The 288,358-nt window shown below is 36.0% G+C and overlaps 2 protein-coding genes across 3 annotated transcripts; one reads left to right on the forward strand and one right to left on the reverse strand.

The window, feature by feature from the left end:
* Window positions 1–69,062: 69,062 nt before the first annotated feature.
* CHODL (chondrolectin) lies at window positions 69,063–93,552 on the forward strand. Of its 2 annotated transcripts, XM_058731781.1 has the most exons (7): window positions 69,063–69,611; window positions 81,374–81,683; window positions 82,567–82,724; window positions 86,609–86,695; window positions 88,574–88,676; window positions 90,747–90,825; window positions 92,140–93,552. In XM_058731781.1, exons 1-7 carry the CDS (start codon window positions 69,533–69,535, stop codon window positions 92,140–92,142), a joined length of 819 nt encoding a protein of 272 aa, XP_058587764.1. In that variant the 5' UTR covers window positions 69,063–69,532; the 3' UTR covers window positions 92,143–93,552. The 2 variants fall into 2 exon arrangements, with proteins under 2 accessions (XP_058587764.1, XP_058587763.1); XM_058731780.1 differs by lacking the exon at window positions 90,747–90,825 and having other exon boundaries at window positions 69,075–69,611.
* Window positions 93,553–95,321: 1,769 nt separating this feature from the next.
* On the reverse strand, window positions 95,322–215,372 carry TMPRSS15 (transmembrane serine protease 15). The gene is made up of 26 exons (XM_058731782.1): window positions 215,081–215,372; window positions 212,406–212,536; window positions 212,027–212,094; window positions 200,804–200,955; window positions 197,064–197,112; window positions 195,253–195,284; window positions 187,914–188,045; window positions 181,615–181,723; window positions 176,310–176,416; window positions 175,101–175,241; window positions 174,337–174,486; window positions 160,617–160,722; window positions 160,172–160,322; window positions 157,622–157,757; window positions 149,847–149,936; window positions 148,303–148,428; window positions 145,711–145,851; window positions 133,509–133,619; window positions 131,610–131,742; window positions 119,719–119,814; window positions 115,454–115,503; window positions 115,088–115,262; window positions 106,449–106,630; window positions 104,831–104,926; window positions 101,174–101,313; window positions 95,322–96,114 (listed from the first exon to the last, which is right to left on the reverse strand). The coding sequence occupies exons 1-26, from the start codon at window positions 215,223–215,225 to the stop codon at window positions 95,962–95,964; spliced, it is 3,102 nt and encodes a 1,033-aa protein (XP_058587765.1). The 5' UTR covers window positions 215,226–215,372; the 3' UTR covers window positions 95,322–95,961.
* Window positions 215,373–288,358: the final 72,986 nt, after the last annotated feature.

The following is a 288,358-nucleotide window of genomic DNA, read 5'->3' on the forward strand; positions in this document are numbered from 1 at the left end:
TGTTCTAGTTTCGAGAAGAATGCTGGTGCAATTTTGATTGGGATTGCATTGAATGTGTAGATAGCTTTGGGTAGTATTGACATTTTGACAATATTTATTCTTCCAATCCATGAGCAGGGAATGTCTTTCCATTTCTTTATATCTTCTTCAATTACCTGCATAAGCTTTCTATAGTTTTCAGCATACAGATCTTTTACATCTTTGGTTAGATTTATTCCTAGGTATTTTATGCTTCTTGGTGCAATTGTGAATGGGATCAGTTTCTTTATTTGTCTTTCTGTTGCTTCATTGTTAGTGTATAAGAATGCAACTGATTTCTGTACATTGATTTTGTATCCGGCAACTTTGCTGAATTCATGTATCAGTTCTAGCAGACTTTTGGTGGAGTCTATCGGATTTTCCATGTATAATATCATGTCATCTGCAAAAAGCGAAAGCTTGACTTCATCTTTGCCAATTTGGATGCCTTTGATTTCCTTTTGTTGTCTGATTGCTGATGCTAGAACTTCCAGCACTATATTAAACAGCAGCGGTGAGAGTGGGCATCCCTGTCGTGTTCCTGATCTCAGGGAAAAAGCTCTCAGTTTTTCCCCATTGAGGATGATGTTAGCTGTGGGCTTTTCATAAATGGCTTTTATGATCTTTAAGTATGTTCCTTCTATCCCGACTTTCTCAAGGGTTTTTATTAAGAAAGGGTGCTGGATTTTGTCAAAGGCCTTTTCTGCATCGATTGACAGGATCATATGGTTCTTCTCTTTTTTTTTGTTAATGTGATGTATCACGTTGATCGATTTGCGAATGTTGAACCAGCCCTGCATCCCAGGAATGAATCCCACTTGATCATGGTGAATAATTCTTTTTATATGCTGTTGAATTCGATTTGCTAGTATCTTATTGAGAATTTTTGCATCCATATTCATCAGGGATATTGGCCTGTAGTTCTCTTTTTTTACTGGGTCTCTGTCTGGTTTAGGAATCAAAGTAATACTGGCTTCATAGAATGAGTCTGGAAGTTTTCCTTCCCTTTCTATTTCTTGGAATAGCTTGAGAAGGATAGGTATTATCTCTGCTTTAAACGTCTGGTAGAACTCCCCTGGGAAGCCATCTGGTCCTGGACTCTTATTTGTTGGGAGATTTTTGATAACCGATTCAATTTCTTCGCTGGTTATGGGTCTGTTCAAGCTTTCTATTTCCTCCTGATTGAGTTTTGGAAGAGTGTGGGTGTTTAGGAATTTGTCCATTTCTTCCAGGTTGTCCAATTTGTTGGCATATAATTTTTCATAGTATTCCCTGATAATTGTTTGTATCTCTGAGGGATTGGTTGTAATAATTCCATTTTCATTCATGATTTTATCTATTTGGGTCATCTCCCTTTTCTTTTTGAGAAGCCTGGCTAGAGGTTTGTCAATTTTGTTTATTTTTTCAAAAAACCAACTCTTGGTTTCGTTGATCTGCTCTACAGTTTTTTTAGATTCTATATTGTTTATTTCTGCTCTGATCTTTATGATTTCTCTTCTTCTGCTGGGTTTAGGCTGCCTTTGCTGTTCTGCCTCTATTTCCTTTAGGTGTGCTGTTAGATTTTGTATTTGGGATTTTTCTTGTTTCTTGAGATAGGCCTGGATTGCAATGTATTTTCCTCTCAGGACTGCCTTTGCTGCGTCCCAAAGCATTTGGATTGTTGTATTTTCATTTTCGTTTGTTTCCATATATTTTTTAATTTCTTCTCTAATTGCCTGGTTGACCCACTCATTCGTTAGTAGGGTGTTCTTTAACCTCCATGCTTTTGGAGGTTTTCCAGACTTTTTCCTGTGGTTGATTTCAAGCTTCATAGCATTGTGGTCTGAAAGTATGCATGGTATAATTTCAATTCTTGTAAACTTATGAAGGGCTGTTTTGTGACCCAGTATATGATCTATCTTGGAGAATGTTCCATGTGCACTCGAGAAGAAAGTATATTCTGTTGCTTTGGGATGCAGAGTTCTAAATATATCTGTCAAGTCCATCTGATCCAATGTATCATTCAGGGCCCTTGTTTCTTTATTGACTGTGTGTCTAGATGATCTATCCATTTCTGTAAGTGGTGTGTTAAAGTCCCCTGCAATGACCACATTCTTATCAATAAGGTTGCTTATGTTTATGAGTAACTGTTTTATATATCTGGGGGCTCCGGTATTTGGCGCATAGACATTTATAATTGTTAGCTCTTCCTGATGGATAGACCCTGTAATTATTATATAATGCCCTTCTTCATCTCTTGTTACAGCCTTTAATTTAAAGTCTAGTTTGTCTGATATAAGTATGGCTACTCCAGCTTTCTTTTGGCTTCCAGTAGCATGATAAATAGTTCTCCATCCCCTCACTCTCAATCTAAAGGTGTCCTCAGATCTAAAATGAGTCTCTTGTAGACAGCAAATAGATGGGTCTTGTTTTTTTATCCATTCTGATACCCTATGTCTTTTGGTTGGCGCATTTAATCCATTTACATTCAGTGTTATTATAGAAAGATACAGGTTTAGAGTCATTGTGATGTCTGTATGTTTTATGCTTGTAGTGATGTCTCTGGTACTTTGTCTCACAGGATCCCCCTTAGGATCTCTTGTAGGGCTGGTTTCGTGGTGACAAATTCCTTCAGTTTTTGTTTGTTTGGGAAGACCTTTATCTCTCCTTCTATTCTAAATGACAGACTTGCTGGATAAAGGATTCTCGGCTGCATATTTTTTCTGTTTAGCACACTGAAGATATCGTGCCAAGCCTTTCTGGCCTGCCAAGTTTCAAAGGAGAGATCAGTCACGAGTCTTATAGGTCTCCCTTTATATGTGAGGGCACGTTTATCCCTTGCTGCTTTCAGAATTTTCTCTTTATCCTTGTATTTTGCCAGTTTCACTATGATATGTCGTGCAGAAGATCGATTCAAGTTACGTCTGAAGGGAGTTCTCTGTGCCTCTTGGATTTCAATGCCTTTTTCCTTCCCCAGTTCAGGGAAGTTCTCAGCTATAATTTCTTCAAGTACCCCTTCAGCACCTTTCCCTCTCTCTTCCTCCTCTGGGATACCAATTATGCGTATATTATTTCTTTTTAGTGTATCACTTAGTTCTCTAATTTTCCCCTCATACTCCTGGATGTTTTTATCTCTCTTTCTTTCAGCTTCCTCTTTCTCCATAACTTTATCTTCTAGTTCACCTATTCTCTCCTCTGCCTCTTCAATCCGAGCCGTCGTGGTTTCCATTTTGTTTTGCATTTCGTTTAAAGCGTTTTTCAGCTCCTTGTGACTGTTCCTTAGTCCCTTGATCTCTGTAGCAAGAGATTCTCTGCTGTCCTGTATACTGTTTTCAAGCCCAGCGATTAATTTTATGACTATTATTCTAAATTCACTTTCTGTTATATTATTTAAATCCTTTTTGATCAGTTCATTAGCTGTTGTTATTTCCTGGAGATTCTTCTGAGGGGAATTCTTCCGTTTGGTCATTTTGGACAGTCCCTGGAGTGGTGAGGACCCGCAGGGCACTTCCCCCGTGCTGTGGTGTATAACTGGAGTTGGTGGGCGGGGCCGCAGTCCGACCTGATGTCTGCCCCCAGCCCACCGCTGGGGCCACAGTCAGACTGGTGTGTGCCTTCTCTTCCCCTCTCCTAGGGGCGGGATTCACTGTGGGGTGGCGTGGCCCGTCTGGTCTACTTGCACACTGCCAGGCTTGTGGTGCTGGGGAGCTGGCGTATTAGCTGGGGTGGGTAGGCAAGGTGCACGGGGGTGGGAGGGGCAGGCTTAGCTCGCTTCTCCTTAGGTGATCCACTTCAGGAGGGGCCCTGTGGCAGCGGGAGGGAGTCAGATCCGCTGCCGGAGGTTTGGCTCCGCAGAAGCACAGAGTTGGGTGTTTGCGCGGAGCGAGCAAGTTCCCTGGCAGGAACTGGTTCTCTTTGGGATTTTGGCTGGGGGATGGGCGGGGGAGATGGCGCTGGTGAGCGCCTTTGTTCCCCGCCAAGCTGAGCTCTGCCGTCCTGGGGCTCAGCAGCTCTCCCTCCCTTTGTCCTCCAGCCTTCCCGCTTTCTGAGCAGAGCTGTTAACTTCTGACCTCCCAGACGCTAAGTCGCGCTTGCTGTCGGAACACAGTCCGTCCGGCCCCTCCGCTTTTGCCAGCCCGACTCGGGGGCTCTGCTTGGCCGGCGAGCCGCCCCTCCGCCCCGGCTCCCTCCCGCCAGTCCGTGGAGCGCGCACCGCCTCGCCGCCCTTCCTACCCTCTTCCGTGGGCCTCTCGTCTGCGCTTGGCTCCGGAGACTCCGTTCTGCTAATCCTCTGGCGGTTTTCTGGGTTCTTTAGGCAGGTGTAGGTGGAATCTAAGTGATCAGCAGGACGCGCGGTGAGCCCAGCGTCCTCCTACGCCGCCATCTTCCGGAACTCTCTATATTCCACATCTTAATAGAGCCTAATTAAAAATACACTTATGGAAAGACATAAAATCTTATTTCAATCTTATATCTAAGGTGGAAAAAGAAAATTCACACCCTTTCAGTCATTTTATATGAACTGATTCCAAAATAAAAGCAAGGGCATTAGTCCTTTATAGTGATGGATTATTCCTTTATTTTTTTCTTTTTCTCTTTTTTTAATACGAGGCAAAAATCCCTGGCCACACTCTTATTATTCTATGGATTTTGTATAAGAGGAAGTATTCTGGGTGCTTCCCTGCCTCCTACTCACTGTCTCCACATTTGTACTAAAAGGCTTTGTTTCAACTAAAGCATATGGAGGTAGGCCAAGAGGGTAGCTTCCTGAAACTATAATTCTGAGATCACAAAACCTCTATCATACATCGTCTACAGTACAGAAAAGAAAATATTATGTCCTATTGATTAAATACAAAAGCTGTTCTCCAAAATATTTTGAAAATAGGGCAGCCATTAAAACTTTCTCATCTTGCCTTCTAAATACACTTTTTAAAGGTATTAGAATAGATAAATTTTGGGGTTGCTTTCTCACAGAATACACTCTACTTTTCACCACATCGGTCCATAAGTTTTTTTTTTAGGGTGGAGGAAGGGTCCTAAAACACATATTTATATTATATCTATGTTGTCCCAGTTCCTTGTGATAATAGGAGATTGAACCAGGAGTTGGCCCATCCCGTGCCAAATCATGCCCCTTCCCTGGAATTTAAAACTGGATCCAAGGGATTACAGCTGTAATTTGTGATAAATTATACTTGTTAGGGATTGTGGCATAATAATTTTCTGTTATACTAAGTGCAGAAAGAAAGTAATAAAAAGATATATAAAAGACTGGTAAGGTAGGAGGGAGGGAGATTGAGATATTAGTCCTTCTTGAGAAGCCTGCTCTGATATCTGCCTTTGTTCACTAGACACTCATAATTTTTCTTAATTTCCTCCCTCTTCTCCCCCTCTTACCCCCCCCGTAAGCTGCTTGAGTTTCTACCACTTGCAGTCAAAAAGCACTGATGATTCAAGCTCCCTAGAGCCACAAAAGGAAGGAAACAATGCTTTTCCCCTTCTTCCTTGCATTTGCTGATAGTATTTATATATCTAAGATGTCCTAATTCTATGCACACAAATGGAACAAAGAGAAATCCTTTAGTCAGAGAGTATTTGTGATAGCTTATGTATTATGCTGATGGGGAAAGTGGTTACAGAATAAGCAAGGGACCCTATATTCAACATTAGAAATTAAAAAAAAATAATAATTTGGCTGTTGTGGTGATTTGTCATCTGAAGTGAATTCTTTTGCAACAAAGTCCTAACTTTTTGAAAGTCTGTTACTTTTTTTACCCAGAAACACCTTTCTCATGACTTAAAAAAAAATCTCATTAAAAGCATAATAGTAAAGGTTTACTTTTCCAAAGCTATTATTCTTGCATTGGACTCATGAGATTTAGGTATGTAAATTATTCATATTTGGAATTCATACTTTCTAATAATGCACTCTATATTATCTTACATAATTTTATAATTTTTTTTGCCAAAAATATCACAAAAGGAAATTTCAACTTTATTTGATTTTAAGGGTAAAAAAGGTTTAGAGTTAAAAAGCAACTAGAAGAGTGATTTTTCCAGACGTAACTCATTTTAGTAATTGAAAGGCCTTAGGTATATATTTATCTGGTAACATTGGAATCTGGATGATTTGCCTCTTATTTTTGAAACAGAATATATGTAAAGACAGTATAATAAGTAAAATTCAGACTAAGAAATTTAACTGAGAAAAATCAAGTTACAGTGCTTACTAAAAGCACATCTTTGAAGAATTAAATGAAAATATTAGGAATAAACACATTTACCTTTTGCAAAGTCTCAAGCAAGCATTGGTTTAATAAATATGTATTTGTTATGAATTTTCTCTTTAATACCAAGTGTATAAACTCATGACACTATTTAGGTTGCACTGAATCTGACTTCAAGTTTGTGCACTGCCCCATATCAAATACTATGGGAATGGAGAAATGTTTGCAAAGTTTTTGTAAGTCCCTGTATTTGAAGGACTCTGATTCTTCAATACAATAGGGGCAGGGGTGAGCCACCCTCCTTCTGAACCAACTGGGGACAGGGACTTTCACCATGATTTTTAATGCCCAGTAGCTAGTATCCAGACTTCCTAGGTGTATCTTTCAAACCATTTCTGTCTGGAGAGCCGTGGACAAATCTTCATCACTTACAAAAACTTTCAAATCTCCATGTTCCCCCTGGCCCCCTGGCACCCCTGACTTAGAAATAAATACTCACACGCGCTCTCAATTTTTGAGTTACTTTTCAAGGAACTGCCAGCAATTGCTTCTCTCTTTTCTCAATGGACCTCCAACTTCCAGATATTCTTGGTAGTGGCTTACATGTTTCAGGCTCATTCATTTGTAACCAAACTCCTTTAAAAACATAAAAGGAGTTTATTGGCTTAAGGAAATGGGAACTCCTGGGGTGCCTGGGTGGCCTAGTTGGTTAAGCGTCCAACTCTTGATTTCAACTCAGGTCATGATCTGACAGTTTGGGAGATCAAGCCCTGTGTCTGGCTCTGTGTTGACAGTGCAGAGCTTGCTTGGGATTTTCTCTCTCCTCCTCCTCCTCCTCCTCCTCCTCCTCCTCCTCCTCCTCCTCTTCCTCCTCCTCCTCCTCTTCCTTCATTTTGCTCTCTCTCCCTTTCTCTCTCTCTCTCTTTCAAAAATAAATAAACATTAAAAATAATAATAAATGGGAACTCCCTAGGCACCATTGACTTCAGATGTGGCTGGCCTAGAGGTTGAAACAGTTTCCCTCTCTATTCCTTGCTCTGATCTTCTTGTTGGCTTCTTCTTCTTCTTCTTCTTCTTCTTCTTCTTCTTCTTCTTCTTCTTCTTTTCAAGAGGTTTATCTCTACTAGTAGATCACCTCTAGAACAACTTAGCCACTAATAACAGGTAATTTCTTATTAGATTTTGCAAAAGTCTCAGAATGCTGAGTATAAGCTCATAGCTAAAGTGATCATTGTGGCCAGGGAACATACTTGTTCAGACCAGGAAATAGGGAGTATGATAAATTCCATCTGAATTATGGGATTGAGAAAGAATGTGGCTCCTTGGAGAGTAACAATAGGGGGTGGGGGCATTTTCACTAAGCGTTTTTTTAGTAGGGCCCTGAAATATAAAGAATCTATTTTTCTTTGCCTCTACAGAACACAAATGTTTGCCTACTCACTTAGAATATGGAAGGGCAAAATAGCTCTCATTTTTATCTTAGTAGTAAAATAAAAATACATATTACATCTCAATTGGTTATCCTATCATATTTTTAAGTGGATTGCATACTTGAAGACTCTCACTGCTAAACATTAAAAGGTTCTATTTGTTAGCATTTTGCTTAGTCATAGTAAATACACACAATATATCTGGTTAGGTTAGACCTCAATCTCCCTGGGACTCAGGAAGTCCCCTGCTAAATGGTGGCTTTTCCCTCAATCACCCTTTCAAATACTTTCAACAGATTGCTGCTAGATAAGTCCTCACAATGTCCAGGCTTTGACTATTTGTTTATAAAATAAAATTCATGCATTTATTTTCCAGAAGGCATGCAAGGCTCTAGGGCTCTGGGGATGTGACATGATGCCTTTGGAGAGCTTTCAATCTGTTGAAAACAGATTTATGATCAGATAACTAACAGTGAAAGTGGCAAGGACTGTAATCAAGTCATAAATGCAAAGTTTGGGCAGAATGGAGTGAGGATAATTCGTTTCTCATTTTCATGGAAATAAGGTCAAAATCATTAAAGTGATATTTGGAGACTTCAGTGTTGTAGCTCCGTTCTTCCTTTTGAGTCAGCTTCTCCTTCCTACATGCCCTGCACTCCAGTCGGATGGGGTGGGATGGGGTGGCTTGCTGCTGGACTGTCACCATTGTTACCCTCTCCTGCCTTCACTCTTTCTCATTCTGTTCCTTTGGCCAGACTGTACTTCCCGTGTTATGCCTGCCACTGACAATCCTACTTCCTTTAATACCCAGCTCAAAATGCTTTCCCCTCCTTCAAAGTCTTTCACTTTCCTTTTTTTACATTTGCTCTATCTCTTGGTGAAACTGTAGCATTTGATGTTAGAGAGGCATTTACCATGTCATTTTGTGTCACAACTGTTGTGCTGGTTCCAGTTTACCACTTTCCCTTATTCTCCCCACCCACTCAGACCTCCTGCAGGGATCCTTCTCTTAACTCACAGTCTGAATTTTCAATGAGGAAATAGAAGCTGACAGCAGTTCCCCCTTATTCTCACCCAAAAATGACTATCTGTGCTCTCTACCTTTCTTTCCATTACCTGATGTAGAGTTATTTCTGCTCTGTTCTAAATCTCATTCCTCCATGATTTAGTAAATACTCTGGCCATGAACTCCTCTCTGCTGCCTTTACACCATTGGTTTCTTATCTGTTCTGTTTAATTTCCATCAGCCTATAAACGTTCCTTGCTGTCCTATATTTTAGAACTCTTTAACTTGAAATCTCATTTTCTCTACTTAATGTAAAACCACAAATCAGGAAGTGACCTCAACACTAACAGATTTTACTCTTGTTAAGATTGCCTATCCATCTAGGGGTGCCTGGGTGGCTCAGTCAGTTAAGCATCTGACTTCAGTTTAGGTCATGATCTCGCAGTTCATGGGTTCGAGCTCCGTATTGGGCTGTGTCTGTGCTGACAGCCTGGAGCCTGCTTTGGATTCCATGTCTCTGTCTCTCTCTGCCCCTCCCCCGCTCATGCACTGTCTCTGAAAAATAAATAAAACATTAAAAAAATTGCCTATCCATCTAAAACCCACACATACCTCTCCTTCTCTTTCCTGATGTTTAGCAGCATTAGTTAAAATTAACCACTCTCTCCTTTTTGGAACATGTTTTTCTCTTGGATTTTATGAAAATACCCTAAACTGTCTTTCTTACTGGCCACCCCATCTAAGTCTACTTTGATTGTTCCTTGCTCTCATTTCATTCTTAAAGTATTGTAGTATCACAGCCTTAATTCCTGAACTCTTTTTCCCTATGTTATTTCATTCATCCTTATGTTTGTAAATATATACAGTTCTGACTTACACTGGGTTATTAGATTTTTTGCTATTGAATTATAGGAGTTCCTAAGTGAAATAAACCAGTTGCAAAAAAACAGACACTGCATGATTCTACATATACGAGATATCTAAAATAGTTAAATTCCTAGGATTAGGGAGTAGAATTATGGTTGCCAAGGGCTGGGGACAGGGAATTGGGGAGGTGCTAATCAGCAGTCATAACATCTCAATTGTGCAAAATGAGTAAGTTCTAGAGATCTGCTGTACAGCATTGTCCTTATAGTTAAAAGTAAGTATAACTACAGTATAATACTGTATTGCACACTTACAAATTTGTTAAAAGCATTAAAAAAAAAAAGCAAGTTGAAACGTTGTGAAAATCACATTGCAAATGAAAATCTTATTTCCATTGCGGCTTGGGTGTGAGAGGAAGGCAAGAATTGAGAAAAGGTAAATGTCAAGTGTTGGGTCTTATGAAACCACCTGGGAGAACTGATGACATTGAACTATCCCTGTCTTTCAGCACAAGTATATGAAAGGGGAGGATCATTTTTCTGACTCACCTGCTTAGCTTGGAAACTTGACTTTAAGAGAAAACTGCAATTTGATCATACACCCAGTATGAGATTTGCTGATCTGCCTCGAGATAAGTTCTGGATTTCTGTAAAGGGTATCCAGCCATTCACAGAACAGCAAGGAACATTTTGCTGTAGTTTCTAACTTGTTACATATATAAGCAAGAGAGTTCATGTAAGTATTATGAACAAAGAAGAAAATAATATTATTTCATTTGAAAAAATGTGTGTACTTACCTGAAGTTTGCAGCATAAATACTCATTTTGGGTCAAAAATCTCCCATAGGGGTGACTGGGTGGCTCAATCGGTTAAATGTCTGACTTCAGCTCACGTTATGATCTTGCGGTTTGTGAGTTCGAACCCCGCGTCAGGCTCTGTGCTGACAACTCAGGGCCTGGAGCTTGCTTTGGAATCTGTGACTCCCTCTTTCTCTGCCTCTCTCCTGCTCACACTATGTCTGTCTCTGTCTCTCAAAAACTAAATGTTAAAAAAAATTAAAAATATATCTCCCACAATTTCACATTAAAAATGTAAATTTGGGGGGCGTATGGGGTGGTGCAGTTGGGCTTCTGACTCTTGATTTTGGCTCAGCTCATGATCTCATGGTTAGTGAGATCGAGCCCTACATCTAACTCTACACTGACAGTGCAGGGCCTGCTTAGGATTCTCTCTCCCTCTCTTGCTCTCTGCTCTTCCCTCACTTGCTCTCTCCCTCTCTCTCTCAAAATAAATAAATAAATAATGTAAATTTTGAGGGTGCGTGGGTGGCTCAGTTGGTTAAGCCTCTGACTCTTGATTTCAGCTCAGGTCATGATCCCAGGAACACGGGATCAAGCCCCATATCAGGTTCCATGCTGGTCATGGAGCTTACTTGGGATTTTCTCTTTCTCTCTCTCTCTCTCTCTCTCTCTCTCTCTCTCTCTCTCTCTCTGTGTGTGTGTGTGTTTCTCCCTTGCTTGCATGTGCACTCTCTTTCCCTTTAAAAAAACAAAACAAAACAACAAAAATGTAACTTTTTGTCTTTATTTTTGATTTAAAACATACCTCTCATGGTTTTATAGCCTAACTTAAAAAGATCAAAAAACCCAATAAATTTGTATAATCTTGCTTCTTCTATGTCTGAAACTGAATCTATCCTTTATCAAGAAGTTTCTTTCAAAGTCTTATATAAAGGGAGGCCTTAGATTATATTTTTGTTTGTATTAGTTGAGCTTATGGTTTCAAAAGCTTTCCTATTTGCTACTTTCAATAGCTTTTACTTTTTTTTGTTTTTATTTAAATCCTTGTTAGTTAACATATCATGTAATATTGAAATCAGGAGTGTAATTTACTGATTCATCACTTGTATATAGCACCCAGTGCTCATCACAACAAGTGCCCTTCTTAATACCCATCCCCCATTTAGTCCACCCCATGCCCACCTTCCCTCTATCAACTCTCAGTTTGTTCTCTGTAGTTGAGAGACTCTTATGGTTTACTTCCCCTTCTTTATTTTCCCTTCCCCTATGCTCATCTGTTTTGTTTCTTAAATTCCACATGTAAGTGAAATCATATGGTATTTGTCTTTGTCTGACTGACTTACTTCACGTAGCATAATATCCTCTAGCTTAATCCATGTCATTGCAAATGGCAAGATTTTATTTATTTTTTGATGACTGAGTAATTTCACACACATACTCCCCCCCCCCCCCCCCCCCCGCCCCAGACACACACACTACAACTTCTTCGTTCATCAGTTGATGGACATTTGGGCTCTTTCCATGATTTCGCTATTGTAGATAATGCTGCCATAAACATCGGGGTGCGTGTGCTCCTTTGAATCAGTATTTTTGTTTCCTTTAGGTAAATACCTAGTAGTACAATTGGTGGGTTTTAGGATAGTTTTATTTTTAACTTTTTGAGGAACCTCCATATTGTTTTCCAAAGTGGCTGCACCAGTTTGCATTCCCACTAACAGTGTAAGAGGGTTCCCCATTCTTTTCATCCTCACCAACATCTGTTGTTTCCTGTGTTGTTAACTGTAGCTTTTCTGACAGGTGTGAGGTGGTATCTCATCATGGTTTTGATTTGTATTTTCCTAATGATAAATGATATTGAGAATCTTTTCATGTCTTCTGGCCATCTGGATATCTGCTTTGGAAAAGTGTTCATTCATGTCTTCTGACCACTTCTTAACTGGATTAGTGTTGAATTTGGTAAATTCTTTATATATTTTGGATACTAAATATGTCATTTGCAAATATTATCTCCCATTCTGTTGGTTGATTTGTTTTAGTTTTGTTGATTTGTTTCCTTTGCTGTGTAGAAGCTTTTTATCTTGATGAAGTCCCAATAATTCATGTTTGCTTGTTTCCCTTGCTTCTGGTGACATGCCTAGTGAGAAGCTGCTGTGGCCTCTAATAAGACATTGGTGCCTGTTCTCTCCTCTAGGTTTTTTATAGTTGCCTGTCTCACATTTAGGCCTTTTATTCATTTTGAATTTATTTTTGTGTATGGTGTAAGAAAGTGGCCCAGGTTTATTCTTCTGCATGTGGTTGTCCTGTTTTCCGAACATCATTTGTTGAAAAGACTCTTTTTTTCCATTGGATATTCTTTCCTGCTTTGTCAAAGATTAGTTGACTATTTAGTAGTGCATCTGTTTTGGGGGTAATTTTCTGTTCCATTGATCTATGTGCCTGTTTTTGTGCCAGTACAATATTGTCTTGGTGATTATAGTTTTGTAATATAGCTTGCAATCTGGAATCATGATGCCTCCAGCTTTGCTTTTCTTTTTCAAGATTGCTTTGGCCATTTGGGGTCTTTTGTGGTTCCATACAAATTTTAGGATTGTGTGTTCTAGCTCTGTGAAAAATGCTCTTGGTATTTGGATAGGGATTGCATTGAATGTGTAGATTGCTTTGGGTAGTACAGACATTTTAACAATGTTTATTCTTCCAATCCATCATGGGATGCTTTTCCATTTTTTTGTGTCCTCTTCCATTTCTTTCATAAGTGTTCTATAGTTTTCAGAGTACAGATCTTTTACCTCTTTTGTCAGGCTTATTCCTAGATATCTTATGATTTTTGGTGCAATTGTAAATTGTAAATTAATTGATTCCTTGATTTCTCTTTCTGCTGCTTCATTATTGATGTATAGAAATGCAACCGATTTTTGCATGTTGATTTTATATCCTGTGACTTTGCTGAATTCATGTATCAGTTTTAGTAGTTTTTTTTGGAGTCTTTGATTTTTCTACATAGAGTATCATGTATCTGCAAATAGTGAAAGTTTGACTTCTTCCTTGCTGAATTGGATGGCTTTTATTTCTTTTTGTTGTCTGATTGCTGAGGCTAGGACTTCCAGTACTATGTGAAATAGCAATGGTAAAAGTGAACATCCTTGTCTTGTTCCTGACCGTAGAGGTAAAGCTCTCAGTTTTTCCCATTTGAGGATGACATTAGCTGTCATCTTTCATATATTGCCTTTAGGATGTTGAGGTATGTTCCCTCCATCTCTACTTTGTTGAGGGTTTTTATCACAAATAGGTGCTGTGTTTTGTCAAATGCTTTTTCTGCATTTATTGATAGTGTCTTATGGTTCTTCTCCTTTTATTAATGTGGTGTATCACATTGACTGATTTGTGAATATTGAACTAGCCCTGCATCCCAGGAATAAATCCCACTTGATTGTGGTGAATAATCCTTTTAATGTACTGTTGTATTTGTTTTGCTAGTATCCTGTTGAGAATTTTTGCATCCATGCTCATCAGGGATATTGGTCTGTAATTTTCCTTTTTAGTGGTGTCTTTGGTTTTGGAATCAAGGTAATGCTAGGCTTGTAGGATGAATTTGGAAGTTTTCTTCCATTTCTATTTTATGGAACAGTTTGAGAACATTTGGAACTCTTTAAATGTTTGTTAGAATTCCCCTGGGAAGCTATATAGCCCTGGACTTTTGCTTGTTGGGAGATTTTTGATTGCTAATTCAATTTCTTTGCTAGTCATGGGTCTGTTCAAATTTTCTATTTCTTCTTGTTTCAGTTTTGGTAGTTTTTATGTTTCTAAGAATTTATGCATTTCTTCAGATTGCCTAATTTTTTGGCATTTAATTTTTCATAGTATTTTCTTGTAATTGTTTGTATCTCTGTGGTGTTGGTTGTGATCTCTCATCTCTCATTTATGATTTTATTTATTTGGGTCGTTTCTTTTTTCTTTTTGATGCATCTGGCTAGGGGTTAATTAATTTCATTAATTCTTTCAAAGAACCAACTCCTAGTTTTGTTGATTTATTTTACCGTTTTTTAAAAAAATTTATATCATTTATTTCTGCTATAATATGTTTTTTAAAATGTTTATTTATTTTTGAAAGAGAGAGAGAGACAGAAAGAGAGAGTGTGTGTAACTGGGGGTGAGGCAGAGAGAGAGGGAGACAGAGAATATGAAACAGTCTCCAAGCTCTGAGCTGTCAGCACAGAGCCCGATGCAGGGCTCGAACTCAAGAACTGTGAGATCATGACCTGAGCCGAAGTTGGACACCCAACTGACTGAGCCACCCAGGCGCCCCTGCTGTAATCATTATTACACTCCTTCTTCTGCTGTTTTTAGGTATTATTTGCTGTACTTTTTCCAGCTCCTTTAGGTGTAAGGTTAGGTTGTGTATTTGAGACTTTTCTTGCTTCTTGATATAGGCCTGTATTGCTATATACTTTCTTCTTAGGACTGCCTTTACTGCATCCCAAAGATTTTAAACTGTTGTGTTTTCATTTTCATTTGCTTCTGTGTGTTTAATTTCTTCTTTAATTTCCTAGTTAACCCATTCACTCTTTAGTAAGATGTTCTTTAACCTCCATATATTTGTGGTCTTTACAAATTTAGTGCCTGATATAGTGCCCTTCTTCATCTCTTGTTACAGTCTTTCATTTAAAATCTAGTTTGTTTGATATAAGTATGGCTGCCCTGGCTTTCTTTTGGCGTACATTAGAATGATAAATGGGTTCTCCATCCCCTCACTGTCAATCTGCTGATGTCTTTAGGTCTAAAAAAATGAGTCTCCTGTAGAGGGTGTATAGATGGGTCTTGTTTATTTATTTATTTTGATCCATTCTGATACCCTGTGTCTTTAATTGGAGCATTTAGTCTATTTACACTCAGAATGATTATTGGTAGATAAGAATTTAGTGCCATTGTGTTACCTGTAAAGTCATTGTTTCTGGAGAGGTAGGTCTGGAATTGGGATTTTAGTTACTATTGAATATTTTTAAGGGGATTGGCCTTAATAGATCGATATTTTCGAAATATTCTCAATGAATCGTGAATAGCGTATTTAAGATCTGCAAGAAAGAAGGCTGTTAAACCAGTTACATGGCTGTAGCATAGAGGAAGATGACAACAGTCTTCCCAAGATTAGGGATCGTAGAGAGAGGATTGAATGGATTTAACTGGTGTTACAGGTCTGATGTCAACACACTTGGTGATCGAATTCATGTGAGTTATGATGAGACATGAGTAAATTCACTCTTGTTGGGTATCGAGGTGGAAAATGGCATATTCTCTAAGCTAAACAATGCATGAGGACTTTTTAGGAAACATGAAATTATTGGGCAGACTGGAAATGTAAATAGAGGTGTTAATCAAGAGTAGAATATGTAGGTTGATATTCAGAAGCTGGAATGTCTACAGTTTCCAGGTTTGGAGTAATCAGAATATATAAAGTAGTTGAAGACCTCACAGTGGGGAAGTAGCCAGAGAGGATGAAAAATGAGAAGAAAATGGCTTAATGAGAACACTGAGTTTAGGGAATGAGCAGAAGGAGATTTAAGAGAGACTGATTAAAAGTATCCAGAAGGGTAGAAGGAAAATCATAAAGTATTGTAGCATTATGGAGACCAGAGAAAGCGAGTGTTTCAGAAATTCTCAAGATTTTTCTTCACTAAAATTCCTTTGTGTATAACACATGACTCACTTTCCCTAATACTTAATTCCAATTTTTATTTTATACTTCTTGGCATATGTATTTCTCTATAGATTTAGAATTAAATAATTTTATAAACTTGTTAATTTCCTTTAATTTTTAGAAACAGAACATAATCTTGTATTATAGTATACATTTTTGGTAAAATATCATTTTTCTAATAATCAGATGAAAGTAATGATTACACTTTTTTTTTTCCATATAGAATTTTATAATTAAATCCCTGCTATCTAAAACATACTATTGTTGGGGCGCATGGGTGGCTCAGTTGTTTAAGCATCCGACTTTGGCTCAGGTCATGATCTGGCAGTTTGTGGGTTTGAGCCCTGCATCAGGCTCTGTGCTGACAGCTCAGAGCCTGGAGCCTGCTTCAATTCTGTGTCTCCCTCTCTCTGCCCCTCCCCTGCTCATGTTCTGTCTTTCTCTCTTAAAAATAAATAAACATTAAAAATTTTTTTTAATAAATAAAACATACTATTGTTATGGAAAACATACCATTGTTAAAGTCTGCAGCTTGCTCACATCACCTACTAGTAATTCAATTATACCAATAATTCAATTTTACCAGTAATCATAAATTTTTTTTTTGGTCTAAATCCTTTAATCTATTCTAAAGCAATCACATTAGAAACCGAAAGGAAGTGAGAACTTACGTATGCAAGTCAATTCAGGAATACATATATGTGTTTGTGTGTGTATATGTACATGTATGTGCTTAGGCATACATATATGTGCATGTATGTATACATACATATACACATGCACACAAGCATAATGCTATATTTCTTCCTTAAAATAAGAAACTAATTTCTTATGTGTGTGTGTATATATATATATATTTACATGTATATATCTGTATATATATATTTAATGTGTATATATAGTATATGCGTATATATTAATATTGTATGATTTGAGAAGCATTTTGTAAAAGGTACAGCATCTTATAATTAACAGCAGCAATATGTTTCTGAAAATCTGATGTTTTGGATGAAAGTGCTAACTAAGAGCTTATTTCTAGTTCCTATTATTTTAAATGGGCAAACCTAGAATATATATCAACCCAAAAATCCAAACAAATTTCCTAGCACATAACTTTAAAAAGATGGTATGGCCATCTATGTGTGTGTTCAGATGTGAAATGCTTCCAGCACTGTTTTCTGCTCCTCAGATATTAATATTTAAAAGATTGCTTTGGGGAAACAATCAACAAAACTAAGAGGCAACCGATGGAATGGGAAAAGATATTTGCAAATAACATATCGGACAAAGGGCTAGTATTCAAAATCTGTAAAGAACTCACCAAACTCCACACCTGAAAAACAAATAATCCAGTGAAGAAATGGGCAGAAAACATGAATAGACACTTCTCTAAAGAAGACATCCAGATGGCCAACAGGCACATGAAAAGATGCTCAACATCACTCCTCATCAGGGAAATACAACTCAAACCACACTGAGATACCACCTCACACCAGTAAAAGTGGCTAAAATGAACAAATCAGGAGACTATAGATGCTGGCGAGGATGTGGAGAAACAGGAACCCTCTTGCACCGTTGGTGGGAGTGCAAACTGGTGCAGCCACTCTGGAAAACAGTGTGGAGGTTCCTCTAAAAATTAAAAATAGATCTACCCTGTGACCCAGGAATAGCACTGCTAGGGATTTACCCAAGGGATACAGGAGTGCTGATGCATAGGGGCCTTGTACCCCAATGTTTAGAGCAGCACTTTCAACACTAGCCAAATTTTGGAAAGAGCCTAAATGTCCACCAATTGATGAATGGATAAAAAAGTTGTGGTTTATATACACAATGGAATACTGCTTGGCAATAAGAAAGAATGAAATATGGCCTTTTGTAGCAACGTGGATGGAACTGGAGAGTGTTATGCTAAGTGAAAGAAGTCATACAGAGAAGGACAGATACCATATGATTTTACTTTTATGTGGATCCTGAGAAACTTAACAGAAGACCAGGGGGGACGGGAAGGGGAAAAAAAAGTTACAGAGAGGGAAGGAGGCAAACCATAAGAAACTCTTAAAAACTGAGAATAAACTGAGGGTTGATGGGGGGTGGGAGGGAGGGGAAAGTGGGTGATGAACATTGAGGAGGGCACCTGTTGGAATGAGCACTGGGTGTTGTATGGAAACCAATTTGACAATAAATTTCATATTAAAAAAAGCCAATAAATGGATGCTCAGCATTACCAGAAAAAATAAAAAAATAATAATAAATTGCTTTGGGCATATTAACATGTAGACAGTTTGTATATGAAATCACAAACATATTTATAATTAAGTAAATTAAGTATAAAGTAAACTTACTTTAAAAGCAGACAAAAATGTATAATAAAATATCTGGGAGGTTTCATGAAATGAATGTTTGCCTACCAAGGGAAGCTGAAACTTGAGGCTTGAATGAAGTTAAAAAAGCAAGTTGGGGAGGCAGGTTGAGGATGTTTTTATCATTTTTGAAAGAGCAGAACATGATCATGTGGATGAGTTGGGATAAAAAGGAACATTATCAGCAAACTATCAAAAGCAGAACTGTAGAGATTATCTGATTAAAATTTTTAAAATACTTATTTGTTTTTAAGAAAGAGAGAGAGAGAGAGAGAGAGAGATCAGGGGAGGGGCAGAGAGAGAGGGAGACACAGAACTTGAAGCAGGCTCCAGGCTCTGAGCTGTCAGCACAGCCTGATGCAGAGCTCGAACTCACAAACTGGAGACCATGACCTGAGCCAAAGTCAGAGGCTTAACCGACTGAGCCACCCAGGCACCCTGAAATTAATCTGATTTTTTAAGCACTTCTTGAGGGGTGATGCTGTAGATTTTCTTACTATGAAAGTTTTCCTGTATATAATATGAAATATAATATATATGTATATTTTTTATTATTTATTTATTTATTTATTTATTTATTTATTTATTTATTTTGAGTGAGAGAGAGAGAGATAGAGAGAGAGAGAGAGAGTGTGTGTGTGAATCCCAAGCAGGCTCTGCGTTGTCAGCACAGAGCCTAATGTGGGGCTCGGAGTCACCAACCGTGAGATCATGACCTGAGCCTAGATCAAGAAGAGCCCATGCTTAACTGAGTGAGCCTTGCAGGTGCCCCAGTTTTCCTATTCCTTTAAAGTAGGGGGTCAATGATTGAAAATGAAAACATTGCAGAATGGATTTTCCCCTTTTCTGGTGATTACGTTTCATAAAACAAGAGCCCGTTTTTAGGAGTATCTTCATCATATGACTGTCACTTTCAAGGGTGTCTACCTAGCATCCATTAGGCATCTATGTCCCCTTCAGTTCCAGCAATATCTCCGATATACCTGCCTTATTTGATACTTGGAATTCTTTTAAAAATGTCTACACATAATTCTGATGTCATCTTAATTATATCTGGATTCTAATTGAGGAATTTTCCCACACATCACTTTGTTGTGTTTTGGGAACATAGTTACAAACTTCTACGTAGACATCAACTGATTAACACTGTATTAGGGGAAAAATATACATTCTATGAAATTTGAATGTTAAAGCCTAAAAGACAGTTCTCAGGAAAACATTACTGAGGGGGATGATTTGTGAAGTGTGCATTATTGGTGTACCACTTTGTGTGGTGTTGGTCACTGTTACTCATGCATTGTGGGTGAATAAATTTATAACTACTCCAATTACCATACAACTATGACTAGATATGTTTCAAGATGTTAGATTGAGCACAGTGTTCCTTAGGGTCTTTGAGGGTACCAGACAAATTGCATCTTTTTTCTACCTCACTAGGTTCAGAAAAATAATGCAACAAAGTGTAAGGAAAACATAAAGCAGAAATATCAACTTTATTGCTATTAAAGTTTAAGATATAGTATGCAGCTTAGTGTGAGAGCCAAATGGACCTGGCAAATGAAACTTAGAATTATATAGATGTACCTGTTCAGTTATGGTAACAGGACCAGAAGAAGGCTCCCACCATGAAAGCCAAATTCTGCTGTCCTAGGAGCACAGGAGGAAGCCTTCATCCTGCAGGCAAGGCAGCTCCTAAAAGAAAAAGGGAGAGTGATATTATCATCACATTTACCAATTAGAAAAGTCACTGCATCTCCTTGTGGTCAGAATGAGTAAAGAGTGTGGAGAGAGACCAGATATTACATTCTGATACTTCTGTGTGGGAGGAAACAATCATTTTCTTTTAATAGTTGCCAAATTTCTGTATCATTAAATTTTCCAAAAAGATAGCATCCCCCCCCCCCTCAAATGCCCTTTTCCTAGAGGAGATCATATGCATAGGTGGTTATTATCCAGAGATGGTAAATCCTCAGTGCCAGAATTACCTTGTCCATCCTCGTGTATTTATCCCTCAGTAGACCAGATCAGCTGAATCTCCATCTCCAGCTGCCGCCATCATGAGGCCACTCCCCTGATTCCAGCCATGCCTACTTTTGGTATATTTCTGGGGACAAAGGGTTCTAAGATGGATCAGAATGGGACAGTATTGAAATTCACTCCACTGTCCCATGCAACCAACACTGAGCCTTCATTCTTCAATTTCTCATCTAAAACTTTAGTTGCATCAAAGGTTCTTTATTGGAATCAAATTATAGCATAAAGAAGTTTCAAGAAAAATGCTTCTCATCCAGTAATGCTAGCAACACAGGAATATAACAAATTTGAATATAAGTCTACTCATTAATTTCATGGAGAAAATTAATATCCAGTTAATTCCTTTTGCAAGTTAAAGTCCAGGGACCAAAGGGCAGAAGTCCAAAGTTGAATTCTCTTTCTTTTGTGAGTGAAAAGTCCAAAGTACTTTGTAGTGTCTTTTCTCTGAGTCTCAACTAGAGATGTTGCCAATAGAGAGAAAGCTGGGCTTCTTCAATAGCCACGATGGTAGCTATGTCTGCCTGGAGTGAGTTCAATTACACAGGGGCTTCCACATTCACACACACACACAAGAAAACTTTCTGACATGCTTCCTAAAGAGACCAGAGTTAATAAGACATAGAATTGTCACAGCACTCACTTAATCACACTAGGTTTAGAAAACAAATTACCTGGGCACCTGGGTGACTCAGTTGAGTGTCTGACTTCTGCTCAGGTCATGATCTCATCTCCTGGTTTGTGAATCCCAGCCCCACATTGGACTCTTGCTGTCAGCCTTTTGGTGCAGACCCCACTTAGGATCCTCTGTCCCCCTCTCTCTGCCCCTCCCGTTCTTGCACTCTCTCAAAAAAATAAACATTTTTTTAAAGGAAAGCAAATTGCCAACCTTTTAAAAAGGTTTATTTATTTTTCCAGTTAACATACAGTGTAATATTAGTTTCAGGTGTACAATTTATTCAATACTTCCATGCAACACCCAGTGTTCATCATAGCCTGTGCCCTCCTTAATCCCCATCGTTTATTTAACTCATCCCCCTACCAACCTCCCCTTTGGTAACTATACAAATTACCATCTTCCTGAGCAGTTATGTTCAGGCCAATTTATGTTTTCCGACCACAGTATCTTTTGCCAAGGATCATAATAGGTACTCAATGGTATTTGAGGATAACTTCTTAGTGTTATTTTTTTGCCAGGATGCAAATTGCCATCAATTTTCCATAATCCACAGTTTAAAAATAACCTGGAACTCTTCTGTGAGAGGTTGGTTAGAGCACTATGGCTCTACCATAGCTGGATACATAGGGTTCCATGTATCCTGCCTGTGCATACTATCCCCTCTCTCATTCCCTCTCTCCGAAGAACATTTGGAAACAATGTTGTCTTATTGCAAAGTTTAAAATGTGCAGTGTTGGAAACCCCCTATCAGAGGTCTTATTTGTGGTTTCTTTGTTTTCCATTATGCATATTTTTAAAAGGCTTTTAACTTAATTTTTGTTTAAACTCTTGTTTCTGACATGCCAGTACTGAACTGAGTGTAGTTTGTATCTAATTAATGAAACTTGGGTCATCTCTCATGAGCAGACATTTTTCGTCCCATGACACACTGACTATTTCTACTATCTGTTCCCAAGGAGTCACTTAAGGCTAGCAAAGACACGTCCTTGGGAAGTTTACTTTCTCATGTATACTAAAACTGTATTAGAGACAAAGTGAGACCATGTGATGGAGAGATCTTTGAACCTATGGACGAGCAAAAGGAATCCAAATTCAGCTCCCCTAAAGTTCATTCTTAATCTTGAAGATGGATAGTTCAAGACAACATAAGGGAGTAACTGGGTCCCTCAATGAAGGGCCTTCAAACAGGAGGGGAAAAACAAATGTAAGAGCTGAAAGGGAAGCTTTGTCTCGCAAGTATTCACATGAGTATATTATTTGCAAATGCAACCAAATAAATATTTCATGGTAGTTTAAACTTACCTAAGCACTTTGGGTCACCATTAAGGAGAGAGACCTACAGTTGAGTTGATGATCACAGGGCACTTAGTTAATGAAAAGCCATTGTTATTAGTGGACTTTATTATTTATTTGAAAATAGCAAGCTGAAAGTTATCTACTGGTCAGCAAATAACAGACAATTGAAAGCACGTAGGTTCCTTTAGCATCCTCAGTTCTACTTAATTAGGTTTTTCAGTTAGATGCTATGCAGTACATTATACAAAGAACTCCACTATTCCCTAAGTAGGTATAATAGTTCGTAGAGACTTTACATTCTATTAATCTTACAGTAATGGGAAATCAGTAAGATATGCTTCATGTCATAGAAGATCAACAAGGTTAAAATAGGCTATTTAATCAACGATTTGTACTATTTCTTGCTTTACATCTCAAATCCTAACATAATTTATAAACTTCTATTGCTATAAGATGTTTAAAAAACAGCATTTAGTTATTTAAAGTAAATAATATAATTTCACCTGAAACCATAATAAATTTAGTCCATATGATTTGACATTGTTTAGCAAAATGTATTTTCATATAAAACAAAATCTCCAAACCCCCAAAGAGTAGGGTTTCTCAATGATATGCACTTTAAAAATTTTGGTGGTGTTTGTGGTAACATTGTGGCAGCATAAAAAAAATATATTCTTGAGGAAAGAAACTAATATTTTTTTGGGTGAATCCAAGATGTGCTCTCAATAGTAATGTCCTGTATTACTGCACAAATATGGAGATCACCAACCAAAAAAAATTGCAGTAATAACATTACCAAAAGGGAAAAAGTACATTCTATGAAATTGGACAACCCTGGAACCAAAAGAGAGGAAATAAAAAAAATAAGCACATGTTAGAGTATCGATGCTCTCATTTAACATGTACAATTTTTCTTGAAGATAAAATATTATAAAATTAATAGAATGGCATTTTTAAAAAAAAAGAAAATTTCTGCTGCTGTCTAATATCATTTTAAAGATATTGAGAGAGATCTCACAGGCCAAGGAATTAAATTAAGTAATTTCCTGTAGGATAGAAAACTTAAAATCTTAATAAGTTTATATTCAGAGATTTCATTCTCAAGTAACAGATTTGATTTATTTGCTGGCTTTTAGATATCATTGTAGCAGAGCTCCAGAAAATATGGAAAAGAGGAAAATAGAATGATTGCTCATAAATCAGGCATCAGGTCAGGAGGGTAATCCCAGATGACTCACGAGCGCTGCATTGTTTCAATCAAACTTGATTTAGGATAAAAAGAAGCACAACTTTAATAATAGATTTTAATTTTTACAACAATTTTAGATATGCAGAAAATTGACTACAGAGAATTTCCTTCCCATATATCCTCTTTCCCCACAGCCTCCCCTACTAACGTCTTCATTATTGTAATACATTTGTTACAATTGATAAACCAATATTGATATAGTTTTAACTAAATGCCATTGTTTACGTTAGGGTTCACTCTGTATCGTGCAGTTCTGTTTTTTGACAAGGTATGATGTCATGTATTCACCATTACAGTATCATAGAGCGTACTTTTATTGCCTTAAAAATCCCCTGTCCTTTACTTACTCATCCATCTTTTCCTACCCTGAACCTCTGGAAATCATGTATTTTTTTTTCTTTTACTGTCAAGTTTTTCTTTTGCTGTCAATTTTCTTTTACTGTCAATATAGTTTGACTTTGTAATGCAGTATGTTTGGAATCATACAGTATGTAGCCTTTTCAGATTGGCTTCTTTCATTTAGCCATCTCCTTTCAAGTTTCCTCCATACCTTTTTGTGGCTGGATACCTCTTTTCTTTTTATTGTTGAATAATGCTCTGTTGTCTGGATGCACCACAGTTTATCACTTTACTGTTTGAAGGACATCCTGGTTACTTCCAGTTTTAAGCAATTATTAATAAAGCTGCTAGAATCATTCATATGCAGATTTTTTGTGCGGATGTAAATCTTCAACTCCTTTAGATAAATATGTAGGAGCAGAATTGCTGGATCTTCTGGTACGACTACATTTACTTTTGTAAGAAACTGTCCAACTGTCTTGCAAAGCCTCTGTGCCATGTTGCATTTCCACAAGCAATGAATGGGTGTTCCTCTTCCTCTGCATCCTTGCCAGCATTTTGGATTTTAACCACTGGAGATTTTGGCTTTATGTTGACTCTCAATTTATATAGTCATAATACCATTAAGGCAATAAAATCTATTGACTTCAATAACAACAAAAAAGGTAGATACAATTATATCTAAAGAATTACATTGAAAATATGTGTAAAATTAAGGATATAAATGAATTCAATAATCTCTCCAATCGAACTTCCAAGTAAGCTGTTTACACTAAGGTAATAACCTTAGCACAGAATATATCCACTCATTCATTTTGTTTCTTTCACAAGGAATGCGCTAAGTCAGATACTTTTTCTTCTTTTTATCCTACTAGAAATATAGTTTCAGAGAGAATAAAATGAACATAAAAGTAATTATAAACAAAGATAACTAATTTTCGTCTTTATGTTCTCATCCATCTCATTTCATATGTATTTTAGACATTTGATACATTTAGAAAAATCTTAACAATTCTTAGAATAGGGATTGAATCAGTTCAGTTTTTTATTCTAATTACTTAATTAGAGACTGTAGCCCATTGAATTTTGCGTCTCCACCCTCCCCAACCCATATGTTCAAATCCTAACTCCCAGTACCTGCGAATGTGATCTCATTTGAAAATAGTGTCTCTGTAGATTTAATTAGTTAAGGATTTAATTAGTTCTTATAAGAAGGGGAGAGGACACACACACAGAGAGAAAGGGAGAAGGCTGTGTGAAGACAGGGGCAGGGCTTAGAGTGATGAAGCTCGGAGCCACCAGAAGCTAGGAAGAAGCGAGGAAGAATTCTCTAGACTCTTCAGAGAGAGCATTGCTCTGTCAGCACTTTGATTTCGGACTTGTAGGACTTATAGTTTCAAGCACAGTAAGAGAATAAATTTCTAAAGTTACTAAGTATATAGTAATTTCTTATGGTAGCCCCTAGAAACAGATACAGAGCATTTTTATTTTTTATTTTTTTTTATTTTTTATTTATTTTTTTTAATGTTTTTTATTTATTTTTGGGACAGACAGAGACAGAGCATGAACGGGGGAGGGGCAGAGAGAGAGGGAGACACAGAATCAGAAACAGGCTCCAGGCTCCGAGCCATCAGCCCAGAGCCTGACGCGGGGCTCGAACTCACGGACCGCGAGATCGTGACCTGGCTGAAGTCGGACGCTTAACCGACTGCGCCACCCAGGCGCCCCGAGAGCATTTTTAATATCTGGAAAATATCTGGTTAATATTTCATTACCAGTAACACAATGATATAAAGAAGCAGGCTATCGGTTTAATGAAGTTGTTTAGACCTTAAAATAAGGTCACTGATCACTTTGTCATTGGTAATCGTTCCTTTATTTTTTTTTTTAATTTTTTTTTAACGTTTATTTATTTTTGAGACAGAGAGAGACAGAGCATGAACAGGGGAGGGGCAGAGAGAGAGGGAGACACAGAATTGGAAACAGGCTCCAGGCTCTGAGCTGTCAGCACAGAGCCCGACGCGGGGCTCGAACTCACGGAGGGTGAGATCATGACCTGAGCCGAAGTCGGACGCTCAACTGACTGAGCCACCCAGGCGCCCCGGTAATCGTTCCTTTAAAAAAACAATTAATGTTTATTTATTTTTGAGAGAAAGAGAGAGACAGGGCATAAGTTGGGGAGGGCAGAGAGAGAGGGACACATAGAATCTGATGTGGGCTCCAGCCTCTGAGCTGTCCACATAGAGAGTTTGACGTGGGACTCGAAATCATGAACCATGAGATCATGACCTGAGGTAAAGTTGGATGCTTAACCAACTGAGCCACTCGGGCACCCTGGTAATCATTCTTTATTTCACTACTGTAAGTATGTTACTGCTTAAAAATTACAATACTTAGATTTAATAAACAGGAAACTGTTTAATGTTCATATAAATTTTTATTTTAATAAACTCTTCTGGTACAAGCTCTTTGATTTGAAAAAGGTAATACAAATTTAGCCTTATCACATTTGAACCCAGTTCCCAAAAGGGTAATTTGCTTATTAATTTGGTGCTAATTTGATAGGCCAGAAGATATACTGATTTGGCGAACTTCCTTGACTAAGGAAATGAACAACCAAGCATTTCACCGATACTTGTCTTGAAAAGCGCTTTCTTTCCTTGACAGACTAAATGAGGACAGGAACCATTTCCAATCTGACAGTAAACAACTGACATAAATTGACTAAATTCATATGTATTCTAAAAGCTCCATCCTTTAAATGCAGAGAATCATTTGAATTTTAGAGATTGTGCCCATTCCCCAATTTTTCATTTAGGGGTGGGTTTTTTTAATTCCTTTTTCAATTATATGTTGTGACTCCTCACTTATATACCAGAGAAAGGCAGAACCACATTTTGATGAAGTTTATATTTTGTAAACAATTTTTATTAAAGTTCATACAGCTGCTATGGTAACTTCCTTTGTTAGAAAGTTATATTTTCATTCTAACAATTTCTGAGAAAATAGAAAATTAGTTAGATTCTGAAATAGTTTATTTAATACATTTTAAGTTGATTCACTGATAATGTAAATGAAAAATAGAAAGCATGTAACCACATGGAATTGGTCCTTAATTGAATGCTTTATATTTCTTAGTAGTTTTAACTTTTTAACTCACTTTTAACGAATGACTGATGCTAATAGAAAAGATGTTTGGTTTTCAACAAAGCGAGATCAGATTTTCATCTTCATTCTTCTTAGTCCTTAAAAGTATAACATCCTGTACTATTTAACATAGGTGGTAAATATTCTGCATATGTCTACACATCTTCCAAAGCTAGGTTATCATTCAATGTCAGTGATTAAGTTGAATAATTTAAAAGGAAAGTTCATCTTATAAAGTCATTATTAGAGAACAGCATCTGATATAAATCAAAAATAATATTTTAAATGGTAAAGATTAATCCGGTCATTAAATGAAATTCAGAGTTTTAAATTCAGTGAGTTTTAAACTTGCAAATGAAATTAGTTTTAAAACTACCAAGATTATTAATTTATATTATTTAGCGATCTTTTGGTTACAAAGAACTTTGTTTTTGATTCAATCTGAGAGAATCCTGGCTCAGATGTAATTTTTGGGATCATAAGGGAAAGCTGAGATTGAAGCAAATTCTTTAAGAGCCATTTGAATATCTAGTGGCTTTTGACACATGAAGGAGAGAGCTGAATTATCCTTCTTTTCAATCAAATTTTGGATGGAAGTTCTGCAATATTCTAAAGTGATTGCCAAAAAATGTACAAGTAAAAATGTATACATGCATAAAAAGTAGGCATACTGTTTGCTTAAAATTTCAAACACTCTTCCAAGTTGCGTTTAAATTACCATGGAAAACATCATTATGGGTTTATAATTTCAAGTTTTGTTTCTAGCTGCACATTCCATTTCCTTGTTGTAAGTGAATTTATAAAGGACTTTCAATTATATTAATTAAAAGTCTTTAATTTGGCTTCTTAAAACTCTGCCATTCCCAAGTTTTCCATTTAATGGTCTTTTTAGATTACTTTCTTTCATCTACCACATATTTTGGAAGCTTTTGATCACCAACTAAATAGTATTTTAGAAAATAATGCATAACAAATTTTATATTAATGAAAAGCATGTAGAAGGCAGTTAAGATGGCAGAGGAGTAGGGGGACCCTGGGCTTGCCTCATCCCTTGAACACAGCTAGGTGAACATCAAATCATTTTGAACACCTAGGAAACCAATCTGAGGATTGGGAGAACAATCTGCACAATTAGAGGGATAGAATATGGCAGTGCAAGGATCAGAGACATGAATTGGGGGAGAGAAAAGCTGCAGTGCCAGGGAGTGGAGAGAGATCTTTTTGAGAATGAGAGAGGGAGAGAAACAGCAGTGGATCAGGTTTGTGCAAGAAAAACACTTCCCCAAAACCATTGACTGGGGAATCAAGAGGAACTAACTATCGCAAGTTTTTGTAAGTAGTGGAGCTCAAATTCTGAGGTTTTAGAAGTCTCAGCCATTTGCCGGAGTTGAGCCAGGCAAGCATAGCAGTGCTCCTAGGGAAGAGAATGGAGGCCCAGGAGTGGATAGCATGGTATAGGGATCTCCGGGTTGCACTGGGAGGGAATGTATACATTCTAGTTTGAGAATAATAGTGAAAAGCCATGCCAAAATGAGAATACAATGGCACTAAATTCATAGCTATCAATAATTACTGTGAATGTAAAGGGACTAATCAAAAGACAAAGGGCATCAGAATGGATAAAAAAGGATCCATTGATATGCTGCTTACAAGAGATTCATTTTAGGCCCAAAGACACCTCCAGAATGGAAGTGAGGGGATGCAGAACTATTTATCATTCTAATGGACATCAAATGAAAGCTGGAGTAGCCATACTTATATCAGACAAACTAGATTTTAAATGAAAGACTGTAACAAGAGATGAAGAAGGGCACTATATCATAATAGAGGCGTCTATCCCACAAGAAGGTGTAAATATTTATGCCTCCAAATTTGGAGCAGCCAAAGATATAAGTTAATTAATAACATGCTTAAAGAAACTCATTGATTGGGGCTCCTGGGTGGCTCAGTTGGTAAAGCGTCTGACTTCGGCCTGGGTCATGATCTTGTGGTTCATGGGTTTGAGCCCCGCAGGGGGCTCTGTGCTGACAGCTCAGAGCCTGGAGCCTGCTTCAGATTTTGTGTCTCCCTCTCTCTCTGCCCCTCCCCTGCTCACACTCTGTCTCTGTCTCTCAAAATAAATGTTAAAAAAAAGTTTAAAAAAGGGAACTCATTGACAATAATGCAATAATAGTAGGGGACTTTAACACCTCACTTAGAGCAATGGCAAAATATCTAAGTAGATTGATAAGGTAACAATGGCGTTGAATGACACACTAGACCAGATGGACTTAACAAATGTATTCAAGGCATTTCATTCTAAATCAACAGAATACACTTCTTTTCAAGTGCACATGGAACAGTCTCCAGAATAGATCACATACTGAGTCACAAATCAGGCCTCAATGAGGACAAAAAGATTGAGATCATATCATGCATACAATGCTATGAAACCTGAAGTCAACCACAGGAAAAAATTTGGAAAGACCACAAATACGTAAAGTTAAAGAGCATCCTACTAAAGAATGAATGGGTTAACCAGGAAACTGAAGAAATAAAAAAATACATGGAAGTAATACATGGAAGTAAATGAAAATGAAAATATTACAATCCAAAACCTTTGACATGCAGCAAAGGCTATTATTAATAAGGAAGTACATAGCAACACAGGGCTTCCTCAAGAAGCAAGAAAATCTCAAATACACAACCTAACCTTACGGCTAAAGGAGCTGGAAAAAGAACAGCAAATAAAGCCTAAAAACAGCAGAAGAAGGGAAAGAATGAAGATTAGAGCAGAAATAAATGATATAGACACCAAACAAACAAACAAAAACCCAGAACAGATCAATGAAACTGGGAGCTGCTTCTTTAAAAAGAACTAACAAAATTGATAAACTCCGTCAAGTTGTATTACAAAGCTTTAATCATCAAGACAGTATGATACTAGCACATAGTTCCACAGATAAATGGAATAGAATAGAGAACCCAGACATGGAACCACAACTATATGGTCAACTAATCTTCAACAAAGCAGGAAAGAATATCCAATGGAAAACAAAAAGATGGTCTCTTCAATAAATAGTGTTGGGAAAACTGGACATCAATGTGCAGAAGAATGGGGCTGGACTACTTTCTTATACCATACAAAAAATAAATTCAAAATGGATGAAAGACATAAATGTTAGGAAGGAAACCATCAGAATCCTGTAGGAGAACACAGAGAGCAACCTTTTTGACTTTGGTTGGATCAATGTTTTACTAGACACATCTCTGGAAGCAAGGGAAACAAAAGCAAAAATGAACTATTGGAAATTCATCAAGGTAAAAAGCTTCTTCACAGCAAAGGAAACAATCAACAAAACTAAAGGCAACTGACAGCATGGGAGAAGATATTTGCAAATGACATATCGATAAAAGGCCAGTATCCAAAATCTATAGAGAACTTATCAAACTCAACACCCCAAAATAAATAATGCAATTAAGAAATGGGCAGAAGACATGAAAAGACATTTCTCCAAAGAAGATATACAAATGGCTAACAAACACATGAAAAAAATGCTCAACATCACTCATCATCAGACAGATACAAATAAAAACCACAACAAGATACCAACTCACACTTGTCAAAATGGCTAAAATTAGCAACCCAGGAAACAACAGATGTTGGTGAGGATGTGGAGAAAGGAGAACCCTCTTATACTCTGGGAATTCAAACTGGTGCAGCCACTCCAGAACACAGATGGAGGTTCCTCAAAAAGTTAAAAATAGAACTACCCTATGACCCAGCAATTGCATTACTAGGTATTTATCTAAAGGATACAAAAATACTGATTCAAAGGGGCACATGCACCCCAATGTTTATAGCAGCATTATCAACAATAGCCAAATTATGGAAAGAGCCCAAATGTCCACTGACTGATGAATGGATAAAGAAGATACACACACACACACACACACACACACACACACACACACACACCCCACACACAATGGAATATTACTCAGCCATCAAAAAAATGAAATCTTGCCATTTGCAAGTGTATCATGAGTGTATGATGCTTAGTGAAATAAGTCAGAAAAAGACCAATAATGTATGATTTCACTCATATGAGGAATTTAAGAAACAATATGAACACAGGGGAAGGGAAGGAAAACTAAAATATGATAAAAACAGAGGGATACAAACCTTAAGAACTATTAATTATAGAGAACAAACTGAGGGTAGCTGGAGGGGTGTTGAGTGGGGTAATGGGCTAAATGGGTGATGGGAATTAAGGAGGGCACTTGTGATGAGCACTGGGTGTTATATGTGAGTGATGAATTACTTAATCCTAATCCTGAAACCAATACTACACTATGTGTTAGCTAACTTCAATTTTCATAAAAAAGTTGGAAGAAAAAAAAAGCATGTATTACTCTGCTTTGTTCAGCCACTAAGAATCTCAGTCACTAAGTTGGTATAATTTTAGTTACAAGGAAGACCACCTAGTACCTAAGACAATCTGGGTAGCTTGATCCATAGCAAAGTTAAGCAAAGGTATGACTGTGATTGATACTTATGAAATATTAATTGTGTGCTCCATTCTTCACAGAGTCTCTCATGGAATGATACCATCTTGAAGACAACTGATACAAATCTTAGATTCTATTTGCATATCAAAATAACATATGTTGTTTAACGTCCAATTTTTGCCCCAAACCTGCTATGGTATTTGAGAAGTGGACTCAACAAGCATATTGCAACTAAAAGGAACAAATTAAAGTCTACTATTACATGTTTTTAATATTCTTAAAAGTGATAGATCAGGGAGAAGTCAGTGACGGAAAAAAAAATTTAGAAATCTATCATCTTGCTGAAAAAATGAAACTCTGCTTCTATTTTGTGTTTTGTAAGAAATTAATTTTTAAAACTTTAGAATAAAAATCTCAAGGCATCTCTGTAGTTTACCATTTAAGATTCTGTGTACTTAAAAAATATAACTATTGAAATGGAAAAGAGATTCATAAAATCTGTCATCTTACCAAAAACTGTTAAGATATCACTATGGATGCTTGACTTGAAATCATACCATGGTCCTATAAGATTGTTTTAAAACGAGTACTACAGTTATCCAGAGAATAGGAAAATATATGATGGTAATAATACTCATACTTTCACAAACATATTGCAACTACATTAAATGTCAGATATGCCATTATGACATTTAGTTTATTTTTAAGAAAAAACAGGCCATTTTTCCCACTATAGTTTCTTATTTCCACCTGAGACACTGTACCTGGAAACATACTCAGCATCCCTGAGTGAATTTCAAAGCACAAAACACTGGAATTTGGACTGCTTTATATAATAACACAGATGGCATTTCCTTTTAATAAAATATATAGAACTATTATTTTCCTTACCTTCCTTCACTTGTGGGTGCAAACAAAGCAATTCTTGGAAACTGTTTTTCTGTGGTCATAATGAGACTAACTTCTATAAAGAAAACAACCTGGTCACCCACTGTTTATGTTTTCACAGAAGATCACTGACTAAGGTTTCCGTTGAGAAAATCAGATTGCTTTGTTTAAGTGAGACTTAAATTTTCTAGAAAGGGTTTAGTTTACTTAATAGGTATCATTTGGACTTTTTCTTCTTTCTTTTTATTTAAGTTTTTTACTTATTTTTGGAGAGAGAGAGAGAGTGAACAGGGGAGGGGCAGAGGGAGAAGGAGAGAGAGAATTCCAAGCAGGCTCTGTAGCTGTCAGTGCAGAGCCCAATGTGGGGCTCAATCCCATGACCTTGAGATCATGACCTGAGCCAAAACCAAGAGGCAGATACTTAACTGACTGTGCCATCCAGGCATCCCATGGACTTTTCTTTTTTAAATTAACTTCAAAAAGAATAAATTTTTCAGGCTACAAATGATAGGATGAAATAGCAGATGCAGAGTCTATTAGTACTGTGTAATTCCAGAAGCTCAATAAGCATATGAAGAATGGAATAGAATAAAGGACAAGGAACAAGTTTGCTGTCCTAATAGTTACCCCCCCCCCACCCAGTTTTACTGAGATATAACATGTGTTAATTTGAGGTGTACACACATGATTTAATATATGCATATAGCGACATGATTACCACAATAATTTTTTTAACATTCATCACCTCACAGTTACAAATTTTTTTCTTGCAATGAGAACTTTTATTAAAATCTGTCTTTTAGCAACTTGCAAATCTATGATACATTATAGTTTAACTGTCCCACCCATGTATTTCAGGTGGATATAGTGGTAACATCTCCGTTTTTGGAATGGCAAAGGTGGACATCCCAGAATAGATCTTTAAAGTTACTGAAAATTACAGTTTTCATTAATAAAATGTTTATATGCACACCTTTACAGTGGAACACTTTCTAAAATGTATTTCACATTTTCTGTGATGAACCTGTATTTTGAACATTACACAATGTCTTTCTTCTTCAAGGAATTAATGGTCATCCTGTGGTCCTTACCTGTTGTACTGTGATATTCTCAGGTGCCATTAAACAACATTAGTTTCCCTTTTCTCATCCCTGAGAAGTAGGCTTTTCTAGGAAATATCTTTCACCTCACTTTAATCATGGGCAAATCTACACCTGTTATGCCCATTTGTATCCCTCTGTTTCTAGTGGTCCCCCCTAATATCTGGGTTCCATGTAGAGTTTAGATGTTGATGGCTCTGAAATTTATGTTTGTAGTTCCAACCTCTCTTTTGAACTCTAGAATTTTTTTTTAAGTTTATTTATTTTTGAGAGAGAGAGAGAGAGAGAGAGAGCCAGCACAAGTCAGGGAGGGGCAGAGAGAGAGAGGGAAAGAGAGAGAATCTCAAGCAGGCTCCATGCTGTCAGTGCAGAACCCCATTTGGGGCTTGATCTCATAAACTGTGAGACCATGACCTGAGCCAAAATCAAGAGTTAGATGCTGAACTGACTGAGTCACCAGCTGCCCCTGAACTCTAGAATTTGTAGAATCAATGACTACACACAGTTATCTAAGAAATCTCTCAAATCAAACAAATTCAAAATTTGGTTCCTAATATTCCCTTCCCAGAGCACCACTTTCCAGTTGCCTCCATCTCAGTAAATACACTCCTTCCATTCAGTTGTTCAGGTTAAAAATCTTGACTTCTATTCCTTGAATCTATAGTAGATCCACCCAGTACATCTTGTGCCTTAGTTCTGTTAAAAACCATATCTAGAAATTGATCATTTCTCACAACCTTTGTAGGTACCACCTTGGTTCAAGCTACCATCATGTCTTACCTGGGCTACTGTAAAGTCTCCCAAACTGGATCTCTTTGTTTTTGCTCTTGACCCAATTATCAGAAGTCAAGTTACTTCAGGTTTTCCCATATTAGGCAGAGCAAAGGCTAGTCTGTGATGTAGCCTTCAAAGTCCACACTATCTGGCCCCTATTATGTCTCTGATCTGCTTCCTACTGTTCTCCTATTGCATTATGTTGCACCTACAGTTTCCTTGCTTTGCCTCAAAACTAGGCATGCTTCCTTCTCAGAGACTTGCATATCTCACCCTTTTACTTACCTCTACATGACATGTTCTTCCTCCATATATTCACATGGCTTGCTCCTTTCGATCCTACACACACACACACACACACACACACACACACACATTCTTAGTTCTATTCTTGCTATATTTTGTTCCATAGCACTTGACATTCACTAGCCTATGTTCATTTTCTGCATCCCCCTCCCTACTCTAAGCTTTGGGAGGCAGATATTTTGGTCTGCTTTTGTTCAGACCTAGATCTCAGTACCTAGAACACTAAACAGGATGTGGGTGATATTCAATAACTATTGAATGAATAGATTACTTAAACTAGAGGAAAGTAAGTCGGATTAAAAGCAATCAATGGCCAGGGCAACTGGGTGGCTCAGTCGGTTGGGCGTCCGACCGGCTGAGTTCGAGCCGGCTGAGTTCGAGCCCTGTGTTGGGCTCTGTGCTGACAGCTCAGAGCCTGGAGCCTGTTTCAGATTCTGTGTCTCCCTCTCTCTCTGACCTTCCCCCATTCATGCTCTGTCTCAAAAATGAATAAACGTTAAAAAAATTAAAAAATAAATAAAATAAAAGCAATCAATGGCCAAACAGTGAGTCCTAAGGGGATAAAATTAGCATTAGAGTTTAAGCAGATCGGAGGGAGATTTGGTGGTATGACAGATGGGCATTGTGACTTACATTCTGGAAATTCATGCTTGAAACCTGAAGATTTCAAGATGAATAAGTGCTGATAATAGTAACTGCTTTCTAGTAGCCAGTTCTTTTGGCCATCACTCTCTTTGCATTTAATTTTCTTTTTTTGAGGGGGTATTCCATCTGTCTACTTAAGTTGACTTTTGCTCTGGAGTTCAGTAATTAATTTTTGCTTCTACTTCAAGTGATTTTTGCTGCCTAGCTCAGGAATTAATTGTGAGAGTGAATGATATCCACTGCAGGGCCTTTAGATGTGGTTATTGAATATCTTCTCTTTATTTAGCAATTTGGTATTTTTTTATCTTTATCGATAAAAAATTGACTATGACACATGTCTCATAGCTGTAGAGTGACCTTTGGTTGAATTCCCACTTTGTACTTCTGACTTACAACATTTGGAAGGAAAATTATCTACACTTTTGAAAGATTGCCAAAGTTTATTCCTTAAAGAACCTCTAGAAATGTACTGTCCAATACAGTAGCCACTAACTAGATGTATCTTTATATTTCAGTTTACTTCTTTAAAACTGAATAAAATTTAAAATTCCATGGCAGTAACCCCATATCAAGTGTGTAATAATCACATAAAGTTAGTGGTTCCTATATTAAAAAATATTTTTTTTCATTTTAATTTATTTTTGAGAAAAAGAGAGAAAGAATGAGCAAGGGAGGGGCAGATGAAGAGGGAGACAGAAGATCCAAAGCAGGCTCTGCTGTAAGAGTGAGAGCCCTGTGGGGCTTGAACTTATGAGCTGTGAGATCATGAAGTTGGATGCCCAACCAACTGAGTCACCCAGGTGCCCCTATATTAGACAGCACTATTCTAGAACATTTCAGTCATCCACGAAGTTTTATTGAACATGCCTCTGTAGACTTGTTTTTGCTGGTTGAAATTTTTTCATTGTAAATTTATTTGTTTGAAATTATTTATTCCATGACAAATATTTGAGAGCTTCTATGTTAAGTGTGCTACTGAAATTTAAAGAACTTAAAATTCTTTAAAATAAACCATAATATTATGCAATAAATGTTACATTAGAGGCACATATAGAGTGCTCTTTGGACATAAAAAAAGCAGTAATTAATTTTGCTTCAGATATGGCATTGGTTGTAAAACACATGGTTTGAGTGTCTCTTTTTGCTAGTGCTATAATAGAAAAGAAATAGTTGAACACTGGAGTCTAGTAAGTTTATATTTATTGTTGAAAAGGCCGATCAATAACAGTCTGAACATTAACTAATAGCATGGCTTTGCCACTGCCCAAACAATATCGTAGTTAATAGCAATTTTAATGTCTGAAACCACCATAATTGCCCTAAGAAATCAATAGATCAATAAGAGACTCTTTTTGGTTTTAGATACAGGTATTGAACCATACATCATATTTTGAAAAGGTTACTTTTGATCATGACAGCCCAGACAAATTTAAAATTAGTTTCAAAACTAAATAGAACAAAAGAATTCTTATTTTTAAAGTCTGTAAATTCAGATTTATAACAGGACAAACATCCATTTACACTGTTGTTATATACTATTTAAACTTAATAAGCTTTTGAATGTTTTCACTGGAAATATAAGTGTATTAATACTTAGCCACAGCTAAGCAATTTATCTAAATAAATTTAAAACATATAAATTATAGTTAAAATAGTAAGTTATCAAAATGTATTAAGACAGATATTTTGAACTTCAATAAGAAATTTGATCATGAAACCAATTTATAGAAAGCTTTCTTTAAATATTCTTTTGCAATGAGAATAAATGTATTTAGTCCTTTTATTCTTTGTGCATAAACTTTATATTGAAGATTCTCCTATGATGAAATCACATTTAAAAATATTTGTCTCCAAAGGGAAGTTGCTAATGATCCTGCAGTGAAAATGTGTAAACACTATGTCTATTTTAGCAAGACATCCAAACCAAGATGGAAGCGGATAGCTGAAAACCATCATGTTATTTGGAGGAAGTGCTGGCATTATCATTTAAAGAGCAATCACTTACATTGATTGCATTCAGCATCCAGGAAACACTAGCAGGGATGCAATGGTTTGTTTGTTTTCTAAGTTGTTAGGTGATGTCAAACAAATTATTTGGATCCAATCTCTAACATGAAAAATTCTTCTTTTGGCATGTGTTACTGGAATTGTGAGTAACGTCTTGATTGAAGGTACATCTTTTGAGACACTCTTATAATTTAGCCAGCCTCTCTGCTTTAGATTGCTCTTTGGACATTTTCTGCCTTTAATATCTGTGGGGCTTGTACCAGTACAGACTACTTAGAGTGTTTACTAAATGGTTATTAACATGATCAAAATGCCTATAATATGAAAGGAGGCAGAAAGCAATCTTTTCTGATCTAATATCCAAACAAAATGTCCTAAAGGGTTGGATCATTTTGTTTTATTTAGTATATACCAACAAAACAACAGAATGCTATTATTGTCCACTTCTCCTTTTTGTCTATGTTGGGACACAAAGAACACTTCTTTGCTATTACAACCAACAGGGTTTGGATATCTTAGCGTGGTACCAGTCATTTGGTGGGCTAAACCTAGAGGTAGAGGAAATTAGTAAGAAGATAAAGGAAATGAAAATGTTGGGGTAGGTGTTGGTGTGAAGGGAGCCCAGCAAAGATTAGGTATAAATTTGAACACTGTTGGGATAAGCAAGATCAGATGCTAAGAACCCTGGGGCATCTGATCTAATATGAATGTCCATCTTAAAAGCCATCTGGCATAGGTCATGGAGATTTCATCTGGGATCTTTATAAAATCAAGGCACTGGAACAAGAGCTGAGCCCAGTCAGTGGGAAATGGGTCAGGTCAAAATGAATGTATTCATCTTGTCAGGGTTTAGGTGGAACAGTATTCTCATCTCTGCAAACAGTGAACTGGACTGAGAAAGTTGGGCAGATAGAGAGACCCACTGTAAGTGAATCGGCTAGTTACTCCTTCTCCACTGGGAAAGGTTCAACTTAGAAATTCTCAAATGTGTGGGGGCTAGGGAAAGTCTCTTCTCAAAAATGTCAAAGAATCTACCATTACTGAATTTTTTTCTATCTATGGATTCTAATAAATTTGTGACCCCAACTTTTCATCACTTATTTTCTCCCCATATCCAATTTCCTTAAACTTTCACTGCCTTGAATTATGTCTTGGGTTATTACATTAGCCCAGCATTCTCCCTTCTTTGTCTCTGAAAGTCATATTTATCCATTAAGGGAATATTAAAAATCATCTCACTTTGAAAGGTCTTTATGGGGTTTGTTCATCATAATGAATCACACCTTCCTCTGAACTTCCTGTTACTTTACCTCTAAGTAGTACTTCGTGCTCTGGTTCAATTTGTTTCTACATTTCCCGATTAGATTGTATGCTTAGAATGAATAGAATAGAAATAGTGTATTGTCTATCTCCCTAGATCCTAGCAAAGTGGTTTGCATACAGTAAGGATCTATAAATGTCTATTCAATCAAGTTACATGATATTCACACAAATTCTAAACCTGGCTTAATGAATCACCTATTGGTCTCAGATAGGTTACTTAGCCTGTCTTGCTCCCATTCTTTCATTTGTAAATTGGGGGGACAATTCACTCTCACTGAATTTGTAGATTAATTTTATATTTAAGGAATTCCTGTAAGAAACAAGAAAGACTGTTTTTGACTCAACACACATTTATTGAACATTGAAGTTTGTCATGACTCTTCTTGGTATCATTCATTACTAGAGGACTTTCTGCAGGGCCAGCTTGGTGCAGACAGCATTTGAACTCTGTGCCTGGGACTGCTACATCATATTTCTGAATTACAGTGTAGACCAACTTCACATCTGCCCCTGCTATAACTGTTTTCTTTGACAGATGCTTTTAAAAAAAATAGTATGGAAACAGCAAAAATTAGCAACCTATGTATTATAAAAGGTACAAAGTAGATTCCAAAAGGATAAAGGTGGTAAGTTAAAATTATATTAAACAAGAAAATATAAGCAAGGATAATCACGATAAAGCAACCACAATAAGCCTAAGAAAAATAAAGCATAATTTTGGCAAAGAAGGTTCTGTGTTCTGTCATTCCATAACAACCTTGCTCAGTTTGGATAGGGCTAACCTTTCTATTCACCAATCACCACCTTAGGAGATGGGGCAATTGACCTTCACCAGGTGGATTGCAGAAATAATCTGGACTGGAAGCATTTCTTGCATGTTGAGAGAAATGTCTAAGAATGAGGCTGAGCAGAGAGGTATATAGAGTGACATGGTCTTGATACCTTTTGAATCCCTTCATCTAGCTATGCTCTGATTTAGTTCAATTCCTTGACCTGCCAGTTATGTTAGGCTACTGTAGTCTCTTTTGCCTTAGGCTAGTATGAGTTGATAAATATGTGTGTGTGTGTATATAATGTATAAATGTATGTATATTTTATTTACACCTGAAGGAATTCAAGTTAATATGTTCTTTTTAGTGTAACATTAGGATATTCAGTTTGGCCCCAAGTCATCTATGATTCAGAGGCCAGGTTAATTCTTGAGTTTGCCATCTGGTTTGGGTTTCTTCCTAAAGTATTTGTTGGTTATGGAATCTTGGAGCCCTTACTATTATCAAACACCTCTTTGTCAGGAATCTTCTGGATCAAGGCTAAAACAGTAAAGATACCCTGCGGACTATCCGAAAAAGAAAAATCCTCAAGAAGCATAACATCTGAAAAACTTACTATTTCTAGTCTACATGTATATACCCTAAAACATCTCTTGAAGTCTCAAATTACTCTCTGTACAGGGAGGTCAGAGTAGTGTTTTCATCTGGGGAAATTATTATTAAACTCCATTTAAGTAATTAACAAAGAGATATTTTTAATACTATTCAGCTTTGGAAGTGGAGTCAAATAATTAGTTTTGAATGCAACCAAGTAAGATAAAGCTTCTGAAAACACCATAATACAAGGACGTGAGGGGACTCCCTGCCATTAAATTCTATATTAATGATATGAAACTTGCAATATTTCATTTGAAGAAGAATTAAATAGAAAAGATATTAAAAAGTAAAAAGAGCCAATGTCTTGAAGGTATGTAACCACATAAGTGGAATAAAATGGTCAGAAATTACAGAATGTTAATCAGTAAAAACATGGAAATTTAGAATCAAAGCTGTTAGTTAGAAAAGCTCAATCAGTATATTTTCTAGGCTGTTCTGTCTCCAACATCTTTAAAGTTCTGTCACTACCACTAGGAGAAAATCATAAGAAATTTTTTTTCTTGCATTACAAAATTAAATTAATTCAAATTAAAATATGTTAAAACTTTTTAGAATGTTTTAAAAATAAATTAAAATGTGTGTGTTGGTTTTTTTGCATTTGTTGGGTGTTTTTTGTTTGTTTGTTTATTTGTTTAGAAAAGAGGGTTATGTCCACATTGGGATATGACAGCATTCCCCACCAGAAATACAATTTGTAAAAGGGCTTGGAGGCTCTCCAGGAGAAATGGCCAATGAAATTTGAGATTCACCCAGAATGCCAACATCAATACTCTAGAGTAAGGAAAGGGAACAGGAATGTCTGTAACTCCTGAAAAGTAAGCTGCACGTAGTGGGCAGACATGGTTCACCAAATACCCGTATGTGGCACTGTAATTCTCAGCTTCCTTTGCAATTAGGACTTACAGGCTGCAGCTGTTCTCAGTAGGTGTGCTTCTTCCATGTTTTTGCCAGTTTTCCATGGTGACCACCAATGCCAGATGATATAACTAGAAGATAAAGTCTATTCACATACGATTTTATGATTATGACATAAACTTGTTGCCAAAAGCCATTGAAATATACACATTAATATGTTTGTATATTATTATTATTATTATTATTATTATTATTATTATATTATTATCATTATTATTAAGATAGTAATACCAGAAGGCAAGGAACTCTTTTCTCAGACAGAAGAGAATATATGTCTGAGCCTTGTTGGAATAATACCTCAGTGGCAAAGCCCACGGAACTAAATGAAGCCTGTCATTATCAAGAGTCCAGTGTTAGAGACTGACTGAGGGAATACCCATTGTTGGAGGAAAATTGTCTCAATTTTGGAGATTCTCTGAATTATCTGTAATACTTGTTAGAGAGGATCACAGTGGAAGAGCTGAGGAAGAACCCAACACTACCATGCTAAATCTCCTCGAACTTTGAAGAAGGACTGGGCTCCAGTTCCCTGAGTCATTGTGCCTGGAGTCCTATTACAACCTGCTGTCTGACTGAGGTCTCTCATATGCTCCACTACTTCTTGCCAAGCTGATTCTTAGGTTCTTTCAGATACTCATTCTGAGGCACTGTGGTGCTGGAGTAGACTGACTGGCTTTGAATCCTACCTCTGACACTTCCAAGTTGGATGAAATACCCTAAATTGTTTTTATCATACTAGTTCCTCTCTACCTTACTTTGCCCATCTGTAAAATGGGGATAATTATACTTAACTCATACAGTTGATATGGAGATTCAGTAAGACAATCATGTAAAGTGCTTAGAACAGTTTGTATCATACCAAAATGCTAAGTAATGGTTCTCTCTCCTCATTGTTATTATGATTGCCTGGGTGACGAAAAGATGTTGAAATCTAGTATGCACCCGAAACCCTACATTTGGGATCTAATCTGTGAGATTTAAATTCTAGACACAAATATTATATTCTCTTGGGATTGGGAACTTGGACTTTTATGCCTTCTTAAATATGCAGCACTCTTTACACTTGCATGTGCCTGTGATTTCAAACATGAACTATTTTTATAGCACTTGATAGGAAAGCTGAGAGGGCAGAAAGGTATAGACAGTGACATAGTAGAGTTAATATTTTCAGAAGTTTAGTAATTTTTCTTCAACTTCTCATAAGAGGTATCATCCTATTTTCAGTCAGGATAATACATCTGTGTACTCTTTTCATGAGGATGGCTTTCAGAATTCTGGTGAATATTCCATTTCTTTATTAGCATACTGGTGATACAGGTAGGCTCACTTCGTGAAAATGCATAGACTGGATATTTATGATTTGTGCACTTCTTAAATTTTACATTTAAAAAAGCTTGGGCACCTGGGTGGCTCAGTCGGTTCAGTGTTCAACTCTTGATTTCAGCTCAAGTAATGATCTCATGGTTCGTGAGTTCTGGCCCCATGGCAGAACTCTCTGCTCTGACAGAGCAAGACCTGCTTGGGATTCTGTCTCCTCTCTCTGCCCCTCCCCTGCTCAACATCTCTCTCTCTCTTTCTCTCTTTCTGTCTCTCTCTTTCTCTCAAAATAAATAAATGAACATTAGAAAAATAAGTAAGTAAAAAGGCTTGAATAGAAGTGCAAGCCCGTGTTCTTTACACTCTGCTAAATTGGAAAATTTTTACATGCATGCTTATTTTATGATGTGTGGTATTACATAAAATCGTTACTTCTGTAATAATCCTAAACATACACTTATTAAGAAATGATGTATTTCATTTGAATCAAACACATATGCTCAATAAAAATGTATCATTTAAAAAAGTCTAGCTCTTTTGTTTGCTTTTGAGTGTGTGTCTCTTTGATCTTGTATTGAAGAACAATTGCTTATTAATTATAGACATTATCTTATAGACTCAAAGTTGTCCACCACTGGAAAAACATCTAGTAAACTGATTATGCAACTTGATTATGTATTATGATTCTATTTTATATTTTAACTACACTTAGACCCATACAGACTTTCTTTTATTTTTTATTTGAGAGAGAGAGAGCATGAGTTGGGGAAAGGGGCAGAGGGAGATAAATTTTTAAGCGGGCTCCACACTTATCATGGACCCTGATGCAGGGCTGGATCCCATGACCCTGAGATCATAACCGGAGCCAAAGTCAAGAGTTGGATGCTCAACTGACTAAGCCACCCAGGTGACCTGACCTTCTTTTTTATTTTTTAAAGTTTATTTATTTTGACAGAGAGAGAGAGAGAATATGAGCAGAGGAGGAGCAGAGAGAGAGAGAGAGAGAGAGAGAGAGAGAGAATACCAAACACGATCCACGCTGAGTGTGCTCTAATGTGGGGCTCCAACTCACTGAGCCCCCCAGGCGCCCAATCCAACCTTCTTATATTAATATAACTAAAGCATATTTTAGTAATTTAAAAGAATTTCCTCTGGAGTTGAATGAAAAATCATCCAAATATATTCTGAATTGAAAAAAAGGCAACATAAAAAACATTACATCTGTTGTCTTATTATGTGAGTAAAAAATTGGAAGAGAGACTATATATTTATTTTTCTTATATATGCTTAAAATATACCTGAAAGAACACAAGAGACTAACAAAGGTGACTTTTCTTGTGTGTGATGTAAGTGGGAAACAGGTAAATTGGGAACAAATTGGAACAAGACACTTTATAGTATCTTTATGATTTCAATTTAATGAAAAATATAGATTGCCTAGTCAAAATTAAATAAAAGACATACAAGCATACAATAACTTTCCTAAAATCTTGATTATTTAGGTTTTAGGTCATTCATCCTCAAGATCCATATAAAACACACACACCCAGACAATACACTGCACCTGGAGGGAGAATACTGTTAGCGAGGGAAACAAACACATTCCATAGAAAAGGCAGGGAGAGAGGGGAAGTAGAAAGGGACAGGAGTCAAAGGTAAACTTTGCTGCCTTGTAAAGTCTATCTTTTTAATGACTGTGAAGGCTGCCAACTTTGGGGGAGAGCTGAGGTACATCATTTTCACAAAGCTTCTTCCCCTTCATGCTTGGGAAGATGAATTGTTTGTTCCTCCCAGAGTTCCATGAGATGAACTCATTATGTTAAGTTGAAATGAGTTGAGATGGAAAGAAAATGTTTTTGCATTTTATATACTAAATAGATGAGACTCTTCCTGTCTCTTAGCAATACTCATTGAAGTGTTGCTATAATATCTTTTTTTAAAAAGTAAATTGATTTTTTTATTATAGTCCTCTGGAACTTCTCATGTTTCCTGTCATTTATAATAACACACATGCATGGAATCACATTTTTTAAACAGTTGTTTAAAGTTTATTTTAAAGCAGTAAAACTTTTTTTTTTTTTCTCCTGGAAATGGAGGGAGGGAGGGTGAGGGAGGGAAAAAGAAATTATGGTTACTGCCTCTGAGAAAAAGTTCAACCCTTTTCACCTAAAGCCTTTAAAAATTCTTAGGTTAGCCAGTTTTACTTATCTGCATCTTCATGCCAAAGAGATTTTAAGAAAAATATTTGACCTGGGGCGCCCGGGTGGCTCAGTCGGTTAAGCCTCCGACTTGGCTCAGGTCATGATCTCACGGCTTGTGAGTTCCAGCCCCGCGTCAAGCCCCCATAGGGCTCTGTGCTGACAGCTCAGAGCCTGGAGCCTCTTCAGATTCTGTGTCTTTCTCTCTCTCTCTGCCCCTTCCCCGCTCACACTCTGTCTCTCTCAGAAATAAATAAACATTAAAAAATTTTTTTCTTTAAAAGAAAAATAATTGACCTAAATAGTATAAAATTTTCTAATTGTAATAAGTGTAATAAGCCAAAATAAATAGTTTGGCTATGAAATCAAGATTCTTCACATGAAAATTGTCAAGATTTCCTGTGCCTGATATTTACATTAAAATGCTGTTTAAAATTATTGCTTAAAATTATAGAGCATATCTGTTGTACCTTTTGGCCTGTCAGCGTAATATTCACATGAAGAGGGAAAACAATATTTTAACCTAACCAATAAATAAAATCACCTCTTATTGCAAAGTCAATTTGATTTGGATTGAGAAAATCTGGTTTCAAGTCTATTGTCTTCCAATTGCCAGTTCTGTGATGGAGTGGGAAGGCAGGGACTTGCCTCTTTCCGTGTCTTAGGTGTCTCCTGGTTAAATGCAGATGCTAGTATATAATATACTGGGTAGCCAATAGAATCAAATATGAAATTGTATATAAACATTTTCTAAATTTTGGTGACCTATAAAATATTGTTCACTCAATTATAGATCATCTAGAAAGTTTATAAGTCTCCACAATATGTTGCTGTATAGATATAGCTACAAAGTAAGAGATAGTAACAACATCTAAATGAAAATACTGCTTTGTCATAAAAGCAGACACTCTTTTCCCCAAATTCTGATGTTCTAGAACACCAAGATTTTTGTGTTGAAGTTATTATTATGAGTATTGCTATTATAAAAACACTCAGAATCATGAATTGGCTGTGGTTGGATTATACTAATTTTTCAGTTTTGTACCTTTTCATTTGATAGAAACAAACTTAGCTATTCTAAATTTTTTTTTTCCAACGTTTTTTATTTATTTTTGGGACAGAGAGAGACAGAGCATGAACGGGGGAGGGGCAGAGAGAGGGAGACACAGAATCGGAAACAGGCTCCAGGCTCCGAGCCATCGGCCCAGAGCCTGACGCGGGGCTCGAACTCACGGACCGCGAGATCGTGACCTGGCTGAAGTCGGACGCTCAACCGACTGCGCCACCCAGGCGCCCCCAAACTTAGCTATTCTATATGGTAGTTCCATTTGTTCATGGTTTTTAAAAACTATTGCAATTAATCTGACTTTCCTCAAGGCTTCTTATACCTCACATCGACATTTCACATTAATAAATTAATTTGATGGCGACTACTGCCAGTAATTTAATTTCTCAAACTGCTGGGGTTACATACATAATGTGTGGATGGTGCAACATAAGGCAGCATTGTAATAGTTTCAGATTTATGGAGGTGTAGTCATTAGGGCGTGTCTGCTTATCAAAACCTCCCCGTGTAAATTTCTTTGCGTGCCATGTTTTTTTCTTAATGCACATCTAAAGTGACAAAATGGTAGATGAATAAGCCAACAGATGGTTTTCTCTCAATGGCTGCATCATGAGATGCGTCATTAGTTTCATGCCTGTGCTACACTAGAAATGCTGGCTTTACTGTGGGCATCTGGCTGGCAGTTCCTTGGGGGGTTGTCACACACATAACCTAAGCATCCCAGCTGTGTTTTCGGTTCCCTGGTGTTTAGTCTGGCATGAAAAGGTGTTCATGAGCCAACCTAATCCTCGTGTTAATTCTGCTAGCAGCTAGCTAAAAGAGGACTTTTAAATCCTAAACCCCTAATATCTATCCTGACTTCCTTCTTTCATTTAAATTGGTTTATTTGTCAATTTTTTTTTCCTTTAGCTTGATCAATGATATCAGGATTATTGCAAAATAGAAGATACTTTATTTCAACTAAAAACATTGATTTAATGAGATGAACATACAGGATAATTAAATAATGAGACCACCACTACATGTAATTACAAAGGGTTTGTTTAGATCACCAAATAAAAGTAATGGCTAATGCAATTTTTAGCAGTACCTTTCTAACTTGCCATACAGATTAAATGTCTATAAAACCTATTTAGGGAAATAACAAGGTTGACCTCATGAGCTCAACAGTTTATGAAATCTCCTGAAACTTCTTGAATGTCCTAGAAAAGTATGGTTAAACCATAGACACCAACAAAAAAGTATGTATTCTTTTTTAATAAAAAAGTTTTAACTGTAATAAAATAACAAGAATTACACATATCAAATATATAAAAATGGGAGAAAGGGAGAAGGCAAGCAGGTGAAATATCACTTTTGCTCTCTCAGGAGTATAGATTACTGATTTGACACACATTGTTATGGACTTTTATATTAGTGACATTTTTGGTGATAATAGTCCAATGGCTTACATCAGAAAACATTTTTCCCTACTCACAGGTTGACAAGATAGCTGAGGCATTTTTTCTCTGGGCTATGGGTGCATTGAAATGTGTTCATTATAGCTGTCATTCTGAGATTCAGGCTAACTAGGGCATGTTCCTCTCATGGCAGAAAGGAATAGATAAAGGCCAAGCCAAAACACCTAGTATGTGTTTAAAACCTCTTTATCAATAGCTTATATGTCACATCCCATTATATTTCTTTGATCAAGGGAAATGACATTATCAATCTGAACATCAATACAGTGAAAATATATTCTCCAGTGGTGCAGTGGGAAGAATAAATATTTGTGGTGTAATTACACAACCTACACATAATTTTTTTTTCTTTTGATAACAAATATTAACTTTCTTTCACCCACAGAATATATTCAGTACTATGCAGTGAAGACACCTTCCTCCCCTCAAAGTTTTGTGCTTTTATGGCATCAGACTTGAAGTTCAAAATCTTGAGATAATCTCTGTATCATATCTGCCCCTCCCCTCAAACAACTTCAGTGGTGGAGTTGGGATATAATAATCTCCAAAAATGTACAGTTTCTTGGCCACCCACATCTGGTCCCAAAGCCAATGTCATAAATTTAACATTTTTCTTCAGGCAACTACCTACTTCTGGTATCAATTTATATATTAGTTTGCTTTTGCTGTATTGATGATGTATAGCAATGGATGGAGCATGCCAATGATTTACAACAACACATAGTTCTCACAAATGGTCATATGGGTTGGCTGTGTGGGCTTTGCTCTAGACTGTTGATAAAAATCAAATTGGTGCCACATGTCTGTTATCTTGTGACACAGGCTGAAGGAGTATCACCACCTCGCGAAAATCTTTACTTGTGGAGCAAAACGAGGAACTTAGAAAGAAGCACTTTAAGTTTTTCCATGGGATGTGGCTTATGTCTTACCCTTTCACATTCTGTTGGTCAAAGTACGTCAGGTGGCTGGCCAAAATTGGTGAAGTAGGGAATTCTACTCCTCCCAAAGAAATGTGCAAAAGAAGAGTAAATATTTGTGAAAGTAATACAACCTACCTCAAATGGTTAAGTTCAATACAAATGGTTGTAGCTGAATAAAATGTAGTTGTGGACTTCAGGGGGAACATGTTTCGAATCTTACCTGAGAGAAAACTGTTACCTTTAGAATATCTCCCTTTGTTCTCTTGAATAATGTTCTCTTGAATAATTTTCTTAATGCCATTCAGGGTCCTCAGAGTTCTAGTTTCACACAAACTTTGCTTTGCTAGAAGATTCCTTGTAGAGAAAAGCGCTGGGAAGAGGTAGAACCATACAAATGTAAATCACTCACGTTGTAGGCCACAGGTAGTTATTCTTTTATTACATTGAAAAAATTATTTTCAGTGAGGCAATCACACATTTTAGAATTCTAAAATTAGTATTATTAGTTCCTTGGGAGATTATGACCTTTTAAATAGCTTTACATTTCTGTGATTATTAGAAAAGGGAAAGGAAATAAAAACTAAATAGAATTTCAAGTATTTAGGCTTGTGATTACTTAGATTTGATTGAATCCATATAATATGGCTTTATAATTTATTATACAATATTAAAAGACAAAGTAGGGGAAATACTAACAAATGGGAAGAAATTAACTAAGTTTGTCTAGTATCATTCATAAATAAAGAGCTTGGTTAAAGAAAATTGGAGTTTAAAGGTGGATTAATATGCTTCTTACTAGCAGCACTATATGTTAAAATATCATTCAAAAAGGTAAAATGTATCAATCATTGAGTAAACAAGATTATAATTTTGGCATAATTTTTGTCATTATTGACCAAAGTTATTTTTATGAAAATTACGTTCTCAAAAGATAGCTGTAAAAGAAGATAAATACAAACCGCTAGAAACACAAATGTTTTTATCTTACAATTTTTCTTTCACTTAAACTTAGAGGAGGTGCGTTTCTTTGTACATATGTTCCAACCTTTATGATGACTTCGATTCCGTTCAACAAACATGTGTATAGCCTCACACATGGGCAAGACACCATGGAAATAGGAAGACAAAAAAAAATACCTCTTTCATTGATGATATTAAGATTCACTGGGGACAGTATGTCTGCTGTGGTTTGTCTTCAAAGAAACAACTTTACCCAGCTTTTAAGATTTAAAAAAGTGCTAATCTGTGTCAGAACAAAGTAGCAGTACTTCTAATAAAGATTCTGACAAGCTAACTGCCAGCTGCTTTCCCTTCCTGCCTACTAAAATGCTCAATATTTTTGATTCCAACATCATGAAATGACACTGCTTGGAGAGTTCTCTGCTTATTTTATAACCTATTCAGCAGAAATTATTTCCATGGCTGCCGGCCATTGGGCGTGTAGTAACTCTGTGACTTGGCACAACAATGCTTCCTTCCATTTGGCCTAATTTTAAGCATCTTTTCCAGCTACACCTTCCAGTGAACCCCCGCACCTTTCTGCAAAGGGTGCTAGAAAGAGCACCCAACTGATCATTTGAATATCCACGTTGTAGCTCTGGGTGCATGGCCATGCGGCTCTGCTTTACTTTTGAATCTATTAAAATGAGGATTTGATATATATCTTTTCAAGGTCTCTTTCAATGTTATTCATCCTCTATGATTGCTTCCCTTCGTCAGTCTCTACTGCACAGTACACAAGTCCTCCAGCTTCAGAATGAAGGCAGCCTGCATATGCACACCCTGCCTACCTTGTGGGTTTGGATTTCCTTGTCTGTTAAAAAGAAGCAATGACCTTCATCTCAGAGTTATTAGGAAAAGCAACCAAATGAAGTTACTACAATACTTAAGATACTGGTTAGCACAGAGCAGTACCTTCCCTTTCCGACCCACAAGTGGGACAGTTCTCCATTTTTTTTCCATCTTTGTGCATGTTTACTTGTTTGCTCCTGGGGTTTTTACAAAAGAATATGGCCAGGTGTTCTGAGGATAGGAGGCTCATGAGATCCACTGCGCTCTACATGGGCTTTTGGTTGGTAAGACTACAGCTGAACAATGGCTATGACTGCCTTGTTGCCCCTGCATTGTTGTGATGGGAGAAAAGTTGTGGTTTTATGTAAGAAAATGGTGGGGAAGTCTAGCTACACTGGCATGGCTAGAATAATTCTGCCTTAGTTTTGCTGAGATACTCCAGGGCTGGTCTACAGGATACTTAGCTTTCTAAGAAAAGCACTACTTAGGTTAAATTTTAGCAGAATTCCATCAGTCACATGCAGTCTTCATGGATTTTGCCCCATTTGTTTACCACCGGTCTTACTATTTTTTTACTTTAAAATGACCTGAATTATTCACTATTTTATGCAGTCTTGTTGAAGCACTATCTGTCAGGTTATATTTTTGATGTGGTAATTATGTTGATTTTTTTTTTAACCTTTTGACCCCCACCCCTTCATTCATTTCTTCCTCCACCTCCACCCCTCGCCTCTGGCTACCACCAATCTATTCTCTGTACGAGCATTTTTTCCCTAGTTTTTTTGAGATTCTACATATAATTAAGATCATATGGTATTTTTTTCTCTGTATGACTTATTTCACTTGGCATTATGCTCTTGAGGTCTATGTTGTAGCAAAATGGCAAGATTTCATTCTTTTTATGGCTGAATAATATTCCATTATATAAATGTGTCTCTGTGTGTGTATTATATAAACTTAGCATATATATGCTTAGCATATTATATACACACAAACAATTTCATTATTCATTCATCCATCAATGGACACTTAGGTTGTTTGCATATCTTAGCTATTATAAATAATGCTGCAGTGAACATGAGGATGCAGATAATCTTTTCAAGCCAGTGTTTTCATTTTCTTCAGATAAATACCCAGAAGTAGGATTGCTGGATTATATGGTAGTTCTGTTTTTAATTTTTTGAAGAACTTCTCTACTGTTTTCCATAGTGGCTGTACCAGCTTACATTCCCACCAACAGTTTATAAGGGTTCCTATGTTAATTTCTTAATACACATACAAGTAAATATATCCATATTTCACTTAATATCATCTCAGTCACCTTTGGGAAACATTGGTTTAGTTTTCCATGGAGTTGGCCAATGGGTGGGTGATGGATGAAGAACTAGGTATATGAAGTAGAAAAATCTACTGTCTTAAGAAACTAAATGGATGCTGTAGTCTTTTTACTTCTGTAGCACAGGAGAGCCCTGTGTTTAAGAGTACAGATTCTACAGCTTGACTGCATAGGTTCAAATCACATCTGTCCTCTTTTAGCCATGTGTGACCATGGGCAAGTTACTTAGCATCCTTGTGACTCAGTCTTCTTATCTTTAAGAATGGGGATAGCAAGAGTGTCATAAGACCTTTGTGAGGATACACGGAATTATATATATAAAACTTTCAGAAGGTAGGGGCACGTAGTAACTGTAACGTGGTATTATTCTCCTAAGAAAGAGAAGAGCAAATAAATCTCAGAATTTCCAATAGCATCCAGTGGGAAGACCTGAGTTTAACTTTAAAAACCCAGCCAATATTTACTAAGCACCAAACTGAATATTTTGGATCTTTTCTTTCTTTTTTTTTTTACTAAGATAATTTGGCCTTAATTCATAATGGTTAGGCTGCTTCTGGTAAAACTTTATGCATTCCCTTTTCTGCTCCTCTAAAGTGCCAGTGTAAAGATTTCATATTTAAAATTGCATTCTGTATTACTTTATATTGTGACTTAAAATAATAAGTCTATCAAGGTTTAAAAGTTCACGTCTATAAAATACTGTCTGTATTCCAACCACAACTTTTAAAAAACACATTATGCTGAATGCCTGATATTTTAATTCTTTGGTGATATATTGAAGGATGATATTCCAAATTATATTATTTATAAAATGAATCAATAGAGCTTAACTTTTTAAAATGCTGGAATAAAGAAAGAGATTTACTATGCTCTAAGCTATTGGTTAATTGTGTGCATTAATATAAGGGCAGGAAAGCAAATCACACCTTATTTTTTTAAACCTTAAAGACAACAAATAAGCTACTTTGTGTGAAAATTGATGTGTGTCCTCATTCAAACACTCTACTTTTACTTTGTGATTGCTGTCAGAGTTGCCCTGTGAGTGAGGGTGGGCATTTGCCATATAAATGTAGATATTTATTCTCCACAGTGGGTTACCTGCTTAGGTAAACCTGTTTGTAGAAGGATATCAGGTGACTTCTTAGGTGCGTGGGGGAAAAATGGGAGTATAGAATATTTTCTTTTCCTTGCCTGGTCATGAAATCTCAAGACAGCATAGCTGATGGTTAAGCAGGGAAGAAACACCTGTTTTTGTAATTGTTTCTTGACCTTTTAGCCCCTTTGCCAGCTTTCTTTATGTGCACATTTTGAGAGTATGCTAAAGTCTCTTGATGGACAACTCATGAACTAAGGGATTTTTATAACATTTATGCAATATTTGGGTTAAGAGAAGATAATACAATTAAAAGAAAAGTCAGGGAGGGGCACCTGGTGGCTCAGTTGGTTGAGAGCGCCCTACTCTTGGTTTCGGCTCAGGTCATAATCTCAAGGTTCATGAGTTCAAGCCCCACATTGGGCTCTGTACTGACAGCATGAAGCCTGTTTGAGATTCTCTCCCTGTTTCTCTGCCCCTCCCCCCGCTTGTTCTCTCTCTCTCTCAAAATGAATAAATAAACTTAAAAAATATATTAAAAAAGAAGAAAAGCCAGGGAACAATACATTTCATCTTTCATTCCCCACAGGGTTTCCATACATATTATATGGGTATAAAGTGAATTAACAACGTGTCTCACTGGAAGGCACTAAGTGTCTGGAATGTGAGTTCTGCTCTGAAGGCTTTTTTTGTTTGTTTGTTTGAAAATTTTTATTTGTCCTTTATTTTTTATTGTTATTATTTTTTAAAATTTAAATCCAAGTCAGTTAATATACAGTGTAATAATGATCTCAGGATTGGATTTAGTGATTCATCACTTACATATAACACCCAGTGCTCACCCCAACAAGTGTCCTCCTTAATGCTCCTTGCCCATTTAGCCCATCCCCCACCCACAATCCCTCCAGCAACCCTCAGTTTGTTCTCTATATTTAAGAGCCTCTTATGGTTTGTCTTCCTCTCTGTTTTCATATTATTTTTGCTTCTCTTCCCTTATGTTCATCTGTTTTGTTTCTTAAATTCCACATATGAGTGAAATCATATGATATTTGTCTTTCTCTGACTGATTTCGCTTAGCATAATACCCTCTAGTTCCATCCACGTTGTTGCAAATGGCAAGATTTCATTATTTTTGATCACTAAGTAATATTGCATTGTATATACCTACCACATCTTCTTTATCCATTCATCAGTTGATGGACATTTGGGCTCTTTTCATACTTTGGCTGTTGTTGATAGTGCTGCTATAAATACTGGGGTGCATGTGCCATTTGAATCAGCACTCCTGTATCCTTTGGATAAATGCTTAGTAGTGCAATTGGTGGGTCATATGATAGTTCTATTTGAGGAACCTCCATACTGTTTTCCGTAGTGGCTGCACCAGTTTGCATTCCCACCAGTAGTGCAAAAGGGCTCCCCTTTCTCTGCATCCTTGCCAACACCTGTTTCCTGAGGTGTTAATTTTAGCCATTTTGACAGGTGTGAGGTGATATCTCAATGTGGATTTGATTTGTATTTTCCTGATGACGAGTGATGTTGAGCATTTTTTCAATGTGTCTGTTAGCCATCTGGATGTCTTCTTTGGAAAAGTGTCTATGTCTTTTGCCCATTTCTTCACTGGATTATTTGTTTTTTTGGGGTGTTGAATTTTGTAAGTTCTTTATAGATCTTGGCTACTAACCCTTTATCTGATATGTCATTTGCAAATATTTTCTCCCATCCTGTCAGTTGCCTTTTAGTTTTGTTGATTGTTTCCTTCGCTGTGCAGAAGCTTTTTATTTTGATGAGGTTCCAATAGTTCATTTTTGCTTTTATTTCCCTTGTCTCCAGAGACATGTCAGGTAAGAAGTTGCTGTAGCTGACGTCAAAGAGGTTGTTGCCTGTTTTCTCCTCTAGGATTTTGATGACTTCCTGTCTTACATTTTGGTTTTTCATCTATTTTGAGTTTATTTTTGTGTATGGTATAAGAAAGTGGTCCGGGTTAATTCTTCTGCATGTTACTGTCCAATTTTCCCAACACCATTTGCTAAAGAGACTGTCTTTATTCCATTGGATATTTTTCCCTTCTTTGTCAAAGATTAGTTGGCCATATATTTGTGGGCCCATTTCTAGGTTTTATTCTTTTCCATTGATCTATGATGTGTCTATTTTTGTACCAATACCATACTATCTTGATGATTACAGCTTTGCAATTACAGCTAGTAGTTTTTTGGTGGAGTCTTTTGGGTTTCACAGAGTATCATGTCATCTGTGAAGGGTGAAAGTTTGACTTCTTCCTGGCTGATTGGATGCCTTTCATTTCTTTTTGTTGTCTGATTGCTAAGGCTAGGACTTCCAATACTATGTTTAATAACAGTGGTGAGAGTGGACAGCCCTGTCATGTTCCTGACCTTAGGGGGAAAGCTCTAATTTTTTCCCCATTGAAGATTATATTAGCTGTGGGACTTTCATATATGGTCTTTATGATTTTGAGGTATGATCATTCTATTCCCACTTTCTTGAGGGTTCTTATCAAGAAAGATAGTGTATTTGCCAAATGTTTTCTCTGCATCTATTGAGAGGATCATGTGGTTCTTATTCTTTCTTTGATTAATATAATCTATGTATTGATTGATTTGCACATATTGACCTAGCCCTGCATCCCAAGAATAAATGCCACTTGATTGTGGTGAATAATTCTTTTAATGTATTATTGGATTTGGTTTGCTAGTATCTTTTTGAGGATTTTTGTATCCATGTTCATCAGGGAAATTGGCCTGTAGTTCTTCTTTATAGTGGGGTCTTTGTATGGTTTGGGAATTAAGGTAATGCTGGCCTCGTAGAATGAGTTTGGGAGTTTTCCTTCCATTTCTATTTTTTGGAACAGCTTCAAAAGAGTAAGTGTTAAGTCTTCTTTAAATGTTGGTAGAATTCACCTGGAAAGCCATCCAGCCCTGGACTCTGGTTTCTTAGGAGATTTTTGATTACTGATTCAATTTCTTTACTGGTTATGGGACTGTTCAAATTTTCTATTTCTTCCTGTTTCATGTTTGGTAGTTTATGTTTCTGGGAATTTGTCCATTTCTTCCAGATTGTGCAATTTGTTGGCATATAATTTTTCATAATATTCTTTTATTATTGTTTGTATTTTTGCAGTGTTGGTTTTGATCTCTCTTCTTTCATTCATGATTTTATTTATTTAGGTCCTTTCCTTTTTCTTGTTGATCGATCTGGCTAGGGATTTATCAATTTTGTTAATTCTTTCAAGGAACCAGCTCCTGGTTTCACTGATCTGTTCTCCTGTGTCATTGATTTCCATATCATTGATTTTCTGCTCTAATCTTTATTTCCTTTTTTCTGCTGGTTTTGGGATTTATTTGCTGTTATTTTACATCTTTTAGGTGCAAAGTTAGGTTGTGTATTTGAGACCTTCCTTCCTTCTTTGGGAAGGCCTGGATTGTTACAAACTTCCCTCTTATGACTGCCTTTGCTGCATCCCAGAGGTTTTGAGCTATTGTGTTTTCATTTTCATTGCCTTTCATGTACTTTTTAATTTCCTCTTTAATTTCTTGGTTAACCCATCATTCTTTAGTAGGATGCTCTTTAGTCTCGAAATATTCATGGTCTTTCCAATTTTTTTTTCTTGTGGTTGATTTTAAGTTTCATAGCATTGTGGTCCGAAAATATGCAAAGTATGATCTCAATCTTTTTGACTTATTGAGGGCTGGTTGTGACCTACTATGTGATCAATTCTGGAGAATGTCCTATGTGCACTTGAGAAGAAAGTGTATTCTGCTGCTTTAGGATGAAATATTCTTAATATATCTGTTAAGTCCATCTGGTTCAGTGTGTCATTCAAAGCCATTGTTTCCTTGTTGATTTTCTGCTTACATGATCTGTCCATTGCTGTAAGTGGAGTGTTGAAGTCCCCTACTATTATGGTATTATTGTCAATGAGCTCCTTTGTGTTTGTGATTAACTGATTTATATATTTGGGTTCTCTCATGTTGGGGGCATAAATATTTACAATTGTTAGATCTTCTTGGTGGATAGACCCTTTCATTATGATATAATGCTCTTCTTCATCTCTTGTTACAGTCTTTATTTTAAAATCTAGTTTGTCTGATATAAGTATGGCTACTCCAGCTTTCTTTTGATGATCATTAGCATGATAGATGTTTCTCCATCCCCTTACTTTCAATCTGCAGTTGTCTTTAGGTCTAAAAGGAGCCTCTTGTAAGCAGAATACAGATGAGTCTTATAATTTCTTATCCATTCTGATACCCTATGTCTTTTTATTGAAGCATTTAGTCCATTGACATTTAGAGTGAGTACTGAAAGATATGAATGTAGTGCCACTGTGTTGACTGTAGAGTTGGTGTTTCTAGTGGTGTTCTCCGATCCTTTCTAGTCTTTGTTGTTTTTGATCTTTTTTTGTTTTGTTTTGTCTTTTCTCTACTCAAAGAATCCCCCATAAAATTTCTCACAGGGTTGGTTTAGTGTTCATGAACTCCTTTAGTTTTTGTTTGTCTGGGAAACCCTTTATCTCTCCTTCTATTTTGAATGACAGCCTTGTTGGATAAAGAATTCTTTGGCTGCATATTTTTCTGATTTAGCACATTGAATATATCCTGCCACTCCTTTCTGGCTTGCCAAGTTTCTGTGGGTAGGTCTGCTGCAGACCTGATCTGTCTTCCCCTATAAGTTAGGGACTTTTTCCCTTGCTGCTTTCATAATTCTTTCCTTGTCTCTGTATTTTCTGAATTTGACTATGAGATGCCTTGTTATGGTCAGTTTTTGTTGAATCTAATGGGCGTTCTGTGTGCTTCTTGGATTTTGATGTCCTGTCCTTCCCCAGATTTGGAAAGTTTTCTGCTATAATTTGCTCACATAAACCTTCCTCTTTTTCTCTCTCTTTATCTTCTGGGACTCCTATGATTTAGATGTTAATCCTTTTTAATAAGTCACTGAGTTCTCTAAGTCTTATATTGCAATCTTTTGCCTTTGTTTCCCTCCTTTTTTCTGCTTCATTATTCTCCATAATTTTATCTTCTATATCACTGATTTCCTGCTCTTTGTCCATACTTGCCGCCATGGCATCCATTCGAGAATGCATCTCCGTTATAGCATTTTAAATTTTGTCCTGACTAGATTTTATTTCTTTTATCTCTGCATAAAGGGATTCTATGCTGTTTTCAACCCCAGCTAATATTCTTATTATCATGGTTCTAAATTCTAGTTCAGTCATCTTGTATATATCTGTGTTAACTGAGTCTCTGGCTGTCATTACCTCCTGTTCTTTCTTTTGGGGTGAATTCCTTTGTTTTGTCATTTTTGGGGAAGAAAAAATTAATAAAATTAAAAAATTAAAATAAAAAAATTAAAAACAAAACAAAAAATCAAATAAAGGAAGCTAGATCCTAGGTGTGTTTTGGTCTGCTTGTTGAAAGAAGCTTAATAGAGAAAAAAGGGAAAGGAAAGAAAAAAAAACAGAAAGAAAAACTTTAAAAATTAAAAAAATATATATAATAAAATAAAATAAAGTGAAATAGAATTTAAAAAATTTAAAAATAAAGTAAAAAAAAGAGTAATAATTTTTTCTCTTTCTGTGTCCAAGAAAGAGGGAGAAAAGGAAGAAAAAAGAAAACAATTTAAGCAAAAACAGAAGCAAAGAAAATGAACAAATAAATGAACCAGCAAACAGAATGAAACCCAAATGAAGTTACATCCAGTTTCCCCTAGAACTGAAACTATGAAGCCCTCTATAGTCTGTACACTAAATAGGTGGAGTGTATTGTTCTGGTCTTCTAGGGGATGTGCCTTGAGGGTGCAGTTGGTTGGGGCTTGGTGTAACAGCTCCACTCCCCACTCAGCAGGTGCTGCTTAGCTTCCTGGGGTGCACAAGAGAGGTGGAAATGGCTTCACCCAGCTCCTGAGTCCCTGGTATAGGAACTTCACACTCTCACTGTCCCACAATCAAGCCCCTCCTTTGTCTCAGGCATCTGTCCACTTCCTGCTTCTACCCTGTCCATGTCCAAGCTGTCCACGTGCCAGGTGGCACCTCCCCCAGCCCCAGAGTTTTATCTCAGATAAGGTTGTGTTTCAAAACCCCACATTTCAGAAACCTCTGTGGCTTGGACCCGTGCCAACTCTCTGGAGGAGGGTGTCACTGAGCAATGGTCGGGGGCCAGCTTGCCCCAGAAAACATTCGTGTGACTGCGCAGTGGCAGAAGTTCAGAGATTATAGAAAATCATAACACACAGCTGGAGCCAGGTTTCACCATACTCTGGCATCTTTGTCCCAATACCAGCAAACATGGCTGCTCTCCGGGGTTCCTGGGACCTTTGCCTGAGGGGAGATTGTATGGCCTCTACCAAATGCTCTCTCAGCAGGGGAACTGCTTCTCTCCATGTGGCACATGGACCCTCTCACCCTGCTGCCTGCCTTTGGGGATTCACCCTTCTTCACCAGAGCACCAGCAAGCACTGAGCTCTGAAAATTTAGGCACTGCACTCCACTCTTTATAGAGTCCTCATGGTATCAAAACTCTCTCCTTTCTTCCTGTCAATGGTTGTGGGGAACAAATTTCTTGTTGAGTCCCCTGTGAGTGTTTTCACCCTTTCTGTCTCTTTCTCTTCCTCTCTCTCCAGCTACTTTTGGAGGAGTGTTTTTCTTGAATGATCCTGATACACCACACTCTCCCCCTTTCTCTTTCTCTGCCCTCTCTCTGCAAAAATGGCTCCCTACCCTCTGTGGCGTTTTTTCTCTTTCAGTATGGGTTCAAGCCACAGGGGTCTCTGAAGTGTGGGGTTTTGAAACATAATTCCATATGAGATAAAAATCTGGAGGGAGGTGCCACCCGGCAGGTGGACAACTTGGACACAGAAAGGGTAGAGGTGGGTAGTGGATGGAGGCTTTTCTCTCCCCTGTTCACCTCTCTGTGCCATGTACCTGCCAAGTTCTGTGGCTCAAGTTATGCAGATTGTTGTGTTAATCATCAGATCAATTTCCTAGGTGTTCAAAATGGTTTGGCACTGATCTAGCTGTGTTTCAGGGATGAGAGAAGCTCAGAGTCTCCATGCCTCTCTGCCATCTTAACTCCTCCACCTGAAGGTCTTTTTTTAAATTAAATGAAGTCCACAATGTTGGTGTTGGGTTAAAAAAGATGTACCAGACATAGTTCTGTTTATTAATGAACTTAGCTTCCAACTGTGCAGGCAAAATAGATACATGTAAACAGCTGAGTGATTTGTGGCAATTGATAGCATGAAACATTTCATAAAGTAATAAATATATGAGATATATTCATATAGTAATAAATATATAAGAACTCTATATTTTAGGCGAAAGAGTGTGGCGATGGTGGGTGGGATAATTGGGTGAACTGAGGCTGGGGAGCCTACAACCTAAATCCCAGTCAACCCTCTGGATTAATTACAGGCATGTCTGAGTTGAAGTTATTCCTTTTATTGCCTATGAACCTTAAGAGTTGTTTTAAGTCATAAAAGGGTTAAGAAGTAGTAGTCATCAGGAATAATATGATCCCATAATTTTTGTAAAAATAGAAAAATCTGTCATACATATAGCCAACTTACCATATTCCACTTATAACAAATTAGGTGTTCTAAACAGGTTTTCTACCAAAACTTTTTGAAAATAACTTTGTTGCTATGACAACTGAGAACAGCAATTGGAAACTAGAAAGTTAAAGGTGAGACAGAAAAGACAGACAAATAGTTCATATTTAGCTAGATGGTATTCCTTTTGAGTTTTTATAAATCCAGGGAGGAATTTGAAATTCTCAGGGGTTCAAAAATGAATAGTTTTTCCCCTTAAAATAATATAGATTTAGAATGTCCACTTATATTTGCATCATATGTTGGTTATTAAATAAGATGAGTCAAATCTCCTTCATCTTTTCGGAATCTCAAAAGCCTTCTCCATATTTGAGCTATGATTGCCTTTGGTAGATTCTGAACATTTTGACCCTTATCTAGGGCTTTATAGCTATTTATTGATTGAAATTCTGATTTTCAAAGTGTGCTTTATGAATCCCACGGGCTCAACAAAGTATCTCTGAGGTTTCTTTGGAAAGAAATATGGTCATGATGGCCACTTTATTTGGATGTTTTTATTTCTTTTAGGCCTCACCTCAATACCACACTAAAAATGGCAATTGTGGAGTTCAGCAAATGAGCAAGTAGCTTCATAATTCAGAAAGGTTGCGGCCACTTGATGAAAAATTATAAAATATTTTAAATCCTAATAATTTTGACATGAATTTCAGATAACATTTGAACAATAAATGCATGTTCCTATTTCTATTTATATCTTCAATATCTGACAGTCAAATAGTGAACATTATATAAGAAAACATTCAGGTAAAATTTTATTCTACAATTACTATCTGTAGGCTTTTGAAAAATCTTAATTGATGTCAACATGTATTGAATTCCTAATACTAGGTACTGGGATACAGTATCTTTTCTAATGTGGTATCTGCCCTAAAGTGAACTGATGTGTGCTAATGTGGTATCTGCCCTAAAGGAGACTGATGTGGGCACATAAAGGGACATAATGTACTTGCCTGACTACTGGAGGAGAAGTATAATGTAATATTTTTAAAAACCAGAGCAAGAAAATATTCTTTTCTGGCTATTAAAAAATAAATTTCAGGGTGCCTGGCTGGCTCCATATGTTAAGTGTCTGACTCTTGATATGGGCTCAGATTGTGATCTTGTGGTCCTGAGTTCAAGCCCTGCATTGGGCTCCACACTGAGTGTGGATCCTGCTTGGGGTTCTCTCTCTCCATTTCTTTCTGCCTCTCGCCACCCTCTCAAAAAAATAAACTTAAAAAAATATACAAATAAGTTTCATATAGATATGAGGTGAGAGTCACATGCAACATATCAAGGTGTAGGTGGGCACTGGGGCAAATTAAAAGTTTACCAGGCAAATTGGGACATGTGGTCACTGTATTCATGGAAGATGTTACTGACAGGAGCATATAGCTGTGTGATAGTAAAAAACAAAATTTAGAGTGTCTGACACTAAATTCAGATGGCTGAATTTTGGACTCATGTGCACACCATCTCATTAAGAATACTTACACCTGAAGTCACATTGATTCCACATTTCTGCAGAATAGGAAGATATATTTAAACTAAGATTCTTGAATCCAAGTGACATGGATTACACTTGAAAACTTCCCCCCTTGCAAGTCTGACATCCTTTACTATTAGTAAAGGAAAGGAAAGTTTGGAAATTTAGAAGACTTTCATCTCTGCCACAAGAGTAACCAAGTGTGGAGGAGAGGAAGGTGTCTTATGCTGGATGAAGTTATCCAAGTTTCCTCCCTACCCACCATTCACGTAAGCAGGAAAAGAAAAAGGAGAAGTTACAAAACCTGACTTCAGGTGAAGGTAAAAAACTTAATTCAGAGATTCATTCATTCTTTCATTTATTTATTTATTCATTTATTTCATTTATTTATTTATTATTGTTTATTTATTTATTTATCAGGCACCTACAGATAAGGAATAAAATCAGCTCAAATCTCATACGATCTAGTGGGAAAAGGCAAACATTAAACAGGTAAACAAGTATACCCCCAGTTGTAACAATACGTGTGATATGTGCTCACTAAATGTATGTTGAATGAATAACAGCTGCAGTCATAAATATAGGCTGAGAGACGGATAAGCAGGGGAGGATTTGGATTATATTACAGGGAAGGTCATTCTGTAGATGTACACAGAGGTAGAAGGACAGTGTCATCTTTTCTATCATGATCATCATAAAGAGAAGAATTCTTAGTGCCCTGAACTTTTAACTTGAGTTAAGGAAAACAATACAGAGTGTGGGAGAAGATTCCAGGGTTCTGGTGGCCCTCAACAGGTTAGAATAAGCCATGCGGAGTAACATGTTTAGGGAGACGTTGAAGAGTACAGGTGGGAGGATTGATTAAGGGATTAAGATATTGAGGCTTTCATTTTATTGCCAATAAGTGTTTTTTCAAAAGTCATTAGAATTACGTGGTAATGAGCTCTAGTGGAGATGAACTTGAATTCACAATGATTACCCCAGTCTTGTTTAGAGAACTTTATATCTTTTTGTAACTGTTGTATTACTTGACTTCATAAATATTTACAAATATAATCCATTCTTCATCCTTTTAGTTTCAGATTAAATGACTCCAACCTGTTAGGGACAATAGGAGGTACTTAGCTACCTACATTCATGATGATTTCTTATCTCTCTGATCTTGAAAGCTCTTGAAAGTTAAAGCTGCCTTATGAATCTTTGTGTTCATTCTCTAGACAGCAATCTTATAGCATCATTTTTTTAAATGTAATATGGTAATTAATTAATTAATTTTTGGGGGTATAAAGAATTTCACAATAGAAATGTACTTACTTTTATTATTTTTTTCCCTTTCTTCAGGTTTCTTTCAAAGGGGTTTCTTTGGAATACAGAATATATAGACTATATTACAGGTAGATGGTAACTTTTACATATAAAAAAAGTGTAGTCCAGAGGATAAAGAGACTTTTATGGGTGCTGATATCTATGAGTTATCTGACACCATGTTCCTTGCTGTTCCCCAAATTTCCATTTTGCTGTGCTGCAGTATATGCACACATTTGGCATGTAAGCCATTTACCCTTAGAAACAGTATATGAATAAATAGTGAAGTGACAGATGTACCTCCAGAAGGATATTTAAATTGATTTTTTGTCCTAATACCTTTGTTTTCTTTCCCAAATTCCCTCTAACTTGATATGTAATTCTACATTCCCCAGATTATTGCTATTATGGTTGCTTTGACACCAGTGTTTTTTAGTTACTTGGTATTTTTGGAGAAATGCTGAATATTTGTGAATATCATAAAGGCATATTTTATGTTTTCTAGGTCTTTAGCTATTTCTCTTCCTGACACACTTTCCTTTTCAATAAAGTAGAGCACTTTTATGGAAAAAAATCTTGGCTTATCAAATATTCATTCATAGTTTTATGGTCTCTTAGCTGGATTTTCTTTCACTCGACACTCAGTTTCAGTTTGCTTTGTTTGAATTTTCCATTTATATGGCATTTGTGGATATGTTGATCTGTTACTCAAAGGACCATAGCAGATTTTCCAGGACTGCTCTTTTCTGATGTATTTGGAAATCAAATAAGAGAGTGTACCCATTCATTATAAATTGGCATAGTCTTTTTTATAGAAACAGAGAAAGAGAGGGAGGGAGGGAGGAAGGTAGAAAAGGAGGGAAAGAAGGAAGAAGGGGATGAAAAAAAGGAAGAAAATTGTTAGTCTTTCTTAATGTTAAAGAAATAGAACTTTATGCAAAGCTGAAAAGGCTTTAGAAATAACCTAGCTTAGTGTTTCCCAACTTCTTTGAGCATTTTTAACATGCATATTTTTCCACGATACCTACATAATAACTATTGTTTTTCAGCAAGTTTTAATAAAAAATGTGGAAAAAAGTTTTATGAATTTGGTGACATTTAAAGATTTAATTTTCATCTGTATATATTTGAAAAATTAGTGAATATATGCAGATAAGACTTATTATGGCTGGGGATGATTTAGTGCACATAAAGATTAAGATTTGAAAAATTTGTGAAATAACAATATTTCTGGGGCAGAATGCCATCCAGTCAGGAAGCACAGCACTTCTCCAACTCATTCTTTTTATATTTTATTTATTTTAAATTTTATTTTTTTTTATTTTAGAGAGAGAGAGAGCATGAGCAGAGGAAAGGGGCAGAAAGAGACAGAAAGAGAGAGAGAGAGATAGACAGACAGACAGAGAATCTCAAGCAGGCTCCGTGCTTGGCACAGAGCTTGAAATGGGGCTCAATCCCACTACCCTGGGATCATGACTTGAGCCAAAATCAACAGTTGGACGCTAAACCAACTGAGCCATCCAAGCACCCCTGCATTCTTTTTATATTTTAAAAGTAAAAACTAAAAAAGTGAAGAAATGTGCCCAAAATTATATTAACTGAAAATTTAGATTATGATTCTGCTAGCTAAGTAATTCTTCCATAGCACAATACTCAATGAAGATTTTGTCAACTACATACCTAGATAATTCAGGCCAGACTCTTGAAGTAAGGATGACCACAGTTTATCCTTTCTTTTTTTTTTTTCAGTTTAATTATCTCACTTTTGTTTACTTGTATACATGTATATTAACACGAGATTCAGTAATTGAGAAGTATTGGTTCATGCTAGATTGATAACAATGGTACCCAATTGCATTGCTTTAAATTAATAAAGAAGCGTTAAAAGGAAAATTTAATTTACTGAGTTGATATTTAGGTAGACATTCACATAAATTCTGATAAGATATAATTGAACTTTACAAATATTTTTAACTGCTCACCTGAATGGTCAGAGCATGTAACAGACTCAGTAGTTCCTAAATTTAAACTTCAAAGGATAGGAAAGCATGTTTTTGAAGTGTATATAATTCTTCATTAAATCTCTAACAACCTTATGAACATTAACACTGTCTTAAAAAGCGCTGTCAAGGCTAAAACTTCTACTGGAGTTATAAAGAAGAGTCGGACTGGCTCCTGAATGAGGTAGGTCATGTATCCTATCGCACAGACGTGTTTTGAAAAGAACAAGTAAATCATGGGGGAATTGGTCCAACTGTTCATTCTTGCAATGAGCCAATTACATGCCTGCACAGATGTCAAGGTGTCATTTCTGAAGAATAGGGAGGATAAACCTTGGATTCAATGCTGTCTTCCTGGAAATGACAACTATTATTTAGAAAATAATAAACTGTTTTTGCCTACTGCAAAAATGGTTATATTGTAGTCGTTTTATTTTTTGACTTTCAAACATTTGTTTTATTATCTCGTGGCAATATTTTGATAGTTGTCAAGAGAGTTATTAACCATCATTAAATAAAGTGTAATAGAATGAATAAATTAGTTAATATTGGATTTCAATACCATTTCAGATATATTAGTTATAATAAGTTTAAGCATTCTAATAAATCTCTTTTGTAGGCCAGTGCTCTGGACTGAATGTTTATATGCTCCCCCCAAATTCATATGTTGAAATCTAACCCCCCAGTATGATGATATTAGGAGGTGGGGCCTTTGGGAGGCAATTAGATCATGAGAGTGGAGACCTCTTGCGTGGGACTGTGCCCACAGAGAGCTCTTTAGTTCCCTTTTCATCATATAAATATCTAACCGCAAGTTGGCAGTTTGTAACCCAGAAGAGGGTCCTCAATGGAACCCTACCATGCTGGTACCCTGATCTCTGATTTCCAGCCTCAATGACCGTAAGAAATAAAGTGCTGTTGTTTGTAAGTCACTCCGTCTATAATTCTTTATTATAGGAGTCTGAACTAAGACAACCATATTGGTCACTTTTTGCTGTAGAACACATATGAATGAACTCTGCTGTGGCTGTGGCTAAAACCACTGTACAGAGCTGCTCAAGTGAGAAGCCACTGAATGCAAATTGGTGCCTGGAATTCAGACTGTCTGTCCTTGAGGCTTATTAATGGACATAAGAAACAGATGCTCACCGGGAGTTGCAAACATCTGAAAGGAAATAGGGACAGTGAAGGAGTAAGTTGTATATTTGGGACAGACAGATTCCACAGCACACTATTAAGAGGCCTGATGTCACTTTTCAAAACTTTGGATGTTGCTTAATTGATGTTTTGGAGCCTCTGGAGACTCAGTGGTTGAATAATGCCTGAGATTTCTTTGGGACCATGCTTATTGAGATTACCTATTTTGGGGCTTGAAAAGACACATTTTAAGTTGTTGAGTCAACGTTGAACTTTTTAGCTTAAACAGTTTGAAGTTCTTGTTTGATTTTTTTTTTTAAGTGGTCAGAGAATCTTAACTTGAAACCTGTCAGGATTGTCACTGATGTGGTGTTATTACACCTTAGTTTCAGGAAATCTGGAGGCTGAACTCTACACATGTGCAAAAATTCCTCACATAACCCTAGTTTCTCTTGGTTGCCCTTAAGGGAACTTTTATCTCCTGATTGATCGGAAAGCAGTTCTTAAATTTCTGGAACTGAAATGTGTTTGCTATAAGAAAGTCCTTTGTCTTTTATGATAACTTATGCATACTCACAGGGAAAAACAGCCATTTCTTTAAAAAATTAATATTTGTTGCTGTCCCCTAAACCCCAGGTTTTTTAAAATGGAATTTTGTTGAAAATTTTAAATTTATATCTCCCACTTTGCTATATAAAAAAATTATTTCAGAGAGATTCCCCCCTCCCATACTCTCCGAAGAGAATATCAGGTGCCACTAAAATTCCATATTTATGACTATCCAAAATGTGCTCTCTGAATTTATTTTAATGATGATTTATCCAGATGTTTTCTGGTGATGGAGAAACAAAGAAAAAAGCTGGTATTATTAACCAATCCCTTTAAAAGCATTACATCTAAAAAGACCTTTTAATGATTTGTTGTCTTGATAAGTCAGACAGCTCCTAGGATAACTTCTGAGTAGCCTTAGTTAATGGGTGCAGCCACTCTGAACCGATATAATCGTAGCCTAAAGATAACAAACTATATTTTAGAAGTCTGTGCAACCATATTGAGGATACAGTTTTTACTGTAATTTGGATTTTCTGGAGTACTAAAACAACAGAGCTCCCTCTTGCCAATAGTAGCTTCATGGACTGGCTGACTTTTTTGGCATCTGAGCCATTTAGGACATTGGGGTGTATGGATATGTAGGAAATCCACTGGTATTCCTTCCCAAATAGAGAACTTTCCACGACAGCCCTGGGCCACGTGATTATCTGGGAATAGGATGGCACAGAAGGAGAAACGAGCCCCTGTCAAGAATCCTAATTCCGTAGGCATGTGGGCCACTCAGGTAATCAATCAGCCATTGAGGGTTATCATGCTCAACCTGGACAAATGCTAGAGAACGCCTACGAAAATACCTAATTCCTCATTCCTCTTTGCTAACCATGACACTGCATTCAGACTTCCACTCCAGTCATCACTGGACTCTGAGTCCCTGGAGCAGCTTTCTGACCACAGCCACACCCAGTGACACTATGACAGGATTTACAGGGCTGAGCTATATACATCTCCATGCCTTTGAGGATTTATATTTTCCATTTCCATTCAAAATCCCAGCAGTTCCTGCTTCTTTTGGACATCCAGCTAGTAGTGAAACAAGATCCATACTCTCTGTAAGATTTATTAATTGCCCATGGCCCTGCGACAAATTAGTAATTTAATAGTAATACAAGGAAAAATAAAGTGATAGACATTATTATGATTATTGTGAAATTACACTTTCTTGAGTAGGGTGGATTTAATAATCCTTAAGGTCTTTATAAGTGCTGAAATTTTTATTCTGCAAGACTTGTTCTTACTGTAGCAAGATTTACCTTCTTTTTCCCAAGAAAGCCATTCAATAAATGTTCAGAGTGTACTTGTAGCTTATGAAAACCAAAGACAGGGAGGTGTTATTGGAAAATGCACCACCCATTAAAACCAAAGGATTTTATTTCACAAATCTTGGTGCATTAATTTTTTTTTAATTTTTTTTAAATGTTTATTTATTTTTGAGACAGAGAGAGACGGAGCATGAACAGGGAAGGGGCAGAGAGAGAGGGAGACACAGAATCTGAAACAGGCTCCAGGCTCTGAGCTGTCAGCACAGAACCCGACGTGGGGCTTGAACTCACGGACAGTGAGATCATGACCTGAGCCAAATCGGACGCTTAACCGATCAAGCCACCCAGGTGCCCCAAATCTTGGTGCATTTAAAGCATCATAATGAGAAAATACCAATTCTACTGAAGCTCATTATAAGAGTATCCTCAGGGTTCCTATCAGGGACTAGATATAGATGAAACACCTTTTTTAAAAAAAAAAAAAAAAAGTTTGTTATTATTGAGAAAGAGAGAGAGACAGAGAGAGACTGCAAGTGGGGGAGGGGCAGAGAGAGAGGGAGACAGAATCCCAAGCAAGCTCCACACTGTCAGCGCGGAGCCCGAATGGTGGGCATGAACTCACAAACTGCCCAGATCATGACCCGAGCGGAAATCAAGAGTCCAGTGCTTAACCAACTGAGCCACCCAGGTGCCCCTCGATATAGATGAAACGCTTGGGAGCTTCTTTCCAATACTGCAGGTCAAAATCTAGCATCCTTGGCGGGACTGAAACAATGAAGACCAAGTCAGGTAAGGGAAAAAAATGTCTTTGTGGGTTTTAGAATGCTTTATTTTTAATAGAAACCACAGGTCAGGGAGAGATGAGTGCAAAGAAATACATACATTTACATCCAAGAAATTCCCAAGTATTCAGAATATTTGCGTTAATGGTTTTCTCTGGAGCTGCAAATACTGAGATGGAAATCAGTTGGGAAAACCGTGCTTTAAATATTCTTCTCTTCAATTTGCTCCTGTGGCAATTTAGTTAAACAACCTGCTTGGAAGTAATCTATTTGCAGAACCTAGGTGGGGAAAAACCTGCCACGTTATATAATTCACCGAGCAGGTTTTGGCTCCCGCTTCGCCAATCCATCTTGAATAGTGGCTAGTGCCCTGAATCTAGCAATACATATGATCAAGCAATTTAGCACAAAAAGAGAAAGGCCCCGCAACTTGGCATCCCCGTGGACATTAATCTTTGAGAAAACCAAATGGATCCAACTTTTGCCAGAGTTTAATAGCAAAGCTGTCACATTTCACACAAACGAGTATCGGGTCCGTTAGCGAATGGGAAGAGGGCACCCGGGGAAGCGAGGGGAGGAGGTGGGGCTGCTGACTGCACTCTTTTTCAAAGTGGCTCTAGTTTTTAGGGGAGGGGCTGGGATGCTCCGCAGAGCGGGAGAGACGAAGTAGTTAAAAATCATTGCTAGCGAGAGGGGCTGGAACCCTGGGATGTGGGTATATAAGACCGCGTCTCCAGCACAGCGCCGCCGCCGCTGCTGCTGCTGTCGCTGCCGCCTTGAGAGCCGGGACTAGGCACACGGGCTCATTCCTACGCTAGCCAGAGGCCGGGGAGAGGAGCACAGGGCACGAGTGGGGTCCAGCCCGGGGGTCCAGCCCGGGGCTTCCGCTTCACCTCTGGGGCAGACGCGGGACCCTCTAACTTCTACTTCCTCTCCTTCAACGCGCACCCGCCGTGTGGTGCGCTCTAGCCCATCACACCCGCGCGCGGCAAGAGCGCGCCCGGCTGCAGGCCCCGCCGAAGGCAATGAGTGCAGGCGGCCGGCCAGCTGGGCTCCGGCGGTGGGAGTAGGGCCCGGAGGGGAGGCAGGGAGGCTCAGAGGTTAGAGCTACCGCTGCGCGGCGGGCAGAGGCCGTCTTCGCTCCGCGCAACACCTGCTGCTGTCGCCGCGCCGCGATGAGCCGCGTGGTCTCGCTGCTGTTGGGCGCCGCGCTGCTCTGCGGCCACGGAGTTTTCTGCCGCCGGGTGGTCAGCGGTGAGTCAGGGGGCCGCCCGTTGGGCGGATGAGCCGGGAGAGGGGACCGCGGGGCGCGCGGACGACGGTGGTGCGGGACCGCCGGTCCTGGGGTGAAGGCTCTCCTGAAGGTTGGAAACCTGTGCAGGGTACGGGGCCGAGATGAGCAGGGGGCGTGGGGGTGGGGGGAAAAGATCGTATTCCGCTTTCTTCCCCTCCCCCACAAAACACGCACAGAGAAAAGTTTCAATTTTTTGGAAGTGCCTGGTTCCGTAGCTGTGAAGCGAGCTCTGCTTCATCATGAGCACTACAGCGTTTTCCAGGAGTAATTTCCACCTTCTTTGTAAGGGAGTTGGCCACCGGGCAGGGCTTGGCACCTGCAAAAAGGGGTGGGGTACCATGGAGCAGGCAGAGGAAACCCAAAGCCGTAAGAACCACTGCAGAAATGTCACCCCCTGTTGGTCTGGCTCGACTTCAGTCTCCGCACGGTGTTCACTCGGATGATTTCCCAGCCCAGACCTGCTAGCTGTGGGACGCTCACAGACTCCCGGGCGCACAGCCTTTGTTCTCAGGGAGCGCTGACGAAGAACGGGGGACTGACCGATCATTGTAGACTCCTTTCCTTTGCACGCCTTATTCCAACTTAGGGACTTCTCAGAAAATGAAGTCAGCTCGAGTTGGGCAGAGGTGTACATGGTAATGACCGCAGGTCCATGCACACGGTAGGTGCCCATTTAGGTGGATTGAGTCAGTGTCAGGGAAATGGGTCAGAATTGGCAAGCTTCCCAGCATTCGCTCTGATTTTAATTTTTCTTCGACTTCTGTTGTTGAGTAATTTATATCGTATTCACCCTTCCTTACTTTTGGGCAAGGACTCTTAAAGAAAACACGAAGAGTCTCAAAAGCTTAGGGTGAATGAGTTGGGCCTTACAGGAAACTTGAGCATAACCATCCTTATTGAAATTTCTTGAGATGTTGATTAAAGTGTTTCTGTAAAAACGGGAACCCTCTTGCACTGTTGGTGGGAATGCAAATTGGTGCAGCCACTCTGGAAAACAGTGTCGACGTTCCTCAAAAAATTAAAAATAGATCTACCCTATGACCCAGCAATAGCACTGCTAGGAATTTACCCAAGGGATACAGGAGTACTGATGCATAGGGGCACTTGTACCCCAATGTTTATAGCAGCACTCTCAACAATAGCCAAATTATGGAAAGAGCCTAAATGTCCATCAACTGATGAATGGATAAAGAAATTGAGGTTTATATACACAATGGAGTACTACGTGGCAATGAGAAAGAATGAAATATGGCCTTTTGTAGCAACGTGGATGGAACTGGAGAGTGTGATGCTAAGTGAAATAAGCCATACAGAGAAAGACAGATACCATATGTTTTCACTCTTATGTGGATCCAGAGAAACTTAACAGAAACCCATGGGAGAGGGGAAGGAAAAAAAAAAAAAGAGGTTAGAGTGGGAGAGAGCCAAAGCATAAGAAACTCTTAAAAACTGAGAACAAACTGAGGGTTGATGGGCGGTGGGAGGGAGGGGAGGGTGGGTGATGGGTATTGAAGAGGGCATCTTTTGGGATGAGCACTGGGTGTTGTATGGAAACCAATTTGACAATAAATTTCATATACTGAAAAAAAAAGAGAAAGAGAAACCAGAAAAAAAAAATAAAGTGTTTCTGTAAATATTTGTTGAATGTAGGTGAGCATGTGTTTTAAGTGTGGAAGTTTTTTTTTTTTAATGTAAAAAGCACAAATTCCCTTTCACATTCTGTGCATCTGTATAACAGGTGTCACTAGAGGTAGAGATAGATGACAAATGACATGTACTTAATCAGTAGTGAAGCCAGACCTTTAGAAACTGACATATTAAGCTTAATTGTTGCTGATCTTCCCCTCAGCAATATGTGATGTTCTGCATCTTAAGAATATAATTCTTAAATGTCTAGTTATCAATCATTCTCCACTAACTTTTGGCCCTCTGGAGACACTGGAATTAAATACACTGTGAACTATCATTTGGACATACATGCTGCTTATATAGGGGGTGGGGGAGGAGAAAATCAGAGTCTTTATATTTATAAAATGAAAACTTTACAGTATCAGGTAAGGATGTCACAGGAGCCATAATATTAGATCCTTTCCCCCTTAATTTGACTTTGAAGAAAAAGTGTATTATGTAGACCTGAGTGTGTCAGTTACATATTTGGCTGACTTTGTGTTTATGAGAATTACTCTTACAAATAAATGAACAGCACAGACCAGGCTTTTAGCATATGGTGTTTTTTAAACACATAGAAACACTCCATTGACTTAAGTAGTATCCATGTGGCATATTCTTGTTTACATGCCATAAACTTTGCGGAAAAGAAATATATAAAGTAAAAACAGAACTTAAAAGATTATTAATGAGAAGTTTATTTTGTGTTGTATTATTGCATAAATTGTTGCAAACCTTTTGCTGTGTTTTCCTATTAAATATTTATAAGCATATTGTAGGTGACATCTGGAAAATTTCTAATTAACTGAACATGATTTATTTGATTTAACATAAATGATGATGTTTACTTTATATCAAAACAATTATTTAGTTATGTTTTTCTTATGACTATTTTAATTGCCTTTGGCCCTAAAAATCACATTAAAATTCGATCATTATAAACTTGTGACTTTATCCTTTGAAGACAAATTTTTAAAAATATATTTTCGCCATAATAGCATGAGTGCAGACAGTCTAAAACATGACATGTTGAAAGTTGTAGGTCTACTGTCTGCCTGATCAGTGTTAAGTTTTGAGGTATGCATCAACTTTTTCCTGCCACTGGGGGCTATTTACCAAAATTCTAATCGAGTGTCTGCCCAATGCAAGAAGCTTTCAGGGGCCATTATTAGGAAAATACTTATATTCTATTTGCTAAATATCAGTACAGCTATTAGTAATTAAATACTACTAATTAAACACCAGAAAAAAGACAGGAACTTGCAAAGTAATCCTCTATAAAAATTTTCTTCGTTTTAGCACTTTAAAATATTCAATAAGATACTCTCCAATACTTTTAAATACATCACTGTTTTAAAAATAGAAAGCATTATTTATAAATGAAGTTAAAATATTTTAATAAGAAATTACATTTCAAACTTCATCATCATAATCTGTCCCATAAGGGTTAATAGCATCAAGCAGTAATAGTTAAGTGTTTTTATAGGTTAGTGGTCATGCTTATTCTGATGCACAAATATATAATAAAAATAGATAACCACGAGAGTGATTTCATGAATTAAAGAGTATTTAATGCAAGACTTAATGAATTTATGAGTCAAAGTTGTGAACTTCTTTTAGAATCTGAGATTTGTACTGATTTGTTGCTGAACACAGATGTGTAGAGAATATTTGTAGGAAGTACAATCATTTAATTCTGTGACTTTACTGGTAGATAATGACATCTTCTTTAGGACAAAGATAAGAGGATTTTACTTATGGGGACATGGATACATATGAAAAGGAAGTGTTCAAAACTCAGGTTTCTAAGATGGGAAGATATGTCTGAAGAGCATGTGGATACTTTTAAACATTTTAAGTGTTTTAAAGTAATGAATTTTTTTAATTCTTGCTTTTTCTTTTTAGTACACATAGCGGTGATCCCCAATTTGTTGATGCAGCAAAATGGCACTAAGTGTATTTCATGGTGCCTCCAAATTTCTGCAGAAAAATGTAATATGTATTAATTTGAACTCATTAAAATTGGCATGCATTTTACATTGGAGTCTGGGTGATTTAGACATATTTCTTTTATTGTGAAGATGCCACAGAATTATGCAAGTGCGTGGGTGGTGACCAGTAGTCCATAGATTATTATGATAGCAAAGGAGATACAAAAAAAATCTGCTGAGCATATCTCAGCCTGTGGTACTATTGCATGACATCATCAAAAGCATAAAGTGATGACAGAGCAGTTTTCAAAGATGCAATTACTTTAAGTATCTCTTGGGCAAGAAAGGAACACATTAATCTTATTACTAGTCATCTAATAAATTACACATCTATCGTAGCCATTACTCCTTAACTGCTATTTTTCATTATTTTATAGTTTTGTTTTTATAACTCTTCTTCCTGAGGAAGGTAATATCCATTACATTAATGTTAAAAAAGAGGTAGTATTATATAAAGGGGTCCAAGGTGGAAACCCAGCTGATGTTCTCACTAGATTTTGTAACAGCTTTCTGTGCTAGGCACTTGGCATACAGGTGGATGGCTGTACACAACTTTCAGGCAGGATTGTTTCTTTCACTGTGGTAACATATTACTGGTAATATAACATGCCTGACAACTTGACTGAAGTTACACTTTTTGTAATTGGGAAAAATTCATTTGGGCTTTGCTTTATTTGGAAAAAGGAAAGAACTAGATAAAATAATTAAGGCTGCATGTGGTTTGAAAATATGAGATAGATGTCCCAATATTAATCCCATGTCTAATTGTAGAGTAATAGAAAATTCACAAGCTGCTCAGAAAAACAAACTCTCAAGGCACAAACCCTTGCATATAGGAGCAGTGCTAATCAATAACAGATCAACGCTAATAATTATAACAAGGAAAACCCGAATAATGTGTATATTCATCAGTCCCTTTATTCATTAAATATTTCACTTTAGAAAAAATACTACATTTGAGACATATATGGAGGCAGCATAGACATCTGGGCGAAGGCATGGATTGTGGGGCTAGACTGCCTGATTCACAACCCCGATTTATGAGCTGTGTGAATCCGGCAAATTATCTAACTTTTCTATGCCCCCTTGCCTCATTTTTAAAATAGGATGAGATCTACGTGATGAGACCAACAGCACAGGATTGTTGGAGGGTCAAGGGGTTTGAAAAGATTTGTGCAGATTGTGTCATGCACAGAGGTGTGTCCCAAGAAGCTGAGAGGGAGCTCAGTATGCAAGTTCTGCGCCTGGAGCTGAGGCCACCTAAAGGGAAACACTACTTTTTCTAGCTCAACAGCCTGTATCACCAGGAAAGAACATCTTTTCCTGATTTACCCAAAGGTGTGGATTGCGCTAGCAGTGAGAACATCCATGCTAAACTACTGATAAATGGCTATTATTATTTATCTGTATTTCTTTAGAACTCCTAACCACGCTCCCTTTAGGTAAGAAAACTGAGGCCAGGAACATTTAAGTAATGTTCCCAGTGTACCTACAATTCAAGTATAGCTCTGGGATTCAAAACCAGTTCTTTCTGATTGAATGCTTGAACTTTTAAGTCACAAAGTTACTTGGTTTACCATTTGCTATTTAGACCTCAATTTTAAATATGCATAGTAGGGGTGCCTGGGTGGCCCAGTTGGATAAGTGTGAGTTTGAGCAAGGAGTCCCATTGCCTTCTCAAAGCTTGTGGTATTTCCCAGTGGGAGAGGTAGGGCCTTGCAAAGCTGGCACCACCATTCACGAAATGACCCAGGGTTCCAGTTTTGAGTTTGTTTATTAATGTAAGAAAATAGATTCCAGGACACTCATAATAGCACATTATGTATTTAATTGCACTATAAAATCTGTTACAAAAATGAGAGTTTATTATAACAAAACTTTTTTTTTTTTAAATAAAGAATAGCTCGTAAGAAGTAGGTGTAATATTGAACACGGAATGCTTCAAAGAATTTCTTTTTAGTTCGGAAATGTTGGTATTGTTATCAGAGGTCATGTCACTCTGTATAATGTGGGATCTACCCATTTATCAGTTTGATTTTGAGAAGGGGTAAGAAAGAATTAGGAAAAACAAATTATTTTGTGGGATTCTGGTAACATGTCCAAAGTTCAGTCAGTCTGCTTTGGGAAAGATTTATCATGTAGATTCTCTTTTGTACAATTTTTTTTCTTTTTGTAACAAAAGTAGATCATGATTGAGCCATAGGAATTCATACAATATCTTCTATATTTTTATTAAAAATTATGATATAAACTTAATACTCAATATTGATAATATATGATGATAATGTGAGGTATAAGAAAATGTTATTACTTTACTAACAGAGGACTCAACTGTCAGAAAGTTAATAAACATAAGCAAAATAAAGCTAAATCATAGATCCTTTCTATTCAGAAAGAAAAAAGTAAACTGCCATAACTTTATGAATTTGGCTCCAATTTTACATCAAGGTCAAAAGCATTTACTGCCAATATTTAGCTCTAAAGGAATTTCATGACTATGACAGAAGACAAAACTATCTATTCATGGGAATAATAGAATAGCAGAATCTTAGCTGTGACCGTGATAGGAATGTTTACTCTAGTAGGCAGTCCTGAGAATTATCTCTAAACGAAAGTTCACGTGGATATATGTAGTTCTGTATGCATGTATGTATAAAATTAACAGGTGCAGAATCCTAGGTGGAAAGTCTTTTGTCATGCTTGTATATAAAACAACAATCAAAGAATGTTTGTCCTTGGAGATGCTAGGTGACATTTAATAAATTATTGTTAGTATCAATGTTGCCTTGTGTAATAACACTGTGATATGGTTATTTGGATATTCATCTAAATATTTTATGGGTAGTAGAAAAGTAGATGGAAGTCGATGTTGTGGGTGGAAGCTTGTAGAATTCTTATTGTTCAAAACAGTCAATGACAGATTTTATTTGAATGTAACATTTAAAGATCAGAGAAAAGGATTCTCCATGTGATCTCACAGAATGAGAAGAGAGGTCATCTCAATGGTTCTGTAGGAAGATGAGCCTTTACAGAAGTGGGAAAAGTTGCTTCCAGAAGATTTGTATTAATGGAACTTTTCTGGGAATTAGGGCAACATTTGTTTCCCAGCTGTTGGAGTTCCACTGCCATGACAGCCAAATGTGACCATCTGAAATGGTGGTGAGCATTCAATAGCTGCTTTCGCTGGTTTTGCTACAGCTTGGACCAAATCTGCACATGGAAGCCATAGTCAGTAGTAAAATAGAATTGGATGTAAAGAAATTCACACTGTCAGCTTTACTGATGATATATAAACGGTAGTAAAACTGGACAATGTATGTGTATCCTTTTGTGAAAACAGACTTGGTAGATCTGAACTGCTAGTGACTTTTCCGTTCAATGTCTGAGGACACAGCTGATATTCGGTGGATACTTTGGAGTGAATATCTGCCTGTGCAAGTACCTGGCCCCTGTTCTGATCCCCGGAGGGTCCCTCTGTTGTGCAGCCACCACAGTCTCTACCTCCTCACCTACGACCCTGGACAACTCCATCCTCCACAACTAAAGAGAGAATACCTGTCACAAACAATGCCATGCCAGCTACCACTTAGGGCCTGTGCAGTATTAGTAATTAAATATAATCCCTATCTTAGGTTTTTCTTATATCAGCATTATTTCTCTGTGGACTCACGTAGTGGTGTTACAAATTTCCACATTGCACTAAAGTTCTCTTAAGCATTTTATTCAAATTGCTATCTTTTTACATTAATTAATTAATTTTTAGAGAGAGAGTGTGTGCACACGAGCAGAGGAGGGGCAGAAAGAGAGAGGGAGGGAGAGAATCCCAAGCAGGCTCCATGCTGACAGCATAGAACCCGATGTGGGGCTTGACCCCACGAACCATGAGATCACTACCTGGAGCTGAAATCAAGAGTTGGATGCTTAACTGAGTGCTATCGAAGTGCTATCATATTTTATAAATGAGTTGATTCTTATCATCATTTCTGTGCCCTCACCATAAATAAATCTGTGTTGCACTTATATTTTAATACATTAAAGATCATGAACAGAGACTTTTAGCATATCAATCCCACGTAGGCACCCTCTGAATTTGTGCTAACCTTGTTACATAAATAATGTTTGCTCTTTCAAATTTCTGGTGATTTTTTTTTTTAAGTCGGCTTCTTTTTGACATCTTGCAAAACAATCTTGTTGGACAAGCTTAATATTTCAGAAATGCTGGAGTCAAATCCAAGTCTGAGAGTTCTTGGAGTGAAAAATTGAGCAAGTTGAAAACTCAAGGGAATGCAGTTACGATATATTTTGAGACTTAGAAATATGTAAAGGATGTAGGAGATGAAAATGGAAATAGCTTGCGTTAAAAATGCAGGCACAACACTTACTGGGCTTAATGACAGTTTTAGAATATCATCAGGAACAACCATTTTAAACAATGAAGTCATCACAAAATCTAATAATAAATTAGGAGAAATTAAAATAAATAATTGTATTAGAATCAGCCACTGGGACTTCCATGATCATCTCTCAAGGATTATTTATCTGAGACTGATTTGTCCTCTTGAAGTCTCTTTAATTCCATTTTCCTATGGTCAATCATACTAGCATTTTCATTTTCATTAACAATTAGTTGGGGAAGTCTGTTAATTTGTTCATATTATTCAGTGTGTTGCTTCTGGGTCCAGATCACAGTTAATGAGACAGAGAGGACTACTGGGTGTTGTGCTTGCGTTGTTCCAACTGCTATTTTATTAGATGGCTGTTCTCAGCTTGTGTCATGATACTGAATGCCTGTCATTCAAACACCGTTGTGAGGTTAATGGCCTCTGGATTTCTGCTTCCTCCTGACTTGAGTGTCATCATAGGTCATTAATTGCTGATTCTGGGGGAGAATGGATGTGGTACCAATGTTGACTCAGTGTGGTGTACTATAATTAAGAATCCAATGTTTGAATGCTGTAGTTTTTAGCCAGTGTTTAAGTACAATAACACTCCCTCCCTCCACTACCGACAAATTTTTTTGATCAGCCACAAAATTAAATATCAAGTGAAAAAAAACCTTCAATCCCAACAAGAGTAATGTTCATGAAGATGAATCTTAAGAAAGCAGTAAAGCTATGCCTTAGTTTCTTAGCATTTGACTTTATTTTACATTTACAATTTGAATTTATTTTACATTAAATGCTTCATAGTCTGTTTTCTGAGGCCAAATCTAAACTGAACTCAGAAAAAGACTAAGAAAGGAGTGGAGGCTATGGACAGTGGGTTGGGATAAAGAAATAACAGACAGAGAGGGATTCGTGGTGGTTTTTAAAGTTGATAGCAGAGATCAGAAGTGACCCAAAGAAGCTAATGAAAAACAAAATGAAACAGGTTGGTCATTCTGGAGATTGTCTATCATTTGGCGTACATGTCTGGTGATAATAAGGGGGCAAATCTAAACAACAGAGCGATAGGACTTCCCTTGCTGATAGTTAGCTGAATCCTGTACACTCTAATATCCCTGATATGTATGTGGATTTATTATGGCCTGATGTTATTATCATCCATAGTGTAGTTAGGAGAAAGTCATTCTGCTTAATATGTAGACAAATGTGAAATTCACATGTAGAGGTGTGTGAAATTTGATTCTGAGAGATTTTTTTAAATCAAACTTTTGCCTGTGTCTTTAAGTCTTCACAGATGTTGTTAGAGCAGAAGTAAACTAGTGATGTCACACAATGAAGTTTTATAAAAGATGATATTCCATTAAGAAGTCTCAAAAATTATTCTAAGCTTCATTTGTTGTTCTCTGTGTGTGTGTGTGTGTGTATACACACACACACACACAAACACATATATGACTTAAAAATATATGTATATATGTGTATAATGTACACACACATATTTATGTATATACTGTGAAAATCTTTAGGGATATCAGAATAGGTGGCTTAATCAAGCGCTGTAATTCATAAAAACCTTTAAAATACAAGTATAAATATAAATTACATTTTAAACTTCCTTTCCAAATTCTGATTATTCTATTTATTTATTCATGGATTTTGGACATTTTGTGGTCCCCAATCTTTATTCCTAAAGAAATATGCAATAAAACTAGCAATAGTTAAGATTACCTGTAGGGAAAGGTAAATTTAAATGAATTTGGATGTGATTTTAATGAAATTCTAATTTAGGGAAAGTTTAAAAGAAATGCAGTGTTACCCCTTTCACACTCATAAAGGAATTAATCTCAACCAGTCTAATAGGGCATTTTTTATAATAAATTTGAAGAAGTCATTTTTATTTGGTGTGTGTTTAATACATAAATGGAGACTCTAAAGCTGAAAAATAATTTGTTCTCAAGTCTGCTAAATATTTATCACCTAATTTGTTTTTAGCTCATTGTTTAACCATCTTTGAAAGATGAGTTTCAACAAATTTCAGCTTACTCTGCTCTCTATCCAAGTTATAGAAATTGACAATAATTAGCAATTGATGAGATTTTTATTTTTTTTTATTTTTTATCTTTTTAAACTTTTTAAACATTTATTCATTTTTGAAAGACAGAAACTGAGTGTGAGTGGGGGAGAAAGAGAGAGATGGGGAGGCACAGAATCCCAAGCAGGTTCCAGGTTCTGAGCTGTCAGCACAGAGCCCGACGTGGAGCTTGAACCAACGAGTTGTGAGATCATGACCTGAGCCAAAGTCAGATGCTTAATCAACTGAGCCACCCAGGTGCCCCATCTGATGAGATTTTTAATAGCTCCTTTATTTCCTGATGTGTTTATTCCAACCCTAAGCCATTTGGCTTTTTAATATTTAAAATGCCCTTCTTTTCTGTTTGTTTGTTTTAAGTACTTGATTCTCTAAGTTCAAATTTAGGAAATTTTATTTGGAGTTTATGACTCATTTGAGCTGCCTGTGTAAAAAGAGAAGTCATTGGCTGAGCAATTGACACTCACACATAGCATGTCCTATAAAACCAGAAAATATTCAGAGAATTGATAATGAGAATTTTTTCAAAGAGTACTCTAGAAATCTCTCCTGTCACTTCTAATGCTGGATATTAATAAGTTAATTATTTCTAGAGTTACCTTCATTCTGGCCTCTATTAACTTTCAATTTCAATGTATTTGCTTTCAGATATATACAATAAAAGCAAATGTTTACACCTTAAATTTTGCCACCTTGTATCTTTTTTATGGTACCTTCTATACATTGGTTTTTACTTGTTTTAAAAATTAAGTTCTCGGGGCGCCTGGGTGGCGCAGTCGGTTAAGCGTCCGACTTCAGCCAGGTCACAATCTCGCGGTCCGTGAGTTTGAGCCCCGCGTCGGGCTCTGGGCTGGTGGCTCGAGGCCTGGAGCCTGTTTCCGATTCTGTGTCTCCCTCTCTCTGCCCCTCCCCCGTTCATGCTCTGTCTGTCTCTCTCTGTCCCAAAAATAAATAAAAAACGTTGAAAAAAAAATTACAAAAAAATTAAGTTCTTTTGTGAATTATTTTTCTTTCATAACTTTGACCTTTTAGCTCTCTTTGCTCTAAAAGAAAAAGCAATTTCTTTTGCTAGTTTTGTTTGCTATGTAATTGGTTTGTATCTAAGCCAGAAGAATCATGAGTTCTCTTAACAAACATTTTTTTGGAGTCCTGTGTTTAAAAGTTCATATTACAAGTTTACCAGGGAATCATTTTGCTTTTATAAATTGATAATAATTAAAAAATAAACTCTATAAAATGATTCCATGGAGGAATCATTCTTGGGAATACACTTGGGAGAGTGTATCCTGTTTTGATTGGTTCTTTTTTTTAATATTTATTTATTTTTGAGAGAGAGACAGAGAGTGACCAGGGGTGGGGCAGAGAGAGAGGGAGACACAGAATCTGGAGGAGGCTCCAGTCTTTGAGCTGTCAGCACAGAGCCTGATGCGGGGCTCAAACTCATGAACTGTGAGATCATGACCTGAGCCGAAGTTGGAAGCTCAACCGACTGAGCCACCCAGGCGCCCCTTGATTGGTTCTTTAATCCTAATTCATAGTAGCATTATGAATATAGTTCAAAGAATCAATGCATGCTATCTTTTTTCCAGGCCAAAAGGTGTGCTTTGCTGACCTCAAGCATCCCTGCTACAAAATGGCCTACTTCCAGGAACTGTCCAGCCGTGTGAGCTTTCAGGAAGCACGCCTGGCTTGTGAGAGCGAGGGGGGGGCCCTCCTCAGCCTGGAGAATGAAGCAGAACAGAAGTTAATAGAAAGTATGTTGCAAAACCTGACAAAACCAGGAACAGGGATTTCTGATGGTGATTTCTGGATAGGGCTTTGGCGAAACGGAGAGGGGCAAACATCTGGTGCCTGCCCAGATCTCTACCAGTGGTCTGATGGAAGCAGTTCCCAGTACCGGTGAGTAGGGATCTTGAGGAGTTAAATGTGCTGTGGGGGACTCGAAAGGGAGGAGGGACATTTCTGGGTTTTTTGTTTTCTTTTTTCTTTTTTTTTTTTAATTCAAATAATTTCTATAAATTGAAAAAAAAATTAAAATTGTATTTAGAGTCAAAACCCTTTTGTGATGAAAATCACATGTATTTCTAGGTGAAGGCAGAAATATTTCTAGGTTAACAAGACCAGATTTGACTTTGGACTTTATTCTTTAAACAAATTGTAAATAATGGAGGAAGAAATAGGTTATTTACAGAAAATATCTACATGTGTACTGAGAGGTACAAATTTGGTGACAGAAGAGACTTACATACATGCTGGCATCTTGGAAGCAGTTCTCGAAGAGCTTGATTTTATTTTGTTGGGTTTTAAGAATGCCTAAGGTCCTTTTTCCTCCTCAATCTTGGGAGCCAAATAGAGCCTTACATGTACGATAGCAGCAATTTTATACTCTACAACAAGGGGTCCATCTGCAGACGTACTGAGTGTTACTGTAGGAGAGAGTGCTGGGCTTTTGTAAAGAGGTTCGGGTATCTCAGTGCAAAAGTCAGCTGAACTGGCTCATTCATCTCTATGGTAACAGCTTCTTCCTCTTTATGGACATTACTTGGTTGAGGATGTCAGAATAGAATGGGCTAAATGGGTGATGGATATTCAGAAGGGCACTTGTGATGAGCACTGGGTGTTGCATGTAAGTGACGAATCTCTAAATTCTACTCCTGAAGCTAGTATGATACTATATGTTAACTGACTGGAATTTAAATACAAAAAAACTTGAAACAAAACCAAACCAAAAGAATAGGATGGTTGAAATCACTTAGAGGTGTTCCCGCTGCTCTGTTTGCAGAAACTGGTATACTGATGAACCTTCCTGTGGAAGTGAAAAGTGTGTTGTGATGTATCATCAACCAACAGCCAATCCAGGCCTGGGGGGGCCCTACCTTTACCAGTGGAATGATGACAGGTGCAACATGAAGCACAATTACATCTGCAAGTATGAACCAGGTAGGAAGTCCTGTAAGGAGGTACAGCAGATGTTGGGCATATTTGCTTCTATTTTTATCTTCACTACTTGTATTTAGGCTTCACTTCCTTTGGATCCTTTTGTTTCTCTGCTATGAAACGTGGAATTACTTTGTACCTTGTCATATCACTCAGTGTACTGAATTATACTTCATGCTCTAGAGCAAACTGTCCAATCAGTCAAATAGAAGGGAGTAACTAGACACATCTGGAGTCATGTCTTTAAGAGAAAAGAACATTTTTCTGTGAACGTCAGAGTGTTTTGGAAATAGGTTTTACAAAGAACATGTATCTATTTTTAAATATTTTAAATAGTTAGTGTAATGTGTGTGAAGCAGGTATAAGTCACCAGAGCACCTATAGATTTACACACGTGGACAGCAGATCTTTGGGTGATTATCTGGTGAGTTTAAGGGAACAAAGCAACTTTCTCCTGGAACATTAGCTTATCATTTGTTGGCATGTGCTCCTCAGTGAAAGTCAGACTGATTATGGCTCATTGAACCGCAGTGGAAACAAAAGTGGGGACCTGTGCCATGTTCCTCCCATGATGGTCATTCTTTGGAACATACCTCCTTAGATAGCTTTTGTTTGAAGTCTCCACCTTCTTGCCCGTGAAGCACGTGGGAAGATTGCGTTGACCTGAGCTACACTGGTGTGTTTTCCTGTTGAAATAGTAAATTTGAATTAGTGTGAAGAGGACAGATCGACTAAATTAAAATTTGACCAAAAGTAGACACTCAGCAAAAACTATGTAAAGTAATTCTTTTTAATGACCTAATAAAGTCAAACTAGATACTTAGGCTTTACGGGTTTTTTTTTTTTTTTTTTTTGATGTTTTTCTCCTCCTCAGTGTTGGGAAGTATCATTTTAAATCTTTTGAGGGGCTGTCTACTTGACCTCATAATGTGTTCATGGGAGGCAATTACCATCAAGTACTGCTATTTCCATTATTCTCTTGAAATTACATGATTCCTTTTCTCATAAGACCTTAAAGCCCAAGGGATTATTTGGATTAGATTTACCCTTCTCTTATATTTATCCTGCTCTTGAGTATATTAGCCAGCTTTCTATATCCCTGGTGAGTTTATTCTTTAAAGCCCTAAATCCATCATTACCATCCTAGAAGCCTTTGCAAAGCCAAATCTGTTATGCACTTATGTTCTTTGTCTTTATTTTTTTTTATTGGAAAAATATAAAGTTGAAATTCTCTGATGTTTTAAATTTGTGACACTATGTACTTGAATGCAACAAAGTATGTTACAGAGCGTTCTTTAATACAACATCTTTTTCTCCTCTCTTTGAGCTTTTAGGTAAACTATTTGACCCTTTGCACATTTGTCTATTTTCTTTTATTTTGCATTCATACTTGCCAAATTATTCAGGACACTATCAACCTCAGAATCTTCTTTACTTGTTTTATATTAGGTAATTTAGGTTCATATTACTCAGGAAAGAGCATTTAAGATAAAAAATATTTTCTTCTTTATCTTCTATATTCCACCTAAATCTTCAAATAACCTGTGCTTTGTGAATAAGATTCCTTTATGTATTTTTTGTTTTTGATGCACGTGTACAGTTTTATAGTTACAAATATATAACTATGTGTATAGCATTTTTATTCTTTATTTTAACTGGAATATTTTCATCTTTGTTTATTTTCTATTTGTTAACTTTCTTTGAGCGTAGTGTTTTGTTTTTAGGGGATGCTGGTTTCCCCTAAACCGGGGGATGAAATTTCTTGCTTTTATGGTCAGTGCTTTTATAGGGGATGAAATTTCTTGCTTTTATGGTCAGTGCTTTTTTAGTGGAGAATGATTAATTTCTGGTGGCGAGGGGTTAAAGGAGTAAGCAGTGGGATTTATTAAAATTTGTGAATTAGACCACTTATTTTGAACTTTATTCTCCAGTTACACCTGAAGTACTGTGTGATTTGAACTTCATCTCCTCTTTCTGCCCCTGCATGCCATCTAATAATATGAGCAATGATATCTGAAATAATAAACAATTAACCTAGTGATTAATGAAGAAACTGAATAACTCACTACTTGATTTTTTCACTCTTCTCTATTTTTTGTTATTGTTCTGTGAGTTACATATCTATTCTTTGTGACTGTCAGTGTTTTCCTAAGACATTTTTAAGGGGATACTGCTGAATCTAATTTTTGTATTCATTAAAATTGCATTATGCACTCTTGTTCTTAGACATTAAATATAGTATACATGGGATTAAGTTTTTAAAATTTTGTTAATCAGAAATTACATCAATTAAAGATTTTTAAGAGTATTTTCAAAAATAACCAGTTCTGGGTTGCCTGGGTGGCTCAGTTGGTCAGACATCCGAATTCAGCTCAGGTCATGATCTCATGGTTCACAAGTTCAAGCCCTGCGTTACGCTCTGTGCTGACAGCTCAGAGCTTGGAGCCTGCTTCAGATTCTGTGTCTCCCTCTCTCTCTGCCCCTCCCATGCTCATGCTGTCTCACTATTTCTCAAAAATAAATAAAAATATTAAAAAAATTTTTAAATAACCAGTTCTGTGTTAATAAATAGAATAATATCTGTATTATTTATTCAGCAAATACCAGTTGAGCACCGACTGGCATAAGGTGCCTCAGTTCTGTAGGAAATTGAGTGTAGGAACCTCCAGGAGGCTATCAAAGTGTTAGGGTGAGATATGTACACAAGGGTAATAAATATTCTTACAGGATGGTGTATGGTAAACTTCCAATAAAGAGAGACTACGTGGCCAAATAAAGAGTAGCAAATATGGTATTAAAAATAACTTAACATTATAAACTAATTTAAAATGTTGCATGTGTTTTTTCTTTTCCATCATTTGACAAACATAAACAAAGAATTATATTTTTGAAGCAAAAGACAAGTTTACAGGTTTTTTTCTTACTAATTCAGTTTACTTTCACTGAACTGTTAATTTAACAAACAGTGCCCTAGGGGGAAAAGTAGGTGGCACAGCAGTATCAGATCATGGTAAGAAATTTTGACATTTTTTAATTGCATGGCCACTGAGGAGGTCTTGTCTCATAAAACCAGGAAAGAAATAACCTGCAAGCCTTAATTTATTTATTTTTTTTTAAAGAAATAGACACTACTCGAAAGCAAATCTAAGTATGGCATTGTTTTTCTAGGACAGAAATGTGCTTTAGAATGTTGTTCCTTGAATCATCAATTCCCAGTGCAATCCGTGTAGTCATCTGCTGATTATTACTGCAAGGAGAAATCTAAATATTATACTGATATGCTTGTCTTCTGAATTGCAGTTAGCGTCTCACATTCTTTTATTATTTTCTTTAATGTTTATTTATTTTTGAGAGAGAGATAGAGCATGAGCGGGGTAGGGGCAGAGAGAGAAGGAGACTCAGAATCCAAAGCAGGCTCCAGGCTCTGAATTGTCAGCGTAGAGCCCTACACGTGTCTCGAACCCACGAACCATGAGATCATGACCTGAGCTGAAATCAGACGCTTAACAGACTGAGCCACCCAGGAACCCCAGTGTCTCACATTCCTATGCTCCCAATTCCTGCTTCTCTTTGCCTTTCTTTGTACCTGCTTGGTTTCATTATTGCCAAAGCAGGCTGTCATCAGTATAGATGCGCTGTTGATTCGTAAATGCAGATTTGGGTTGCAAGGATTCACCAAGTAGATCCAGTTGCAAAGATTCACCAAGTGGATACTTTATTCAAAGATAATTAAATGATGACTTTACAGTTGAATAATTTCATGTACCTTTATTACTCTGAAATAAAAGCTATGATGTTTACATTGTTTTATAATAAACTGTTATTTTCATCTACATTTCTATTTCTTTTTTATCATTGTATATGTTGTGTGTACTTATTATTTACAGAGATCATTCCAACTTCTCCTGTAGAAAAGACGTATTTTACAAATCAGCCAGGAGATACCCATCAAAATGTGGTTGTTACTGAAGCAGGTAATGAATTCATGTGTTTTTATCTCCTCTATCAAGAGCAGAAACTGTAGTTTTAAACTCTGCTTCATGTTAGCCCTAACTTTTCTTATTGGTTGTTGATGGGGGCAGTAAATTTGGCCTCTGGAATTTACTTTTGAACTAGGTTAAAACAGATAATGCTAAGCTAGTTTTTTGAATAGAAGAATCTATTTTGTTTCCTTTTGATTTTTCACCTCAGGTAGATGTATCTAGTAATAAACCAAGTAATCCACATGGAAACCTGGATTCACAGGGAACTTCCCCAACAACATGTAAGCGTTATGATGTACATCAGCACATTCAGCGGCCGGCAGACAGTGGTGTGCTGGTAAATGTTTAGGGAGAGACCAGTGTGGGAGTGGATATAAAAGAAAAAGCCTGATTTGTAGCCTTTGCAGATTCCTGTGGTATATTATACTCCCACCATGGCTGATTTCAAACTATCAAGGTGACATCACTGGTGAACAGGGTGGACAGAGTATGTATAATTAGCTCTCAACCCAGCTGCCCTGAGCACACCAGTCTGCAAAAGAAATCATGAAATCCCAGTGCAGATTGCACATTCCCTGATTAGGATTTGAATCCCAGTCAGAAACTGCTCTAAGAATTAGTTTGGTGCTCCTTTTTGCATGGTCCTGTGATTTTTGGACAGAAATCTTGATATTTCCTAGTGGCTTTGTGAAGATTGAGCCAAAGAGCCAAAGTCTCAGAATCTTTCCACAGGTGATCTAAAATGTGAGGAAGAGTAGGACATACTTTCTCTTTTTCTTTACTGTTATATATAAGGGATCATGATGGTATTTTGAAAAGGAACGAAAATATTTCCTGAATCCTTAAAATGCTTGCAGTTTCATGTCAGGGGCTCAAGAGTAAGTAAAAGCATAGCAAATTACTCTCAAAATACCCCATCACTGGACCTCAGATAATAATATATCTTCAGTTAATAAAGGACGTGATGTACAGTAAAATGGATAGTTTGATCTAAGTCTGGTCCATTTTGAACAGAATTATTCAGGTTGGTAATGATGACAACTTTTGATTTGCTAGCTTAATGAATAGTTTTTCAATTTGCTTTTCTTGTATGAACATGACATTAAACCTTAGTGCTTTTTACTTTTCAGGTGACTGATTTTAAAATCATTCAGAACATCTAAACCTAACTAAAAATATTAGTAAATAATTATATTAGGAATACTTTCCCTTTTATGACATTGAAAAAATGTTCAATAAAGTCATTTTAGTCTGTATGGGACTGAAGTGTGGCAGTTTTTACTTTTCCAAGAATACTTAATATTGTGTAATGGAACAGGACTAAAAAATGATTCATTTTAGAATTTAATTAAGATCAAGTCTTTATGCTTCTGGGGTCTTGTGTCTCTGGCTTATGACTGTATCATGAGTTAATTTTTTTGTATTTTGATTTAATCCCAAAGTCTTAAGTATCATCATGGCACTGACCTTATTGGTTAGGATGATTATATGACCAATAAATCAACAATTATTTTAATAATCAGTGCTTGTTTTTCTAAGTAATAGCTGAGAATTAATGAAGTGAGATAGATAAGATTATTAATATGTAATGAAAACTAGCCTCTATCCGAACTGTAGATTTAATCATAGTTTTAGAAATATAGACACTGAATTGAAGCATGGCAACCAGTGAAATATGATTTTGTTTTTAATTTTTATTAAACCTGAATATATTATTTTATTAGGTTATTTAATATTTTGGGAAGAAATTTATTTGGAATTTAATTATAATAATTTTATTTTACCTTGAATTTTTGGGCAATTTTATATAATGTTAGTGTGAGAATTCTGCCTCTGCCATCTTTTTTACTGACTGTTTTACTTCTGTAGGCATAATTCCCAATCTAATCTATGTTGTTATACCAACGATCCCACTGCTTTTATTGATACTGGTCGCTTTTGGAACTTGCTGTTTCCAGATGCTGCATAAAAGGTAAATAATTCATATATGCAGAGACAACTTAAAAAGTTTTATGTAGGTTTTTATAACTCTTTAAAAATATTAGTGTCAATTATAGTTTTACTTTGTCTCAAGAAAGTTCTGAATTTTGGAGCACCTGGGTGGTTCAGTCAGTTAAGTGTTTGACTCTTGATCTCAGCTCGGGTCTTGATCTCATGGTTATGAGTTCAAACCCCAGGTTGGGGCTCCACTCCCACTTAAAAAATAAAGAGAGAAAGTTCTGATTTTCCTATCTGTCAGTACACACCCTGTGTATCCAGTCTAATAAGATAGGCCTTGAATACAGGATTCATGCATTACCTCACTTAATATTCACAAGTCATATGAGGTAGGTGCCCTTTTGTTTCTGTTTTTCGGTTGAGAAGATGGTGGCTTAGATGGGTTACACAATTTTGCTTTGGTTCTCACAGCTTGTGTGGGTGGTGGATCTGAAATTTGAATCTTTGTGAGCTTACAACATATGCAACTACTCTATACTGACTCTTGTTTCTTACATATAAGCATTAATGCTAAGCCTTTCAATCTTGACCCCAAGTTGTATGCAAGACTTGATTTTTGTAAGTGCACTCTATAATACTTTTTCAAAAATTTAAGTCATAGGCTTTTGTTTATTTCCAAAGGGTCTTCTGAGTAGAGGAAATAAAGTACAATGGTAAAAGTAGGTCACTTTTAGTATGCATCTTTAGCCAAAATGATATATCTTAACAGCAAGATTCTTCGGAGTATTCTTTTATGTCTATTTAGCCATATACCCTTGAGTTGGAGGTGAAATTTTTTTCATTTTAATATATGAAATATAAATATATATTTAAAGAAAAAGGAAAATATGTTAGATTTAAATAAGAACATATTTGCTAGAATAAACTAGCCATGTTTGTCAGTATTTTAAACAAGAACTGATCGAGACAGTGCCGCCATCAGGGAAGGACTGCAAATGAAGTCATTTTTCTCTTTGGATTTTAGTTTATCTTTATCTGTTCTGAAATAGACCATAAAGAATCCACTAAGTAAAAAAAGCCCCAGAAAAGAACAATTAAATAGATATAAACTGTAAATGGTTCCCATAAATTGTTTAAAGGATCCAAAGTGTGATGTACAGGCTGTTTAAATAAGACATTTTGAGTAATGATAAATAAAGCCTGGAAAATTAATACTACACTTTGTGTCCTCTGGGTTTTCCAATATATATGTGAAGCACAGTTAGAAATTTTATAATATTTTGTACAGAAAAAAGACGATAGTAAATATCTCATTTCTTTCTTCACGTCCTAAGACTAGAGATGAAAAGATGATTAGTCATTGTGAAAAGCAGAGAAGTAGAGGAAGGAGGTGATATAAATCCCCCCTTAACCCAGAAAACTGTTAAGGAAGAGCTGTAAATAACAAATCAGCTTGAAAAAACGATTTTAGGGTGGCTCAGTTGGTTGATCATCCTACTCTTGGTGTCAGGTCAAATCATGATCCCAGGGTGATGGGATCAACTCCAGAGTTGGGTTCCACACTGTGTGTGAAGCCTGCTTAAGATTCTATCTCTCTCTCCCTCTGCCCCTCTCCCCTGCTCATGCTCTCTCTCTAAAAAAAATGTTTATATATATATATATATATATATATATACACACACACATACATACACACACACATATATATAGATAATAGATCTATAGATAGATCTATAGATAATATAGATCTATAGATAATATAGATCTATAGATAGATCTATTATCTATGGAAAAACATTTATAAAAAAAGAAAAATTGGTTTAAAAATATCATGCAGACATTGTCATCTCTAAAATAAAAATTACTATAGTGCCAATAACTGAGTTTTCTTTAAAGTTTGTTTTCCTTCTTCCAAATAGTGTATTATTGTGGAGATTCTATTCATGCAAAAGTCTTCCAGGTGTTTGAAGATCTATGGAGTTTTCACTTGTTTGAAATTCCCAGAGTGAGAAAATAAACCAAAGTTGGGTACCTCCAGATGCCCGACTTAGATGTAGTGCTTAATTCATTCGTTCTTAGATCCTCCCCTTTTCCTTTCTTCCAGGAAAGCAAGGAGAACCTTCATCAAAGACTCAACTCCATTATCATCTGAGTGCCTTGCAGAAAGTTTAAATTCCAATCTGGTACACATGATGGTTTATATCATTCCATGTCATGTTCAAAATAGTAACTCTTGTTTCCTTAACTGGTAGTAACTCTTAAATGAAATACTAATGCTACACAAAAAAGTTACCTTCATTACTTAACTGCCTTTATTTACCATTTAAAAAATGTCGTTATTTATAAACTTTGCTTGATTTGTTTTTTTCCTTCATGTTAGATGACTTCATTGATAAAGATGTGTTGATCTTACTTATTTGCAAGCAAATCTCCAAAACATATAATTTGGACATATTTTATTAGTAGTAAAATCACAGTTAAACTGAAGTCAATTAATATTATAGAATTGTATTGTTCAGGCTTGTTAGGAAGAGTTCTTTTCTTTCTTTGAAGGAGTTCTGCCCTCCCCACCTACACTGATAGTAACTGGAATGCAGTACCTGTGGGGAGTGGGGCAGATGCGGGGGAAGGGAGGTCTGTGTGGGACAGGAGGTGCATGACACAATGTACAGGGACCAGAAGTGGTTACTTGATCCAGGTGAGGGTTCATTCTCTGGAAACTAGACCCAAAGGAATCTAGATCTTGATAAGTAGCCTAGAGGAGGATGACTTACATAAACTCAGGAATGGGCACTTCTGCAGGAGCCTGAGCAGTGGCCATTTTATGGAAAGAGTGAGGAGACAGCCAACTCTGATACAGGGGCTGGAAATGTGGGCTCAGATTCCACGTCCAAGGAGAGTGAAGTTCAGTCTCAGATCTAGAGGAACAAAGTTATCAAGGCCTGAATCTACTTTGAACTACATTGGTTGCAGAGACTGAAGTCAAGCCAAACTTTCAGGGATTAAGTGACTTAACTATAAAAAAAAAGAAAACTGAGGGATGGAGATTAGGAAGGTCTTTATACTTAGGGCAAAAACACTGTTTCAATCCTTTAGCATTAAATGCAGCGTATGTGAATGGAAGAATATCCACAAAGCAAAATTTCAAAATCACTTATCAAATAAAATGAAGATTTATTGGTGATTATAATGAAAATTGTTGGTATTGTTTCAGACATATTTGTGGTGTGTGTGTGTGTGTGTGTGTGCGTGTGAATGTGTCTGAATTCTGTACTACAAAGGGTCAAACAGAGATCATTCTATTTTTTTCATTATTTTACATGGCCTATTTACCATCTCCACATTCTAGAATAATCTGGAATTTTTTGTAGATGTGCTGGTGAGAGAAGAAAGACCCTTTCATAAGAGGGGTTTGCCATATCTCCCCTGGGACCAAAACATGCCTATTTCAGTAAGAAGTCTCAGGCATTGAACTTACTTCTTCTTATGTTTTTCAGTAAAGGAAGAACAAAAACTAGCCCAAACCAGTCCACCCTGTGGATTTCAAAAAGCACCAGAAAAGAAAGTGGCATGGAAGTATAAGAATCCATCGACTTGGCTCCAGCACAGAAAACAGAATTTTAGAATTCTGAATCTGCATAAGGAATGGCATCTAGAGCATTCGCTTGGAATGGCTTGAAATCTCAGAGGATCTGCAAGATGAACTGTAAGCTCCCCCTTGAGGCAAATATTAAAATAATTTTTATATGTTGGTTATTTCATTTACGAAATACGCTGTGCTAACGATGGAGTGAGACATGCTTATCGCTAAAGGATGCACCCAACTTCAAGTAAATGGAATGGACCTTGCAAATAAAGTTGCTGTCAACACATTAGAGAAGTGTATGTGTTGGAGACAGTTATTTTTGTTTCTTTCACCTTTCATAAGTTGTAATCTAGTTCACGTAATGTAAATTGTATTAAAGTTTACAGTGTGCAAAAATATTTTACCTTTACATAAGTGTTTGATAAAAATGGACTGTTCTAATATTTATTTTTATGGTGTTTCATTTTTCAATACATGCTGTTTTGATTAAAGAAATTTATCACTATTTTCAGCTGAATCCACACACACATAGATATATTACCACAGAAAATGTTTCTTTTCTAGAAATGGTTCATCTTCTTTCAGTTTCTCTGCTCTGGGGTCAGACAGTGTTTAGGAAATCTCTTCAGAAATAAGAAGCTATTTCATTAACTGTGGTGTAAATTTACTCAAATATTTTACTTAGAGGCAAGAACTGTCTAATTTCAATTGTGCAAGACATGTGCCTTACAATTATTTTTAGTTTAAAATTCAACAGATTTTGTAATAACTTTGTTAATAGCTGTATAAACAATATTATACTCCGTCTAGAACAAAAAAATGGCATACACAATATAAATCATATGTCTTCACATGTTGCCTATATAACCACAAGTAGCTCTCTAAGGGGTTCTGGAATCAAGTTGGTCCTTCCCTTGCCCACAAAACAAAGACAGTTGTTTGGGGGTGGGGATTAGCAGTGAAAGCAGCTGCAGAGTGTGCCTAAGGTTTTCCATAGCTCTGTTCAGTCTCCATTAGCATGTAAGGTGGTCTTATGGTTGGGACCAGGTGCGTTGTCACCACCGTCCATGTGGAGGTAAGCACAGCACGCCATTTCATGAAGGAGAGAAACTATGATTTAGTGTGAAAATGGGTTGGAGGGCATCAGCGATCATGTGTTCGTGTTGAGGATTCGTCTGAGAGAGTGAACTGCGGCTCCTCTTGTCTTATCTTCTGCTAGTTTCTTCAATGCTTGTGTCTCCTTCTCAAGAGACTTGTAACTATCTGGTCTTCAAATGTCCCTGTGTTCCTTTTAACTAAATAAAAAGTTCTTGTTTCTGACGAATGGCCGTGGGTGTTGTCTAAATCTTTTAAGTGAACAAAATATAGATCTGTTTGCATCAGCACATGGAGATGAAAACAAATTACTGTTAAAGTATGGTATGAATGGAAGTTGGAGTTATAGAGCATTTTAAACCTCATCTTTGTTAAACCTTTGATGTTAGAAAATAAAGAGCTTTCACTAAGGCAATCATGATTAGTGTTGGTTGGTGAAACTTAAAGACAAATAGAGATGAGTGGGCATTGGCCCCCATTCTGCTGCTTGGAGACTGAGGGCATGGACAGCTGTATTGTAAACTTCCATCTGCCCACACTTAGCACCCCCTTTCTCTGCTTGGCTACCCACATTGACTGGGATCTACCTCTTCCCTCCAAGCTCCCGCTGTGCATTTCTTCCTTCAGTCAGGACTTGATGGAAAGGAGACAGCGCTTTCCCCCATTTCTGTGCCACCCATGACTACAACAGCTGCAGGTCAGGAGAGGAAAGGCAATGGGCAAGGGCTGTGGTTTTGCCTTTTGTCTTGATCCAGATCCGCGTAACTGTTCCAGTATCAATTACTAACCCCATACATTACGAGGAGTGGGGCAATCAACTTCCCTTTTATTAAAAGATGACAGTGACACTGTCCTTAGGGCTTCTTAAAATTTTAGCTGACCTTTGAAAAATGAAAAGGAGTACATGATATATCTGTTGTGTTTGTATTTTCAGAGCATAGTTCTGATACGTGTTTTGGAATGTAGGTGAATTGTGGAACAATATCCAGGTAGTAAAATCAAACAATAGGGGCGCCTGGGTGGCGCAGTCGGTTAAGCGTCCGACTTCAGCCAGGTCACGATCTCACGGTCTGTGAGTTCGAGCCCCGCGTCAGGCTCTGGGCTGATGGCTCAGAGCCTGGAGCCTGTTTCCGATTCTGTGTCTCCCTCTCTCTCTGTCCCTCCCCCGTTCATGCTCTGTCTCTCTCTGTCCCAAAAAATAAAATAAACGTTGAAAAAAAAAAAAATTAAAATCAAACAATACCTGCCACTTCATCCTTTCCAACTGCTCCTAAGATCAGGTCATTGGAAAGGTCTTAAAAAGAGTAGTGTGTTCAGAGACTCCTGACTTTTGTCCTAAGAATAAATACCATGATTGTTTACCAGGAATTTGTAGTCCCCGATTATCTGGCCACACCTTTTTATATGACATTGTTTTCTGTTTCTCTGTTCCCCCCAAGATAGTGACTTTTGGTACAACATATGAGTATCTGAACGTCCCTAAACCTCTACCTACACAGAGGCCCTAATTCTCTTCAATACCCCAGTAAGAATCATTCCTTTCAGATGTAGCCCCATCTTGTTTCTTGTTTGGTAGGGCCAGTCTACAATCCCTTAACCTTATTCTTTCTTCTATTACTTGTGATTATATAGGTGTGTGTGTGTGTGTGTGTGTGTGTGTATTAAGTAGGTGTAGATTTTATCTTCCCAAATAAATCAGTAGATTTTGTGTGGAAAGCTAAATAGAAGTTTGCACATACTCTGGAAATGATCCAAGAGATTAAAGCAGTGACGCAAATTCATTTATTCCACATTTTTGGCCTTCTGATGGGTGATTCAGCTGTGTCTAAGTTTTGCACATGTTAAAAACATCCACTGTAAGACAGATCAGAAAAAAAAAAAACATTTGTAATAGTTGCATTTTTTGGATATGTCTGATTACTTTTTGGAAACTTAAAAAATATTAGCTTAAAATAAATGGATGGTGCGATTAAATGCAGGTAAAAAATGATCCAATAAAAGAATGGAAGTTTCATTTAATTTCCTTTTTATTTTGATACAGGGGTGATCTGTAGACTTGCACTTGTTTGCTGTTTAATTATCTTGAGAGGAATGTGTAACCAATTTAGTCCAGGTCTGTGACATGAGCCTAAAGTACATATTTGTTATGAGTGGGGAAAATATTAAGGATATGCTCAAGATGAATTGGAAATTGGAAATGCATGTAGATAGAAAATCAGGAAGACTACTGAGATTCTGAAAATAGCAAGGTGGAACTAGATAATTTACAGCAGTTTACTTCAAAAAATAACATACTGTGCAAAATAGTTTATTTTACTTCTTTTCTTAATTTTGCCAAAACTTTAAGAATACAGTATATGCTTTAACATAGCATTCCTTTAAATAAGAGTATGATAAAGATAATGATCACAAAGGAAAGATTGTAAAATCTCTGTGAAAGATTAACTGTTCACAATGAAAAAGTTACTCTGTATGGTACAGATTATTTTTTTGTCTTCACCCTTAATCCTCAGCATTTCGATGGCTTAGGTAAGAATAAAGCCTTTTAGCAATCTTTTTTTGTCAAACTCTCAATTCCCATGCTCTTTAGAGTGGAATGGGAAAACCACATGGCTTTCATGTTGGTTTAGGAAACACTCTACAGAAAACTTCGTATCCATTCTGTGAACCTCGGGGCCAGGGCATACACCCCTGGACGATTAGGCCGTGCGCACTGGTATCCAAATGATGTCACACCAGCCAGGAACCACCTGTTGTTTTCTTGGCACATCAATGGTCCTCCTGAATCCCCCTAAAGAGTAAATTGCAAAAGAAAATTGTAGATGTGTTTTCTTTTTTTTTTTTTTACTTAAAAAAAAATTTTTTTTTAACGTTTATTTATTTTTTGAGACAGAGAGAGACAGCGCATGAACGGGGGAGGGGCAGAGAGAGAGGGAGACACAGAATGGGAAGCAGGCTCCAGGCTCTGAGCCATCAGCCCAGAGCGCGACGCGGGGCTCGAACTCACGGACCGTGAGATCGTGACCTGAGCTGAAGTCGGATGCTTAACCTACTGAGCCACCCAGGCGCCCCGTAGATGTGTTTTCAATTGATATATAAGATTATTTTTTAGCAAATCAATTCAAAACTACATGTCAAAAATATGCTTTAATTGAAAGTCATCTGTATACATCTTCACCAGCACTCTCTGTCAAGAAAGAGAACCTTTTGCTGCTTGGTAAGGACCCAGAGAAATTATGAGAACTAAAACATAATTTATATGTAATTCTTCATGATGTACTTTCATAGCAAGTTTCCTTACTTTCATTATGGCATTTTAATAGGGACTAATAAAATCTCTAAGGCACAACTATGAGGAGCATCCTAACCAAAATATATATTAAAATCTGATCATTTAGTAAAGGAGGTATGATGATTTCATTCATGTAGAATTTAAACGAAGCAGATGAACATGGGAGGAAAACGAGAGAGGGGCAAACCATAAAACAGACTTACTACAGAGAACAAACTGAGGGTTGGCTGGAGGGGAGGTGGGCTGGAGGGGAGGTGGATGGGTTAAAGGGGTGATGGGTATTAAGGAAAGCACTTGTGATGAGCACTGGGTGTTAGATCTAAGTGATGAATCACTAAATTCTACTCCTGAAACTAATATTACACTATATGTTAATGAACTGGAATTTAAACAAAAACGTGAAACAACAACAACAAAAAAAATAAAACCAAAAAGAAGTATGTTCTAAGTATTAGGGGTGACTTTGCAGAAAAAGCACTTATTACACACATTGTGTGTTTACAGAAACTAAAACTCACACATGAAGTTGATTTTAGTTCTTTCAGGTAGCATTAACTTTTGGGCATTAGACACCATCCGAATTGAAAAAAATCTTAACATTTCAACTGAAATTGGCCTGTCTATGATATAACCTGTAGTGATAGGCACACATATTTTCGTAAGAGATTTTAACTGATGAGTTGTTTTTAATTTTTGAAAATCTTAATTATAGCAGTTTCTAATAGAGTTAATTACATATATTTGATTTGCACATGAATATTTGTGTGTAATGCAAAAGAACATGATACAAACACATAGTGCATTATTTAATGATGGAATTGACAAATATCTCTCTTATACTAATTGTGTAATACTTTTAATCTTTTCTTATATTTAATATTTTCTTATATGAAGGAATTAAAGCCTTGTGTACTTTGGTTGCAATCATTGGTACAATAGTTCATCCCAAGTTTGTCTTAAACATTTTCCTGAGAGACTTTTTGCCTGAATCTTTATTGTCTTTGGGATCATATTTAAGGGGAAAAAATGCAGTATGTGGTGTATAAAAACACCTTTTCTTGCTTGGGTACAGAGGAACATAAATTGTACTGGCAAACACAGGTTACCTCTTTTCTAGATGTAACAAATGTGTTCAAACTGTTGGAAGGCCGGTACTGGGGGTTTTATTTCTGTACCCTAAGCCCTTAGTTTATAATATCGGTCCAGAAATAATTATGGAACGATTAAGGATAAATACAGGCTCCAAGTTATATGTAACTTAGAAATTATTAAAAAATAAACTTTAACAGTCTGGATATTTTTTAAAGGAGTCATTTAGTTTTCTTCATATTTTCTAATATATCTTAATTTTGAAAAAGACAATAGAATCTAGACCTTGATTCCATGAACATGGATTTTAAATCTCCCAACATGTCAGTTGGAGGTTATTTCCAATGAAGATATTTCCTTCTTCTACTGAGAGATAAGTATGTACTTAAAAAATATGAGTGACTGTCCAGAAAATAAAGCGTTAACCTAAAATTTATGTTTCTATACCAGTGGTTTTAGTATGCTAAAACACGCATTGCTGGGCCCCAGTTTCGAGTCGCTGATTCAGCAGGTCTGTGCTGGGGCCTGAGAATTGGCACCTAGAGCAGGCTCTCAGGTGATTCTGATCTGCTGGATTGGAAGCTGTGCTTTGAAAACCCCTGGTATATGGGGTTCAGTGGGTTAAGCGGCCAACTTTGGCTCAGGTCATGATCTCATGGTTCACGAGTTTGAGCCCCATGCCGGGCTCTGTGATGACAGCTCAGAGCCTGGAGCCTGCTTCAGATTCTGTGCCCCCCTCTCTCTCTGCCCCTCCCCAGCTCATGCTCTCTCTCTCTCTTAAAAAATATACATTGAAAAAAAAAAAGGAAAAAGAAAAAGAAAACCACTGGTACAGAATAAGGCTCTACATAGCAAAATGAGTTTGCTCTTTGTGTCATTCACTTAGTTTTATATAGAGAGGACCTCTACAGCCACTTGTGGTGCCTTAAAATCCAGACATCTGCCCCCAAAACACAGCCCTTGGTAAGCCAGAAGATATTTAAGAATATATGGAGGACTAATAAGGCAAATTCTTTGCAACTATAGGGGGAAAATAATGCTTCGTAGAGCTTATTCTAGTGATATATCAGTAATGGCATATTCATAATTTTAGTGTATTCTCATTGTTAAAAAAACTTAATGTTTACTATTTATTTTTTGAGAGAAAGAGTGTGAGTGGGGGAGGGGCAGAGAGAGAGGGAGACACAGACTCAGAAGCAGGCTCTAGGCTCTGAGCTGTCAGCACAGAGCCCCATGCGAGACTAGAACCCACAGACCGCAAGATCATGACCTGAGCCAAAGTCAGATGCTTAACCGACTGAGCCACCCAGGTGCCCCACTGTGTTCTTATTTAGTTAGTTAATCCTCTTGTATAACATAGTATTAAAGTTGAACAAAGAAAATCATGTGACCCTCTAGACTACTGATTACTCAATCACGATACCATGTTACACAAGACATTTCCCTGTGTGGGAGCTTCCTTGCTTGCTAATGAACAACATACTTAGACTCCCTAGAAATCAGAGCCAAATATAAGATTTCAGAGATTTGGCATGAGTTACTGGCTTAATGTAACCTTAATATCAGTAGCATCGGCAGCCCTATTTTCTACCCAGTGCATGAGGCTCCTGCCACACAGCCCCCATTAACTGTAATTGACGTTGTACAGCTGATTTCCCTCCTGAACAATAATTCTATAAATCTCCCTCTAAGTGGCAATATATCTTACCTTTGCACACTTTTCATTTTAAAACGAATAAGATCCAGAGATAAATTTTAAACAAGAAGAAAGCTATCCTATCTGGCTTGAATTTGCGAGTGTTCACGCAAGCAGAATAAATGTAAAACCAAGCTGAAAGTTTAACGTGATTTGAGACACAGACTTAACTATATAGATACATATAAGATATATATAAAGATAAAGAAGATATATATAAAGATTCATCTGCTTAAGTGTATGTGAAAAAAGTCTTGTATCAAGTCGAATTATGGGTGACATATGTGTGTTACTATCTGTAACAAGTTGTTTACACTTTAACAGAGTGAAAAATTTTCTCATGGTATAAATTACTATGTTTGCATTTGTATATTATTCATTTCCTCAATACTGCTATCAGGTTTAATCTAATTCAGTAGATGTTAATGCATCAGTCTTATTAATTTTCAAATACAAAAAAAATGCCAGAAACTTTATTTACAAAGTCTTATAATGAAAATTGTTAATATTTTTGAGTGCTTACTTAAATGCCTTATATGTGTTACCTCATTTTTAAACCTCTAAATAAAACTTAAGTGACTTGCCCAAAGTCTCACCCATAAGTATTAAGGCAAGGGTGAAAAATATGTGTAATCTGAGCACAGAATCTACGCTCTTCGTGACTACTTCATGCTGCACCTAAAAATTAATAATTGTTCTAAAATCTCACAGAATTTACTTTTTATTCGTTGAGTGCATGTGGATTGCATGGTGCTAACAGATAGCTACATTATTTCTAGGTGGTAAGATGTTTTTGCCCTCAATGAGGGTAGCTTGTGGGTAGAAGTTTCTCTGATGGTCACACAAGTCAAAAGCTATGGATACTTCAAATATATTGCCGTGTTGGCATTCAGTGAGTTCATGTTATTACATCTCTAAAATGGCATGTAAATGATAAGATGAAAATTCTACCATAGGTGTTCCAGATCCAGAGTTATGCCAGGCTGTTGAGTAAGTTCTATTTTTTAACCTTCCTACAAGTGGTTAGCTGCAAACTGGCTCTAGCCAGTTTATCCAGGTTGGTTCTTGTGCAGAAATTATTTCTTGCCACTGGAGGGGCGTCTGGGTGGCTCAGTTGGTTAAGCATCTGACTTTTCATTTCACTCAGGTTGTGATCTCTCGGTTTGTGAGTTTGAGCCCCATGTTGGGCTCCACACTGATACTGTGGAGCCTGCTTGTGATTCTCTCTCCTGCTCTCTCTGCCCCTCCCTTGCTCATGCTCTCTGTCTCTCAAAATAAATAAACCTAAAAAATTTGATTGTTACAAAAAAAAATTATTTTTTGTCATTGGACCTTTGGCCCATATTCAAAAACAAAAGTTGAAAATTAGAAGCCATTAGGTGATATTGGCCTTCAGATTTACTTTTTGTTTGTTTTAAGTTTGTATAGGGTTTTAAAGAATTAGAATTTGATTTAGCTAAGATGTATACTCTTCAGGTCAACAGTGGGCCCAGCACTACATATTTGACCTGACTATCTCACATGTTCAAATTTTATGCCTCGTCTCTAAAGACTCTATCCGATTTTAATACTTGTTTAAAAATTAGTTTTATTTGTAATGCTCACATCCACCCAGAAGTTCTATGCTAGTAGGCCACAAATAAAAAACAAAAAGTCACAGTTTTGTAAAAGAAGAAATGACGATTTTTTTATTCCCTAATCATTGTGAAGCAATCAAATGATTACACAGCAATGCTTTCTGGAAAGGTAGGATGAGCAGTTTTACATATTTACCTGACAAGAATCTATTCCTCCTTCTTCGTAGCCTGCACAGACCATATTTTCTGTAATGTTATATTCTGGCATCTGTTGCTGGCATTTCTCGTTTGATAGAAGAGGAACATTAGCTTCTTGTAATATGTTTGCAGTAGGACCTGTTCAAAATGGTAATGCAGCCAGCCAGTCAGAAGTGATCGACATGCATCACTGAATGAGCCACCATCAGTCTTATTTATTCCAACAGTTCACTCTCATTATCGAGTACTGTGTGTATATATAATGGAACTAAATGCTAAACCTTAGTATTTTAAAGCACATAATAAAGCCCATCTGTGGATCTTGCCAAATGGATAACAGTAAAGTACTTCTTTAGTGCCCAAGGGCTAGCAGGAATGGTGGATTGGACTAGACAGTCTTTAGGCATTTTCAGTATTTGTAAATGGTTACAGTATTGCTCATGGGGAAAAAAAGCCCACCAACACAAAATGTTTCATTTACAGAAATTAGCAACAACTCAGAAATCCAGGAGGCTTTTCATTTGGCACCTGAAGAGGTGCTCCCTCATAATGGCATTCAGCAACTTTGTGATGCTATGTGAATGAGCAGGTGCACACTGAGCAAAAGACAAAGCTCAAATGAGCTGTGCCCTGGTCTAAGGGCAATCAGCTTGTCATCCATGTGCAAGTGAAGAGAAAGGAGGCGTTTTGTAACAGAGTGTATTTCCATGCTTTTTATAAAATGACTCATCTATTGCAAGCATGGATCTCTGTTTACTGAAATACTACTCCCAAGAGGGATGTGAAACAAGCAGGTGTCTGTCTAGTGCCTCAGAAAAGGCACATGATAAGCACTTTCTACTAATTAGCAATTCTATTTGGTTCCTCAAGAAAGGCAGAAGGTTGATGATAACTTAGTGCACATGACAGCTAAATGTATGTGACCTCATATGTTGCAGTAAATGTTGCTGCAAAAATGTATGTGATTTCATTTCCAGCTAAGTTTAAGTTTAATCCACACACTAAAAAGACAGGAAACAAGTGTGTGTGTGTGTGTGTGTGTGTGTGTGTGTATGACTCAGTGGTGTGTTTAATGTTTAATAACTGGTTTCAAGAAAAAAATCCCCGATACGTATCATTTGCCTGATGTAAACACTCCAACCATGGCCAATTTCAAGGTACCAGCATGACAGTGAACAGGAGTTGGGAGAAGATATGCACAAATGGCAATTTCCGGCTGGTGCCGGGGACTCCAACAGCATACCACTGGTTGACTTTTGAAGTCTGACAATGGGTTTTGAAAGGTGAAGATGGAGAGGCACCTGGGTGGCTCAGTCGGTTAAGTGTCCGACTCGATGTTGGCTCAGGTCATGATCTCATGGTTTATGAACATGGAGCACTGTGTGGTCAAGCCCCGTGTTCTGGGCTCTGCACTAACAGCACAGAGCCTGCTTGGGATTCTGTCTCCTGTTCTCTCATTCCCTACCCTGCCTGCTCTCTCTCTCTCTCTTTCTTTAAAAAAATTTTTTTTTAAATGTTTATTTATTTTTGAGACAGAGAGAGACAGAGTGTGAGTAGGGGAGGGGCAGAGAGAGAAGGAGACACAGAATCTGAGGCTCCAGGCTCCGAACTGTCAACACAGAGCCTGAGGCAGAACTTGAACTCACAAACCACGAGATCGTGACCTGAGCTGAAGTCGGATGCTTAACCGACTGAGGCGACCCAGGCGTCCCCCTCTCTCTCTCTTTCAAATAAACATTTAAAAAATTAGTAAAAGAGGTGAATATGGAGGAGGAAATTCAGCATCTCAATGCCATTCATTCACTGAGGATGGACCAGTAGTTTTTATTGTAAACTATTATAAAGTCCAAGGCAATTTTGCTACTTGTCAAGGAACAAAAAATGGTTGGGTCTAGGACAAACTCTTCGGTAAAGAAAAATTTGAGCAGTATTTTTATATTTAATATTTATTTGCCAACGTGAATTGCCATTAGGATAATTAAGAATGCACACAAAAAGATATACATAAAAATATCAGTAAAGTTATTTTAAGTTTACTAATTGCCTTAATTTAGTCAACTAGTATCATTTCATTTCTTCCTAGTAAAGCAATGTTCATGGTTTTCCTAGATGATTAGTGTAATATATTCAAAAGGTGGAGGGGAACTGGGTTTTACACAACTAGGTATCTGGAAATCATAAGGCAAAATTCATAAAATTCATTAAAATTTCCATTACCCAGGAAGTATTTAATTATGACCTGACCATTTATTCCTAAATGAAACTGATCGCAGATGCAGATTTCCCTTGGCTCCATACCACTCTTAGCGACATTTTTAAGCCAATTAAATGCATATCTTTAGTAACAATAAATAAATGAGTCAAGTTTACTCAGCTCTTAAAAGAAATACCCATTTCCTATGGAATAAAGAGTCTTAAACTTTGTTAGTGGATAATTTGTTTTTGAAGAGTCTACATCATGGTCATAAATGTCTTTTAGTTTGAAGTCTGATAGAGAAAATATCTATCTAGGAATCATTTTTACTCTGTAGCCTTCAAATTTAATAAATCATGGCATTTTTCAAGTGGAGGAAATACAAGAATATACAGTCTTTGACTTCAATATACTTTATGGACAGAAGACATGAGGCATTTCAGCAACATAATGTAATTACAGTGGAGAACCTTTGTCAAAATCATTAGGCAAAAATTTGACTTAGACATCATCCTTTCTTTTACAAGGAATATGGGAATTTTAACTCTGGATGCTTTGCTTCTGGTATCTGCATCTCTCCACACGATTTTGTGGCTTTTCATCTTGTACAGTTAAGATTTTTAAATATCTTGGCCACGATCTGTTGGGACTCAAGAGGTGTGGTTCTTCCACCAGAGTATATAGTGCCTTTCCTTTTTGCTTAATATTTAATAAGTTGCCAAAATTCTGTCCTAGATGGAATAACTCCTATTAGGAATCCAAAAGCAACATGCCTTGTAGTTACATTTAGAGAGAATAAAGTACTGGAATGTTTAAAAAAATATGTTCAGTTAGTTTTAATATGCATCTTTTCTGTGTTTGGAAAACATCTTATTAAATAATGCTAACGAATCAATTTATAGTTTTCAGTGTAAGATTTATGCCACATCTGAATCTGCTCATCAGTAGAGTGAGTCAGAATGTTGAAGTTAAAAGGGATTCTTTTCTCATTTCTTAGGGAATGTGAGTATGAGGCCTTTATGTGATAAATGAAGATAGTTTTATTGATTTGGAAAATGAAACAGGTAATAATTTGGCTTTTGATCAGACTTTATCTGTGATTTACAAAAGTAAATTTTATAACCTTTGTAATATTCATTTAAATAGATGTATCTTTTCTCTTTATCAGAGTATTTACAATACTAAATTTACATACTAAGTTTGGGGAATGCTTGAACTCTCTTCCAAAAAATATCATAGTTTTATAATATGTTCTATACAACCTGGATTAAAAAAAAAATATATATATATATATACACACACAAATACACACCATATGAATATAAACCTGACAGTGCTTTTAAGAGCTATTGCAAAACTTGTTATAAGAGTTGCAAAAAATATTGAAAATATTCACAGGATAGTGCAATAGCATATTTCTTAGTAGTAGACATTTTCTTTTTATTGAGTCTGATAATTTACCTTGATGTATAAGCCTCCCCCAGCCAGCAATGGAACAAATTCTTCCTGGAGGAAAAACGTGATTTTCTTCCAGTAAACAAATAGGTTGTATATAATCTGGGAAAATAGAATAAGAACAGACACACATGCATTTCTAACAGATTTTAAAAATCAATTATTTTCAGCACGTTATCTAAAAAACCTGTATTTTTGTTTTTGTTGCTTGAACATTTTTTAGACATCAATTGCTTGAACATTTTTTAGACATCAATCTTAGGGGAGAGAGGCATCTCCAGGAGGCTCTCTTTGATAATGGACTAGGTATCACTAGTGGTCTTTTGGGATCTTTTTCTACATTGTATCCTAATTGCTCTTTAATAATGTAAACAAGGTCTTAGTTCTACAGTTGATCATTTATATTTGATTTTAAGTAATCATGCTATTTACAGTGTCAGTTCTGTAAAAATCTTGGTATGACTCTTCTTTAGGGTCAATTAAGACACTTGGACAAATGTTCTGATTTTCCCCAGTTATCTCCACATTTAAAAAAGCTTTTAGGGGCGCCTGGGTGGCGCAGTCGGTTAAGCGTCCGACTTCAGCCAGGTCACGATCTCACGGTCTGTGAGTTCGAGCCCCGCGTCAGGCTCTGGGCTGATGGCTCGGAACCTGGAGCCTGTTTCCGATTCTGTGTCTCCCTCTCTCTCTCTGCCCCTCCCCCGTTCATGCTCTGTCTCTCTCTGTCCCAAAAAAAATAAATAAAAAACGTTGAAAAAAAAAATTAAAAAAAAAATAAATAAATAAAAAAGCTTTTAGGTGATTGTTTTACAGGGTACTTATGGAAGCATTAGCATTGGTCACTGACTTTTAAAGCCCCTTTCCAACAATTTACAAGCTGCCTGACATTTATTAAGCACCCACTACATGTAAGACCCAGGGCAGACACAAAAATGAGTAAGATATGGTGCTTACCTTCAAGGACAGGGCTACATAATTAATAGTCTGCCTTTAATAAGTGCTCTAATGTGTGTGTAGACCAAATTCCAAAAGAGCACAGAAATGGTAGCACTTTCTCTTCACTGGGGGTTGGAAAAGTCTTTGGAGTAAAGGATGGAGTTGAGCAGAACCCTTCGTGTAAAGTTCACTGCCTCAGATGATTTCTAGCATGTTATCTAGGTATTTGGAGGAAGTCTTCCAGCTGCCACTCTATTAATATTGTTAAAACTCCTTTAAAATCTTCATTCTATGGATATTTTAATTTTTACTCACTTTACTCTTAGTTCTTCTCTGTTTGTCCTACACTGCCCTTTGTGGTAGATGGACCTGCCTTTCTTTGAGAAATACAGAAGGCATGCATTGTAATGACCTATTTTCTCCCAGCTGCTCCTTTGAGTTTACTATTACAGAGAGCTTGGAATGTTTTATTCTGCTGGCCAACTTTCTAGAAAGTTGGATTTAGACACCTTGATGAAGATAATTGAATATGTTCCACTCCATTCCCCAATTCCATTTAAGTTATAATGATTTCTATAACAAATTATCCAACTTTTATGCACTATTAATTCATTGGTACTAATAATATTTCAAATCTAACTTTGAATGCATTTGGCCAGATAAGATGACTAAAACTGATTTCTTTTACCTGTGTAGTTCACTTTAAAATCCAGATGCATCATGGCGATGTCACTGTCCTTTATTCGTTTATTGTAATGTGGGTTTATGACAATTTGATCTATCAACCGAGTTACTATGTGAGGAGAAGTCAGATTCGATGTCATCTGCAGTCCTAGGATTGCTTTCCACTTAGATGGCCCAACATTTCTCCTGAAGATTATGAAAAAGACATATAAGGAACTTTCCATCCACCACAGTTACTTTCTACAGATCTTCATAGTAGGTATTTCAGAACTATGTGTGCCCATCCTAAAATATGCTTGAATTTCTCTGAACCAGTCTTTAAAAACATTCCTTTAACTTTTATTCTTCTGATCAGATCATAGAAAGAACCTCAGTTAGTGCTAATTTCTATCACTTATCTTAAATCATCTTGATCTCTAGCTCGATTGTGGTTCTCAACTTCAGTTTCACAATAGAATCACCTGAAGTATTTTTAAATAACACTGTCGCCTGCTTCCCTTTCTCTATCTCTGATTTTATGAGTCTAGAATGGAGAGAGGGCTTTAAAAATATATATTATTTTTACATTAAATCTCTAAGTTTATCCTAACATATGGCCACGTTTGGGAACCACGCCTTAGATCACATTCCACTGTAGAGATTGCATCTTGGTCCAGGGTTTCTTCAGGCAACCACAACAGCTATGGTAGTAAGGGAAAGGGGTTTCAGGAGAACTCTCCTGTTTAGCGGCTCACTGAATTTACACACAGTTAAAATCAGCAAATAAAAGCTATTGTGATGCTTACAATCTAACTTAAAAATTTGAGTAATTTTCATATGCAACAAAGTTGAAAAATTTTCCATACGTAATGTCCTTTAATAGTGTATTGGTCAAGGCTAACATTTGTGTTATATTGCAGATGAAGTTACAGTTCGAAAGTGTGAAGGGACTTCTAAATGTGTTTTTGGCCTGCAACATCTTCACACCAAGAAACTACTAGTGAATAGCTGGAATTAAGCCATTTAAGCCATATTCACAATGAAGTCAAAATTCAGTAACTGCAATTTTAGCAGAGCTAGTGATTTAATTCTTCATAGTTACAAGTGCCTCGTTTAATGTGGCATTTCAACTGTTAGAATCCAAATCACTTACAAATACACAAAGGGCATGAAGTTATTTCAAGTCCGTTTGTTCACCTTTTTACCTGTCTATTCATTATTTTGTTTAAATTAAACAAAGGATCATGTTTGATTAAGTCACAGTCATCAGTAAAGCCAATGAATGCCCAAGCATCCAGGCGACATCCACGGATAACCACGCTGCATTAAAATCAGAGATAACTTGCTCACATACTTTATAGCAATAGCCTAACACCCATTTATGGACAACTTATTTTGTGCCAAAGCCAGTGCCCTGTACTTCGCATCAACTCTTTTCATTTTTGCTTCAGTGCTATGGATTTTACAACGAGAACAAACTGGGTACTGACAGTTTACGTGGTGGGGCAGAAACTTGAACTGGGGCTGTCTGACCTCAGAGGTTGCATCTGCGCCAGCATACTGGGGTGCCTCCAGTGACCATGGGTAGGGTTCTGTGGGCAGGGCTGAGAACATGAGGGTAGGGTTGGGAGAGAGACAGGATCTGCCACTGAATTATCTGGGCTCAGGTAGGGAGGATGTGTCTGCTCTTAGGGGCTGGTGATAGCTCCTTACGTGCCCAGATGCCGGGCCAGGAGGGTATTATGGTGCTGTAGAGGCCCTGTTTGCTTGTCAAGAGGGCTTTTTGATTCTTCCTGTCTAGGTCAGAGGAATCATCAGCACTGACTGGACTGGCCAAACTGGACACATTGATGTTTTCAGACATTCTGCCTGCATGCACTCCCACTGTACCCTGGGACTCCCCTGCCCACACTGGCCTACTCAAAGACGGGATAGAATGAAATCTCTTTCCTGGTGTCCTATCTCTAAACTTCTTGCTGTATCACATATTTAAACATGTTTCCTAAAGCTCAGCTGGTCATGGGTGTCTCTTGATTAGTATACCTGTTATGGTTGATGGGTAACAGGTAGCTACTCTTTTTTAAGAATTGTGTTTTTTATTAAACATTTAATATATACCTAATATTTACAAAAAATTGATTTTACAATTACCACACCATGTTTCTTACTTTACATTCAATTATATCTACTTATATGCTTTACATTTTGCATTATCATTATATTTTACATAAACAATGTGTAATATTAATATTTCATATCATAAATAATATTAATCACATTAATGGTATCATGTTGAAAAAATAACTATCAAAATCTGCTCAAAAGGCGTATGAGCCCATTACAGAGGTTCAATTTTAAAGTTGCCAGAATGTATTTATTTTCAAAAATGATAGGATTGTCTTCTTAAGTGCTTTCTACATATTTTATCTTCAGCAAAACTTACATGGAAGTTCAGACAGATAATGCAGTTATTCGCTATAGGTTTAACTCAATGATAAAATAATGCAGTTCCGTAGCTAACCTCCCAAATTCTGTTCTTTTTTTTTTTTTTTCTTTTGAGAACGAGAGAGAGGGCACAAGTGAGTGAGGGGCAGAGAAACAGACAGAGAGAGAGGGAGAGAGAGAGACAAGAGGGGCTCACCCAAAGCAGGATGGGAGCTCACCTGATGCAGGACTCAAACTCATGAATCATGAGATCATGACCTGAGGCAAAGTCAGATGCTTAACTGACAAAGCCACCTAGATGCCCCTAACCTCGCAAATTCTTGTCTTTTATAAGTACTATACTCCTTCTGAGAACAATAAATATTAGTTACTGATATGAGGGAGCTTGCAGGCAGCACAAAGCTTAGTAATCACCATTTTGTCTTGTTATTTTAAGGTTTGAAGTAGAAAACCAATCCATGATGCGTGAACTGTGAAAATTAAACATACATGCTTCAAGCTACTGGTCTAATTAAATACAAGTTACAGCAATATTAATCTGACACATTCTTAACGATTTCTGAAGTTGTTATAGCACTACACGGAAAATAGCCTTTTTTTCATGTTTTTATTTCTCCTGTATCTATAGACCGTACTCTAGGAAGGAGATACCCCTCCAACTTATCATTTGCATTTCTCCCTCAAGTCTTACTCCACATAGCTTTTCATGTCTATGTGCTTAGCTTCCCCACCACAAGCCCACATCAGCACAAGCACCATTAGAACAACTACATCCTATTGCAATCTTAGTGCCTTCTCTCAGAAGAAAGGCTTGAGAATACAGAAGTTATAGCCAATGGTACTCAATTTTATGTATCACCTGAAGAATTTTGCTAAAAATCTTGAATCCTAATTTCCACTTCCAGAGACTCTAATTTGGAAAGTTGGAGGGGGACTCAAGAATCTGCCCTTTGTTATTACTGTTGGGATAGTGAGCAATACAGAATCCTCCCTGGCTTTTCCATTCACCCAAAGCTAAGACAGAGAAAGAAAGGCCTCAGAAAAATCAGTGTAGATGAGGAAGGGGTACTTATTATGTTTTAAAAACATATTTGTCTCAAAATATCTGCATTCTAGTGAAACAAGAAAAAGCTATAGGACAGGAGACAGGTGCGGATGGAACAGGAAATAGCCCATTGGATAGGCAAGTCCCAATCTGGCACAGACTAAAGAGGGCAGAAGTGAGTACCTTAAGGTAGGGAATGTTGGTTGAATTTCTGCTGCATTTCGCATGTGCCTGCCTTGTCCAAGCAAAATATGTTTCTTAGTAGCGAAAGAAAGAAAGGCACAGGTTTGGGGGCAACAGAAAGGCATGTATTCTTGACTTCTATAACCTCAAAGACTAGCACACTTCCTGGTGCACAGTAGGTGCTCCTTCGATGCTGCACCAGATGGGAGGACTAGCACTATGCCCACTCTAGGTTGCCATGTGCTGGTGTATAAATAAATTCCCTACTCAGAGTATGGGACCTTCACTGTGGTAAAAAGTAAATATGGTAAGACAGTTATGATAGAGCAAGATGATATGCCGAAAGGAAGAAAAATCAGTGGGAACCTGGAACTCTGAATTGCAATACTTTTCTGTTCTACCATTAGCAAAGATGGTACTTTAGTCAAGTCCACCCATGGCCAACCCCAATGTTTACCCCCAGCACAGCATTGTAGGTCTCTATTATTATTCTCCACTGAATGGAAAAAAGATTCCCATGAGGATACCCAATTCCATTTTTTAAGGCAAGGAAAAAGTAGAATGCCTCTGAAATATGGTGCTGTCAGAGAGTAAGAAAGTCTTCAAGGAATAGAGCCCAAAGGTCCATCAACTGATGAAGGGGTAAAGAAGATGTGGTAGATATATATACAATGGAATATTTCTTAGCCACCGAAAAGAATGAAATGTGATCTAGATGGCATAATGCTAAGTGAAGTAAGTCAGTCAGAGAAAGACAAATACCATGTGATTTCACCCATATGTGGAATTTAAGAAACAAAACAGATGAGCATAGTGGGGGAAAAAGAGAGGCAAAACAGAAAACAGACTCAACCATAGAGAACAACCTGAGGGTGGATGGAGGGTAGGTGGATGGGGTATGGGCTAAATGGGTGATGGGCATTAAGGAGGGCACTTGTTGTGATGAGCACTGGGTGTTGTATGTCAGTGATGAATCACTGAATTATACTCCTGAAACCATATTACACTGTTTGTTAAATAACTGGAATATAAATAAAAACTTGAAAAAAGAATGTTTTCAAGAATACCAGGGGTAATTTTAAAAGAAAAAAGGAGCTAGATTAAATGGGATAATGCTGGTCAGTTTTAGTACTTTAAGTATCATATGGTATCATAGTAATATTGAATAATGAATTATTTCAATAAGGAATGAAATAAATGTATTTGGTCATCTCTAAAGAGCTAAATTAAAGAATGGGAGATTGGCAAGAGGCCTCTCTATGGATAATTTCATTATTGATGTATGTCAATTTAATAGCTGTGATCCGGAGTATAAATCTATATATACCTGTCCACCCAAGAGGCTGAGTAGTGGTTGCTTCTGGAAGCAGGGATGGTGATTGGGAAGGGGGAATAAGAGAATTCTGCATGTGATGGAAAGTTTCATGTCTTGAAAGGAGTGTGGGTTACACAGGCATATGCCTTTTCAAAATTCATCAAATTGTGCACTTAAGATTATGCAGTTGCTCTCTGTCAGTGGGAAAAAACAAATATTAAACTCTAGGTGGTGAGTTTGCTTAACAGCGGCAGGGTTAGCAATTCTCAAACTACTTGTGTTCTAAGCTTGAACAAATCCATAAATATTTTGTGGATGGTAGGAACAGGTTTCTCATTATTGGAGATGAGCTAGAATGGATCTTGCGGCAATCTATTTTCATTGGAGCTGCCACTTTGAGTTCATATTTATAGGTATATGGCTGTATCTATTGAGAGGGTCTAGGAGCTCGACACACCAGCAGTAGCAAGGAGCACACAAGATCTTGATTTGTAAAATGTAGAAGAAACTAAAATTACCTAAACAGAACTGGGGTTTCTTAGAAAGTTTGATTTGAGGACTAGGGGGGGAAGAAGCACAAAATGAACCTGGAACATCTTATTTTGCAGAAAGTAAAGAAATTCTCAAAGAATGGACATACATCAAGACCAACGCGGGGGCAAGCTTAAAGGGTTTCAACAAATATGAGGACTTTCTATAAAATAACTTGCTGTAATAAAAAATATCAAAGACAAGAAAGACATAAAGATAGCAAGCCTGGCAGAAAGTCTATTCCAGATTGAAAAAGATGAAAGAGTTATAATAACTAAATGCAGCTCATTATCCTGGATTGGTTCTTGGGTGGCAAACAGACAAACAAACCAAGAAGGCTATAAAGGGCATATTTAGGACAGTAGACAAAAATGAACACATATTATAGATTAGATAGTGGTATTGCATTAATGTTAAATGTCCATGACTTTCTGTGATTATGTAGGAAAATATCCGTGTTCTTAGTAAACATACAGAGTAAAGGGGCACAGTGTCTAATCCACTATAAAGAGATTCAGAAAATAAATATTTCTCCAGATTGGAGAGAATGAAAGAATATTCCTCCAGATTGGAGAGAAAGATAAGAAAGTTTTCATAGCGTAAAATGTAAGCAATTGACGAATCTCAGTGAAGGTACATAAGAGTTCTCTGTGCTAGTATTTGCAATTTTTGTTTGTGTTTGAAATTATAGCACTATAAAAAGTTTAGAAAATAAATATGCTGAATGTCTCCTGGACAAGATTCAGACTCTGGACCTTTTCTGCACAGGAACAGCAGGACAATAAAATTTTTAGTGCACATTTATGTAATTCACAGTACGCAAAAGTATTGCATCATCTTACTTTTGTCCTGATAATCACTCTAGGGGGTGGGCATCCTTAGGAACCCCCTGTGGGTGAGGATACCTAAACAGAGATACCAAGTCACATGAAGTCAGTCGCGTAAGTAGGATCAAAATTCTATCCTCTGGTTTAAAGTCAACCTTCCTTTTAAGGCACAGTAAAGTTGGTCCATACTCTCCAAATCTCTGTTTTAAGGTTGGAAAAGAAGACAAATCGGTGACAGAGAAAAAGAACAGACATAAGGAAGCTTAATGACATCCAGGAACACTGTGGCTGATGGAAGGGAATAGGAGTGTGGACTGTGGTAGACAGAGAAGAGCTGTCCAATTAAACCATTTAACCACCTGCAGATTAAAACGCCTGGACCAGGTTTACACTTTTTGGGAAAGAAGAAATACTACAACTGAATGGGTAAGGAGAGCAAAATGCAAGGGTGGTGAGGATGAGTTTGAATTCATCACAATTCTATTACAGTTTACACTTGTTTGCTTGTGTTCCGATTGAAGCTGTGTGAAAAGACATTTTATGTCCTATATAACTAAACATGTGTTTATAGTAGACCAAACTGCTTGAATATTTGTGGTTTAAAAAGCTATGATATTGGTATCATTGACCTACAACAAGTACATCTGTAAGGTAGATAAATGAAAGATGCCACTAATATTACTGTAAGCCTGGTTGACATTTAGAAAGCATATGTTCTGCAAGAACATCAAACGGACTAATTTACCAAATCCAAGGTTAATGTGGGAGGTTGCTAACTTAATAAGACCCATCTTTGTGCAATAGAAAACAATGAATCTGTAGGTAAAGATACCTTTCGCTTGTAAATTGGGATATAGGTTACCCACCTGTTGCATCTGAAGGTATAGGTTATGTACAGGTAAAAGTTAGAGTCATGTTTAGCAGGGGATGGGAAAATATTGACTGCTATGGACATTTTTTTGTGGTGTGGCTGAAAAAAGATTAAAATATTATTATCAAGAGGCAGCAGAGTCACGAAGGTGCAGTTTAGCTATGGGACAGGCTGTAGTTTACTCATCTAGATACAGGGTGTGATGCATAGAATAGAGAGCTTGGATGTAGATGGGCAGTAACTTGGGTAGTCCTTTTGGAGCCCAGGTGATTAGTCCAGCTCTGGCTATGGGTCCTTATTTCAGATTCCTCGGGTTCTGAGTTCAAGTTTGCCCTCATGCTGGTCCAATGGGATCAATCCTTTAATACTCTACTCCCCGCCCCCGTCTCCCAAACAACTATCATAACCTTCTGCATCTGACAATTTGTCTCCATCCATCAAAGAACTTTCACTATCTGGGTTGGTAGGGAGTTAGTCTTTTGATCTGATTATAGCTATATCTTACATTCCTGAGCACACATGCTTCATTTCTCAGAGATTCTGGACACTGGCCACAGAGGCTTATTCTAATCCTCACAACTCAGGCCATTCTCTGGAGGTTCCTTTTACTCAATTAAGGTCAGTAAATTACCTTAGGATCAGGGCTTATGAATCTTCTATGAGGAAGCTACCTTTTACTTGGGCCTAATTCAGAAGTGTCAGAATGAGACTACCTAAGACGGTGCCTTCTTTCAGGCAGAAGCAGAGAATTAACACGTTCTTGGGCCCAAGAATAGTTCTTTTCTCCTCCTTTTCTCCCCGTCCCTCCACTCTCTCTGTTTTTTCCCTGTGGCACTGCTTTGGGAATGGCTGCTTCTAGAAGGAGAAGACAGATCCTAGAATTCAACATGTATTTTGTCATACTACATAACAAAAAAAGAGTTAGATATGGTTGATATTGTTTCTAAGATTCAGTTATGGGTAGCATCAAACTAGATGTGACTTGAGAAGGAAATATTTTTATTCTAAGTCACAACAAAGTCCTTACGCATGAATTTCTAGAACACAGTTTATTAGTCACTTAAGGGCTATTTGAACGTGCTTTTTTTTTTTTGATACTGACAATTTCTGACGCTATTGGCCTGATTGAATGATAACCAGCACAATTTATGCATTAAATACGAATTTCATGCCTTTAAAAGTGCTTACCTTGTGTAGGTATGAATTTCAATTTTCATGTATGTAGGAAACATAATGCTTGATGCAAGTATCTAATGAAGAATCGATTTTTAATTTAGCGTTCTCTATGTTTATATATGATTTTAATGGGAAAAATGGTACTATATAATGTCAGAATGGCAGGAACATTTCCCTGAGGGGATGATTTTGTGAGGCTGCAGGAAATGGCATGCAGAGTGTCTGCTGTGGTCATCTCATCTGGGAGAAGCCACTGTGATGTCACACTCACCCATACACACAGTGGGCGGCCGACACCAGCCAGTCGTCGCTGACGAGAGATGCACCACAGAGCAGTTGGCCATTGTAATAAAGGGCGACGACCCAGGGCCAGGCTCCTTCTTTGGCATTATTTCCTCCAACAATCTTTGGGCTGACTCGTGGAGTCACTAGTTTTTTCCCACATGCTATTAAAATAAATGAAGAAATAAAATAAATGAAGACATAAAATAAGTGAATTAAAATATATCTATTTTATTTTGGTGGATTTCCTTTGCTTACGAAAATTTAGTGGATCACTACAAAATAGTGATATACCAACTCCATTCGGAATTTTAAACGGAAGGCATGAAGGAAGAAAACATGACAAAATACTTACGTTTTTGGTTACATTGTAACAGAATCAGTGAATCCTGTAAACACTGTTTACTGTAATAGAAGAACAATTATATTTCAGAAAGTGTGCACCTAACATTTTAAAACAAAGTATAGTGTATCTATTTTAATCTTATTATCTTATTTTTTTAGTAGAATTAACCTTCAGATGTAAGTAGGTTATATGAAATGTGGGGACGCTGACATGCACAGCAGGAAAAACCTCAGTTTAAAGTCAAATAGAACGGAGTTTGAGCCCTTAACTCTCTACCACTTACATTTTGTGATTTTTGGGTAAGTTGTTTAGTGTCCCTGGGATTCAGTTTTGTCATCCATAAAATGGGAGCAATAGTAGTTACTTTGTTGGAGTTTTGTGAGAAGTTAAATAAACTGGAGTTATTGTGCCATACACACAATGAACATTCAATAAATGATAGTTATCGTTAGTTTGCTTGAACCAACCTTGGATATCATCATTCTATAATACAGAACATGTCTCAGTATTGCTAATCAGGCAACTATAAATGCCTCGCATTGTGTGTGAGGCTGTGTACCTCATTCAGAAAATTCACTGATTGATGAATCACAGGCCCTGCTTTCAAGGGAGATAAACATATAAACAGCAAAATATAAGACGAAGTATAGGCATAAATAATTTAAAAACTCACTACCTGTTTAAATACTTGGATACCAACTTTTTTCAAAGCCAAGAATTCTATATTAAACAAAAATTTAAACAAAGGAAGAGTTAAAAAAATGTGTTATACTTATTGACCACTAGAGATCAGTATAATACAAGGAATTAAAGTACTTTCCCACACTGTTTCCTGATTCTGCCAGGGCAGATACTGGTCACGTTGAAACAAGCACATACACACATATATAACTTTAATAATTTCTATTTATATATTTAGCTACCTATGTTGTGCATATTACTTAGGTGTTTGAAATTTCAGGTAAAAACAAAACAAAAACACAAAGCAAGACCCAAGATTCGTATGCGATCACAAGTACAATCAAAGCAATTCAGTGTTTCTGGAACATACATGATAAGGCTTATTTGAAACCACGTGCATTCATACTGTCCAATCGACATATCACTTAGAATATAAGGTAACTTCAATTGAAATAAAAGAAAATATACTTACATTTTATTAATAAGCAATGTGGATGTGATGTGGGAAACCAAGGCAGAAGGAAATGGTAGATAAAATAAATTTCCTTATAACCTGCAGCCTATTGACAAATGCTTGAGGCAGGGGAGGACAACATTTCTCCAGGAACTCCCTAATGTCTTAATGTTAATGCTTTGCTAGAGACTGACAACAGCTAGGCCTCCATATAAAAGTCCTTTTGGAAACTCCTCATTGCCTTTACTTCCCCCAGCTCCCAAGTATATAATCAGTCACCCTTCACAATCCTGGGGAAGCTCTTCCTGCCCATGGGTCCTGTCCCCATCCTTTTTATAAAATTACTGTTTTGCCCCAAAGACATGTTAAGAATTTTTTCTTGGTCGTGGGCTCCGAACCACCCCCCCCCCCAAATCCACAACCACATCACATGCATGTATATCCATCTAAATATGGGTATATCAATATATAGTCATAATGAACTCCCCTTCTATTATATACTCATCGTTGGGAGAAAAGCAGTTTCTAGAATGCTTTCCAGCATACTTTCAAGTTCATCCAAACTCTTTCTATATCTATAGTACTCATCAGTGAATATCCATATTCAAAATGGTTCAGCATTCTTAGATATTAAAGATGCCTAATACTCTGTGGTATGGACAAAACTGATGAAATTCTTTTTAGCAAGCATAGAAAAGCTTAATAAACTTTTAAAATAAAAAGTAACTATTAAATTAACCAGAAAATGGACCTGAACTTTGCCCCTCATTCTCCATGCATTTCAGCCAGTCAAACTTTTCATGCATAAACACACACATGCAGTTTCTCAGTGTAGAGGAATAAATTCCTTAGTCTCTGGTCAGAATGAGCAGTGACTCCACACTTTGCCCAGGTATATTTAGAGAGATTGGAGGGAAACAGAATTACTGTCCCGGGCTTTGGTCCTGGAATCAGAGCTAGGTCAGCCCTCTGGACAGGAAGAAAGACAAGGACAGGATCCTATGTCTTTCTCTCAGCCCTATTAGTTGAGGGGCTATTGTGATATAAATGGATGGGTTTATATCTATTGTATTGACAAAATAAATGTTTCTCTCCCATATATGCCCATCAACATGGTCTTTTTTCTCGTTGATTGGCTATGCTTTCTCTTTCTTTCTCCTTTCTAGAACTGCTATTTCTTTCTTTCTTTTCTTTCTAGTTTTTTTCTTTTTTTTATTATTTGAGAGAGAGAGAGAGAGAGAGAGAGAGAGAGAGAGAGAACAGGGAAGGGGCAGAGAGAGGAAGACAGAGGATCTAAAGCTGGCTCTGCTCTGTCAGCACAGAGCCCAACCTGGGACTTGAACACACAAACCACAAAATCATGACCTGAGCCAAAGTCAGAGGCTCAACAAACTGAGCCACCCAAGTGCCCCTTCCAGAATTGTTATTTAAAGTGAGCTGTTGCCTTTGGCAATTTAGAAGATTGCAAGGTAGAGTGGAAAATAGAGGAATGTGGGGTTGCCTATGGATTTGTGAGCATGTCCAGGTCATGCTTTAGTTTCCTAGGACTTAGAGTAGAGTAATACTAAGCATATATATGATAACATAAGCATACGTACAATAACATAGCATATGTACAATAACATAAGCACGCATACAATAACATAAGCATACATACAATAGAGACATCAATGATACTGTCATTTTGTTGATAAGCATGGAATAACAGACTTCTGCTCTGAAACATGCACATAATTGAGATGAATTTTTAAAAATATTTTTTCCTCTGTTCTTTTTCTTATCCTTAAAGTCTATAAGATATAAACAAAAGAACTTTTCGGTGTACAAACTGCTTTTGATCTACAATGCTAATGTAAATTTAAACATGCTTATAGAAGGAAATCTAGAAATCTGCTTTCTCATTTGAAAATGCTTCGGTTCACCCCTTATGAGACTAATAATATCAGTCAAGGCCCAGCAAACATTCATATAAAACATTCAATTGCAAAGTCCTTGGTACTGAAAATACTCCTTTATCAATTTGTTTTACTGGTTGAGCTCACAGATATAACGTTTCATGAATAGCTGAATAATTACAAAATTTCATTTTTTACCATTAAGTATGTTATACAAAAAAAACTGCAAGCTAATGTACCAGCAATGACATCTTAAATCTTTGTCTGTAGTTATGGCTTCTTGAAGTTACTCTCTTCCTACCTGCAGCTGGTCTTTAATGGAACTTTAAAATTCAAAAGCCAATCTCAACCAAAAAAAATATCATGAATGCCCAAACAGGAGAAATGACATAATTTAAGATAAAATAGATGTTTGAATACAGGAAGGAGGTTGCTTTTTAAACAGTAGTAAAAATTATAAAAATGAACCTAATTTAAAACTTTTTTTAATGTTTATTTATTTTTGAGAGAGAGACAGAGAAAGAGAGAGAGAGAGAGAGAGAATGAGCAGGGAAGGGGCAGAGAGAGAGAGAGACAGACAGACAGACAGACAGAATCCAAGTGGGATTCAGGCTCCAAGCTGAGAGCATAGAGCCTGACAGGGGGCTCAAACCCACAGACTGTGAGATCATGACCTGAGCCAAAGTCGGATGCTTAAGCTACTGAGCCATCCAGGAGCCCCAAAATAACCTAATTTTAAGGAGCATAAGAGAATATGCAGACACAACTAGAAGTCTAGACTCCTTCCCTCAATATTCATGTTCTATTTGCTAAATACCATGACTTTCGCCCCTCTCTTCTCTTTTCTTGATAACTAATTTGTGTCACCCTTTTTAGTCTGACTAACATTGGACCAATTTATCCCAACTCTCAGAATTTTTTTCTTTGGGATTTACTTGTTAATGAATTTGAAGGTAAGGATAGAAAGGGTATAGAAGTAAACTTATTGAATCTCTATCTATGTGCTGCACAATTTTATATGCAATATCTCATTTGACTGCCTTACCATATACATGAGGGTTAGATAATGTTATCAAGGAGGATCAGTTAGGTAGTATTTGAGATTACCTGAATAATAAAAAAATTAAATAACTTTTAAGATTATATGGCTAGTATGTGGTGGCATTAAAATCTGATTAGTTTTAAAATCTATCTTCTTTCCAGTCCATGTACAAATTAGTCCAAGAACAGATTTTGGGACCCACCTTGGTGTTAGTATTAAGCTGCCATTAGGAACTGTGTTTAATTTTACAAATGGTCCACTTCCAGTAGAGAAGATTGGCATCGATGAGTTTCCACTCCTAGGGAAAAACACATAGAGACAAAACAAAAACACAAAGAACCAAAACCTTAATTTATAGTTATTTATTGCTGTGGACATTGAAAGACATGATGGGATTCCATACAAAAAAAAGATGAACATTTTAATATAACCCTTCAAAAGTTTTGCTGTCTAAAAGATGGTACAAATCAGAATCATCCATAATAACATAAAACGTAATTTAAGTTTTTGTGTAATCCCTCTAGTTCTTGTTTTCATGCTCATATATTATTTAACAAAGTTAAAATTCAGTGCATGCATCACTTGAGTATCTGATTTTTTCATTTGACTCTTCTATGTTCAATAAATTCCATAATGATCAATTTTAATAACAACCTCGTAGAATTGCTGCACCATAATTTATTAAACTTTTTTCCTGTTGAGTGTAATCCATCTTTTAAAAAATGCATGTTGCCTGAGAACAACCTAGAAAAAGAATATCTTCAGTGTTTACTTTTCCAAATGTTGCTTTGTTCTCGGTATCTCATTCAGTTTAAAGTCTAACAAGCCCTAATTTAAAGCCAGAAGCTACGTGACTGCTCTAAAAAGGGAGTCTGTGGCCTGGCCCTCTAACTCTAAACTCATGGGCCAGCGTGAGATGGAGAAAGACACATGCTGCATGTAACAAAGACATTAAATTTCTAGTCTTTCTTATCCCTGAAAACATGTTATATCCATGCTCTCCACTGTGAAACTTAACTGAAGATTTCTCTCAATCATCCTGACCCTCTTCCGTAGGCTTAGCTGGAAACATTTAGCTTCTTACTTCCTAATCTTTTTTTCCTGCCTTTTATTTATTCCAGATTTTAATCCTCATATAAAAATACGCTTTTTGATTGGAAACATCCTGATTCCTGCTAACTTCTGCCGGTTGGCAAGGAGAGGATGCAGTTCTTATCTTTTGGAATAACATGAAGTTTCCACCAACTGCATCTTCAAAAGAAGGTCCAATGTCTTGCCTAGACAGTCCCCAACACTGGCCCTTTTCTGTCTGTGTGTAGGGAATTTCCAAGGGAACACCCATGACTGTTGTGATCAATAAGAAGAAAAGAGGTTGAGAGTGTTTCCTGTCTCTTTCAGATGGGACAGCATCTCAAAAAAAACTGAAAGTGTTTGTTTCATACCTTTCATCCACTGAACAGAGAACTGGAACAGTGGAGCCTGTATTTAATGTCCCAGAATTCAGCATGTTGCACTTTAACTTTATAAACAGATAAAAGTAACTCTAGCACACAAATCAATGACTATTCATTTAATAATACCCGAAATGAATTTGCCAAAGGGAGAATAAGTGCTGTTACTGTTATTGTTAAAGATTAAGATATTCCCTCTAGAGAAGCAGAAGCATCATCTTATTTAAGTATTTATGTAAAGTGTATTTGTTATAGTTCAGAAAAACCGAATAGGCATAAGGACTTCACAACAGGCAGGGGTGTAGAGGTCAGAAATGCTCTGCTCAGGAAGGACAATAATGCAGGAACATTATATTTAAGGACTCCCATATTTAGGGAAGACAGAGTGTGCATCAAAACAGATCTTAGAGGACTTTGAATTTACCATTGTTGCAGCTTTTGGTAGAATTCATCACACCAGTCTTGGCTTTTCAGACTATCAAGGAATACCTATCCAATTTGAAGAGGCTCTCATTGAGTTGACTGTGCTTGAGGCTTCAGAAACATCCTTAGTATTGGTTGATTGTGCTCATCTTTGCTGCAAGGGTGGGTCTTAGTTACTCTCTGTTCTCTCTTTTAGACTCTCTCTTTTATTGTTTTTGGTCATATTGCCAGTGTCCTTATTCTGCTGAATTCCTACATGTGTTGGATATTCTTCTAGGTAGTTTTATATGTTCCTGACTCTCCATGACCAAGGATTTCCAAAGTATGTTCTCCAGACAAGCAGCAGAGAATATATTAGAAATGAAAATTGCCTAGCTCCACTCCAGACCTACCGACACAGAAACTCTGGAAGTAGGGTCCAGCCATCTATGTGTTAACATACCCTTCAGGTGATTTTGACACTTGGAAGTCAGGGACCCCCTGTCAAAGCCAAATATAATATCTATTTTTACTTGTTCAGGGGGTCTGCTTTTTAGCTTCTGAAATGATTTCTCGTTATTTGATAGGCAATTCATTTTAAGGCACTGATAAAGTTAATTTGTATTTCAGGACCCACAAAATGGAGCCCACTGCAGTGGCCCAGTCCACTTCACAAATCTAAACCTGTCAGCCCACACTGAGGAATGGCCTCATTGTCAAGAAACCCTAATATACACCAATCACAATCTTCCAACTCAGCTTCTGCTGGCTTACTTTACCCTAAAATAAGACCTGCTAGGGTTAACAGGAAATCCTGATCTCCTAGCCAGTCATGCCCCGTTGCCTCTTCTAACAGTCCATAAAACTCTCTCTCCCCCAAATCACTCAGGAAGTCTGCTCTACTGCTTGTGAGACACTGCACTCCCCCAATCAGTGGATCGTTTTCCCTTCAATAAAGGACATCAAACTCAATACTAAATTGTTTTAGTTTTGCCATTTGTCCATATTCATAAATATGTGGGGGAACATCCTCAAGGGTAATTCATTAAAAATACATCTCAGAGACGTGGGTTTAACACTTTTCCATTTTTTCTACCTGTTTTTCTTCCATCCCTTAACTATCTCTCTCTCTCTTTTTTTTAATTAAGTAAGCTGTACAAGCCACTCACGACCCTGAGAGCAAGAGTTGCATGTAATCTTAACGACCGAGCTAGCCAGGTGCCCCGACTAGCTCTTTTAATACAGACCCCGAGAAGATGCATTAGTATCTCTGGAACTTCAAAACAAAATTTGGACATAATTCTTTTCCTTTTTTTTTTCCTTTTTTTAAAATTTGGACATAATTAAAGTGAAAAATATTGAGGTGTTATTTATAAATCAGTTTTTTTTTTAAATCTAGTGTCTATTTATTGCACATTTACAACTGGCGTTAAACTGTGATGGGATTGGCAGGTAAATTTTTAAGCCTATTCTAGGAGAAAAAAAGACTAGAGGCAAAGCTTTAAAGAATATCTAGTGAATGCCAATTCTTCTACTCTTGGAGTCTCAAATGCAGTCCCACAGTGATGTTTTCACTATCTGGCAGAGGAAAAAATAAAGATTATGCGTGCATATTGAAAATAAAAAAACAGACACACAGTTTATATTCTGAGATCGTCTTCTCTATATTTTCACTCTCAAAGTTACATGAGGAAACAGACTGCAATTAATACTACAGATATATTGTTTGGAATACAGAATACAGAATAAAATATATTAAATGCTATATAGAGTATATATAGATATATAGTATATAAATGCTATGTATAGTAAATGTAGTCTATATAGTATATAGAATATATTAAAAGCTATAATATAAAATAATTAAAATGCTCTTTTGGAAAAAAATTATAAAGTATTCACATAATTAATTTTTTGTCGCTCATACTGATGTCAGCAGCCTGGAAGGGCTATATAGAGGCTATCCGTTCATACAAACATTTCCAGGTGTTAGTGCTGGATGTTAGAATTTGGAATTTAATTTGAGAGTGACTACTTGTGTTTCAAATCCTGCCAAATTCAACTCAACCTTTTCCGGACTGAACACAATTTATTCCAGCTTGTATTCACAGTACACAGAAGATAAACCGCAGAGAAAGTTTACAACAAACTATTTATTATTTTAAGAAATGATGGAGATAATAAAAATATATTAATAATGTTCTTGGCAAAATAACAGGCTAGCAACCTTTTATTATCACATTTATTTTCGAAAAGCAAAATCTCATAACAACGAAAAATTGAATTGTTGAGAGAGAATAAATTATATTAAGTTCTGCAGTTAAAGCATGTCACTGAGTCTCTCCCTGCCTCGGTTTCCTTTTCTTGCAACAAAACGAGCTTTTAATTTTTAGAGACGAATTCTGGCAAGGTTATGACTGGGGTTTGCATTTTTTAAATCCTGAAAATTTTAGCTCTGCAGATTTAGATAACTCTACCCACACATTTGCACAGCTGTCTGAAATCTGTACAAATTTGGTATCACATAGAAACATGCCCATATAGCATTACCTTGTTGACATGCTAATGCCTCCTGACTACCTATTTCTAAACCTTTATTACCATTTTTATAGGTTATGCATCCTGAAAGGGCTCCCCTGGCTTCAGGAAAACCTTATTCTATGTGAGAAAAGAAGCATACAAATGCAACCCACCATCATTATTTTTTAAGGTCATATATGGAGTATAAAAATATACTCGGAGATGAATTCTAGGGAGAAAAGGAAGGATATCCTGGGGCGTCTCGTACAGTATTAAATCTTCTATGTCTCTTCTCAGGCCTGCTTGGGTTTCCTCTCTTTTGTCTTGCTCCTCAGACTGTATTTGCTGTGATAAGAATTCCTCCCTGAAGCAGAAGCTTAGGTAGGAATGTTTGAAGCTTTTGGACACACTAAAGCTAGAAAGAATAATAACAAATGTTGCAAATACTGCAGCCAGGCACTGTAGCTCATTTCACACCCCAAAAGGTTTAAGTAATGAATGGAGCCAGGTGGGATTAGTTTGAAAAGGGTTTTAGAGAAGGATGGACCTTCTTTTTTTCAGATTGGAGGGAAAGAAGGGGATTGATTTGGCAGGACAGAAGGTGAGGAGAGCACTTTAATAGGCAGGGGAAGGGCGAATGAAAGGAGTTTGAGGCAAAGGATGGCAAAGCATCCTACTAGAAAAGTCAGGACATACAGGCGGTTAGGTAAATAGCGTGGCTGAACTGGACACACTTCAACTACAATTGCTTATTTCTTATCATGTTTATAGTAACACATGTAGGCACTTCCCTAGAACTATGGTAGCTCTTAGCAAACAGGTAACCTGAATTATTTTTAGATTTTCTGACCTCGACTCCTAACATTTTGTGGTATGCAGAAGGAAAAAAAAATGCCACTAGAAAAAATTATCTTCACCTAATCAATTTCCTCCTCTGTGCAAGCTGCTGTATTAAGAACAAGAGAGAAATTGATGGGTCAGCCTGGTAGCTGTTCTACATTATCCTACAAATGTAATGGTATTAGAAAGGAAACAAGTTCCCGGCATTTTATACATCAAATGCGGCTGAGAGAAATAATACTTAGAGGTGATTGTCAGAGACAGGATCCTCATGGTTAACATCTTGGAGAATGTGGTCTTACCCCTTTGTAGTAAATCCTTGACTCATTCCTAACTTTATTTTCTTAGCTGCCATTGGAGTTTGTTTATTTTTCAGGAAGAAGAGTATGACATTCACCTCTACATTTACTATGAAGTTTTCTCTGTGTACATATTTTTTCAATGCATTACTACCTTATAAGGACATGCATGCAAACTTTCCTTTAGAATTTAATGCCAGGAGAAATGTGTCTTCTCTATGGAACTGGTAGTGTTTATCTTATCTCATAATTAAAGTGATGCCCTTATTGATGTTTCCTTTTTTTTTTTTTTTTTTGTGTAGGTTTCCAGGAATCTCAGACACAAATATTAGTAATTATGTTGATCCTGTATGTTTTATAGATTTGCCTCCTTATTTCTTCAGACCTTATTTTCATTTACTATTCTATTAATGTTACTATATATACTCTGTTACAAATCACCTCAGATTCTTTTGAAAAGATAAGGGTATAAAGAAAAAAAGAGAATGGAAGGCAATAAAGGAGAAAAGAAGGAAGGGAATAGGAAAGTAAGAAAGGAAGCAAAAAATAAGGAAGAATGAAAATAAGGACAGGAGGGAGAAGGAAAAAATATTTCTATTTTTTAAATTTTTTAAATGTTTATTTATTTTTGAGAGAGAGAGAGAGAATGAGCGAGGGAGGGGCAGAGAGAGAGGGAGACACAGATCTGAAGCAGACTCCAGGCTCTGAGCTGTCAGTACATAGCCTGACGTGGGGCTGAAACCCACGAACTATTATCATGACCTGAGCCAAAGTTGGATGCTTAACTGACTGAGCCACCAAAGTGTCCATCTCATCCATTTTTTAAGTTTATTTATTTATTTTTGAGAGAGAGAGAGACAGAGAGACAGAGAGGGCAAGTGGGGGAGGGGCAGAGAGAGATGGAGAGAATCCTGCTTTGTTGTCCGTGGTAAGAAGTTTGTAGGTAGAAAGGAAATAATTACATACTAACTTTTACTAATCTTTAATTGTAGTATTTCCTTCTTATATAAATGTAAGTGACTAATTGCAACACTGATAGCAACACCTATAATTTTGTCACCAAAACGAACATTGCAGTTGCTGCATACACCTAAAAATATCATTTATGCTAATTTTTTATCTTACAATAATCATTAGAACCACCAACATATCTTACTGAATACTCCATAAAGAAATACATATTACCATATCACATTTATAACATTTTGGTAATTACTTTTCAAGGTGGTTAGTTTCCTTTCTAGTCATGTGTATTTTATTTTATTGCACTTAAATATATGAATCTAAGAAGAGGTTGGTAAGTTTCAGCAGACCACCAAAAGTGTTCATGACACACAAAAGAAGGTTATGGAAGCCTTCCCTAAGTGCGGTTCTCAAACTTGGCATCAGAATCACCTGAAGGGCTGGTTCAAACACAGACTGCCGACACTACTCTGGACTTGCCTCTGGGTAGGACTCAGGTGGAGCTCCAGATTTTGCATTTCCGTGCTTGCATCCCAGGCTTTACAGATGCTGCTAGTTTGATCTTAAAAACACCCACGTGAAAGCCATGGACCTAAACCCTCCTGATTCCAAACATCTGGGAAAAAGACGAGGTGATTCTATCGTATAGCCAGGTTTGAGAGCTGCTGAGCCAGCCCTTGGATTACAAGTCACTGGTATGCTTGCTTTCAGTCCCTCGCCCATAGCAGACAGAATTTCCTAACCACTGTGCTTTTCATAACCTAGTAATATGAATCTTGAAAAGTTATAAATTTACTATGCGTTGCTATAATTATTTTCTCTTTACCTATTTTTAGTTAATTCATTTCTAGTTTGAAATAGGAAGAACAGGGGCACCTGGGTGGCTCAGTCGGTTGAGCGTCCGACTTCAGCCAGGTCATGATCTCATGGTTCATGAGTTTGAGCCCGGCATTGGGCTCTGTGCTGACAGCTCAGAGCCTGGAGCCTGCTTCGGATTCTGGGTCTCCCTCTCTCTCTCCCCATTCCCCACTCACGCTCTGTCTCTCTCTCTCTCTCTCTCAAAAAAAGAATAAACATTAAAAAAAAAACAAAATAGGAAGAATATGAGAGTTACAGTTTGTATATCAGGCAAATGATGAACTTTTTAGGTTGGTCAATTAAACTAAGTAAAATAATTTTTTTCCCACCATCTTTCCCATAACCTGCCCTCCCCCTACCATCCCACCTAGGAAAATAGATAAGAATACCTTTGGTGTTGAATTTGCAAATTAAAAATAACAGAAAATAGTATTTGATTATTTCTGTATAAAGTTAGCAAATAAAAGGGAAATCATTTAAAGTAGAAAGTAGTAGTTACATTTTTTTTACTGATTCCCATATCTTATCTTTTTTGTTGTTTTATGCTAAGGCTTTTTCCACATAGTTGAAAATTTGAGGACAATGACTGGAAATATGGGCAAGAACAGGAATATTTTTTGCCTACCAATTTTTAAAACTAATATGAAACACTGGTTCTATATTTTCTATGTTTCAGTTTTCTAAGACCCAGTGTTAAATTGTGGATACAAATTTATGGTGGTACTTACACAGGATATTAAATCATTATGCTCCGTTTATTTGGAAGGCTTATTAAAACAATATTCCCTCCCCATCCCGCCCCCAACATTTTCAAAACCCCTCTGAAATGGAAGACCTTGCAATAATTCCATTTCTTATTTTGGATTTGAGAATGAGAAGCTCAACATGAGGTTTCTGACATTTGAATTGAGGGCATCTTGCACAGGACTATTGTGGGATTTAAAAATTACCAGCAACTCCTCACAAGCAGGCTAAGAGGGGTATGTATAACCACCTCTATTTTAAGACATTAGCCTTTCCTAAATTCTGCAAAGCTGCACAGACCTGATGACTTCTAGTTTTTAATGGCTTAGTGGGGCAAGTCAACCACATAGTTCATTTATTGGGTTAGGAACGAGGTAGTGTGCTTTCCTAGGAAATGTTTTAAAAATCAATACTCTTGGGGCGCCTGGGTGGCTCAGTCGGTTAAGCGTCCGACTTCGGCTCAGGTCATGATCTCACGGTCTGTGAGTTCAAGCCCCGCGTCAGGCTCTGTGCTGACAGCCCAGAGCCTGGAGCCTGTTTCAGATTCTGTGTCTCCCTCTCTCTCTGCCCCTCCCCTGTTCACACTCTGTCTCTCTCTGTCTCAAAAATAAATAAACGTTAAAAAAAAAAAATTAAAAAAAAAGAGTTTAAAAATCAATACTCTAAGTTTCTTTAACATTTATTCTTTCATCAGTGTAAAATGTTTTCTTTCATACTTTGATCAGAGACATGAAAGTGTTATTTAAAGTACTTTTTTACTTACGCATGCTATAAATGGCAGGGAATGAAAATGTTTCATTTAAAAGAAGGAAGGCTGATGAAATCCACCTCATATGATTTACTAGAATCTTTGGGGAATTGCATTTTGTACCCTATCTGCATAAATAATCTTGAGAGACCACAGTGCTTTTTTAATAAATTGACTCCTAAATTACTTTCCACTGTACCAAACACATCATTTTAAAGTCACTAAGTTTTCTTTCGGGTACCATGCGCCAGTCTAGACACATTCTCATTAAGGCTATAACTTTCGTTCAATTACTAGGGCACTGTGGAGACTGTTTAATAAGTGCAGGCTCAAAGATTAAAGTCTTTGAAGAGATTACCTGACTCATTTCTGAAGAAAGCAAGTGCCTGACCTTCATCAAAAATATTGTATCTAAGGCAATGGGATGTACTATTTGCTTTATACACACTAAAAAGTCTAGTTCTTTGTCCCTGTCTCCTGCTGGAAGGGCTGTGATTCATAGGAAATGAGGTCAGTGAACTAGACAGTAAAATCTGGCTGGGAGAAAAACATGTAAATAGATAGTATACAGTTGTGTGGAATTGGCTGTCATCCACTCAGCTCAAGCCATTTTCTAGAAAGCCTTCCTTGACATTCCCAAATTGAGTGGTTCTCTAATAGCATATTGCATTTATCACATTATATTGTCATTATCTACTTATGTGTCGATCCCCAACATATCTGAAGTAAAAATCATGTTTTACTCATCCATGGAACAGATACAACATTGTTGCTAACGGTTCAGTTTCTGATCCAGGAGTAATTAAAACAATACATTTATATTAACAACTGTTAAAAAGTAATAAGATATATGTTCCCTTTCCAACACATTCTCTTGTGCAATTGCAGGAATCAGTATTGTGCTATCCCTCAACATATTTCAGTTAAATTTTAAAAACTTCTGTCAAAGAGGATGTTGATCCTTTGGTCTTTGTAAATGATTCATCTTGAACCCATATATCTCCCTGGAAACTATTTTAGTTAAGATTCACAACCAGAATGAAAACACACTCCTGTGTCTATAACCATATAATGATGCTTGGCTAGATGGTGAATTGGAGCACAAGCTCCTGTGCATTGAGAGCTCCATCATCTAGATCATTTGGATTTGTCACTTGTGGAAATAAGGTCAAGTTACCAGTCTCCTTAGCTTAATCTTTACTAAATTCCTGAGTCTATAAAACAGTTCCTAAGAATTACTGACAACTTCAGTAGTGACAGCAAACAACTTCTTCGGGCCTCACCTGTACGAACTCACTGTTGAACTAAAATCGGAATTAAAGTAGGAATCTGGAATCAATGCCACTTACCCAGTGCTTTACTTGAAGTGGGAATAAATCAACAACTGTCAGTTTCAGTGTTCTGTTGAGTCTTCATCAAAAAACATTATTCCCTCTACAGCCTCCCCTCCTCCAAGACCCTTTATGTCTCAAAGCCTCCCATTTTGAAAGAGTTTTTGTTAGAATACAGGCTATGATGTATTATAAAAACAATAATATATATAAAGTGCAGAAAGCTTGTGATTAATGCACATAAATCAAACTGATGATTATTTACATAATGGGTGACAAATCACATCCTCCCTTTGCTCCTTGTAGGAATTGTCTTCCTGATGAGGCTGACATCACTTGAATCTGGGGCTGACATCACTTGAATCGCTTGAAACTGGGGAGTTCACAATCTTAATGATGGCATTTTAGGAGGTAAAGGGAGTTGAAAACTCTCAATTCAAACTGCAAGAAATTATGGGGTGTATCTGATACCCTGAGTAGGACCTCACACATTTTCCTATGGTAAAATCTCACTATGTGGTGGTTAGGTGCTAGCCTGGCATTAGTATACAATGTAACTCTCCCAGTCAACTAGAAATGAAACAGCTCTTACAGATTACACCAAGACCTAATCACTCATTAATGTTATTCTTGTGGAAAATATGTCTTGGGCTAAAAAAATAAACATTTTGAAATAAATTTTGAAAACCTGTGTATCGCATGAAGACTATATGATTATTAATCAACTAAGGAGGAGTCCCCTTATAAAGAAAGCACTCAATTACTTTTGATTTTGAGGAGCTAGGAAGAACTGGGATAACTGCCAAATGCTGAGGGTATGTATGGATGTGGACTTAAATTATTTTTAATTTTGTACAAAATTCCCCAGTTCAGGACAGAATAAAATGATAATGAGTTATAGTTGGGCAACTTTGGGCATTTAGATAGGTAGGTATTTCTATATTTATATGCACACATATATTTATATATAATGAATAATTTATTACTTCAAATGTTTATTTAGTACCTATATTTGGAGACAATGATAAGTTTGGGTGTTAGCAATGAAGTAATGGATAAAATAGGCATACTTCCTACATTTAGACTTTATAGATTAATGTGATAAAACAAAGTGGTAAATAATATAGTGCTACCAATGACCAAATAACCATGTGTAATCTAAAATGGTTAAATCTCCCAAATTGTGATTTGGTAAATCACAAATACCAATGGATCACAATGCTGAATTAGAGTCGACTATACAACTAAAAAGAAGCAAATTATTGCTACTGTTCCTTTCTATTTTAAACCTCATTACTTTTGAGATTATGGGAAGGTAAAAAATGAAATTGTATATTTGATGCAACATGTTATGACAAACTGAAAGTATAATAAATTTTAGTTGAGTCATTGATATGGAATTATCATTTGCACTGCAATTCTTGAAAAAGTCTTGAAATTTTTCATGTCTTTTCTCACAATAATTATACTGTTACAGATTTTCCAAAGGAACTATTGTAGAAATAGTTATAGCTATTTGCTATAGAAAGATATAGCAAAAGTATGTTCTCTAGGGACCTTTGTGATTAGTTATATATATTATGATATAGCATAAAATAGAATCTTTTATTTTCTTAAAAATGATAGTCTATAGAAATTTAATGACATGAGAAATGCTCATGTGTAAGTATGCTACAAAACAGAATAGTCTAATATTTTGTATGATTTTATAATACAGTATTTCTATATACTTATATTTATATCATATTTATAAAAAGGATGTTAAGTGGTTATTTTTGAGAATAGCATTAATCAAGATTTTTATTTTCTTCTTTTTGCTAACATGTATTTTCTAAATTCATAACTTCCATAAATTTTAAATGTCTTAATAAACCCAGTTTCATACCAATAAGAAAGTTCGAGACTTGCTTAAAACAGAGCTGAGTAGAATTACTTACCCTAATCCCAGCAACTGACAGACATCATTTGAAATCTGTGTGGTCCAATTGTCAGCACAAGCTTCATGCCATGTGCTCAGGATTCTGAACTGCACCAAACCATTGTTGTTCCTGGTGCCATTAAAAAGACGCACTAAAGAAATTAGATCACACACAGGGTCATTTTGACCTAAGTTGTTAAAAGTAAATATTGGGTTGTAAACTACATGTGCAATGTTCTTAATGTTTAGAGTTTAGAGATTGTAATTTTTTTATAGAGTGTGTTAGAGGGCGCCTGGGTGGCTCAGTCCATTGAGAGTCCGATTTCAGCTCAGGTAACGATCTCACAGTTCTAAGCTGGATCCTTGTGTAGGGCTCTCTGCTGTCAGTGCAGGGCTTGCTTCAAATCCTCTGTCCCCCCACTCCCGCTCTGTTCCTCCCCCACTCACGTGCACTCTCTCTCTCTCTCAAAAATGAATAAACATTTAAAAAAGAGGATGTTAGAAAGCTTGAGTTGAAAAATATAAATTTGATAGACTTTACATTGCTCTTTTCATATAACTACAAAAATGAAAAAGGCAGAGAGATATGGACGTTTAGTGCATATCAAAATAGAAAATAAATGGAAAATAATATTTATTGTGAGGAGTATATCTCACAAGCTTGGTCTCTAAAACAAGGAAAATTCAAGTTCATAGGCACTTTTTTTCCTACTTCTTTCTCTAGAGGCTATTTTCTTTGGCCTTGTTCTTATGCTATTTGGTTTTCATCTCTTCCCCACCATCTTTTTTTTTTTTTTAATTTTTTTTTAACGTTTATTTATTTTTCAGACAGAGAGAGGCACAGCATGAATGGGGGAGGGGCAGAGAGAGAGGGAAACACAGAATCTGAAGCAGGCTCCAGGCTCTGAGCCATCAGCCCAGAGCCCGACGCGGGGCTCAAACCCGCGGACCGCGAGATCGTGACCTGAGCCGAAGTCGGACGCTTAACCGGCTGAGCCACCCAGGCGCCCCTCTTCCCCACCATCTTACAAGCATTTTGGATACAGTATAGAGGCTATTAGTGGCTAGGTAGGGACTGGGCCAAGCTAAGCTAGTTTATCAAACAGGTAAAACTTCAGAAAAAATAGTTTTACCCACAATGGGTAAATTTCATGTTATTGTTTACAATTTTCCCCCTATTCTGAGAAAAGCAAGAGCATTGTTAGAATTAGACAGACTTAGGTTGAAAATGCAACTCTAGCCCCTACTATGTGTGTGATCTTTGACAACCACTTAACTTCTCCAAACCCCAGTTTTCTCATGGCTAAAAAGAGCTAATTCTTTTTCTGTTAAGATTGTTTTGCAGCAATCAGATATAGTGCATGGCATGTAATAAGCAGCACTAAGTATCTGCTTAGAAATAAAAGCAAGATATAGTGAAAGTAGCCACAACTCATTATAGAGATTCGGAAGCAGATGAGACTAAAGACTCAACTAAGCAGGAGGAGAAGTAGATACTGAAGAACCAAGAATGCAAAGGAGCAAGTGTAACATAGTCAGTTATAAGTAAACATGAGGGTGCCTCCATATGCAGGCAAAGGAGTATCATAGTCAATATGGGTGGTGCTAGAGGGCCTGGTGTGGCCATTGTCTCCCAGTACTACTTTATGCTTTCTACCTGAATACGGGTCGTCCTAGACTTAAAGTTACTAAATGTAGTCAAATTTAAATAAATAAACTAACAATAAACAGGGGTCTGCTTGTTAATTTTTCTCCTAACCAGAGTGGCGTCCAAGGTGCGGAAGTCACAAGGGGAATGATGATACACAAAAGGAACAAAACGCGTCCTGATAAATACATTTCTGATCTTTCTTTTACATTTGGAGGATCCAAGTGTAGAGGCTAAAGTGATGAGTGTTTTCTTAAAATCAAAACATACCGCAATGTGCTTCATCCGAGCCATCCTTACAGTGTAGATGACCGTCACAGAGATTCACCAGTGGAATACATTCTCCATTCTTACACTGAAAATGGTCTTCCTTGCAGGGCTCTATGGGGAAAGAATATTAACATATAGGATAAAAAGGTGACAAATAGATGATCCTGTAATATCCATCCCGTTTCTGCCTCTTTACACATCAACCTTTTACTACAGTGCATTGTTGACCTCGATCTAATATCAAGTGAGACTATATACACTTAGTTGCTCAGAACGCCTCCACAAGAGTAGTGTCAAAGCCAGAGATGTGGCTTGAGGAAAGGGTGGATAAAACCTTAGACATCTTCTTTATTTTTGTTTTAATTTTTCTTAATACTTCTTTATTTTTGAGAGAGAGAGAGAGAGAGAGAGAGAGAGAGAGAGAGAGAGAGAGAGACTGAATGTGAGCAGGGGAGGAGCAGTGAGAGAGAGGGAGGCACGGAATCTGAAGCAGGCTCCAGGCTCTGAGCTGTCAGCACAGAGCCCGACACAGGGCTCGAACTCACAAACTGTGAGATCATGACCTGAGCTGAAGTCAGACACTTAACCAATTGAGCCACCCAGGCACCCCTAGGCATCTTCTTTACAGCAGAGCACAGAGCAGTTCCAAGGGATGGCTGAGAGGTCTAGGATATACCCCTCCCTCATAAACTCTGTTAGTTTCTCTTCAATAAACTCCTCCACCTCATATAAATATTCAAGCCTCAACCTTTGGAATGTTACACAAGCATAGAAGATCTGTTGATTTCGCACTCCAAATGATACATCCAAACCTACATGATTTAAAAATGTGTGGGGCGCCTGGGTGGCTCAGTAGGTTAAGCATCCGACTTCAGCTCAGGTCACGATCTCACGGTCCGTGAGTTCGAGCCCTGTGTCGGGCTCTGGGCTGATGGCTCAGAGCCTGGAGCCTGCTTCTGATTCTGTGTCTCCCTCTCTCTCTGCGCCTCCCCCGTTCATGCTCTGTCTCTCTCTGTCTCAAAAATAAATAAACGTTAAAAAAAATTTTTTTTTTTTAAATGTGAAAGTTGCCTTTTGGTGGGACCAAAGTTGGATGAGGCTGGAAACTGAGTTCAATTAAATCATGAGTCAGGTGGGGAAAAGTAGTCACAAAGACATGGAAACTCTGCAATAACAGTCATTTGAAAGGAACTTAAAGATGGGGCCCAAACAAGTAAATCAGGATTGGAATTGGGAGAATATAATTGGCATGTGAAGAAATAGAAGGAAAATGAAGAAACTGGACAGGGAAGAAACTGAATGGATCTGCAGGCAGTTGGTGGTTTCCAGGATTTGGGTCATGCAAAAATAGGCCAACTGGAAATATTGTTTGAAGAAAGTGGTGCTGCTGTTTCCTGGACCTGTTTGTTTGATCTTACAGGGTTTTGCCCTGGGCGACTCCTCATGTCACAGGAAGAGAGGGGTTTGCTCCCTGAATGTTTTGTAATTATGGCTTAGGAGGGATAGCTACATGGCAGTACTAGGACTCTGTTGAGGCCACGTGGGATTTGACTTCCCTGAGAAGGGAGATATATAGTGGCTGGGTATGGAGAGGCTTAATGTTTCTTCCCCTACATTGTATATGGATAAGCATAATGAGGAGGCAAAAGCACTTGATAAAATCAAGGAAGAGGGAAACCTGTATTTTGAAAGCTATTATGAATATTAATTATAAATGATTATATTGTTTTCAAGGAGCCACAATTCATGCTAAAGTAGGTTCAAAACTGAATTGTACTAATCTCCGTAGAGACTTTTTCAATTTATGATGACCACATGTAATAGTACTTGAAAGGAATCATTCCTGTTTAGATTCTGTTAAATCATTCTGTTTTAGAATCTAGGTTGTAGCCCCAAATCTGAGAGTACTGATAAATATTGTTACACTCTAAATAGAAGTGCTAAATATATCCATACTACACTTAACTAAAAAATAGATCAAGGGGCGCCTGGGTGGCTCAGTCGGTTGAGCGCCGACTTCGGCTCAGGTCACGATCTCGAGGTCCGTGAGTTCGAGCCCCGCATTGGGCCCCTGTGCTGACAGCTCAGAGCCCGGAGCCTGTTTCAGATTCTGTGTCTCCCTCTCTCTGACCCTCCCCCCATTCATGCTCTGTCTCTCTCTGTCTCAAAAATGAATAAAAACGTAAAAAAAAAAATAGATCAAAATTGGTCTAGCAACTATTAACACCCATCACCTATTTCCAGCTCTATTTTTATATAAAAGAAGATTAAAGTTTTTTTTCTAAAAGAAGACTGTGTAATGTCCTTGAAGAAGAGTGGGAGAAGGGAATATGGTGCCATCCAGCGCACCAGCTGAGGAATGCTCCAAGGCAACCATTCATATTGAGTTGACTTAAAGGGAGAAGGCCATCCTATCACTTTCAGCCTGAAATTTTTTCAGCCTAAAGAATCACAAGGGCCAGTGCTTCCATGGGATTAACGCAGGGACTTTCAGATTTTTTTTTCCAACAGATGTGTGTTTCTGTGTGCTTGTGTGTGTGTAACTGAACACAACTATTTTGTTCTATTCTATTCTAAATTTTATTCTATTCCATTTTATTCCATTCCATAATAAGAAATGTTTATTGAAACCAAATAAATTGATTTCATGATCCACTTTTTGAAAACAATCTGACTAAACTGAAGTATAGTGAATGACTTCACAGAAGACTGTGACTTTAGTTTCTTAAGGTTTGTGGACATATAACTGTATAATTAAAGACCTGTGTTCTCTTCCTATGTAATGAATTCAAAGTCAGAAAGTTAGGCTGGAGCATCTCTTGATGGTAATTAGGGGCCAGGAGAGAGAGTGGCAGTGGAAAGAACCTACATTTTCTCCATGCGAGAAAAGTGTGTAAGGTTTTTTTTTTTTTTTTTTTTTTTTTATCAGTGGACACTGGACAATGTAATGGAGGGACAGCTGCCTTACAGGACAAGCAGGCTGAACACAAAGAAGTGGAGTGATGGAATCTGAGGTGGGTTAGGAGCTCAGCAGGGCTAGAGATTGGCTAGGAGGAGTACCACCCATACCTACAGTGCAGTAGGCCTGGGGAAGTGGGGTGGGAAAGGAATGCTCCGAAGAACTCACAGTTCTGTTCTACAAAAGAGCTGGCTAGCATTTGGTCAGGAGCCACTGTAGGCCAAAAGAAAAATACAGTGATGGTGGATTTTTCTTGCTTGCCTTTCCTCTGACACTACAGCTATAGGAAAATGGAAGGGAAAGAAAGTGAAAAATGAGTCAAAGGCAATATTTCTACCTCCTCTACCTTAATTTATTAGGTTAGGTTATTGGTTTACAGAGTTGGGAGGTAAAAGAAACTTTGAACTAGATGATATTAAAGTTTGGATGCTGTATTTGACAGTACATCTTAATATCCAGAAGTGAATCTTAATTAACCAGTTAAGAAAATTTAACACCTAAAATAACTGGAAAAGTGAAGAGATCTGTCTGAAATATCCAGGGCCAAAAGAGAGATTTGAAATAAAGTAGGTGGAGAAAAAGAAAATGTTTTCTGTTTACACTCTTGTTAAATCCATTCTTTAAATTGAATATACAATTTACTAGCCACAATATCTATATGCTTTGTTTGTTCATCTTTACATGCCCAGGGCTTGATCCAGTGCCTGGCACATCTGATAAAGTGAATTAATTTATGTCAAATGAGTGATATGCCTCAAAGATCAGTATGAACCCCAGTAATAGAGTTGACACAATATAAAGCAATCTTTAAAAGTACAATTTAAAAAATACATTTTTAAATTGGGCAGTTGATCTTCTACTGGTAACTCTATTGAAATGTAAAATAGGAATTGATTCCATGAATTACCAAGATAAAATATACTTGTTTGTTTTTGAATGGTGGCTAAAACATAAGCTCTGGAATCTTATGACCTTGGTTTGATCCGCAGTGTAGCTATTTTCTTTATGTTTATTTTTAACCTTGAGCAAATAAGTTAATCTTTCTGAACCTTAGTTTCTTTGACTGTCCAATGGGAATAAACAATATTATGTCTTAGGTATGTTATGAGATTCAGTTTAAAAAAAAAGAAATTTAGTATACCAATATGAATATATTGAATGCTCAAGGAATAATGTTAACAGCAAAAAGAGTAACACTTAGAAAGCATCCCTTTCACTAACTTTCAGATAACCATATAAACAACAAGAAATCATACCTACTCTCTTTCTCTGGGTATCTTAAAACAACAATTGGAGCTGTTTGTACTTTATTTTGAACTTTGAAGAATTCTATACTTTGCAACCCAAATCTAAGTTCCATTAATAAGAAATATTTTAAGGAAGACATGGCTGGTCTAGTTGTTTCTGTAAATCTTTACCCCATGAGAGAAGTACGTTACATATATCAACCATAATACTATTAAGGATGTTCTTGTAAATGTAATTATCAATTTGTTTCACAAACACGTATTTTTTAACCAGATTAGTGAGATGATAAATGGGCGAAGACAATTATATATTCTACAAGCAAGCGTTAATATTTTAACTGACTTTATATTTTATCTCTCTACTATTGACTTTCCTTTACAAAGCAGGAAGGCTTAAAACTATGTATATATGTGTTTGTATTTGTATATTCTATTTTAAATCTATGCTTTGATACATATTATATTTATTTAAAAAGTTGATAGCCTAATTACATATCCCTTATTAAATACCTTAATATAGAAGGGTAGTCAGCATGAGTTATTTTAAAATTATCTCATTACTTTGTTGTCATAGCTTATTAAAATCATTATGTAAAAATTGAGTTCTCAATAGCAATAATTTATTTCACAGATAAGTTTATTGATAATTTTACTCTTTTACTAGGGTAGTCAGGCTACATTCAATTGGAAAAGCACATGTTTGCCAAATGGAAATATAAATTTCTGAATGAAAATATGAGTGAATACATGCATAGAGATCTGAAATTGTAATTTATTTTTGTGCTGTAGCCTGAAGCTGTTAGGGTTATACCCTGTGAATCCAAAAAACTAACTTCTTTCTGTAAAATGGATGCATTGAATGAAAAAATACTGAATGGGACAAAATGATGTATTGTTGCTGACCTAAGTAGAAATTATAAATTCTGAAGAAAGTTGTGAATAAACTCTTTCAAAATTTTCCTTACATGCATGAACTGGATTCTGATTCTTTGCCACATATAACAGTTCAGCTTCATTAAGAAGTCTTTAGTCCCAAAGTGTAACTCTCTATGGCCTCTGAAATCTTACGTCTGATCATTTTATGCCCATAGAGAGAGAGGGAAAAAGAAATATTGCTAAGAATTGAATTTTCCCAGCTTCTTTTTATGAAGTCTCCAGTAGCCCTGCCTCGTTTAGTCAACATATGCTTGGCTTTAAATGGAACTGAATTGATCTCTAAGGCACATGCCACACAATCTGGGGAGGGCTCTAAACCCCTAAATGTAATCAGCTGCCGCTTCCACAGTTGCCTGATAAGCACTATTGAATTCCGAATTAAGACTCTGAGTATGAGAAAAGAGCAATAAGGGGACGTTTATGGGAGACACATCTTAATAAATCTATATTTCATATGCTCTAGTTTAATTTACAGGGAAATGTTAAAAATAGGATAAGGAAAAGAGATACAAAAATGTGTTATACAATTGTTTTATATTTCAGTTGAATGCATTGGAAGGTGCCCTTAAAATATCACACAACATAAATGAAGTACATAAATGCTGAAAATTTGTGATATCCCTTTCATACTCCTTTCTAAAATGATCACCAAAGCAGGGCACCATATAAACAGATAAGTGTGCTCGAGCTCTCTTTCCATTATCAGCTTGATTATCTTCCACTGCCAATTCCCTGTTTCTATAATTGCTTTTTAGTCTTTTGGTGTAAAAATCTCTCTGGGAGACTATGCTGATGACTATTCATTCACTCCATTTTCTACTCCCCAACAGCATCTGTCCTGTGTCCAGGAGGGATGAAAAATCACATTCCCAGCATATTCACCATACAGTGATGGTCATGGAAGATTCCATTCTAGCAACGATTGGGAATTCTCTCTAAATGATTTATTTCTTAAATATCATAATCACAGTAACTGAAATCTAGTGAATGGGCAACTATGAATAACACCGTCACCAAAACTTTGTATCTGTTTTGTGTTGAAAGTAACAGATTGTGCTCTTTAGGCTTTTATCTTGAATAGGATTACTTGTAATATTTTTCAAAATCCTAGGTGTTATATTTATCTCATTATACAAGTCTAATAAAAACCAGTAACTGATATTGTGTTGGAAGAGATTTGTTGCCATATTCCTTTTCATAATCTATTCTCTTTCCACTTTTCTCCTCTCTTAAATGTTTTTTAAAAGACCTACATTTGTCTAAAATTTTGTTGCAAGATGATTTCTTTTTGCAGACGGTGGAATGCCCAATAATTATTCTAATTGTTTGGAGACATGAAAAAAATCCATTTCCTTATTGATAGAGTTGTTACTTATTTTATCTCATGAATTCAGGTGGTTTTACAGTTCATCTCCGTTTCTTTAAAAATATACATTTTATTTATTTATTTATTTATTTACTGATTTATTTTCTTTCCGTTTCTAAGAGTTTGGCTTTTTTAGATTCCACCTATGCAATATGCTGTAGTATTTGTCTTCCTCTGACTTATTTTATTTAGCACAATGCCTTCAAGGTTTATCCATGTTGTCACAAATGACAGGATTTCCTTCCTTCTCATGGATAAATAATATTCCACTGAATATAATATACCACATCACCTTTATCCATGTATCTGTAGATTGGCACTGAGGTTGTTTCTATCCCTAGGCTATCGGAAATAATGTTGCAATGAACGTGGAAGTACAGATATGTCTTTGAGATTCTGATTTCATTTCTTTTTCATTCTTACCCAAAAGTGGGATTGCTGGATTTCATGATAGCTTTTTTTTTTTTTTTTTTTTTTGGAGAGAGAGTGAGCACAGGAAAGGCAGATGAAAAGGGAGAGAGAGAATCTTAAGCAGATTCCATGTCCAGAGCCAACTCGGGGTTAGATCTTCACACACATAAGATGACGACCTGAACCGAAATCAAGAGTTGGTTGCTTCACCAAACAAGCCACCCAGGCACCCCTGGGTTATATGATAATTCTGTTTATTTTTTTTTTTTTGGAAGTTCTATTTTTAAGTTTTGGTGGAAACTTCATAATGTTTTCCACAGTGACTAAACCAATTTGCTTCTCTTCAGTAGTATTCAAGGGTTCCCTTTACCTCACATCCTCACCAGCACTTGGTTATTTATTACTTGTCTTTTGAATAATAGCCATTTTAACAGGTGTGAGTTGACAGCTCATTGTAGTTTGATTTGCATTGCCCTGATAGTGAATGATGTTGAGCATCTTTTCATGTACCTATTGGCCATTTCTATATCTTTTTTTGGAAAAAAAATATTTGTTCTGCTCTTCTCTTTTTCTGAAATTCAGATTGTGTGTTTTTTTATTAAGTTTTTAATTTTAATTGCAGTATAGTCAACACACAGTGTTTTGTTAGTTCAGTGTTGTGTTAGTTTCAGGTGTACATTATAATGATTCAAAAAAATATAATACTTTTTTCATAAGTTCTTTCCATGACATCATTCTTGGAAAAAATTTGGGAGGCCCTCTTCTCCAGCAGAGTAGTTATTGGGTATTTTCTTGCACTATTTTAAGATACTTTGAAGAATTGAGCACTTAATTCTTTTGCATTCAAATATAGATATTGATGCTTATACATTTAATTATCCACAAATCTTAGAAATATAACCATATCGTTTTTAAGTATCATCATGAAATGAGTAATATATTGTTGAGAGTGCTGCTATAAACATTGGGGTACAAGTGCCCCTATGCATTGGTACTCCTGTATCCCTTGGTATCCCTTGGGTAAATTCCTAGCAGTGCTATTGCTGGGTGATAGGGTAGGTCTATTCTTAATTTTTTGAGGAACCTCCACACTGTTTTCCAGAGTGGCTGCACCAGTTTGCATTCCCACCAACAGTGCAAGAAGGTTCCCGTTTCTCCACATCCTCTCCAGCATCTATAGTCTCCTGATTTGTTCATTTTAGCCACTCTGACCAGATGGATGAAGAAGATGTGGTTTCTATATACAATGGAATACTACTTGGCAATGAGAAAGAATGAAATCTGGCCCTTTGTAGCAACATGGATGGAACTGGAGAGTGTGATGCTAAGTGAAATAAGCCATACAGAGAAAAGACAGATACCATATGGTTTCACTCTTACGTGGATCCTGAGAAACTTAACAGAAACCCGTGGGGGAGGGGAAGAAAAAAAAAGAGGTTAGAGTGGAAGAGAGCCAAAGCATAAGAGACTCTTAAAAACTGAGAACAAACTGAGGGTTGATGGGGGGGTGGGAGGGAGGGGAGGGTGGGTGATGGGTATTGAGGAGGGCACCTTATGGGATGAGCACTGGGTGTTGTATGGAAACCAATTTAACAATAAACTTCATATATTGAAAAAAAAAGAAATGAGTAATATATCAGGCTGATCTGATTTTTACCACATTTGAAAAATGATTATATTTATTTTGCTTAGAAATTTGCCAAAAAATTTTTCTCTTGAATTTAAAAATGTAAATAGGAAATTTTATAATACTAATTACTGCTTATTAATATTTTACAGACAGCAGTAAGACTGTGATTTTTAGTCATTTAATCAGATCCAAAAGTTTTTTTTTCCCCTTTATAGCTTCCCCTGTTAGTTTCAACTGGTTCTTTCCCTTTGGGAATGTTCATTATTTTTAAATTGTAGCTTGGTGTTTTTTCCTGCGTCCTCATTCTAGACTTTCACATCTTTCCAACTTTTTATATATTGTTTTTGCATTCTTTTTTATTTAAAAAAATTATGTTTGTTTTTGAGAGAGAGAGAGAAAGAGAGACAGAGAGAGGGGGAGACACAGAAACCAAAGCAGGCTCCAGGCTCTGAGCTGTCAGTACAGAGCCTGACCAAACCGCAAGATTATTACCTCAGCTGAAGTCAGACGCTTAACTCACTGAGCCACCCAGGCACCCCTGTTTTTGTACTCTTGATCACGCTTTTGTGCAGCAATTATTTGTGGAAATGTGGATATTTTGGTGCTAGAGTATTTGAATTGGTATGCAAGCAACCAAAAAACTGTGCCTTTTACACCATTAACAAAGACTTCTAATCAAACCAGAAAAAAGAATTTGGTTGTGCTAGAGTTTAAACAGGAAATTCCTCTGCCTCAAATAGCCATGGTTTTCCAAATATCTTAAGGGGCAACTAATTTGTAATATCATTTTTGGGGGGCAGTATTCAGCAAGATATTAGGAGCTAAAATTAAATATTAATATTTTGTAAAAAATTACAAGTCATAATTTTAGGTATAAAAATAATGTTGAAACCGTTTTGTGTTTTCTACTATTAGCTAAAGTTCTTTATTATATCATTTGCTTTCTATTAACAGTAAGAACCAATTAGGTTTTATCAATAATACACATTCAAAGTCTTTTTTACCTTAGAAGGACTAAATATTATATACCAAAATTTCCTTATCCATGTCCATTATTCATCTACACTTTAAAAGTATCATCAGAAAGTCAAACTATTAACCTAAGTTAAATCAAATGTTGGATTAAATTAAAATATTAGGTTCACTCACAAACAGAAAAAAACTGGAATAAAATACTGGCAGACAAATATAGTTACCATAGTAAAATCAATAACAACAGAATTATCAGAGAACAGAATCAGTAGCTTAATTCAAAATGATGGTCTCTTTTCATAATTTGGCTACTGTTGATAATGCTGCTATAAACATTGGACACAAATGTCCATTGATTGATGAATGGATAAAGAGGATGTGGTATACACACACACACACACACACACACACACACACACACACACACACTGGAATATTACTCAGCTATAAAAAAGAATGAAATCTTGCCATTTGCAGTGATGTGGATGGAGCTAGAGACTATTGTGTTAAGTGAAATAATTCAATCAGAGAAAGGCAAATACTATATGATTTCACTCATATATGGAAGTTAAGAAACAAAACAAATGAACATGGGGGAAAAAAGAGAGAGAGAGGCAAACCATAAAACGGACTCTTAACTATAGAAAACAAGCTAAGGATTGCTGGAGGGGAGGTGAGTGGGGTGATGGGTTAAATAAGTGATAGGGAATAAGGAGGGCACTTGTGATGAGTACCATGTGTTGTACGTAAGTGAGGAATTACTAAATTCTACATCTGAAACTAATATTATGTTGTATTTTAAATAAATAAATCATTGGAATTTAAATAAAAACCTGAAGCTAAACAAACAAAAAATAAGACAAAATGCTAGTCTCAAAATTGCCTTGATTAATATTTTTCAGTGATATGATTCTTTACTAAGTTAGTTCCTTATTATATGTATGTATATATCATACAAATATATATCTCATAGAAATATATATTTATAAATGTATACTTACATAAATATATAGTATCTATTGCTATTTTCATGTCACTATATTTTCTTTTTTACTCCTCTGAAAAATAATTATAAGTATGACTTTAAAATAGTCTTAATTTATAAAATAAAAATAATTTAAATCATGTCATTTTCTCCATTTTCTCCTTTGTCATGGACTGTATTTTAAGATAAAAATCTAATTTTCAGATCTTAATTTTTAGATCTTAAAGTCTTTATTCCCATCGTTTTATATTACATATTTTTTTTTCAACATTTTTTATTTATTTTTGGGACAGAGAGAGACAGAGCATGAACGGGGGAGGGGCAGAGAGAGAGGGAGACACAGAATCGGAAACAGGCTCCAGGCTCCGAGCCATCAGCCCAGAGCCTGACGCGGGGCTCGAACTCACGGACCGCGAGATCGTGACCTGGCTGAAGTCGGACGCTTAACCGACTGCGCCACCCAGGCGCCCCATATATTACATATTTATCATAGGTTGAAAATATTCAAATTGCACTGCAAATATTCAATTCACTAATTGAATATTTTGATCGATACATGTCACTGTTGCTTACAAGTCACAAGTCGCTGTGTCTAAAACCAGTCACAAAATCCAGAAGGACAGGTCAGTTGATTGGGCTACCACTCACTCCTACCTAAGTAGGTTGGCTAATAATTGATGCAGCTTATTTTCATGGCAGGTTGGTAGACAAGATACAGATCAACTTTGCAGTAAATCTGAAAGCATTCAACTTTCAGAGATGCAGTCAAAGGTTTAGGCCAGTTGTAAGTGGAGGAATAGATATTTGCACAGCTGGATCTGAGATTAGATAACAAGCCAGATGAGGATCAGTGCCTTGACCCCTACCTCTTTTCTAGACATTATGGTCAAAGACAAACTGACCACAATCTCCTATGGAAAGGAAACATAGATAAAGGAAATGACATATATTCTGTCTTCCTGACATATTATCCCCTTGGAGAGGACCACAGAGTTGTGGGCAGGGGTATAAGAAAAATCACACTCCAAGGGGAGAAGCAAGTGATCACAAATTCACTATAAATTGTCAAATGCAAAGAGTTATACCATATCCTCTGTCTGTGCTTATAGAGATACAGATACATGATAAGCAGGCAGGCAATTTTGTTTTGGCCTGCTGATTATGTTATGGTCTAATAAAAAATGTAGGATTAGAAGATTATATATGCCAGTAATATCAGCATCAAATTCCTTCATCCTTCACGGCAGCAGCTTTACACTGGTTTGTCTTTTAAGAAGTTAGTGGTGTTAATTTTTTAATTGGATGTTGTTGGAATCCAAACAGCTCACTTGCCTGACTCCCCGCTGTTCTCTGAAAATGCTTTCGGCAAATGACATGACAGATAATCCTCCTTCCTCATATTCCCAAGTACCCTGCTTTTAACATTTAAAATGGCCCTCTTCACTGACAAAATTCACGACTCTACACCCCAGAGAAGTACAAGTAGGTCTGCTGAAAATACGGATTCTTTCTTTGAACCGACTTAAGCAGCAGTTATACAGATGTAAAGGCAGGAGGAAAATCTCTGATAAAATGAAGACAGATGAATGTATTTGAATGCAAACAATGAAGTCGTATTTAGGCTTCAAAATACTGTCTGGTTGTATCGTTTTGCTCCAAAAGTTACAATGCAACATGTAACCCTAAGTGCACATACCTGGAATCCCCAGGTAGTAGCCAGTAGTGAAGTTTGCTTTAAATCCCCCTTTTGCCAACAGATCGTCAGTGATGAAAAGCACAGTCATTCTACTGGTGGTTGAGAACACATCCTTTACTGGACCAGGCCCTGTGTACACAGCTGCTCCAAATGAAAACAAGATAATTATTGAGGGGATTCTTTGAATCTAGAAGAAAATAGACTTGTTTCTGTCAGTTCCACCTTCTAGATGTATGCTACATGCAGCATAGCTTGCTTGGGAAGCGACCACATATAAATAACTATGCTTTCTTTTAGATTTTGGACACTGCTTCTAGGAAAGCCAACTTCTCTATTGATCTTTTCCACTATTGCTGTGGCTCTATAATTTAACGATGAATTATTTATGTTATCTGGCTTAGCACCACTACTATTCAAAGCTCATGTTATCCCAGAAGAAATGATTATATGTCTGTTTTAAAGACCTTTAGAAAATAATGGAGATTATAGCTTCCCTTAGTAAATTTTTGTCCAAATTTATTTGGTTTTCTTTTGTGTGTGTGAGTTGAATCATTAAACTAAGCTGAAGGATTGGATTAATTAGAGATAGATAATATAAACCTAAGTTATGGTTTTCAAAATGTTTCCCACTAACCCCTGGGCTCTGGGGGTTTCACAAATAATGAAATACTCTCTACTACACAATAAAGACTTAAGCTAATTAAAAATACGTTCACATTATTAGATATTTTATGTATTAGAATCCCCTAAAGTGATTGTTTCAAAACAGCTTCTTGCCTAAAATTTTGAAAATTATGATTCTGGGATCCTCTGGAATTCTTATTTACCTTTCAATAATTAATGTAAATATTAAGAGGTGAAATGACAAAAAATAATTTTTCTTAGATCATAAGAACACTGAAATTTTCATTAGAGGGGCAATATAACCTAAACATGGGAAAATAACTCAAAATGTGTTCATAATTATGTATATAAAAATCAAATTTGAAGTTCCTCAGTTCTTATTAGCACTAGCCTCCCAGCCCCACCGAGATTTTCATTGTTGATACGTTCTTTGTGTGGCTCTCAAAATCTTCTAGGAAGCCTGTACGTTAGAACTTTGTGGGATTTTGCTGAAGAACCCTGTGCAAGCAGCAATGGATTAGTATTGCTGGGAACCCTCCCCACCACCCTGCACCTTTACTGTAGAGAAAGTTCCCTCTGGTCTTCTCCATTGGTTGCAGTGTTCATGTGATTACACCCTGATTGCATAGTTACCTGGTCAGACTTTGTAGGAAATGATTAATATGAGTACAAAGCACAGTTAGATAAAACACTTTTACTTGTGAAGTGTGTTGTTTCATGCATTCCAGTTGACTCTATAAGCATTTTCATAATTTAATGTATCACTTATCAAGAGACACTTTCTTAAAATATTGGTAGTAGTTAAGTAAGATAATAGCTATCACATTTGACTGATAGATATTTATTATGTTACCATATATTTTATGACCTACATACAAGAATTTCCTCTAGAATAGTACACTTTCTCCCATGTCTATTAAAAAAATAGTAATCAATAGAAGTTAGGGAAAAATCAACTTTGATCAATATTCAAATCATTTTCAGATACTTATATAGAAGCAGCTGGTACTAGAGACACAATCAGAGTAATAATGAAATGTAAATAAAAAATCATAAAACATTTTTGCATAAAAAACACAATTTGGGGGCGCCTGGGTGGCGCAGTCGGTTAAGCGTCCGACTTCAGCCAGGTCACGATCTCGCGGTCCGTGAGTTCGAGCCCCGCGTCAGGCTCTGGGCCGATGGCTCGGAGCCTGGAGCCTGTTTCCGATTCTGTGTCTCCCTCTCTCTCTGCCCCTCCCCCGTTCGTGCTCTGTCTCTCTCTGTCCCAAAAATAAATTAAAAAAATGTTGAAAAAAAAAAATTAAAAAAAAAAACAAAACAAAACAAAAAACACAATTTGTTCCTTTAGTTTGAAGTGAAACAAAACTGGATTTAATAGCTACTTTTGGAAATATGATGTATACATAATGCATATTAAACTGAGTAATGCATGTTTTTAGCTCTTAGTCTCCAAGGTATAATGCTCACTGTAGTGAATTAATATAGCTGGTAGAAACTACTCATGCAAAAATATTAATTCTGGTTTGCCAAGAGTGCTCAAGAAGAATCTTACTCTCTCATTATTGCAAACACTCTCATTTTGGAAGCTCCACATAAACTTTGACATGTTACTCTGCTGTTGTAATGTCATTTTGCTTGTTGTAAAAGACTGATTATTTTTTTTTTTTTTAACATTTTTTATTTATTTTTGGGACAGAGAGAGACAGAGCATGAACGGGGGAGGGGCAGAGAGAGAGGGAGACACAGAATCGGAAACAGGCTCCAGGCTCCGAGCCATCAGCCCAGAGCCTGACGCGGGGCTCGAACTCACGGACCGCGAGATCGTGACCTGGCTGAAGTCGGACGCTTAACCGACTGCGCCACCCAGGCGCCCCAAGACTGATTATTTTTATTGGGAAATGCTTTCTCTATCATTCCAACATCTTGAGCCATACAACCTTCACAATACTTAAATTGCAGACTTACCTAAGAGTAAAGAGTCATCTCCTCTACCATCTCTGATTTCCACTACGTCTGCAATATTTTCTAAGTCAAATTGTTGAAAATGAAGTTGTATATTCTTTCCCTTTTGTGCATTTAAATTCCAAATACCTTAAAAGTAAAACATGACAACACAGTTTAGAACACACTTCTTTTGATTTCCCTCAAAAGCTTTACTCCCTTGAGAATTTCAAATTTCTCTGAACTTCCGTATATTAGGTAAATATCATGTCCCTCCATAGCACCCTGCCATTCCTTTTATTGTTACACTACCTTGGGTATTTTGTAAAGCCTGATAATTTATCTACATCTTCATCTAGACCGTGTCATGTTTTTTTCTTCTTTTCTCATTTCAGTGCCTAATAAAGTGCCCAATAATATTTATTTAATAAATCAACAAATTTAATAAATTTATTCAAATTGTTCTTTTAATATTCCACTGATGTTTCAGAAATTTTGGACCATTCCTTTGTGCAAATGATATGTTTAAAAGATGTCTTCAATGTGGAGTAGAGATGATAATCTCTGGTTCCCCCTACAAGTCAAATTAGATTCATGGTTGTTTATTTTTTTGGATCAGATAAGCCCCTGGAATAGTGACTTTATTCTCCTATGAAAGTGATATTTACTTATCTCTGGGTCATTTGAAGGAAGAAAAGCTGACATTTTCTAACAACACATTTTTCACTGTCATTAGAGCATTTCTTTTACTGGTAGATTTTCCCATTTAGATTGGTGTTGCTATCTTAGATGCGGCCATGTGAGGAACATATCTGTTTCCCAGGCCTACTGAAGTGGAATATTTGTAGGATGGGCTGGGGAATTGGCATCTTTAACATAATTTTTATGCAGTTTGAATGAGCTACTCCTCTTAGAAATATTGACCTAGATATAGGCTCTGTTCAGTTTTAGCAAACTATTCTTCCCTCTACACTTAATGATTTTCTAATGAATCCTCATTATTTCATCTTTTATACTGAGAAACTAGCTACCTGACTCTAGCTGCCTGCTTTATTGACACTGGTCTATATTTACAAAAGGTGTGGATGTCACAGTTGGCCCTTTACTTTTTGCACTTTCGCTGACTTTATTCTATGAAATTGCAAACTTGTTATATATAATATAGACATTGTATGTATAATCAAGACGAGTGATTAACAGAACAGTATCTGGAGTAAGGTACTTCTACTTACTGGTTTTATTAAATTTTTAAATTTTAGAATTATAATAATAACACCTGCTTCAAAGAATTATTGTAAGAATTGACTGAAACAGTATATTAAGCACTAGCACAGTGCCTGGCATGAAATAAATGCTAAGTAAGTTAGTAATCATTATTGTTATTGTTGTTATCATTATATTATGCAATATTATAGATGTGATAGTTGTAGTCAGGTTTGGAAAATTTCTAATCCACTTTTCTGTGTCAAGGTGGGAATCTAGCCTTGAGATACACACACACACACACACACACACACACACACACACACACATCTGTTTCTCATGGCTTGGGAAAAGAAACGACTCACAAAAAGCCTTATTAGGGTAGCTGTTTGGAAAGTTCATAGAAGTGAATGTTGTATTTGGCTCCCACAGTTCAAGAGGTCCTCCACAGTCCGCTGAAAAGGAAATAACAAAAAATCATTAGTAACACAATGCTTATTTCAGAGAAATAATATTATATCTTAGCAAATTTCCAATTATATTTCTTGGAATACTGATTTTGACAGATAAAATGCATAGTGTGTATAAAAGAAAACCTTGCAACTTAAGTAATGAAAAACTACAGGTAAACTGGTCTCCTTACTGAAGAACTTCTCAAAACATTAAATATTCTTATGTTATTTATGAACCTCCAAGAAGGCATAATAGTATGCAGCATTTCCCAAAATTATTTGGGTAAGGAATAATTTTTCTGAGCATCTTTTATAAATAGGCTTCATGAAATAAGGTATCAGATACTCCTTGCTATAGAAAAAAAAAAAAGAATCTTTATAATAGAACAGATCTTATATCTGCCCTTCTGAGAAGGGCTAGTAAATGACTCATTTGGCCATTTCTTACGTTTTTTCTTTCTTTTTGTTTTTCTACTATTTTTCCTTACTTTCTTTCTTTCTTTCTTTCTTTCTTTCTTTCTTTCTTTCTTTCTTTCTTTCTTTCTTTTTCTTCTTTTCAGTAGAGAGGAAGCCTCACTGTTCTGTACATTGAGTTGTTTTACTGTCAAGAACAGGAGACAAACTGAAATTTCACTTGCTAAACAATTGGCCTAGACTGATCTGTACTTAACATTGTCTAGGAGTCAAGTTGAGGAAACACTTACTAGAAAAAATAGAGCACAGGTATCCTAGTGAAAACTAAGATGATTTAAGTAGGCATATTAACTTTGTGAAATTCTTAAGCTATTTTAAATTTATCCTCCTGCTTAGGAAGAAAATTCTAGAGTAATATAAAATTTTACCAGCTAGTTTAAGTATCCTTACCCTATCTTATTTTTATTAGCATGTTACATTTAAAATCAAGAGGATAAAAGTAACCTAATTCTAAGGATATAGGAAACTGAGATTAAGTATATATTTTTACTGTTATTAAAGGCAGATGATACTGAAGTTATTTACTCCCAATAAGATAAAAATCAGATAATAGGAGGGATAATTAAATGTCTCTATATCTACAGCAGTGCCTTCAGTCATACCCTCTTCTTTGGTCCCTCTTTTATTTTTGTTTTATTTCTTAAAATTTATTGTATTTATTTTTGAGAACGAGAGAGAGTGCACATGGGGCAGGGGGAAAAAGAGAGGAAGAGAGAGAATTGCAAGCAGACTCTGAACTGTCAGCATGGAGCCTGAAGCAGGGCTCAATGTCAGGAAGCATGAGACCATGACCTAAGCTGAAATCTAGAGTCAGACACGTAACCGACTGAGCCACGTTCCTCTTTTATATGTTATCTATCTCATTTATGTAGATCTTTGCAATTCATGTGCTTCTTCCAAATTTGCGTGCAATGAGCCTCTTAGGTTTGCGTGTCATGATGTATACGACTGGGCGGAGAGGGGCAGTTGCTGTGGCCCAGTAGTAGTGTTGCCATCCCATCCTGTTTTGTAAGGTGTGGAGCCTGGTCTACCTTACACACTCTCCTGGGCAGGCTGGGCCAGATCTGGATGAGCTTAGCAAGAGTAATATAATCTCTTATAAAACGTTATCATTTGCACATTGTTTCCATGCACATCGTCTCATCTGGGAGGGAACATGATGTATAAAAGAAAGATGTGCTGGAGCTGGTGGATTAAATTTTTGCCCTGAGTTAGCTACTTGTCTTTTTGAGATTTGGTTTTCTCATACATAAAATAGATATATATTAGATATTTTCAGGGTTGTTTATAAAAATAAGACATAATTATGAAAACTGCCTACACATTACCTGGCATATTCAGTACTGATTTCCAATACATACTTGTGGGTTAGGTAATTACTTTCATTATTTCAATTTTAAGTGGAAATAAAAGCATTGGAGATATTCAGTTACTTGCTAATACTGTACACATCCATTTAGTGTCAAAGTCAAGACTTCAATTCAGTTCATCTCAAGCTCATCCCTCAATATGTCTTCTGATTAAGTTGATTAAACCCTGCATTATTTCCACTGTCTGGTCTAAGCTATAGACAGGGTTTGACTGTGTCTCAGTAAGTGCCACTTGATGATAGGTGACATAAAACTTGTTAGGTATAGACAGAAAAAAGGAGGGTAGAAAGGAACATAGATGAAAGTACTAACAAGTAAGGTCAATGATGGATAGATCTAGAAGAAAGAAAGTACTGTACATAGGTTGTTGAAGAAAATACTTAAACCAAAGAAAGAGTGATAATGGGGAAGAAGAGCAGGTTCTCCACTGGGCAGGGGGAAGGAAAGGCAAGAGGATTGTGTGCTCCCATCTCTAAGGCTAATACTCTCCTTGATTATGTGATTAATTGTCCAGTAAAGATTTCTGAAGAAGGATCTATGACAATCCCTCCAACCCCACTAACATACAACTCATTTAATTTTAATAATTCTTAGTGCCATGAAAATCTCCCATAAATCCTCTGTGAAACTAATGGGAAAGGGGAAAGTATAATTGCAGGGGCAAAACTAACATTGCAGATTGCAGATTGGGGAAAACCAGTTCTTCCTATTTCACAGATTTAGACGTGGCCAGTGGATTTGTTTTTGTTTTGTTGTTGTTTATTTTAAACCGTCATTCATATTTTCTTTTCAAGGAATAGGAAAATCTCAAAATGTATTCTTCTAACGGAGTAAAAAGCTGACATTTTGGAGAAGGTATTGAATTTTCACATAACTGAACACAACAGTACATTATATTAGATATAGATGAGTAGGTAGCACTTTAATAAATACACAACTAGAACTAAAATGTTGTCAAGCGTAATTGTGAAGCCTGTCAAGGCAGACAGTTCACTTAGCATTTCTCCACTAAATAGAAGTCTTAGAAATTCATTATTCTGAAATACTTAAAAATCCCTTTTTTGAAATTCATCTCACATATAATTTCATATCTAATAACTCAGTAGTAAGATATCTCTGACCCTTGGCCTGATATGATATGTCAGTGACTCTGTATACATATGATAGTAAGGAATTGGAAAAAGCGCTTTCAGCCATTCTAAATATGAAGAGACAATGTATTTTAAGAGTGGTGTTGCTATAGTAAAGACATAGCTTCTTAATAGAGAGGCTGAAGACTCATAAAACATACTTTTTGGGTATCACAGTCATACTGTGTCGTTAGATAAACTCTCTCCACCCAGAGACTAAAGAGTTAAATTGTCTGGTACAGGGAACTCTATTCATTTACAGTTGTTAAATTTTTTCATTTTTCTTTTTCTTGAAGCTGTTCTCTCAAAGATTTGTATTCTGATTAATTCCTTACTATGCCAGCAGGGATTTTCACTCCATACAGTATGTAAATAGCATGCAGTATTTTGCAAAGTGGTTGTCAAGGATATTTTCCTTGAGGTATGTCATTTTTAATCCATGCTGAAGCCTCTGACGTTCATGAGATATGTGTCAGTGTGGGGTGAAAAAGAAAAAAGCCCAGCTCTCACTTACAAGAAGAAGGTTCAAATTAAAGGTATTTGTGGAAAAACAATAGATGCACCTTGAGAAATAGTATCTCTCGTTGATGTTTAAATAATGTTAAAGTCAGCAATTACTTTTCATCATCATAGTAATAGACAAGTCTTACACTATTACATGTAACATTTAAAAAATTTAGGTTGTAATATAAAATGGAGTCTCCCATGAAAATTTTGTGTTTGGTTTCTCAAAATTTATATTCCATTCATATATTCTAGTGACCTATGAATGCATGTGAGTGCAGTTAATATGGAATTTGCTAGGGATTTAAATATCAAGTCATACTAATGATATAAAAGGCAAGTAGCTCTGCTAGAATATGAGCCTCATAATCGGTAGATAGGTACCGATTCATTTCTATAGAAATGAAGAATTTAGGTTAGATTATTTAACTCAAAGTATAACGTCCTGTCTATGAAACTTTCCAAATTAACTTTGATTTGGTCTTTGGACATGGAAAATGGCCTAAATGATGGCCAAATAGAGCAAAATTGTGGAAATAGTGACTATTAAAATAGCTGAAACTATGGCTTATAATTTTTTTTTTCTTAAGTAGTTTTAACAGTCGCAGAAATAAGTTAGGGACCTAAAGTGTGGATTTCTTTTTGTTTATTCTTATTCTATTTAGTAGGTATCTTGTCACAAATCACCCAAATTGTGTTGCAAGTTGACATGATATTTGTTTAATGGAATGTGTACTTTTTAAATTTTTTTTTTTTTCAACATTTTTTATTTATTTTTGGGACAGAGAGAGACAGAGCATGAACGGGGGAGGGGCAGAGAGAGAGGGAGACACAGAATCGGAAACAGGCTCCAGGCTCCGAGCCATCAGCCCAGAGCCTGACGCGGGGCTCGAACTCACGGACCGCGAGATCGTGACCTGGCTGAAGTCGGACGCTTAACCGACTGCGCCACCCAGGCGCCCCTGGAATGTGTACTTTTTAAAAGTGTTCTCAATACAATCCCCACGCTTAAATTATTTGTGTTAATGTCAGAGGGCAACAATTGTAGAGCTAATGCAACAACAGCAAGTGATTGAAACCACAAAGTGGAAGAATCCCTGTACTTACGAAAACTGAACTTAACAATTCTCCAAACTAGGCACAATGTGGATGCCTAGGAACAAAGGAGGAATTTTGCTAGTCAGCTACTGGTCTGGGATTATTTTCTTATTTAAATGCTCTATAAGAGCTAAAGAAAGGCTATTAGCCAGTCAGCCATGGTTTCCTTTTATTCCTGCTTAAACAAATCAGTGATCTGGAACCAGAAAAGCTCTGCTCAAATAAGAATTTCACTGAACCAATTGCAAATGGCATTAGAATGAAATTGTTCAGAATGCATTTGATGGTAATTAACATTTTCTGCTGTGCTAAATATTGCCCTGAAGTGAACCATTTGGAAACTGGAACAAATATACTTTGGGAAAATTCTAAAGTTTATATTTTAAAATCAGATAGTCATTCTACCGTTATAATATCCCTATTGTTAAAATATGCAAAGATATCATGCTTCCTTGACATTGAAGTATTATTTTTTCTCTTTCTGACTAGAAGAGATATGAGGACTGAATGGCTTATGTAGTTAAAGTTTTAATGTGGGAAATTATAATGAAGTTTTACTTGTATGTATGCTATTATGAACAAAAGTTATCTTGCATTTTTGATTTCAGATAATGATGAAATTATTATTTTAAAAATATCAAGCTTATGAAACTTAATTCCACTGGAAAATTTTTCTTCTTGACCACTTATCTATGAATAGAGAAATACACCAGCAGAAAGGATTATGAAAATTGTTTTTAAATTATTGAAATATCAAAAGAGCAAGATGTTGGGGCACCTAGGTGGCTCAGTCGGTTAAGTGTCTGACTATTGATTTCAACCAGGTCATGATCTCATAGTTCCTGGGATCGAACCCCCTGTCAGGCTCTGTGTTGACAGTGCAGAGCCTGCTTGGGATTGTCTCTCTCTCTATCTCTCCCTGCCACCCCCCTGCTCTCTCTCTCTTTCAAAATAAATAAATAAACATTAAAAAAAAGGCAGGATGTTTCTAATATTTGGTATCCATAGGAATTACTTATCAAACCAGTAGTAATTTTAATAATTAAAATGTGGTGGGTGTTTTTGCATCAGAATGTTTTATATAAGAATGCTATATATAAGTTTTATAGACAGATAAGGTGTGGGCTACCAACAATGAAGTCAAACAATTATTTTTAAACAATGCTGGATAGCCCAAATTATTGTATTCATGGTGGTTTTTTCTCTATCCCATCCCTTCCTTCATTTCCAAATCTTAGTTCTGGTATCAAAATTTTGTTTTACAAAAATGTTTGTGTCACAAAAGAAAATTACAGTCAACATAAAAAGAAAGAGAGATCGGTTCAGGTCTAGTAATATTTATTGATCTATTTGTGTGATGTTAAGAACCAGTCAGACAATTGTGAAGCAAAGGTGAGTGAGAATCAGAGTTTGGTGCCATGAAAGTCACTTCTTGCCACAATCTTGTGGCCAAATTATTATGTGAGAATGTGTGCTACTTTTCTGCCTTTGTTTCAATTTTATAAGTGTTCTACTGTCTCTTAATGTTTCCTTAAAGACTTCTCTAGTTCACACTTTCTTCTCCAAAGTCTATCACTTACTTTTCTAGTTCATTACTTTTAGGGGTACATAATTATATTTTGTCTTAAGTATTTATTTACATAGATTATATTTATTTTTTCCATGTATTGGTTACTGCTATGTATTACATTTATTATGCAATGCTTTTTACATAGTAGATATTTATAAAATTTGAATGAACATTTGAAATATTGAGGAATTTATGTATAGTCTACACAAGCATCTAAACCTGTTAATAGGAAAGATGGTAAGAGTAAACTAGCCTTTTGATAGAATGTAAGTACATTCACTATGGTGGCATGGAACCAGTGTGACAATGTAATCACTATTCTCATCTCAATTGCAGCTCACTTGTTATATGCTCTTAAACACCAGTAATTTATCTTTAGAACTTTTGAGCTGTTAAAGCCCCTCATCTGAAAGTCTGCTTTCTTTTTCTTTTTTTAAGGTAAAGATAGAAAGCAGAAAAACAGGTACTTTTGGAAGTAAAGTCAAATTTGGATATTTTCTCCAAGTTGATTTGCTGGTGTGATTATGGGAAGAGTTTCATGTGCACTTGGAAGGAAATGGGAAATGGAAAAAGTGCTGTCTGTGGGCTCAGATCCATGGCAGAAGAAAAACATCCATGAGGTCTGATACAAGCAAAGTTGTAGAGCTAGCTCAGCTTCCAAGTACCATAATCCAAACAAGGATAAAAGGTATGTTTTTTTTTTTTTTTACATCAAAACTGCACTACAGTGAAGACATCTCAATAAAGGCAATACCTGTTTTATATAATTTATCATTGTACCTTTTTTTTCTGCCAAATCCTGTAGTCTGAAAGTAGTATGTAGTTATGGTCTCCTTTGACATGCTAAGATGGAGAGTAATGCCCCTTTTTCCTCTGAAATGTCATGTGTCCAATTTGTATTAAAAACACAGGTAGACACAGGCTCCATTTTGTTTTTTTGTCTTAAAAGAATCCATAAGACAAGGGAAATTCTGGTCACTGCTCAGCTGAAACACGGTAGTGGCCCCACGAAGGGAGCACATTGCAGGGCCTTACGAAGGCATCATTTCAGGATAAAAATCTTTCATGTGATCTTGGTGTGTATAGTCAAAGTCCAGGCCCAATAATTACTATTAAATTATTCCAGAAAAAGGCTGGGTGGGTTTCAAGCTTAACTAAACTCTTCTTGAGATCTAACATCATTTTTTAAGAAGACCATGAGAATCTTAAGGTTTTTTTTCCCCAAAGATTCTCAGCCATGACACATGGTCAATACAGCCTTAATTTGTATTTTAGTGAAAACAGGATGGAAATCAACACCTTAATTATTAAAAAAATATACTAACATTATTATAAATATGATGCATAACAAAGTACCAAATTATTTCTTTATGAGTGTATGCATAACACGTAATATTTTGTTAGCTTCCATTTTACTTATATTTTGAAGTCTTAGATTTTCAGTGAAAAAATATTAGACTAAGATAATTTAAAAAGTCAAAGGAAGATCTACCTGAAAATATTAACGATTTAATTGGTAAAATACATGTTATAGTTACTTACTAGGAAGTTCTGGTGGAGCAGTTGGGACCAAAGTTGGTTCTGGATAAAGACTCACATTGCAAATCCCATATGTTAGGCTAATGTCATCCAAAGCTATATCACTCAGGAACTGGTTTTTAAAAGCATTAAAAGCAACCTGCAATTCAGAGAAGGGTATGAAATCATTCTACTCTAATCTTCTCTGACTTGGTTCTTGTGGCCCAACATTCTCTGGAGAATCAGTATTACCAACTCTAAATATAAGAGGGCAAGTGTCTGTACAATGGAATATTGATAGATCACGCTCTTTTATAATCCTTCTGCTGAGTCCACTCCTTTACTTATGTCCACTGGTGTCTTCCTTCTGAGTTAGGCAATATTGTCACAGTTTCTCTATGTCTCTGTCTGTCTCTCTCTCTCATGATTTGTCATACTCTACTGGATTCTGCCACACATCCACATTTTCTGGCATTTTCTTCTCACAGATTCCTCCCTGCAACACTATTAGAAATCCAGGTAGCTGTCTGTCTTCTTATAGCATACAAACCCTAAAGGGAAGACACACCAACTGAATAATTTAAATGAGAAAAGAAAGGGACAAGGGAAAACTGGGTATAATATGATCATTCAGGGCCAACTAGTTCTGATATAGTTCACCCAGAAAGCTGGTGTGAGATCCTGTGTGAGGGTAATGTCCAGAGGACACAGACCCAGACTTGGAAGAAAGTTTCAAGTGGTCAGATGAAACATATTAGGTTCTTAAGGACAGTGAGTATTTTAGCTGAACGTTCCTGGATCCTCTTCTGTAGGAAAGACATAAACAGAATACCTGCTATATGCTAATTGCTATGCAAGGCACATTGTATACATTATCTCATTTAATTCTTTCAACACTATTATACAGTCATCCATTCACTCATTTGTTCATTCATCCCACCTACTTTATGCTAGACATAACTCCAAAGAAGGATTATTTTCTCCCTTTCATGTACGTGCAGGTTGAATTTCAAAGAGACTAAAGTGACTTAAGATTTCATAACAAAGTGGCAGAGGCAAGGTGCAACTATTTGTTGAACTTGCTGCTCTCATTCTGCCTGATAAGCTAACTTGGAAGAAGTGTGTGGAGTTAGACTACTTTAAAAAAAAATGTTTAATGAGTTGAGACAGATTTTGCCACTGCAATGCAGCTGTCCCCCCTTATCTGAGGTATTACTTTCTGCCATTTCAGATCCTCATGGTCAACCAAGCTCTGAAATAGATGATCTTTCTTCGGTATTGTTAGAAGGTCAGTAGTAGCATAAGGCCATGTCACAATGCCTATAACATTCACTTCACTTCACTTCATCTCATCACATAGGCATTTTATCATCTCACATCATCATAAGAAGGGTGAATAAAGTACAATAACATATTTTGAGAGAGAGCGAGAGGCCAGATTCACATTACTTTGGTTACGGTATATTGTTGTAATTGTTCTATTTTTTTATTATTTTTGTTAATCTCTTACTGAGTCTAATTAATAAATGAAACGTTTTTGTAGGTATGTATTTATAGAAAAGTACACAGTATATGTAGGGTTTGATAGTATCTATGTTTTCAGGCATCCATGGGGGTCTTAGAACATATCCTCTGTGGACAAGTCGGGTACTATACTTATTTTCCTGCTTCTGCCATTTCCTAGTTCCCTTGATGTCCTATTTTCCTTTATCCTTCTCCGAATTATCAGAAAACAAAGTTGGAGAAGAAAACTTCACAGAAAAAATAAAAAAGACTTCAGAAGAAAGAAAAATGGAAGGAATGCAGACAAGTGTGGTTGATTATTGCCTGCCTTACATGAAATCACAGGGGAGAACTGAAGCCTTCACAATGACGATGTTTGTCCAAACAGACACCTACTGAGAGTTACACTCTTGTCTGAAATGACCCGATTCAAACATTGTTAATTTGGTCTGACTATTAGCCTGTATTATCCTGTATTTTAATTGCAAACACCCTTAGGAAGAGAACACATTAAGCTGTTATCTGAAAAATTAATCCACTTTAATGTGAAATAAATGATCAGAAACTCCCCAATGATATAGCTTGTACAATTTATTTCTAAAGGAAGTATATAGATTAAGTCAAAGTAAGGCAAGGTGGATGGATACTGATGGGTGTGGATGTTCTAATAGGAAAGGATGATTCCCTAGAAAGTGCAGGGTTGATCTAGGTGGTGTCTGTGAAAGCTGAAGTCCTTGGTATGTAGGGGACATGGGAAGACATGGTCGACTTGTGCTAGAAAGTTGCTGAAGAAAACTGAAATAGATCATAAAGTTTCTATGGATTTTATAGCTCATTATAAGCAATAGTTTCATGTAGAAGTTGTTTTTCTATAAGTGGTCTTAAATAAATGAATGGACAAATGAAAATGTAGACACTCAAAATTAAAAAAAAAGATGAAGCAAGTAGAAAAAGTGACTTGGCTATATTCAGAAAAAAAGAATTTTTTCATCATGTTACCTTAGATTATAATCGTATCACCATTTGTAGAACACAAATACATGATTATAAATCACAAGATATTTTGCCAACCTTAAATTCCACTGTTTCATTTAATGTTACTTGTCCATAATTCCAATTTTCTCCATAATTTCCTTCCTTTTGGAAAACTGTCTTCTCCATGTTTTGGTTACTGCTGATATTAATGCTTAATTTATAGACATTTTCACCATACATGTAATACCTAATTGGGAAACAAGCAGAAATGGTTGGATTTCTACAATATTAGAATAAATGGAACTTAGGATTTTTCTAAATCCTTTACTTTCTCTGAAATAGTCTATTTTTCCTTGAGTGTGAGAGTTCCTAGAGAAGGGGAGGGAGTCTCCCATCATTTTGCTATTTTATCAATTGGATAAATAATAGCAAATGAATTAAAACTTGGGTGCCTTAGTAAAATCAGAGTCTGGCAATGTGACAAAGGCAATGTTACTCATTAAATAAGGCAGTATTTATTTCACATATGTCTATGACATACCAGAAACTGAGGCAGACTGGTTCCAAAGTGGGGTCTAAAGGGAGACTTAAGAGCCCTACTCTTTCTCGTCTCCCTCCTGGTCCAGTTGGGGTGGAAATGTAAAATCCTATAAAAACAAAAAAAAAAGTTTTACTTCATTTAAATTTCAGCAATTTCATTGTGTGAGATACATCATGTATAAGCAGAAAAGAGCAACTTTAAGGTAAAAATGTAAAGACAGAAAGGGTAGTAGATGTGAATCCAGAGGCCACAATCTCTGCCATAAAAATTAGTATTTAGGAACTCAACTATCAACTTCCCAATTTATAAAACAAGACCCTTGAATTGGAGTATCACTAAAGGTATATCAATCTCTGACTTTTTATGAGTCCAAATGATTATTTCATCATATTATCGTATCTAAATGCCACTTTAATTCCCATTTACTAGATGTTTTGATCAATTCCCTTCTTTAGAGACAATGAGTACATGAGAGTATTTAGATATGCTACTGGATTAACTCATGATATATGCAAGTATTTATGCACAAATTTGAAGGCAATGTTAAGAGTTTCAAAGACAGTCAGTTTTTTCTTTCATGGACTATACTGCATTTCTCCCTCTAAGAAGTTACCTGATTTTATAATGGTTTCATCTTCTATAATTCTTTGAATGAGAACTAATCAGATCACAGAAGAGCAGGAAGCATGCTAATCTACATAAAAGCTTTCTATTATAGCTCAAGCCACTGCATAAAGTCCTTTCTGGTCTGGAATTCATTATTCCAACCAATGATTTGAGTTATTTGAAGTGTGGGAAGAGTTGCTTGACTGAGATCATCTTGAACACTTTCTTAGGGAAATTTATTTATTTATTTTATTCTTAGTTTGCAGCTTATATATTATGACAGAAAGCAGGAATCATGTAACAAAATATGAGATAAAGCAAATGACATATTGGGTAAATCTAATTTTATTAGAATGTAGTTTTTTATGAAACACTGAAATTTAGTGTTTATTTGAAATCAAGCATGTTCTCTCTTTGTGCTTTCCAAAAGAAATTTTTATTTATTTATTTATTTATTTATTTATTTATTTATTTATTTATTTTTACTTATTTTTTTTAATGTCTTTATTTATTTTTGAGAGACAGAGAGAAACAGAGAATGAACAGGGGAGGGGCAGAGAGAGAGGGAGACACAGAATCTGAAGCAGGCTCCAGGCTCTGAGCTGCCAGCATAGAGCCCGATGTGGGGCTCAAACTCATGGTCTGTGAGATCATGACCTGAGCCGCTTAACCAACTGAGCCACCCAGCTGCACCCCAACAGAAATTTTTAAAAGCAATGCTGTATAAAATTCAACTCATTCATTTATAACATGCAGCATAAGGACAAGATACAAAGTAAAGTACTAGTAAAACTGCCAATAGATATATCAATTTATATGTAGGTAAGTAAGGCAAAAAATTCAGAATAAATTAGTCTTTTATCAAGGTGAAATCATAGTCAAGTATATATATTTAAAAAATTTTTTTGAGTGTTTATTATTTTTGAAGGAGAGAAAGAGTGTGTGAGCAGGGGAGGAACAGAGAGAAAGGGAGACACAGAATCCAAAGTGGGCTCCAGGCTCTGAGCTGTCAGCACAGAGACCCACGTGGGGCTTGAACTCACAAACCATGAGATCGTGACCTGAGCCAAAGTCGACGCTTAACTGCATAGTCAAATATATTAATAAATGTAATATTAAGTACATTCACTCAACTTAGATTATAATATGTAAAATGGAAATGAATGAATGTTTAACATTTTATATTAACATGTTACTAATACTTTATATAAGGCTGTGGCATTTCATAAGTACTTATTTTAGCTTTACAGTTAGTGCTCAATTATTCAACCTAATAAAAAATGTAACATAGGAGATGATCCAGAGTCCATCCTTTAAATGCCAAATTCCAAAACCCGTTTGAATTGACCTTAATTTTAGTTGATTATAATATAGTTGGGGAGGAAATGATTAAAATACTATTGAATGCCATGAATCAATAGTGAAATGGGTACCTTGTTCAGAAATATTTCTAGTTAGCAGCAATTTTATACCATGAAAACTATTGTGCTTCTATTTATGTTTGGCCATGTTCATAGTCAATTAGTTATAAGAAATATTTTGAACCTATTGTTTACTCATTGAGCGGTAATATATATGGGAGTTTTAGTCTCATAAAGATATCATGACGCTATGGGTTTTGTACTGCTGTTCAGATAAAACTATTAATCATGTGGCTCATAGTACCTTATGAATTTTGCATAAATACATTTAAAAAAACACAATATATTACATATCACATAGAATTGCATGTTTTGGAATATAACATAAAATAACATATTAATAAGTATATAATAATAAAATAAAATGGAAAAATAATATATTAAATATTTCTGTGATATCAGCTAAATTCTCTACCTAACAAATCAGAAGATGAAGAAAATTCTTCATAAAATTATGAATTTTTAAAATAGAATATTGTTTACATAAAAATTTACTTGTCTACCTCATGTCCTTAAATTTCATCTACAATATTTTCCTGTGGGGGTCATTTGACCTGTCTTTAACGTTTGTCAGATTTGCAGGAATCATTGCATTCAAGGCAGCCCATTCCATTTCAACACAATTAGAAAATTCTTTTCTTTTCTAAGAGTAAGTTATCATGTGCTTATTTTTTTCAAATTTTGCTCCTCAGCCCATTAAGGATAAATGAATTTATGTTAACTACAAATGTTTCAGCTACTATTTTGACTTTTCTAAGTCTTCTCAAGCTTTTTTTCATCCTTTTTGCCTTCAATAATTTTAATATGGCACAATTTCAATTGCCTCGCATTTGATAAGCTCTCAGTTGTACATCCATCTGGTTCCACTCAGAATATGGAAATCAGAAGTTCACACAATATTTCTGTTGGAGTATCTTAGCAGGTGGACTAATAAGGACATCATACCTTGGGAGTATAATTTAAGTTATAATATCATTGACACTATTTATTTTTAAGCGTGTCTCATTTATAGTTCTCTAACTCTCCATGAGAATTCTTCACCTCCTCCATCCTTGCCCTATAATGCCTCCTTCTGCACAATCTAATTGGTCCCTTATTTACCATCTGTTTATTTCCTACTAAACAAACATAAATTTACAATGATGGTTGAAACTACTATACTATGAATTCAGTGTCATTTTCTAGCCATAGTTCTTATAATTCATCTATTTACAGGTAGCACTTCTACAAAATTACATTATTTTTATTTTTTCAACCCCCAGAACTGTTAAGACATATGGGCATTTTTTTACCCGTTTTTCTGTCCCTCTACTTCTCCTTACGATTGTACCTGTCAAAATCTTACTAATTTTTTGAAATCATTTAGCTCATATTGCCATTTCCTTTAGAAAGTGCTTATTGATCCTCCCAATCATATGTGTCCACTCCTTTTGAATTGTCTGTTGCACATGTACTTTCTCTGATGTCACTTAGTTTATCCGTTTTTCTTTTCTTTTTTTTTTTTTTTTTAGTTTATTTATTTTGAGAGAGAGAGAGAGAGGGGCAGAGAGAGAGAGAGAGGGTGGGAGAGAGAATCCTGAGCATGTTCTGTACTGTCGGCGTAAAGCACCACATGGGCTCCTTCCAGCTCACGACCTGGAAGAGATCGTGACCTGAGCAGAAAACAAGAGTCAGATCATGACCTGAGCAGAAAACAAGAGTCAGATGCTTATCTGACTTAGCACCCAGATGCTCCTCACTTAGTCTATTTTACTGTGTATTATATTCATATTCATATGTGACCTTTAAAACTGTTAGATTTGGGGAGAAAAATACACTTGGTTCATTTTTGAATTTTCAATATGGATTAGCTGAATGTTGCTTAATTTATTCTTATTACACCAATTTGCCTTGTTCATTTTAAATTTGTTAAAGTAATACACAAAAGGAATGATTAGATAGATGTTTTTCATAATCACATGGGAATTTCTATCGTGAAATGATAATTTTTTCTAAAATCTTACAAATTTCTTGAAATGTCTTCAAGAACTCTTCAATTAGCCTCATAGCTTAAAACCCAGAAGATTGAATTTATTTTGTTAATCTAAGCATATAATGAACCTGTTTGTGGAGCTTTGGTTTTTCTTACTTCTTTCTATCCCTTTTACTGCTTATTTCCCCATGAACCAAACCTGTTTCACACCCAACAGGTTTGGAGAACAGGAGAAAAAGTGTTGGACACGTGCTAATGTGATATAGACACAGCAGCAGCTGGACAGTCTATAGAACTTTGTGGAAACTTGGAGATCCCTCTCAAGAGGAAATTAGCCTGAAACAGACCATTTTGTGGGTTGTGAGCACCTATGTAAAATTAACTGAACCTAGGAGATAAATATTGTAAGTTTTACATTACAGAATGGTTCAAAGTCAAGTCTATCAATATTAATAGACTTTCTATTAATGAATTTCCTAAAATTCAACATCACAGGAACGCTAAGAGAGTAAAGACAAATATTACTTTGAAAACACTAAAGTCATACTTGTAAGAAAGTATCTGTGCTACATGAAATGCAGATATCTAAAAGGCTTAATATACTTTCGAAAATTGAACAGTATAACTATTTTTCTCCCTAGCCTAACACTGAAAACAGTTCTGCAGTCAATTTTTATCTGTTGAATGCTTTTACAACATGAAAAGAAAATAGTTATAATCCCTAGCATTTCTACAGCACTTTTTGCTTGCCATTTTCTTATTATATTTATTTACTTATTTTTTGTAAACATAGTAACCAATTTAATGTTCAAAACATGCCTCTAAAGTCAGGTCCTATTATCATCAGCCCACTACCCAGATGAGGGAACTGAGGCAAAGAGGACAGATACCTTGCCTAAAGGGCAGAGCTGATTTAAACCTAGCTGGCTTCAGAGTCTCTATTTTAATGATGTTTTACCACTACACTACACTAGCCCCTAAGCATTAGAAACAATTATGATTTCTCCGAGAAAGACCAACAAAGAAACACTTGCTTTGAGCTGTCTAGCCCTTTTGTGACCCCTACATTTCTGAAGTTTTCACATGTTACTGACCTCATTTTCCCTGAATGTTCTGAACAAAGGAACCACTTCTGAGCTCCCCAAGATGCCGCCCTGTATCAGTGCCACCATTTCCACTGACTCCCTTTGCTTCTAAGAGGTACAGAGAAACTCTGAGCATCCACACTGCACACATTTGGAGCCGGTGCTCTACCAGGAGACAGTTCTTTAGAAGGAACCGAAAAGTTAAGGGGCTTAGATGTTCTTCCCTAAAGCAATGTTAATTCAAAGTTTATCTGTTTCATTTAGACTTTTCTGTCATTTAAAGTGAAGGCAAAGAACAAAAATCCCCTGCATGGATAAGAGGAACAGCAGGAGAGATTTAATTCTCTTCCATTTCAGAGGTAGGATGTTCTGACACATAAAAAAGCAGGTTGGAAGAAAAATGCCCCTGGGGGCGGGGAATATCTGGTAGATTATGAAATCACTGGTAGGAGAGTTGGAGAGAACCTATTAAATCCTATCATCCATTCTCATTACACCACTGCCTCTGCTGGGCTCTGAACCGCCCTGACTTGTCTCATTTTAAATAACTCCTGCTACATGACTTTCTCCTGAGACTCCATTTCCGACCCAACTATTTAAAATCTTCACCTGACATTCAACCTGTTTCACTGTGGCCATTTTCATCTTATTTCTTTAGTTATTTAATCTGTTGGCAAGCTGAAACCATTTTTCACCTGTAATGTACTTATATTCTTCAAATATCAGTGGAATTATTTTATCTCTTATTATGATGACATAAAAGTAGAAAAATGATCATTTGAACATCAAAGACTTCAACTACATAAAAGGTATCTGTCATAGTCAATAGATATAAATGCTTTCTGTACTTTCCTCTAACTACTCTTGTCCAAGTGTGGTACAGACATTTTTTTTTTTTTTTTTTTTTACAATAAAGACAAAAACTGGTCAAATGATTTAACTGTTTTAGACCAGGCTTCTTCAGAGGGTTGGGGTGATTATCGCTTTGGGGTTAGTCTTTAGCTGTGCAGATTACTAATTTATCCATAGAGATCAGGCTCTGGGAAATCACTTATTCAAAGAAGAGTAACTATGTATTATACTATGCATGTCATAATTTTCAATACTAAACATGTTTGGTCTAATGGGATTGGCCAGCTACACAGAACACATTTTTGTTCAGAGCTATGTATTGGTAACTAATTTAGCAGAATCCTGTTGCCTCTCCTTTCAGAACCTGACCTCTTCTTACTGTATCTGGTCCCACTGATCTGAAAGTCCTATGGCCTCTTCTCTGGGTGGGGTGATAATTCTCCTCTGGTCTCCCTGACAACACTCTTGCCCTTCTATTCACTATTCTACGAGCCAGTGTGAATCCTATCACTTCTATGCTCAAGAACCTCCAATAACTCTTCATTTCACTAAGGAAAGAGCCAAAGCTATAGAAGACCCATCATTATCTGCACTCCACTGGCCCTGTTTACTCCACATCAGCCATGCTGGCCTCCTAGCTTTTTTTCAAATAGGTCAGGCATGCTCCCTTTAAAGTTCTTGCTCTTCTTCTTCCTTGTCTGGAATAATCTATATAGTCAATTCCTTCCATTCCATAAAGTTTTCTTTTGAATGTCACTTTTCTATGAGATCCAACCGATCACCCTCTTTTAGTCTACACCAGCACTCCTGCACACCTGCCCTACCCACCGTCCTTACCAAACTCTACATTTTCTCAGAGCACTCATTCACATTTACAATACCCACAAGTTGTAATTATTTGTCATGCGGATTTCTTAGTTTCTATTTTGTAAGTTTTTAAATTAAATTTTTTTCCCCTTACTATATATGTTACATAATCTCAGAAAATCTGGTTTCATTTTACTCAAAGATATATACTGAGTGCCTTGAATAGGCACTGGGGCTCAAAAAAAATATTACTTGAGTAAAGGAGTGGAAGAATTATTCAACTGGGGCTTTTAATGATGACTATGGAAATAGATTAAAAATAGATCAAAAGTAGTCATTTTTTATTATGCAATATTTTGATCAAGTTGAAGTAGTGTGATGAGCCATATTTTGTTATTCCAGGGAGGCCATTGTCCAAAGGAACAGGACTAGTCAGATACATTTTTGCCCTGAGAAAACGAACTCTTTAATGTCCTCTTTCCAGATGTCATTCCCAATAGACATTAAATCAGCTATTTACTTTTTAGGTTATGAAAATGAGAATATTGATGTCTGCAATAGAAGTGGCCACTGATAATATATTTAAAAGAAATTTTTTTAATGTTTATTTATTCTCAGAGAGAGAGAGAGAGAGAGAGAGAGACAGTGCAAGCAGGGGATGGGCAGAGAGAGAAGGAGAGAGGGAAGCAGGCTCCAGGCTCTGAGCTGTCAGCACAGATTCCTGATGCGGGGCTCAAACTCAAGAACCATGAGAAGATAACCTGAGCCAAAGTTGGATACTTCGCTGACTGAGCCACACAGGCATCCCGGCATTGATAATATATTTAAATGCACATGGCATCAGGTTATTTTTATGTTATAAGCAATTTCTCACAGTCAATAACTCATTCAGAAATTACTTATTGAGTCAGAGTTGAAGACATTCATTCATATATCCAAATATTTTTACATGTTAATTAGATTCAGGCACTGAGAAGGCACTAAGAATTCAAAGATGAAAAAGACAAGTTCCTCATTTCTGAAGAGAATACTGTAATGAAAAGAAAAAAATAAGTAAGAAAATATAATACTACATAACAGGAAAAACAAAAGAGGTGTTTAAAATGCTTAACAGAAAGAAAGATTTTGACTTGGAGGTTCCAGACAGGCTTTATGGTGATAAGTAGTGATATGAGATCTGTGTGTTCAATGCCTAGAGCCCTATCAGGTTAGAGGCAGATTATAATATGTGTTTTTGGAGTTGAACCATATTCTCATCCGTAACTTATTGACAAGTCATATTGTTGGATGGATCTTGTCTAAGAAAATTAGCTAAATTCCAAAATTTCTCTTTCTGTCTTTTCATTGTTGGTGCATAGGAATGCAACCTATTTCTGTGCGTTGATTTTATATCCTGCAACTTTGCCGAATTCATGAATCAGTTCTAGCAGTTTTTTGGTGGAATCTTTTGGGTTTTCCATATAGAGTATCGTGTCATCTGAATAGAGTGAATGTTTGACCTCCTCCTGGCCGATTTGGATGCCTTTTATTTCTTTGTGTTGTCTGATTGCAGAGGCTAAGACTTCCAATACTATGTTGAATAACAGTGGTGAGAGTGGACATCCCTGTCTTGTTCCTGACCTTAGGGGGAAAGCTCTCAGTTTTTTCCCATTGAAGATGATATTAGAATTGGGTTGTTCATATATGGCTTTTATGATCTCAAGGTTTGCTCCTTCTATCCCTACTTTCTTGAGGGTTTTTATCAAGAAAGGATGCTGTATTTTGTCAAATGCTTTCTCTGCATCTTTGAGAGGATTATGTGGTTCTTGTCCTTTCTTTTATTGATGTGATGAATCACGTTAATTGTTTTACGGATATTGAACCAGCCCTGCATCCTAGGTATAAATCCCACTTGGTCGTGGAGAATGATTTTTTTAATGTTGGATCTGGTTGGCTAATATCTTGTTGAGGATTTTTGCATCCATGTTCATCAGGGAAATTGGTCTATAGTTCTCCTTTTTAATGGAGTCTCTGATTTTGGAATCAAGGTAATGCTGGCTTCATAGAAAGAGTTTGGAAGTTTTCCTTCCATTTCTATTTTTTGGAACAGCTTCAAGAGAATAGGTGTTAACTCTTCCTTAAATGTTTGGTAGAATTTCCCTGGAAAGCCATCTGGCCTTGGACTCTTGTTTTTTGGCAGATTTTTGATTACTAATTCGATTTCCTTACTGGTTATGGGTCTGTTCAAATTTTCTATTTCTTCCTGTTTCAATTTTGGTAGTGTATATGTTTCTAGGAACTTGTCCATTTCTTCCAGATTGCCCATTTTATTGGCATATAATTTCTCATAATATTCTTTTATTATTGTTTTTATTTATGCTGTGTTGGTTGTGATTTCTCCTCTTTCATTCTTGGTTTTATTTATTTGGGTCCTTTCCCTTTTTTTTTTTTTTTTTAATCAAACTGACTAGTGGTTTATCAATTTTGTTAATTCTTTGAAAGAACCAGCTTCTGGTTTCATTAATCTGTTCTACTGTCTTTTGGGTTTTGATAGCATTAATTTCTGCTCTGATCTTTTTTATTTCCTGTCTTCTGATGGTTTTGGGTTTTATTTGCTGTTCTTTTTCTAGCTCCTTAAGATGTAAGTTTGGTTGTGTATCTGAGATCTTTCTTCCTTCTTTAGGATGCCCCGGATTGCTATATACTTTCCTCTTATGACTGCCTTGCTGTGTCCCAGAGGTTTTGGTTGTGGTGTTATTATTTTCATTGACTTCCATATACTTTTTAATTTCCTCTTTAACTTCTTGGTTAGCCCATTCATTCTTTAGTAGGATGTTCTTCAGTCTCCAAGTTTTTGTTACCTTTCCAAATTTTTTCTTGTGGTTAATTTCGAGTTTCATAGCCTTGTTGTCTGAAAATATGAACGGTATGATCTCAATCTTTTTGTACTTACTTAAGGCTGATTTGTGTCCCAGTATATGGTCTATTCTGGAGAACGTTCCATGTGCACTGGAGAAGAATGTATATTCTGTTGCTTTAGGATGAAATATTCTGAATATATCTGTTAAGTCCATCTGGTCCAGTGTGGCATTCAAAGCCATTGTTTCCTTGTTGATTTTTTGATTAGATGATCTGTCTATTGCTGTGAGTGGGGTGTTGAAGTCCCCTACTATTATGGTATCACTATCAATGAGTTTCTTTATGTTTGTGATTAATTGATTTATATATTTGGGTGTTTTCACATTTGGCACATAAATGTTTACAATTGTTAGGTCTTCTTGGTGGATAGACCCCTTAATTATAATATAATGCCCTTCTTCATCTCTTGTTACAGTGTTTATTTTAAAGTCTAGATTGTCTGATATAAGTATGGCTACTCCATACTTTTGTTGACCATTAGCATGATAGATGGTTCTCCATCCCCTTATTTTCAATCTGAAGGTGTCTTTAGGTCTAAAGTAGGTCTCTTGTAAACAGCATATAGATGGATCTTGTTCCCTTATCCATTCTGCTACGCTGTGTCTTTTGATTCGAGCATTTAGTCCATTGATGTTTAGAGTGAGTACTGAAACATGAATTTATTGCCATTATGTTGTTTGTAGGGTTGGAGTTTCTGGTGGTGTTCTCTGGTCCTTTCTAGTCTTTCTTTCTTTCTTTCTTTCTTTCTTTCTTTCTTTCTTTCTTTCTTTCTTTCTTTCATCTTTTCTCCCCTCAGAGAGTCCCCCTTAAAATTTCTTGCAGGGCTGGTTTAGTGGCCACAAACTCCTTTAATTTTTGTTTGTCTGGGAAACTTTTTATCTCTCCTATTTTGAATGACAGTCTTGATGGATAAAGAGTTCTTGGCTGCATATTTTTCTGATTCAGCACACTGAATATATCCTGCCACTCTTTTCTGGCCTGCCAAGTTTCTGTGGATAGGTCCGCTGCAAACCTGATCTGTCTTCCCTTGTAGGTTAGGGACTTTTTTCCCTTGCTGTTTTCATGATTCTCTCCGTGCCTGAGTATTTTGTGAATTTGACTATAATATGCCTCGTTGATGGTCGGTTTTTGTTGAATCTAATGGGGGTCCTCTGTGCTTCCTGGATTTTGATGTCTGTGTCTTTCCCCAAGTTAGGAAAATTTTCTGCTATGATTTGCTCCCCTACCCCTTCTATCCCTATTTCTCTCTCTTCCTCTTTTGGGACCCCTATGATTCTGATGTTGTTCCTTTTTAATGAGTCACTGATTTCTCTAATTCTTAAATTGTGCTCTTTTGCCTTAATCTCCCTCTTTTTTTTCTGCTTCATTATTGTCTATAAGTTTGTCCTCTATATCACTGATTCTCTGTTCTGCCTCATCCATCCTTGCCGTCTCTGCATCCATCCGTGATTGCAGCTGAGTTATAGCATTTTTATTTCATTCTATTTTTTACTTCTTTTATCTCTGCAGAAAGGGATTCTAATCTATTTTTGACTCTAGCTAGTATTCCTATTATTGTGATTCTAAATTCTGGTTCAGACATCTTGCTTGTATCTGTGTTGGTTAAATCCCTGGCTGTCGTTTCTGTGTGCTCTTTCTTTGGGGGTGAATTCCTTCAGTTTGTCATTTTGAAGGGAGAAAAGGAATTAATGATGTAGAAAAATTAAAATTAAAAAAATTAAAATGAAAAAATATTAATATTAAAAAATTAAAAACACACATATACACACACATCTAATAAATGATGCTAGATCCTAGGTGTGTTTTGGTCTGGGTGTTGAAAGTGGTTTGACAGATTAGAGAAAAAAAAGGTGGGGGAAGGAAATTGTTTGAGAATTTGAAGAAATGAATACACGGAAGTAGACTAAAATGAGATGATGGCAGTAAAATAGAATTTGAAAAAATTTACACAAAAGTAAAGAATATAGTAGAAAAAAATTGAAGAAAAATATTTTTAATAAAAATAAAAAATAAAAAATGAATTTTTCTCTTTCTGTATTTAAGAAAAAGAAAAGAAATGAAAAAGAGAAAAAAGAGAAAAAATTGTTTGAAAATTTGAAAAAGTGAATACACTGTAGCAGACTAAAATAAAATGATGGAAGTAAAATATAATTTGAAAAAAATTGCATAGGCAAAAAAAATAGTAAAAAAATTAAAGAAAATATTTTTAATAGAAATTGAAAGCAAAAATGAAGTTTTTGTCTTTGCATTCACGAAAAAGAAAATAAATGAAAAAGAGAAAAAAGAAAAAGTTAAAAAAAGGAAATCGTTTGAAATTTTGAAAAGGCGAATACACTGAAGTAGACTAAAATAAAATGATGGAAGTAAGATAGAATTTGAAAACATTTACACAAAAGTAAAAAATATATTTAAAAAATTAAAGCAAAATATTTTTAATAAAAGTTGACAATAAAAATGAATTTTTTCTCTTTCTGTATTCAAGAAAAAGAAAAGTAGTGTAAAAGAGAAAAAAAGAAGAAAAAAACAAAGAAGGAAAATTGAATAGATGGACCTGCTAACAGATTGAAATAGGACTGGAATTACTTCATTTTCCCCTAGAAATCAGACTATGTAACACTTTCTAGTCCTTAAACTAAGTAGGAGGTGAGACTTGTGTTCTTGAAGAGCAAGGTTGGTCCAGTTGGGTGGGGTTCAGTGTAATGGCTCCATTCTCCTCTAGATGGCGCTGCTAGCCTACTGGGGTGGATTGTTACTGCACTGGTAAGTGCATATGCGCATGCGCGGGATAGGTGAAACTTGCGTCACCCAAGTATCCAGTCTCTAGTGTCGGAAATGTTCTCCCCGGATCAGCAATCGCGCACCCATCCTCCGTCTTCAGGTTTCATCCACTCCCTGTTTCTTCACTGTCCGTGACCAAGCCCTGGGCCGTACCTCTCTGCCGAGTTTTGTCTCAGATGCGGCTGTTTCCCCGGCCCCTTACTTCTGAAAGACTGTGGCTTTGACCCGTTCCGCCCCTCTGCGGGAGGGTCTCACCGAGCAATGGCTGAATGCCAACTGCACCCAGGAAAGCTTGCGGGACCCTGCTGCTGCCGGTTCCTCGAGACTGCAGCCAGGTGCCAGCCCACCCAGAAAAACTTCATGCGATAGTGTAGCAGCAGCATTTCAGGGATTATGGGAAATCACAGCACACATCTGGCACCAGGCTTCACCCTTAAAGACCTTGTTCCAGCACCAGCGAATGTGGCCATTTTCTGGGATCTGTTGGGACCAGGTGGCTTCAACAGTCTCCACCAAATGTCCTTCCAGCAGTGGAACCGCTTTTCTCCGTGTGGCCCGAGAACCCTCTGGACCCCACTCTGCTCCTGGGGATTCGCCCTTTCCACCCAGAGGACCTACAGGTATGGAGCTGTGGAGTTGCAACCTTTGCGCTCCCCTTATTTACAGTCTTAATGGAATTTAAACCCTCTCCTTTCTCCATTTTTAGTTTAGTCCCTGTGGCTGTTTCCAATTTTCCACTTTCTCTCCAGCTGCTTTTGGGGAGGGGTGCTTTTCCCGTATGCTCCCCCCCCCCCCCCCCCCCGTCTCCATCCTCTCTCCACCTACAAACGCAGCTCCCTGCCTGCCGCCGGCTTCTGTCCCCAAGTTCACCTCTCCACACCACGTACCTGCTGAATTCTGTGGTTCAGGTTGTGCAGATTGTTGTGTTAATCCTCCAATCAGTTTTCTAGGTGTGTAGGATGGTTTAGTGTTGGTCTGGGTGTATTTCATGGACGCGAGACACAAAAAACTTCCATGCTGTTTCGCCATCTTGGCTCCTCCCAACAACCTAAGTCTAATCTGGAATAGCCTCTGTGTACTTTTCCATATTTCATCCATATACTGGGTAAAATAATATATCTTTTGAAGTATTCTCATTTGCTGGCCTATTTGATTACCATTTTCACTTCAAAACATTTGTTAGTCCATGATTTTTTTTTAAAAAGAAAATCTGAAAAGACTATTTTTAATTTAATGCTGTTCACATTAAACTGCAGAAAACACCAGCTTCCCTTTAATTTTGAATTAAATATGAATTATACCTGAATAATTGCCAAAAGTATGGTCGAAATTTGGTCCAGTAAAAGGAGGAAAGGTGTTTCCCTGAATCCTTTCCCATTCGTTATCATCATTTAGATCCTGGACCCAGAAACAAAAGCCATCTTCAAAATCACAGTTAATTTTCTCATAATCTGTGAATTAAAAAAAAAAAGAGAGGAAGAAAATACTTCAAATTTAGTCCACAGTGTGACTAATTGTAACTGATTGCATCAAAAATAGTCTAGTCTTATACAGTCTTGTATATCTATAATTAAGTGTCATGCACATAGTCTTTTTTAATTCATCTTCATTCTGTTTCATTCCATTTAGTTGAAAAAAATAGCTTTTTGTTGCCAACTGTCTTAAATTAATATGCTTCCTATATCCCAGTAGGCCTTTAGCAAAGCAAGCTTCTTTTTCTTAGTATTCTTTAATTTTACATCTGATCTCTATTGGTTTACCCAGAATATTGGTCAATATTCTGGAATATTCTCAGAATTAATTTTATGCATATGTGTGTGTATACATATATGAAACTTTGTAATTTTTCTGGAATTGATTATTTGATTCTTTTGAAGAACATGAACTATTTTCTAATTTCTCAATTTTCTGAAGTATCAAGGAGAGAGAGCTATACATGAGATACTCATTAAAGAACCTGCATAATTATGACATTGTTCTAAAACTTTAAATTCTGCTACTTTTAAAATTCCATTACAATATTAAAGCATCTTAATTCAAAGGCTAAATAATAAACAATACTTACTATTAAGCTCTGTGCTATTAAATGCAGTATATGTCACAGTAAATCCAATATAATCATTTTCATCAGATTCTATAAGGAAGGTGGCAGTAACCTGGTTGGAAAAGACCCTAATTGTGCCAGGATTGGTTTCCCAGAGAGAAGCTACAAAAAAAAATGAATGACTATTATATACTTATAGATCTGTTCATCCATCCATCCATCCTTCTGTCCATCATCAATTTATTATTCTATCAATTGATTCATCAATCTATATTATACCACTCAGTATAATGAGCACTAGTAATGATTAATTGGTTAATTGAAATATCTCTTCTCCTAAGTGTTAGAAAACCTCAAATTATTATACATATTTATGGTTTGAAAAAGCTATATTTTTGTTTTTAATTATTAGCCGCACAACACTATATACTCATAAAAAGAAAAGATGCATCCCTTTATTGAAAAAGTTCCTCTAAGAAACACACAAACTAAGCAGTTATAAAACTAAAATTTGGCTCTATCAGGTATTGCTCATGCCACACTAATAATGGCTAAAGCTTGGTCACAATAATAGAAACAAGAGTATTTTTTTGTCTTTCTACCCATATAACGGTTGGACCACACAGAATAGAGTGGGCACATGTATATTAGTGAATTCCCCGCCCTCTATTCGGCTTCTATTACTGTCCATGTATATAATGACAATGGTTATGAAAGGACAATACCACCTATACCTATCATTTAATGAGCCTACATCCTGGGGTAGCCATTGTTTTACTCGCTGTATTCATAATAGTCTTGCAAAAGACTGAATAGTAGAGTGCATGTTGAAAATAGGAAGACATTCTGTGAGTTTATAACCAATGCAATGTTAGAGAAAATGAGAACAATGGTTTTCGAGGTTTGTCTGAATTTTGCTTAATGGGGAGAAACAAACAAAGCATAGTAGCCAAAGACACAATTATATTTCTTTGGAAAATTCCACCTTATTTTAAAAAATAGTTAGAAGAGGGTAATGTGAAGTAGTAACCATTTTACTACTAAGAAGATTGATCACATAGGGAACTAAATTGTTCATTTTTATAATGAAAACCAGTTTTGCCTTTTCCTTTCAGTAACTTAAATTTCAAGTCCATATTCAGTTTAAAATCAAAGTCAAAACACATCACTTCAAAGAGTTTACTACATATTTTCATTTTGATAATGGATTGTTTACTTGTTTTAACTTACCTCTTAAAATCTTGTTTGTACCCACACCTTCATAAATATTTAATACATCTGTATAATATGTATTAAAGTCATCGAAGCTCAGTTTAATGGAGAGTCCTTGATTTACACTAAATTAAGCAAAAAATAGGTTACTACACTCTTAACAAGTTGTCAAAACTCTTTATGGATTCTAAAATTTGGATGTATTTTCTAATTGTGATTTAAAAATCACATAACATGAGATTGATGCTCAATGAATTTTTAAGCTTATGATACAGAACTGTTATCTATAAGCACAATGTTGTACAGCAGATCTCTAGGACTTTTTCCACTTTGTGTTACTGAAACTCCATACCATTGAACAGTAACTCCCCATTTCACCCTCCCTCTGTCCCTGGAAACCAGCATTCTACTTTCTGTCTCTATGAATTTGAATAGTTTAGATGCTTCATATAAATAGAATCATGCAGTATTTGGCCCTCTGTAAAAAGTTTATTTCACTTCACATGATATCCTCAAAGTTCACCCATGTTGTTGCATATGACAGGATTTCCTTCCTTTAATGACTGAAAAATATTCCCTTGTATGTATGTACCACATATTTTTTTATTCATTCCTCAGTCATGGACATTGAGGTTGTTTCCACTCCTTGGCTGTTGTGAATAATGCTGCAGTGGGAGTGAACATGGGATTGCAAATATCTCTTAGAGATTTTGATTTTGACTCTTTTGGATAAATATCCAGAAATGGGATTGCTGGATCGTACAGTAGTTCTATTTTTAAAATTATGAAGAACCCCTCTGTATTGTTTTCCATCGTTACCACACCATTTCACATTCTATCAACGGTGCACATGGTTCTATTTCCTCCACCTCCTCACCAAATTTATAACATTCTGTTTTTTTTTTAATCATTGTGATTTTAATTTGCATATCCTTGATGATTGTTGATGTTGAACAACTTTTCACATGCTTGTTGACTATTTGTATGTCTTCTTTGGAGAGGTACCTATTTGAGATTTTTGTCCATTTTTTAAATTAGATATTTGGTTTTTGTTTTGTTTGGTTTTGTTTTTTTGCTATGTAGTTGTAGTAGTTCCTAATATATTTTGGGTATTATCACTTTATCAGATATATGGCTTGCAAACATTACCTTCCATTCCATAGGTTGCCTTTTTACTCTATTGATTTCTTCCTTTGCTGTGTGGAATGATTTTAATGTGACATAATGCCACTTGTCTATTTTTGCTTTAGTTGTCTATGCAACTAAAGGAAATCACTGTGATGACTAATGTTATGAAGAGTTCTATTTTTTTTTATGTATGTGAGATATGATTGTGTGGTATTTGGTTGATATGGGTGTGGTGGATTTGTGGTATGTGTGTTGATTGCATATTTGTTGTTTATGTGTGGGGTGAATATGGTGTATGTATGTGTGTACTGAGTGTGTCTCATGTGTGTGATATGTGTGGCATTCCAAATGGTGTTCGTGTATGGTACATGCAATAGGTATGTGTGTTGTATTTGTGGTGTTTGTTGTATATGTGTTGTTTATATGTGGTGTGTGTGGTATGTGTCTTGTGTGAATATTACGTGTATTTGTGTGCTATATGTGTGATTCATGTGTGGTATGTGGCTGCTGTATGCATGATGTATTTCCTATCTCTTCTAGGAATTTTATGATTTCTGGTCATACATTTAGGTATTTAATCCATTTTATGTTGATTTTCTATGGTGTAAGATAAGGGTCCAATTTTAGTTTTCTGTATGTGAATATCCAGTTTTACCAACACTGTTTGTTGAAGAGACTGTTGTATCCCCATTGTGTAGTCCTGGAACCCCTAACAAAGATCATTTAACCATAGGGTGTGGGTTTATTTCTGGGCTCTCTATTCTGTTCTATTGGTCTATATACCTGTTTTTATGCTAGTACCATGCTGTTTTGATTACTGTAGCTTTGTAATGTATTTTAAAACCAGGAAGTATGAGGCCTCCAGCTTTGTTCTTTATCTCAAGGTTGCTTTGGTTATTTAGGGTCTTTTATGATTTAATATGAATTTTAGAATTCTTTTTTTCTATTTTTGTAAGAATATGCCATTAGGATTTTGATAGAGATTGTATTGAATCCATAGATCATTTTCAGTAGTATGGACATTAACATATTATTACATTTTAATAATATTAAGTCTTCCAATCCATGAACATGAGATGTCTTCCCATTATTTGTGTCTTCTTTAAATTCTTTCAACTATGTTTTGTAGTTTTCAGTGTACAAGTCTTAACCTCCTTGGTTAAGTTTATTCCTAGGTACTTTATTCTTTTTGGTGCTATTGTAAATAGGTTTATTCCTTAATTTCTTTTCTGGACTATTCATTGTTAGTGTATGGAAACACACATGATTTTTTATATGAATTTTGTATACTACAACTTTGTTGATTTATTAGTTCTAACAGATCGTCTATGTGTGTGTATTTTTATGATTTTCTACATATGAAATCTTGTCAGTTCTTATGTGATCTTGCAAATGGTGGCAGCCATTTATACAAATTCTGCCTCAGTTAGGTCAGTTTAGAGGTGGGTGAGTGAGCCTGCTAGTGCGACCTCAGGACTCCAGTGTCAAAGTTTAAGCAGACATGGGAAGAAGAAATGAAGTAGGCTTCAGAGTGATTTCTAGTTTTTTAATTGAACTTTTGATGTCTTTAGGGAAGAATAAAATGAATTTTCCTTCATGTGTTATTTTTAAGCTATAAAGCTAAGAGATACAAGAGAAGCTCCTTAGGAAATTTTGCTTTCAGGATTCCTTTACTTTTCTTTATGTATAAAGTTGAAGGTACAAGAGAGAAACTAGTGAGTATTTCTTCTGACTCAGAAAAGCCAACTTGCAATAAAAATTTGGTCATTTATAGATAGAAGACTAATTAGAAAATATAATATCTATTTTTTATAATGTAGACATGGTTATCTTCTGATTTTTAAGGGAATGGGTATTTTTCTAAATATAACTTATGCATTTTGTATTTTTGTATCAATAGCTAATCTTTTTAAAGCCCAGTTTTTTTGATAATTTAATATGGGGCTAAGCCCTTTACAATCATTACTCCATTTAATAATGACTTTGGCCTCTGAATTTAGAGATGTTGAACTCTAAGGATGTAGAAATTTTGGGTCAAAGAGATTTAGTTATTAGCTAGAGATCACATATTTTGAATCTGTAGAGGGAAGATTTGAATTCATACAGATTGTCTCGAGTGCTCATATTCTTCATATTTGATTCTCTGCTAAATGTAGTTTTAATATAATTCCAACGATGGGCTGGTCTAGCCCAAAATATAGTTTAATTGCATCTTAAACATTTCTCCACCATTTAATGGTCTTCAAGCTTATAGGAAACATGATTATCTTTATGACCCCCTTTGATCATCATTAGGAAAAACAAGCTATCAAAGACAATGCATCACCATTGTAGTAATCAGTTTCAAGAAGAAAAACAAAATACTTAGGTTGTTTATATGATTAATTAATTCATGATTTCATCTTGAAGTACAGTGTTTAGGGTAACATTTTAGGTCCTTTGGGGTTTAGAAATCATTGCTGCACTAATGGTGTATTTCTTAAAAATGGTTTTAAAAATTAAGTAATGGAAAAAAAAGTAAAAAAGAATAGAACCATACAAATCCTTAATTAACATAGTGTGATTGTTACATAAATGATATTACTACTATGGCAAAAGTTTGTTGGGTTCTCCTTATAAACTCTCCTACAAGTTTGATCCAGTTTTATTAAGCATTTAACAATTAAATTTAACAATTAAATTATATTTATTTGGTGTGAATAAAATTTCAAAGATTACATGAAGAAATAATTTAGGATTCATGTTCTTTCCATTTTCAGAGAAAGTAATTTAAGATTTTTCTAAACCTTTCTGCTGACATTTTAAGTAAGGAATAGAATATTTTTATTTTACTTATAATCAATGCTAATAGCCATTTATAAATGCTTCTTTTTAAATTTGATCTGATCCTATTAGAAACAATATCCCCCAAATTGGTTAATTCTTCACTTGACAAGTGAGCTGTCATTTTTAATACAAAATCTTATCTTTGGCATACAAGTAACATGTTGTCTAGAGCATGAAAACATATCTTACATGTGGCTGAACTCCAAAATAGAAATTATTTAAAGAGAACAAAATGTTCTTCCCTTCATGAATTTGAAGGGAAATATGAATTTCCCTTCATATCCCATCTTATCTCTGGGGTATGTCTACACTGGGAAACAACACTGTGAATCTTTATGGAACCATTTTCTATCATACATGGTTGGCAAGAATGTGTTTGGCATTGCCTTATAACCTTCTTTAATCAGTCGTAATGTTGATTCTCCTAGTTTTCTAGTAGTCATCACAATGATTAAAACTATTATACAGTAAGTTGGATCAGGAAACCACAGTCCTACCCAGCTGTTAAGAGAAATGAACTAACTAGAATGTCATTTATCAAAGTGAATTCCAGAGAATGTTTATTCTTCATGCTCTGTGGAGAAAAATGATCAGTGGCTTAAGATGATTTTTTTTTAATTTATATTTCTCATTAACTTATTTAAACTGAACTTAAAAAGTTATAATGAGTTTATTTCAGCTTTGCTTTTATTTATTTGAGTACAAATTATTTTCCTTTGGAATCTGGGAGGAACATCAGATTCTGCTCCTGTGTGCAAAATGCTTAGATAAACATTAAGGTCAATCAGTCTTCAGCAGTTTAATTATTTGGATCATCATAATGATTGAATTAGTGGATTGAATTAAGAGCTTGGAGGTCAGTATCATGTATTTGACATGCTAACTGATCTTAGTGTTATTCAAGATCTAGCTACTATTGTCTAGTAGGATGTGTATAGAGGGTGTCCCCAACTCTTAATCTGCCATGACTAAATCACATCAGAGGACATTTTCATATAGATGCTGGCATAATGAGAAAAGAATCCTTGGTGGCCAGGATGCAAGTAATGGGAAATATTATATATTGCAGTATATAGATATAAATGTATGCTGTTCCCTTTGGCAACCCTTGATTTGTGCCAATCATAAGGGGGGAAAAGTTTGCCACAGAATCCTACGATGGCCCCATTAATTAGACAGTATTACCCATAGGATAGAACACCTTTTTGAAGAATGAGAGAGAAACTTCTAGGACAGGTTATCAGTTGGGAAGACTGCTTCATAGCCAGTGAAAATGATTGTTAAAAAATAGACTACAATAGGTGGTAAGACTTATTGTATCGGAAAGACTTTATGACTTAACAACAGGGAATAGAAGATGATATATTACCATATAATCCACTGGCAAACAACACTTGATTTAGAAGGCTTTGGGTAATGAACAGCCTGGAAGGACCCAGAAGTTCCAGTCAACAAAAACCTGCCATCACAAGCTGTGGCTGTGGAAAAAAATGAGAAGTTGTGTTAGACAAAAAGCAGTCCTGGGAAGTTTTATCAAGTGAAATGGGATTCAAATTGGCTAATGAACCCTTCACAGAACAGTTATGACTGAATCTGTATGACTGAAATGATCCAATAGGAGTAGATCAGATCTCATGTTTAAAATCTATTGCCAATTTTCATATACTTGCTCATAACTCACCATAGATTCCTTTAGAAAAGCATTTTACTTCTAAATGCCCATACCTAAACTGCATTTTTAGTATTTGTCACATTTTTTTTTTAAAGTGAGTACCTTTCAAAAAAATTTTTTAATGTTTATTTATTATTGAGAGATAGAGAGAGACAGAGCAGTGCATGGGAGAGGCAGAGAGAGGAGAGACACAGAATCCGAAGCAGGCTTCATGTTCTGAGTTGTTAGCACGGATCCTGATGCGGGACTCGAACTCCCAAACTGCAAGATCATGACCTGAGCCCAAGTAGGACACTTAACCAACTGAGCCACCCAGGTGTCCCTATTTTTTCACATTTTTAAGGAAATAAATATATTTGAATTATAAACTCCTAATTTAGACAAATAGCTACTATTTTTTGGTCTTATTTTCCTGATTAAATTGGAGCAAGGGTGAATTTTAAATATATGCATTCTGTGCTATGTCCTCCTGAAAATGATCACAATATGGCCAGGCAAATGATATATGTGGTGCCAGTGGCCTGTAGCAAATTCCATCCATCTGATCTATTCCACCCATCTTTTAAACTTCTTGCTTCTTTTGTATGAATTTGCTATCTCAATATTGTCATTCAGTATTCCTGAATATGTCTTCTGTGTTTCATGACTACTCATTTTCCTCTTTTAATTCTTGTAGCATATTTACTTCATATACTCTCTTTGATGTCTCATGTTATTAGTTGTCTTTAACTTATATCTGAATCATTTCCAGCTAGTTTAAAATCTTACTGAAGGCATAAACCAGGAACCATACCTCACTAACTTTTGTGTTCCCCTTACAGTTACAATGCATACTATGTGTTAAAAAATAAAAGCCATTTTTTCACAATCTCTAATTTTTTTAGAAATTAGATTATTTTCTATATACTTTTACTTAATACTCTTGATACTACATTTTAAAATAATTACTCCTAGAATGTGTCCTTTTTCTATTGGTAGGTTGTTAATTCCTTATAGGCCAGAAGAATGGAGGATAGGGAGATTAAAAAATATTACTAAAATTAAATTGCTGCTCTTAGAACGTGAGACTTAGAATAAGCTAATGGGTGGAAAACCTCATTGTAACATTATACAACATTTCTGTCAAGTAATTAAATACAAGCTATTATAGGACAACAAATATTTTATATGGACAAAGGAAAAAATTGACAAATTAAACAGCATATAGAAATATTGGCAGAACTCTCTTGCTTTTGGTTGGCTTTTTGCTATTTTTGGCATTTTTTTTAAAAGCATAAGAAATCACTTTATGATTGTAAGAGTGTAAGATTGTAAATTGTAAGACTCAGTCTGTTTAAAAACAATGAGCTAGGAATTAATTGCACTGGATTATAACTTGATAACCTGACTCCCAGCTGAAGACAAAAAACAAAACAACAAATAAGCAACAAACTTGGAGAACAGAAAAGATAATCTAAGATAGAAGCATTAAGCACTGAAAAATCTTCGGAGATCTGGGAAAGGAAATGCAGAGTACTGTGACTTGTTGAGAGAACTGAATCTCCTTATGTGTATTTCTTACTGGAGCAAATAAAGATGATTAAGGATAATTTGTATGATTTGAAAATAAAGAGCAAAATATCTGATTATTTAATGCGGATTTAAGTAATTTTCTAGTTGTAAAAGGAAACCTCTCATTCACCCTCAACTCTCTGCAAACCATGCCAAATAAATGGGACAATTAATCCCTTAGCTTCAATGACTAGAAAAGTGAAAATAGTGCCAGCTTATATTTTAGGTGATATATGGAGCCTTCCAATCACTTTGTCAAAAAAGCATATGGACTTCAAGATTACAGGCAGTGCAAGCAAGTCCACTGTTATTTTAAACAGTTTATATTTGATGAGCAATCAATCTTGACAGTCCTAAAATGTAACTGCTATAATTGATGGAGTATTTACTATGTGCCAGTCACTATTGTAAAGGTGTTATGTATGTATTAATGTGATCTTCACAACAACCTTACAAAGTTATGGGTGGGAAAAGTGAGGCACAGAGGGGTTAAGTAACTAGCAAAAGTTTTCCCAGATTATTAGTGACAATTCAAAGCCAGGCATTCTTACTCCTGAGCATACAGCGGTACACTACCTGATACCTCAATATATACAGCTATGGTGATGTTATCATTTACTCTTTGAACTTAATGTGTGTGCAGAACTGTAAATAAAAGAAGAAACAGGATTTTTAAAAAAATTCCATAATTTTCACTGTTCTTAAAATTAAAATAGGGCACATTGCAAAAGAATTCTATGATAAATAGAAAGAAGCAAAAAAGATAGAAGGAAAAGGGAACAAAACAGGACTGGCTTAAGAATTTATAAAAGCAACTCGCAAATCTGGAAACATTTTAGGGATTCTTCACTTCTGCATACCCATTCACTACACATTTGGGAGGTGGATCAGCGGCTCTGTGTTGTACAACAAAATTCAAAGTTTTCCAACAACCTGAGTTATGTCCCTGGTGGCAGGATAGTTGTAGGTTTGTCACACCCTTTTTCAGTCCCTTCTGTGTCCATCACCAGGCTGCACTTCCAATAATGGGCCATGTGACAGATCCTGGCCATGAAACTCTTGCGGAAGTCATTATGTTTATTTCCAGATGTGATTCCTAAAAAGATCTTCTGAGACAGTCTTCCTTGTCTGTCAGTGGGTTGCAAAGGATCCAGGGGAGGACAAGAGACAGAGGGGATGAGAAAGGAGCTGGTTTCCTGGATGCCTACACAGAGGGCAGCCCCTTGGATCAGGACGTGATAAATAAACTGTTACTATCTTAAATTGCGAAGATTGTTTACCATAGTACTTAGCCTATCCTTAGAAATATGATCAATTTTTTCCAGTGTGCTATGAATTTGCTGACTTTCAGTAGGAATGGACAATCTGCACATCCAGTTCTGGTCTAAAGGGTCATTGATGAATTCTTGCATGTGACTGTAAGAGTATTCTTGAGAAGAATATTCTGAAAGCATTTAAAAAACAAAAACAAAAACCACGATAGTATTGAGGTACTTATAATAGAAATGTTCAGAATGCCAAAATATTATTATTTCAAGGTGTCGACTTGTTCTAGGGGCCTTCTCATACATTCTTTCATTTAATTTCAGGACGTTTCTGGAGAACCTAATATTACACAAGACAATAAAGGGGGATAGCCTTTCAGCAAAATAGATCCAACCCAGCCATGGATAAGTATGATAACTGGCGTTCAGGATTATGACTTTTTAGACTGCATAGTGATTTACGGTGCAGCATGAAAAAAAAAATCCTGAGTGGGAGATAAATAACCCTGTCAAATAATATCAGGCATTTACTGAGCTCTCTGAAAGGAGCCTGTAATGGGAGGGGATTCCTAAAAGTTATGCTCTCAGAACCTACTGAGAGCTCCCTCTGCTGGCTGAATATTTACTAGTTGTGCGCTTGCGTAGGGAACTGAACTCTCCAGGATATATAAAACAAACATGATCTATGCCCATCCACCGAGGTCTATTGTGCACACATACAGAGGCATGCAAACAATCTATAGAGACGGTTGACAACTTCCAAATAGGTCTGAACATTGGTCTAAAGGCTGTGAGTCAGCATCTTTCCTTCTCATAGGTCAGCTAAAAAGCGAACTTTCCTGCTGATGCCATTCTAATCAGAGGAGAAAAACAATTTTAAAAACTCTTGGTTCAGCTACAGTCAGCTATAAGTTGCGTAAGACCTAAATAACTAAAGACTAAAAAAGGAAGCTATGTGAGGAAGTCAACATTAATGTGACTCTATTAATAACACATACTAGAATTAGAGCTCACAACTGGAGAAAAAAGAAAGAGAGAGTGCACAAGGGTCAATTTCATAGAGAATTCTCTTAAATTAATTTTTTGGGAATGTAGATTGATGGACACAAGCTTTCACATAGAAATTATGCTATTAGATGATCAGGTTGGTGCTGAGGTGAAGTGCGCTAGGCTTTTGGGCTCACCATCATTAAGGATGAATGATGAACAAAACAACTTATAGGCCTGGATCCTAGCTGGATAAGGATAGATTAACTGATTGATTAGTCCACATTTATTCCACAAAGGCTTTAAATTTGTTTTCCAAGATAAATATAATGCTAATTTTAAAAATCAAATAGCGAAGAGAGCCAATAAAAATGAAAAATGAGCATCTAGAGACTTAAGAAAGTTAGTGGCATGGATGGTTTGTTGATACTCAAGTTCACTTAACACAAAACCTCCATGACGTTGAAAACTAAAAATGCAGTCTGATATGTACTTAAGGCCAATTTAAAGAATTAATTCAGTTCTAATGCCAAGGCTCATGCCATTAATTTATAGTGACTTGGAAAAAGAATTCATGACCTGTAACTTATTTTAGGACAAATTGTTACACTAACATGATACTTCCACGGTTATTTTTGGAGATGCACTGACATTACTTTACCATGAACGTTATTAATTCCATGACATTGAAGACCAAATATTAATAGGCGTAGTACATTTTCTGATTATTGAACTCATCTTACATATTTCCCTCTACTTAAGTTTATCAATTATCATTATATAGGCTTAAAGCTATGTGTCTAACTTTGGCATTCATTATTCTTTTCGAAATATTAAGAAACATCACCTTTGTTACCTCATGATGGCACACTTGTATCATATTCTCCCTGAAAAGCTTTTGGAAACTGCCTGGAAACCATAGCAAAAAAAGAATGTTGCTTTCTTCTTCTTTGAGTAACTTAGTTATATAAAATAGATTAAAAAATATTCTGTAGCCTGCACTTTCTTCCAATATGCTCTGAGTGCACTTCAAAGTATGTAGTTAAACTTTGAAGGTTTGAATTTTATCAAAGAACATTTGAATTGGGATTGCTTAGTAGAAGCCTCTTTAGTCAAGTTGCCTTTTTTGAGTCGCTCCTGGAAAACAGGCCAACTGCCTGTCTTTTAAAGTGAGTACCGAGTGGATAGGTAACTTTTTAAGCTTTGCTTGTTTTTGGAGCACCCATCTTCAATTAATGTCATACAAGAAGCACAAAATGCAACAAATAAAGGAAGAGCAAGTGTAGAAAGTTGTAACTACAACCTTTGTACATTTCAGGAACTAATTGTGCTCATGGTCAATTTTAAGACTGATTATAAACCACACCAAAGATGTGTTCAATTCATGCTTTCTGTTTGTTTAAGAAAAAATTATAAATTAGAATTGTTCATATAATTCTTCACCTTGCTTATCAATCTATATTTGTAGTTATGTGATAATCTTTCATATATATGCTGCCCAACTATCAAATGAAGTAAGTCAAAAAGTAAATATGTTTAAATCACTTAGAGTCATGCTTGGCATATAGTAAGTACTACTTAAGTGTATAATAATAATAATAATAACACTTAAAACAGATGCCAAAGTTTACAAATAAAACATGGATGTTTTATTCATAAGACAAGATCTTATTCATAACTGTTTCTATTATTCATAGAACTACAACTCAAGTACATTTTTTGTTACTTGTCTCCATGTCAAAGATCAAATAAAAGCAACAATCAAAATTAAGGAGCAGCAATTACTGAGTTAGAAGCCATTGAAATCACACACACAAAAAAGATTGATATTATGGTGTAATGCTAAAAAAACATGAAAGTGCATTCAAATTCATAATAGTTTGGAGTAGTTTATTAAAGGATGAGAAACAATGACATTCTCTTCCCTCATTTATGACAGACATTAATTACAGCATTGTTTCCATAAACATCAAATAGAATTCCACTTAATCAGTGTCTAATATTGCATAAAATAGATTAGAAAAATATTAATATAATTATTTTTTTTAGATTTTGTATTAAATTATAATCATGTGTACTGGAATATCTCTTTCTCCAGTAGTTTCTGGTATCTGAGGGATATGTGTTTGTGTGTACACAGTGAGGGAGGATGAAGAAGCAGTGGGGTGAGAAAATGTGGGGGACGTTACTTACCACAAGTGTCATTGTCTTCATCAGAGCCATCTGGACAGTTAATTTCTCCATCACAAAATAAATCATTTGCTATGCACTTTACAGCATCAGCACAAGGACTAGAACCAGGAAGGCATTCTATTGAGACATTTCCTTTAGAAAAAAAAGATTGAATTTGTAAATTTCTTGCATAGTACATTTAATTGCCAACCATATGTACAACGTTTGGATATTTATTACGTATTTTTTGTCATTTAGGTCTTTACTCAGAGCATGTATTTCAATTTCCAAAGTAAATATTCATTTCATTTAATTAATTAGTCATTTGTAAAAGAAGTTTAGAATTTTAAATTTGGAAAAGAAGATATATATTCCTTCATAGATGTTGAATATGAATGTTTAATTTCTTGATTTTAACCTTGATAAATTAATACTATAGTTTGGACATTTAGCTCCTAATGATTACACCTCCTACGATTGTTTATACGTGTTCTGCGGGGCAATTTGTTGGAATGTTTTTCACATTAACTGCAGTATCCAGTAACCATTTCATTTACTTATAAACTTATTATTTTGAAAATATGGGGGCTGAAGTAACGTTTACATTCTGCAGAACAAAATTTGTTGGTGATGGCCATTTTATAGTAGAATAAAACACTTAAAATTCCCAGTGCATGGCTACATTGAGCAGTGAATAAACCCAATCGCTATTTCCATTCAGTATTTCTTTGCTTCTTGAGTCAGAGATTCTTAGTGGGAAAGATACAAACATTGCCCTGAAGAATTCTATGCCATTCTCTGACCAGAATCTGATCCATTTGCTCTCCTCAGCCTGTCTTGTGCTTCACCTGCTCCTCTTCCATATGCCTACATGCAGGCGTGGATCAAGAAACACATTTTACTGGGGCGCCTGGGTGGCGCAGTCGGTTAAGCGTCCGACTTCAGCCAGGTCACGATCTCGCGGTTCGTGAGTTCGAGCCCCGCGTCAGGCTCTGGGCTGATGGCTCTGGGCTGATGGCTCTGGGCTGATGGCTCTGGGCTGATGGCTCGGAGCCTGGAGCCTGTTTCCGATTCTGTGTCTCCCTCTCTCTCTGCCCCTCCCCCGTTCATGCTCTGTCTCTCTCTGTCCCAAAAATAAATAAAAAACGTTGAAAAAAAAATTAAAAAAAAAAAAAAGAAACACATTTTACTTCTAGAAATTAACTTGGAAAAATTAAGTGCGATTCTTAAAAATGGAATATTCTGCACTGCACTGCCATCTGCTGGGTTTTTAAAATATATTTGATTCTGAAATTTCTCCTTGTGTTCCACAAAATTAATTGGGAAAATGAAAGTGCATGTGTCAATTAATCTACTAAGGTAATACCTACTTTGGGACATTTATGGACAGTATTGCTGGGGATATATTCAACTAAATTAGACTTTTGTAATTGGCTCTAATTAAAATGAATATAAACCAGTGGGAAATTCATGGATCGATCACCTAACATCTAAAACAGGACACGATAAAGATCACAGCCATTGTAAAGGACAGAGCACCCCCATTTAAGGGAATAAAAAAATGGTAAACGTGGTATTGAATAAGCCCAAAAGCATATTACAACTGTTGATATATATGGGATACTTACATAAGAGTCCTTAGTCATTGAATCCCTGATCTAAGAAAGGCGTAGCATTGATAGTATTCCATAAATGCTTGCTAAATAACAAAAAAGCATTATTCTAGGAAATCAATATATAATTTTAACAGTAGTTAATAGAATTCTAAGTATTTAGCATTTAAAGGAACAATTGAGGAATAGAGCTAAGAAGATGTATAATTTTGTCTGTCCTAATGCTTCTCATGGGAACTTCATGATGATTCACATGTCTGTCTGTGGCTTACTGAACTCTACAGATTGAGCATCAAAGCCACACTTGCAAGTGATAACAATTGGGATCTTTTGATCTTATTAATGATCATTTATTCACTACACAAGTATTTATTGTTTATTTAGGTCAAAAATTTTTAAGGAATGGAGATAAAAGGATGACTAAGACATAGCCTCTATTCTCATGAAGCTTGGACTTTAGTGAAAAACTAGTTCATTAATTTCTTTTTAAAGAGGTATAAAAAAGTGCAATGGGAGCACCAAGGGTTACGCAATTATTTTCCTTTTGAGTCAGAAACTGAAAACATCTTCATATAAACTAGGTTTTAAAGGATGCTTAGAAATGTACCAGGAAGAGGGATATATGGAATGCATACATGGTGATGTGACAAAACACATCAATATATGGAACACAGGTAAGTCTAAACTTATCTCGATATTTGTGAAGGCCATGGCAGGAAGGGAGTTTGGTGTCAAGTCTAAAAGACTTTTCTTTAATTTTTGTTAAATGACGGAAATATTTTTTCTGAAATTTTTTGCATATGTGTGGTATAGTCAGTCCATGTGTCATTAAGGCAACCCTTAATGACCAAGTGGACCAAGTGGAAAATCAAGTAGAGTAAGGAGGCCAACTAAGAAGCTGTTTTTATGGTCAAGGTGAAAGTGGTTAAGGATTGGAACTCTGACGAGCTCCTACTAGTGCATAAGGGTAGGAACTTTGCCCTGGTAGAGGAGAGTACAATTGCTATTTTACAAGTGGAATAGATGAATTTTGGTGACTAGATGTGCTCCTGACTGGAGAGGTGGAAAAAAGGACACTTTTGGAGTGGCCCATTGAATTATTCATGGTCATTAGTCACCATAGTAATTATAAGAGGAACCCCTGGGGGGATTAGAAAATGATTCTAACTTGAAGTATTTTGATTTGAAGGTGGAAATATTAGGTACTCTAGTTTGGGTTGTACTCTATTTTCCCAGACTCTGTTTCACAAGAACCTTTCAGCTGCCTTGGTCCATGAAGAAAGAGAAGTTCATATCAAAACTGATATAGAAAATATAAATATAATTGTTACATAAGGATGGAACATTTGGAGATTTTATCAGATTGTATTTTTACCTTGTGTTCTGTCTTCCTTTCATCTCCTTGTATACACATATATGATGATAATTTCCAACAAAACGATTCACTACATTAACTTTCACAGAAATTAGCCAGTTTTTAAAAATGACCTTCCATTCTTAAAACTAGAGTTCTTCAATTTGTGTACTACTTTGTTTGCCATTTCATTCCACAATTTTTTGCTCTGGTATTTCTCTTTTAAGAAGTCTGTACTGTACTTCTCAATAGGGAATTTCTAGGAAAGGAGTTAAATAACTATATTTAAAGAAATGTGCACAGAGAGAATAATAATTGGCTCTGTTTACTAGAACAAATTACCTGAATATTAATTACTGTTATCTTGAGTGGGCAAAAAAGGTGTGCATGCATTTGCATATCTATATGGTATTTTATCATTGGCATACTATTTTTCTTTTGGCATTTTGTAAGAACCTACCTATTAATTAGTATTATTTAGGATTCTGCAAATGGAAAGTTTTAATTGTCCATTTATATTTGTACCATGAAGGATTCAGTATAAACCGAATGTGATAACTACAGAATGATCCAAAGCCACAACAATTTTCAGTGATTTGTGGTGAGGAATCTCCTGTGCTTACTTTGTGCAGGCGCTGTACTAGGCAGGTAGAGGATAAGAAGACAGAAATCCATTTATTTTGTTTTTGAAACCAATTACAAGGAGTGTTACCTACAAGATAATAATTTTTAAATCATGTTTTGGAAATCTTGGATTTTTATTTTTCCTGTTACTTAAATGGAGATAATAATTCTTGGTGGACAAAGCTGTTTGAGACAAGTTCAGCCCAAGGCCCTTCTAACATACTTAGCAGTGAAAGTGAAGTCTGAATCCATGTATGCCTGCCTTTAGAGACTAAGTTTATTTCTCTACACTGTATTGGCAAAATAGATATCCCCTTACAGAAATTCTTATCAACTTCGATATAACTAATTTCATCTTTTTAGCAAGACCATGGCTGGTCAATCCAAATGAAACTACAGTGGAAAAATACTTTAACAGTTCTGGTGTCATATGCAAAGGGATGTTTTAGGAGTGTGCTTAGCAATATACATGCTGTTCTCTCAAATGCAGAGAAAGAAAAATACTTAAAGTTCCATTTGGCGTTGGATAAAGTCCCTGTGTCTTAGTCCTTGGGCAATTCAACTGAAGAGTGTAATTCTACCTTAGCTTCTCTTGACCCAATTTCATGTTCTTTACTAAATCAGCCAATTCTTTTCTTCCAATCCCCAATCCCCTCCACATAGTAGTATTGGAGCAAGATTGCATTTTGTATGAGACTGAGAAAGTCCAAAATAGTGAAACTTTTGTTTTTCTGCAATCATTGCCTACGTAGTAAGCAACAAAAGACTAGAACAAGCTATATTCTAGAAATCCTTCAAGCATTTGAACAATCGCCCAGAACAGCCCCTCTTGGCTGTAGCAGCCAAGAAATCAATCAGTGGAATTCAATCCCGGTTCCCATCTCCCTCCTCCAGTGTTCCAAATGGGTTAATAAAACTTTACAGTAATTGGCAACAAAGGCAGTTGAACAATAGGACATAATCCTCATGGACTTTGTACCCGCTATCATACAAAAATTCTCTTTGGCAGAATTTATAATAGCACTAATGCCAGGTATATGATGCATGCATTTGTTGATTTTTCTCAAACTCTGTCTTCCAGGCACATAAAGATGAGAATAAACTTAACATCCCTGAAAGGCATATTCATAATAAATTACTGCTTGGAAACTGTGGTTTTCAAGTTTAATTGCCTCGTTCCCTCTATAAATCGATAGCATCTCGCTGTATGAGAGGCACAAATGGAAAGGATGACTGGGGACTCATGGATCCAGTAAAAAAGGGAATATAAGATGTTCCCACTTCCTTACCTTAGTATGATTCTTTGAGGATTGATTAAAGTAATTCGATACAGTTTCCAATAATAATAAAGCTTTGGAAATGGAGTTCTTTTAGTCAAATAAAATATCAGATTAAATGAACATTACCAGGTACAATCATCTTGTTTTAACCTCAGTTTAGTTTTTGAAATATTTCTAAAAAGAGTATCGCAACTGTTTTTTGTTTTTGTTTTTTTTTTCTGTTTAACTCAGAAGGGGAAAGGGAGAAGGAATCTAACTTTGCATCAGTCATGAATTGAGACAGTGCAGTGTTATCAGTCTTATCTCTCTTTTAATTCTCATGATTGTTCTTTCAGATATGTATGTTAGTCTAAAATTAAAAAATAAAGACTAGGTAGCTTGTTGAACACCACATATAGTGATTGATGCAATTAGTTAATGGTGGACTTGTCTATGCCTTTTCAATGATTGTATGCTGGTTTTTTTTGGTCTTCATTTTAAATATCCAATGCCTAAAGTGTGAAAGATAGGACTAAATGTATATTGATCCCATCCCTGTAGCTTACATGTGGGAAAGGAGATTTTTGCTTCACTTCCCAGGAAAGAAGGGTATGAGGGAAGTATCACTCCCATGATCTTTGTCCCCCGTTCACCATCTCCTCTGGACGGAGAAAACTGATCACGGAGTTCAACCTCTTCTTGTATTTTTGACAAGTTTGTCCTCAGGATAGGAGGGGAGAAACACTTACATTAAGTCCAAGGCTTTCTTGCTCTAACATGGATTTTTTTCCACACATTTCTTTTAAGACATTTTAAACACTTAAGATGTCCTCATACTATGGTTTATAGGAATCACTCAGTAAACCAATCGGCAAATAGAAAACTGGCACAAATTTGGTTATTTATTGCTGACTTTCAAAGTTTTAGAAAGATATTTCTGAGGGGTGCCTGGGTGGCTCAGTCGGTTGGGTGTCCAACTTCGGCTCAGGTCATGATCTTGCAGTTTGTGGGTTCGGGCCCCTCGTTGGGCTCTGTGCTGACAGCTAGGAGCCTGGAGACTACTTTGAGTTTTGTGTCTCCCTTTTTTCTCTCTTTGCCACTCACCTGCTCATGCTCTCTCTCTCTCAAAAATGAGTAAATGTTGGGGCCCCTGGGTGGCGCAGTCGGTTAAGCGTCCGACTTCAGCCAGGTAACGATCTCGCGGTCCGTGAGTTTGAGCCCCGTGTCAGGCTCCGGGCTGATGGCTCGGAGCCTGGAGCCTGTTTCAGATTCTGTGTCTCCCTCTCTCTCTGCCCCTCCCCCGTTCATGCTCTGTCTCTCTCTGTCCCAAAAATAAATAAAAAACGTTGAAAAAAAATGAAAAAAAATGAGTAAATGTTAAAAATTTAAAAAAAAATACAAAGAAAGATATTTCTCAAAATATACTAAATTTACTTTTTCAGCTTATTTTTAGGCTAAAGGAATTAACCATTATCAATCCTAAAAGCATTTGTTTGAAAGTGTATTGTAAGGTTGTTTTAAATGCTGTAAATAGTCTTCCACATTGGAAAAGAGATTGTGTGATAAAAAACAACTTTATATTTTAGTAAGCTGTATTGCTCTATGGGTTCACACCTAAATACAACTCCAGGCAGCCTTTTCCTACTGTAAACAATCTCTGTGGATTTTGAGGTGTGATGGATTGGTTCATAAAGGATTTTGATTAATGATTCATGTATTGCTTTGCTTTTCAAACATCATGTCAACCAGTTTACTCAAGAATTATTAAGTCTTACTCAAAAGGGCATTTATAGTTTTACAAATATTCTTTCTTTGCATGTATATAACATTGATATGAATTCTAATGACATAAAAATGACAGTATTACCTTAGGAGCTGAAGATATGTACAATATTTCCTTTTTGGAGTTTATCTGAAAGGTAAGGGACACACCCAGGCCATTCAACATGAAGATTAAGTTGGGACCTGAGAAGGCACTTTAGTTGTCAAATAGACACAGTAGACAATTACTAGGAATGCAGAGAAATGGGCACATCAAAGGTACATATTCAGAGTTAGCACAAGGTAGCCACTTACTGAAAATGTGTTGAATGAATGAACCTAAGGTTATTTTGGTGTTGGTTTGGCAACCTGGATTGTGTTGAGAGAGCTAGGATTTCTACTTTGTATGGAGACAGAATAATCAAAGAAGAAAAATCCCTCACATCTGATGAAACCTACATCCCTCTAGAAAGCATTTTGATCCTATTGGTGGCATTCTTAGTGTCAGATAATAACCAGAGTTCTAATGGAGGACTAGCGTGAGGTCAGATAATCCAAGCATAAGCCTTAAATTATTGCTCACTTTTGGTGAAATCTTAGGCTAAAGCTGCACACTTTTATGCTGCAATTTTATTATTCATAAAATAAGAGTAACATTAACTGCTGTGTTAGCAGAGAATTCTCAAGAGCCTAAAATAAAACAAGTAAAAACTTTTTAAAAAGGTATAAATAAAATTACTTAAACTGACCTGGAGTTGCCAGAGGACGGCCGGTTGTTAGCCTGCCTATAAAAAGAAATGGTGTTAAGATAATTATTACCTTTTTAAACTGATTATTAAGAATTTATTGTGTATTCTCTGTGTTTAATATTTAACCTGAGAGTTTTTAAAGTTACTGTGAATTATGATTATCTATTAACTTAAGAAAATGTCATTTGTATCTGGATCCAAGAATAAGTCTTTTACGTTTTCATTGGTTTTTAGAATTGTAGAGCAGAGGTATTTAGATTTTAAGTCATCTTTTATTTTCTAAATAGAGAAGATGTTATTCAATGATCAATAACCAAACACAAGGATTCATTAATATCTTAATGATATTAGACTTAAATTTTCTAGGTTAATCTGATGTTATGTGAAGCAGAAGCTTGAGATATGCTTAGACCATGGGCTTTGAGGTCCAAAGGAATTGCTTTTAATTCCTCAGTTTGACACTTAGTAGCTATGTGACTCTGGGCACATTGCTTATTATTTATTTCTTTTTAAGTGGAAAAAAAATATTACTTCTCTAAAGGATCATTCTGAGGAATAAATGAGGCAATGCTGGTAAAATATACTACCTGGCCCAAGAAGACACTTTTAAAAAATGTAGATCTTTCAAATATTATAAAAATGGTCATGATAATAGATAATGCTGAAAGTAATATATTTATAGTTTCTATAACAATTTATACTTTAAAAATCATTTATGTATAAATTTGATATTTGGGATGACTTTGAAATATTCAGAACAATTTTATTATCTGCAATTTATGGGCAGTAGATTTTCAGAGAGGTAAAGAGATGTGTCCAGTGGTTCTGGTAATTGGCAGAGCCAGGATTGATGTTTAAATCTCCTGAATTCGATTTAAATAATTTTTCTACAACATAATAATTTTACATTATAAGATCAGCTAGGTTAATTTTAGAATTATTAACAATTTCTCAAAGCAAACTCTTTTGATAGTGGTATGATCTTGGTGAGACAAAGTGAAGTTCTGAATTTTATGAGCAGTAGTAATCAATTATAGTTAGAAAGATGGAGTAAGAAAATGCTGGAACAGAGCAAAGGTAACATTAAGCTTTGGATTTTCCTTTCTCAAGAATGCAATATATTCTGAAAGTCATCATTTGTTTCTCTTTTAAATGCTGTTTTCTTTATTCCTAGTGATCTTATAAATGTTAGGGATTCATCTCCAAGCCTGTAAGATTAGAGCCACATTTTAGAATGCTACACATACATACACACACAAACACTCTCACACATACATACGTACACTCATACATACACCATATGTAAATAGAGTTTAAAATATGAAAGGAACATTGAAATTAAAGATGCATGCCCTTGGTATGTGTAACTAGGTATTATGAACTCTGCAGTATTATGAACTATATTGTTTTTAACCAAATGTACACTTCTTAATATGAAGAATAAACGTCTTAGAAAGGGCTATTAAAAATAACCTTTTCTAATGTCATGGAGCTTGATGACCACCAATATATGCATATATGTGTGTATATATATGTGTGTGTGTGTGTGTGTGTGTATATGTATATGTGTGTGTGTGTGTGTGTGTATGTGTATATAATTTTGTTTGTTTGTTTATTTATTTTTGAGAGAAAGAGCATGAGAAGGGCAAAGAAAGAGAGAATTCCAAGCAGGCTCTGTTCTGTCAGCATGGAGTTCAATGTGGGGCTCAAACTCACAGACTTTGAGATCATGACCTGAGCTGAAGTCCAATGCTTAACCAACTGAGCCACCTAGACACCCCCAAATTACATTAAAAAAATGCCATTAGTACTTACCTGAAGTTGTGGCAGGAATTACTGTAGAGAAATTCTCCAAAGATGCTGGAATAAAGCAAAGTTGATTTGAAGTTTGGGATTATAATAGAAATATATTACAAAACAGTGAATGCAGTTTGAATATTGTTCAAAGGACAGCTGATCCTATAGAGTTCCCATTTTATCCTATCTTATGCTGGATGTTTCTATTATTATTTGATTGTGATACATTTGATGAATTTCCAGAATCTGTGTGTGCTGTATATAAAATTTACCTATGCAAAAAGTTTGCTTTGTTTTACTCATTTAAGAAAGATATCTAGATCTATTTTTAATTTTTTGAGAAACCTCCACACTGTTTTCCAGAGTGGCTGCACCAGTTTGCATTCCCACCAACAGTGCAAGAGGGTTCCTATTTCTCCACATCTTCTCCAGCATCTATGGTCTCCTGATTTGTTCATTTTAGCCACTCTGACTGACATGAGGTCATATCTCAGTGTGGTTTTGATTTGTATTTCCCTGATGAGGAGTGACGTTGAGCATCTTATATACAATGGAATACTACTTGGCAATGAGAAAGAATGAAATATGGCCTTTTGTAGCAACGTGGATGGAAGTGGAGAGTGTTAAGCTAAGTGAAATAAGTTATACAGAGAAAGACAGATACCATATGTTTTCACTCTTATGTGGATCCTGAGAAACTTAACCAATGACCACGGGGGAGGGGAAGGGAAAAAAAAAGAAAGGGAGGGAGCCAAACCGTAAGAGACTCTTAAAAACTGAGAATAAACTGAGGGTTGATGGGGGGTGGGAGGGAGGGGAAAGTGGGTGATGGGAATTGAGGAGGGCACCTGTTGGGATGAGCACTGGCTGTTGTATGGAAATCAATTTGACAATAAATTTCATATTAAAAAAAAAGATATCTATTCATCATAGTTATATAGGATAACTTATATTTAAGACAGCTAATAAAACATTGCACACCAGAACATGTCAAAATTAGAATCAGTAGTTTTTCACTGAAATATATGGAAGATGTCAAAATAATCTTGCACATAATAATATCTACTGAGAACCACGTCTTATTTAAATAAAAAGTACTTTTCACACAAAAGATAAAAACTAGCTGTTTTATTCTCTTTTTAAAATATTTAATAGTTTTAAAAACATAATGACAACTATGTACAGTATAAAGGAAACCAAAGCATTCCTTATGAAAAACTCCCATCTGGTCAATTTGTTTTTATTTAAAACTGTATTTAAGATAAGTATGTTATGAGGTATATTCTTTGCTACTGACTAGGTTATTTATTCCAGTATTTCTTCATTTTTACATTGTCTCATTCCTACAAGATCTATAGCAGCTCCATAAACAATTTTTGGTAGATTGATGAAGACAACAAAACAAGATTTATAAGATTTTTTCATAAATAATTTAATATTTTAATTTTTTATGATTTGATTTGGCTGTAAACTATATAAAAATTCCAGATATTTATAAAAATTTCAACCAATTATAAATGTAATAAATTAAAAAATTCACATGATACAAGTAAATATTAAACTCATTAAACTTAAATATCTAAAATTAAGCTTGCTATCATGTTCATAAATATGTGCTAACAGAGTTCAACAAATTAAGTGTAACTTCTATGTGTGGAGCATATTCTTGAGTTGATGATATAGTTTATTGCATCTATGATATTTATTTCAGATAACTCAAAGATATACTTTTATTGAATAAATAAATATTTTTAAAAACCACCCATAAATAGCCCAACTGTAGGGAGTCATGAAAATAAATTTCAGCATATCTGTTAAAACATTTGCCAGAAGAGACTTTCAGAAACTGATGCATATTCAACTAAAGATAGTAAGAACCCAACTTTCTAGAAGAAAATGACTATTGAGACAGTATCGGTCAATGCTGTTCAAAGATAAAACCATCGTAAACAGGGCTGCCCAGGTGGCTCAGTCAGTTGAGCATCCGATTCTTGATTTTGGGTCAGGTCATGATCTCACGGTTGTGAGATAGAGCCCCGATTTGGGATCCGAGCTGAGCGTGAAGCCTGCTTGGGATTTTCTCTCTCTCCCTCTCTCTCTCTCTGCCCCTCCTCTGCTCATGCTCTCTCTCTATCATAATATAAATAAATAAACATTAAAAAAACATTGTAAACAAACTAGCATAATGGTTAAGAGCACAGACATTGGGGTCAGATCAGCTGGGTCAGAATCTTCCATCTAACTCTAAATACCTATGTAATTTAAGGCTATTTATCAATATTATCTGTTTTTGTCTTCTCATCTGTAAAGTGAGGGTTAGTAAAGACACGATGTAATAAGATTAATGTAAAGATTAAATGTTTTGTAGATAAATCACCTATTCTAACTCATAGTAGTAGTTTTTAGCTCAACTGAATCAGACAAAGATCCACAACGTCCCTGCTCCAGCTTTTGCGCCAGAGGGAACCAAGCTATCAGTAGAGGAAGCTCTTAAGAGCATTAGTTGTCTTCTCCCTAAACAGCAGGATACAGGAGGAGACTCAATGAATGAGAAAACTATGCTTGATGAGCCAATACTGTAAGGAGAAGCAACTTTCATATCTAGTATTACAAAATCAAAAACAAGACAAAAAACTTCTGCATGTTTTTATATATTTGATTTAGAGACAAACCTGTACTGACTGATCTCATTCTATAGCAAAACTGCTTCAACTGGTGTTAGGCTATTTAAATTTTGTCTTTATTCCACTTGATGTGGGTATTTATATACTGGTTAACTTTCTGAAGTCCCAAAATTTCCAAATTCCGGAACTTACCTGACTCCAAGGTTTATAGGTAAGGGATGGTGGACCTGGATAGATCTGGTAAATTAGTAGTATTGTTTTCAAACAAAATGAAGATATATGTAAATGTTTGTTGAACTGAATTAGATGGAGGATAACTAGAATGGAAAATTTATAATAACCTAGGTATTGATAGACATTATTGTCCTACTATTATTTTTAATGCCTTATATCTCTTCCCCTTTGATTTATTTTTATTTTAAAATTACTTATTTTAGGGGCACCTGGATGGCTCAATCAGTTAAGTGTCAGACCTCAGCTTAGGTCATGATCTCGCGGGTCATGGGTTCAAGCTCTGCATTGGGCTCTGTGCTGACAGCTCAGAGCCTGGAGCCTGCTTGGGAATCTGTGTCTCCCTCTCTCTCTGCCCCTCCCCCACTTGTGCTCTCTCTGTTTCAAAAATAAATAAACACTAAAAAAATTAAAATTACTTATTTTAAAAATGAAGCCTTATTTTTTATTAATAAATAACTGGGATGAATCAAACTCATTGAGCTTTCTATGTTTTTTCCTCTCCTTGTAAGTTCTTAATTAGAGTGGGCTTGACATGTGACTTTGTAATTTAATAACATCTATGACTATCCGAAATTAATGAGTGTTACTTACTATCAGAGGGTTCCTGGAAAGTTAGGGTGAACTTGACAAATGCCAAGAATGTGATGTGACCCACAAACATTTATGTATGCCAATATTTTCAGAACCCTTTTGATATTTTACAAACTTTTCCTCACTGGTATTTTTCTTCAAATATGATTTCTCCATATTTCACATTTCTCATGTAAATGTGTTACCTCAGGCAATAAGACATGTTCCTAAAGTCAAGGACGATCCCACTGCTTCCCTGGTATATAGCTAGAATTTTAATTTCATAGCTTAATGATTCAAAGAAATCAAATAATGTTCACAGATACCTGTGATATCAATGCTGTTTAAATCAATATGGAAAGTGACCAGTTGGCTGGATTTATTTGCTTCAATGCCTTGAATCAGTTCTTCTTTTACATTTTCATCTGACACCCACTGGGCAAAGAAAAGGTCAAATATAACTATAATGCTGCCATTTCTGTAAAGCAAAAGATGATATAAGAGGAAAAAGTCAGCCTTCATCAAATGATTCGTATTTAATTCATGTAAGGGGTCTTTGAAATTCTCTACAGTTATCACCTTATTACACTTGTGTAGTAAACTTTGGTAGGTTATGTGAAATATTACCTTAATTTACAGGTGGAAGAAAAGGGGATTGGAAAACTAAGTGTTTGTCCAAGAACACAGACATATCCGGAATTAAAATTTCTGAGTTCTACATTAGCACCCTAATCCTCAGGCCAGGCTCTTCCCTAGGTTACCTGTGTCAAATTAAACAAAATCACATGGTATCATGATATTTACTCTTAATTTACTGTGCAAAGGAAAGAAAAGAGTGGATCTGTAATTTTTCACAGATGATTTCTAAGTTGGGAGAAGTCTAAGATAGTTTCACTAATTTCAGAGTTTTCTATGTACTTTATAAAGGCCTGATAGCAAGCTTAGAGCAATGAATCATATCTACTTTTTCTTTTCTATTCTTAATATAAAAATATCAAAATATGCCCTGATTTCTAGGGATAGAAAGAAGATTCATACACGTGGGATTATTGGGGAAATGCAGTCTGTCTCATAGTCAGGAGTTGGGATTATTTTGCCTACATTATTTCTGACCATAACATTAGAATCCAATTATATGGCCCAAATTATATTCCCTTTTATTTACCCCCTGCTCTGAAACATCCATTTAAAAAGTTTGATTAATTGGTGATTTGTTTACAGTGTAAACAATAAAAAAATGAATAAATTTTTGGCCCAACAGGGATACTTGAGAGACTTTTGCTCTCCTGCCTACACTTCTGCTTGGCTCATGGTATTCTTCTGGGGTAAAACCACTTGGGAGCCAAACTCTAGTCTTGATCTCCATTGTGTGCCCCTCAGAAAGCTGAGGGTACTCAGAGTATACTTGGACCCTAAAGAGGAAGCCTAGAGAGAATCAAATTTTCCATTGTACGTTTGCTGGTTCTGAAATTTGGGCAGTTACACTCATACCCTGTGGTATCTATAAGTTAATAAGATTCTTCAAGGACTTCCTCAACTCTAAAAATGTTCTTTATCTGTCCATACCATTGTCTTGGTAGAGCTTGCAATTTTTTTCCCCCCAGGACTATATATTGAATCAGAACATTCCTTGAATATCATAGTAGATCAGCATGTCCTCCAGGTACAATATTCTTTCTTAATATCTGTGCCACTATTCAGGTTTCACAGTTTAGCAGAGGGATTGTTGTCTTTGTAGCTGGTTTCTCATTTTGGAAATAAAGTGGCTTACTCTGATGTAATAATTTCACACTTTACCTCTATTAAATAAGTTATTTTTAAAAGTCAGAATGTTTAACTTCGCATAAATCATAGTAACCAAATCTTGTAAATGAGAAGATTCCTCAGTGACTGTTCAGTTCAGAGGTCCCCAAATTTACCCCTACATGGAACCACTTGCAGTCTTTCAAACAGATACATTTTGTCACACATTGTCTTTTTATCTACTCTTCCACCTTCATTAATTTTTCCATGCTGACTGATCCTTAATTTTATTTGAGAATAACTCTCCATTTTCTCAGGAAACGTGATGTCTTCTCCAACCATTCTTTATGTCAATGGCAGTTTTATCCAAGGCCATATGAATGAAACTTGGTGAATGGAATCTGAGGGGACACTGGTGAGAAACTTCTGGAAAATTTGTCCATATCTACCTGGAAAAAAGCTCATAGTAGACTACTACTCTTCTTTGTTCAACATTATTGTATTTACATGTGATTGTCAGAACTGCCACTACCATCTTGGGACCTTGAGACAAGCTATGGTTGCTAAGCTAAAGATAGCATAGTGAAAGAAGAAAAGCACCCAAATTCCAGCTCATGTCATTGTCATTGTACCATCGACTTAACCTCTGCTGAAATCTCCAGTTTTCTTGTGATGTCAGATGATAACAGCTTTTGCTGTTTATGGCACTTTTTGTCGTGTGTGTGTGTGTGTGTGGGTGTGTGTTTTTGGGGAGACAGCAACAGCATGAACAGGGGAGGGGCAGAAGGAGAGAAAGAGAGAGAGAGAGAGAAAATCTTAAGCAGGCTTCACATTTTGGGTGGAGCCAGACATGGGACTTGATCACAACTCTGGGATGACCTGAGCCAAAATCAAGAAGAGCAGGATGCTAAACCAACTGAGCCACCCAGAGGCTTCTGGTCATGTGTTGTTAATTGGAGTTCTAAAAATCCTAACTGGCCAAAGAATTATTCACCGTGATCAAGTGGAATTTATTCCTGGGCTGCAGGGCTGGTTCAATATTTGCAAATGAATCAGTGTGATACACCACATTAATAAAAGAAAGGATAAGAACCGTATGATCCTTTCAATCGATCCAGAAAAAAACAGTTGACAAAATACAACATCTTTTCTTAATAGAAACCCTCAAGAAAGTAGGGTTAGAAGGAACATACGTCAACATCATAAAGATCATTTTTGAAAGGCCCGCAGGTTAATATCATCCTCAATGGGGAAAAGCTGAAAACTTTCCCCCTAAAGTTAGAAACAGGGATATCCACTCTCACCACTGTTGTTCAACAAAGTACTGGAAGGCCTAGCCTCAGCAATTAGACAACAAAAATAAATAAATGTTATACAAATTGGCTAAGAAGGAGGCAAACTTTCACTTTTTGCGGGTGACATGATACTCTAAGTGGAAAATAAGAAAGATTCCACCAAAAAACTTCTAGAACTGATATGTGAATTCAGAAAATCCAGGACATAAAATCATTGTACAGAAATGGGTTTAATTTCTATACAACAATAATGAAGCAGCAGAAAGAGAAAACAAGGAATCTATCCCATTTGAAATTGCCACAAAAACCATAAAATACCTAGAAATAAACCTAACTAAATAGGTAAAAGATATGTACTCTGAAAAATACAGAAAGCTTATGAAAGAGATTTTAAAAAGGAACAAAGAAATGGAAAACATTCCATGCTCATGGATTGAAAGAACAAATATTCTTAAAATGTCAATATTACCCAAAGCAATTGATGCATTCCGTGCCATCGCTCTCAAAATAACACCAGCATTCTTCACAGAGCTAGAACAAATAATCCTAAAATTTTTATGGAACCACAAAAGACCCCGAAGTCAAAGTAATATTGAAAAAGAAAACCAAAGCGCTGAGGCATCACAATCCTGGACTTTAGCCTGTACTACAAAGCGGTAATCATCCAGACAGTATGGTACTGGCACAAAAACAGACACAGAAGTTAATGGAACATAATAAAGAACCCAGAAATGGACCCACGAATGTGTGTCCAACTAATCTTCTACAAACCAGGAAAGAATATCCGATGGAAAACAATTCAGCAAATGGTGTTGGGAAAACTGGAAGGCAACATGCAGAAGAATGAAACTGGACCACTTTCTTACACCATACACAAAAAAAAATTCGAAATGGATGAAAGACCTAAATATGAAACAGGAAACCATCAAAATCCTAGAGGAGAAAATAGGCAGCAACCTCTTTGAGTTCAACCACAGCATCTTCTTACTAGACACATCCCCGGAGGCAAGGGAAATAAAGCAAAAATGACCTATTGAGACCTCATCAATTTAAAAACCTTCTGCATGGTGAAGAAAACAATCAGCAAACTCAAGGGCAACCAGTGGGATGGAAGAAGATATTTGCAAATGACATCAGATAAAGGGTTAGTATCCAAAATCTATTAAGAACTTATCAAACTCAACAGCCATAAAACAAATAATCCAGTGAAGAAATGGGCAGAAGACATGATTAGACACTTTTCCAAAGAAGACATCCAGATGGCTAACAGACACATGAAAAGATGCTCAACATCACTGAGCATCAGAGAAATACAAATCAAAACAACAATGAAATATGACCTCATACCTGTCAGAATGGTTAAAATCAACAACTCAATAAACAAGAGATGTTGGTGAGAATGTGGAGAAAAGAGAACACTTTTTCACTGTTGGTGGGAATGCAAACTGGTGCAGCCACTCTGGAAAACAGTATGGGTGTTTCTCAAAAAATTAAAAATAGAACTACCCTATGACCAGGAACTGCACTACTAGGTATTTATCCAAAGGATACAGGAGTGCTGATTCAAAGGGGCACAGGCACCCCAATGTTTATCTCAGCACATAGACAATAGCCAAAGTATGGAAAGAGCCCAAATGCCCATTGGCTGATGAATGGATAAAAAAGATGTGATATATATACACAATGGAATATTACTCGGCAATCAAAAAGAATGAAATCTTGTCATTTGCAACAACGTGGATGAAACTAGAGTGTATTATGCTAAGTGAAATAAGTCAGAGCAAGATAAGTATCATATGATTTCACTCACATGTGGAATTTAAGAAACAAATCAGATTAACATAGGGGAAGGGAAGGAAAAATAAGATAAAAACAGAGAGGGAGGCAAACCATAAAAGACTTAAATACAGAAAAGAAATGGAGGGTCTTGGGTGGGGGGATGGGCTAAATGGGTGATGGGCGTTAAGAAGGGCACTTGTTGGGATGAGCACTGGGTGTTATATGTAAGTGATGAATTACTGGGTTCTACTCCTGAAACCAATACTACACTGTATGTTAACAAAGTTTAATTTAAATAAATAAATTAAAAAAAAATCCTAACTGGCATACAACTTCCAGGCTTTATTCCATGTTTATTTAAACAGAAGCTCCAGAAAAGAGAGATTACTCTGTTTTTGCACCTAATGTTGGCCAACATTGTTATTTTAGCAACAAGGAGATTGAGGCCTGGACTAATGTAGGTAACTTTGCCCAGAGTTACACAGCCTATTACTCTCAGAGATAGGAATGAAGTCCAAAGTCTCTGTTTACAGGTGTGGTTTTGTATAGTTCCCATTTCCATACTGTCAACACCATCACTATCACACCATAGGAACTATTTGTTGAGAGGAAAGACAATACAGTACATTTGCTTAGATGCAGGTCCAGGTTTTCATTTTGCATTTTTACTAGATTTTTATCTCAAATAAATGGGAAAGGTAGCTAGTTGGGTTTGGGGAGGAACAGATAGATCATTTTTCCCTGCATAATTTCAGGAGATAGAATCTTCTATTTTTCTCTTCCTTCACACTTCATCTCTATTAAATAAATAATTTTTAAAAGGCAGAATGTTTAACTTAATTTAATCATAGTGACCAAATTTTATAAATGAGAAGTCTCTCTCACCTTCTGCTGCTCTCCTTCTTCCTCCTCTCTCTGACACTCTCCTCCCTGTCCTACTTCCTTCCCACCCCATCCCTCTACTCTCCTCCTCCTCCTGCACTTCTTCCTCCTCCTTCTAATTATGCCTCCTTAACCGCCCTTTGCCCCCATATAGTTAAATGGACAGTATTAAATATGGACAGGATTAAAATACATTTCTCGGTCTTCATATCAAAATTTTAAACTTATCCTTGATTGCACAGTAGTTTAATTCTTTAATTCAATTCTGATTAAATCTGAGCCGTTTCTTTAAAAAAAATGTTCATTTATTTTGAGAGAGAGAGAGAGAGAGAGAGAGAGAGAGAGAGAGAGAATGAAAGAGTGAGCATGCATGAGTTGGAGGAGGGGCAGGGAGCCAGGGAGACAAAGAATACTTGGCAGCCTCTGGACTGGCAGCACAGAAACCAATGGGTGGGGCTTGAACCCGTGACCTATATATCGCGACCTGAGCCAAAATCAAGAGTTGGTTGCCTAACTGACTGAGCCACTCAGGCACCCCTACATCTGAGTTGTTTATGTAATCCCCACATGTTAAATTTGGCTGAATACTTGTGTTTATTTTATTTGAGTTAGAGAGTGAAGAAGTAAGACATTTTTGTTAAAGAAAATACAAGTCTGGCATTTTCCTTCATTTCATTGAAAATGACTATATTAGTTCATAACCCGGCATAAAAATACATAAAGGTGTATCTTCTTAGCTGCAAATTATACATTTTATTTAGTTATTTGTACTTTAGAAGAGCAAGAGTTACACATTCTATATCTACATTTATTTGTTTATTTTTACAAACATCTTTTTGTGTTTTTAAACTTTTTATTTTAATTCCAGTTAATTAGCATATATCACATACGGTTGTATTTTTTAAAATTTCTCTTCCTCAGTGTAAATCTTGAGATAAGAGACATATATATAGAAATCAGGAAAAAACATAATAAACATTTGTGTTTTACCTAATGAGAAAGCTAAAGCTGTTATTTGATTGGTATGATACCAATCTCTATCACTGCTGTGAGATTGATTTTATTTATTAAAGTAAATGAGAATTCTTCCTTTAGGGAAATAACAGCAACAACAACAACAACAACATAGCGATGGCTGTTTTCATTTCAAAGTACTTATTCCAGTGGAATATATGAGTTTTTTTGTAAAGCAGATAAATCCTATCACCGTACGGAAAGCCTGTGTGCAATAAATCAAAATGTTTCTTATCTCTTATTTTCTTAATGATATTGGTAACCTCTAGGGTTGCTGAGTAAACAAAAGCCCTTCCTTTCCTAACTTTGTGACTTGTCTGTGCTCAAAGGGCAAAATAAGCTGCATATCACCACAAAGGGTAAACAGCACTTTATTAAGAGAATCAACTGCTAAATGCTCTCTGAATCAAAGCACTTTCCACAAAGCAGAATAACATTAAGTGTTCCCAGAGGAGAGCAAACCTGCAGAGTGGCCACACACACACACACACACACACACACACTTGAATAGAGGAGGAGTTGATATTAAGTAACACAATTTTTTAAATGTTTATTTTGAGAAAGAGCATGTGCAAGCGAGGGAGGGGCAGAGAGAGAATCCCAAGCAGGCTCTGTGCTGACAGCAGAGAGACTGATGGGAGACTTGAACTCACCAACCATGAGGTCATGAGCTGAGCTGAAATCAAGTCGGATGCTTAACTGACTGGGCCCCGCAGGTCCCCCGATATTGAGGGATATTTTTAAAAGGAAAGAAGGATACTTTGATGACTAAGTTTAGTTTTCTGAGTGCTATAATGTGACCATATACATGTGAATATAATGTGAGTTTAATCGAAATCAGTAAGAAAAAGGAAAATAGGCATTTTAAGGGATTTTTTTTTTTTAATTTTTTTTTTCAACGTTTTTTATTTATTTTTGGGACAGAGAGAGACAGAGCATGAACGGGAGAGGGGCAGAGAGAGAGGGAGACACAGAATCGGAAACAGGCTCCAGGCTCCGAGCCATCAGCCCGGAGCCTGACACGGGGCTCGAACTCACGGACCGCGAGATCGTGACCTGGCTGAAGTCGGACGCTTAACCGACTGCGCCACCCAGGCGCCCCTTAAGGGATTTTTTAATCCACACTGTTGGTGGGGATATGGTTAGTTGAGAATTCAGTTATTTCTGTTGCCCGTTTTATCAACTGGAATTAAAATTAAAATAATTTATAAAGGTAATTAGGAGTCTGCCGCTTTATTCTGAGTATGTCATTTTATAAATGATTATTTAAAGTAAATCTAAATGTTTGCTAGTTGCTTTCTTTCCTGCTTCTGAATTTCTTTCTCTTCTCAGTCTTGCAAAGAACTGACCTATAATTTATCTTACAGACATTTTCATGAAATTCTTTTGCATTGCATCTTTCAAATCTTTTCTTCTGATTTAAATGTAGTTCAGGTACAACTGGGTGAAAGTATCTCTACATTGATACAGTGTATTATTTGTGAATCATTATAAAATACATAGCAAGATTTAGGTACTACATTGGTCTTCTAGGTAGCTATGAAGAAAGAGAAAGAATTAATTCCTCAGCTCAATAATTTATGGTTTCCAGTATAGTGGCTTTACCTTCTAGAGAAATAAAAGATTACTTATTAAATATCAAAGAAAATGCTGGGTTTGATAAATGGGGTTTTGATCATCCATTAGGCCTATATATATAAAAGTCTATATTCAGCAGTTTTTCCTCATCTAGTAAAAATAGTTATCCAGCATGTTGTAAACATGTGGATATGAAGACTTCCATTAGCAAAACTATCCTAATAAACTCTGCAATGGACTCTGTGCTTTGTATGGATTTCACTGAGCAGAGCCTGATATGAGAGGCAAGTACCTGGGGTAACTCTCCTTAAGGAATGCTAAAATACTTGAAAAAACTCTGAATTAAGGCTTTAATGCACAGATCCACACTCAATCCTCTACAAAACTGGAAAAGAGAAATTGAATCTACATACTCCAAAATAGATTGCTTGAAGTGACAAAAAAAAATCTTGCATGCATGTTTTTATTATCACAGAATATTGAATAAATATTATAAAAATACTCTTTTGAGAAAGACAAAAAACAACAACAAAAACCTAAACCAAACAAACATACAAACAAAAACCTTTCCTAAGAGTCCACATGTCTCCTTCCAGTTCTGATACTGAGCCCATAAAAGAGGCTCTTGCTGATAATAAGACCTGGAAAACAAGGGTAGAAGCCTCTGTATTGTAGGTAGGAATGAAGACAGTAGATGGGTGTAGGGTTGTTGGCCATTGGGACTAAGATGTCATGAATATACAATTCGATCAAGAATAAGTACAGATAAATAAATAGATGAGAAAGAAGTAAGAAATGAAAGAAAGAGCAAAAGAGATTTTTAAACTTTTTTTCTATTGTTGTTGTTTTCATTATGACTTCCACTGATAGGATTAGTTTTGTTCCAACAAGAAATGGCAAGTCCCCGAGTTTTCTTCTGCCCATTAAATAATCCTCATTTGATCTTGTCATTGTTTTTCTTTTCTTCTTCTTTTTTTAAATGTTTATTTACTTTTGAGAGTGAGAGAGCAGGAGTGAAGGGGAGGAGCAGAGGGAAAGGGAGGCAGAATCCAAAGCAGGCTCCAGGCTCTGAGCTGTCAGCAGAGCCCCACATTAGGCTTAAACCCACGAACTGTGAGATCATGACCTGAGCTGAAGTTGGCTGCTTAACCAACTGAGCCACCCAGGCGCCCCCATACCTTGTCATTGTTTTTCTAAACGAGATCTCTGCCTTTGACCTGACCTTCCTTCCTCTATTTGGTCACTAGGACTTAAAGATTCTTTTACCAAGTATCTTTGTCACAAGGCTCTCTGACTCAGTTGTTCTTGATGTGAGGTAGTAGATGAGACTCACTTTACAGTTAGACTCGCTGAATTTCTCCAATGACCCAGAGTCCCTTATGGCTTCCACTTGAAAAAGGTTAAACGTCAGACTCCTAGGCTTATGTTCAACACCTTCCTGTTGTCTCAACATCTTGTTGGACACTCACTGACCGACAGAAAACGTCATTAATATGCAACAATCCTTTCTGTAACAGAAATAGCTTCCCTTTTCTCCTCTCCTGAAGTATTCTTGTCTCATGCTTATCAGACGAAACCTTCCATGACTCTCCTTTCCAACCCAAGGGGCTCTTGAATTTGTAACACTTCTGTGCTCCCAGAGAACTAGTTTAGATTTTTTTGTAATTAAAATTCTATGATAATAAAAAGTTAACGCCCTGGTCAGAGTATAGTTATTTTTACATCTGTAGGACGAGAGCTAAATAAAACATGTGGCACCTAACATAGTACTCAGTATATCAACATCAGATGCAAAGGAAATGGTTTATTTACTTTCTAGGACTTTATAAAGTACATCCTCTGAGGCAGACATTAACTAGGTTCTGGAAATACAGGTATCAAAGATATTCTTTGCCCTGAGGGAGCTCATAGTCTAACAAAGGAGACACATTAACGATTATATTATAGTATGACAGTTGTTACTTTATTTGTAGGTACAGGATGCTAAGTGAGCAGGTCTGAGACATACCTAACTGGGGCAAGAGTATCATGTGACCATCCCTGTGGGAGATGCATGGACTGGTTCTTAATGGCTTGTAAGGATGGGTTGTAATGATGGATGCAATATATAGTAAGGAAGAAATGCAGGTCTAGGCAGTGAAAAAGTATACAAAAGAGAGAAAGCAGGATATTTTTGCGAGTGTACAGGTGATATGGTAGGGCTAGTGCAGAAGCCTACACGGAGAGGGGAAAGAAAAATAGAAGGTCAGAGTGCTTTTCTTAGACAAAACCCCAGAAAGTACCTACTTGCATTTAAAATGGTAACACTAGAAACAGTCTTCAGGTATTTGAAAGACTGAAATCTAAAGATAGAGATATATTTATTCTGTAAAACCTTAAGAACTACCATCAGGATCAGTGGGTGAGAGTCAAAGAAATAAAGGTGTGGTTGAGAATAAGAAATACTTTTCTAGAAACAAATTATAAAGAAACAAGTAAAACACCTCACTAACAATGATGTTCACAGCAACATTGAGAATGGATTCCTAATTTTTATCAGATATCCTTGTATAATGGAATCCATTTTAAGCAGTGTGAATCACTTTCTTTTGTTGGATGACAATAAATTTCCCACTGAAGCTGTGGGCATTCCAACCTAAAGCAGGCAAGCAAAGGCAGACTGCATCATTTAAAGTCTTTCTCTCTCCTGAATTCCTATTCTACTAACTGTATATACAACTTGCCATGTAATGTTTAGTAACATTAGTCAGTACACGATAAATGATATATGTGTAGTAAATGATAAATTAATAAAAGTAAAATTAATGAATATTCACATTTTATAGGTAGTGACTTTGCTTTCTGAGTGCAGCAGTGAATAAGTGTCTTTTCTCTGTGACTTTCAGTGTAAATGGAGTGTGATGAATAAGCATCTTTTACACATTCAGAGCAAATGAAGCACTCTGTGTGCATTTGCATACATTCAACCTCAGCCCTATCCATGTGTTTTTGAAAGATTTTACTCAGGAGAGAGAAACTGTTGACTTAAGATCAATTATCCAGCGTTATTATTTGCTACTAATATGAAAGTTTATGCTATGCCACTTTCCTCATAAAATCCTTAGAAAAATGTTGAAAATTTTAAATGTTCCTTTTCCTCTTGACAGTGGGTCACCCTGTTTTACACTTACCAAATATTAGTAAAAAATAAAATAAAATCACTATTTTGTGATTCTGGGCCTTCTTTCTAACAGTAGAAAATTTTTGAGCTGTACTTACTCAAATCTTAAAATTCTTGAGTTTTTATATTCATTTTTCAGATTACTTGATTGAAAGACATCATCTATCTAAAAAAAAGTTTAAAAAACAGTGTATTTAAGATTTAAACTTTTATAAAACATTTTAAACAAATTGATCTTTTTTTTCTGTTTAGAATTGGATCATAGGCAGTTTTCTTCTCTGTGGTGATAGGACTCATATATTTAAGCATTCTGGGCACATTTATTTACTACATGTATAATAAATACATTTATTACATTTATTTACTAATTTTCTCAAAGTAAGAAAATGGGATCTATGTATCTTTTGGCAAGTAGTTAGTGAAACTATGTTTTGAAATTTTAAATCAGCTGAAAAAAAAAAAAAGACAGTCTCCTACCATTTGCTGAAGGTCAAAAGCAAGAATTTTGAAATCCGCTGAGAGTTTGTCTTGCAAATTAGGATTATACATGGCTCCAGCTGTTATTTTCAATGTCCCTCTGGCTTTGTGACTTTTTCCAAACACTGCATCTAAATGAATTAATAAGAAATAAAACACTAACAATATGAGTCATGAATAACAGAGAATACGCACATTCTGGTTGATACTTAGACGTAAGGTTCTTGCTTCCTGTGTTGGAGTGGTGGTTCTTGCTTTTTCTTTGCAGACTTCATGTTCCATAATTAGGTGCTTTTTTTTTTTTTTTTTAAAGCTATATGGTTGTTTTACAAGATTAAAAATAAACTTCTTTATCCTACCATTTTTTTCCTTTTCTTTGAAATCTAACCCACAGTCTAAGCTCCAAGTGTTATTTTATTTTATTTTATTTTTTTACTACTGAGATTCCTGTTGGAAGAGGGACAAACTTTCACCAATTTGGAGAACTGATCCAGGGACTCATGGTGAGAAATGGACCATTAAAAGTTTTAGAAGTTTGTAGTTGCTTTCAGATACTTCTTGAACACCCAGCATCCAGGGACACTGTTGGTTTTCTACATGTGGATTGCTGTGAAGATTTCAGTGTATGTGTTACTTTGAAAGATAGATGTGAAACTACTTTTTTTATTCTAGTAATTATAAAGTTGGCATGTATGACCTTTTGCCATTAAATGGTGACTGTTTTTATTGGAAAAGTTGTTGAGAATGCTGCAGGAAATATATTATCCCATATAATAAAAAATGTAAGTGGAAAGGTAATAAATTGAATATAAACATGGGTAATAAAATGCGCCATCAAGTTTTGCATAATCCCTTTACCAGAATATCTTTTTTGACATATGTTTAAATTAAAATGAGACACTTCAACTGAAACACAATGATGAAATCATTAGTAAATATGGTAATAATGATATATAATTCTTACATTATGGTATAAGAAGATGTTAGTTCTCCTTTTCCCAGATGGGGAAATTGGGGCTAAGAATCATTGTGAACACTTCCCAAGGTGATAATGGCACAGATGACAGATCTGGAATTTGGACACTGAGTGACATACTTTAGAACCCGGGATCTGTCATACATTGACACCAAATTTCCCAGACCAGAAAGAACATTAGAAACTATTTAAGCAATAAAGTTGCATAAAGTTCAGTCTAAACAGTTATCATTGCATAATTGGTGGAATATATTATCATTCATGCTATTTCATTTGTTTTTAAAAACTCAAAATTACATTTAGATTTGCATATTAAAATTTGAAATACAAAGAAAGACTGAGGAACTGTCCTGCACTGGAGGAGACTGAGGGAAGAAGTTAACAGTTCCTGTGTAGAAATCTGGTTTGAATCCTGAGCAGGTAAAGGACATTAGTGGGAAAACTGGCAAAATCTGAATAAAAATGTGTGGTTCAGTCAATAATATTGTACCAATGTTAATTTCTTGGTTGTAGCAATTGTACTACGGATGTACAAGATACTGACATTAGGTGAAGGTAGGCGAAGGTTATATAAGAACCTACAATTTTTGCAATCTTCTTGTAAGTCTAAAATGATTTTTAATAAAAAGTAAAGCAATGCATTAAAAGTAGCATGGCTTTGTCCTCTAATATTCTATTTAAATGTAACTCAACTCCTTTTTTATATTCACTTATTCTATTAAATCGCATTAACATTTATAAATATTTATTTTTGTTTTGCTTGTAAAATAACTTTTGTAACTTCATTGAGCATTAAGATTCCAATGGACTCTTATATGATTACACATTGTTCCAGTTACTTTTAGCGTTTAATTAAGACCAAAGCTGATGCTTTTCTAAAAGTCTAAGTGAACCTTTGTATAAAATATCCCAAATCTTCTTTTTCTTTTAAATACATCCCTTGTATACAGTATTTAAATGGAATTATATTGGACTTATTTTTTAAAACTATAAAGTACTGATACAAATTTAAACAAATTACTTAACTTTCTTTGTCTCCGATTCCTCACCTCTAAAATAAGGGTAACAATAACAACTAAATCATAGATTTGTTGTAGCAAGAGAATATATTTGAAGATCTTTGAAAAGTTGATGATATAGATAATTTAGTTGTAAATAATAGTTACCTTTCTTTATTTCTGTTTATTAAAAATTGCTATTCAGGCAGTTTGAGACCTAAGTCTACAATTATATCTAAGTTCCCTTGTATTCTTGTAGTGCAAAGTCTACAATTATATCTAAGTTCCCTTGTATTCTTATTGTTGGACTAATAAGAAAATGAAACTGTTATTCCCTAGAAATAAATAATATATTTCCTTTAACCTTGCCTACTTACTGACTTGAATAGTCAACAACATTTTAATATATTTATGATTTAAATTCCATCAGAAGAAATCTGGGCTATGAAACTTACTTTGTTACATGTTAAAACTAAAAAAAAAAACAACAAAACTTACTTAACATCTTTTATTTTAAAAAGCTTAGTTTCATGCTTGAATTCTGAATTAAATTCCAAACTTGATACCAAGCATCCGAATGCGACATAGGTGTCTTGTCATGAGAGCACAGAAACGGATAAGACATCCTGGTGGGATAACTGAGATTAACCTGGGCACATTCATCAGAGAGTCTCTTCCTAAGCCAAAGCCACAGGGCTTACCTCTTTCTGATCCCTTGATTGCCAGCCAGGACACTGCAAATAATCCAGCACAGAGTGCCACCAGTAAGGCAAAGAGAGCTGCAAACAGGACCTCATAGGTGCTGAGAGAATGGTGTCTTGAAGGTATACCTCTTTTTGACACCATTTTTGGGTTTTGAAAGTATGCCAGTCTAAGAACTGTGAAAGAACATAGACCCCTGCACCAACTGAAGAGCAAAACCTCTCAAGTTGTCAAAGATTGGTAAAGCAACAACATAGGTCTATCTTACTGTTACTGGCTGGTGTAAATGAGTTGTGCATGACCCTTTAGCAACATTATGCCTCTATACATTGAGTAGCTTAAAAAGGGTGGTTAATCTTTAAGAAGATATTAATGAGTAAAGATACGGCCAGAGTTATAAACGTTAATCACCTGAACAGGCCATTTGTTGAGGTGAATGAAATTAAATGCATGTTGTAAACAAAAAGGACCCCTTATCATTTCCGGATCTATTAGGAAAAATAGGAAATTCATGGCAGGCCAATTAGTAATTAGGCACATGCAGTTGATATTTGTGGCGACTTTCTAACAGATCAACTTTGTACTCTCTGGATCACGTCCTTATTAAGGCATTTCTACTGTTTTATGTGGGTGTAGGCATTCTAAAAATAACTTTTATGTATAGGTGTATGCTAAGCCCAACGCATATATTGGTACATCTCTGTACATCTCTGTCTCTCCCTCCCTCCCCACCCTGTGTGTGTGTGTGTGTGTGTGTGTGTGTGTATGTGTATACACACACACACACATACATGTTTCTTACTGAAATAATAACACATTTTGTAATCTTTGTTATATTACCCATGTGAAGTTATGCAATGTAGGATAGTACTGATTTAACTTAAAACAAAGTCTGTTTTAACAAGGCATCACATGGCTATTCTTTATGGCCTTGTGTGGTTACCAACGAATGGGAGTAGCTGCTGAGAGAGAAAAAAAAACACAAAACATTTGTTTCTATTTTAAGGAAGTATTCTGGGTGGGGAAGACATTGTTCACTTGTCCTGAACTTTATCTTTTTAAACACACTAATTATAACAACAGAACAGGTTAGAGAACAGGTCAACCATAGCCCTTTGCTTTATATGAAAATCAAGATGGTTTTCTGATAATTAAAGAACAGTTTATCACTGACACTTCCACATTTTGAATAAATAATGAGTCTAGAATTAAAAATTAATAAACAAAACCTAAATCTATTCGTAAGTAAACCAGTTTGCCTCCCATCCTGTCAGGTGGAGCTGGCCAGAGCTGGCCAGAGATAAGGATGTCCTACATCAGGTTCAGTGCTTGAGCACTGAAATTGTGGCATATTATAATTGGCTGCAATAAGCATCAACCACTTTTCTTTCTTCTTCTGTACCCTTGAAAGAAGAGAATTTTATGTTGCCCTCTGAAATTCTTGCTGATAAAAAGTAAGATATAAATAAATACATGTCATGGAATACATTTTTGGTTCTAATTTATCTAAATTAATACTAACTAAATTGTTAAACTCTCAAATATGCATGAAGTGAGAGATATTACTGATAGAGTTGGGAGAGGTTCATTTTACTTTTACTCCAGGTGATGATTCTAGTAATAGACCAGACCCCTCAATAAAATTGGAGTTTGAAGAGGGACCCATGAATCTGGGGAACCAAGAATTTGGAAGTGAAATTGCTGTTTTTTACATTACAGCTGATGCAGATGCGATTGCTTTTGAGAAATCAGGTAGAACTTTGTTATAGTTCTTTGGACTTTGTTATATAAGAGAAGAGACAAGAGCACAATACGTTCACATGCTCTGCTCCAAGTACAGGGTAAAATAGATTAAATATAAGATTGAATACCAAAAATTATATACTTGGTTTCAGAAATGAAATCGGCATTTATATTACAAATTCTCCTGAAATCATATGCTTTAAGTAATTTACTTAATACATTCACATAAATGAGTGGGAGAATAGCTTTCTTTAAAAGAGACAATGATTTATGAAGGAAAGACTAAAGTAGAACAAACAGGTTAATATGAAAAAGAAGAAATCATATGTCTTAAAATTTAAACAATTACTAAAATAAAAATGGAATTTACTGTATAAGATAATAAAACTCATTACAGAGTTATAATAATAAAGAGTGTATGATATTGGTCCAGGAGTAGAAAACATCTTGGTGGGGTAGAATAAAGAGCCCCCAAACATTCCATTCACATATGGAAACTTCATGGATCAAAAAGATAGTTACTAATAATAGGTGAGGAAAGGATGTCTATTCTATTCAATAAATGATGCTGGGTTGGTTGTTTATCCCTCACAGGAAAAATAAAATAGACCTTTATCTCACACCATAAAGAAAAATAAATTCCAGGTAGGTTACATATACACAAAAAGTGTAGAAAAAAATTTGAACAAAATATTGAAATATGTCTTTCTGATAATAGGGCACTGAACGAGTTAAAAACAAACAAATAAAAATAATATAAAAACAGGGAGGGGGACAAAACAAAAGAGACTCAAATATGGAGAACAAACTGAGGGGTTGTGGGAGGGGGGATGGGCTAAATGGGTAAGGGACATTAAGGAATCTACTGAAATCATTGCTTCACTATATACTAACTAATTTGGATGTAAATTTTAAAAAATAAAAAATAAAGTAAAAAAAATAAAATAAAATACTGATACACAGCCAAAAACAACCGCGAGGCTTTTTTTGAAGCAAAGGATATCAAAAACAAAATAAAAATCAAGACACATACTAGATCTTTTCTTTTCTCTTTTTCTTTTTTCTTCTCTTTTATTTTCTCTTTCTTTCTTTCTTTTTTTTTTTTTACTGTGAATGTTTTAGTTTGGCTACAAACAATACAGAATTGAGGCAAAGATTTTTGTATAAATTTCTCAAATTTATTTGGGGGATTACCAAAGGAAACTCTATGAGAGGAGCTGGAAAATAAAAAGGGAGAAAATAAAGCCAATAAAGGGCCTATAATCAAGCCATTTACTACCATTGCCTCAGGAACATAATCTTGCTGGGGACTGTGTGAGACAGTGAGGAAAATTCTCTGACTTATTCCAACTAAAGGGTAATAACTTCTAAGCAGGAAAGAGAGGAGGATAGTGTAGGAATGGAATACCAACCATGAGGGCTTCAATTGTATTTGTATTGTGCTCATTCTCTTAAAATTTTTAAAACAAATTAATGAACCATTAATGGCAGAGCTAGATGATTAAGAAATATGAGTTAATACTATTCTGTATTTTACCACTGTGTGTGTGTGTGTGTGTGTGTGTGTGTGTATGTGTGTGTGTAATTGAAGTTCCTGTGATATTTTCATTTTTAGTAAATGCTCTTTAAATTTTTGAAACTTTATGTGTAGAACTTCATACTTTGAGAAATACAGAAGTTACAAAAAAGCTCCCGTTAACTTAAGTCTTTGAATATCAATGGGAGAGCAAACTTTTATTTTAAATGTACACTTAAAATATTTAACCATAAAGGCTAAGTAATGATCTAGATAAGTATAGGTATAATACATTTGGGATGGTGAGTAAGAGAATATATAGCTTTGGATAGGTAAGCATTACTAATACTCTTTTTTTTTAAGTTTATTTATTTGAGAGAAAGAGAACAGCATGTGTGGGGGAGGGAAGAGAGAAGGAGAGAGAGCATCCCAAGCAGACTCCATGCTGTCAGCACAAAGAACCCCACACAGGGCTTGATCTTACAAACTGTGAGATCATGACCTGAGCTGCAGTCAAGAGTTGGACACCCAACTGACTGAGCCACCTAAGAGCCCCAGCATTACTAATATTCTTAATGATGCTTTCAGTGAGGATATAAAAACTGTGGCCATCTCAGTGATGGGAATGACAGTTTCTGGTTTGGTGAATAATGAAGGAGGAAGAGACTTGAAGATCATGAAAGATGGCGTAGGTAGGGCCAATGCTGAACATTTGGGGACTTCTATGAGAGGGTTATAATTATCTTTGTCTGGAATGAATGAAAGGATAAAAATAGGACAGCTAAGAAAATTAAACTCTTCTTACTGTTATAGAAGCAAAAAGACCAGAAGGTTAAGTTTCATGGTGCACACCATAATCTATGCATTTGCTCAACAAATACATGATTTTATACCCTGGCTGTCCTAGAGAGCAGTAGTAATTGCAAAAGATCTCTAAAGACTGAGGCCATGAGCACTATAGAAATTTTCTTTCCCTATTCAACACAATGTAAGAAACTCCTGGCAGCTTTCACCTTTAAATAATTTCCTGTGACTGGGTTGTTATCAAATTTCTTGAATTAGGTTAAACAAAAAAAAATATAAAACAAAAAATATATATTGTTCAACAAGAATACTTTTGGAGTTTTTGCAGATGATTTTTGTCTCTGAAAACGTGCCCACATGCCCAGTGTTATAAATCAATTAACACTTAGCTTAGTCCTGTGATTCATGGTTCAAAGGTGACAGAACCTTAAGAAATTCACATTTGCTTCTCTCCAAGACTGCTGTATTTCTTTTCTTTGATTCCCATACAATTTTAATACATTATCCTAATATCTAGTTGATAAGCTTCTTCATATTCTAGGTATTGCAAGAGGACAGTGATCTTCCTTTGTATAAAGTTGGGGGACTATTTAATAAACGTCTTGGGTTAAAAAAAAGGATAGGAGGAGTAGGCCTTTAAATATTACTAAATATCTTTTCAGTGAGGATCCTTAGGTACTATAATCCCAGAGATTTGTTTGCTAAATAATGTTTTCTACTGTTTTGACAACTTGAAGAAGAAATGTGTCTGAGTATAAAAATGTGGTGGCATCTTGTTTTTCTCTCAGAAGCTTGTAGCTGTTTTTCTGCTTTCTCTAGCCCTGGGTATTGAACTAGTCCTCTTTTACGACTGTTCCATTCATCTTTTGTTCACATGTATGTCATCACCAACCAGCTGTTTGTTTGCTTGTTTTTGTTTTTGTATTTTTTTTAGAAGGGCAAGCTGATGGGTTCTATATTACCTGAGTTCCTTTGTATATGACAAACCTTTCTCTTTTCTTTTATACTTGACTGATACTTTTCTAGGGATAATATGCTTGGGCAAATGACAAGCTTATTTTTGTCTTGGATTTCTGAAGATATTTTTCTTATATTGTTTTTCTAACACAGAACATAGTTGTGGAAATGTCTAAAGCTAACCCTGTACCTTACTTTTGTATGTGACATATTTTACATTTGCATGAATACTTACAGAATTATTTTTTCATACCTGAGGTTCAATGGAGAATCAGTTGGCATTGATTATTCTGAATGGGGTTTTCTTGGAATGTGTGTATATACCTTTGCCAGTTTCCCCTTCATCTGAAAATTAACATCCTTTATTAAAGTTTTGAAAAAATTTTTTGGTTCAATTTACCAGATGTCTTACTAGGGTTGGGGTCTAATTGTCTTGAATTCTCTTCTCATTCCTTTATACCTATACTTTTCTCCTAATTGTTACAGTACCTATAACTCCCTTACACATTTTAATTATATGCAATGTTCAACTCTGTGTTTTCTGTCCTCTGCTGCTTCTAATTTATTGTTTCTTTGTGTAATATTGTTGATTCAGATTGCTATTGTTTTTCTTAGTTATAATCTTTCTCTTTTAATCTAATTCTGTGTTTTATTATGTTGTTGGAGTTTTTAGTGTCTTGACTTATTTTCATATTAACTTATTCTATAATAAATAGTGCAATAGAAACTTTTCCTTTGGCTGAATTTGATTCCAGATTCATTTTTTTTGGCAATATTTTACATACTATCCTCTCCCTTCTCCCTTTCTTCCTTCTGTGGTATATTTACATGGCCACCATACTATTTCTTCTTATTTGGTTCATGCGTCATTTAGACAGCCTTGCTCTTTTCCATGGTTCCCTCAGAGAGTGGGTGAATTATCCTTGTGTTTGTATGAGCTACAGTTTGAGGTATGCATACTATATGCTTTTCCTTTTTTTTTTTTTTTCCAAACTGAGGGCTTAGGGGAGGCTCATGAGGAAGGAGCCTAAGCTCTGGCAGCCTTCCTGTGGTGACTCACATCCCTTTCTCTCCCTGCAATTTTGTTAAACACTTTGTACTAAGGTCCCTATGCAGTAATGTGGGGTTTATTGTATGGGCAAATGTGTAATGTGTGGGATGTTTCTGTGCTGCACAATATTCCTGCAAGTAGGTGAGTAGCCTTGAGAAATCACAAGCCCTTGTAGTTTCCTCTCATCTCCACTGAGCTGGCCACTAGGATTGCTAGTCCTGAGATATTTTCTCATGCTGTCTACTGACCAGTCTGACCTGCTTTCCTGCAAACTGCAAGGTATTAATAAAAATTAGAACTCATTCGAGTTTTTTTTCAGCAATACTGATGGAAAGAAGAGGTTTGTAGGCCAATGATAAAAAAGAACCATGTTGAGCCTCTTAATATTCTTGTTATTGGACAAAGTTTATGCTATGAACTTGTTTGTTGTTTTGTTTTGCGTTTTGGTGGGGGGCTGCTAGTTTGTTTTTGACTAGCTCATAACTAGTTTATAACTCATTTAATTAGATTCTAGAGAAGGATGTTTCAAGCTTCAGCTCTACTTCAGACTTGATGCAAAAGTCCATCTAATGTAATTTTTTTATATTGAAGTATATTTGACACAATCCTGCATGAATTTCAGATGCACAACACAGTGATTCCACACATCCGATGTAATTTCTGGCTTAGAGAAGATATCAATTTTACTCAGCTAACACGATACCTAAAACATTAATTCAGATGTTATCTCAAAGCTTTTTGGCTCTGGGAGGTCTGAGTTAGACAATATAACTTAGTTCATATATGTACAATATTTTCAGCTTAATGCTATTCTTAAAAAAAGTTTTATTTATTGATTTGAGAGAGAGAGAGAGCGAGCGAGCAGGGGAGGGTCAGAGAGAGAGAGAGAGAGGGAGAGGGAGAATCCCAAGCAGGCTCTGAGCTGTCAGCATGGAGCCCAATGTGAGGCTCAAAATCACAAACAGTGAGATGGTGACCTGAGCTGAAACCAAGAGTCAGATGCTTAACTGACTGAGTCACCCAGGTGCCCCCAACTGAATACTATTCCAAAGAAAGATACATAAAAACTGAACACAAACAGATTATAAATCTGTTTAATTAATAGTAATCTCTCACATCGTTTAACAGTCCTGTCATGTAGGAATTGGAGTCCTCCACTACTTGCAAATTGATAGTAAAGAAAGAGCTTAAAGATGTCACATTCTGGAATATTCTGTTTAAAGTGGCAAAACCGCACTCCTTCAATTGGGAAAAAAATATGTTTGCCATTCAGAGGTGGTTGTGCCATGATGTTGTGGACACAGCATTAGATGTGTAGACAGTGGACCCACCTTTGTGTACAGGTACTGGCCCTCACTCCGCAACCGTGGGCATTTCACTAAAGCTCTCTCTGAGCTTCAGTTTTCTCATCTGCAGAACGAAATTACTGATCTTAAAATCACTTTCATCTCTAAAATTTCGTGACTTGATGATTTTTATGGTCCCTTCCTACCTGTAAGGATTTATGTCTCTTCACGTTAAAAAGCCTTTCTTTCCCAGATTCCTTTCAGAGATTCACCTAAAAATCACCCATGTGAGACAATGTCCTTTAAAACATTTCCTAAGATCTTTTCCTCCCTTCATACCTCCCCCTGACCTTCAATTGTCATTGCAGCTTCTTTTTATCCTTCTCTTGTCTGACTACAGGAGCCCATATTTACTTCCCCCTTGCTAATGCAAATTCTGTTTCATTCTTTCTTCCTGCTCCCCATGCAGCTTCTTACCTTGTCATATGAAAGCCACTCTCACCAAGCAGATCTCCCTAATGTACTTTTGTCTGTAAAGTGGATTATGAAACTTTTGAATAAAAGGTATTATGCCAGAACATGCTGAACTGTATAGCACTGAACTGTTCCAAGGGAGGGAACTCTATTCATGGTAGTGTTCAAAAATAGACTGTATTTCAGGAAAGAAAAATGAACTAGGCTGGGAGAGATAAGCTTTTCCTGGTAGGGGTTACCACACTTTTTATAGCATCTTAGTTGGTTAGTAGGGAGCTTTGAAAAAATATCAGCATGTTCTTCCTTATCAGCTGCTAGTTTAGGTCATTTTCAGAGCACCCCCCTTAAATATCCAGAATCCTAACCAATTCACAGCCCCATGATTTTACATTGTTGTGCCAGCCACATCTGTAGCTTAGGCAGGCTTTATCTTCTCACCGTGTTACTTTTTAACTTAATCATCTTAGTGCCTGGAGGTCAAAAGAATTTTTTGATATTGAAAGAGAGTCAGCTTACTTGTCAAATTTTCTCGTAGCTTTTTAATCTAATTGCCCTGCTATCATCACCAAAGTATTAGATCGGCTTTACTTTTTTCCATAGAATAAGTTTTCCACATCAACTTGCTAAGTTTTCATTGTCTTGTTGTTACAACAGTTCCAGAAGCTCATCTTCTTTTCTTTTCTAACTGAAAGAATAAAGATAAGATCCAATTAGGACATTATCTAGTTAAGGAAACTGAAGTTTCCTGGCCTGATTTGGGCCTCAAAGTTCTCAAGTACAATTTTGCATTTCATTTTTATGACTCTGCCTTTTTGTATCACCCAAATAAATCCTTTGGGTATTTTTTTTTTTTTTTTACTGAGGATATGCAGAAGTTCTTTATATGAATGTTATTTGCCTCTTTCTTATTATTAAGAGTGTCAGTTCCTAGATGAAAGTGGCCAGGTATTTGGGGAGCTTTTGCTTAAGTAAAGCATTGCACCTACAATTCTGTATTTGATGAATGTCTCTTGCTTCTGCAGCTAAGAGTTAGGACTATTAATATTAAAAAGATAATAATTCACAGGAACTAGGAGTATAGCTTTATTGTTAAGTTATTAGTGAAGGATGATAAAGTCAATGGCCCAGGCATGAATTTGGTGAAGTTGGTTAGACAGAGGGAATTAAACATGACCAATTAATGGTATGTTCGAATTTTTACATTAGATCCTTGGAGAGAGTGTGTAAAACTAAGAGAAGTTTTGTATAAACATAACCCTTCCCTGTTTTCATTCTCTCCTTCCCCTTTTAGTGATGAAATTCACTGAGTTTCATCTTGGGCCACCAGCAACCGCTCCTCCTTTTCATTCTTCTTTCAGTTTAGTGGCCATGTGATTAAAATCAAGAGGATGGGCTATGGCAGAAAGTGATATGTGTAACTCCTGGATCATCTCCCTGAGGAGCCTTGCTGGAATTTTCTTCTTTCCTCCTGAAGGCTATAAAATGGGGAAAAGTAGCAGTGTTGGAAGCTACTTGCTGGGAATAGCACAGTCAAGCCACAGGTCCTGACCCTTTGTATCTGCACTATTATGTCAGAGGAAAACAAACATCTGTTTTATTTAATTGACTTACTACTTCCTTACCTTGCTTTTACAGTAAACCCTAACTACGGGTTTTGGAGTTCAAATAGGAGGAGTTCAAATAGAATTCATGATGCACTTTAAAAAAAGTTAAAAGTCATTTCTCTAGAAAGTACTTAATTAGTTGAAGGCAGAAATTCTTTAATTATAATATTTTAATGATGTTTTTCTTTTCCATGAATAAGCATGCCAATGTAAGAATGTACTAGTTCTGAACTTAATAGATTGCCATAGAATGTTAATTAATATATAATGTAGACTGATGAATGGATAAAGAAGATGTGGTACACACACACGCACACACACACACACAATGGAATATTGCTCAGCCATTAAGAAGAATGAAATCTTGCCATAAGCAATGACATGGATGGAACCAGAGTGTTTTATGCCAAGCGAGAAGTCAGTCAGAGAAAGACAGATACCATATGATTTCACTCATATGTGGAATTTAAGAAACAAAACAGATGAACATAGGGGAAAGGAAGGAAAAATAAAATAAGATAAAGACAGAGAGGGAGACAAACCATACGAGACTCTTAATTATAGAGAACAAACTGAGGGTTGCTGGAGGGGAGGTGGGTGGGGAGATGGACTAAATGGGTGATGGGCTTTAAGGAGTGTACTTGTTGGGATGAGCACTGGGTGTTATGTGTAAGTGATGAATCACTGGGTTCTACTCCTGAAACCAATATTATACTATATGTTAATTAAATTGAATTTAAATAAAATCTTAGAAGAAAAAAAAAGCTATAATGTCTATTTGGTTTTTTCTTAGTTTCTTTTAGAATTGTCTTAATCCTTATAATTTTAAAGTATTTATAGTCCTTTGTAACCTTTCACTCTCCAGAATATTCTATATTAGAATTTAGTCATCCTAAAGAGCTTTTGGACAGTTGAAATGTGTGTACTTACCGTTAATATAAGGCATTTGTTTTAAGAGGACAGTGTGCCATCTCCCTGGTTTGCAATAGTGTCCCTGGCCCTCTGTGATTTGTCTATATCATTGACAAAGCAGAGATGATATTGGTTGTTTCACTAAGTGAATGTTTATCCAACATGTGAAATCCTTTGATAAAGTGACAAACTATAGCGTATTCTAAAGCATTAAAAACATGTCTTTCTCTTGCTTTTGGCTTTAAAACGTCTAGAGCTTTTCAACGTTTTTGTTTTTTTTGTTTTTTTTTTTTTTATTTATTTTTGGGACAGAGAGAGACAGAGCATGAACGGGGGAGGGGCAGAGAGAGAGGGAGACACAGAATCGGAAACCGACTCCAGGCTCCGAGCCATCAGCCCAGAGCCTGACGCGGGGCTCGAACTCACGAACCGCGAGATCGTGACCTGGCTGAAGTCGGACGCTTAACCGACTGCGCCACCCAGGCGCCCCTAGAGCTTTTGACTTTATCTCTTGTCGTTGAACATGACAAGCTTAGTCATTCAAGAATATATACATTTCATAGTGTAGCCGTGCTGACAATACTGACTCCATCTTCGTCTCTCCATCTTGCTCGTGTTCACTCAGTGACCTCTCTTGGGGCTATGTGTTCTGAGTCCCTTGGAGATTTTAATAAACATAGAAATGCCGGCCAAGGCTGGAACAGCGGGAGGCTTGCCTTGAGCTCTCATGAATCTGTGGGAAAGAACACAGTCTTTCTCCTTCCTGATGAACAGGTTGGGCGACAAGATCTAATGAAAGATTAGTTCTCAATTATCCTTTGAGGTATGCATGAATCTTGATCTCACTACAGTGTCCTTCTGTATGTCCCGTCACTCTGTAAAATCTGTAGACTGAGGTCAGGACTTTGTGGAGAATATCTATGCAGCTGCTTGGATCATCACCTGCCTAATCTCCCCTCTCAGTGAGTTAGCCTGACTAAAACTCTGTGTATGGAGTCACCTGTATGGAGCCACCTGCTTTGTTGTCTGGTCTCAAAGTGCTTTATCAGTTTGGGGGATAGTCTACTGTTCCCCACCCCACCTTCTAACACATATGCTTCTAACCCCTTAGATAAACTTATCTATTGGGAACAAATTTTCTGTAATTGTTATGTTGTTTTAATGAGGTTTTAAGACATTCACTTTGAAGACAAAAGCTTTTCATATCACGTTGATTTGAAAGAAACCAAGCCAATCAACACTCTGTGAAGAAAATGGTAAAATGACCACATCAGTTTATATTTTGGTTAATTATAAGATTGATGTTTATGTGTGAGGTAGCCATTTTAACTTAGAATGAACAGAGCAAACAGTAATCAAAAAGAAATCACATCAATTGTAACATTTCAGCCAAATTTTATATAAAACACTTCAAAAAATAATATCAAGATTTTTTTTGACATTTTGGTTTTAAATTTTTTACCTTTTCTCACCAAAAAATATGTTATTAAAAATTCAATCCAAAAGTCTACACTTTGTGAAGGTAAGAAGACAATGATAAACCATTCCATCATTTTACATAATCCTACTCTTGTCTCCCTTATGTAAAAAGTTCTGCCAAAGAAAATAAGCAGGTTCAGTGAAAGCTAGACTGAGATCTCTGGAAATAAAGAAAAAACAGAGATATTATGGAGAGATCCCAGAACCTTATATAATTTAAATGTGTAATTAAAGCATGCAATTAAAGTAGCCAAAAAATTTCCTTTCAGTGGCAGGAGTTCACCAATTATTTTTTGAAACATTTTAAGATTCTTACTACATGAGCTAGTATCTATGCTGAACAGGGTTTGGTATGTTCACAATTCAATTACATTCAAGCTCAATAACCCTGTAAAAAAATAGAGCCTAAGCCCTTCAGATGTCTATATCCTTTAGATGTTTCTTAACCAGAAAATAAAATGAACTCTTCAGTGAAATGATCCAAATAGATTGTCAGGAACTAATCTTGCTCAATGTGAATTGATCCAAATTAGAGAAATAATTAGGAGAATGCTGTTATATGCACATATATAAGCAGCTCTATGTATCAGTCAGAACTTCAGCCTGTGCCCCCATAAACACACACATGTGCATATACTCACATGTATAGGCATACACAGAAGCACATACACACATGTAAACACATGCTCAGAATTATATACACATTCACACAAAAACAAATACACATATATTTACACACACTTAATTGGAATATAATTGTCAAAAATGCTATACCCATTTCACATGGAATTTTTTAGAAAAATTTAAGGAACTTACCTGTTCTTGGCAGAATTGCTGAGAAATGTTGACTTTGCCTAGCAATGTCAGTAAAACAGCCAGTTTGCATCCTGGTCTTTTTTTTTCAGCTAGAAGGTAACTAAGTGTGTTACTCATTTGTTTTCTTGGTCATGACCAAGCAACACAACAGAAATGATACGTTTTCTCCCTCTCTCCCAAACACACCCGCCCCTCTGGTTTCATTTCATCTATTAATTTACACTTCATACTTGCTGGAAGACCATATTCAAAATAGAGGATCTAAGGGTTCCCTGCTTCTGTGGATTATACATAAGGGAGTTAAGTGCTTTATTCTGAAAAGTGTCCTGTGGTCTTTTCTGCATCTCTTGTCATTTTTATCTGCTGTAGTTGTGGTAACCTGAAGTGCGAATGTCATTTTGAGCAAGGGCTATTAAGATTTTATAGGTAGGTCCACATAGGTAGAGGTGACAGTAGTCACATATTTGCGAGAGTGGCATTATCCACTTGTACACATCTGCTGGCTGGGCTATAACTTAAATCTGAGTCAACCTAATTTAAATCTGAGTCAACCTAACTTAAATCTGGTCAACCAACCTTCCTGAGTCCCCAACCTTTGGGGGCTGCTATCTGTGCCTTGCTGACACAGGGAACACGGCACCTCTCCAATCATCTCTCATCCCCCCATTTCTGCCCATTCATCTTTTTGATGTGATCTATGTATCATTTTGCTCCATAATCTACTAATTCTAAAATGGTATAGCTGCTACTTATGGCTGTTTTCTTAGTCCACAAGAGAGAATATTCCCATTTAAGTACTTTAGAATGGTTTTGACCCATCTCTTTTAACAGAAAACTGTTAAAATTGGAGCCACAAGGAAGGAAGATGTCATGAATATGGGCTGTTTGCTGAACGTTTGCTGCAAGTGTTAGATCCATGCAAAAGCACCAGAGTTCGTACCATTTGTAATTGGACAAGATTGTATCATTTAAAAGTCCTATTTCTACTACCCTGGTAGAAAAAGTATCCTTCTCTGTTCCACTGACATCAAGGTTGACCATGACCCTTGGAGTGTTCCTCCCTGCAGGTGGAAAATACATCCTGACATTTAATGTGATTTTCTTGATTAATGAAATGTGAGTAAAAGTAACTCATTTTTCTTCCCTTTACAATGGGAACAGCCATCTCCCAGATAGGGCTCTTCTGTCAAATTGGGTCACAAAACAAAGATAACATGAAGCAGAATCACAGCTGAACAACAGCGGGTATGCAATATGGGCAAGAAATAGACATTTGTGTGGTGTGCCTCTGAGACTTGAGAGTCATTTTCTAATGGAGCATAACCTAGCCTATTCTGACTGGTATTGTAACATTGGGGGTACATATATGCAAATGGGGGCCTGTTCTTTTTTAAACACCAGAAGTCAAAAATCTAATGTTCTCTTTTTGATTTTGTTAATTTTACCTTAAGCAACTTACTGAATTCTCTAAGTGTTAGTTTCTGCATTTATACAATGAATGGTTTGGACAAGACAATGTTAGTCAGCTTTAACATTGCTGCATCTATGCTTAGAATAGCACTAAATAGCATTACTAAAGTCATTATTTGTCTAATTTCAGCCCGCTACAACAGAATACCACAGAGTGGGTGGTTTATAAACAACAGAAATTATTTTTTCCATTTCTGGAGTCTGAAGTCTGAGATCAGGCTGTCAGCATGATTTGGTAATGGTTAGGGATCTCTTTCAGGTTGCAGACAGCCATTTTGTCATTGTATCTTCACATGGTACAAGAATAAAAAGAGGTCTGTGGTCTCTTTTGTAGGAACACTAATCCCATCTGTGAGGGCTTCACCTAATGAATGATCTAATCATCTCCCAAAGGCTCCACCTCCACATGCTATTGGGGGGTAGGATTTTCACATATGAATTTTGGAGGGGACACAGTCCTTAATGCCATTATCCAGCTTTACTAGAATTTCTTTTTTCTTTATTTCTTTCTTAGGGAGCTGGGAGGTATTTTGTGTTTGTATAGAATACAAATTGAATTGAATTTGTTATTTCTATGTGGTTAACAAAATATCTTCAACATTTGGAAGGTATAATAAAAATTTATGGGTTTTGGGGGTCAATTAATCACTATGAGTACCTTGCATGTGATAAAACCTATACATTACTTAAAACAATTTGCAGTGTGATTTAGTGATAATTGTTATTCTTAATGACATCATACTATATCAAGATGCATAACATGTAACAAGCATATTTCATCTTGCTACTGAATGAAATAAGCTTTTGATCTTTAATTTCCTAAGTATAAGTAGCATGGCCAGGCTTGAGCAGTGAGGAAAATACAGCCAGTGGCCTTCATCAGGTAGATTTCACTTTGGGTCTTGGTCACATTAGAGACATCACTGCAGTGAATTCCAGCAATATATAACCAAAGAGTTTCCTATGCATGTACTTTCTCCCTCTCACCCCCAAGAAGTATCTAGAAAGAATGTGAAGAGGCCCTATCTTCAGCACTCAAAGTTTGGTCTCTGAACATCATCTGCAAACTTGTTAGAAATGCAGAACCTCTCCAGAATTATTCACCAAGGATCTTCATCTTAACAAGATCCCCAGGCTACTCATATGTACATTAAAGTTATAAAAGCAGAGAATTATCAAAGAGTAAGCTTGGGAAGAAACTCAGAAATTCTTTTTTGTAACTGTTATTTTAAATATCTGACTAAGGACTACTATGTGGTTAAAAACCACAGCACTAATACTGGAAATCATTACATACTAAGAAATGTTAATATTGAAGATATTAATAGTAATATTAATACTAATAAATACTAGTCTTGGGAGACAGCACTAACATGGGATTAATGTGACCTACAATGATATAAAAATATGCAGTATATTAAACATTTCAAATGGACACTGAGTCTTTCCACAGAAGAATCTGGAATTTGATTTTCAAGACCTTGGTCACAGTTTTCAGTGCTATATCCTGACTGTATAAGGAAAGACAATTTGCATAGTGGTTGAAATCATGGGCTTTGTGTCTTATTATTTAGTTCAAATTTTGGCCTCCTATTAACTGTAAAACTGTGTATAGTTGTTACTTAATTTCTCTGAACTTCAGTTTCCTCATCAATATAATGGGGATAACAATTACCTAATTGTTAAGGGGAAGCCTTAGAAAAGTTCTCCTGTGAGACCAGATCTTCTTATCCTTGGCCAGGTAACAATTTTCTCTTTCTTAGGGTTCACTAATCAATTATACCCAGTATTCTTAATTTAGGCATGTCAGAAATCAGTAAGTTTCTTGTAAGATCATTATGCAATTTCATTAAAGAAAAATAGACAATTTCCATGCCTTTTTGGGGGAATTGTAGTCTCATTCTACTGAATGCACTTCTCCTTACTCTATTTATAGAACAGTTTGCTCCTTTGCTTAAGGTCTGAGTAGGAATTTTTGATATAAAATTTTACCCAGGAAGATAATGGATTAAGTCCCATGGAGACTGTAAGTAGATTTCATCGCCTGCTTTAAGTTTAACCTTCATTGCCCTCAGAAAAATTATTGTTGACACATCCTGTCAGTTATGTCCACTGAAAATTACAATACCAGCTTTGGGCAAAAGACTTCTCAGACTATTGGTGCTTCTGCCTTCAGGTAGAGGGCTGAAAGCAATATATTATCCTTAATAGAGCATAAAAGGAAGGTGAGACCCCTGGCATGTTGATATTTTGTCATACATGCTTGTGATTTTTAAATATTGCAGTATGCTCCAACTCAGAAAAAAAACATGTAATTTAGCAGCAGATCCCAAGGCATTACTTCATAAGATTATTTAGAAAATAGGGTAACATAAAGTAAACATATAAAGATAATTACTTACATGTAATGGGCACTTACTATGTTATGTGTAATTCTAGGAACTTTACATGTACTTGCTTATTTAATTTTCACAATAATCCTCTGGGTTAAGTGCTAATATTGTCCCCATTTTGGAGATGTGGAAACTGAAGCACAGAACATTTAAGTAAATACCCTAAGATCTCAGAGCCGATAAGCACCAGTTTCTGAAAACAGATTCAGGTAGTCTGGATCTGAACCCTAAACTCAATGGTTTCATATGTGTCATTTTAGCTGAACTCTATTTTCCAAATGTTCTTTTGTGTATGGTTCTGGGCTAGACTGGCCACAAGAAAAACTTGTGAGATTTAGTAGAGAATTGTGAAATAGTAGCTAGTAAGCTGGGAGGCTGGTGCCAGGGCTCCGGGCATCACTGCAGATCTCCTGTGTTGCTGATCTGCTAGCTCATCTCATTGGCCTGGGGCTATAGTGAGCACAGAGCTCCTTTGGGTTCTTTAAGTTGTGGGTCAGGCTCATATGCAGCCCCAAGGTGAAGAGCAAGGTCCTCTGCAGGTCACCCAAGGCAGGTCAGTTAAGACTTCATGTAAGTTCAGGGGGCGCCTGGGTGGCGCAGTCGGTTGAGCGTCCGACTTCAGCCAGGTCACGATCTCGCGGTCCGTGAGTTCGAGCCCCGCGTCAGGCTCTGGGCTGATGGCTCAGAGCCTGGAGCCGGTTTCCGATTCTGTGCCTCCCTCTCTCTCTGCCCCTCCCCCGTTCATGCTCTGTCTCTCTCTGTCCCAAAAATAAAATAAAAAACGTTGAAAAAAAAATTAAAAAAAAAAAAAAAGACTTCATGTAAGTTCAGAAACAGTAAGAAAAGCAGTGAATGACAGGTGTGGGTTTCCACTGAGCCTCCTGCATCCAGGTTTCCTCTCACACATTCTTATTTGGTTTTATATCTCATTTTAGGTTCAGACTTTATTCACCATGATTCTTGCCCTGCTGATCTACAAGCTGTCCACCCCGAAGAGGCAACAGTCTTCTATCGACTTTACTGGCCCTTGTCCATGATTCCTTGCTAGTTAGTGGCTTTTCTCTGATCTACCAACCATGTCTTTCCTGATTTTTCCTTCCATGGGTTCTCTAAAATAATATGGAGATTCTAATTCCTAAAATATATTCCTTATCTCATAGTGCTCAGCGGTTCTCCTTCCCTGATATCCCTCACTGATACACACCTTCATAAAACATAGGTCTTGATTCTTTGTAAAATGAGCTCTTTCTTGATATTCGCAGATTATAGCTCAGATTTGTTTAGCAAAATGCCAGGAACATTACGATCACTTACTGCACTTGGTATTGTCCTCACTTCCAATTCCATCCACATCTTTCTCAAAAAACTCATTGAAGTATCATCATATTGTAAACCAAAAGGAGAGGCTAAAGTCTGCTTTAGTTAAAGTAGAAATAGTTTCAGTGTGACATCAAGGGTTTGCCTAAATGTTTTATATCATTTTTTAATTTATTTTTTAAGAAATTTACTTCTTTGTTTATTTGAGAGAGAGAAAGAGGGGCAGAGAGGGAGAGGGAGAATCCCAAGCAGGCTCCATGCTGTCAGCACCGAGCCCCATGCTTCGCTCGATCTCACAAACTGTGAGATCATGACCTGATCTCAAGAGTCGGACGCTTAACTGACTGAGCCACCCAGGCGCCTCAGTTTGCCTAAATACTTTAATGGAAAGAGAATTCGGTTCAAGTTCTCAAATGGAAAGCCACTGTATTTTCTATCTCTAAAGCAAGAATTTTGTTCTTTACTGATAGGTTTATAGTGTTATCTGAGGTCTTTATTTCTTCTTTAGCCTTCTCTTTGCCTTAGCAATAATTTCCAAACATCATAACCTCTGCTACCTTGAGAGAAGATTCTATTTTCCAGCTATTTCACACTTTCTTTCACCCCCTTCAAATCCTGAACATCTTGCTTAAACTCTGATGCTCAAAGTTCTCCCGAATGTCTAATAAACTGGAAGTCCAGCCAAACATTGTGGAAAACTATATAGAAATTCTTTTATGCAGAACTCTTGTTTTGACATCTCAGTGAGTCTATTTACACGTAGTAATTTCCCAGTGCCAGTTAAAGTCAGAAAAAGTGATTCGCTGTGGCATTCTTGCAAAATATGACAGATGGGCTCATTAGTCTTTTGATTCATAAAAACCATGATTGTTTTTGCTTCAAATAGGGAGCAAAAAATAAGCAAGTCCCTGATAGGTTTAATTCAGAGTCAGGGCTAAGTAATGCCAACTCTGCAGATTCACATAAAGAGCTGACAAAAGGAACAGAGAAGGGAAAAAAAAGACTGTATAAATGATTACATTATGCTTTGTGAAGTTACGAGCTATGAGCTGATCCAATGGCTAGACAAAAGAAATAAGGCAAGAATGACTGCTAAGTTACATGTCATTTGTGTGTTCTTGATAAATGCAGAAGCAGGAAGAATGAAGAAATTAAACAAATGAGCCATAATAGAATGCAAATAAATAAGATGCCACAGATTTTAAGGGAAAATAAATCCCTATCAGTGATGCGTGATACAATACAGAATAGTATCTGCTCACAAAGAAGCCAAAATTAAAGGAAGATTTCTTTGGAATGTCAACACTAGATCTTTTTAAGGAAACTCCAGTAGACTAGCTGCACGCCAGCTGAAAAGTATTCTTATTGAGATTTTCATTCATACTGATTGGCCATCCACGTTTTGTTGCAATCAGCAAATCTGCCTTGTAGAAGGACTCCACAGTCAAATCTGAATTTAAAATTATAGACAGTAGGTCTCCAAGTCTTATCTGCCGTCTCGCCTTTGAGTGCTGTTCAAAGAAAGGCTGCATAGATTGCCATATTTCTTATACCCTCAAAATAATTAAAGAATCAAGAGATTAGTAAAAAAGGAAGTCCCATAATGTAAGTATCATAGAGCAAAAAGTCCCTGTCAGTAAACTAAAGCATTTTTAATGCTGCAGAAGAAATGGTGCTTTGGTTTCTAGTGGTCTGTCTGTTTCTATCACTGTCTTCCATGCTATGTGATTCATAAGTTATTTCTTAATCTTTAAAATTACTTAGGTAGCGGGGTGCCTGGGTGGCTCAGTCGGTTGAGCCTCTGACTTCAGCACAGGTCATGATCTCACAGTTGGTGAGTTTGAGCCCCGCTTTGGGCTCTGTGCTGACAGCTCAGAGCCTGGAGCCTGCTTCAGATTCTGTGTCTCCTTCTCTCTCTGCCCCATCCCCACTCATGCTCTGTCTCTGTCTTAAAAATAAATAAAACATTAAAAAAATTAAAAAAATAAAATAAAATTACTTAGGTAGCTACATAGATAAGTAATCAAAAAAATTTAAATATATGTGTAGATAAGGAGTTCTCAAGGTTTCAAATGTTGTGACAATATTACCTTAATGGAAAATGTTTTGCCTTATCCCAGATTCAGGAAAAAAAATGTTAAAAAATGTCTTTGAAATGTACTTGTACACATTTCTCTTGGATACGCTGATGATTCAGATGCATCAGTATTCTGAGCTGCAAACAGGCTTGGTGTCAAAAGCCCTTAATAACATGAATGAAGTATAACAAGAATACATTATTTGGTGGGAAAAGAAAAAGAGAAAGACATTAACACTCATTGTAGACTCTTAATAGGCTCTTTGTTATGAATATAACAAATGTTAACAAAGTATCTCTTTTTATTCATATATTTGTCCCCTCCCTAAATATTTGCGTGAAATCTTTTCTTTTTACTCTGCATACCTTTTTTCTGTAGTGATAGTTTTGTTTTTGTTTCCAACCTCAAAAATACACAATTACTTTATTTTACACACTCTGATTTAGCAACTATATATACATATGTATGTGCACGCACATATATGTGATATATAAATGCACACACATATACATATGTGACAAGTACCATAAGTAGTAATACTTTACACATATTACCTCATTTAATCCTCATATGTATTCTATGAAGTAGAAATTAATGCTATTCCCTCTCTTTTATGGAGGAAGATACGAACGAATAGAGAAGTTAACCTGCCCATTGTCACTTAGGTGAGTGGCAGATTTAGAATCAAAGTTCAGGAAGGTGACCTAGCTACAGGGTGATGCTCTCATAAGTGATGTGGTGTTGTGGAGAGCAAGAAGCTCCATGAGGAGCCTCCAGGAGGAGTTGAGTTCAATGATTTCCACTTTCTGGTTAGAAAACTTTCTATGTCTTGGCATTATTAAAATATCCTTTCTGATAAACTGGTAATCTCAATAATCTTTGCTCCGTTATCAAGTTTTGTTAACACAGCTTAGATTATTATCGGGCTTACCAAAGATTTCTGTCATTATAAAACTGTGAATTTTCATTGATAAAATTTGAATAAAGAAGTTAGAAAGCTGTGTCACCAAATAATAGATTACCCATTAATAGCATGATAATGTATTTCAGTTCCTCCCAGCTTACTCATATGTCATAATGAGTTCTTTTTATCACAGACATTAAAAGGAAAAAAAATTAGTTGAATGTTATGAAGCAAGAAAGAAAAAAAAAGAAAAGAAAGAAATTATTCTCACCCCATTGTCACCTTCCAACATCCCTGGCTTGAAGTGATTAATCCCTTTGGGATTGTGTGTTTTATGACAAAACACAATGTTATTGGAGACCGTTTCATTGTAAGGTAGCTCTGCTGGTAGGTTAGTTGGTTCTTGTGGGGAAAGTGATTGCCTCTAAGCATCAATTTAGCAGGTAAGTTGTACATGACATCAGCCCTCTGAGAATGGATTCAGCTCTGCCCACTCTTTACTCATTTGTGTCTGCCTGTAGCTGACAGTGTTAGTTATGTAGCCAAAATTCTGCCCCCTTCTTTCCTAACAGAACCTTAATTTTGATCAGGGTGTCGAGTGCACACTCCCCAACAAAGAATTGTGATTTCTATTTCCCTTTAAGCCAGCCATGACCTCCCTGTTTTCCATTTTCCCCACCTCACTTACTATTATATCTCAGAGAATAAAATCAATACAGTAAAGATGAGGAAAGAAAAGCCTTAACTATTTAAGGAGCTGTTCTGATGCAGGTAGACCCTCCTTTTGGACTATGTTAAATGAATAAAAAATACTTGTTTTAATTACAGCTGGTAGGAGACTTTAGTTGCAACCAAAATCATTGATTGCTTGTTCACCATCAGAAGCAGATCTGTTCAGAAATTCTCCATTTGCCCAAAGCTGTCCTAAGGATAGGACATTTTCAATCATTGGCTTGTTTCCTCCAAAGACACTGTCATAGATGTGGGGTTCTAACTGCTCCTGATTTAACAGCTTTGTGGTATATGGGAGCAGATTTTGGCAACATTCAAGACCAAAGCACTTCATAGCACTTTTGCTTCCCCTATGGTATTTTGTTACATCTTTTTCTTCCAGGTCCTTAAAATTCAAACAAATTTCACCAAGGGATGTCTGGCTGCCTCAGTCAGGAGAGCATGCAACTCTTGCTTGATCTCAGGGTCATGAGTTCACGCCCCATGTTGGGCACAGAACTTACTTAAGAATTTTTTTACTGAAATGGGTTAGAGATTTATATTTTGTCATGAAATTTGCCTAATAAATGTGGTTACTCAAATCTTTCTTCAAATCGGGAATTTTGATTATTCCCTTTTCTTCAATGTAGTTTTTTTTTTTTTTTTGCATATAGGGACATTCCTGGTTTTATTACCTATGCCTCTTAAATTTTAATGTATTTTCACAAGTACAATATTTAAGACTTAATAAACATTCATATGTAAGTGTGTATATATATATACATATATATATACACATTTACATACACACACATATATATAAGCATTTTTCTCTGAATTTTAAATGTCTTAAGTTGGTCTACTATGTCCTTGATTTATATTTCTTCAGTATTCAATAAACTTTGAATTTTCCAATTGGTTCTCATGTTATTCATCTAACAATAACTTTTAACTGCCTCAAAGTTTTCTCTTACACTTAGTCTAGCTGAAAATAATAGTGAACTATTTCTCTGGAAAGAAAGAATTGTCATTGGATCTGTGAAATCTCCTCTGGCCAAATGCCTCTTGCAACACTAAAGGAACATTTACGGGATCATAATAAACTGTGGAAAAAACCTGAAGAATATACTCTGAGCCAGTTCAGTGTCTGTTCTGTGTTATCAAAATTCCCATTGCGAAATTTATAAGCAATGAGTAATTGCTAGTTGATGAGATGCAGTTACACTTGGAGAATAGCTCCAGAAAGCACAAGGAAGCTGTGTAACTAGCAAGGTACAAAGATTGAAGGGATTCCAGAGCTGATGACCGACCTCTGTGTGCTGTGGTGGTGCCCACCCAGTCAGCCTTTTCTCTTATTAGCATACTCATGTCCCAGATGCAGAGTGATTTAGAAACGAGTCATTCTGCACATGGGAGTCACATGACCTCTGCTAGCTGTCACTGCTTTGTTTCTTTTCTTTTTTTTTTTTTAAATTTTTTTTTTAACGTTTATTTATTTTTGAGACAGAGAGAGACAGAGCATGAACGGGGGAGGGTCACAGAGAGAGGGAGACACAGAATCCGAAACAGGCTCCAGGCTCTGAGCTGTCAGCACAGAGCCGGACGCGGGGCTCGAACCCACGGACCATGAGATCATGACCTGAGCCGAAGTCGGACGCTTAACCCACCGAGCCACCCAGGCGCCCCTGCTTTGTTTCTTTCTTTTTTTTTTTTTTTAATTTTTTTTTTTAACGTTTTATTTATCTCTAAGACGAGAGAGACAGAGCATGAACAGGGGAGGGGCAGAGAGAGAGGGAGACACAGAATCTGAAACAGGCTCCAGGCTCTGAGCTGTCAGCACAGAGCCCGATGCGGGGCTCGAACTCATGGACCGTGAGATCATGACCTGAGCGGAAGTCAGACTTAACCGACCAAGCCACCCAGGCGCCCCAGCTTTGTTTCTTTTCTTAAAGGTCAGTTAACTTGGTACTGGGTGACATTTATTGTGTCTCAGGAATCTTGTCAATATGAATCTAAGACCACTGTTACTAGTCAAGGAGAGTGGATGTTTCATTTTTTAAAATCTATTTAAAATATTTTCTTTTGTATGTTATAGGGGAGATTTGTATTTGTGGGAGGTTTGTATTGATTCTTCAGCTCTAACTATCTTTTATTTTGCTTTTGAATAACTGGCATCCCCCTCTTAAGGTCCTACTCACATGAACCAGTTTTCCAACTGTAGTTCTGGTAAGCTGAGATCACTTGTATGGCACTTACAGCTTCCTCCACTTTTCTTCTAAAATCAAGTATACCTTACTGTCATTAAGCATATTGAGATTTCTCACATTCATTAAGAATTTTAAAGAGATCTTTTTTGCTCAAATCATTTATTGATCTAGATACGGTTTTAGTTCACCAGAGCATGCTTCCAAGTAATTAAAAATATGTCTGCGTGTATGCATGTATTTCTAGCACATAAATCATCCCATTATGTTTATTGTCACGATTGATGGGCCTTAGCACCTATCAACTTCATACAGAATTACTATCAGTCTTTGTAAAGACTGTAGTTCTTAGTAAATTAAAAAAAAAGAAGCAAGAAAATTTGGGGTCAAAAGTTAAGCCATCTGTTAGCTATATATTCATGCTAGTGAATAATATATACCTTAGTCACTACTTTTTCGGTTTGCTTGAAAGTTATTATTATTATGATATTGCTGGTTGAAATAGTTTCTCTCAGAGAAAGTGTAGGTCTCTGTTTGAAACACTTAGTTCCAGAAAAAACAGAAGAGGGAATTCTTTTTCTCTTGTGGGTAATTTTATGTTGGTTGATCATGGATGTAGTTACAGTTAGGATGGCAGGAAATATACTGGAAGGAAGATTCTGTTCTGAGTGAGTAGATTCATCCTTCATCTCTGCTGTGGTAGTTCAATTATACCTGGGCATTTTTCACTTTGTCCAACTGGTGTGTCTTTATTAGGGGCCATCTTGAGCAGTATCTTCACCACTCATGCCATTCATAGCAAATGAAAGATGGTCACAATCGTCACAATATGCTGCTCTGTGTGCTGGTGAGTCACCAATCATTGGACTATCACAATCAGTCTCACACACATTTGTGATCTTACCTAGTTTCCAGTTTCCTAATAATTTCAAGGACACAAGTACTCAGGAGAGACAGGCAAAGCAGGAAGAGGTCATGGACCACCGATGTAAATCCATGTTATTCCTGTAAGTTATATAGCTTAGGTGACATTTTCCACGTACCTGTGCTTCATATGTCCATAGATAGCTGTTTTGTTTACCATATAGTCCTACAACAGATCAATCCATCTAAAAGCGGTTGATAGGATGGGACTTTCCAGTAGCAAGACCACTGGTTGATTTAATAGTAGCATGTCTACAAGAAAATTGTCGGGATGGCTTCCCTTTCTTTGCTGAGGAGACCCCCAGTAAAGAGAGAAAGAATTGTATACCTGCTGTAAGAGTTTATAGAAAATAAATGTGTGTTCCACTGGCCCTGAAAATGCCCAGGAGCTAGATTAGCATCTTACTGCTTTATCCTGGCATGTTTTAGATTATGATAGTGCTCCTGTGAGCTCTCTTCCCAGGGACATTTTTCCTCCACATATGCTGAATTTCAGTCAGCTTGACCTATCCTCCATATAGTCCTATACTGACAAGATCGTGTAAACATTTTTTATGGTTCTCTCCTTCATTCCTCTCTCCTTCTTTCCGTCCCTCCCTCCCTTTCACCTTCCTCTTCTCCCCCACTTCCCCTTTTCCTTCTTCTTCTTCTTCCCCTTCTTCTCCTCCTCCTCCTCTTCCTCCCCCTCCATCCTCCCTCCTTCCCCTTTCTCCTCCTCTCCTCCTCCTCTTCTTCTTCTTCTTCTTCTTCTTCTTCTTCTTCTTCTTCTTCTTCTTCTTCTTCTCCTCCTCCTCCTCCTCCTCCTCCTCCTCATTCTCCCCTCCTCTCTCTTCCTCCCTCTCTCCCTTCCTTCCTTCCTTCCTTCCTTCCTTCCTTCCTTCCTTCCGTCAGCGCCCCCCGCCCCCGACACATGAAACAAGAAGAGGTTTTGGCAACAGCAGGATAGAGCCAGCCGAACAGGATCCACATGTGGTGCAGTCCTGTATGGAGAGTAAACTAGCAGAAGGAACATTATGATTCATATTCTGGAGTTTTTGTCCCATCGTTTATCCTAAAACTACCAAAGTTTGGGCCCCCCCCCAAAAAAAAATACATAGTCATCTCATCATCTCAGATTTTGGTAAGAGCTGAGTATATTCAGATGTACCTTCTGGTCATTGGTGTTAATTTTATACATTTTCATAAAACCCTATGGTTAGTACTTTGTTCAGAAGTTTTGCAGAGATTTTATTTCAACTTTTCTCTCATTTTAAATACTTGCAAAACACCTGTCCATCATCTTAGTCCACTTTCTTCAGACCAAAAATTGCAATTTTTTTTTAACGTTTATTTATTTTTGAGACAGAGAGAGAGAGAGAGAGAGAGAGCATGAACTGGGGAGGAGCAGAGAGAGAGGGAGACACAGAAACTGAAACAGGCTCCAGGCTCTGAGCTGTCAGCACAGAGCCCGACGCGGGGCTCGAACTCACGGACCGTGAGATCATGACCTGAGCCGAAGTTGGTCGCCCAACCGACCAAGCCACCCAGGTGCCCCCCAAAATTGCAATTATTAAAGGAAAGTTACCAATTTGTCTCCAGATCATCCCTCATACCAGCCAATTACAAGACACATATACAAAAGTGGTTAAGGAACCACCATAAATATTGCTTCACATTTGTATGGTGCTTTATTCTCTCTCAAGGTCCTTCATATCGCTTCATACTATACATTATGTCAACACTATAAACTACACCTGCTTCTGAGTCATGGTAGGAACATTAACAGAAACAAGAAATATCTAGTAACAAATTATGCTCTGATCATATGCAAAATATGTGTGCATGCATATGCATTTATTTATATTTTGTGGAAATTTGGTTGGTGTGGTATAGAAAACTGCCACACTGTGAGCTTTGACCTAGAAAATAAGTCAAACAGAAAACTTCTGTGTCAGTCATGGCTGCACATCAACTTGTTTCTTTTTGCACCCACCATTTAGTGGATGTTGAAATCTCACTAATGAAGAGATCACTCAAGTAAATTTAATTAACAACTTCCAATAATCTTTGCAAAAGAATGCTTTAATGCAGAATGTTGTAGAACATTCATTCATTCTTTCTTAAAGTCACGAAGCCCCTTAATCCATATGGTTCTCTTTGAAATCTTTTAATTAATCTGTGCTCTGTATTCTTTCTTATAAATCCTTTTCTTATGGTTAAACAACATTGAAAACAATCTGCTCTAAAAGTCAATTCTCCCTTTATATCCATTTCCAGATAAAATCTCTTATATGATCCTCAGGAATTGCTGCTGGTCATTGGAGGTTTACACATATTCATCTCTGCATTTGCTTTTACAAATTCACCCATGGCAAATGGCCTTTTTGTCATAATGCTTTGCATTTAAATAGTTCATTACATTAAGAAATTTCAATTAATTCTGCTAATACCTCCATGTTAAAGAAAGAAATCATTTCTGTGATCATATTATTGATGGAGAAACTGTAGTTCAGAGAGTTTAAAAGATGTACCCAGTGATAGCCAGTGAGGGAAGTTCAGTTGATGATAACAGGCAAAATAATCTACTGTTCAGCAGCCTTCATTCTTTCATTAAAGCAGACTTTTCTCAGCATGTGTAATAAAGTTTGGGAAGAATCTCAGATAAAAACAGTGAATGACTTTTTTATTTTAATATAAAACACTAAAATATTAGAGTCATCGGAGTATAAAGTATATAGCCGAGAACTTTCACACGTCCTGCATGATTTTTCCAATTCAAATAGTACTCGTCATCTTTTAGAGAAATAGCGTTTTTGAAGAGAGGGAGTTTCTATTTCTAAACACTAGAACTTATAAAAGCATTATGAACAAAGTAGCAATAATCAATGACAGGGAGGCAAGTTAAAGAGAAGTATACATTAAACTCAATTTATGCATGGACAAGCACAGACTAGTTAGATTTAGGGCAGAAAATTATAGCATGAACAGAGAGTGGATATCATCTTAAAATCTCCTATTAAAGTGTCATATATTCTGAGTAGGTAGCAGGGTAACAAACCACTTCAACGGGTTTATCCAAAGGTAGAAATCACTTGTAACAGAGAGCAGGGGTCTGAGATACTGGCTTAAAGAATATAGAATATTTTCATGGACAGCCATGAAGAGGGCAGGGACTGTTGTCAAGTCCCACAGTTAAAGAGCACTGGGAGACACTGGATTCCTAGGTAAAGTGCTGAGGGAAAGTTACAGACAAATCTTACCTATGTGGAGCTCTAATTAGACACAACTACAGTGACACATCTTTGCATGGGGGTCAGAACAAAGAGTGTATGTAAACTAAAAGGAGCAAGCCTTGAGACCACAAGTGCTGGGACATCCGTTTCTGGGTCAGTTTCATAGATCTGGTACATATCAGAATCCTAGGCATATTTTTTTCTAAATTTGATTGTTTTTATGCTTGAAATTAAGTATTAAAATCACCTCAATTTTTTAGACAATTAGACAATGTTCATACATTTTGAGTAATTGCGTGTTTTAAGGTTTAAATAACGCTTTGTAAAATTACTTGTCATGACCTATCTATATGAATGTTAGTAAGGCACTCATTGTAATATCTTAACATTCTTTAAAGATCTGATTAGAAAGGCAATCAACATAGTATAGTGATTGCTAACAATAGTTGTGTGTGTTGTTTTTTTCCTGCTTAAAAGATAATTATTTCATGGGCTCCTGGGTGGCTCAGTTGGTTAAGCATCCGGCTCTTGATTTTGGCTCAGGCCATGATCTCATGGTTTGTGGGATGGAGCCCCACCTTGGGCTCTGTGCTAACAGCGTGGAGCCTGCTTAGGATTCTTTCTCTCCTTCTCTCTCTGTCCCTCCTCCACTCACACACTCACTCTGTGTCTCTCTCTCTCTCAAAATAAATAAATAAACTTAAAAAAAGGTAATTATTTCAATATTGCAAAAATGATCAATGAATTACCTAAAAGAAATAGCTAGGATGAAAAATTTTAACAAGTGAATATTCAGGAAATTCTTACAAAAAAGTATGATTATAAAAATTGTCAACTTTAGGATTCATTAATTTTATTCAATCCCCTGCTCTGGTGAGCATAATTCTTCCTCAGTTTAACATAATTTCCTACTCATTTTATCCCTCCTCTTCCTGCATTCTTACTTCACTATAATTGTGTTTTCCATTATTAAAATTCCTGTCTAGTGATACAACTTAAATTTTAATACCAATGAACCGTTCTTTCTTAGTTATCCTATTATTTTGATTTTATTAAAATAACCCATATTCTCTCTCACAGCTTCTCTGCTCTTCCCATCAATTATGGGTCTTTCTCAAGAAGGATCCTTATCATACTTTGCTCCTCATTAGCTCTTGGCATGGATACGTATGATGTACTTGCTAGCAGATTATCTACCATAGGTAATAAAACATTTCAGCACCACATGACTATTAATGTGACTCAAACAAATGCTTTCTGTGCTTTTTTCTTCTTGCATATATTTTTTATTCACCCATGCAAACTTTTACTCCAAGTGGGAATTAAGCTATAACATAGTTATTTGTATTTTTAAACAAATTATTCGAAATAATCAATGCTAGGTTTTCTTTAATGACATACAGCTTCCCCAAGTGTTCTTGGAAGAGGCAACTCACTTCCACCACACTGGCAAAAACACCACTACCTTGAAAATCACATTTATTATTAGGGTGAGTTTGAGACAGCTTACAGAGTTTTCTTAGTTATTCAGCTTGTTGAGCAAGAGTTCAAAATATTGCTATTTATTCTCCTATTCAGGTTGTCAATAGTAATTCCTCCCAGGCTAAAATCAAACTATTTATTGCAATGTTTATCATGACTATTTCATTCTGGGGTTCACATAGATAGTGTTCTGAGTGAATAAAGTAGTGTGAAAACAGAATATGTTTTAGCATGTTGCTCATTTATAAGTTCTGTTTAGCCTAAAAAATCAACTCTGGAAATGATGGATAGTTAGTTACCATAAAAAATTGTGAAAAACAAATTATTGAACAGGTTGGAGAAACAGGTGGCTCTATGTATGTTGCTGAGAATTAAATTCAAATATGCTGGCCTTGTGGATTCCTTCCCCAATCCCCCAAGGCTAACCGTAGACATTTTCTTTGTGTATATTTTCAAATTACAGTTAAATTGGCAAGCTAACCCAATTAAATAAGTGTAGAGAAATAAGAAATGAGGAAGCAGAACAGGAGAACAGACGAAAAGAAGAAATTGAGCTAGATGGAAAAAAATAATACAGGACTGGATAGAAGCAACTGATGCCATCTTTCTAAAATAAAGCTCAGAGGCTTCTGTTGGAGATGGGGGAAGATTCTCAACTTGTTCTGAGTCTCCTTCCCCCCTGGGCTATCTTCCCCTTAATGAAATTTGCTATTCTTACCTATCAAACCTGCTCTTCCTCAACACTATATTCCACAATTTAAGACTAGAACATTTAAGTAATAATTAATAGCCACTAAAAGATAGCCAGTTAACATAAAATTTCAAAAGAGAATGCTTTGGTTTAAAGAACTTACTTTAGACTGAATGTTTGTGTCCACCCAAAATTCATATATTGAAACTTAGCCCCCAGTATGATAGTATTTGGAGGTGTGGTCTTTGGGATGTGATTAAGTCATGAGAGTGAGGCCCTCATCAATGGGGTGGGAAGGGACCCCAGAGAGCCTCCTCACCCCCCTCTGCATTATGAGGATAGAGAGAGAAAACAGCAATCTGTGAACCAAGAGTGAATTCTTACCAGAAACTGAAACTGCAGGCCCCTTAATCTTTGAATTTTCAACCTCCAGAACTGTGAAAAATAATTTTTTGTTGTTTATAAGCCAACCAGGCTATCATGTTTTGCAATAGCAATCCAAACAGTGTAAGACAATTAATTAGTTAATTAATTGTAAGATACTTATTTTAAGCTTATAGCCCAGGTAAGGAATAAAGCCCAGCAAAGGAAAGCTTAACGTTCTGGTCTGCCCAGGTAGGGCAGAGACCATCATTAATCAATACCATCCGGAAAAAATCAGAATCATCTTTGATGTAGAAAACCATTGTTTAGGGTAACCGTTTGCTCATGGTTGGCCTTCCAAATTTGAGTTTCCTACTGGAGGACCTGTCCAATCATCACACAATTAACCCAATCACTTTTAGGGAAAGCTATAGATAGCCTTAGTTGTATGGCCTTCTCTAATGATCATTTCAATTCCACATGATAAGTCAAACATTTAAAAAACATAAATATCTAATGTTTTAGATGAACTGATTCTTTTATTATAGAGGGCTAAAGAGTGCCACCAGGGCCATGTTAAATTTTTATACTGGGATTCTTAGTCATATATGTAAATGCAATTTTAGGAATTATTGGAGAAATTAAAAAGAAAATGAGAAATACAATTGCTTGAGAAAGTTGGCAGTGAAAATTACAGTAATTTCATCTTTAAAAATGAATTTCTATTTCCTTCTTTATGTTTAATTCTAAAAACACCAAGTGTTGTGCTTTTGATATAGGTCCACAGGGAATTTTTATTTTGTTTTTCAAAGTGGTTAACTATATATTTAAAAATTCCAAACTCTCTCACATCTGTGTTTCATAAATCCTAGAACTATATAAAGGTTATTGTCATGGAAAGGTGATTGTCATGGAAAAAATGGTTTGTTGGCACACTGATTTATTCTTTTATAATTTATTTCACTTAACATATTTACTGAGCTTACCTACTATGTGTGTCAGGAGTGCTGAGAACACAGACATGATCCTATTTTAAAAGCATATGGTGTTTTTCAAATTTCATGTGTTTGAGAATCATCTGGGTATTTTGTTAAAGTTTTTTGTTTGTTTGTTTTAAAAAAGTAGACCTATCAGTAGGGATTCTGATTTAATTGGCCCTGGGTGATCCAAGAAGGTGCTTTGTTGTTGTTGTTGTTGTTGTTATTATTATTATTATTATTTTACTTTTACATCCAAGTTAGTGTATAGTGCAATAATGATTTCAGGAGTAGAATCCAGTGATTCATACCCCGCATATAACACCCAGTGCTCATTCCAACAAGTCGCCTCCTTAATGCCCCTTGCCCACTTAACCACATCCCCCCACCAACAACCCCTCCAGCAACCCTCAGTTTGTTCTCTGTATTTAAGAGTCTCTTATGTTTTGTCTTCCTCCCTGTTTTCATACTATTTTTGCTTCCCTTTCCTTATGTTCATCTGTTTTGTATCTTAAATCCCACATATGAATGAAGTCATATATTTGTCTTTCTCTGACTGACAAATTAATTCTAATTTCAGTTAGCATATACATTCTACTTCCATCCATGTTGTTGCAAATGGCAAGATTTTTATTCTTTTTGATTGCTGAGTAATACTCCATTGTATATATACACCACATCTTCTTTATCCATTCATCCATCAATGGACATTTGGGCACTTTCCATACTTTGACTACTGTCAATAGCACTGCTATAAACTTCGGGGCACATTGCCCCTTTGAAACAGCATACCTGTATCCTTTGGATAAATACCAAGAAGTGCAATTGCTGGTATATAGGGTAGTTCTATTTTTAATTTTTTGAGGAACCTCCATACTGTTTTCCAAAATGGCTGCACCAGTTTGCCTTCCACCAGCAGTGCAAAAGAGTTCCTCTTTCTCTGCATCCTTGCCAACATCTGTTATTGCCTGAGTTGTTAATTTTAGTCATTCTGATAGGTGCGAGGTGATGGTATCTCATTGTTGTTTTGATTTGTATTTCCTTGATGATGAGTGATGTTGAGCTTTTTTTTTTTTTCATGTGTGTGTTAGCCATTTGGATGTCTTCTTCAGAAAAGTGTGTAATCATGTCTTTTGCCTGTTTCTTTACTGGATTATTTTTTTGGATGTTGGGTTTGAGAAGTTCTTTATAGATTTTGGATACTAACCCTTTATCTGATATGTCATTTGCAACTATCTTCTCCTATTCCATTCATTGCCTTTTGGTTTGCTGATTGTTTCTTTTGCTGTGCAGAAGCTTTTTATCTTGATGAGGTCTCAATAGTTCATTTTTGCTTTTGTTTCCCTACCTCCAGAGACATGTTGAGTGAGAGGTTGCTTTGGTCGAGGTCAAAGAGGTTGTTGCCTGTTTTCTCCTCTAGGATTTTAATGGCTTCCTGTCTTATGTTTTGGTCAAGAAGGCGTTTTTTGATCCAATGTCCTAACATGGTCCACAGGCATCTGGCTCTCTGAGCTTAATTTGAGAGTACTGGCCTATGCATCAGAAAAATGAGTTATAACACTGTGTCTAATTGATTTTAGAGATCAATATACTTTTCTATAGGAGTGCCAATAAGAAAGCTGAGTCTGGAGACAGATTTGCTTCTTGCATAGCCCAGTTTACTTGACACTTACAAGCTCTGGGAACTTGGGTAAGGTAAGTAAATTTTCTGCTACACTTCCACCATCTTCAAAGTAGAGATAATAATAGTACCTTACTCATACGGTTATTTGATGATTAAATGAACCAATGATGGAACACACTAAGAAAATACATGCCACGTTTTGAGGAGTCAGTATTTGTTTTTCTACTTCTTTTCTCCTTTTCTATTTTGAAAAAAATATCAAAATTCTCAGCATAGAATATGATCTAACTTAAGCTTGTTAGTACATGACTTATAATGGTAACAGTGTTATTACATGACACATTTATATAATTTAAATATATTATATTGTGGTCCCATTTTATTATTCAGAATCCTAGAACCCATTATATTTGCATTCGTTTCACATTTATTAATGTATGTCAAAAATACTGCTTGGATTAGCAGTTTTATAGTGTTTCTATTAGGTTTAGTAAGCAAAAATAAATTACCTACCATATATTAACACAAAATATTTCTATCAATGGTTTGAAAGTTGCCATGTATATTAAGATACATTTAAGATACAATCCAGAGGCAAGAAGACGGGCAAAGTGACTGAAGGGGAGAGGGAGGTACAGACTTCCAGTTATGGAATGAATAAGTCATGAGGATAAAAGGTACAGCACAAGGAATACAGTCAGTGGTATTGTGAAGTGTTGTATGGTGACAGATAGTAGCTATATTTGTGGTGAGTGTAGCTTAATGTATAGAGAAGTTGAATCACTATGTTCTACACCTGCAGCTAAGGTAATGTGTTTCAACAATATTCAAATTAAAAGAGTAAAAAAAAGGTACATTCCAACATGCATTATTCTCTTTCTGAAATGAAACCAGCTCTCAAAACATACCTGATAATTATGCTGCTTATATAGGTGAGCTATACGAACCTAGTTGATAAATGAGGAATAGACATTCTACTAATTATATATAAATGGAATTTGCTTTTCTGATCTAAGGGCCACACCTGAGAAGAACTGTTGCTCTTTTTGTTCCTTTACTTGGGAAAAGGATGGGAGGAAGGTAATATTTATCAAATGAATTATGACCTCATTCCAGGAGCTTTAGAAAATACAGTTTTATAGAAAACAGAATTTCTCAATATAAAATACAAACTGTAACAGCTCACAAAAACAACCGTTATGCATGCTGAGTCTTATTTAAAACAGTTAGTAGTATTGTGGGATGGGGATTGTTAATCCATTTCACAGATGGGAAGGAGCTCAGAGATGGGATCACTTACAGAGCACTATTTGCACGCATGTCTTCTGACTTCAGGAAAGAACACTACACATTCTACCAACATTCTCTTTTTTGGGTGTGTAAACAAGAATTAACATCCTTAAGTTTAATTTCTGACATTACCACTTACTGACTATGTGACCTTGGTCAAATTATTGAACTTCTATGCACTTCAGTACCCTCCCCTGCAGGATGGGGGTACACACTGAACCTCCTTCCATGGGTGTTTGTGACTGTAATTGAGTTAATTTGTGGAGAGTGTTTAGAAAAGTCCTTGGCACATAATTAGCACTCAATACCTACTAGGTCCTATTATGGTCATTTCTTTACTGAAACCAAGTTTCTCAAAACTGTGAGTATCTTAGCAATGAGAAGTTTTCATTTCTTCAGTGTAATGCTGGAGCGACTCTCTGATCAGTGGACACAGGCTCTAAAAGCAAATGTCTTCCTTCTGAGGTAACCCAGGACACTTAACCAAACTTCTTCTCAAAAATAAACACAAATCAACACAAAATGAAAGAATAATCTTTCAATTACAAAGACAAGAGAAAAAAAAACCGTATCATTTATAAGATTCAGCCCATTTTTTTTTTTCCTCAAAACATTTACTTTTCAGGTTTCCATCACCTGCATTTCACTTAAGTATTGCATTTTCAACTCGTGGAAGCAATTGATTGACTGGAACTACAAAGGAATAAACAACCACAGAACACAAGCTATTCAGTACATATTTTTGCATTCTTTTGTATACAATGCTCAGGTTAATAAAATAATCTCAACTTCCTATTTTTGTTGTTTGTATGAAATATTATTTTGCATTAGATGGAGTTCACATTAGAATCACATTGAATTAGATGGAAAGATCTATTTTCTCCTGATACCTTTTGTCATAATTTGAAAGGATCAATGACTATTCCCTGTGATTCAGTATTACATAGCTATTTCCTATGAGCCCTTAAAACTTAGAATCTCAATGCATTTTCATCTGCTTAAGAATTTTAAATCTTCTTACTTCATTCTGTGATTATGCCATCCCTTGACAATGGTTTCACTAAAAGATTTTCAAAAGCTGAATCTTGGGAGTAGAGACAGGTTTCAACTTTGATTGCTATTTTCTGATCAGTTGGAGCTCCTTAATCCTCTTCTTCCTTTCCTTGACTGTGTTCTGGTAAATAGCTGTCAGCAAGGGAAGAAGTTCAATACCTTTGGGCCATGACCCACTTAAAGGCTCCTTCTGCTGGGGAAAAGATCCATTGTAGCCTTAAATGTCAGTATTCTCCTGGTATGCCCTGTTATCAGCCTCCGGGGTTCGATCGTCATGTGTATATATACATTGCAGCCTTTTCAAATAAAATACTGGAAGTTATTACAGCTGTCAGGAGAAGCAGAGGTAAATATGAGTCTGGAATATAAAGGTTTAGTCCATGTATACATTGTAAACAATAACAAAGCCAGGGAGACATTCTAGTATTTGAACCTGGATAATACATTCTATACTTACGTGTGATATTCACTACAAATCGGCTGATTATTTTTGTCCTACTCATTTCAAGATAATCCAAGATTAATCACTGTCACAACACTACAATGCAATGTTCTATCAAATTTATGCAAAAGATTGACCTACTTTTTTTTTCTTTAACACTGAATGCTTCTTTTTCACTTCGGATATAATGATCTTGTCAGGAATTTAATAATCATAAAGTTCTTCATTTCCCTGGGAGTTTGGACCTAAGTACAAAGGCATTTCTTAATAAAAGGTCCATCATGAACATGAAAAGGGTAAGATGAAATAATGTGCCAAATACTGCTATCAGCTTACCAGTTGTTAGGGAGTTGTTTTAACTGCAAACAACACACACACACACACACACACACACACACACACACACAAAACTACTAAATTAAATGTCCACTTTTATTTTAGCAAATTGGTCATAGATGCATCTGCCACATCTCTTTTATAATATGAGGAGTCATGTTATTGTGCAAAACTGCAAATGTATACATTTTTAAAATGTAAAACTCCCCAAAATAAAAAAATACCATTCTTATTAGGAGGGATAAATCTTAGCTTCCTGATATGCAGCATTGAGGTCTTCTCCAAGCTAACTTGGGAGAGCACTATAGAAGAGTCTTGCATGTTTAACTGAGTCCTGATTTGTCTTTCTCTCAACAATTTCCCACAATTACAAAATATATTCAGAGTAAAGCTTGTGCTTTTTTGGACAGTTAACATATTTTACTCATTATTAAGTTCACTTTTGCTTTCCTTTCACTCTCTTTACCTCCATGGTGGAACACGTTCCGTTTTTATGCAGCAGTTTAAGATGAAAACAGAATAACAGACTGTAAGTTTTGGCTCAGCTAAGTTTATAGCCAATAATTACTGCACATCCAATGTTAAGGCTTAGACTTATGGCATGCACAAGTAAGTCATTCTAGTTGTGATTTTATTCTCTCATTGTGATTTTTGCTTCCACCTGAAGCAGTTCAATTAAAAAAAAAAGATTTGTTACAACTTTACTGGAGACCAAATGCTACCCCTGAATTTTCTGGAAGGCAATGCAAGATCAAGTGACTACCTCCTACTTTGTGGCTCTTGGAGAGAGATCAACCAGCAGAAGGTGAATTAATATATATGTGATGGCACCCAAGTACATAAGTGTTGCATGGTTTTGTGACATACTTAAGCTTTACTCCAGGCCTCGCGATTCTTTGGATCTACAATTTTTTAAGCACGGTTTCATGAAATTAACACGCATAGGCAGAAGAGTAGAAATAACTTATTATCTACTTACAACCTCAAGTATACACACGCGTGCACACATCCAGAAACAGAGAGCACATACAATGCAACATTTAGATTCAATAAAATATTTTGATTTAGAATGCTGCATTATTGAATAGAAACTTAAAGGCGAACTAATTGAGAAAAATTTCAATGCAGTGCTGATACCATAAGCCAGTAGAAAGTATTTTCATGCTTTAGTTCCCTGAGACCTAGGTATCAAAGGTAGCAATGTGAGTATTGGAAATTTAATATTGGAATGTTTAAAGTGTTTTATCCTACAATGGAGACAGCATCTTATTCAAAACTCTATTTAATTTACGAAGTTACAAAGAAGATACTCATACTTGTAATATAAATTCTAATTTGGAATTGAGGCATTCTGAAGATCATTTTCTAGAAAAACTGATAGACGTTAAATGCACCACTTTTAATTCTTTGTTAATGTGATACTTTTGTACTTGGATAATTCCAAGTAATTAAATTCTTCAGTTATAAGACAATGTTTCTTTTTCCCCCAAAGCCATTTTAATATAAAAATACATAGCTTTTCCTAGGAGCATGTGAGATTAATTTCAATATTTTGCTAATGCTTCATTACTGTCAATTGGGTCATGTTATTGTAATTCTTCATGGAAAGTTGTTAGATGGGTTCTCAGTATTTTCATAGCAGTATATGAATTAAATGAAAAATGTATCTTGAGTCAGGAAATATCTGGGCTGGTGAAGTCATGACCTCCACTTGCCAGAAGTATCAGAACTTCAGTTCCTAAATCCCTATTAAGCTCCCAGACCTTGGAATTATTCATTTGTCAAAATTCACTTCTGAACATTTGCTCTTTGCAAGGGAAAGAGCATCTTTTAGGTCATCTTTTAGTCCTGTGCTCAGAGAGAAACTTCCTTACATTCTTCTGCTTCTGGCTGTATGTCAGATATCAAATGAAACTCAGCAAGTTTTGAGCCCCCAAAGTACAGTTATTTAACTCTTTAAAACATTTTAGAGAAGAAAGGATAACAAATAATTGATACTAATTTTAAAAATTGAGAGGAAATGGGTCCAAAAAGGGAATAAAAGTAAAATTTCTTTCCTTGTGTAGTATTGAGTAACAATCTAGACAAAATTTGATTTGGGTTTCTTGGAAGAATTGAGTTCTGGCTACTTGTAGATTATTAAAATGAATAAACCAATCCTTTTGCAAATTGTTTAAGGTAAAATGAATTCCTTGAGTAAAACTGAATGAATATAATTAACATGGGAAGTAAATCCTTTAATTAGAAAAGTCAAATAATTATTTTTCTTCAAAGAAATGAAATGACTGCAATTACTTCTTGAACAGATAACACAGAATTATTTAATAGATAACTTTAAGGAACCCACAAGGAGGGAGTTTAACTAGTTAGTAAAATATTTACAGGGCATTCAGGGATTAACTTTCTCCTCCAGGAGTTTCCTTAGAACATCAGCATTTATTTCCAAATCCTAAAATAAAATGATTGTTCAACAGCACAGTTTCAGTGAACAACTACTTAGGCAAATTTATTTTTATTTTAGAAATCATTAGTCAAATAGATTCTGAAATTAACAATTAAAATGATGTTATTTTGAATTCACTTTAATCACACACATGCATGCATAAAGTCCACTTATTTTGCCAGTTACATTTCTCAGCATTTAGAACATTTAAACTGAGCTACTTCCTGTTTTAGGAGGAATTTTGTAATGGAGCTGAGGAAGGCTATCTCGTTTCCTAAATTCCCATGTGATACTCAAGCCCACCAGCTTTATGTAATCTTTTAAAAAATAGCATGGGGAAGAGTACAAATATTTAGCAAGATTCTTACTACAGAGCTGATTAGAAATATTAATTATAGCTGGATATTGTTCATGAATTTAAATTATAAATGAATAATTTAATACTGCAGTGCTGCTGCATCTAAGAGTAATCAGAGTTTATACTTGGAATAAACATATTATCCTTGGTGCATACACTTCAAAATTAGCAGAGACTTTTCCAGAGATTTATTTTTTTCTCTTTATAAAGGATGCAGTTATCTCAAAAGGGCAGATAACATTCTTTAAGATATACTATTCCACACAATGAGATGTATAAGTAGACTGAATTAGGCAGTCAATATCCAAATTCAAATTCTCTATATTGTTGACCACCACATTTAGGCAACGTGGTATTGTGGTTTAGAAAGTGGGTTCTGAAATCTGTCTTTTGTTTGAATTTGTTCTGTGTCTCTTACTGTGTGACCTTTAGTAAAACACCTGACCCTCCAAGTCTCTGTTCCCTCACTGTGAAATACAGAGAGTGGCTATTTCAGAGGGTCACTGAAAGAACTGAGAAAATTACAGGTAACTTGCTGAGCACGGTGTTTAGCAAGTGGTTCAATCTGTGTGGTCTGTTATAATCATTTTTGTACAGGGTCACACAGGAAGAAAGAAAGTGAGTATGTGGCTGGCATCAGCCTTAGAATATTTGAGGGTTTTCTGTTTCATTAGGCTAGAAAGAATATTGGAGACACATATGTTTCTCTCTCTCATCCCAACTCACTTGGGAGAAATAAAGTTCTGCCTCAGAGCATACACACGGAAGTAACTTCTTACACCTCCACTTAATTTGGAATAGGTGCTGATATGTGGTTGTCATTAAAAACCCCAGGTGGTTATAGCTTTGCACAGGAAATTGCTTAACTTCCTCTGTGTGATTATCTTGCCCTTGGAGGTTTACAAATGCAAAACATGTTTAGCATTGTTTTGCTTGTGAGAGTAACAATCTTATAATAGTCATTAATAACACAAGTGAGTGTAAAATACTGAAGTATAAAACTTGGTTTCAGCAGGGAATATAAAACAGTCCAGCTAAGAAGAAATAGGCTCTCAATTCTAATGAGAAGATCTTGATTATAAACAAGCAACAAGATTAAGCCTTCTCTTCAGGGGGTGATCGATCATTAAGGAACAGGTGACAATTTCTAATGCTGGTAGGTTAAAACCACTAAAAGATGACTGAACCTTTATCAAAGAGCACGGCCACAATTGACATATCTTATTCTTTTGTTTAACATTTTGTGATCTGAGCACTCAGGTAAACTTTGAATAACCAAATGAGTCTGGGATCCCAGATTATTATTAAACTCAATTCTAGAGAAGTGACCACCATCCCTTTACATTGTTAGTAACACCTTTTTTTAAGAGGGATTTTACCCACCCTGGGAGAGGATCCTGTGTTGTGACTCAGGCTAGGAGTTTAATGGAAGTATATAGTTTGTGCCTCTACTTCTTTCTTGGTCCATTAATCAGAAACAAAGGAGCCTATTTTTCACCAGCCTTGTATTAAGGTGGTTCAGTTGGAATGACAGAATAAGGAGAACTGAGAGCAAGCTGTTCCCCACTTTTGTTGTTTAGCTAACTCAGACACTACTTGGAAATGACCATGGGAACCTTGCACATGAGGGGAAAAAAATGGAATTGGGTGGGCATTCTCTGGCAAATCACAGAGTAGAGCTGGGAAGAAATGACAAAGCCTACTTTTGGCATCCACGTTCAGGGTGGGAAGATTTAATCGCTTGAACAAACACTGTGCCAGAACTGTGTTAGAAATTTGAAATTTCAAGATAAAAATCTCAAGTGGTTCTTACAAGGATTAAGTTGGGTAATACCTAATGGATATCTTTTAAAACTTTTTTTTTAAATGTTTATTTATTTTTGAGAGAGACAGAGACAGAATGCAAGTGGGTTACGGGCAGAGAGAGAGGGAGACACAGAATCCGAAGCATGCTCCAGGCCTGGAGCTGTCAGCACAGAGCCGGCCGCGCGGGACATGGGCCTCCAACTCACAAGCTGTGAGATCATGACCTGAGCGGAAGTCGTACGCTCAGCCGACTGAGCCACCCAGGTGCCCCTTTGCTGGATATCTTTTAATAAAAGTCAGATGATTGCTCAGAGGAATTGGGGCTTTTTTATAAAGTAACTCGGCAAAATATCTCCATGCTGGAATTTCTGACATGTGGCAGCAGCTAACATCTTACTCAGAATTAACATCTTAATCAAAGGCTGTGTGTTTTATGGTCAAACAGGGGATTAAAGGTGAGTTGGGAATGCTGTCTCTATAATAATACCTTTAGAAGAAACTCAGTTTTACCAGATTCATGACATTTTCCCCCCAAATAAAATTTGTAGTTGAGGAACAAATGCAGGTACCAAAAATATCTTGAGCAGTATTTCTCTTGATCATATGAGCTTTCTGAAGTGATAAGCATAGCTTACAAAGACCGGACCAGTCTATTTTTAAGCCAATATCTCATCTTTCGATTACTACAGCTTTAAAGTAAATGCATATTTCAAAGAGTATAATTAGTAGAAATGTATTATTCTGTTTTCAATAATCTTGATCTTTTTAATTTTCATATAAAATTTAAAATCAATTTGATAATTTCTATTAAAAATCATGCTGGACTTTTGATGAGGATTGTTTTGAATGTATCAATCCTGGGAGTATTAGCATCTTAAAAATATTGGTTCTTCTAATCTATGAAGATAGCACATCTCTCCATTTATTCAGGTTGTAATAAATTAGCTCAGAGATGTTTTATAATTTTCAACATAGAGGTCCTGCACATAATTAAAGTGATTTCTAAGAATTTTGTTTGATGCAATTTATACGTGGATTCTTAAGAGTTCTATAATTTATTGATAGCATATAGGAACACAACTGATTTTTATATTTTGACATTTTCTTCTGTGACTCCTAAACAGTTTACTTTATTACTGTTGTGGTTTCTAGATAGATTCCTTTTTGTTAATGTAGACAATTATGTTGTCTAGGATTGAGATTATTTTACTACTTTTTGATATTTATGGCTTAGATTTTTTTTCTTGCCTTATTGCATTAGATTGAACCTCCAGTACAATGTTGAAAGGTAGTCATCAGAGACAATATCCTTGCTTTGGTTTCAATCATAATGAGAATGAGTTCAATATTCATCATTAAATATGGTATTAACAGTAGGGTTTTCATATATCTCATTTATCAGATTGAATTAGCTAAAAATTTTATCATAAATTGTTGAATTTTGTTACTTTTTTCCTTCATCTATTGAGAGGATATATTATTTTTCTTTTTATTCTATTTAGATGGTAAACTCAACAGTGCTTTGAATAGGCCTCTAGCACTTATACCATTTTAATTAAATTATGAAATATTTATGTATAGTGTGTATTAATCAGTGTTCTCCAGAAAAATAGAACCAATGGGATGTGTGTATGTGTGTATAAGGAGACATATTTTAAGAAATTTGCTCATGCAGTTATAGAGGCTGGCCAGTCCAAAATCTGCAAGGTGGTTCACTAGGCTGGAAACCCAATAGAGAGTGGATCTGCAGTTCATATATGAAGACTCTCCACTGCAGAATTCTTTCTTGTCCAAAAGAGGTCTGTTTTTATTCTACTCATGCCTTCAACTGATTGAAGGAGGACCACCCATGCTATGGAGGGCAATCTGCTTTACTCAAAATCTACTGATTTAAATATTAATCATATCCAAAGACATTAATCACATCCACAGCAACATTCAAAATAATGTTTGGCCACATATCTGGGTACTGTAGCCCACACTGCTATTGCTGTTTTCTTCACTGGATTATGTGCTCATCAAGAATATTAATATACTGTATGCATCTTGTGTTATTTATAATAGCTAGAATTTAAGAAAAAATAATATCTCCATCTGTTCTCTTTCCCCAGGAAGTAAAAAAAAAAATGAACATTTCATCAATACAATGTTTGTTCTTAGAAAAAATGCATAACAGGTTATGAAATAAAATTTATCTCATAGCTTTTAGCTTCTTTCTTCACAATAGCATTTTATTCAAATATCCCTCCCTCCTGTTAACTATTTACTATAATTTTGGTCATAACTTAAAATCGATTTATTTTCAGTGCCCTTTTAAACTTACCAATTATCTTGTCTGGAATTCATGAATTATAAAATAGGCATAGTCTTCCTTTCTGAGAAGAGGAGTTTCTTCCACTGTCTTTGTTTATTAAAATTATTTATAAGAATTTTCATAAATCTCCTGTGAAAAACTGCTTTTATCAGCATCTATTAAATTTTTAAAGTTAAGTTTTTTTCACTTAATATGAGTCATTTATCTTTCTCTCTTTTTATTGATATTTCTGATATGACTTTAATTTTTTCTTCTTAATGCAATTGTGTACATCCAACTTACGGTGAAAGAATCCCAACTAAGATCATTATGCATCACTGAAAACACAAAGAAAATATATTTCCAACATGAAAAGAGACAGGGGCACCTGGGTAGCTCAGTTGGTTAAATGTCTGACTCTTGGTTTCTGCTCAGGTCATGATCTCATGGTTTTTGAGATCAAGCCCTGTGTTGGGCTCTGCACTGACAACACAGCACCTGCTTGGGATTCTCCCTCTCTCCCTCATTCTCTCAGAAAAAAAAAAAAAGAGACAAAATAGTTAACATTCAAGGTCACTGAATGCTGCAGTTACCTGGACTTTTGAAAAATAAAATGTTGAAACAAGAATAAAAATTGCACTAATTATTATTTATGATCATGTATAATAGCAATACAAAATGTGGTGTGGTAAATTATAATAAATTATAATTGTTTGATTGTACAAACCTTTGCTGTATATTAGAGACTGTGATACAGTCTTATAATTTCTATTTGGAATTATTGCTTTTTTTTCTTTTTTCTTTTTTTTATTTCTTGACATCTTTTCTTGACATCTCTAATGCAGATTTTGCATCTGAGGGGGCTGTTTTATACATTGAAGAGAATCTATTTAGTGAAGAAAATTACTGTTAGATACAATAAAATCACTATTGTGTTTGGAAATGGTCATATATGAGGAAAGAACACCATAGTTTTGAATATTATCTCATACATTATTAAAATAAAATAAAATAAAATAAAATAAGAATTTTGAAACATTTAGGCAGAATGTATTAAAAAATTCCCTAAGACATTGAGAATTTGCAGTTGGTCTAAGGAAAATAAAAATGAGAAATGCAAACAAGAAAAGTTGATGTGCAGAAATGGCTTTCCATTAAAAAATATACTTGCCTAAATATCATGGTTTTTAGGACATTGAGAAAGTCTCAGATGAAGAAAAACAAGGCCCTACTCACCTATCATGAAGTTATAATGTGAGGACAAACATAAATCTGTTTAGTAATAAATCATGATGCATTCAATGTTGAGATGCAAATAGCAAATAGAGTAGTTCACCTTTAATTATTTTAATTCAAACTATTTAATATATTGGGTTTTCACAAAGTCTGTTTGAATTCTTGGGTCTGAGAAATAGTTTTAATCATGAAGGAGAGGTTGTGTGTTTATCCAGTCATTTGTCAGCAGTCGCTTAGGTTGCTTCCATATCTTGACTATTTACTGTAAATAATGTTATAATGAGCATGGATGTGCAGAGGTCTCTTCATGACACTGATGTCATTTCCTGTGGATATATAGCCAGTAGCATCCTTAGCTATTCTTTTCTTTTCTTTCTTTTTTAAATTTGAATTTAAATTTAAATGTTATTTTATAAAGAGAGAGAGTGCAAGAGGGAGAGAGAGAGAGATTTCTAAGCAGAATCCATGCTCAGTGCAGAGCCCCACATGGGGCTTGATCATGACCTGAGCTGAAATCAAGAGTTTCTCACTCATTGACTGAGTCAGTCAGGCACCCCCTTAGCTATTCTTTTTAAAAATTTTTAATTAATTAATTAATTTAGACAGAGCAGGCACTTTGTGTGCATGAGCAGGGGAGGGGCAGAGAAAGAGGGAGAAAGGGAATCCCAAGCTGGCTCCACATTGTCAGTGCAGAGCCTGACATGGGACTTGATCCCACCACCATGATATCATGACCTGAGCTGATACCAAGATTCAGATGCTTAACCAACTGAGCCCCCCAAGCTATTCTTTTCTTACATATAATTCCAGATACTGGTACTTGGTCTCATATATTCCATACTAATATACAAAGCAAAAATTATTTTATGAGCTTTCTTGTTCTTGTAAAATTTTTAAAATATTGTAGAAAGTGGCTAAGAACTATAAATTTCAATATTACTATGTGGTGTTCCTAGGCCTAAACTATACCTGTATTTAAACTGACCTAAGCCAAAGTAATTTTGAAGAAGAAGACCAAAGCAGGAGGCATCACAATCCCAGACTTTAGCCTCTACTACAAAACTGTAATCATCAAGACAGCATGGTATTGGCACAAAAACAGACACATAGACCGATGGAATAGAATAGAAACCCCAGAACTAGACCCACAAAAGTATGGCCAACTCATCTTTGACAAAGCAGGAAAGAACATCCAATGGAAAAAAGACAGTCTCTTTAACAAATGGTGCTGGGAGAACTGGGCAGCAACATGCAGAAGGTTGAAACTAGAGCACTTTCTTACACCATTCACAAAAATTAACTCAAAATGGATAAAGGACTTGAATGTGCGACAGGGAGCCATCAAAATACTAGAGGAGAAAGCAGGAAAAGACCTCTCTGACCTCAGCCGTAGCAATTTCTTACTTGACACATCCCCAAAGGCAAGGGAATTAAAAGCAAAAATGAACTATTGGGACCTCATCAAGATAAAAAGCTTCTACACAGCAAAGGAAACAATCAACAAAACTAAAAGGCAACCAACGGAATGGGAAAAGATATTTGCAAATGACATATCGGACAAAGGGCTAGTATCCAAAATCTATAAAGAGCTCACCAAACTCCACACCCAAAAAACAATTAATCCAGTGAAGAAATGGGCAGAAAACATGAATAGACACTTCTCTAAAGAAGACATCCGGATGGCCAACAGGCACATGAAAAGATGCTCAACGTCGCTCCTCATCAGGGAAATACAAATCAAAACCACACTCAGATATCACCTCACGCCAGTCAGAGTGGCCAAAATGAACAAATCAGGAGACTATAGATGCTGGAGAGGATGTGGAGAAATGGGAACCCTCTTGCACTGTTGGTGGGAATGCAAACTGGTGCAGCCGCTCTGGAAAACAGTGTCGAGGTTCCTCAAAAAATTAAAAATAGACCTACCCTGTGACCCAGCAGTAGCACTGCTAGGAATTTACCCAAGGGATACAGGAGTACTGATGCATAGGGGCACTTGTACCCCAATGTTTATAGCAGCACTCTCAACAATAGCCAAATTGTGGAAAGAGCCTAAATGTCCATCAACTGATGAATGGATAAAGAAATTGTGGTTTATATACACAATGGAGTACTACGTGGCAATGAGAAAGAATGAAATATGGCCCTTTGTAGCAACGTGGATGGAACTGGAGAGTGTGATGCTAAGTGAAATAAGCCATACAGAGAAAGACAGATACCATATGGTTTCACTCTTAGGTGGATCCTGAGAAACTTAACAGAAATCCATGGGGGAGAAGAAGGAAAAAAAAAGAGGTTAGAGTGGGAGAGAGCCAAAGCATAAGAGACTCTTAAAAACTGGGAACAAACTGAGGGTTGATGGGGGGTGGGAGGGAGGGGAGGGTGGGTGATGGGTATTGAGGAGGGCACCTTTTGGGATGAGCACTGAGTGTTGTATGGAAACTAATTTGACAATAAATTTCATATAATAAAAAAAATAAAATAAACTGACCTATATCTCTCTGTAACACTCTGAAGGGTGATCAATGTGTAAAGAACAAACAGTATAAGAATAGCTTAATATTTAAAAATTTATTATTTGTATTAAAAATTTTAATGTTTATTTATTATTGAGAGACAGAGAGAGATAGAGCATTAACGCAGGGGGTGGGGGAGGCAGAGAGAGGAGGAGACACAGAATCCAAAGCGGACTCCAGGCTCTGAGCTGTCAGCATAGCACTGACACGGGGCTTGAACCCACAAACCACGAGATCATGACCTGAGTTGAAGTCGGATGCTCAGCCGACTGAGCCAAGCAGGCATCCCTATATTTATTTATAATTCAAATTGATATTGATAAAATTACTCAGAGTTTCCACACATTTCTCACTTGAGCTGCACAGCTTCTTTGTTTTTATTTTTATTTTTATTTTGCAGTTGTCAATAGTAATAAAGTTTATTATATGTTGACATTCTGAAGAGAGGAAAGGAAATATGAAAGAATGGGAGATACAGGGGTAAATAACCTTATCTTGAAAATCCAACATTGTGAAAAGCTAAGACAACCTTAAAATGTAGTATCAAAAACTTAAATACGTGTAAGATAAGGCTTTTCCACTGATAGATATTTTAGTCTAAGTACCAACAGGATGCTTTTTTTTTTTTTAGGAAACAATCTTTGTATCTTTATTTTCATTTATTTTAATTTTTTTAATTGAAGAATAGGTGGAACACAATACTTTCAGGTGTGCGACATAGTGATTAAACAAGTCTATAAGTTATGCTATACTCACCACAAGTTACCATCTGTTATCATAAAATATTATTCAAATGCACAGAGCCCGACGCGGGGCTCGAACCCACGGACCGTGAGATCATGACCTGAGCTGAAGTCGGACACTTAACCGACCGAGCCACCCAGGCGCCCCATCAAATATTTGTATCTTTAAAAAGACAAGTCTGGGAGTAGAGACATCCTAAGGTCTATAAAAAATAGGCTTATTATTTTCAAGACTTCTTAAATCTCTTTCACCTCTGGATGATTGATATATGAAAGAAGGCACCTGAACACCATATTCTACAGTGGAATAAACTGTAGAGTGAACTAGCAGAGATGGAACTCAATTTTTCTTGCTGTCTAGGGAAGAAACATTGGGTTTCAAGAGTCTAAAGTTGACTAGAACTGCATCAAGTTTGCAAGCTACCTCCTAAAAGAAATTAGGCTGGCTTTGATACAAACAACAGCAAACCATGTAGCGTTCTATTTGTAGGTTTGTAAACTCATGTCTATGAATCAGTTTTATTTTCCTATCTATAGTATCTATTTTGCTATTGAATTAGATAAATTGTTCCCCTACTTAGTCACCACTCTCTTGGTTATTTTAGCTGTTGTTTTTTCAACACTTTCTACAACCAAATGAAAGTAAATTGGTCTAAATCTCTAACTACTTGTCTCTGAATTCCTGAAGTGACTGCAGTTTTCTCAGAGTTTAGGTTTTGAAGGGAAAACAGCATAATATGGTGTTTTTCATGGCACTTAAGGGCCAACTAATGTTTGCTCAAGCTAGCAAGAATACAGCGCAGAAATAAGCATACACCAATGAATAAGCATATGGGATAGATACAGGGTCTTAAACATGTTCTACAATAGTGCATATATTTGAAAAGTTAATGATGATCTTTATTGAGACATTTGCAACCAGACCTAGTCACTCAAATGGCAAAATCACTTGAAGTGTGAAAAGTTTGCATGTCCATATGCCAGGGACATCATTGCAAGTTGTCTGCTCCAATAGGTCTTTGATGTGTGTTTGCAAGGCAGTGGCCAAGAAAGGTTTTCCAACTGGCCACATGGGAAAAAGAACAGACAGGATAATTAAGAACATCCAGTAACCTGAGGAGGCTCAACAAGTCAGCACAATCACCGTGGTTGGCCTGATGGGGTGAGAGCAAGGGCAAGACAATTTGGGCAATGTCCTATTGTGTAACAGTGGGCTAAAGGAAATGGATTAAATGGGAAGTGAAATAAAAATTCTGGAAAAAGACAGTATAACCCATCTATTTTAAGGATGAAATTGCTTTAGTCAAAAGTTTCTTTGAAAGTGGATATCACTACATAGAGAAATAACATTTAGATGGAAAACTTACATTATTTAAATGTTAGTAAGTAATTGTTGCACAAGGGACACCCCTTTATGAGCAATTACCTGTGATTTTATTTTCATATTGTTAAAAAGTATCTTTTCTCAATGGAAAGATAGGTTGGATTTAGAAGTAATGAATTAGTGTCATAGTTTGTATATCGCATCCTAACAGAAACTAATCTGAAATTAAATAAATGAGTGATATTCCAGGGCTGAATGTATTCCTTTTCATATGTGGGACTCAACTCAGGTAGTCAATTATTTGAGTGGTATTTTTAATACAGCCCTTATGTGTAATTGCTTATTATTATTATTATTATTAAGTATAATTTCTAATTCAGAACACAAGGTGATGGGAAAAATTTAAAGCCAAAGAGTGAAACATATGTAATCATTTAATTGGCTAGGTTTGCATTAACTTCAGGATTTTCAAGTAACATGGCTCAAAGTAATTTCACAAAGCACCAAAGTAAATAAAGTGTTGGATGAGTCAAGATGAATGGCACAAGCATGAAGAAAGCAGGAAGTGAGAGCAATAAGAAAGCAGGAAATATGTCCAGAGATGCAGTAGAAACCATACACAAAATTTCAAGTACAGTCATTCCAGAGGAATAGAAAAATACATTGCATAAATGTTGAAATCAATAAATGGGAATTTGTGAGGTTGGGGCAGTAAGAAAAACTACACTATAATTACTTCAGAGTATGCTGAAAATGTGAATTCTAGGTAGTCATTTCAATAAGGCACAATAAAAGCTTATAAGATTGATAAGACTCCTTTACAAAGCATGTGATAACAGTGATAAGTAGTATGAAATGGATGTCGTTTGTATCCAAATAATATTCTATTACACTCACTTTTAAGGGTTAGATAGGGAATCTGTTCAAGTTGTAGCCCTAACCCAATTTTTGAAGTCCCAAGGGAGAGAGATAATAAATGAGGTAAATGTAATAACAATGCTCTTTTATCTAAAGATGAGTTTCTGGCACAGCATAAAAAATCAGAAACTCTTTTTGCAAGGTTGGATTTATCAAAGCATAAGTTTCTCTTTGCCTTTGAGTAACTACCTGTATAAAAGACAAGGGAGATTATTGACTGGGGGAAAATATGGTTTATTTTAAAATTCAGCTCAGGTTGGTTAGCAGAATGTCATTTTATAAAATATGCATTTTGTGATTATGACCATTAAATTTGTCCCTACATTTATGGATAAAATCTGCAGGCTGTAACCATACCCATGGCCAGTCAGTTATATTGATTATAATTAGGAAAAGCGTGCTAGATAGATCAAAACAGGACTTCACAATTGTGTGAAGGAGCAAGTAACAGGCCTAACTTTGTCTTTTCTTACAATACTTCTGTATTCTTTTCATTGCCTTTCTGTTTATTATATTTGTGATAAATGATTATGTGTGTGTGTGTGTGTGTGTGTGTGTGTGTGTGTGTGTGTGTGTTTCAATCCCTCTCCAGGTTATCTGATCTTTTCATAAACGTGTTTAACAAATCATTCTTTAGGAAAGATTCTTATAACAACTCCAGGGAACAGGATATGACAACTACTCTTTTATTTTTTTTTAAAATTTTTTTTCAACATTTTTTATTTTATTTTTGGGACAGAGAGAGACAGAGCATGAACGGGGGAGGGGCAGAGAGAGAGGGAGACACAGAATCGGAAACAGGCTCCAGGCTCCGAGCCATCAGCCCAGAGCCCGACGCGGGGCTCGAACCCACGGACCGCGAGATTGTGACCTGGCTGAAGTCGGACGCTTAACCGACTGCGCCACCCAGGCGCCCCTATGACAACTACTCTTTTAATAAGGAAAATAAAATTGGCTGTATAACTGATCATACTATTCATTCACACCTTAAGAATATCCATTTCTGGTCTTTTTCTCCCATCTTAGTGCCTTCAATATAAGGAGATTTTTTTTAATAAAACATGACAATGTCCTGGTTAATATATTTTTTGTTGTTAATGAACAGGAAAGTTAAATTTATTTACTTCTCAAAATTTTTTATTTTTTGAGATATAATTGACATTCAACATTATATTAGTTTTAGATATACAACATAATGATTCAATATTTGTATATATTGCAAAATGATCAACACAATAAGTCGGGCTAACATCTATTACCATATGTATAGTTTTTTCTTGTGATGGGAACTTTTATTTATTTAAAAAAATTAATGTTTATTTCTGAGAGAGAGAGACAGAGTGTGAGCAGGGGGGGTGCAGGGGGAGAGAGGGAGACACAGAATCCGAAGCAAGCTTCAGGCTCTGAGCTGTGAGCACAGAGCCCAAGGCTGTAGGGCTCAAACCCATGGACCGTGAGATCATGACCCAAGCTGAAGCTGGACGCTCAACCGACTGAACCACCGAGGCATCCCGTGATGAGAACTTTTAACTGTTGCTCTCTAAGCAACTTTCAAATACGTAATACAGTATTATTAACTATAGTTGCCATACTATACATTACATGTCATGACTTATTGATTTTATAACTGAAAATTTGTACCTTTTGACTCCCTTCATCAGTTTTGCCCGGCCCCCATTTTCTACTTCTGGCAACAAGCAATCTGTTCTCTGTTTCTGTTGTGGTGGTAGTGGTGGTTGTTTTTGCTTTGTTTTGTTTTTATTTTAGATTCCACACATAAGTGAGATCATTTGTCTTTCCCTGTCTAACTTATTTTGTTTAGCATAATGCCTACCACTTTCATCCATGTCGTCACAAATGGCAAGATTTCATTCTTTCTTATGGCTTAATAATATTTCATTGCAAATATGTATCACATCTTCTTTACCTATTCATCCATCGATGGACACTAAGATTGTCTCCATACCTTAGTTGTTGTAGATAAGGCTACAATTAACATTGGGTGCATATATCTTTTTGAGTTAGTGATTTTGTTTTGTTCAGATAAATACCCAGAAATGGAATTGCTGGTTGATATGGAAATTCTATTTTTAATTTTTTGAGGAAACTCCATAATGCTTTCCACAGTGGCTGGACCAATTTACAACCCCTTCACCAGTGTACAAGGGTTCCCTTTCCTCTACAACGTTGCCAACACTTGTTAGTTCTTGTCTTTTTGATAATAGCCATTCTATCGGGTGTGAGTTGATATCTTGTGGTTTTAATTTGAATTTCCTGATGATTAGTGATGTTGAGCATCTTTTCTTGTATCTGTTGGCCATCTGTATGTCTTTTTTGGAAAAACATCAATTCAGATCATCTGCCTAGTTTTTTAATTGGACTAGTTTTGTTTTGCTATTAAGTTGAATGAGTTCTTTATATATTTCGGGTGTTAATCCCTTATCAAATATATAATTTGCAAATAATTTCTCCCAATTAATAGGTTGTGGAAGTTGATTTAATTGATCTAATTTACTATCTACTTTTCTGTGTTTGACGATTCCAGCTAGGTTGCTGTCAATATTTGTGCTATGTTGTTCAAAGTATCATTGGCATGTGATTGAGTCTATTGATTCACATAGATGGAATTAGATAGATATTAACAGAGGCCATAATCCAGTAACCATTAAGTTATTCAGTGTAGTCAGGGACTTTTTATTTTCAAAGAGCAGTTCTTAAATTCACTGTATCCCTTTGTATAATGTGAAATATATAACATAAAAGGTCATGTATATCCATATATTCATATATATCCATACATAGAGAGACCATTATAAGTATCCATATATATCCATATGTCATATGTGTCATCTATGTATCTATGTATCTATCTATCTATCTATCTAATCATCTATCACTATATCTGTATATCCACAGAGATACATGGAAGAATAGGCAGATAGAGATATAAAGTAAGAACATAATTTTTTTCTATATATGTCCATATATGGTTGTGACATGATATCTGAATTGGTTATCATGATCAAAAAAGGGAATTTTACAAAAAACCCAAGAATAGCTACATTCTGTGAAGGTGAGAAGTGAGAGAGGTTCCAGAGGTACAAAAAGCAAATTTTCATGGACACCCCAGAGTGTCAGCAAAAGATGTGATTGGGCTCTAGTAATTTTAGGATCCGTGATTCTCCAGCCCATGAATTTTCTACTTCATAGAAGAAGGGGTTAGATTAGCCTAATCTTACTCTGCCTATACAAAGGATTTTAATCTTCTATAGTCGGGAACAACGATGAATTTAGCAGTCTCTCCAGACACACTCGTGTAGGTAGGCTGAGACCACTCAGTTACCAAGTAGGGGAAGATGTGAGACAGTGAACTAGAGTGTCTCCATGTGAATATCGCCTCTCATCCTGACTCTTATAATTGCAACATTATTTCTAAGAGAGCTGAAATGTTAATGCATTGTTTTCTTTCTTTGTTTTTCAAAAGAGGCTGTAAATTATTATGTACTCATGTAATAATCTATTAGAAACATTGAGTTTTTATTTGATTTGAGTCATGTATAAATGCCAATTCCAAATTATTATATCTATTAGGCAAATGCTAATAACTTCCAAAATTAAAGTAAATGTTCAGCTAAAAATAAAAATCCATCTTTGGAATGTTTGCTGTTAAAACCAAAAGAACTAAACACAGTAAGTTAGAATCAATATTTTCTTATACAAAGTATAATTTTCCTCCCAATAATTTCAAAATGAGGGGGACAAAAGGGATTTCAATACCAAAAAACCCATATTATTTTCTTTTGTTCATTTTGAATGATTAATAATAATAAATTAAACAATAACAGGCTGAAAACTGCGAAGTTTATCAGTTACTACTAGCAAGTGCTATAATTTTGGAGACAAAGCCCATACTACAAACAAGGGAGCAATTACTGTAACTTAAAGCTTGCAGTAGTTTGAACTTTTGGCTTTTTTTTTTTTTTACAAGATCATTTTTGGACTTTGTACAGATTTTATTTTCCCCTGTAAAATTATGATCCTTATCTACATCTATTAAATGTAAGATTTAATTTTATTGACAGAAAGGTAGAAATGCTACATTAATTGCTAAGGGCTTGGTGATGCAGAATATGGTAAGTTAAGTATTAATGAGAGTTGTATTTTACTCTGTTCCACAGAAGCCAAAGAAGTGTTTGATATAATATGTGCAAGTCTGAGTTATAGGAACATTCACACAGTATTAAGAAATTATATATGAAAAAAGAAATTATATGCCATAAAACTATTTTATCTGAATCATATTTCTTAGTATTCTTCTCTATTAAAGAGCTGACTTAAGGCCTTGTAGCATCCTGAGAAATGATGTCCTTCTAAGTGGGATTTATAAATATTCCTTGACAAGAAAAGATACATTTACTCCATATTTTTAGTATGCATTATTTTATGACTTCAAACTGCAATCCCAGATTTTTACCCTTATTAAACTATTTTTAGATATATTGTAGAAAATATATTTAAAATCTTTGTGGGAGAGAAATGTTTTTGAAAAGGGGAAATGAGCTATAATCTAAAAGAAAAGAGAAGTGATTTTTTTTTCACTCTGCATGTTTAGCTAATAGGAGAAATTACATGAAAGCCTTTTTAATGCTTCAAAGCCCAAACTATGTGATACTGAATTCAAACTACTGCTATCATTTATCATTAAATCAGCAGAAATTTATTGAACATCTATTGTGTTCCAGAAACTGTACTCTGTGCTGTAGCTTTATAGGACCTAAAGCAAAATGTTGCTGCCCTAAAATAATTTATAGCCATAAGAATGCTTTTCATATCAGTTGCAGTAGCCCATTTGTAACCATCTCAAGCAGAACATTTAGCTAAAAGTAACAAGAGTACCTGACTAATGGTTGGATAATAATAACAGCATTGATTTGCCTGTCATATCAAGAATTCTGAAAGAAGTCAGTCCTGGTGCTGGTCAGGGCATTGGAATGAGTACGTTGGTAGTTCTCTTGGCTTTTTTTCTTGATTCCCATATGGCTCCAGGGACCACATTCTCTCATTGCAGTGTCCAACACTGGAAGAAAAAGATTAGAAAAAGGTGACTCTATTACCCTATTTCTTTCTTAAAACAGTGAAGACATGTTTCTGGAAAGCCCCTACTTGAGTCACAGAGAGAAATGAGGATCAAAGGTGAATATTATATGCTTAGGGGCACCTGGGTGGCTCAGTCCGTTAACTTGTCAGACTCTTGATTTTGGCTCAGGTCATGATCTCATGGTTCATGAGACTGACCAAATCGGGCCGTGAGCTGGCAGCACAGAGCCTGCTTGGGATTTTTCTCTCCGTCTCTCTCTTTGCCCCTCCCCTACTTGTGCATGCTCCCTCTCTTTCAAAATAAATAAATACACATTCTTTAAAAAAAAAAAAGGGTGAATATGAGATGCTTAGACAGGTGGTTCTGAAAGAGTCATCTGTGCTTACTCGTTAGAAATCCAAATTCTCAGGTCCCAAACCCATCCCACTTAGTTGGAAAGTCGGGCAGTGGAGACTGCAGATAATTAACAAGCTTGTCAGTTAACTTTGATGCAGTCTAATGTTTTAGAACCACTGACTTAGACCAGTCATGATTCACTCCCAAAGGCTGGGTATGAATTAGAGTGAGATTTCTCATCATATGTCTCAGAATTCTCACTGAACCCTAGGCTGTTCTACACTTTTTCCTGTGATTTGAATTAATAATTAGAAGTCATAAAAGTCCATCAAATCTATAGATACAAGGTGCATAAAAATGATAGAGTTCATTATTATGGATATCATTTATCCTTCAGAGTTTTCAGTTGCAGGTAATAAACATGAAAATTTATCATAGACTGGCACAAGTAGAAAAGGAGAAGAAATGTAATCCATGTAATTCAGGTCATGTAGGGTCTGAACAAGAAACACAAGGAGCTGGTCTTCCTTGATCTATTCTTTTCCATGCTGACTCTGATGATGGCATTTGGTTTCTAGAAACTCCAGGACTATATTTATTAATGTGCACATCTAGGGGTGGCTGGCAGGTTCAGTCGGCGGGACATGGGCCTCTTGATTATGGGGTTGTGAATTGAGCCCCACGTTGGGTGTAAAGATTACTAAAAAATAAAATCTTTTAAAAAATGTGCACATCTGCAGAAGATACACTTACTTTCCTTCTCCAAGAGAATGATTAAAGGTCACTATCCTTCCTGATTTAATCACCTTTACCATGCTAATGTTTCATGCTAATGGTTTTGGCTCAGGTCTAAATTACCTGGCCATTCTTAGATTTAGGAATGGATATGGGCTCCAGTGCCATTCTTACAAATAGGGGAGATGTGGTTACTGCCCAAACGCAGGAGGGCCTCTCTTTCCAAGACAACAGTAAATGGATTTGAGTGGCAAAAGTAAATATATATCCATTCAAATATGTAAAGTCATCCATGAGGAGCAGAATTCAAAAGGGTAAAATCTGATCCTATACTTAGGTCCATAAGTATAGTTGTATCTGTAGAAGATGTTGAAATGCCTTAATCATAATTGTGGAAAGGCTAATATTTTTTTCGAGAGTAAATTCAATATATATTAATCATGTGATGCAGTAGCTAGAAAGGCTAATGTGGCTTTCGAAAATATTACAAATAAAAAAATAACATCACTGAGTTATGTCATTTCTGACACTTAACTTTCAAATCAATTATTTTCCCTCTTCCATCCACACTGCTCCTACCCAATTTTATGATCTCTCATCTGGGTTAGGCTGTGCTTCCACTATGTTAAGTTTAATCTTTCTCTATTTTATCCTCCAGGCTATGAATTGTTTTTAAAATAGTCTTTTTATTTTGGAATAATTTTGTATTTACAGAAAAATGACTATGGTAATACAGATAATTCTCCATTATTATTGTCTTACATGGCCGTGGTACATTTGTCATAACAAGAAATCAACACTGGCACATTACTTTATCTAAACTCCAGACTTTACTTGGGTCTCATTACTTTCCCATGAATGTTTTCCCTCTGTTTCGGAACCCATTCCAGGATACCACATTGTGTCCATCTTTCACGTCTCTCCAACCTCCTCTGGTCTATGAGAGTCTTTCCTTGAATTCTTGTCAGATTTGAGGAATATTAGCCAGAGATTATATAGAATATGTCACATTTGGATTTGTCTGATGTCTTCATGATTAGCCTGGGGTTATGGATTTTTGGAAAGAGTACCACAGGTATGAAATGATCTCATTACGTAGTTATCAGTGAAAACATGATTTTGACATAAAATCAGTGCTGATGCTGACCTTCATTATTTGGTTAATGTAGTTTCTGTCAGGTTTCTCTGTAACAGGATTCTTGCACAGAAAGTCGTGACACCAAAGCTTTTCTTTCCAGGAAGCAACTTAATTCATGCCAGCACTGCTCAGTTGGGTTCGCACCCAAAGCACTGAGCCCCAAATGCCACGTGGCATAGATTTCTGATACATTTTTTATTTCTTTGTCTCCCATATATGGTAACACACAAACATGTAGTCGGTCGTGATGGATGTTGTCAGTTACGCATAGCCAGGTTGCTTTGAGTTTTTTTTTTTGTTTTCCCTCTCCTTAGAGACGGGACCCTACCACATCTCCACTGTAAAATTACTATTTTTTACTTTGAATACTTCCTTCTTTGAAAATGTGGATACCTATATATCTCTGTCTCTATCTCTATATTTATTTACCTACATCGATATCTACATTTATATTTATATCTACCTATTTATCTCTATCTTTCTATGTCTCTCTGTTTCTCTCTCTTCAGTCTTATGCTATGATTTGTCTCTGTAAAATGCTTCCACATATTAATGGCCCCTAAATATGAAGTTTTTATGTGTTGAATCATATACATATATACACACATACATACATTCATACACAAAAATACATACACTGATTATTATTGTCAGATGTGGTCTATTCAGAATTGACCAGCTCTCAGAAAACCATAGTTTGGTGATCAAGTCAAAATTTCCTCTCAGGGTAGATTGTTTACTACCCAGCTGGGCGTCATATTCAATGGGATAGTTTGGAATCACAAATGAATTTATGGTAATTTTGTCTTATAGTCATTTTTCTTTGCCTTTGAAGACTAAAAGAATATTTAAAGATTATCCAAAATGAGAGACTTTCAGATACTGGAAGACTTCTGTTATAGACTGAATTGTGTTCCTCACCCAAAATTTATCTATTGAGGTCCTAACCCCTATTATCTCAGAATGTGACTGTATTTTAAAATAAGGATTTTAAAGAGATGATTAAGTTAAAAGTGAAGTCTTAATGATTGAAGTCCTTACAAGAGAAAGATCTAACACACTACAGAAAATAGACACATACAGGCACTGGTCAAAGACCACCATGTGAAGACACGAGGAGTGAGGCATCTGCAAGTCAAGGAGGGAGGCTTCAGAAAGAACTGAATTCTGACACTTTGGTCTTTGATTTGTAGCCTCTAGACCAGTTTGCGATATTTTGTTATGGGAACTCTAGAGAACTAATAATGTTTCAGTTAGAATTGTTTCACATTAACTTTTTCCAATTCTTTCAACTATCTGTCATAATACAGCAGTCCTCCCTTACCTAAGGGGGATACCTACCATGCCCCCAGCCTCCATGGATGCCTAAAACTGTAGATAGTACTGAGCCCTATACCCATGTATAGGTTTTTCCCTATACATACATATATATGGTAGTTTAATTTATAAATTATACACATTAAGAGATTAACAACAATAATAATAAAATAGAACAATACACGTTGTAACAATATATTGTAATAAATGTTATGCAAATGTGTCTTCTCTCTCTCTCTCTCTCTCTCTCTCTCTCTCCAAATGTCTTATTGTAGTATACTCACTCTTCTTCTTCTGAGGATTATATGAGATGATAAAAGACCCACATGATGAGATGCAATGAGGTGAATGACGTAGGCATTATGGTGTAGTATGAGGCTACTGACTTTCTGATGATAATTCAGAAGGAAGACCACCTGCTTCCAGACCATGGATGAAGGTGCTTGACTGTGAGAACTGAAACCCCAGAAAGCAAAACTGCAGATAAGGGAGGCTATTGCAATACAGGTGCCAACCATCCCAAGTTGTGTTGGACTGTGCTGTTTTAGCACTGGAATTCCCACATCCTAGGAAACCTCTCAGTCCAGTTCTTCTGTGGCTGTTTACATATCTTGGGATTCCCTTTTGAGTAGTGCTCTAGGTTGATAATAGCCTTCTTATAATACAGTTCCCAAAGATTTTACTAGACTTTCTATAAGCTAATTGGTCTAGGTTATGTGAGATTATGTCATGTGTACTGTACATGTACAAAAATTTTAAGGCATAAATAGCATATTCTTAAATTAGGATTGAATTTTAGTAAAACTAAGTTTCATGTATAAGTAAAGATGAAATGACTGGTACCATCGACTTTAAGTGTTTTGCCAGTGTGATAACGCAAGTCTATCTATAGGTTTCATTTTGTCTCTCTTGTGACCAGTGTATTTGTTTGCCAAGAAAAATGACTAGCTTGGATCTGAGAGGGCATTTGGTAACTATCTGGACTAGAAAATTTACGTGACTCAAATGGGATTTAAATTCATGACTCTGCTTCATTAATATTAACCTCAAAGTGAATGAACAAGATAAAGGATATTAACTCTTGCCTCATTTTCATGTGCTCTTGTGATATTACTAAGGGTCAGTGGAGTTTACCTGTCTAGTCATTAGTCTTAAAGTGACAGATTCTTATCAAAAAGATAGCATAATGCAAGAATAAAAAGGAAACACACCCTGTTCTCATTAACATTAGGAGTCATGAACAGTCCCACTGAAATCAAGTCTGAATATTATGATCTGGAATCAAACTTGAAACCAGAGGTCTATAATGGGAGGGAGCATGAAGTAATGATTGATATAGTGAATTCTGGGGTCAGATTACCAGAATTTAAATATTGTCTCTACCATTTGATAATTGGGGTCTTTGGAAAGGTAACCTTTTTAGGATTTTGTTTCTTATTTATAAAGTAGTATTGCTAATAGTTTTTCCGTCATTTGATCACAAGTCAGCTGCTTATGTCTGTTTTCTTGACTATTCTGAGCTTCCTTTTGCTCATTTGCAAAATACTGGATTTGTTGGCATCAATTAATTGTGAGAATAAAATAAAATAATATATGTAAAGTCTCTAACCAATTTTTATTATTCACTAGGTTTTATATCTATATCTATATCTATATATCTCTCTCTCTATATATATAAATATATACATACATATATATATGTATAATCTGTTTTTTTCTAACCAAAGAATAAATATATGATTAATTATGGTATAATAATTTTCACTTGTATAATAATCTGTGTTGTTCCTTGAGGTTTTCTTTTGCTGACACATGCTTGATGTCAGGAGCAGGGGCATTGCCTCTTAAACTTTGTACAGAAATTATCAATCTGTCAAAAACAAAAGCTAAAGGAGATAGATTGGAAAATAAATATTTCTTATCTTAAAGTCAAACAAAAAGGCAAGTCTTAGGCAACATTTTTCCAACCCCATATACAGTACAACTGCCCTTTCTTTGGATTATTTTTTATTCCTTTCTCCTATTTTAACTTAAAACAGCCTTTCCTAATTTTTCTTGTAGTAGGAATAGGCAGTTGAAACAATGCAAACATTATTTAATCATGGGTCTATTTCAAGGCTATATAACCACGGGACAGATTTGTATTCTGTAGAAATTAATCTTAATTTATCTAATCAAATAGGGAGTAAAAAAATAAAACACAAAAGCAACTTCTAAGAAAATAGTAGTTTTGTGAAATAGGTTAACAACATTTTTCTTCAGATATAATTCAGTAGTAATATTTTTTGTCTTATACAAAATATGTTTTTTTGTTTGCTTTGGAAATTATGTGTTGATATAATTTTACCTATAATAGTTATGATTTACTTATATATTTACATTTCTAATTATACCAATTGTATTTAAACTAAAATGACATTATTTCACTTTATTTATTTTCTTCCCTACTTCTTATTTACATTAATATATTTGAATCGCAATGTAAAAAAACCTGGTAAACTGAGTTTAACTAACAGCTATCCAATCTGAACATTGATTTGATGACATCTCTATGAATTAATTACATTGCAGAAAGTATATTTGCATATCAATATTTTTACACTTCTTTTTAAAAAATTTTTTTAAAGTTTTAAAATTTATTTTGAGAGAAAGAGAGAGAGAGATAGCCAGTAGGGGAGGGGCAGAGGGCTCCACGCTGTCAGCACAGAGTCTGATATGGTGCCCAAACTCAGGTGAGATCATCACTGACCTGAACCAAAGTAAGAGTTGGACGCTTAACCACTGAGCAACTCAGGTGCCCCAATATTTTTACACTTCTAAGAATAATGTATCTCTTTTGGAGTGTGTATAGGAGAAATAATGCAATTTCGAATGTGAGGAAAATATTTTATTTTGTTTTTTTCTATTAAGGTTTTTATTTTATTTTAATTTCAGTATAGTTAACATAAAGTGTTAGATTATTTTCAGGGATACAATATAGTGATTCAATAATTCTGTGCGTTACACAGCTCATCACAATTGTACTCTTTAATCCTGATCACCTATTTCACCCATCCCCCCACCCTCCTTCCGTCTGGTAACCACCAGTTTGTTCTCTAGAGTTAAGAGTCTGTTTCTTGGTTCGTCTCTCTCTACCTTCCCCCCCCCCCTTTGCTCATTTGTTTCGTTTCTTAAATTCCACATATGAGTGAAATCATATGGTATTTATCTTTCTCTGATTGACTTATTTCACTTAGCATTATAGTCTCTAGTTCCATCAATGTTGTTGCAAATGGCAAGATTTCATTCTTTTTAATGGCTGAATGATATTCCACTATCTATATCTATTTCTATATCTATATCTATATCTATATCTATATCTATATCTATATCTAATCTATATCATCTATATGTTATATGTATATACCACTTCTTTATTCATTCATCAGTCAATGGACACTTAGGCTGCTTCCATAATTTGACAATTTTAAGTAATGCTGCTACAAACACAAGGGTGCATGTATTCTTCTTGAATTACTGTTTTTGTATTTTTGGGGTGAATACTCAGCAACACAATCACTGGACTGTAGGGTAGTTCTATTTTTAACTTTTTGAGGAAACTTCATATTGTTTTCCAGAGTGGCTGCACCAGTTTCCATTCCTACTAACAGTGCATGAGAGTTCCTTTTTCTTCACATCCTCACCAACACTTGTTGCTTTTTGTGTTTTTTATTTTAGCCATTTGACAGGTGTGAGGTGATAACTCATTGTGGTTTTGATTTGTATTTTCTTGATGGCAAGTGAAGTTGAGCATCTTTTCATGTGTCCATTGGCCATCTGTATGTCTTCTTTGGAGAAATGTCTGTGCATGTTTCTGCCCATTTTTAAATTGGATCATTTGTTTTTTGGGGCATTGACTTGTATCAGTTCTTTACATATTTTAAATACTAACCCTTTACCAGATATCTCATTTGAAAATATCTTCTCACATTCTGTAGGCTGCCTTTTAGTTTTGTTGATTATTTCTTTTGCTGTACAGAAGCTTTTCATTTTAATATAGTCTTAATAGTTTATTTTTGCTTTTGTTTTCCTTGCCTCACGGGACATATTTAAAAAAATGTTGCTACAGCTGATGTCAGAGAAATTATTGCCTATGCGCTCTTCTAGGATTTTTATAGTTTCAGTTCTCACATTTAAGTCCTTAATCCATTTTAAGTTTATTTCTGTGTTTGGTGTAAGAAAGTGGTCCAGTTCATTCATTATCATGTAATCTTCCAGTTTTCCCATTGTGTGTTCTCGCCTCTTTGGTCAAAAATTAATTGATGTTATAATTGTGGGTTTATTTCTGGGTTTTCTATTCTGTTCTATTGAAGTGTGCATCTATTTATATGCCAGTACCATACTGTTTTGACTACTACAGCTTTGCAATATAACTTGAAGTCCAGAATTGTGATACCTCCAGCTTTGCTTTTCTTTTTCAGGATGCTTTGTCTATTTGGGGTCTTTTGTGGTTCCATACAAATTTTAGGATTTTTTCTTCTAATTCTTTGAAAAATACTGTTGATATTTTGATAGGGATTGTATTAAATCTGTACATGCCTTTCGGTAGTATAGACATTTTAAACAATATTTGTTCTTCCAAACCATGAGCATGAAATATCTTTCCATTTGTTTGTGTCATCTTCAATTTCTTTCATCAGTATTTTACAGATTTCAGAGTATGGATCTTTTACCTCTTTGGTTAAGTTTATTGCTAGGTATTTTATTATTTTTGGTGCAACCGTAAATGGAATTATTTTAATTTCTCTTTCTGCTACTTTATTATTAGTGTATAGAAATACAACAGATTTTTGTACATTGATTTTTTTATCCTGTGACTATCAAATTCATGTATCAGTTCTGGCAGTTTTTTTTGGTAGAGTCTTTTGGGTTTTCTACAAAGAGTATCATGTCATCGGCAAATAGGGGAAGTTTTACTTCTTTCTTACCCATTTGGATTTTTTAAAATTTCTTTTTGTTATCTGATGACTGTGGCTAGAACTTCCAGCACTATGTTGAATTAAAGGAATGAAAGTTGAACACCTTTGTCTTGTTCTTGATCTTAGAGGAAAAGCTCTTAATTTTTCCCATTGAGTATGATGCTTACTGTGGGTTTTTCATATAAGGCCTTTATTAGGTTGAGATATGTTCCCTCTAAACCTACTTTGTTGAGGGTTTTAATCATGAATGGATATTGTGCTTTGTCAAATGCTTTTTCTTCACTTGTTGAAATAATCACATTGTTTTTATCCTTTCTCTTATTGTAATGATGTATCATATTGATTGTTTTGCAAATATTGAACCATGTTTGCATCCTGGGAGTAAATCCCACTTGATTGTATTGAATGATTTTTTTAAAATGTATTGTTGATTCAGTTTCTTAGTATTTTTTTTGAAGATTTTTGCATCTATGTTTATTAGAGATATTGACCTGTAGTTCTCTTTTTTTGTAGTGTCTTTATCGGTATTAACTCTTTAAACGTTTGTTAGAATTTGTCTGTGAAGCCATATGGATTTAGATATTTGTTTGTTAGGAGAATTTTAATTATTTCTTCAATTTTATTCCTGTAATCAGTCTTTTCAAATTTTCTGATTTTTCTTGGTCTAGTTTTGGTAGGCTGTATATGTCTAGAAATTTATCCATTTCTTCTAGGTTATCCAATGTGTTGGCATAATATTCTCTTACAATTTTTTGTATTGTTGTAGTGTTGCTTGTTATTTCTCCTCTTTGATTTGTGATTTTGTTTTTTCAAGTCCTCTCTCTCACTCTCTTTTTTCCTCTCTTTTGATGAGTCTGGTTAAAGTTTTATCAATTTTGTTGATATTTTCAAAGAACTAACTGCTGGTTTCATCGATCTTTGTTATTGTCTTTTTAGTTTCTGTATCATTTATTTCTGCTCTAATCTTTACTATTTCCTTCCTTCTGCTGGTTTTTTTTTTTTGTTTTTTTGTTCTTTTTGTAGCCTGTTTAGATATAAGACTAGATTGTTTATTTGAGATTTTTCCTGTTTATTGAGGTAGGTCTATATTGCTCTAAACACCCCTCTTAGTACCACTTTCCTGCATCCCCCAAATTTTGAACCATTGTGTTTTCATTTTCTTTCTTTCCATATAATTTTTGATTTTCTCTTTGATTTCTTAGTTGACCAATTTATTGTTTAGTAGCTTGGTATTTAACCTTGATGTATTTGTGCTCTCTTCAGATTTTTTTATTGCGGTTGATTTCTAGTTCCATAGTGTTGTGGTCACAAAAGATGCATGGGATAACTTTAATCTTTTTGAATGTGTGACTTGTTTTGTGGCCTAATATGTGATGTATTCTGGAGAATGTTCCATGTGCACTTGAAAAGAATATGTATTTTGCTGTTTTAGAATAGAATGTTCTGAATATATCTATTAGATCCATCTGCTCCAGTGTGTCATTCAAAACCACTATTTCCTTGTTAATTTTCTGTTTGGTTGATCATTGATGTAAATGGGATGGTAAAGTCCCCTACTATGATTGTATTATTATCAGTGGTTTTCTTCATGTGTGTTATTAGGCATTTTATGTGTTTGGTTGCTCTGATGTTGGGTGTATAAATATTTACAGTTGTTATACTTTCATGTTGAATTATGCCCTTTTTTATTATATAGTGTCCTTCTTTGTTCTTTTTTATAGTCTTTGCTCTAAAGTCTATTTGAAAAAAATTTTTTTAACATTTATTCACTTTTTGAGAGACAGAGACAGAGTGCGAACAGGGCAGGGGCAGAGAGAGAGAGAGGGAGACACAGAATCAGAAGTAGGCTCCAGGCTCCAAGCTGTCAGCACAGAGCCCGATGAGGGGCTCAAACCCATGAACCATGAGATCATGACCAGAGCCGAAGTTGGATGCTTAACTGACTGAGCCACCCAGGCACCCCGATTTTTTTTCTTTTTGATATAAGTATTCATACCTCAACTTTCTTTTGACATCCATTTGCATGATAAGTATTTCTCCATCTCCTCCCTTTCCATCTGTGAGTGTCTTTGAGTCTGAGATGAATCTTTTGTAGGCAGCAGATAGATTTTTTTTTAATCCATTCTGTTACCCTGTCTTTTGATTGGAGCATTTAGTCCATTTATATTCAAAGTAATCATTGATAGATATGTATTGCCATTTCGTTACTTGTTTTGTGGTTGTTTTTGTAGTTTTTCTCTGACACTTGTTTCTCTTCTGTCTTTCATGGTTTGCTGACTTTCTTTAGTGATATACTTGGAATCCTTTTTCTTTACCATTAGGTTTGTATATAAGATATACATATGCATATAGCAGTCTGTATGAAGTTGATCGTTACTTAAGTTTGAACTCATTATTTACTCTGTGGAAAACATTTTAAATAGAAATAGAAAATATTTTTTTAAAGTCTAGAATGAGGTTGCTTACATCTTCCGTGCCTCAATGTATTTCTCATTTCTCCACCATCTCCGTGAAGTCCAAATGCTAAATAAATAATTAAAGTTAGGAAGTAAGCATTTCCATACTTACTTTAATATCAAAAATTTTGAAATATGCCTTGGCATTTTATAAGTTAGACTTGTTTTCTTTCGAGGAAAGAAAACCCTTTATTCCAATTTGACATTTTAAGATGCAGTATTTTTCTAGGAAATTATTCTTCCCTAAATTCAACTTAAATGCATTCTTTCTCTTCTCTTTTCTAATTTATTTTCTTAATGCTCTGTATTCTACTAACATACACCCATTTCCTTACCAAAAGTTAGTCAAATAAGGTTTTTTTAAACCCCTTTGATTTTTTTTTCTATACTTTTAGATTATCTCTAAAGTCTTGGGCCCCAAATATCAAAATTTATTCTTTTCAAACATCTTTGATTAGTACTATTAGCATCTATATTCAGATATACGTTAATTATAGAAATACCCCATTTTTGGGACAGGTGGCTCAGTCAGTTAAGTGTCTGACTCAGGTCACGATCTCGTGGTTCGTGGGTTCAAGCCCCATATGGGGCTCTGTGCTGGCAGGTCAGAGACTGGAGCCTGCTTCAGATTTTGTCTCCCTCTCTCTCTGCCCCTTTCTCACTCATGTCCTGTCTCTGACTCTCAAAAATAAATAAAAACATTAAAAAAAAATTTTTAAAGGTGAAACAATAAAAAAGAAAAGAAATACCGCATTTCCTCAATATAATTGTTACTTAAATTTTCCATATTCCTTACTAAATTTATTAATATTTTCTTGTAACATTTAATTTTCTTTGCAATTCTTAAAAAGAAAAAAATTCTGTACATGTACTTTTTTTACATCTTTTAATTTTAACCAAAGCACACTAGAGCTGAGAAAAAATGATTTTTTCAAGCAAGGAAAAAGCATAGGTAGTCTTTATTTGTCATTGCTATTTATTACTTTTCCAAACAGTTAGCAGTTCATTTCTCTGTACCTTGGGCTATTTCTCAACTAAAATAGATTGTACTCTGATGTTTAGCAACTGCTTGTGATTCAACCCTTTGGTTCTAACATTAGAATTTTGGTGTTAACATTTGCTACATCATGATATTTTTAAGACCCAGGGCAAATCTTTAAAGGTGTTCCATGCAATTTTTTCCCTGTTGGTTGTATTTTCATTGTAAAACTTTTTTTGTTGTCGTTGCCAAATCCATCAAAATTATTAGTAAATTGCAAGTACAAACCTTCTTTAAAGATTTGTATGTTTGTTTAATAAATGTGTTATTCATGTATGTGTACATAATTAAAACAGTAGAACAAGACCTGGATATTATATCAGTGCTTTTCCTTAAAGTAATTGTGTGATCATTGACAACCCCCCTCAATTTTCTAAATATTTCTTTTTAATCTTTAAAAATTCCATACAAAAAATACAAAAATGATCATGTATACCTTGATGGAATTTCACAAAGTGACTACACCTATGTAACCAGAACCCAACGGTGAAAATGTAATCAGCATCCCAGAAATCCTTGTGTCCACATTTAGTAAATGGCTCTCAAGGATAAACAATATTCTGACCTCTAGCCCAAAGGTTAATCTTGTTAATTAAGCCCTGAACTCCATATGATTGCAATCATAGCATATAGAATTTTTTACCTTCTGTCACTTTTTTCTTTTTTTCTCAAAGTTATCTTCCTAATATTTGTCCATACTGTTGCATATATTTGTGGCTTGTACCTTCTCTTCTATGTAGTATTTCCTTGTGTGACTGTATGCAGTGCATTTATCTGTTCTTAGAAGGGATTTGCTGCCAGGTGAACTAGGAAATCTTTTCCTACAATCAAGATCAAATTGTCAAACAAGATACTATATATATATATATATATATTTTTTTTTTTTTCCTTATCCAGTACCAAATCACCACTAATTCAGAGTATACAGAGAGTATCAAAAGACATGACAAGTCTTTGAGGAGGTTCAAGATTGTCAGATCTACCTCCCAAATGCTCTTCATCCCTTGCATTCAAACATGTTCTAGTTTGGATTTCACATAATAGTTTAAAGAATGCCTTTATAATAGATCTGTTTTGCGGTATAATTGCAAGGGAGTTTGATCAGACTATTTCTTTCCTTCTTAAATGTCTCCACTAAAGGGATACAATAGGTTACAAACCTGCATTTAACCTTCACTGTCTCCTTGTCACTCAGAAAGATGTTATTTATTCATGCATTCTTTCATTCGTATGTTTTGTATATTTAGACATACAAATTGGTATGTTTTTATAAGTAATATGTTGTATGGATCAAGACATAATGTTTTACATTTAGATTTTCAATTGACCCAGCACCATTTATTGAAACAGAACTCTTGACTTAAATAAGGTGATCACATATGTGTTGGTTTGTTTCTATGTTCTATATTCTGTGTTCATTATTTATTTTGTACTGTAATTACTTAGCACCATCACCATGCATTCTTACTGAGTGTGGGTTTATGAAGTATTTGCAAGTGTATGTTTCTATTTTTAAAAATTCTTCAATATTGTTTTACTGATTTTCATTCCTTTGCATTAATTTGTAAATTTTAGAATCAGGTTGTCATTTTGCTCATAAATAAAAGATTTTTATTTGGGGTTGCATATTTCAATCCTATGTATTTTTCCTTTCTTCCTTATACTGACTAGGACCTTCAGTACAATATAGAATAGAAAGGATTATAGTGGGTATTATTTTTTTCATAATGTCAACATGAAAAGCTCTTAATATTTGACATCAAATATGATGTTAATTACCTATAGGTGTTTTGTAGTACCATTTATCAAGTTAAAGAAATTTTGTACTATTCTTACTTTGCTAAGTAATTTATTTGTTTTTAATCATGAATTGGTATAAAATTTTGTTAAATAATGTTCAGCTCCTTTTAAAATATACATGTGATTCTATTAGCATGGTAAATAATATTGCTTTATGAATATTAACTTAGCTTGTCATTCCTGGGACATACTATACTTTCTCATAATTTATCATCATTTTTTGTGTATATTGTTTTGCTATATTTGATAATATTTTGTTTAGGCTTAATGTTTATGAGATAAATCTGTCATTTTCCTTTCCTGTCACATCTTATTCAGATATTGATTTCACAATCACTCTAGTCTTGTAACTTTTCAGAACTCTGGAAGTTCTTTCAAAACTAGTTGGAGTTTGTACATTTGTATTACTTTCTGTTTAAATATTTTAAAGAAGTCTCAGGGAAGCCATCTGATTCTAGGGTTGGATCACAGTTTTTAAACTACTAGTACTAATAGTATTAAATGTTGCCCTGTAACCTAATGAGGGCATGTGATGAGGGCATAATGAAGGCAACATAATGAGGTCTTATTTTACTCCGGGAAAAGCACCAAAATGGGTTATCTTACTTTATCTGTACAGCAATTCTCTGAGGTATTACCAATATTTTAAAAATCATGGAATCAAAGTTTAAAGAGGACAAGCAACTTGTCCAAAGTTACATGGGTAGTTAATAAAAGAACACATTTTTATAAACACTGCCTCTTTATCTGTCAAATGAAGAAGTTGAGTAGATCTTAAAAGTTCTCATCACAAGAAGAAAAGAAAAGTTGTAACTATGTGTGGTGACGGATGTTAACTAGACTTATTGTGGTGACCATTTTGCAGTATGTACGTATTGAATCATTATGTTGTATACCTGGAGCTAATATGAGATTATATGTCAGTTATATCTCAGTGAAAAAAATGATGACAATGTGAAGTATTGACAGAGATAAGGAGGTATTAATCAAAGTAAAGAGGCAGGATAAAAAGGACAAGTCCACAGTATTTTGTATAAATTGCTAAAAGTGACTAAAGAAGACAATTTAGATGATGCAAACAGACTTTATTGAACACTTTAAGTGGACAGTCTTTATCCAGAGCACTGCAAAATAGGGCAGAAGTCAGGACACTTTTATAGGATAAAGAATAAAGAACATGGAAGAGACAATAAAAAAATAACTGATTTGCTGGGCCACATAATCTACCTTTTTTGAGGTGAGACGGTATAAGGAAATAAGTATGGAGCCTAGAGTTGGCTTGGTGTTTGGGGACTGACTGACTGATATCCTGAATTTTTGGTCAAGTGGAGCATTTATAGGAACACCAAGGTTATATAAATTTTATTTTGCTGGCTTGGCACCCTGGGCAGAAGTAACTTCATCTTGGGCCTAGAAACTTATTTCAGTAGCACCTAATAGCATGGCTTCAAAATATATGAAGCAAGAATTGAGAGATCAAAAAGAAGTAATAAAGGGCACCTGGGTGGCTCAGCCCCTTACGTGTTCGACTTTGGCTCAGGTCATGGTCTCACAGTTTGTGGGTTTGAGCCCTGCATGGAGCTCTGTGCTGACATCTCGGAACTTGGAACCTGTTTCAGATTCTTTGTCTCCCTCTCTCTCTGCCCCTTCCCCACTTGTGCTCCCTCTCTCTCTCTCTCAAAAATAAATCAACATTAAAAAAAGTTTTTAAAAAGTAGTAAAAAAAAACACCCCAGTATCATATTTGGAGATGTTTACTCATCTTTCTCAACACCAGAACAACTAGACAGAAAGTAAATAGACATCAAAGAATTAAACATTAGTCAAACTGACCTAATTGGTACATATCTACTCAAAAATTGCAGAATACACATTATTTTCAAATGCATGTGGGGCATTTACCCAAATTGATGCTATCCTTAGCCATAAAGCAAATCTAAACAAATTTTACATGTTTGTTTGTTTGTTTATTTGTTTGTTTGTAAAGCAAGCTCTATGCCCAACAAGAGGCTTGAACTTACTACCCTGAGGTTAAGACTCACATGCTCTACTGACTGATCGAGGCAGGCACCCTTAAACAAATATTAAAGAATAAGGATTGCCCAATGGATGCACCTCCAGTTTTTGCTTCGGTATGTAAAGAGCTTGCAAATTATTACTCTTATCCTCACAAAAAGAAAAAACAACAACAGCAGAAGTTGAACATCTACATGTCTTCTGAGGTCCTTCTTCCATGATTCATGGATAGTTACATATCTCAATTTTTGAGCACTGAGTTTTTGTTGCTACAGATTATCTTCCTTTTGTACAATTATAACTGAATGGTTGGTTTCACACAGGAAAATATTGAAGAACACTCTGAATTGGTGCCAACTACATTCATCTTCAGTCTTCTCAGTGTTTCTTAAAGAGATTGCTACCTGGAGAATTTCCTTTTCTCTTTTCCCATTGGCAATTTTAATTCTTCAGTTTCTTTGAGGATTATATTCCATGATGTCTTAACTCTCAGTTTTAGCTGATATTCTGGCCCAATGACTTCACTTGGAATAAAATAATATTAGGTTGCAAAACCCTATCAGCTTATTATATTAAAATATGAAGACCCCCATGTATAGCCAAAATTACTCCTCTATTAATTTTCCCATTGTTATCAGTAAAATTGTCTTTCCACTTATGTACTTGAGAGTATTTTCTCCTGTTTCCTCTCCCTACTTCCTTAGCAGACTTTTTGCACCAATTATCTATGCCTTTATTATTTATTCAGCATATATGAATTCAAACCTTACTGTGTATTAACACTACACTAGATGTTTTGGATACATTCAAGAACAAAATAGACAAAGGAATGTGCTCTCTAGGTGGATACATTATAATGGGAAGGAGGAAACAAAACCAATAAATAATTAAAGCTAATAAAATATTAGAAGCTAGAAAGAAAAGAAAGAAAGAATAGATCAATGTAATGGAAATCAGGGGTACTTAGAGAAGATAAGCTGGTGAAACCATTAAATAGAGTATTATGGTCAGCTCTAATTTCCCCTTAGTACCTAAGTAAGGTATTTCAGTTTCTTCATTAATGAAATGATGTAGTTGTGTGATATCCAGGCTTTCTTCTGCCTTTATAATTCTATATAAGTCTATGTAAGTCATATAAAGTATAAGTTTATATAAGTCATAAGTGATTATCATAATAAAAATATAGAAAAATTATTTTTATTTCTAGGATAATTATTCAAGTCTTAGCAACACCATGATGTTTTTCACTCATGGCATTTCTTATTTCAGGAATAATTTCTAGTAACAGGAATAAACATTTAACAAGAGATTCCTAAGAGGAAAACTAACCTTCTAAGACTAAAACTCAGGGGAGTCACAATTAAGGACTTGGAATAATTAGTCTATTTCTCCAGTGCTGTCCACCTGTCATTCTTATTCTTTAGTCTCACTCTAAAGTTTAACCCCAAAAGTATTTGTTATTCCAGAAGTCATTATTATACTGTCTATATAACAAATGTTAGGTAACAAATAATTCGTCTTGTAAAGTAGAAGCACCTTTTAATTCCCCCCCTTCCCATATCTCAGCAACTTAATTGCAGTGAGTCATGAGCTGAGTCCGTTTTTATTTTATTTATTTTATGTATTATTTTTGCCTGCTTGCAGTAGTGCTGATGTGCCACAGAACTGTGACTACAACTTCTACCATAATTGATGGGAACAAATTCTTCTGGGATGTATTAATACAGCTGCAGGCAGTGAGGCAAGCAGTGAATGGAAAGTAAATGGGTTCGGGAGCTCTAGAGACATCGATGTTGCTGGAGGCGGGGAGGTAGGCAGCCACTAATAACTACAACTGCACAGTGGGAAGAGAGCATGCACTAGGTTTGTTTCGCTAATCATTATATATAATGTGCACTTGGCAGTTATGATCAAATGTTGCTTTCCCAAACCAATTAGCGTTCTGTGTGGTGCTAAGTAGTGCACATGTAGCTGCTAGCTGTAATGATCACTTCACCTTTGATTTTAAGCACCCATGTTACGGATACAGATTTTCTCTGGGGTTTTGAAGACAAAAGAATTTTTTTCTTGAATACTTTTTGCAAAGACCAAGATTCCATTTAGTTTGAAAGTGTAAGACTAACCCTCTCTGTTTCTTAATTAGGAACTCTAAACTTGGACTCACATAATTTTAGTTCTGATTAAAATATTTAATTTTGCTGATTAGACGCTACTCTAGAGAGAATGAATGAATGACTTGCCCAAGGTCCAAATCTGCTTACTGGCAGCATTCGGATAAAAGCAAATTATAAGGTTCAGCATGGTTGGACCTACCAGCAATTCAGTAAAATATACTGAGTGCTTATGGTGTGTTAGGCATCATGCTCAAGGGTAGGGATATGAAGACACATTTGATTAACACTCAGGAATATACACACAAATTATTTCAAGGTGTGTGTGTATTATTTTCTAGTGACATAAAGAAAGTGGGAGCAAAAAGGAGGGGATTGTTAATTGTGATTAGTGGTGGAAAACAGAGGAAGTATCTACAGGCAGTATCAGGCATTGCTGAGAGGAAAAGCAGGACACCTGCTACAGCAGAAGCTACAGCATCTTTGCAGGGCATGGTGGAACAGTGTAGAAGTCACTGACCCA

The sequence above is a fragment of the Neofelis nebulosa genome, chromosome 5, assembly GCF_028018385.1.
Source record: "Neofelis nebulosa isolate mNeoNeb1 chromosome 5, mNeoNeb1.pri, whole genome shotgun sequence".
In the NCBI taxonomy this organism is placed as follows: Eukaryota; Metazoa; Chordata; class Mammalia; order Carnivora; family Felidae; genus Neofelis; species Neofelis nebulosa.

Excerpts from the sequence above, each read along its gene's own strand:
- CHODL (XM_058731780.1), top strand. The coding sequence starts at position 69,533 with ATGAGCCGCGTGGTCTCGCTGCTGTTGGGCGCCGCGCTGCTCTGCGGC. Across the intron at positions 81,684-82,566 it reads GGAAGCAGTTCCCAGTACCG|AAACTGGTATACTGATGAAC; the intron begins GTGAGTAGGGAT and ends CTCTGTTTGCAG. Across the intron at positions 88,677-92,139 it reads TTCCAGATGCTGCATAAAAG|TAAAGGAAGAACAAAAACTA; the intron begins GTAAATAATTCA and ends TATGTTTTTCAG.
- TMPRSS15 (XM_058731782.1), bottom strand. The coding sequence starts at position 215,225 with ATGGTGTCAAAAAGAGGTATACCTTCAAGACACCATTCTCTCAGCACC. Across the intron at positions 145,852-148,302 it reads AGATGACTCTTTACTCTTAG|CTGTGTACACAGGGCCTGGT; the intron begins GTAAGTCTGCAA and ends CATTTGGAGCAG. Across the intron at positions 106,631-115,087 it reads GCCGCCCACTGTGTGTATGG|GAGAAATGTTGGGCCATCTA; the intron begins GTGAGTGTGACA and ends CATAATCTTCAG.